The sequence below is a fragment of the Oncorhynchus keta genome, chromosome 15, assembly GCF_023373465.1.
Source record: "Oncorhynchus keta strain PuntledgeMale-10-30-2019 chromosome 15, Oket_V2, whole genome shotgun sequence".
In the NCBI taxonomy this organism is placed as follows: domain Eukaryota; kingdom Metazoa; phylum Chordata; class Actinopteri; order Salmoniformes; family Salmonidae; genus Oncorhynchus; species Oncorhynchus keta.
Window position 1 is genome coordinate 42257473 of NC_068435.1, and position 288358 is coordinate 42545830.

Consider the following 288358-nt stretch of genomic DNA (forward strand, 5'->3'; position numbering starts at 1 on the left):
TCCTATATAGTACAAGTCATTGTGGCCATGAATGTCATAAATTACAGTGGGACAGGGTCCGGATAGGACGAACAGACAGCCGCCACTGCCGCAGAAACCAGACACAGCCCGAGAAGCAGGCCGCCCTCGCCAAATAGCCTACAAAGAGGATTGAAAAGGGAAGGGGAGGAGGATGACAGGAATACTAATCCAATTCCCTTTCATTACCGCATAGTAGGCTAGCCTATCTTCACCCTCCCCCGCCTCTTTCTCTGGGTCAGTAAAAACAATGAATTGATACATTTAAGATACCAAATAGTCCCTCTACACTGCGACGATATAAATAAATAATTTGCCAATGCGGTGTTCCGCCCGTCTGTCTCAGGGACGACTGCGCATCTTTGTGGCTGAATGCCGGAAAAGGCTATGTCGATGTCCCGACTGGGAGACTTAGCCTATTGCCCAACATATTTTATCATTTTGTAAACCACAGTCAAATATCATCGATTCTAACATGGTGAGTAAATTCCGTTATTTTATTTATGTCGACGACGCAAACGAGGGACATGAGCAATTTGTAGCGATATTTTAGGACAGTCATAATAATTTATGAAATCATAACTTGTTATGATCAGTGCGCGCGCACGCATGCAACAGGTCGCCGGTACAGTAGCGGGACAGCAGAAGTTATAGCGCTGTTCTCAAGCGTTTTTCAAACGTCAGATCGTCGATTTAAATGTCATGGTGCGATGCTACGAAAAACACAAATGCTTTGTTGGCACAATAGGCTATGCTTAAATATAATTAAATAGTTTGCGATACACGAACAACGGTTTTGATTTATTCTTCGTTTTTTTTTTTTACTATAAACACTGTTTCTAGTGATGAAAGGTTGTATAAATATATCGTACGTCTCTGAAAAGCGAATTCTAAAATGTATACGTGTAGGCCACATCAAACAGCCAAATCAGGATAGGCCTATACATCACTGTCTGGTAGCAGACACGTTGATCCCAACACATTAAGCTATACATTCAATGTCCAAATTATGGGAGGCAAGGATGACAACTGTATTATGAGGAATACATTGTTATTGACTCAAAGCATAGCCCCCAAATAGAATAGTCCTACCCATGGTGCCAACTGTGAATGGGAAACCTATTTTAGAGGTAACCCAAAATAGGCTTGGTGAATAACTGTCTTTTTTATTTTAATGTTCAGATATTTGTAGGCCTATAATCCACAATACCAAATTATATTTAAATTGCTTGATATTTACAAGATGTATGTTTATATCAATCGATTTTGAATGGTTCTTTAAAACTGGTTTGGGAAACAGCAGAGGGTGTGTGTGTGTGTGTGTGTTTGGGGTGGTGATGTGCGTACCAGATGTGCGGGCCTATGTAGAACAGGAGGATACGGTCAAAATCAGGGCAAAGAAATTTGCATTTTGGGCAAAAAATTACACAATTGAGCACAATCCTGTTCACACATGATATGATGCACTATAGCATACTGTACATTTCTGAAAGGGTTTCATGTTGGCCATAATGTGATGTAAGTGCAAGTGCAACACAGGGAACTAAGTATCCTATAAAAGAAATGAAGAGCAAGCTGCCCAGCTTTGTGGGCACTACAGCTATATAGTAGGCTAAACGTGCGTCATAAGGCCTTTAATTTCTTTAAGCATTCTGTAGCGTTTTCTGTTTGTTTTGTGTTAACTTGTCATGCAAATCGACTGTGTGGCAGGCCTGCAATGTAGCTGTGCATATGCAATTATGGCCTTAATGTAAAATGTGTGTGTGGTAAGGTAAGGGTTCTCCACCCAGCAGTAGAAACTCAAGGTTTATAATCGCAAAATAGTTGAAAACACACCTAGGTGGATTAGTATGTGATTAAAGGCTATTATAGTTTTGCAGTTTTTCTGTTAGTTTTTATTTCTATTCGTTGTTCGATTTTATTTTAAATTCAGTTTAGTTTCACTTAGTTTCCCGACTTGATTTACTATTTTTTATTAGGTTTTAGTTTGATAAAAACATTCCTATTTCGTGTTTACATTATTTAGTTTCCGTTTTAGTGTTAGTAAAAGAAAATATTGTACTGGTTTGTGACCCACTGACCCTGCCCCTGGTTAGAGGGGCATAAGACATGCCCAGAGTTGATACACACAATAACTTTATTGACACAATCTGGAGATGTAAATGGGGATGGATGTACATGGGGATGAAAAGTAGGAAAGGTAGTGGTTCTGTAATGGACAGAAACAAAGGTAATGAATACACACATACAACATGAATACACCAGGGCACAAATGCACAGATACTGAATCTTACAGACTATAGCAGTACGGACTGTATAGATTGCATATGCCACCTGCAGAGTATTACACAACACAGTAAACTCAGAGGGGCAACATACAATAGGCAATAGTAGTAGTAACTAACTATGAAGAACAATATACAAATGTACAAACTCACTTTGGGCATACACACCATCCCACAAGTCCAGAGATATAAATGAGTCCAGGTGTTGATGGGCAGAAACAGAGATGTTGCTCTCTGCCACTGCCTGAGGGAGACTTCCAAGTATTTTGTGACCTGTATAATCAAGAGGATGGGCAGATGTCTGGCCCCCTAGTAAACTCCCTAGAAACCTATCACGACACAGGTCAGAGACAGTTTGAGAGGCAGGTTTAGGTTACCTCCTAGACTCTCAGGAACTGGTCATGGGGGATGGAGAGTGGAGTTCCTAACACTTAGGGACAGAAATAAGCATATGTGAGAGAGGCATTTATGTGGTGTAGGTTATATGTCTCCCCTGTTAGCTAGTGATAGCTAGAAGTCTCGTAAATCCCAGGTCTAGAGCAACAGCTCTAGGTATGTGGAAGATATCAGATTCTCTTTGACGTTTTGGAGAAGAAAAATAATCTGGGAAGGTGCAAAACCTTTGCAGTGGTTTTAGTGACGGTAGATGATGCAAACTAGCCACTTGCAAAATGCACTCATTAAAAATAAGCTCATCTTTTTCCATCTCGCTAACTAGCTAGCTACTAATTTGTGTCCGATGGGGATGTTGATGCTAGGGCAACAAGCTGATAAGGCTGTGATGTCACCAGATAAGCCAGTGACGTGCTTCCCTGTTCCATAGAGATGTATAGAGATCATTACATGGAAATAACACGTTCTTCCACCATTGTAAAGCAGTCAACTGGGTGGAAATTCCTATGGGTTGGACTGATTAGCCAGTGATCAGAGCAGTCTTCTTCTTCAAATTGGTTTGCCTAGTTTGTAAATGGCTTTAAGCTATATGACCGCCATCTAGTGGGCACAATAAATCAATCACGCAGACTCCAGCACTGCAAGGTGGCGGGCGGTTAGTCACCAAAATTAGCTTGACACTTTTTTCAAACATAAAAACAAGAAGAAAATGGACAACTTTAAAATGGAGATAACCTCAATGGCGAGCCCAGAAGGGATCAACCAATTAATTATACTTGTGAGCAAACATTCCATAATTGCAGGTGGCAGTAAATCACCAACCGTGGCTTTATACTTGTTCAAACAACACACTCCAGGTGGTAGTATGCACCCTTTCAGTTTTTTTAAACCAACTTATAGAACTAGTAGACGAAGAAAATAGGCTACTTCAAAATGGAGATGGCCTCAATGGTGCTGCCCCGTGCGCTCACAGACGCCATAATCTCACCCACCAGCCTCTGTTGAACCATCTGGTTTCCAAGCGCCTCAGATCGGGAGTAACCTTGAAGCCTATGGCGGGAGCGGACCAAAAAAACACTGGTTTCAATCTCTCAGTCCATCATCATCTAGTGCAACCCTTAGAACCTCCGCTGAAGTGTGCTGCATCCGGGGGCCAGTATTGTTGTTGTGTTTGTGTGCAACAAAGAGGACTTGGTTAGCTCGCGAAATATGGATATTCTTTTTCTCAAAATAAACCGCCTATTCCCGCCAATTCAAAGATACGTTTGTAGTATCTTCTAAGAAGGGTTTTCAAGAAGAGTTTGACACTTTGCAAACTGCCTGTGGCAAGCCATCTCCCACAGAGATGTGTCCAACAATTTCCCCCAGTGCTTTAAAGTAGTCTCAGCGTTCTGCATCATTGCCATTGGTACGGAAAAGACTCGTGCTTGTACTTTTTACCGGGGATAGTGGTCCGCACAACTACGACGCCTTTTCTATTTGAAGGGAAGGAAAAGAGGATACCTCGTCAGTTGCACAACTGAATGCATTCAATCATGTTACAGGACAGCTAGCAGAGTTACGCTGACTAGTTATGTATTAGCATGAACAGCAATATTTTAATTGAGTATCATGTCACCCAGTAAGTCCACACCCCAAACAGTCCCACACTGTTACCAGGCTCTATGCACCAGCAATTTGGGCCTGGGGACGAGGAAACAAACACCACAATGGGACATCTACAACGTTGCGATCTCTATACATCTCTAAGGCTGGAAAATGGTTACATTGTGGGAGGCAACCTGTCTAGACTAGATAGCAAGTGATAGTGATTTGAAACATCACCATCTCCTGGCACAATTTACCTGCCAGGTTCAGAAGCTTGTAAACCCCATTGGAAAAATAAGACAAGGTGTATGTGTGTGTTTTTAGTTTTACTATCCTTGTGGGGACCAAAAGTCCTCAAAAGGATAGTAAAACGAGGAAAATTCTGACGAGTGGGGGCATTTCGCCTGTCTCCACAAGGAAAAAGGCTATTTTAGGCTTAGGGGTCAGGTTTAGGGTTAGGGGTTAGGTTTAGGTTTAGGGTGCTGCATCCAGGGGCCAGTAGGGTAGCCTAGTGGTTAGAGCATTGGACTAGTAATTGAAAGGTTGTAAGTTCAAATCCCTGAGCTGACAAGGTACAAAATCTGTCGTTCTGCCTCAGAACAGGCAGTTTAACCCACTATTCCTAGGCTGTCATTGAAAATAAGAATTTGTTCTTAAACTGACTTGCCTAGTAAAATAAAAAATAAAATACATAAAAATACTACTTAAGGTTAGGTTGAGCGTTAGGGAAAATAAGGTTTTGAGTGGGAATCAATTGTTTGGTCCCCACAAGGATAGAAAAACAAACATGTGTGTGTGTGTCTGTGTGTCTGTGTGGTTGTGTGGTTGTGTGAGCATGTGTGAGCATGTGTGTGTGTGTGTGTGTGTGAGCATGTGTCTGTGTGGTTGTGTGAGCATGTGCGTGCGTGCGTGTGTGTGTGTGCGTGTGTGTGAGCATGTGTGTGTGTGTGTGTGTGTGTGCGTGTGTGAGCATGTGTGTGTGTGAGTGTGTCTGTGAGCATGTGCGTGCATGTTTGGGTACAGGTTGGCCTACCCACAAAATAGCATCCTCCCTTGATTATAGATATACTATTCAAAGAGGTGAGTCCAGTCAACTCTTTGTAATGGATGATTGACGGACGGTGAGCAGCGGTGTCCAACCAATCTATTGGTGGAACCCCAACTTGGAATTCCATCTACCTCCCTTCCAGCGTTCCCGATGCGAAAGCTCCATTAACAGGCCACTGAATGAACAGGAATTCGCGACAATGGCGCTAGGACACAGCTGAGTGAGCATCACCCTCCGTGAGCCTCTCGAATACACAGGACCACTGACGCGAAGCACAATGCTTCCTTTTCAACATCCGGCTCTACTGCTTACCACGTGGAGAGGTAATGAAAATGAGGGGCAGCCAGAGTGAGAGATTTTTTAAAATGTTTTTTTTTTACTGGATCTACCCCCCCACACGCACACACACACACACACACACACACACACACACACACACACACACACACACACACACACACACACACACACACACACACACACACACACACACACACACACACACACACATAGCTATGCCTTACTATACTTGTGAGGGCTTTTTGGGGACCAACAATTGATTCCGATTCAAAATCCTATTTTCCCTAATCCTTAACCATAAAACCTAACCTTAACCCTAATTCTAACCCCAACCCTAAACCAAACCCCTAAAATAGCCTTTTAACAAGTGAGGACCAGAAAAATGTCCTCACTTCTCTGAATTTTAGTTGGCTTACTATTCTTTCGAGGACTTCTGGTACTCACATGTATAGTAAACCGTGTACACTGATACAAAGATACAAATTAAATCAAGTGAGAGGTGTAAATTCATTGGCCTACTGTTCTTCATCAAATGTAGGCTATATGGACTAAGATAAAATGTAGTGCAGTATTAAGGTTTTATTTGCGTCATGGGGATGCAAAACTTTAGTATTTAAATCAATGGACAGCACTTTTTGGGGTCCACATGATTATGTTTGTCTGAATGACAGAACGTGATGGGCTTTTGTGGGTGAGGTGGAGGCAAGAGGAGTGAGGAGGGAGTCATGGCTCAAAAGAAGTGGTGTTCATTCGCCATTTGAATGCAAATGTAGTGGTTGAACAAGAGGACTATGTGTGTGTGTGTGTTTTGTGAGAGAAGGGGGGGGTCTAACGGTGAGTTTGAGAAAAGGAGACTTGTTGAGAGAAAGAATTGAAACACATGCCTGTAGTCTTCACAAGTTTTTCACTTTTGCACCACGATGCCACCAATGGAGTTGGACATTTGTGGCGGAAAATTCACCTGTGCTTCTCTTCTAATTCGCGTAATTTAGTTAACCACTTTTTCAGTGTGCAGGGAGAAAAAAATCTAAGCATTCTGTTGGCCCATGTACCGCTGCATCAGTCGCGTCCTGCTGAAGCATGTCTCGTCGGAAACAGAAACGACCCCAGCAGCTCATGAGCCTCCTCCCTGCCGCCTCTCCAATACTAGAGCATGGTGAGAAATGGACTATTATTGATATGCAAGTCAACAGCTGAATACAGTAGCTATTAGTATGGAAATAATTAACTTTTTTTTATGTTGTGTTGTCAAATGTTTGTTTTTCTCCATTTGTGTTTTTCAAAATATAGCTTGACATGATTTTTCAAATAAATAGGCCAAGTTGTTATGCTGTTTTTTGGAAATATATTTTTCTGGGTAGTTAATAACTTGATTTCCTCCCACAGAACAGTGCTTGTGTAGTGGCACATGTTTAAAGAGGCTTAGAGAGACAGTATATAGTACCTGTCACCTGGAAAGTTTTGGCGAGAGTTTTTAGTGAAAACGTTGACCCCTACCTCTGTCAGTTCAGAATCTAAAGGTGATGGGGATGCTATGATGCTCCTTTTAATAGGTCAGCAATGGTGTGATATTATTGCAATGATTGTGTCTGAGGAGTCTTGTTTTCTTCTTTCTCATCCTATGTATTCGTTTATGTGCTTCTTTCCTTCTCTTCTCTCTCTCTTCACCAACCCCCCTTGTATTGGCAGATTCAAAGACACAGACCACCCAGTTAGTTGGCATATGAAGAGGAGGAAAGATGAAAACGTAGAGGCAATAGAGGATAGAGAAGATGTTACAGTGTTGCACTGAAAAGTCAAATCAACTCTATCGTTCCAAATATGCCTGTTATTTGGATTTTGAAATGCCATGTAGGAGATGAGAGGGAGATGGTACAGGAACTGATGAACGCGAGAGGTGCTTTATAAGGTGTTGTAACTGCAATAACATGCAATCCCATTGTCCCTCTAGGGCTTTGTCGTTGAGCAGTGAGGCATGAACACACCCAAGAACTAGTGTGTGTGTGTGTGTCTATATGTGTTTATATGCGTTGGTAAGTCTACAACCAGTCACTGAGGGCTAATTAGATGTAATAGTTTACATTTACATTACATTTAAGTCATTTAGCAGACGCTCTTATCCAGAGCGACTTAGTAACATTGTAGTGGTAGGTTTTAGTAATATTGTGTGTGTGCGTGTGCTTGTCTCTGTGTGTGTGAGTGTGTGCGTGTGTGTGTCAGGATTCCCCAACTGCCGGCCCACGGCAGTTTTATTTGGCCCCCAAGTTTTCTGAGCCAAATATATATATGTATGGGTTAGTATATATATGTATATATAAAATATATATATAAAAACACCGATCCAAGCAATTTTAATTTTGGAAATATGTTCCCAGGAAGTATTCCCACGAATAATAGAGAGATGTGATCGAATACAAATGATAATTGATTGGATTTATATTGCGCTTTTCTGCCAACTGAGGTACTCAAAGCCTTTTACATACAGTGGTGTAAAAAGTACCCAATTGTCATACTTGAGTAAAAGTAAAAATACCTTAATAGAAAATGACTCAAGTAAAAGTAAAAGTCACCCAGTTAAATACTACTTGAGTAAAAATCTAAAAGTATTTGGTTTTAAATATACTTACATATCATAAGTAAATGTAATTGCTAAAATATAATTACGTTTTTGAAAGTAAAAATATATAAATATATAAAATATATAAATCATTTCAAATTCCTTCTATTAAGCAAACCAGACATTTTCCCCAAAATATTATTTCAAATCCAACACTGACATAATTTACAAATGAAGCATGTGTTTAGTGAGTCTGCCAGATCAGAGGCAGTAGGGATGACTAGGGATGTTCTCTGTTTAGTGTGTCCTCCGGATCAGAGGCAGTAGGGATGACCAGGGATGTTCTCCTGATAAGTGTGTGAATTGGACCATTTTCTTGTCCTACTAAGCATTCAAAATGCAGCGAGTACTTTTGGGTGTCAGAGAAAATGTATGGAGTAAAATGTACATTATTTTCTTTAGGAAATGTAGTGAAGTAAAATTAAAAGTTGGTAAAAATATAAATAGTAAAGTAAAGTAAAGATACCCCCCAAAATGACTTACTTTCAAGTATTTTTACTTTCGTACTTTACACCACTGTTTACATAGTAGGAGGAAACTCACCTCATTCACCATCAATGTGTAGCACCCACCTCAGTGATACACGGCGACCATGCCAGAACGCTCACCACGCATCAGCTATCAGGTAGAGAGTGATATATGCCAATTAGGAATGAGGGGGGATGATTAGGTGGCCATGATGGAATGTAGCCAGGTTGGGAATTTAGCCATCACATCAGGGTGAACACCCCGACTTTTACAATATGTCCCATTGGATTTTGAATGACCACAGAGAGTCAGGACAACAATTTTAACGTCCAATCCGAAAGACGGCACACTACGCCAGGCAATGTCCCCAAATGTAATCAAGGCTTGAAATGATTATATTTTAGTCAAATATTATATTTGTTTAGGCTTCTTGCAGTCAATTTGCAATCTAAAAATCTTTGTTTTATTATGTTCCGGCCCTCTGACCAGCCACTCAAGAAGTAAATTGGCTGGTGGTTGAATCTAGTTGATGATCCTTGCTATACGGTGCATTCAGAAAGTATTCAGACCCCTTGGCTTTTTCCACATTTTGTTACGTTTCAGCCTTATCCTAAAATGGATTAAATTTTAAAAAATCATCATCAATCTTTTTATTTATTTCAACTTTATTTAACCAGGTAGGCAAGTTGAGAACAAGTTCTCATTTACAATTGCGACCTGGCCAAGATAAAGCAAAGCAGTTCGACACATACAACAACACAGAGTTACACATGGAATAAACAAACATACAGTCAATAATACAGTTGAAAAATAAGTCTATATAAGTCTATATAAGTCAATGTGAGCAAATGAGGTGAGATCAGGGAGGTAAAGGCAACAAAAAAAGGCCATGGTGGCAAAGTAAATACAATATAGCAAAAAATAAAAACAGAAATATCTTATTTACATAAATATTCAGACCCTTTGCTATGAGATTTGAAATTGAGCTCAGGTGCATCCTGTTTCCATTGATCATCCTTTACATCTACCTGTGGTAAATTCAATTGATTGGACATGATTTGAAAAGGCACACTCCTGTCTATATAAGGTTCCACAATTGACAGTGCATGTCAGAGAAAAAACCAAGCCATGAGGTCGAAGGAATTGTCCGTAGGGCTACGAGACAGGAGTGTGTCGAGGCACAGATCTGGGGAAGGGTACCAAAACATGCCTGCAGCATTGAAGGTCCCTAAGAAGACAGTGTCCTCCATCATTCTTAAATAAAATAAGTTTCAAACCACCAAGACTCTGCCTAGAGCTGGCCACCCAGCCAAACTGAGCAATTGGGGTCAAGGGCCTTGGTCAAGGAGGTGACCAAGAATCTGATGGTCACTCTGACAGAGCTCCAGAGTTCCTCTGTGGAGATGGAAGAACCTTCCAGAAGGACAACCATCTCTGCAGCACTCCAACAATCAGGCCTTTATGGTAGAGTGGCCAGACAGAAGCTACTCCTCAGTAAAAGGCTCATGACAGCCCACTTGGAGTTTGCCAAAAGGCACCTAAAGGACTCTCAGACCATGAGAAACAAGATTCTCTGGTCTGATGAAACCAAGATTGAACTCTTTGGACTGAATGCCAAGCGTCACATTTTGGAGGAAACCTGGTACCATCCCTACGGTGAAGCGTGGTGGTGGCAGCATCTGTGGGGATGTTTTTCAGTGGCAGGTACTGGGAGACTAATCAGGATCGAGGGAAAGATGAACAGAGCAAAGTACAGCGAGATCCTTGGTGAAAATCTGCTCCCAAGCGCTCACATCCTCAGACTGGGGACGAAGGTTCACCTTCCAATAGGACAACGACCCTAAGCACACAGCCAAGACCAAGCAGGAGTGGCTTCTGGACAAGACTCTGAATGTCCTTGAGTGGCCCAGCCAGAGCCCGGACTTGAAATCAATCAAAAATCTCTGAAAATACCTGTTCCCTATCCACCCTGACAGAGCTTGAGAGGATCTGTAGAGAAGAATGGGAGAAACTCCCCAAATACAGGTGTGCCAAGCTTGTAGCGTTATACCCAAGAAGACTCGAGCTGTAATTGCTGCCAAAGGTGCTTCAACAAAATACTGGGTGAAGGGTCTGAATGTGATATTTCAGTTTTAGATGTTTTATACATTTGCAGAAATGTAAAAAAAAACGGTTGTTGCTTTGTCATTGTGGGGTATTGTGTGTAGATTGATGAGGGGAAAAAAATATTTCATCCATTTTAGAATAAGGCTGTAACGTAACAAATGTGGAAAAAGTCAAGGGGTCTGAATGCTTTCTGAATGCACTGTGTGTGTATATATGCATTTGTAGGTCTGCAACCAGTATAGTTGGGTCTAATAGTGTCGTAACATTGTAGTGGTATGGTGTAGTAATATTGTGTTTGTTATTGTAGATGTGGGAGTGTGTGTGTGTATTTGTGTGTGTGTGTGTGTTTTGGTAGTGAAGTGTGGTCGTTGCCGGTCTGCGAGTCATCGAGTCTGGTAGCCTGTTTGTTTTATTTTGCCCCCACCTCTTCCTCTGCCTGCCCAGAACTAGAAGGAATGTGTGACCCCAGTGTTCTTAAGGTCAAGTCTGCCTGCCAATCACAGCCACTGTCCAGTACCCACAGACTGCCTGTCCCTGACACCCTACTGGGTTATGGGGGAAGGGTGCAACAAGAGATGAAAGACAGAACAAATGGAGAGAGAGAGAGAGAGAGAGAGAGAGAGAGAGAGAGAGAGAGAGAGAGAGAGAGAGAGGGCATGTCTGTATATGCGAGTCTTTTTCAGAGGTCAGGGTTGTAAGAGGTTTTAGGGACCATTGTCCTCTGTCCTGTGTTGCCGTGGAAACAAGGTAGGCTGCTCAGTGTGGATGGTGTAGTCTTGCAAGCCAGGGGAATTTGTGTGTGGGGGGGGTTGACAAGGAAAAACCCAATAAAGGGTGAAGTAAAGGTAAAGAGGAAAGAGAGGGGGAGTTTGGATGATGAGGTGGTGGAGAAGAGCGAAGAGGCAAACTGGGCAGGGTTCTGGTGTTCACCTGACTGCATGGTCTCCGAATGTATAGGCTTCGGTCTGCTACTACTTGAAAAATCACAATTCTCAGAGGGACAGAGGCATTTCATGTACTCGTAGTTGTTACCTGTATGATGGATTTGCTTCAGTTGCTTTTCTTTGCTATCCACTGATCATCATTGGTGTGTCAACACTCACTGTCAGATAAGGTTGACTGGTGGAAAACACTCTCAAGAGGGCATTCTGAGCAGTGCTCAAATAGATTTTATGAACCCAAAGTAGTAAAAGTGTGTTAAGTAGATTCAAAGCTCTGTCTTGCTCAATATTACAATAACTAAGTCAACCTTCTCTCTTGTCTTTTTTCTCTTCTTTTTTTAGATGACCAGTTGGCAGTGAAGTCATTTTCCTTTCCTCTGACCACAGACTCCTCCTCCTCTTCATCTTCCTTCTCTCCTCAAAGATACCACCCCTCCCTGGCTCAAGGTCCCAACTTCGGGGGGCTTCACACCCCCTCTCTACCAAGTGAGGGCTCCCCCCTCTCCCGCTCTCCCTGCCAGCCCACTCCCTGCCCCATCTCCCTCGCAGACCCCCAGTCCTCCCTCTCCCCTGACTTCCCCGATCCCTCCCTCTCCTCCCAGACAGTCCTGACCCTCCCCGACCTCACCTCCACGTCACCTTCCAGTCAGATCCACCCTCCCCGCTCCCTCATGGCCTCTCCCAAGCTAGGCGTGTCAGCCACTACCACCTCTTCCTCCTCTTCATCAGCTTCCCTATGCCCTCCGCCCCACCCCGGCAGCCCTAGCCCCGTTCCAGACGGCCCCCCCAGCCCTGTGACGCCTTCCCCAAGCCCGGGCACTGCCTCTGCCCCTCCACCCCGTGCCCACCTTAGCATTGCAGTGATCCTGGAAGAGCTGCGGGTGCTGCAGCAGAGGCAAATCCACCAGATGCAGATGACGGAGGAGATCTGCAGGCAGGTGCTGCGGCTGGGTGGGGCCTCCTGTGCCCTGGAGGTGCCCCAGATCCTCCTGCCTCCTCTGCCCCAGCTCTGTTTGGAGGGCAGTGAGAGGACGTCTAGTCCTCCCCAGCCTACACCCACTCAGCCGCCTAACACTGTAGCCCCTCTCCTGGCCTGCTTCTCCACCTTGCTCCCTCCCCAGCCTGCCTCCAAGCCCTCCAAGCCCAGCCACAGCCTGTCCCATGTCCTGCGTCCACACAAGCCTCAGATGGAGGGTGCAGGAGGGGCTACTGGGTCTTATCTTTACCCTGGGACCAGTGTCCGCCCTTCCTCCTCCTCTTCTTCCTCCTCTGCCTCGTCTGCCATCTCCACCATGGCTTCCTCCAACTACCCCCTGGCCCTCTCCCTGGCCTTGCCCACTCGTTTCCTCCATGAGAAATCCCCCAACACCACCTTAACCAGTGGCCACAGTGGTCTGCCCTTCCTCACCCCGCCCCTGCCCACCACGGCCTCTATGGCACCGCCCTCCTCTCAGGAGCCCCACCTGTCTGTCTCCTCAGCGGGGTCCTCATCATCCTCCCTGGGGCGTCTGCAGCATGCCTGTCGGTTCTGTGGGAAGCTGTTCAGCAGTGACTCGTCCCTGCAGATCCACCTGCGCTCCCACACGGGTGAGAGGCCCTACCAGTGCCCTGTCTGCCTCAGCCGCTTCACCACCCGCGGCAACCTCAAGGTGCACTTCCTCCGCCACCGCGAGCAGAACCCAGAGCTCTCGCTCTCCCTCCTCCCCCCCTCCCTATTTGGAATGGGTATGGGACCAGTGGGGGGGTCTGAGCCCCAGGGTCAGCCAATGAGCAGCACTGGCCTGAGCGTAAGCGCAGCGCAGGCTCAGAGGCGTCGTAAACGGCGAGCCGAGGATGACCCGTATGGAGACGGTATGGAGGTGGATGGTGCCGGAGGGGGATTTTCTCTGGGGATATCCACCGGTGCTCCCCCCTCTTCACTCCCCCTGCCCCCCAGTGTGGACCTGGCCCTCATCTCCACTGCCCACTCCCTCCTGCGGCTCAACCAAGCCGCTGCTGCAGCGGCCGCTGCCTCCATATCATCTGCTGCTTCCTCACTCACATCCTCTTCTTCTTCCTCTGCGTCCTCCTCCCTCGCCTCCTCTCACCTCTCTGTCCCCTCCTCGGCCGCCTCCGCCATTGCTGGGTTCTTTAAAGGGGCCAAGCAGCAGTGCTTTGATGAGAACACGCCTCCTCACCTTCCCATGATGTCTCACTCTGCTTACTCCCAGCTGGCCCACCTCCCTAAACTCCTCTTCCCCTCTGGTTCCCCACACCATCACCCTGCCTTGGGCCTACTCCGCCCTCCACCCCCTGCTCCAGGCTCTTCCCACCTCTCCTCCACCCACTCTCAGCTCTCCTTCCCCTTCTCCCACTACCCCAAAGCCCAGGCCTTCACCACCTCCACCTCCTCCTCCACTCCCTCCTCAGACACCTCCAAGTTGCAGCGGCTGGTGGAAAAGCTGGAGAAGGAGCCTCCCACCTCCTCTTCCTGGGCCTCCTCTTCAGGGGAGACCTCTCACAGCAGCATGGCCTCCACTGGGTTGTTCAGCAGCGGCCTCATGGGTGCTAGTACCTCCAGTACCTACGTGATGGCCTCCCCATCATCCTCCACCCACGTCCCCACCTCTGTCTCCAACTTCACCAGAGAGATGGTGGCCGCTCTGGGCATGAGTGCCAACGGGGGCAGCGCTCTGGCAGGCGCCATTCTCCCCGGCCTAGGCATCATGAGCACTGGCTCCCTGGCCCCCAACCAGTGTGGGGTATGTCTACGTGTGCTGAGCTGCCCCAGGGCACTGCGTCTGCACCAGGCCACCCACCTGGGTGAGCGCCCCTTCCCCTGTAAACTGTGTGGACGCTCCTTCTCCACCAAGGGCAGCCTGCGGTCCCACCTGGCCACCCACCGTGCCCGCCCGCCCAACTCCCGTGCCCAAAACTCCTGCCCACTGTGCCAGCGCAAGTTCACCAATGCACTGGTACTGCAACACCACATCCGCATGCACCTGGGAGGGCAGCTGCCACCGGAGGGAGCTCCGGAGTCTCTGTCAGAGCCAATAGCAGAGCCAGACGCTGTATCCCAGCCCCAGCCAAATGACACCTCCGATGTTTCTTTTGAGAGCTTCACTGCAGCCTCAAGCAGCCAGTCAAAGAGCTCAGCAGCGTCCACCCACATTCAAACCCTAGTAGGAGCCTCTGCCCCCATATCCGTCAGTGTGACATCACCAGCGTGTGTCGGGGAGCCAAGCAGATCTCACTCCTCCAGCCCTGACCTGATCCCACCCTCTGACCTCAGCCCTGACCCTTTCCTAAACCCCACCTCACTTACCCCTCCGCCTGGCAGCGCCGACCCCCCGGTCCTGTGTGTCAGCGTGCCCTCCCCACCTCCAGCCCTGGGCGATTCAAGCTCCCCAGTCAGTGATGGCAAACATGCGGAACTCCTTGATACAACCATTGATACTCCAGCGAGTAAGACAAGCCCTGCTCACACTTCCTCCAGTGTTCTCAAAACCACCCCCTTGTCCAGTCTCATGATGTCAGACTGTCTATTGGGTGAGAATTCCCTTCCTCTCGATGTCTTCTTCCCTGGCCCAAGATCAAACCTGGAAGATCTACTGAGCACTCCAACACTTGGTGCCCCAGTAGCACACCCTAGCCCAGCCCCCTCCTTTACCTCTGTCCTTAGCCCAGAGTACCCGAAAACCTACCTAGCACCCACACTAGACCCTGAACAGCCTACTAAACCCAACACCCCAGAGCCCACAGAGGAAGACAGGGTTGAAACCTCCCCACCTGCAGCACCAAAGCAAGCCCCTGTGCTTGATATGGACCACAGAATGGCACCACTGTCAGAGACTACAGAGACAGGCAACACTGAGGCTGGGGATGTTCCCCAGAAAGCTGTCGCCTACACCAGGGAGACGAGGCTGGGGGCGTACCTCAGCTCCCATGGGAAGGAGGATGGGATGGGTGGTGTCAGAGACCGACTGGAAGGTACTGTTCCAATCAGTCTGGCTCCCACTCTCCCCCCTCCCATGTCTCGCCCTGAGAAAAAGACCTACAGCTGTGTCGAGTGTGGGAAAGAGTATGCCAGCCGCAGTGGACTGAAGGTAAGAGAATGGGGAGAGAGAATGATGTGGGTATAGATTGGTGTGGGGTTGGTAAAAAACGCGGTCCTCTCTTATGGACTACATGTTTAATGGATTACATGTTTATAGCTGCTTTGAAGTGGTTTATTAATCTGTTGAATTGTACATTTAATGTCAAAAACATTGCAACCTATGAACCTGACATTACTTCAAAAAACTAGTTTGATCCGATAGTTGGTTTTCAGGTTACATTGAACTGAAACATTCACTGATGAGAAGGCACCATCCAGACTGAGGTGAATCAGTCAAGCTAAATGTTTGTGATATAAATGTTATATCCAGCCAGGGTGACTCAGTGGTTGGTCGGAGTGGCACTTATAAAATCTGTTATTTTCATGTTCATCCACAGGGACACATGAAGCATCATGGAGGGGTTGTCAAGGCAACACGTCCCCCTGTACGGAGCGGTCGATCAGCGTCTGAGCGACTTCCTGCTAACACACCTACAATGTCCTCCACCCCGCCAGCCACCAGGAGCAACGTGGGCTTCTGGAACCAGTACCAAGCATTCCTCAACACTAGCAATGACCCGGCAGACGACCCAGCACAAGGCCCGACCAGTGGCAGCCAAGGAGAGGACGGGGAGATGCCCCGATTGGCTGAATCTCCTGTTAGATCCCAACTGTCAAAGGAGCCGACCACTGGGAGGGGCTCAGGTGAGGGATCTGATGAAGGGCCTACTCTAGAGTCAATGTGATTGGCTCTGTGATGCTCTGGTGCTCTCAATGGACATTCACTGTTCCTTTGGGTCAAATCGTATGGGCTTTTGTATTGTATTGCTTCCAAAATAATTTGTGTAGTCTGTCGGTTTGGTAGTCCCTGAGTAAATTGCTTAGTTAGTTTGTGAAAACTGTAAGTTGGCCATCCTGGCCTTTTGTTTTAAAAGAGAAGGAAAGCTGAAGGATGCAAAAAGATGACATGACTCCAGGATTGAGAGCTTGAGGAGGCCAGAAGTCACTGTCAAGATGATGAGAGTTGGAGCTGGTTTCTAGAATGAGAGCTCTGTTAGACAGAGAGCTCTGTTAGCTCTTCTTTAGCTAGTTTTAAAGGTCATTTTCCTGAACAGAGTCTGACTCCATGTTTATTTGATAGATAGAATCTCTAATAAAGACATGCATTGGAAAAGGAGGCAAGGTAGAGAGGAAGTAACACTGTTCACACGTAAACCATTCCTTCATTCAATCATAAAAGGGTAAGGTAGGTGGAACAGATTGGGAGGGGTCACTAAACTAAACTCGTACAGCAGCTTCAACCCTGGCAGCCTATGGAGATGCAGTCTCTCATCCTCAACCTGCTACTGTACAAAACCTAATCGTTAATGTCATGGTGAATAACTCTAGATTACTCCAGACTCTTCTTCCAACTGATGGGCAGAGAAGCGCAGAGTAGAGGAGGTTGTGGTCTGCCAGGTAGAGACCCTTTCCTTTGGATCTTATGAATCAGCTGATTGTTGTTTGGTCTCACAGTGATGTCCGTTTTCTGTAACTCGTCGTCTTCGGTTCATGTTTGTGTCTTTACAACAGCAGCAACAAAAAAAAAAAAAAAAGAAACGAATCAGAGGTGTACGTCTGATATTGTTGTGAGTTGTACTTTCAGTGTATGCCAGAGAATTAAGATTGATTAAAAAAAAATAAAGAAACATGGATGACGGTTTCTCTGTGTTTTGGACGCCTCTCATGCCTGTTCTACATTCTGCTGCAGAGCTGTGTGTTTTGCTGATTTGTGACATAAATATGTGTGCGGCACACACTGCCGTTAGGGACATCAAATAAATGGCTACATGCACGCAAGAACATAGTGTGTGCGTGTGGGCATTTCTTTGTGCAAGTGTGTGACCGGGCGTGCGTGTTGGCACAGCACTGTAGTAGACCCTAACTGCCTTCATCTTGGCAGGTTTCCTGACACACAGGCGTCACTAATTCCTGCTCTCTTTCAACACAATTCAACTCCTCTGCCTTCTTCTGTGTCTGTCACATCAACCGAAAGGAAGAGAGGGGAAGGAGGCCAGCTGTCCCCACTTCAGCCCCTAATCTCTTCAGCCATGACAACCAGAGCAGCCATGCAGTGTGTGTGTGTGTGTGTGTGTGTGTGTGTGTGTGTGTGTGTGTGTGTGTGTGTGTGTGTGTGTGTGTGTGTGTGTGTGTGTGTGTGTGTGTGTGTGTGTGTGTGTGTGTGTGTGTGTGTGTGTGTGTGTGTGTTGCACCCTGCACGTGCATTGTGAATGAAACCTGAATCTCTGTGTGAAAGGTCAGGAGGGGCCTGATGGCTCAGACAGTGATCACTGGCCATTGAGAGTTGCAAGGATAGCCAAGGTGTAAGCATTACAATTCTAGAGTGTGAGTGCAACTAAACACACACAGATGCACCAGGTACTGAATATTCTGTGAGTTTGGTGTCTGTGTGGATCTATTTAGCTAGTGCCAATTCATCTAACCACTTACAAAAGAACATTGGTGCATGTGGCATACAACTGATCACCACATGCATGACATGTATACTAAGTAGGAAAGATTAGTATGTCTGTACAGCAGGTGGCAGTGTGCACAGTTTCAGATGCCGTCCAGACAAAGAGGTGAAAGGAGGAGTGGAAGTGGTGGAACAAAACAGCCCATGGGATACCCTCAAGTATGACTGTCAAGGCATTATTGTAATGTGTCACTTTTCTTCGAGAGTTTGGGCGGACAAAAAAAAGACTTGATATACAGTGCTGTACACAACCTTCAGGATTTAAAAAAATGTAGTTAGATACGTTAAATAATGTAGTACTGGTTAAAGCCACCAGGTGACAGTGTTAGGCCTTCAACATGAGAACTTGTTGGATTGTCCAACTGAACTAACTGACCCATTTGGGCTGAGGTAACCGAACTAGCAGCTTTTCTCTCTTTTTGGTCCTGACGACAAAAAAAACTGTCTGGGAAGGTTTTCTTCTGAATTGTTGAACCAATCCAGTAAATGTGGAGGAGGAGTTAACATGGCGTGTTGCCTTGTTAACCCTTTACACTCATGGGAATTGGCCTATTTGGATAGGGCTCATTTTAAATGTTTCTTACAGATGAAATAGTAAAATGCATAACCTTTACAGAAATGTAAAGGGAACAGTTGGGAGATAGTGGGGAAATTATTACACCACAACAGTTCGCCTGACACAAGACTGAATCCAAACATTACACTGTTTATTTTATTTGCAATTTACATTTACTGTACTTTTCGGCCGCATTTGTTGACAAGGAAATCTGAAAGTACTCTGCATACATTCAGTAACATGAACATCCAAAGTGTGCACAGTTCCTAATCAATTTCAATGCACTTTTATGACTCAAACAAGAGTATTTTATTATAAGGTACTTTAAAAAAAAAAGAATCTCCTAGCTGTGCTGTGTGCAGAAATGCACACAGAGCAGAGAGAGAGAGCACAGAGCAGAGAGAGAGAGAGAGAGAGAGAGAGAGAGAGAGAGAGAGAGAGAGAGAGACAGAGAGAGAGAGAGAGAGAGAGAGAGAGAGATAGAGAGAGAGAGAGAAAGAGCGAGAGAGAGAGAGACAGAGAGAGAGAGAGAGAGAGAGAGAGAGGCAGAGAGAGAGACAGAGAGAGAGAGAGAGAGAGAGACAGAGAGAGAGAGACAGAGAGAGAGAGAGAGAGAGAGAGAGAGAGAGAGAGAGAGAGAGAGAGAGAGAGAGAGAGAAAGAGCGAGAGAGAGAGAGACAGAGACAGAGAGAGAGAGAGAGAGAGAGAGAGAGACAGAGAGAGAGAGAGAGAGAGAGAGAGAAGAGAGAGAGAGAGAGAGAGAGAGCAGAGAGAGAGAGAGAGGCAGAGAGAGAGAGAGAGAGAGAGAGAGAGAGAGAGAGAGAGAGAGACAGAGAGAGAGAGAGAGAGAGAGAGAGACAGAGAGAGAGAGAGAGAGAGAGAGAGAGAGAGAGAGAGAGAGAGAGAGAGACAGAGAGAGAGAGAGAGAGAGAGAGAGAAAGAGCGAGAGAGAGAGAGACAGAGAGAGAGAGAGAGAGAGAGAGAGAGAGAGAGAGAGAGAGAGAGAGAGAGAGAGAGAGAGAGAGAGAGAGAGAGAGAGAGAGAGAGAGACAGAGAGAGAGAGAGAGAGAGAGAGAGAGAGAAAGAGAGAAAGAGAGAGAGAGAGAGAGAGAGAGAGAGAGAGAGAGAGAGAGAGAGAGAGAGAGAGAGAGAGAGAGAGAGAGAGAGAGAGAGAGAGAGAGACAGAGAGAGAGAGAAAGAGCGATGACATGGTGCACACATCTGAACATATGTGACGTAGTTTTCAATTTTCGGGGACCACTTTTGACTTGTGAATGCTACTTTCAGAACTACTAGCTAATATAAGTATACAACATCACTGGAGAATCTTTTTAACGTCCAAAAGTGGAACTCTTGTTGCAGGCTCTCTTTCCATTTCTCCTGAAACCCAGATGCATCTGGTTGTTTCCACCCCAATGAGGGTGAGGCTGAGGTGACCCCTCTACCCTCATTCCTTAACAAATATCAACGGCCCATACTACCTACCATTGCGTATGACTTGCCTGATGAGAACTGTGTCATTTATCTGGGAGCAACGATCTTCTATCACAGAACATTTGAGCATGTCCCCAGACCATGCTTACCGACGACCATTTCAGAAAGAATGTGAGTCGTATTCATTGATATACCTATTTGCATAATACTTAAAATACATAAACATTTATCTCATGTATTGATACTTGTGTGGAATGACCTGATGTGTGACTGTAGACAGTGTTGGTGATATGCTTATTAACTCGCAATAACTCCTTTATCATGTAATTACTCAGAGGTCACAGAGGCTGACTGAGCACAAAAGCAGAAGGGAAGGGCCAATGTTGAAGGGGGAGGTTTCACTATTTTCTAGCAAAGGCCTCGCGGGACTGTCAAACTAGCAGTTGCTGTGTGGCAGAGAGAGAGGGGGTGAAGAAAGAAGAATCAAAACATCCCGACCATCCCGACACAAGAAACATTTAGGGGAAGCTGCAAATAAATACATAGGCCTAAAACGCTGAGACGGCGACAAAGAGAAACAAGGTTGTCGTTTATAATTATTGTGGAATGTGAGCTGTTAAAACGTTGCCAAATTATTGATGCAACCTCTCGCAGCTCTTTAATCAAGTTACTCCTCAGTTTATGTTTACAAATACATCTGGTTTTGATTTTAGAACAAGTAAAGAATGTCCGGCTTTCATCCAACGCAAATTGCTGTTTAAACAATTCTATTTTTGATCCATAATTTTGAATTTGGAAGCGTTCTTCCAACCGGTGTAGCTACTTCAAGAATCAAGGAAAAGTGATACAGCGAAAACAGAGCCTGTTTGGTCGTTTTTGCCGGTGTCGTGGTCGAGGAATGGCACTCCGTGTAGAGGCATATGCCCAATTGCTGTTGCTCGTGTTGGCATTGGACCTGAGCGTGCAAGGAGCGGCGCCACAGTATCAAAAACCAGAGGTGAGTGAGTCATAGCCTGCTCTTGGGAGGTCACTCGAAAGTAAATAACAGGGATTGATAGTTTGTTGCCAGATTCCTCAGAGTTAACGGCTACCCTGGAGCGATGGGGGTTATGTGCCTTGCTAAAGGGCACAGCGACATATTTTACACCGTGTCGGCTCCCGGAATCGAACCCGTAGCATTTCAGATTACTGGCACAACGCCAGGCTAACCACTTGGCAATAACTATGTAAAAAAAATATATATATATATATGCATTGTGATGTTTTACCTGATATATAGCAATGGGCCCTACAGTTAACCTCAAAAGCGCAAATAACTTATTGTTATCTTAAAAGAGACAAAGTGGTAATGATTGCAGAGAGAGACACGGTCTGTCAAGCAGTAAGACTTTTCATTTGATTAAGTAAATGGTTTAAATTCCGCAAAATAAGCATATATTTTAAACTTGTTTACACATTTAGAATCCAAATGGATGATTCAAAATAGACGTTTTGAACAGATATTTTGATCAATTTCACCCATAGGCAATTTGTATAAACATTTGTGTATTATTCATTTAAAAGTGTTGTGTTTCTGTCATACCCAGAGCTGAGAAATTGGAATTGAGCTAATCTGATATTTTTAAACTATGTTTTTATTATTTATTTTTATTTCACTTTTATAGCCTAATGGTATGACCTACGATGTCAAACCTATATGAGCGATATGCCATCAGACTTTTGGAACGGTATAGTCTATCAACTCAGTTCCAACTGCATCTGAAACATCAGACTCTCCACTTGATATAGAGACATTGACTGGAAGCTAAATAATGTATTTACATTTAAGAGTTATTTTTGTTATATAGTGGCTGCCATGTTCCCCAGGGGCCAAATCTGGGGTGGCTCCATGCCTATATCTTTTCGGGGTACATACATCGACCTTTGTGCCAAATCTGGGGTGGCTCCATGCCTATATCTTTTCGGGGTACATACAGCGACCTTTGTGCCAAATCTGGTGCTTTTATCACAAAGTTTTTCAATTGAGTTCACATGTTCATCTTAGCCAGCTTAGCCACACACCACTAGTATACACAATAGATCATTTTGAATTCCTCCATATTAACACAGAAATCATGGTAAATTGGGGTTTTTGGTTGGTAACGAGTTTTTGAATTTGTTACATTTCTGACCTCATGGGTTCAGAAATGTACCCTTGTTGACGCTTTTAGGGTTAAAAAGTTGTACCCCAAAAAGCAAGGAAATAATTTCCCAGGTCTGGGATGTCAGACTGTCAGTAGAACTGGGGGGATGTGGGATGGATCTGACCTCAGCTAAAGGACGCAGACCACAATGAGGATGGCTCACATGACAACATTTAGAAATGCTGAGGAGGCAAAAGAAAAGAAAAAGGGAAGAAGGCAAATGGGGAGAAATACCATGGTCTCTGTATTGTGGTCAGGTACAGAGGCACTTTCTGAAAGGATAGGGGATTTAGAGTTGCGGGTAGGACCCTACTTCAAAGACATGCGGAAATATAATTGTTGACATCTGTCCTGAGTTAGGGTTGAACTGGGGGAAGGGAGTTTTACAGAGAGAAGGGCTGTGTCTGAAGAGATGATAGTCTGATGGTCAGCAGTGGAGGAGGACATACCAGCGGTCAGTATCCCTAGCCAGAGAGATATGAAGTTCCTTTGTTTCGACTACAGGAATTCACCATCATGTTAAACCCCAACGCACCCCATACTCCTACTGACAGACATCTATCATTTATGAAAACAGTCAGCTAAATCATGTCACATGAAGCTCTGAGAACATCACTGTGGATGTCAAATGTCCTTTTGATGTTTTTAATCTGACTGCTGGCGCCTGAACTGTAATCTGAGCATACTGTAAGGGGCCTGAATTGCATTTCCAGCTGTGCAAATGGAAAGAATCATTTATCTACACCAGGGATGGGAAACTGACTTTTTCCAAATAAAAAAAATTGAAACTCAGTCGTGAATAGTAGAATACACAAGGTGCAATTTTGAAATGTGATTGTGCATCAGCTGTTTTTCTCTTGTTATATCAGTCAATGACAGTCACTCAATTAGCCCATGTCAGCTGAAATGTTTCAGAATGGTAAATTAATCTGGCGGCCAGTGTTTTTAAATAAAACTATACTAAATATATATTCACGTCACCAAATAATTGATTAAAACATTGTTTTGCAATGAAGGTCCAGTAGCCTCAGCAGCACTCTGTAGGGTAGCACCATGGTGTAGTCGGCAGACAGATAGCTTCTGTCCTCCTCTGGGTACGTTGACTTCAATACAAAGCCTAGGAGGCTCATGGTTCTCACCCCCTTCCATAGACTTACACAGTAATTATGACAACGTCCGGAGGATGTCCTCCAACCTATCAGAGATTTTGCAGCATGAACTGATATGTTGTCCACCAAATCAAAGGGTCAGAGAATGAATCTAGTACTGAAAGCATAAGCTACAGCTAGCTAGCACTGAAGTGTATAAAATGTGGTGAGTAGCTGACTCAAAGAGAGAGAAAGACAATAGTTGAACATTTCTGAATAAATTAATTTATTCCAACATTTCTGGAGAAGCAGGAGAGAGAAAGAGAGCTATCTATATTTCGTAGTGTATATTTGTCTCACTGTCAGTTACTTAGCTAGCATCGAATGAAGCTAGCTAGTTTCGCCTACTCAAACACCTGGCTCAAATAGAGAGGGATGCTATGTTAGCTAGCTGACTATGGCTATTCAACACTGGAACTCTTCCAAGGCGAGGTAAGCTTTTGGTTTTATAAATGTACTGCCACCGGGGCCCACCGGTGTAACTGCTGAACTGCTTGTTGCTGACTACACTGTACTGCATGATTGTAGTGGGTTTACTAACACGTTAGTTCTAGTAACTATGTTGACTACGACATGACAACAATGTAGGCTGTGTGTAGTGCTTAGTGCTCATTATATATGAAGGTTTGGCTTGGAAGTGCTTTTTTGAGTTGTCACAGACAGCTGATGTGTTGTGCAATGAAGTCCACAAGCAAAGGGGAAAAGTGAGAGGAGGAGAGCGCGTAGATATATGCTAGAAGGAATTACACATACAACAAGCTGTTTGAATGTGGCTGCTATGAAAGTGAACTGTATGTGAACAGGGGTGTATTCATTGCGCCGATTCTGTTGAAAAACGTTTCTTAAACGGATGCAAAAGGAAAGAAACGGGGATTAACATACCTGAACCAGAACTAAATGTTGCTTAGGGCCCCAAAAAAGTCTAGGGCCGACTCAGACTGCGTGTGGGGGTATGGATGTGGGTATGCAGACCCGTAAAGTCACTGCGGCCCCTCATGATGAGTTCAGATTTTTTGTGGCCCCCACCTCCATCAAAGTTGCCCCTCCCTGACCTAGATTAGACTGTCAATTTAGCAGAAAGTAGGCTGTTAGGTCTCTCAGAGGGAACTGAAGCGCTGATAATTGTTACATCTGCTCCTGCCACACCCTCTACTGCTCATCCTGTGTCTACTTGACCCGCCGCAACTCCCCCAGTGCTCTCTCACTCTCCCTATCTCTGTGTGTGTGTGTGATTGTGTAGGTGGAGAGAGGTGTGCTGGAGTCAGAGCACATCCCCACCAGCTGCAACTTGTTCCATAATTAAGACCTCTACAAATACTCAGTCCTGCCACTTCCATACTGCCAGATCGTAATCTCTGCTCAGTCAGTCGTTTCTAGCCATTTGTTACTATTTAGATCCTGTTTTCCTTGCCTGACACGGTTTTCCTCTCCGCTACAGTTTTGCCCGCTCTGACTCTGGTCCCTGTCTCACGTCTCCTCATCCTGCTACTCCGCTCTTGACTCCCCCACTCTACTGCTCCCTTGGATTCCACTCCGGACCTGCTTACCCTGTCCCAACCACTCTCACTCCAGCCTCAGCCTCCGTACCTGGTTTCCTGCAACCCGCCCGAGCTTCCCCTGGCCTGCACTCCATCTTCCCCCTGTGTTTCAATAAGTAGCTTCGTTACTTCATTCCTGTCTTCTTGTCTGAGTCTGCTTTTGGGTTTCCCTGTTCCACTCCACGTAACAATCATGTCAGTCAACGAGTTTGCCATTTAGACAGATAAATCAGATTTTTACTTTAGAAGCAAGTAAAGAATGCGCAGCTTTCATCAATGAAAATGGCTCTTTAAACAATTATATATATTTTTAAACCAGGCCTTTACTACCCGGGCCTTTCTTTACTTTGCGGGTGTCATGGTCGAGGAATGGCACTCCGGATAGAGGGAATGCCCGACTGCTGTTGCTGGCATGGGACCTGAGCGTGCAAGGCGCAGCACACAACTCTTGGGGGGTCACTCGAAGAGAAATAACAGGGATTATTGACTTATTGCCGGATTCATCAGAGTTAACGGCTACCCTGGAGCAATTGGGGTTATGTGCCTTGCTCAAGGGCACATCAACATATTTTTCACCTCCAGGAATTGAACTTGCAACCTTTCAGATTACTAGCACAACGCTCTAATCGATAAGCTACCTGCTGCCCATTTGAACACAGCAATCCATTTTTGAATAGTTAGAGGGGCAATATCCTCTGAACCTATGCATTGTGATGCTCTTACCTGATATAAAGCAATAGACCCTACTGTTAACCTTAAAAGTGCAAAGCTTTAAAGTGCCAAATTGTTAATGATTGCAAAGAGACAGTCTGTCGTCCATTAACACTTATTTTTGTACCAGTCCAAAATTTGGACACACCTACTCATTCAAGGATTTTTCATAATTGTTATTATTTTTCTACATTGTAGAATAATAGCGAAGACATCAAAACTATGAAATAACACATGGAATCATGTAGTAGTAATTTTAGACTCTTCAAAGTGGCCACCATTTGCCTTGATGACAGCTTTGCACACTCTTGGCATTCTCTCAACCAGCTTCATGATTAATGCTTTTCCAACAGTCTTGAAGGAGTTCCCACATATGCTGAGCACATGTTGGCTGATTTTCCTTCACTCTGCGGTCCAACTCATCCCAAATCATCTTAATTGGTTTGAGATCGGGTGACTGTGGATGCCATGTCATCTGATGCATCACTCTCCTTCTTGGTCAAATAGCCCTTACAAAGCCTGGCGGTGTGATGTGGGTCATTGTCCCGTTGAAAAACAAATGATAGTCCCACTAAGCACATACCAGATGGGATGGCGTGTCGCTGCAGAATGCTGTGGTAGCCATGCTGGTTAAGTGTGCCTTGAATTCTAAATAAATCACAGACAGTGTCGCCAGCAAAGCACCCCCACACTATCACACCTCCTCCTCCTTGCTCATGGTGGGAACCACACATGCAGAGATCATGTGTTCACCTACTCTGCGTCTCACAAAGACACGGCGGTTCGAACCAAAAATCTCATATTTGGACTCTTCAGACCAAAGGACAGATTTCCACTGGTCTAATGTCCATTGCTCATATTTCTTGGCCCAAGCAAGTCTCTTCTTCTTATTGGTATCCTTTAGTAGTGGTTTCTTTGCAGCAATTCGACCATGAAGGCCTGATTCACACAGTCTCCTCTGAACAATTCATGTTGAGATGTGTCTGTTACTTGAACTCTGAAGCATTTATTTGGGCTGCAATTTCTGAGGCTGGTAACTAATGCACGTATCCTCTGCAGCAGAGGTAAGTCTGGGTCTTCCTTTCCTTTGGCGGTCCTCATAAGAGCCAGTTTCATCACAGCACTTGATGGTTTTTGCGACTGCACTTGAAGATACTTTGAAAGTTCTTGAAATGTTCTGCATTGACTGACCTTCATGTCTTAAAGTAACGATGGACTGTCGTTTCTCTTTGCTTATTTGAGTTGTTCTTGCCATAATATGGACTTGGTCTTTTACTAAATAGTGCTGTCATCTGTATACCACGCCTACTTTGTCACAAAACTGAATGGCCTTACTGAAGAGCTCAGTGACTTTCAATGTGGCACTGCCATAGGATGCCACCTTTCCAACAAGTCAGTTCTTAAAATGTCTGGCCTGCTGGAGCTGCCCCGGTCAACTTCAAGTGCTCTTAATGTGAAGTGGAAAAGTCTAGAAGCAACAACGTCTCAGCCGCAAAGTGGTAGGCCACACAAGCTCACAGAACGGGACTGCCGAGTTCTGAAGCGCGTGGCGTGTAAAAATCGCCTGTCCTTGGTTGCAACATTCAATACCAAGTTCCAAACTGCTTCTGGAATCAATGTCAGCACAAGAACTGTTCTTCAGGAGCTTCATGAAATCACCATGCACAATGCCAAGCGTCAGCTGGAGTGGTGTAAAGCTCACCGCCATTTGACTGGAGCAGTGGAAATGGGTTCTCAGGAGTGATGAATCACACTTCACCATCTGGCAGTACAACGGATGAATATGGGTTTGGTGGATGCCCGGAAAACACTACCTGCCCGAATGCATAGTGCCAACTGTAAAGTTTGGTGGGGGAGGAATATTGGTCTGGGGCTGTTTTTCATGGTTCGGGCTATTAGCCGATTCCAACAGGGCTAAGTCCCTTATTTCCAGTGAAGGGAAATCTTACCGCTACAGCATACACATTCGAGATGATTCTGTGCTTCCAACTTTGTGGCAACAGTTTGGGGAAGGCCCTTTCCTTTTTCAGTACGACAATTCCCCCGTGCAAAAAGTGAGGTCCATACAGAAATAGTTTGTCGAGATTGGTGTGGAAGAACTTGACTGGCCTGTACAGAGCCCTGACCTCAACGCCATTGAACACCTTTGGGATGAATTTGAACGTTGACTGCCTACAGTGCGTTCAGAAAGTATTCAGACCCCTTCCCTTTTTCCATATTTTGTTACGTTACACCCTTATTCTAAAATTGATTGAATAAAATAAAAATCCTTATCAATCTACACACAATCCCCATAATGACAAAATAAAAAACTGTTTTTTAAAAATATTTTTTATATTTAAAAAACCCAGAAATACCTTATTTACCTAAGTATTCAGACTCTTTGCCATGAAACTCGAAATTGAGCTCAGGTGCATCCTGTTCCCATTGATCATCTTTGAGATGTTTCTACAACTTGATTGGAGTCCACCTGTGGTAAATTCAAATGATTGGACATGATTTGGAAAGGCACACACCTGTCTATAAGGTCCCACAGTTGACAGTGCATGTCAGAGCCAAAACCAAGCCATGCGGTCGAAGGAATTGTCCATAGAGCTCCGAGACCGGATTGTGTCGAAGCACAGATGTGATGACGGGTACCAAAACATTTCTGCAGCATTGAAGGTCCCCAAGAACACAGTGGAACACAGTGGCCTCTGTCATTCTTAAATGTAAGAAGTTTGGAACCACCAAAACTCATCCTAGAGCTGGCCTCACATTTATAGTCAAAATGTATGTTTCAGAATAGACGTTTTTGTATGTTTGGACATATTTTTTTATACATTTCACCCATAGCGACTTTATTATAAACATGTGTGTGTTATTAATTTAAAGTGTTTCTGTGATACACAGAGGCTGAAAAATTGGCAATTGAGCTAGTCTGGTATACAGCCTACCGGTATGACCTAAGATGTCCACGGATATGGGCCATATGTTATTTGGGCGTCAGTGCCATCAGACTTTTGGAAAGCTATAGTTTAACAACGCAGTTCCAATTGACAGCTTTTCACTGTTTCTGTTCTACATTTGGGGCAACTCACCAACAAACCAAATATAATACTACTGGTAATTTGAGTGAGGTTTGGCCATAATCTTTGCACCAGTACGCTCACTAGTATTGAGAGAGAGATAATACCCTAAAATAACAGTAAATCAAGATCTGCCGGTCTGTGTAATAGCCAATTAGCTGTTTAAAGACCATAGTGCCAGACAGAGCATGGAAGGTAGGTGTGTCATATATTGTGGCCTCAGGGAAAGCGAGAAAGTGAGCAGAGGATTTCCTCTTTGCTTGACAACACCTTGTATTGGTCTCACTGTGGCAATACGCCTGCAAAGCGAATGACACAGGAAGGTGGAGGAAGGCGGAGGGTCAGCCAGTACAAAGAGGGAACCAGTCTGATGGAAATGTGAATAAGTGGGAAATGATGGAAAGCAACAGGAAGGAGAGAGAGAATTAGAGGTAAGGAGGTCATACCCACAAGAAGGAAGAGAACATAAGTAATTGTGATAATGCAATTTGGGAACACAACAGTTTAGGTTTATGAATGGTGCAATTAGGCTATACCCAGTGGGACAGGATGTTTAGTCATAGGTCACAAATGCATAGTACACTTCCGCAAGCAGGACTGCTGGGTACAAACATGGCCACCAGCCTACATCCCAGGGACCAGGAAAGTTTCCTGACCATATGACCTGAACAGGAAATACTCAGGATCTTAGTTATAACCTTATGATAGGTCAAGTCATCTATTCATATAAAAAAAAACTCTGGACCCAATTGTTGGTAATGATACGATAATGACGGAGATTAAACTTTGACCATCTCCTCCATTTTCTTGTTTTTGCTTTTGAGCAGAGCATTCTCTGTTTTGACGAAGTACAGAGATGCAAACAGATTGGCTAATGCTGAAAGGAGTTTGGCGTCATTGGGATGTTTTTCAGATTTGACTTCATCTGTTGCTCAATCTTGTTGACGTTGGCTGGCTAGAGGACAGTTTGCTTAGACAGCCGATGGCAATTCCATACACACTTAGGTAGAGAATAGTCAGAGGTCAGGGAGGTTTATCAATAACATCCACATAATGTTGCACACGCATTTATGATTAATGACTCTGATGATGTGTGTGTGTGTGTGTGTGTGTGTGTGTGTGTGTGTGTGTGTGTGTGTGTGTGTGTGTGTGTGTGTGTGTGTGTGTGTGTGTGTGTGTGTGTGTGTGTGCGTGCGTGCGTGCGTGCGTGCGTGCGTGCGTGTGTTCTGATTTGTAATAGTGTGTTCAGTCGCTCCTAAACCAAGTTTCTTGTATGGGCCAGATCATTGTGCCAGTATATTGTGTATTTAGCTATGAGCTATGAGCCTTCTTTCTCATGATCAGCTGTTACGTTTGTGTGTTGGGGCACACTAAGTTGATCAGTAATCTGGAGCACTGAGACATATTCCCTGTAAAGCGCCTTCACTGTCGACCAGAGTTTTATTTCCATTGGCACAGAGCAAATGGAGCAACTGACTTAGTTTTTTCTTCTCCTTTGAAATGTAATTAAGTCATCTTTCTCTATTTCTATGCAGGGGCGCGAGTGCACGCACGCGCACGCACGCACATCCTTCGAACTCTCATTTGTTAAGGCCAGGGAACATCCTTACCTCTAAAATGTGTAGGCCTATTAGTTTGCTACTTTGTTTGTGTAAAAGTCTACATACTAGGTCTGACTCACTCAACTAAAGTAAAGAAAGGGACCACTATAACTGCCCACTCTTTAGGCTTCGGTGATCAAAACTGCTACAGTCAGAAGTAGTGAAAAACACTTGAAAGACTTTTTTTTTTTACGGACCCACCAATGGGACCATATATGGGAGGAGTGGGACTCACTAGGCTTATGGTTGAAAGAAGTGTTCAGTGTTACTGAATGGCTCTTTTGCACGTACATCCATTTTAAATGCAGCCTAACGACATACACTATGGAAGACCCAGATGAAAGACGAACAAAAGGTATAGTGGCCTGAGAAAGAGCTGCTGTGGCCTTATACCATGCATAGAATTGAAACTTGTCCTGAAACAAACTCTTCCTCCAGACATGTCCTCCCACCTTCATTATATTTAAACCATCATAACCCATTAATTAGACACTTCGCCAACCCCCTCTCTTTCATGATGCTCATCGACCTCTCTCCCCCTCACTCCTTCATACGGATTTACTATACTGTAATACAGTGAGTTTCCCCCACCCACACACACAGTATAATGAAACTGCTGACATATAACTGGAGTACATTTTGATACAAAGAAAATGCCGAAATGACATAATTACTAGTTAATTAAAAGTGTTGTTTTTTGTTCATATATTCATTATGTTCCTGGAACATGTACAATAACCTACCAGGCAGTAACTGTACACTAACGATGTACTGGCTGTGCACTGGGTGTGGTTGTTCACAATTATTTACCCTCAGGCCTCTGGGTTTTCCGTAAGATAAAAGAGTGGGAGGAGGAGTGTGGAGAGAAGACGACAGAGAGACGGGAATGGGGGGAGGGGTTTTGACTTTGGTTCGTATGGGATCACAGAGAAGTTCTCAGTAAAATGACTGACTGACCGTGCTGTTTCACAACACACTGACACTGTTAAGGCAACAAAAGAGCTGAATAGTTGCAGGTCAAACATGCAGCCAAACAATCCATGTTTTAAAGTTGTGAAAAATACTTCCTGGGTGTGTGCTCACTTATTCCTAGCTTATTGACAAGGTTCAAGTCAGGGTGTGTTCAGTAGAGAATATCAGATAGGTGGGTCTCGGGTTTACCTACTTCACATTAGCCACAATGTTATTTCCAACTCCTGTTTTTTGGGGGGGGGGTAGAAAGGGCAGAGCTGAAAATGTATGAGAGAGGTTTGGAACCCAGCCACTGGATCTGCCACAGATGAAGAGAGGGAGGCACCAGAGTTTGATGAGCTTCCAGGGAAATGCAAGGTCAAATATATACTGTAATCATCCGACCCCGAGGCCAGTCTAGATCTATAGTGATGTAGGTTCAAATTTTACCTACAGAATGTTTTTAGTGTCACTGTTAAGTTTTGTCTACCAATATTTGGGCTTTTCCCTACAAGGGCTTGAGTGAAATCTGAGCTGTCTTTGTATGGTGCCATTTTGTCCTGGTTTGGTTTCAGTGTGTCAGCTTCAGTCAAATTGGCCTTGGTTTCATCCATCTGGACACAGCCACTGAAGAGTACTGTTTATGTTTGAATACTTTTATAGTTACTCATTGGAATGGCCATTGCCTGTCTGTGGACCTTGTGCTTCTCACGCAAGCCAAAACATGAAAACATAAATTGGAAGATTCAGTTGAAGTCGGAAGTTTACATACACTTAGGTTTGAGTCATTAAAACTTGTTTAACAACCACTCCACAAATTTCTTGTTAACAAACTGAAGTTTTGGCAAGTCGGTCAGGACATCTACTTTGTGCATGACACAACAAAACAAAGGAGATGATCGTGGACTTCAGTAAACAGCAGAGGGAGCACCTCCCTATTCACATTGACGGGACAGTAGTGGAGAAGGTGGAAAGTTTTAAGTTCCTCGGCGTACACATCACGGACAAAATGAAATGGTCCACCCACACAGACAGCGTGGTGAAGAAGGTGCAGCAGCGCTTCAACTTCAGGAGGCTGAAGAAATTTGGCTTGTCACCAAAAACACTCACAAACTTTTACAGATGCACAATCGAGAGCATCCTGTCGGGCTGTATCACCGCTTGATCTGCCCACAACCGTAAGGCTTTCCAGAGGGTAGTGAGGTCTGCACAACACATCACCGGTAGCAAACTACCTGCCCTCCAGGACACCTACACCACCCGATGTCACAGGAAGGCCAACAAGATTGTCAAGGACTGACATCATTGGAGTCTATTGGAGGTGTACCTGTGGATGTATTTCAAGGCCTAACTTCAAACTCAGTGCCTCTTTGCTTGACATTATGGGAAAATCAAAGGAAATCAGCCAAGTACTCAGAACAAAAATGATAGACCTCCACAAGTCTGGTTCAACCTTGGGAGCCATTTCCAAATGCCTGAAGGTACCACGTTCATCTCTACAAACAATAGTACGCAAGAATAAACACCATGGGACCACGCAGCCATCATATCGCTGAGGAAGGAGACGTGTTCTGTCTCCTAGAGATGAACATACTTTGGTGCGAGAAGTACAAATCAATCCCAGAACAACAGGAAAGGACCTTGTGAAGATGCTGGAGGAAACAGGTTCAAAAGTATCTATATCCACAGTAAAACGAGTCCTATATCGGCATAACCTGAAAGGCTGCTCAGCAAGGAAGAAGCCACTGCTCCAAAACCGCCAGAAAAAAGCCAGGCTATGGTTTGCAATGTGGACAAAGATTGTACTTTTTGGAGAAATGTCCTCTGGTCTGATGAAACAAAATTAGAACTGTTTGGCCATAATGACAATCTTTATGTTTGGAGGAAAAAAGGGGAAGCTGACAAGCCGAAGAACACCATCCCAACCGTGAATCACAGGGGTGGCAGCATCATGCTGTGGGGGTGCCAATTGTGCGTCGCCCCACGGACCTCCCGGTTATGGCAGAGCCTGGGCATGAACCTAGGGTCTCTGGTGGCACAGCTGGCGCTGCAGTACAGTGCCCTTAACCACTGCGCCACCCGGGAGGCCTGGATATAGTATTTCTGACTTATCTGTGGTGTATTCATTCTTCATCCATTCAGGACATTTTAACATTACAGCCTCTTCCTGTTCCATGTTTTAGGTGTGGCTGCAGCAGTATGGCTACCTGCCCCCAGGTGACCTGCGGACACACGCTGCCCGTTCCCCTCACTCCATCACCACGGCCATCGCAGCCATGCAGAGGTTCTACGGCCTGACCATCACCGGCTCCATTGACCCCAAAACTGTAGAGTGAGTGCCTCTCACGCTAAACAACTGTTGCAAGTTCAGGACCATACTACCCTGTTTGTAGGACCAGGAGCTTATAACTTGGCCGTTAAAAACACATCGCCTTACTTGTGTGAAATCACTGATTCAGGGTTATTGTAAACAAATGCCGGTTTGTGTGACTAGTCCCTGACTTGCGTTTGCCAGGGCAATGAAGCGGCCACGCTGTGGAGTTCCAGACAAGTTCGGGACTGAGCTGAAGAGTAACCTGAGAAAGAAGCGCTACGCTATCCAGGGCCTGAAATGGGATAAGACTGATCTCACCTTCTGGTAAGTTATCCCTCAGACTGATCTCACCTTCTGGTAAGTTATCCCTCAGACTGATCTCACCTTCTGGTAAGTTATCCCTCAGACTGATCTCACCTTCTGGTAAGTTATCCCTCCAACTGATCTCATATTCTGGTAAGTTATCCCTCCAACTGATCTCATCTTCTGGTAAGTTATCCCTCCAACTGATCTCATCTTCTGGTAAGTTATCCCTCCAACTGATCTCACCTTCTGGTAAGTTATCCCTCCAACTGATCTCACCTTCTGGTAAGTTATCCCTCCAACTGATCTCATCTTCTGGTAAGTTATCCCTCCAACTGATCTCATCTTCTGGTAAGTTATCCCTCCAACTGATCTCATCTTCTGGTAAGTTATCCCTCCAACTGATCTCATCTTCTGGTAAGTTATCCCTCCAACTGATCTCATCTTCTGGTAAGTTATCCCTCCAACTGATCTCATCTTCTGGTAAGTTATCCCTCCAACTGATCTCATCTTCTGGTAAGTTATCATGTCAATCTTCTGGTAAGTTATCCCTCCAACTGATCTCATCTTCTGGTAAGTCCTTCTGGTAAGTTATATCTCTTCTGGTCAGTTATCCCTCCAACTGATCTCATCTTCTGATCTCATCTCTTCTGGTAAGTTATCCCTCCAACTGATCTCATCTTCTGGTAAGTTATCCCTCCAACTCATCTCACCTTCTGGTAAGTTATCCCTCCAACTGATCTCATCTTCTGGTAAGTTATCCCTCCAACTGATCTCATCTTCTGGTAAGTTATCCCTCCAACTGATCTCACCTTCTGGTCAGTTATCCGTCCAACTGTAGGATAACAATGAAAAGAACAGCCACAACGCATATGGTGAAGTCATGTAAAGTCATACTAATCTTAGCCAGATTTTCTGAAATTTCCCAGTGATTTATTATGTGGTAAAATGAATCACTGTTTTCCTCGTCTCTTCTCTTTACTCACATCATTTCTATATTTTTCTGTCACAAACTGTGCTCTTCTCTCTCTAACGAGGCTCCCTCTCTCCCTCTTAGTATACAGAACTACACCCCTAAGGTGGGGGAGTATGAGACCCATGACGCTATCAGGAAAGCCTTCAAGGTGTGGGAGAGTGTGACCCCTCTACGCTTCCGGGAGATCCCCTACAGTCACATACGGGACAAGGTGGAGGACTTTGCCGACATCATGCTCTTCTTCGGTGAGGGTTTCCATGGCGACTCCAGTCCCTTTGACGGCGAGGGGGGTTTCTTGGCACATGCCTACTTCCCCGGTAACGGCATAGGGGGAGACACACACTTTGACTCTGCAGAGCCTTGGACGGTCGGCAACAGTGATCTGTCAGGTGAGTGACCTCGAGTGTTTGGAAGAGGGAGAAGAATGTTGTGATGGGAAATTCACTGGCGGGATGTCAGATTCAATCTGTTGGGAGTTGCCATGCTCCCCGGGCGTTTGTGAGCGGCAGGCCACAAAAACACATCATCAGCAGGCCCCGACGTGTGTGTTTTGAACTTATCCCCAGGGCGTGTTTGTGTGGGGAAAATTAATAATATACAGTTTTTTTTCTTTCTTTTCGTTTTGATGGTGAGATAGAGGCCTGCTATTTACCACAGGGATATCTTGTCAATGCTTTAGAAGTTCCCAGCCAGTTCAATATGAATAGTGCTTTTGCTATACATGCACACATACCATTGTTAAAACAAGCTTGAATTTAATGGGACAATTTAATGTGATGGTGATGACATAGTGCTGTTGGTCTTAGGTAATGACGTGTTCCTGGTGTCGGTACATGAGTTGGGTCATGCCCTGGGTCTGGAGCACTCCAACGACCCCTCTGCCATCATGGCTCCATTCTACCAGTGGATGGAGACAGAGAACTTCCAGCTGCCTGAAGATGACCTCAGGGGAATACAGCAAATCTATGGTGAGCACAGGCTAAGAGAAAATTCATTATAATTACTGTTAGTTGTTATACTGTATCTAGGCTATAACTAGGGAGCAAAGTTCATTTGAGTCAGATCCCGAAAAAAAATGAAGGGCCTAGGTATTGACAGTAGTAGAGGATTACATGTATTACTCTCTCCCTCTACCGTGCAGGGGGTAGATCAGGTGGTGGCCCCCGCCCTCCCCCACCTAGCCCACGCTCCCCTCACCACCCACCCAAACCCACTCACACCCCATACAACCCTCGCTTTGGCCCTGACATCTGTGAGGGACACTTTGACACCATCGCCATCCTCCGAGGAGAAATATTTGTCTTCAAGGTACTTCATTACAGATATGTATAGCTGAAATGAGCTTTGTCTTTGTATGTATATTTATAAACTGGGTGGTTCGAGCCCTGAATGATGGTTGGCTGACAGCCGGGGTATATCAGACTGTATACCACGAGTATGACAAAACATTTATTTTTACTGTTCTAATTACGTTGGTAAGCAGTTTATAATTACAATAAGGCACCTCGGAGGTTTATGGTACATGGGATATATACCATGGCTAAGGGCTGTGTCCAGGCAACCCTTAGCTGTGGTATATTGTTCATATACCACACCCCCTCTGGCCTTATTGCCTAAATATACAGTACCAGTCAAAAGTTTGGACACACCTACTCATTCCAGGGTTTTTCTTGATTTTTTATATTTTATACATTGTAGAATAATAGTGAAGACATCAAAACTATGAAATAACATCATGTAGTAACCATAAAGTGTTTAACAAATCTTCATATATTTTATATTTGAGATTCTTCAAATAGCCACCCTTTGCCTTGGCAGCTTTGCACACTCTTGACATTCTCTCAACCAGCGTCATGAGGTAGTCACCTGGAATGCATTTCAATGAACTGAATTTCAGAATCTCTTTCCTTCTGAATGTGTTTGACCCAATCAGTTGTGTTGTGACAAGGTACGGGTGGTATACAGAAGATAGTCCAATTTGTTAAAAGACCAAGTCCATATTATGACAAGAACAGCTCAAATAAGCAAAGAGAAACGACAGTCCATCATTACTTTAAGACATTAAGGTCAGTCAATGCAGAACATTTCAAGAACTTTCAAAGTTTCTTCAAGTGCAGTCGCAAAAACCATCAAGCGCTATGATGAAACTGGCTCTTATGAGAACTGCCACAAGAAATGAAGACCCAGAGTTACCTCTGCCGCAGGGGATAAGTTCATTAGAGTTACCAGCCTCAGAAATTGTAGCCCAAATAAATGCTTCACAGAGTTCAAGTAATAGACACATCTCAACATCAACTGTTCAGAGGGGACTGCATGAATCAGGCCTTAATGGTCGATTTGGTGCAAAGAAACCACTACTAAAGGACACCAACAAGAAGACGAGACTTGCTTGGGCCAAGAAACATGAGCAATGGACATTAGACCAGTGGAAATCTGTCCTTTGGTCTGAAGAGTTCAAATTTGAGATTTTTGGTTCCAACCACTGTATCTTTGTGAGATGCAGAGTAGGTGAACGGATGATCTTTGCATATGTGGTTCCCACCATTAAACATGGAGGAGGAGGTGTGATGGTGCTTTGCTGGTGACCCTGTCTGTGATTTATTTAGAATTCAAGGCACACTTAACCAGCGTGGCTACCACAGAATTCTGCAGCGATACGCCATCCCATCTAGTTCGCGTTTAGTGGGACTATCATTTGTTTTTCGATAGGTCAATCACCCAACACACCTCCAGGCTGTGTAAGGGCTATTTGACCAAGAAGGAGAGTGATGGAGTGCTGCATCAGATGACCTGGCCTCCACAATCACCCGACCTCAACCCAATTTGGGATGGTTTGGGGTGCGTGGGAACCCAGAGTGAAAGAAAAGCAGTCAACAAGTGCTCAGCATATGTGGGAACTCCTTCAAGACTGTTGGAAAAGCATTCCAGGTGAAGCTAGTTGAGAGAATGCCAAGAGTGTGCAAAGCTGTCATCAAGGCAAATGGTGGCATCTTTGAAGAATATAAAATATATTTAGATTTGTTTAACACTTTTTTTGGTTACTACATGATTCATATGTGTTATTTCATAGTTGTGATGTCTCACTATTATTCTACAATGTAGAAAATAGTACAAATGAAGAAAAACCCTTTCCAAACTCTTTACTGGTACTGTATATATATATATATATATAGTTTGTACAGGTATTATCCATGTCTCTCTCTCCTCTAGGATAAGTGGTTCTGGAGAGTCCGTAACAACGCAGTTCTGGACGGATACCCAATGCCAATAGGCCATTTCTGGAGGGGCCTGCCATCAAACATCAATGCTGCTTATGAAAGGGATGATGGGAACTTTGTATTTTTCAAGGGTAAATCTGTCCTTACTCTTTACTCTATTACCATCCCTGCATAATACTATTCTATATACTTTTATTTTAACATTTATTTAACTAGGCATTTAAGTTAAGAGTTCTCAGTTAAGAACAAATTCTTATTTACAATGACAGCCAAAAGGCAAAAGGCCTCCTGCGGGGACGGGGGCTGGGATTTAAAACATCTATATATAGGACAAAACCCACATCACCACAACACTACATAAAGAGAGACCTAAAGGCATCAAAATACCATGGCGGCGACACCTGACAACACAGCATGATAGCAACACTACATGACAAGAGCACGGTAGCAACACAACATGGCAGCAGCACAGCATGGTCGAAGCACAAAGCATGGTACAAACATTTTTGGGCACAGACAACAGCACAAAGGCAAGAAGGTAGAGACAACAATACATCACGTGAAGCAGCCACATCTGTCAGTAAGAGTATCCATGAAGAAGATATATAGACATATAGAAGTCATTGTAATTCTTATTGAGGAAAACCACTCATTCAGCTTCTATCTCTCTCTGTGTAGGAGACAGGCACTGGGTTTTCAAGGAATCTGTTCTGGAGGATGGTTATCCCAAGTCTCTAAAGGAGATGGGCAGTGGTCTACCCAAAGACAAAATAGATGCCGCCCTCTTCTACACCCCCACCGGCAAGACATACTTCTTCAGGGGAAACAAGTAAGTCTCTTGACATCTGAATGTCTCTGTGTGTTTGAATACATCAACATGACATGACTGAGTGGAGTGGAAATGTAAAAACACTAAACCAAAGAATGTTGAAAACGTAACATTATGACATTAACTATTGTTCCCTGAAGGAGGGAAACGAGATATAACATGGGTAGTCTCACTCTTGCAAATTTGGTTGAAGAATCTACAGTCATGTGGGGGGGCGTACAATGAGTTATAGCCTGTACCCCGATATCATTGTTCGCATTACCCAGGGCGACACTGCGCATGAGCGCCATTAGTCAGAGGAGGCAGCGAGTCTCCCATAAAGCTTCATCTGAGGCCTCATGGACTTGGAGAAATATATATATTTTTTCTATCTCCACCACTCTTGACAACCTTGTGTCTGAATGTGGAGGGACCTGTTTTATTGAACTCACATGTGGAATACACAACACCCTTGAAACCCCAAAACAATGGTTGAAAAAATGTGTTTAGGTGCAAACATTTGCCTGAAGTCCGGTCCACTCTGGGTTCGAGGCTTCGTCCATCCGTGACGTACCCAAATTGGCAGTGCCACTTAGTTGTACTGTTGTGACCACAGGTTTTTGGGAAGGCTGGTAAGTGAGGACGATCTCGTGCCAACCCCAAGCTAGGTGTATGGGGGCTGTCACCTTCCAGCAGGACCATCTCTTACCTCGCCTCTGGAAGTGGGGTGACGCTTGTGTCAGGCAGACTGGCATTGTGCCTGGGAACCAGAACGGTCTGACCTGGTGCTGGGCTCGGCCCCCGGCACAGCCTGCTTAGCTGAAGGAGCTCTGCCTGCCAGCCTTCCGGAAGGTTCCCCCTCCGGTATCCCGAATGAACCTCCGAGGGAGAAAAACGTGCAACGCCTCTTCCTGCTTCTTTTTGGCCTCGAACCGGGCCTGCATATCCTCTAGGGCCGAACCGAACAACCCTGTAGGAGAAATCAGCTCATTGAGGTACATCTGTCTGTCCCTCTCCGGCACCTGCGAGAACGTCAGCCAAAGATGACACTGTGCCTCCACAGTAGCTCCCATTCTCTTCCCGGGCGCTAGAGCGGTGCTCCGGGACACATGCAGAATGAAGTAGACCGTAACACGGATATCATCCAGGAGCTCTGCGTGGGTCTCACCTGGGGCCAAAGCCATGCCCCACCTCCTCCAGCATCTCGGCCTGGTAGACCTGCAGCATAGTAATAGACAACAGTGAACGGGCAGCCACCCCCTCAGTCCTATACACCTTCTCCAGCTGAGCAGCCGAAAAGCTACAGTGCTTGTTAGGGAGCGTTGGATTTGCATTAGCCATGCCCTAGTTAGTCAATGGGGATAGGTTAGCCAGCTAGCTTGCCATCCACCTGAGGCGTGTGCACCAGCCCTGTCCCCTCCAGCCCTTCCCGATCCATGAAGGGGGCACACCCATGCAGCATCAGCTTAGCTGAATGCGGGTTGGACTAGGTTGTTGTCAATCCAGAAAAAGGGGTAGGTGGTGCTTCCCACCGAACCTTCATGACTTCTGCTGCGGGGGTGAACACGCCCACTTCAACTCCAAGCGTATAGGCGCCCTGCGGCACAGTTCTATGAACGATGCGCTGGATACCACGTTTTCCACCGCTACTCCCGTAGCGTGAGGAGTTGGCTGTCCCAGAACTAAGTTCTCTTTGCTACCCGCGGAATCCCTGGAGCCGTCCAGAGACACCAAGTCGTCATCTGAACATGGGCCACATATGTAAGCAGCCATGTCACTATCTCCCTGTTGGATGCTAGTTCCACCTGTTCTGACCACAGCCCCATGTCTCTCTCGGTTTCCTGCACCTTGGTCCCAGCCGAGGTACCAGGATTTGAGAAAGGAAAGTCGCCATCGGTAATCCTAGTATCTTTTAGAGAATTACTATAACCGTATGCCTGGGGGGGCATGATCTCAACCCCGAACCCGGCTTAGCCATCGTCGTCTCGGTTGCTTCCTTCTCCAACTCACTCATTGCGGTAGCAAATTGAAGAACTATTTGTTTTTGATTAGAAAACTTGTGAGAACAAGTATGAATTTCTCCACCCAACGTCCGCGGGGTGAGCACGCTCTACCGCTCTGGGACAGTTTAGTTGGTGCAACGTCAGATAGTCTCATTTTCCCATTGTTTGCTCAAGTTGCGTGAATTGTTCCTGTTCACACTGAGGGGAAGAGCGAAATAATTGGGGGAATGAATCCGAGCCTCACGCTTATCACCTGACCAAGGCGGGGCTTCCAGCGAGGCATGGATTTCATTGTCGGGTGTGATTGTGGATCCGTCAACCGAAGTCGCGAGCATGCGACTCCCCATAGTATGTTGTACTGAAGTTGGCTGACTGAAAGGGGACATCGTATTTCTCTGTCATGAATTGCTATTCGGCCAAAAGATGCTTGCTAATTCCCCAAATAAGTACTGCCACTTTTGCTCGTAAGAGGTCGCTGACATTTGAGTTAAAGAAGTCAAAACCAGCGATGAGAAACACAGAAATGCTACAATTATACTATTCATTGCACATTGGTTATCCTGCTGAACTCAGTTAATTAAGAGGCTTCGCTAAAAGAACTAGAACAGAATTCTGTCTCCGGGAGGCTTTGTCTTTCACTGGCCCACCAAGCTTACATCTCATAACTCAGACCACACCAGCTGAGCAGCCACATCTTTGGATGAACAAAAGACCTGTAGGTGTGTGTCAGCACATACCAGAGGTTTGGAGATATGCAGATGCACTCATGTTAAACTGAAACATGTCTGTCTCTCCCCATGTTAGGTACTATCGTTACAATGAGGACTCACGCTCTGTGGACCCTGAATACCCCAAACCAATAAATGTGTGGCAGGGCGTCCCAGACAATATTAAAGCTGGCTTCATGAGCAGAGACCAAGGTAACCGTCCCGTGTGTTTTTGTGTCTGTGCATGGGTGCATGCAAGCGTGCAGTGTGAGTCTTTTTTTAATGTCCTAATCTAAAGAAAACAAATTTGTTTTTTTGTGTGTGTTTTCTCAATGGATAAAGTTATCCCAACTTTGTATTTCTTATTTTACATCTTTATCTCCCCACTGTTTTTGGCTCTCAGGACACACCTACTTCTACAAAGCCAATAAGTATTGGAAGTTCAACAACCAGAAGCTTCGTGTTGAGCCTGGATTCCCCAAGTCTGCTCTTAAAGACTGGATGGGCTGTCCAGAGGAGGACCCCAAGACCGACGGAGGAAGGGGGGGTGGAGGACATGACCGGGAAGACAGAGAGGAGGATAGAGATGAGACAGAAGTAATCATCATCGAGGTGGAAGAGGAAGGAGGATCTGGCGGAGGGGCGGGTGCGGCGGCAGTGGTGGTTCCCCTCATGCTGTTGGTGTGTGTGATCCTCACTCTGGGGGCGCTGCTGTTCTTCCGCAGGTATGGCACCCCACGCCGTCTCCTGTACTGCCAACGCTCCCTACTGGACAAGGTGTAGAGGGGAGGAGAGAGAGAGGAGAGAAAGGGAGGAGAGAGAGAGGAGGTTGATGAGTTGAGAGGGGCTGTAGGGGAGAGAAGAGAGCAAATAGAGAGTAATACCAGTGGAGATAAAAAGAGAAGTCTGTGGACCTTGAATGAGGGTTAGCCAGAGCCAAGATATACTTGTTAGCTATAGCTAAAATATTCCTACCACTACCAACTTAAACATGGAGGAGATTCCTTTTCCTCTTCCTCTTCCTCTCCCTCTCTTTTCTGCCATTTCTGTCCCCTCTTCTCTTCCCTCCTTTCTCTCTTGTTCTCTCTGTGGTTGTTGACTCCAGCTCTTCGCTGTTTGTTTTTAGCCTTTTTAAATGTCCTATTGTTTTAGTGGGTGTCGTCAGTGTTTGTGTCCCTGCGAATTTCAGCTTTGAACACGACTATGTCCAGTGCCTCCATCTGCCCATATTTAGTGTCGACTGTGTTAAAGAATGCAATCAGCATCATTTCATGTCCATGATAGTACAATGACGCTAGATTCTGTCAAAGCCTTTTCCCCCACTAAGCGTTGTCTCCTATATCTCAGTTCTATCACATGAACTATGAACTGTCTAAAGAGAGAGGGGGTATATATCAGATAAGTCTATTCACTAAACACTCAATGAAACACACAAAGTGCTGCAGTCAATGCGCGCCCCCAGTCCATCCTTACCACAATTTGATATCTCGATATTTCAGAGAGCCAGTATTGAACAGAAGAAATGTCACATTATACACCTACAGTGTCCCTTTGAAGCATTTTTAACACTAATTTGAAAGCTGAGCAATTTGTCTGCGTCATTAATATTCCTTTATGTCATGCAGTGTTTTATTGATTATTATAATTATGATTATTATTATCAAGGATGTTGTCATTATTATTATGTCTATTACTATTGTTATTGTTGTTCTCCATGTATAGAATGTGTTTGTGTACATTGTCATTAAATGTCCTGCTGGACAGGGAACTACATTTTGAAAGTGGCCTTAATTTTATATTCATTTTGGGGGAAAGTGAATGGGATGGGGATATTATTTTTGAAACTTGATTGTTTTTCCATCTCAATGCAATAAATTGAAGATATGGAAATTACTCCTTTTTGTCAATGCACTTGTTTACAGTTCTCAATTCATGGTGCTGTTTTTTTTTTCAGGGATGAGAGGGTTTACTAGTAGTAAAAACAATAATAATTATATTAATTTTTATGATAATAATGATAACTATTGGAACTATTTGAATAAGATTGTGCCTGTCTTTTTCACTTTTACACTTTTCTTTCAAATAAAATGTTTTGAAAAGTTCGAGCTGTATCTGTTATTTATTTTGGTTTTCAGAGCTAAGTGGTCAGTTACGTGCACACACACTCACACACTCAGAGGCACTTTAACAAACGACATTGTAAAAACAAATGCAAGTAAAATCCTAACTGAAGCTCAATATCACCTTGGTATTGCATTCACCAATGACCTCTTAACAAACTGTCCACATAGCACTTCCTTATCCACCTTATTATCAGACCGCAACTGGTCCCATACTCACTCTTCCTTTACCTCCAGGGTTCTTGCTCCCCAAAAGCTCCATTGGTGCTTGGAAACTGGCAGGCCTGAAACTGGGTTGGAAAATAAAGGCTGTGTCCAAGGATTAAGTGAAACCAGGAATGAAGAGGATTGTGTAAACCCTTTGGCATTCACAGCAGAAAAACATGTTGGCTATTGTATGTGTGTGTGTGTGTGTGTGTGTGTGTGTGTGTGTGTGCGTGCGTGCGTGCGTGCGTGCTATATGTGTGTTATATGAGCCAATGAAGCAGGTTCAAATCAACGGGCTAAGGCGTTTCCTCTCAGCTAATGGGCCTTTGACAAACAGCTGAGGTGCATGGGAGAGGGCAGAAAGACAGAGGAGATGACTAGTTAACATAAGATATTCTTATGATTAAAGAATGGCGCAATTACATTGATGATGTACTGTATTTTCCTATTGTGTTAAAACGATTTAGGCTGACCAGCCTTTCCATCTGCTACAGTATGTTGTGGAGTTGAGTTTTGGACTGGAGAGAGAGTCACGAGTCTCACTCCGGTTGGGAGGGGGGAGGGAGGGTTAAGTTACGACATCTGGAATTCCGACTGCATCTGAACTGCCAGACACTCAGCGGGACAACAGGATGGGGGATTGGAGGGGGTATTTCCATTGTGTGTGTTCAGTTTATGCCTGTGTCTTGCTATACTAACTGCAGAATCTGACAAGTTAGCAAGACATGGAGGATATAAAACACTTAAAACACAGTATGTGTTTTGTCCTTCATACCTTGTTAACTTGTCAGACGTGTGTGCAGGCATTTGTGCGTGTGTGTTTGTGTGTGTGTGTATGCGTGCACATTCTCTTCTCCCGGCTAATTCTGCAGAATGAAAAACAACCTCAGCATATTCCTCCCCACAACTCCCCCTCTCTCTCTCTCTCTCTCTCTCTCTCTCTCTCTCTCTCTCTCTCTCTCTCTCTCTCTCTCTCTCTTTCTTCTTCTTCTTCTTCTTCTTCCTCTCTCTCTCTCTCTCTCTCTTCTTCTTCTTCCTCTCTCTCTCTCTCTCTCTCTCTCTCTCTTCTTTTCTAAATGATTCTTCACAAGTCTTCTTCTTCCTCTCTACATTTACATTTAAGTCATCTCTCTCTCTTTCTCTGTGTAACTGGAGACAGTTTCTTTCCTTTCTGCTAAATGATTCACTTTATTCACAAGTCTTAGCAAAGACCACTTCCTCTCCCAGCCCCTCGTTCATCATCCATCTCTCATCTCTCTCTTCACCTGTTTTCCAATTTGATGATGAACAGATGAAAACATACTCTTCCTTCTCTAATGGATTTCTTGCAGTCCCTTTATTTTGCCTCCTCTCTATTTTCCCAGTCTTTCAGGTGGATCCACGGATCCAGACCCGTGTCAATATGGACCGTCAGTCTGGCTTCGATCCATGGTACGCTATGAACGCACGTAGACATGGCAAAATGTGTAGAATTGCAGGAGATTAGCTTTAAAACGGCAACATTGTCTCTCCGCCAACCAACAGAGGTGTGAACAGTTTGAACACCCACTGGGCACAGATGTCAATTCAACGTCTATTCCACGTTGGTTCAATGTAATTGAATTGATTCAACCAGTGTGTGCCCAGTGGGCAGTTTGGGTTGTGATGTGGGGATTTGTTACTACACCAATAAATGACAATGTCCATTCTGACCTTTGCCACCTAGGATATGTGTGTGACCAAACCTTCTCAAATAGTACTTGAGTACCCCTGCATTACTGTAAACTGTCCTGAGATATAACTAATAGAATTGAATGTACTTCCCTACCAAAGCAAAAAGGCAGTAACTGCTAAAGCGTGGAGCTGAGAAAAAAAATGCTTTTATTTACCTTGGTTTCACAGTAACTTAATGCAGTTACTACTAACATGACCCCACCATTGTCTTCAAAACACAATACAACAGGGGCAGGATACTTGTCCAGATGAATAAGAATGTATTGAATGTTGCAAAAATGACATTAACTCATTTTTGACCAAATGAGCAGTTCCTGCCTTTTTGCTTGGTAGGGCAGTGTACTTGTACAGTGTATCACAAACCTCTCCTCCAGTACCCCCAACTATTTGACTTATTCAATGTATTCCAGTACTTACACAGGGTAAAATCCCTTGGTAGTGAGTAAGTATATAGGCTACATATGGCTTCAATTTCAAATAGCCAAGTCACATCCTGCACAAGCTCTGATACACCAAAAAAAACTTTATCTACACTCCAACACCACACAAATTCATTCACACACACACACAGACACACTGACACAAATACGCTTGCACACACAGAAACAGAGACACCTACACTTGTTTGTATGGCACTTTCTCTGTGCGGATACAGTGTTGTATGGTGGTGTGTAGCTGGACTCAATGGAAAAGAAAAAGGGCGAAAGAGGAGGGGAAAGACAGATGAGATGTCTATAATATTCACTCATTTTGTCTCGCTTCATTTCCCTTGCAAGTCTTCTATTAAGTATTCTATTAGTGTCACTGGAAAGATAACTGGAAAATAATGTACTCTTTCGCTCGCTAAGAGGCCTACATTTTATGTGTGTGTGTGTGTGTGTGTGTGTGTGTGCGCGTTCTTGCAATGTGCTAATCTTCCTTTTTTCCCCTCCAACTCAAGATCTTCACATCTCTGTTTTCCTCTGTGGTACAGTATGTCTCTCTCCCACCAGTGCTGAATCCGCACACAGCTATCGTGGTATGGGCAAAACTGCTGCATTAATGTGCTATGCTATGTAAGTCTGTCTGCACTTTGACTAGAGTGTGTTGAGCTCTTTTATAGCCAAAAGTATCATGTGAAAATAATACAGGTTATTCTACAGGTTCTACTCTTATAAACCTCATCGTGCTTTTCCCCCCAAACTGAGCAGGAAGCGATTTCCCATCAGGAGCTGCTGAATCAGACTCTCTCTCCTTCCCACCTCCCCCAAACCCCAGCCACCTTCGTTCTGACCAAGTCACATCCGTTAGGAAACCCCCCTGCTTCAATCTGGGCCTGGTCTGGACGACTGGCACTTTGAACCTGGCAGCTAAATATACACACAATGTTAGTCTAGACCATATGAGAGGGCAGAGAGACCCCTTTTCCCCTCATGCTGTTTCTACCACCCTTCCACCTCTCTCTCTCGCTCTCGTTAGTTAATGAACTGCCTTACAACCTTGTGCTCAGTCAGTTATTCTGTCTCCTCCACCTCCACTTTAATGCAATGGCCTACATCTGGTTCTCATCACTAAGTTGTGGGGAAGAGACAAAGAACAGGAAGGAGGCAGAAAGGGTAATAGGTATACAGTGAGTGCATACACACAGTGAAAATGCAGTTTTTGTGCATTAGATCTCTTGTGTGTGTATATGGCAAAGACAACCGATTACCCAGATATCACTGTCTTTCAAGTTGTCTGCTCCTTATATCTGTATTGTCCGGCATTTTGTCAGTAAAAGGACACGAAGAAAGTGAAATAGAGCGGTTGAGAGAAAGTTCTGAGCAGACACATCAGAGGAGCCAGGGGCTCCTGTCAGTTTTATGTTCCTGTGAGAGCTGGTCTGAACACAAAGGGCCATGTGGTTTCATTGAGCCGGGTAGGCTGCTTACAGGGCCTAAACTGTGTTTTTACTGCCCAGTCATCAGCATGGACTGACCTCTAGAGAGGACTGGAGGGGCCTGTATTAACCGGAGTATACCCCAGACAGAGGTGGGCAGAGGTTCTGCTAGACCTAGCTACAACCAGAGAGCCATGCATTTGAGCTCTTTCTTCCCACACCAGAAAGTTGCTGTGCTCAGGGAACTAAACCGAGTCAGCCTACTGGCAACCCACAGGGCGAAAATAGCCAAGTATCCATTTCGTCCTCGAGGCCGGCCGGCGCTCTATCCTGTAGCACTTAGCCTACTTGGCTAGCGGAACAATTTCCTTGTCCTCTTCACTCCCTCTCTCCACAAAGAGGTTTACTTTGCCAAACTCTCCCGGGCTCACTGTAACTACTGTCTCATACAACAGGCTCCAGGCACATGTCATGGATAGAAGGGATACAGCTTTTGTCAAATTAAAGTCATACATTTATTTTATTTAGCATTTTAGCTAACCTTCACCTAATTATCCTAACCGGCTATGTTAATTCTCCTATCCTGTTACGAAGTCAAATCGTACAAAATCTGTATTCGTTCTAGTCAAAACAACTACAAATTGTCAACACCAACAATGCATTACACAGACACACACAATGTCAACTCTTTGTCTACTGCTACTTCCAAATATACTCATCTGCTAATATTGGTAATTACAAAAACCCTTCAGTCTTCACACATAAACAAACACAAGGCAGGGTTGTTCATCGAGGTAAACACTGTTCCTTCAGTTAAGTACTTATTTTAAAGATGTGTCATACACAATTCTCTAATTCCTAAAGTGGGTTTCTCCATAGAGTGTGCCGGCTAGGCCGGGGTGCCGGAGACAGGAGGGTCGGCCCAGTTCACTTGAGCCGCCCGGCACAGAGTTGCATCAGGGCACAAAAATTTTCCGCTCAGCGACCAGAGAGCTGTAATTATAGAGGAGCTCTGCTGAGCTCAGTAGGAAGAACGTCAAGGCCTGAAAGAAGGCCCGAGGATTGGCACTTCACGATGCACTAAAGAAAAAGAGGAAGGGTGGGATAGAGAGAGGGAGATAAGAGAGAATTGGGTGTGAGTAAGATGTTATTTTTTTTAAACATTCACTGAGGGAGAGATTGACATACATTTCCATAGCAGCCTCTCAATTGACTCACAATGACATTTCTCATCTAGAGCTTTTTGCGTTCAGCAATAACGTAAAAGTCACATTTACGCCAGAAAACCTTTCCATTACTATTCCCTATTCATTACTCACCTTCATCAGCCTACCTTCATCTACTTCACTCCAGTGCCCTATACAAACCTATTCAATAACTCCAAATCCCAGTCTGCTGTCCCCACATGCTTCAAGATGGCCACCATTGTTCTTGTACCAAAGAAGGCAAAGATAACTGAACTAAATTACTAACGGCCGTAGCACTCACTTCTGTCATTAAGTGATTTGAGAGAATAGATACTTGCCACCCTTCTGTCTGAACAAATCACCTCCACCTTAATCCTAGACCTACTTCAGTTTGCATCCACCGCCCCCAACAGGTCCCACAGCAGGCCGATGAACGAGTGCACTTGTTTGGGTGTAGGGCCATCACACTGCCCAGACTACATGCACTGGAAGCCCAGGTCATTAAGTGATTTGAGAGAATGCAGTCATGGGAGATGACAACAAATCACCTCCACCTTACTTACAGGAACGGGCCACCCTAGACCTACTTCAGTTTGGGAGGAGGCCACAAGGTCTGCCAGACATGCGGGAGGAAGAGCAGCTCCCGCCTTGCCGAGGTTCAGCTTGAGGTCCATGCAGAGATGCGATTCGCCACCTGGTCACACTGCCCAGACTACATGACTGGGGGACACCCAGGACACCTGTCACAGCACCCGATAGGTCTGATGAGAGCAGAGGAGAGAGAGTTAGCTTTAGCAGTGCGGAGCGCTCCATACAGAGAAGAGGAAGGCCAAAAAGATCATCAAGGACAACAACCACCTGAGCCACTGCCTGTTCACCCCACTACCATCCAGAAGGCGAGGTCAGTACAGGTGCATCAAAGTTGGGACCGAGAGACTGAAAAACAGCTTCTATCTCAAGGTCATCAGACTGTTTAACAGCCATCACTAACAGAGAGGCTGCTGCCTACATACAGACTTGAAATCACTGGCTTCTTTAAAAAATGGATCACTAGTCACTTTAATAATGTTAACATATCTTACATTACTCATCTCATGTGTATATAATGTATTTTATACATCTATTGCATCTAGTCTATGCCACTCGGCCATCGCTCATCCATTTATTTATATGTACATATTCTTATTCCATCCCTTTACAAGTAATCTAACAATTCCCCAACAACTATCTTATACACAATAAGGTAGTTGTTGGGGAATTGTTAGATTACTTGTAAGATACAGTTGAAGTTGGGAGTTTACATACAGTCTTAGCCAAAAGTTGAGAAAAACACAAATATACATTTTTACAAAGTCTGCTGCCTCAGTTTGTATGATGGAAATTTGCACATACTCCAGAATGTTATGAAGTGATCAGATGAATCGCAATTCATTGCAAAGTCCCTCTTTGCCAAGCAAATGAGCTGAATCCCCCAAAAACATTTCCACTGCATTTCAGCCCTGCCACAAAAGGACCAGTGGACATCATGTGAGTGATTCTCTCGTTAACACAGGTGTGAGTGTTGATGAGGACAAGGCTGGAGATCACTCTGTCATGCAGTTTGTGTTTGAATAACAGACTGGAAGCTTCAAAAGGAGGGTGGTGCTTGGAATCATTGTTCTTCCTCTGTCAACCATGGTTACCTGCAAGGAAGCATGTGCCGTCATCATTGCTTTGCACAAAAAGGGCTTCACAGGCAAGGATATTGCTGCCAGTAAGATTGCACCTAAATCAACCATTATCAGATCATCAAGAACTTCAAGGAGAGCGGTTCAATTGTTGTGAAGAAGGCTTCAGGGCACCCAAAAAAGTCCAGCAAGCGCCAGGACGTCTCCTAAAGTTGATTCAGCTGCGGGATCGGGGCACCACCAGTACAGAACTTGCTCAGGAATGGCAGCAGGCAGGTGTGAGTGCATCTGCACGCACAGTGGGGCGAAGACTTTTGGAGAATGGCCTCGTGTCAAGAAGGGCAGCAAAGAAGCCACTTCTCTCCAGGAAAAAACATCAGGGACAGACTGATATTCTACAAAAGGTACAGGATTTGGATTGCTGAGGACTGGGGTAAAGTCATTTTCTCTGATCAATCCCCTTTCCGATTGTTTGGGGCATTCGGAAAAAAGCTTGTCCGGAGAAGACAAGGTGAGCACTACCATCAGTCCTGTGTCATGCCAACAGTAAAGCATCCTGAGACCATTCATGTGTGGGGTTGCTTCTCAGCCAAGGGAGTGGGCTCACTCACAATTTTGCCTAAGAACACAGCCATGAATAAAGAATGGTACCAACACATCCTTCGAGAGCAACTTCTCCCAACCAACCACAATGCCTTTTCCAGCATGATGGAGCACCTTGCCATAAGGAACAAACATCAATATTTTGGGTTCATGGCCAGGAAACTCCCCAGACCGTAATCCCATTGAGAACTTGTGGTCAATCCTCAAGAAACGGGTGGAAAAACAAAACCCCACAAATTCTGACAAACTCCAAGCATTGATTATGCAACAATGGGCTGCCATCAGTCAGGATGTGGCCCAGAAGTTAATTGACAGCATGCCAGGGCAGATTGCAGAGGTCTCGAAAAAGAAGGGTCAATACTGCAAATATTGACTCTTTGAATCAACTTCATGTAATTGTCAATAAAAGCCTTTGACACTTATGAAATGCTTGTAATTATACTTAATAATTACATAGTAACATCTGACAAAAATATCTAAATACACTGAAGCAGCAAACTTTGTGGAAATGAGTATGTGTCATTCTCAAAACGTTTTGCCACGACTGTACACCTTAACCAAATACATTTAAACTCAGTTTTTCACAATTCCTGACATTTAATCCTAGTAAAAGTTCCATCTTCGGTCAGTAAGGATCACCACTTTATTTTAAGAATGTGAAATGTCAGAATAATAGTAGAGAGAATTATTTAGTTCAGCTTGTATTTCTTTCATCACATTCCCAGTGGGTCAGAAATTTACATACTCAATTAATATTTGGTAGCATAGCCTTTAAATTGCTTAACTTGGGTCAAACGTTTCAGGTAGCCTTCCACAATAAGTTGGGTGAATTTTGACCCATTCCTCCTGACAAGAGCTGGTGTAACTGAGTCAGGTTTGTAGACCTCAGTTCTGCCCACAAATTTTCTATGGAATTGAGGTCAGGGCTTTGTGAAGGCCACTCCAATACCTCGACTTTGTTTTCCTTAAGCCATTTCGCCACAACTTTGGAAGTATGTTTGGGTTCATTGTCCATTTACAAGACCCATTTGCCACCAAGCTTTAACTTCCTGACTGATGTCTTGAGATGTTACTTCAATATATCCACATAATTTTCCCATCTCATGATGCCATCTATTTTGTGAAGTGCATCAGTCCCTCCTGCAGCAAAGCACCACCACACCATGATGCTGCCACCCCCGTGCTTTACGGTTGGGATTGTGTTCTTCGGCTTGCAAGCTTCCCCCTTTTTCCTCCAAACATAAAGATGGTCATTATGGCCAGTTCTATTTTTGTATCATCAGAACAGAGGACATTTCTCCAAAAAGTACGATCTTTGTCCCCATGTGCCGTTGCAAACCGTAGTCGGGCTTTTTTATGGTGGTTTTGGAGCAGTGGCTTCTTCCTTGCTGAGCAGCCTTTCAGGTTGTCGAAATAGGACTCGTTTTACTGTGGATATAGATACTTTTGTACCTGTTTCCTCCAGCATCTTCTCAAGTTCCTTTGCTGTTGTTCTGGGATTGATTTGCACTTTTCGCACCGAAGTCTAGGAGACAGAACGCATCTCCTTCCTGAGCAGTATGACAGCTGCGTGGTCCCATGGTGTTTAAACTTTAAACTTGCATACTATTGTTTGTACAGATGAACGTGGTACCTTCAGGTCCTTCAGGTCCTGGTCCTTCTGTAGCTCAGTTGGTAGAGCATGGCGCTTGTAACGCCAGGGTAGTGGGTTCGATTCCCGGGACCACCCATACGTAGAATGTATGCACACATGACTGTAAGTCGCTTTGGATAAAAGCGTCTGCTAAATGGCATATTATATAGGTGTTTGTAAATTGCTCCCAAGGATGAACCAAACTTATGCAGGTCTACAATTTTTTTTCTGAGGTCTTGGCTGATTTCTTTAGATTTTCTGGAATTTTCCCAGCTATTTAAAGGCACAGTCAACTTAGTGTATGTGAACTTCTGACCCATTGGAATTGTGATAGTATATTATAAATGAAATAATTTGTCTGTTAACAATTGTTGGATAAATTACTTGTGTCATGCACTAAGTTGCTGCAAGTCCTGACCGACTTGCCAAACAAGAAATTTGCGGAGTGGTTGAAAAACAAGTTTTATTGAAGTGTATGTAAACTTCCGACTTCCAACTGCACTGTTGGAACTAGAAGCACAAGCATTTCGCTACACTCGCATTAACATCTGCTCACCATGTGACCAATTTGATTCAATTTGTAAAATTATTAATTAAGCCCTATTGTGCATCAGTGACACCTTGTGGATCTCCAATATTACTGAATATTTTCTTTCTGCTGCATAGTAATAATGACTATGTTACTTGGAACATGTAATGGTTGTAACAGTAAAAAAAAAAAAAAGGATTCCATTTTACAATGATAATCTAAAATAACGTTCTACTGATATAAGTACTCTTGCAGAAAACAAGTGCAAAAGGTTTTTCAAACTTATTTTTTATTTATTTGTACATTCACCACTTACAGGGGTAAACCAAAAAACAATAAAGTATTCTTTAATAACGATTAAAAACAATATTAAATCCGCTTGTGTGTATTAATACGCACCCCTTTTCCAGCCTGCGTTGACTGGGGGCAAAGGATTGACAGAAAGAAGCGTATAGAAGATTCTAATCTCTTGCAAGAATATAGTCTCTCATCTTTCAAACTAAACAAAGACAGAACTTTGCGCAACACCGTCAGTCCTCCACAGGAATCAAGGTGGAGGACGGCAGACTGACTGGGACAGCACGCAGCCATGACAAAGCACCCCACAGAAACCAGTTGTGGAATACACAACCCAGGGGAAGGAGAAAAACCGCTGTGTGTGTATGCATAGAACTCTACATAGAGCACTTCATCTTCAGATATGCACGGGGGGGAAATAAGGGGAAAAGAGTTGGTTGCCAATCTGCCAAGAATATTTAAAAAACTAATAAGAATATACTTAGGCAAAATGAACACATATAAAATCTAGACTTTCAGACTGAAGCAAGACAGACTGCAGTCTGGGGGAAACACTGCTCAAACCATGGTCCCAGTGTGTGTGTGTGTGCGTGTGTGCGTATATATATATATATGTGTGTCAGTGTGTGTGTGTTGGTCCTCTGTAGGGTCTTAGTTCTAACAAAGTACATGTAGTGATGGGGAATGGGGGGTTATTTTAAGACAGTTTCAGCCACACCAATTCCCTCTAGCGTCGTCTGTCACGAGGTGGAGGATCACTGCGGCTGCGAGAGCGTCTGCCCACCCCTGCACTGTTGCCCCCTGGTCTGCGGTGGGTGCTTTCTCTGTGTTTGTCACCCTCTCTGTCTCGGTCCCTGTCTTTGCCCCTTTCCCTGTCTCGCTCTCTGTCCCTGTCTCCCTCGCCTCTTTCACCAGATGCTTTTATCCTTTCTTTGCGCTCTTCCTCCCTTTTCTTCTCCTCCTCCTCTTGCTGCTCCTTCCTCCTCTTCTCTCGCTCCTTCCTCCTCTCTTGTCGAGCTACTTCCCTCTGTGTAAACTGGCCACAAAGAGACAGAACAGGGGAGAATGTTAAGAGTGGATTGTGAACCATTTAAAATCAACACTTTCAACAAAACGTAAGGAAGGATATATATCATCAATAAGAAATCTTGTTCAGATAGTTGAGTTTTGTGTATATATATCTGACCTGCTCTTCTGTGAGGGGGAGCCAGTATATACAAGGGGCTGCTTTGGTTTTATTGAACAGGTCATCCAGCAGTTTGGCAGGGGCTTCCTCTGCAGCTTTCTCTGGAGACACAACACAAAATAGTGTAAACGTACAGTTGACCCAACAGGGCACAGCTCTAAAGTACCATCACCACTCTTCACCTTTCTTGTCCGTTTTCCTCTCCTTGCGCTTCCTCTCTCTGGAGCGTGATCGTCTGGGGCCCGCATCCTCTCCAGGTTTTCCGGGACCAAAGTCCCGGACCTTGTCCCTGTCCCACTCCCTCTCCGCCCGGGTCCTCTCCCTGCGCTCCATCTCACGCTCTCGCTCTGCCCACTGGTCACGCTCGGGCAGGAGAGGGGGCAGGGCTGCCCCCCGACCTCGGCCAGGCACCGATGAAGCCCCCCGCTCCTCCTCTCCAGCCCCCCCGGGGGGTGGCAAGCCTCTGTGGAAGTCAAGCTACACACACACACACACACACACAAACACACACACACACACGAGGGGGAAGGTTACCATAAGGAACATCATAAGCACTCAAATATTAGAGAACTGGGGAATGATATGCATCATCACATAGGGCAGAACTACAAGGGACAAGTTAGTCTCACCTCCTCTTGCTGACTGAAGTCCACACAGAGGAACTTGGGGTTGCTCTGAGGCCATTTCACCCCATGTAGTGCTGCACGAGTGGCCACTGCCTCCTCTGCACTGGAGTACTGAAAGAAGAGGGAGAGCAAGAACGGACATCCATTAGGAACATTGAGGCTTGCCTTAGATAAGACACAGAAAATAGAAAACTGTAGGAAGAGATCTGAGCTGCATCTAAAATGACACCCTATAGTCAAGTGCACCAGCTTTGACCAGAGCCTCCTATGGCTGGTTAAAAGTAGTGCACTATACGGGGAATAGGATGTCAGTTGAGACGCAGACCTGTATTCAGGACAATGGCCAGCAGACAGAGACGTACGGTGACGTAGCAGTGAGATTTGATCTTGTCGATCCAGAAGCCGTCCTCCAGCACGGTGCCAGTCCTGCTGAGCAGCTCCTTCAGCTGACCCAGGGTGAACGGCCGAACCAGGTTGGACAGGTGGACGATGTTGGACACTTTGCCTCGTGGAGGAGAGGGCTGCTTGGCCGTGCGGACAGGGTCGTCTATGGTGATGGACACGCCAGACTTCTGCTGGCTGATGGAGCGACGGATCAGGGTGTCACTTGGGGTCACTGAACAGATGAGACCAGAGAGATGCATCAACCTGATAACTCACAACATATCAAAAGGCTAGAATCTAGCCCAGGGTTAACAGAGGTTTTGAGAAATCTGACAAGATAATTAAGTTGGTCTTTAAATTTGGATCCATCAATCACCTGTGTTCATCTCCATGTCATGGATGGGGGGAGAGGGGGATTGTGTCTCCATGGAGTCTCTCTGGAATGAGTCGTCCATCTTCTCCTCTCTGTCGCTTTTAACCTCCACTCCATCCTCTCTGTCCTCCATGTTCTCACTCCTCTTGGACTCCTTCGGTCCATTCTCCTGGGTCTCGGACAGGACCACCTACATACAGTACATTGGAAGTGGGTGGGGTAGAGGAGGCGGCACACAGATGTTTTAAGACATTCACAATGTAATGCGTTTGGGTCAATTACGAATGTTAGCCATTATAGTAAATCTTACTTTAACGCACCTTTATAAATGACTGCCGCAAAACCAATTTCCAGTAATACATTACTTCTTGAATCAAGATAAATGTACAGTCCACAAAACAGGCGTAGTAGAACCCTGACCTGTGTGACCGTGCGTCTGATCTTGAAGTCTTGCTCGCCCTGCTCCCTGTCCTCCTCTCCCCCAGAGAGGTGAGCTTCCTCTGGGTGCAGATCCACCACCGCCTCCTGTCCTGGACTCAGCCTGATGTCTGGGATCAGAGACTGGGCAGCGCAATCAATATATTACAGATGGGAGAAGGCGAGAAGCTTCAAGACTCAACAGATAGTAAAAAGTTAGGTTAGTATTCATTATCATGCTGTGTTTGGATAGAATTCATTATCATGCTGTGTTTGGATAGAATTCATTATCATGCTGTGTTTGGATAGAATTCATTATCATGCTGTGTTTGGATAGAATTCATTATCATGCTGTGTTTGGATAGAATTCATTATCATGCTGTGTTTGGATAGATGATTTGTAATATGTACAACAGTATATTTTGCAGTGTAGTGACGATGATACTGTACCTTCAGTGAGTCTGTGGTGATGCTGATGGATGGTTTCTTGGCTGTGACCGCAGTGCTGGAACCCCACCTCCTCTTCCTCCCGGGGCCGGCCCCAGACTCTGCCTCGCCCTCTGCACTGACGACACCTGGAGAGGCCTTGCTGCCTGGAAGACAAAGGATGATTGCACAACTGGCCAAACGCGAACGTAAGCACCTCATCTATAATTGTCTCTCACCCACACGCACAGGCCAACTCAACTAAAAACGACGTCTACCTACTGAGCCGAAGAAAACAAAGTATACTCACTGCTCAGGGAGATCCTACGGGCTGTGAATGCCTTTGGCGTCAGACTCTGAAACAAAAATAAATAAAACACACCCAGAAGTACAGGGGAAAGGTGAGAGGCAGAGATGGAGAGGTACATAAATAGATTAGAGGGAAGACAGGACAAGAGAGAAAGTGTGGGTGAACAAGGGAAGAAAAACTAGTTGAGAGAGACTGCTACTCCAGTCTAGGTCACTTTCCATCCCAACATATTAGTCAAACAATGAATAGCACCAGTAATATTGAATCTCAATATATGGCTCTCAATAGCACACTGCAGTGAGCAGACAGCGGGTAACATCTTTGCTTGGTCTCAAAACAGTGTGCATGGCTTTAAGATGTGTAGTAATATTAATGACTGGGGCCCAAGTGTCAGTTCATGTTTGGTGAAGAAAGTAGTTCAGGGATGGAGCCACAGTCTCTATCACACATACAGAAGGACAGATAGTAGCCTGATGACAATACTGCAGTTTAAATTCCTTAGAATTAAATAGCTGACATTTCAATACACTTTCATAACAACTACGTGGCTGCCAGGATTACTGGGCCATAAAGCAAGACTATATTATTGGGTGGATTACAACAATATTCATTCAAAAACATCAGTAGCCATAAATATGTAAACTAAATCATTTGACATCTATGTCAGAGTCAATTCCCCCATTTTAGGCTAAAAGGAGGGAGTCGACTGAAACTATACATTTTCTAAATATTGTGTATTTCTTTGTAGAAAATAACATTGAGAAAAGTACTACTTATTCCCTGGTACCACTGACACCTGATCCTTACTGGGTTGGATATGGCCCAATCTCGACTGCATGTACTGTATCTAGGCAACAAGGGTCCAATCAAAGGTGGTTGTGAAGTTTGGGTGGAAATCTGACAGCTGGTTGGCAGGATGGGCTCTGTAGATCAATGGGGGTGGGACTTGAGTGGCTTTTGGAAATGTATTGGGGTCAAGTCCTTAGCGCTTAAGCATCAGTCTTTCAGATCTTTGTCATGTTTTTCTGTTGGGATACTGCCTGGCTGAGGTTTAATGGGAGATGGGATAGTCAATGTTGAACAAGAGTTACTCCAAAAACTAGCAGGGGTATAGTTCAGCAGACAGTCTGTTGGGTGCTAGGTAGTAGCAGAAAAAAAGGGACCCAATTGGCAAGTACCCTTTCCAGCCAACAATCAGATGTTTGGTAGTGAGTCCAAAGAAATGCTGAAGACCATTGAGAAAGGTATCAAATGTCCGAGATCATGACTTTGAAAAACAGCCACGAAGAGAAGACCCAAGCTGTCCTCACGACTCATCAGGTTCATTTGGATCTCATTCTGAATAGGTGGAGAACACCCAAAATGTCCTTTCTCAGAGAAACCGTTTAGTCCAGAAAAAAAGATTGACCAGTTAAAACGGTCCACGCAAGTCCATTGAGCAGCACATTCATCTGTAGGTGGTGAGAAGAAAAATGTACTGCAGCAACCCCGTTGGAAGCCATCCACAGGCATGTCATCGAAGGATTTGAAACAGTCTTACTGAGTGTCAGCCTCACCTCCCCTCAGACCCATTGTGAAGTGAGGTTGTATGTGGCCATACAGGTGGTGTACGAGCCAGTCGCTGGTGTTAGAGACGAGATCAGTCATCCTAAACCCTCAGCCCATTAGTCCAATCAAGTGCCATCTCCGTGGCAACATGGCCTTTGTTGCCACAGTTGTCCCACTGCAGTGCAGAATCAGGGGCCTATGTGTGGGATACCCAGGGCTCTTGGGGACATTGGAACAGGTGCAGCAGTAGTAGTGGCAGAAGTAGTATGCAGGTACCATTAGGGGCAATGGAAGAGGCATGAGCACCTTTATAACAAAGCAATCAATGGGGTTTTAAACATCAGCCACAGTAAGCATCTCCCCTGCTGCTTCTGTCTGAGACAGCATCAGCAAAGGGTCAAAAACACAGCTAAAATTGTTTTGTTTTTTAAATAGCTCATCAAACCTCTTAAAAAAGGGTCAGGTTAACCAAACCAGTAAGTAAATATTACAAATAACAGATTGTTACTTTTCATTAAGAAATGTTTGAAATGTGCTTCTTATTTCTTATCACTAAGCATTTTCAGGACCTAAAAGCACTTCATTGTCTACAATGATATGGGGTATAAAGCTAAATTAAAACGAGAGACATCATTAACGGGAGAAGATGGAGCACAGATGTGCCCAATATCACAACCTAAAAACTATGACCAAAAACACCCCATTTCTAATTCCTAACTAACTAAAGTGTTTTTGTTTGATGGCTGACAACTGGAGGGAGGTCGCCTCACAGGTTGGCCAGTGACAGTCCAAGCCCGGAGCACACCCCTCTTTAGAGAGCCATGGTACGTACAGTGAGGATGTCCCAGTGTTCCGCCGTGGCCTTACCTCCTCACTGCTCTCAGGAGCCCGCTCAGGCTCAGCCATGGCAGCCTCCTTCACCTCGCTATGGAGAGAATGAAAGAAATGAAGAAGAGGAGTGATGGAGAGATAGAAGGATGAAGAGACAGGAGGATAAAGAGGGGGTAAAGTGTGGTTCCGGTTAGTTGCAAAAAGGTTTTCAGAACAATGGGGTCCAAAAATATGCAACATGGAGGGATTTCAGACTCGAGTTACACGAGGCCGTAAATGTAACTTTATTCCCCGTTTATGCACTTCTCTCTAGCATGTTGACCTTGAACTTAAGCATGAAGAAAAGCCGGTACCAACAAGATACAAGTTTGGGGTGGAGATCAAAAAAATGGAGGTGTCAGGATACTGCTTATCTGTAGACCTCGACTTACAGTACCAGTCAAAAGTTTGGTCACACCTACTCATTCAAGGGTTTCTTTATTTGTACTATTTTCTACATTATAGAATAATAGTGAAGACATCAATACTATGAAATATCACATACAGAATCATGTAGTAACCAAAATCATCATATATTTTATATTTGAGATTCTTCAAACAGCCACCCTTTGACTTGACAGCTTTGCACACTCTTGACATTCTCTCAGCGTCATGATAGTCACCTGGAATGCATTTCAATTAACAAGGGTGCCTTGTTAAAATTTCATTTGTGGAATTTCTTTCCTTCTTAACCTCTCTAGCGTATGTGAGACACTAGCGTCCCACCTGCCAACATCCAGATCTCCAAATTCAAATACAGAAATACTCATTAAAGTAATTCAGAAAAGACACAACTATTTTACATAGGTTTAAAGATGAACTTCTTGTGAATCCAACCACGGTGTCAGACTTCAAAAATGCTTTATGGCGAAAGCATATCTTACAATTATTTGAGAACATAGCCCAGCAGACAAATCATTACAAAAAGTAACTAGCCAGGTAGAAGAGTTACACAAGTCAGAAATAGAGATAAAATTAATCACTTACCTTTGATGATTTTCATATGGTTGCACTCAGAAGACATTCATTTATTCAATAAATGTTCCTTTTGTTCGATAAAGTCTCTTTATATCCAAAAACCTCTGTTTTGTTTGCACGTTTTCTTCAGTAATCCACAGGCTCGAATGCAGTCACAGGCAGACAAAAAATCCAAATAGTATCCGTAAAGTTAGTAGAAACATATCAAACGATGTTCATAATCAATCCTCCGCTTGTTTTTAGCCGAAATAATCGCTAATATTTCAACCGGACTATAACGTTGTCAATATAATCAATACTCATTCAGACTGCTCTTACTCCCTAATTTTTCAGAATACAAGCCTGAAACAATTTCTAAAGACTGTTGACAGCTAGTGGAAGGCATAGGAACTGCAATTTGAGTCCTAAGTCAATGGATACTCTAATGACATTGAATAGAAAACTACACCAAAAAAAATCCTGCTTCCTGAATGGATTTCTCTCAGGTTTTCGCTTGCCAAATCAGTTCTGTTATACTCACAGACACTATTTTAACAGTTTTGGAAACCTGGGTGTTTTTTATCCAAATCTACCAATTATATGCATATCCTATCTTCTGGGCCTGAGTAGAAGGCAGTTTAATTTGGGCACGCTTTTCATTCAAAATTCCAAATGCTGGCCCCTACCCTAGAGAAGTTAATGCTTTCGAGCGAATCAGTTGTGTTGTCACAAGGTAGGGGTGGTATACAGGAGATAGCCCTATTTGGTAAAATACCAAGTCCATGTTATGGCAAGAACAGCTCAATTAAGCAAAGAGAAACGACAGTCCATCATTACATTGAGACATGTAGGTCAGTCAATACAGGAAATTAGGAACTTTCAAAGTTTCTTAAAGTGCAGCCGCAAAAACCATCAAGCGCTATGTTGAAACTAGCTCTCATGAGGCCCACCACAGGAAAGGAAGACCCAGAGTCACCTCTGCTGCAGAGGATAAGATCATTAGAGTTAACAGCACCTCAGATTGCAGCCCAAACAAATGCTTCAGAGTTCAAGCAAGACATCTCAACAACTATACAGAGGAGACTGTGAATCAGGCCTTCATGATCAAATTGCTGCTAAGAAACCCCTACTTAAGGACACCAATAAGAAGAAGAGACTTGCTTGGGCCAAGAAATATGAGCAATGGACATCAGACTGGTGAAAATCTGTACTTTGGTCTGAGTCCAAATTTGAGATTTTTGGTTCCAACCGCTGTGCCTTTGTGAGAAGCAGAGTAGGTGAATGGATGATCTCCACATGTGTGGTTCCCACCATGAAGCACGGAGGTGGTGGTGTGTTGGTGCTTTGCTGGTGACACTGTCAGTGATTTATTTAGAATTCAAGGCACATTTAACCAGCATGGCTACCACAGCATTCTGCAGCGATACGCCATCCCATCTGGTTTGTACTTAGTGGGACTATAATTTGTGTTTCAACAGGACAATGACCCAACACACCTCCAGGCTATGTAAGGGCTATTTGACCATGAAGGAGAGTGATGGAGTGCTGCATCAGATGACCTGGCCTCCACAATCACACGACCTCAACCCAATTGAGATGGTTTGGGATGAGTTGGACTGCAGACTGAAAGAAAAGCAGCCAACAAGTGCTCAGCATGTGTGGGAACTCCTTCCAGACTGTTGGAAAAGCATTACTCATGAAGCTGGTTGAGAATGCCAAGTGTGCAAAGCTGTCAAGGCAAATGGTGGCTACATTGAAGAATCTCAAATATACTTTGCTTAACACTTTTTTGATGATTCCATATACATGTTATTTTTCAGGTTTGTCTTCACTATTATTCTACAATGCAGAAAAGAAAACTCTTTTGAAGACTGCTACTGTATACACAGTAATAGTTGAATAGGATGGCATTGACTAGAACACAGCATATACATGAAATGAGTAAAACAGAATGAAAACATGAATAAAGTGACCAGTGATTCCATGTCTATGTACATAGGGCAGCAGCCTCTAAGTCGCAGGGGCGCTGGGTGGTAGCCGGGTGGTAGCCAGCTAGTGATAGTGATAGTGACTACATTCAGGGCAGGGTATTGGGTGGAGGCTGGCTAGTGATGGCTATTTAACAGTCTGATGGCCTTGAGAAAGAAGCTGTTTTTCTGTTTTTTTTCAGTTTCTCGGTCCCAGCATTGATGCACCTGTACTGACCTCGCCTTCTGAATGGTAGCCAAGTGAACAGGCCATGGCACGGGTGGTTGATGTACTTGATGATCTTTTGGGTCTTCCTGTGACATCGGGTGTTGTAAGTGTCCTGGAGGGCAAGCAGTGTGTACCCGGTAATGCGTTGGGCAGACCTCACCACCCTCTGGGGAGCCCTGCGGTTGCGGGCGGTGCAGTTGCAGGCTGTAATACAGTTCGACAGGATGCTCTCAATGGTGCATCTGCAAAGGTTTGCGAGGGTCTAATGGGCCAAGCTGAATTTCTTCAGCCTCCTCACCACACTGTCTATGTGGGTGAACAATTTCAGATTGTCAGTGTTGTGTACGCCAAGGAACTTGAAGCTTTTCACGTTCTCCACTGCGGCCCCATCGATGTGGACGTGCTCCCTTAGCCGCAGGCTGGGATAGGGAGAGATTGAATAGGTCCGTAAACACTCCAGCCCATTGGTCTGCGCATACTCTGAGGACGCGGCTAGGGAGGCCGTCTGGGCCGGAAGCCTTGCGAGGGTCATCTTGCTTAAATGTCTTACTCACGTCAGCCAAGGAGAACGACAGCCCACAGTCCCCGGGAGCTGCCCACAACAGTGGCACTGTGTTATCCTTAAAGCGGGTGAAGGTGTTAAGCTTGTCTGGGAGCAAAACATCAGCGACGCAGCTGGTTATGCTTTCTAATTTGTGATTGTCTGAAGTCCCTGCCACACAAGTCTCGTGTCTAAGCCGTTGAATGGCAACTCAACTGTCTCTGGGACGTTTTGCCTGTTTGATTCACTTACGGAGGGCATAAATGCATTGTTTGTATTCAACCATATTCCCAGTCACTTTGCTGTGGTTAAATGTGGTGGTTCGTGCTTTCTGTTTTGTGCGAATGCTACCATCTATCCACAGTTTTTGGTTTGGGAAGGTTTTAATAGTCACAGTGGGAACAACATCCCCTATACAGTGCCCTTGGAAAAATATTCAGTCACTGAGTTCTTCAGTACTGGCCATTCTATAGCCAACGTTTGTCTATGGAGATTGCATGGCTGCATGCTCAATCTTATACACCTATCAGCAACGTGTGTGGCTGAAATAACCGAATCTAATAATTTGATGGGGTGTCCACATACATTTAGCCATGTAGTGTATATCTGACCATTTTATAAATATTATAATTGCGTAATATGACAGCATTAAGAAAAAAATGCTCTCCCCGGCATCCCAAGATGAATGAATGGCTTTGACTGCTAAAGCTCCACTGCTTTGATTGGTGTAACACTTAATTTGCTCCATGGCTCAGGCAGCCAAATGGATACAAGGCTGTTTGGCTCATCGCAGTCACAAAAATAAATTTGCAACGGTTTCTGCTAAAGAATGCCATGCTGGTGGGTGGTAACATTAAAATAAAACCCAGCTCTGAAACTAAATGTAGGCTGACATTTTTTCATGTCACATCATAGGAAAAGACACCACATTCACACGAAGTAGGAAGTTCGGGTGTCACTTCAAGCCCAAATATACTTTGACTAAAACTATATATATGCCATTTAGCAGACGCATAGCAAACTATGATTTATTGACTTAAAACCTTTGTGCAACATCATGGGTAAGCTCAGGCCATTGTCTTGCAGCTCGAAAAAGTGGATTTCTAAAGGTGTGGACATTTATTAAAACATGTAAAAAAGGAACAGATTTCCTAAGTCTGAATCGGGCCCTATGGGAATAGGATATACAAGCAATATGATAGTGTCCTGCTCATACACAAGGGCATGCCTAACAGGGTGATCCATACAGATTGGTGTAGCAGAGAAGAGAGGTGCAACATTAGCAGCAATTTATACATCACAAAGGCACAAATCGCTTATTTGCACATTTGCTTGTTGAGCATTAATTTCCATGACAACAAAACTCAAAGATAAAATAGACCTATGTTTTGTGCTAAATCAAATCCCAAAACGTATTCTATTAGAATGTAATCATGATTATTATCATGTTAAAAAAATGAATTTGATATGAAATGAGAGGTAGGCTTTCAAAATAGTCAACACCTGTATGCTTGCGATTGCCATTCGTGAATAATCTATTTCCAATTCATGCAGATTCTGCGGTCACTTTTTTTGTTGTAATGAATGGAAAAGAAAAGCAGGGAATTTCGGGAATATACTACTCAAGTGCAATCCCCTTTCACTTGGTTGATTCATTCTGTCAAGGAGCGGCACAGAACAATGAGAGCGGTGACCGAATGCCCCCCATACCCCTCCCGTCCACATTATACACACATCAATACTTCACACGGACAACTCTGCTGCGTCATTAAAATGTAAGAGCGCAACATTTATCGCTACAAATTGCAATATGCGTGTTAAAAAAAAGACATGGACGTGAAACGTCGCTACAATGCAACACCGCAAACGGTCTGTTGATATAAAAAATTCCAGCGCCACGACGACCAGTCTTTTCTCTTCCTACCTCACGCTCACCGGCTTTTAATCCCCTCGGACAGCATTTTTACCGAACCCGGTAGACAAATATCTCGGAGAGATTAAATTATACAAGTTTTGCGATACATTCTGCTGCTGGCCAAAGCAGTGCATTGTTATCGGTTACAACCAAAACATACACGCAGCACAGCCATATTGAATTGAATGAAAAATGAGACACAGGGGAAAAAAAGGACCCTCATCTCCTCTGGATGAGGCTTCCAGGCAAATTGGCTTCCAGGCAGTCGCATGAAACGCCTGACAGGAATAGTATTAACCTGGCATTCTTGAGGACAACCCAGTGCATGGTGTAACGGTTTATTGTTATTTTCTTGCCGTTTTACCATTTGCGTCTTAAGCAACAATAAAACTATGAAAATGTTTAACGTTGCGTTGATTCTCAAAAGGGTGTTATTGTTGGCACATCTGAACAGTCAATCTACAGTTGTAAGGCTATACATAGTTTTATATTTTAATAAATACTGTTTTCTTGGTTTAGTTTTTCCCTGTCCCAGATTTTTATAGAATATTTAAATATTTGTAGATTTTCTAAGTCCACAACAATGCTTAAACCATACCAGGAGACTACTTTGGACGTCTGGGAACAATCCCCAAAAATGATTGGAGAGTGTAGTTGCCCTATAATTCAATTGCGCCGAGCAAGTGTGTTGGCTAACAGCGTTGTGATTGGCTAGCAGTGTTTTTGTACTGTACAATGTAGGCTACATGTGATAGCAGAGTTCGCAAAACAAACGCCCCGCAATTGATACAAATCAGTTTGATATCATTCTGCCAGGTTGGCCTATTTTGCACGCAATTGATACAAATCAGTATGATATCATTCTGCCAGGTTGGCATATTTTGCAGTCAACATTTAATTGGGAAGGTTTTTTGGAAAAGCCTTTAGAAATGCTAATTCAAACAGTCCATGATTACTGAATTACAAAGATTAAACCATGACTTCGAAACCAACTTTTTGAATACTTGGTTTGCATACCCATTGTTTGAATAAATCGTAATTAAAAAAGCCAATTGTTAACCAAAACGAACGTGACCAGCTACATTTTTTCCACTGGCACCATAGCGACTAATTAAAAATAGGTGTCACACTGTCAGGTCAAAGGGTCGCAAATGCAAGTGGTCACAATTTCAAACCTTGCATAACTCACAGCCTCATTTTTGAGTTTGCGCAATGTCACCGAAAAGAATGGAGGCGTGCTTAATTAGCCACCTGTATTTGTATGTTTCTGATTTCAATGCTTGACACATGTAACATGAAATACCTCCCGAATTAAATGTTTAAGTGTTACTGAAGTTTCTACCTTGTAAAACGACAGGGGAAATTCTCAATTGCATTTCGTGCTCGTTTTATTATTATGTGTTTTATTATTATGTGTAACATGATTTACATCATTCAAGTCACAAGTGTGTCCCGAAGTTGATGGGTTTATTTGATCCCCTTGCCACTCTTAAAGTCTCTGAGCGAGTTGGTAGGAGTTCATTTGGACAGTAAAATATACTCCAGCATTTTGGATTTGAAATCAAATGTTTTACATGAGGCGACAGTACAGAATGTCAAACTTTTATTTTAGGATATTTTCCTACATCTGTTTAACCGCAGAAAAAATATATAGTCCCCCCAATTGAAGAAATATTAAGAAATGAATTTATAGTGTATTAAAATAGTCAAATATGTAGTATTTGGGTCCATATTCCTAGCACACAATGACTACCTCAAGCTTGTGATACCACAAACACATCGGATGCATTTGCAGTTTGTTTTGGTTATGGTTTTCCAATAGGAACTGAATGGTGAATGATTTGAGTAGATGAGACGTTTCTGAATACTTCTAAATTCATCCTGATAATTCCATGATTAAGAAAACCAATGAATGATGATGATTGGGAAGGTTACAGACTACAACAAAACATGAAACGCCAGCAGCATACCACCCTGCGTACCACTGCTGGCTTGCTTCTGAAGCGAAGCAGGGTTGGTCCTGGTCAGTTCCTGAATGGGAGACCAGATGCTGCCGGACGTGGTGTTGGAGGGCCAGTAAGAGGCACTCTTTCCTCTGGTGATTGGGAACACTGCCCTGTGTAGGGTGCTGTCTTTCGGATGGGACGATAAACAGGTGTCCTGACTCTCTGAGGTCATTAAAGATCCCATGGCACTTATCATAAGAGTAGGGGTGTTAACCCTGGTGTCCTGGCTAAAATCCCAATCTGGCCCTCAAACCATCACGGTCACCTAATAATCCCCAGTTTACAATTGGCTCATTCATCCCCCTCCTCTCCCCTGTAAACTATTCCCCAGGTCGTTGCTGCAAATGAGAACGTGTTCTCAGTCAACTTACCTGATAAAATAAAAATGATAATCTCTCATCATTACCAATAACAGGGGAGTATAGCATTTTTGGAGGTTATAATTTGTGCCTCTGTACACCTTCCTATTCATGATTAACTATAATCATGGTAGCATACACGTTAATACAGAAGTATTCAGAAACATGTTATATTCTAACATACAATAAAAGTGACTAAAATGACAATACATCACTCACTATTCAGTTCCTATTGGGAACAATATAATCTGAAACACAATCAAAACAAACTTGACCTAGTCATTGAATCCAAGGAATATGGGACCAAATTCCAAACTTTTTACTATTGTAATACACTAGTGATGTGCGGGTAATACAATACTGTGTGGATGAAGGGCGGGTGGGTGGCGGGCAGGTTGAATAAAGAGAATATACCTTAAAGAAATCCATAACTTAGGGCTTACGCACTGGCATTAGTGTGTAAGCCCTAAGATTGTGGGCCTATGACACTACAAGCCAAATAGCCTACACGCCAATCGTCAAATGCTTTTGGGAAAGAGCAGAAAACTTTTACGTTGATCCACAAGGGCAAAAATGACAACGTCAGGAGTTTAATTCAATAACAGTAAAGCTGCGAAATGGAGAGTTGAAAATAAAGATAAAGGGAGGGCCAGAAAAGCAACTTTTGGGAAAGATTTGGTGAAGTGGTAAAAAGAGTCTTATAGCAGTGTCGGCTTTGTTGTGTGTGATGATTGTGAGACACTATACAAATTCAACAGTTAAAAAAGACAGGGACTTCAAATAGGCCTATGGCACAAAGAAAACTGTAGCCTAATGTTCATACGGGTTAAATGGAAACCGAAATCTGGACACTGACTATAGGTCTATAACCGGTCACATAGCATTAATATTAAGTTGGGGCGGCAGGGTTGCAAGTTCAAATCCCCGAGCTGACAAGGTTCTGTCATTCTGCCCCTGAACAGGCAGTTAACCCACTGTTCCTAGGCTGTCATTGAAAATAAGAATTTGTTCTTAACTGACTTGCCTTGTTAAATAAAGGTAAAAAAAACAAAACTTACGCAGAATTACCCTTTTCTTTCAGTAAAATAATACACCAAATGTAGGCAATTTTTTCTTTTTTTAAATCGGGAACAGCATCTTGAGAGAATGGTAATGCTGAGTTAGCACCTCTACAGGCGGCATCTCATTATCAGCATCATAAAAGCTCATAGTATTTCAACCATATAAAATATCAGAAACATGTCGATTTCACAGCTTTCTGTAATTTGGACATTTTGCAAAGAAAATCATTCCAGTTTCTTTAGAGTTACTGCATTTTCTCTGCGGTCCCTAAATGTCTTTGGTCTGTGAAAGAAGCAGAGATGACAGAAAACTTTACCAATATCAATTAGATAGAATGCTTCAATCAATTTATGACATTCTGGTGAGCACGGGTTTATTTTCTACTCTAAATCTAAATACTCTGCATCTAATTATAGACAAGTTGATAAACAAAGCCTACCAAAATGTCAGAAATAACCAGAAACATCTGGCAAAACAAATCCTGCACCCCGTGTAAAAAAATGAATGTATTTGCTGTCTCTGACTGTAGCGTACAGCGCATTTTCTATGTTAGCGTGTGTGCAGGCCTCAGAATTTCTCTATCACAAATAATCGGGTGGTTGCGGATGGATTACTAGCAACTGCGGGCGGGTGAACAAACACCTGACCCATGCACCACTATAATATACTAGAAGGGCCCAATTCCGATTTTGGAAATGAAACATTTCATACGCACTTCTCAGAAGTTGGTATTCAGACTTACATAAGAATAGACTGAGGAGTTTCAGAAGAAAGTCATAGTTTCTGAACATTTTGAGCCTGTAATCGAACCCACAAATGCTGATACTCAACTAGTCTAAAGAAGGCCATTTTAATTGCTTCTTTAAATCAGAACAACAGTTTTCAGCTGTGCTAACATAATTGCAAAAGGGTCTTCTAATGATCAATTAGCCTTTTAAAATTATAAACTTGGATTCGTTAACACAATGTGCCATTGGAACACAGGAGTGATGGTTGCTGATAATGGGCCTCTAGAGATTCCATACATTTAAAAAGAAAAAAATAATAATCTGCCGTTCCCAGCTACAATGTCTACACTCTATTTCTGATCAATTTGATGCTATTTTAATGGACAAAATGTTTAGCTTTTCCTTTAAAAAAAAATGAAATTTCTAAGTGACCCCAAACTTGTGAACGGTAGTGTGCACACACACACACACACACACACACACACACACACACACACACACACACACACACACACACACACACACACACACGCTGGGTGAAACATGTCTTTCCCTGTTCAGCTGTCCGATCCTTTGGGTGAATAAACTTGGTTTGAGCTTTTATATTTGTCTGTCAGGTTCTAAATAACATGGTAAAACCTAACATATTGATAATCCTTGAGATGTTTCTACAACTTGATTGGAGTCCACCTGTGGTGAAGTAAGCGGATTGGACATGATCTGGAAAGGCACACACCTGTCTATAAGGTCCCAAAGTTAACAATGCATGTCAGAGCAAAAACCAAGCCATGAGGTCGAAGGAATTGTCCGTAGAGCTCCGAGACTGGATTGTGTCAAGACACAGATCTGCTGAAGGGTACCAAAACATTTCTTCAGCATTGAAGGTCCAAGAACACAGTGGCCTCCATCCTTCTTAAAGTGCTCTAGAGTTCCTCTGTGGACCCCTCCTGTCTCAGCCTCCAGTATTTATGCTGCAGTAGTTTGTGTCGGGGGGCTAGGGTCAGTTTGTTATATCTGGAGTACTTCTCCTGTCCTATCCGGTGTCCTATGTGAATTTAAGTATGCTCTCTCTGATTCTCTATTTATTTCTCTCTCTCGGAGGACCTAAGCCCTAGGACCATGCCTCAGGACTACCTGACATGATGACTCCTTGCTGTCCCCAGTCCACCTGGCCGTGCTGCTGCTCCAGTTTCAACTGTTCTGCCTGTGATTATTATTATTTGACCATGCTGGTCATTTATGAACATTTGAACTTCTTGGCCATGTTTTGTTATAATCTCCACCCAGCACAACCAGAAGAGGACTGGCCACCCCACAGAGCCTGGTTCCTCTCTACGTTTCTTCCTAGGTTTTGGCCTTTCTAGGGAGTTTTTCCTAGCCACCGTGCTTCTACACCTGCATTGCTTGCTGTTTGGGGTTTTAGGCTGGGTTTCTGTACAGCACTTTGAGATATCAGCTGATGTACAAAGGGCTATATAAATACATTTGATTTGGAGATGGGAGAACCTTCCAGAAGGACAACAATCTCTGCAGCACTCCACCAATCGGGTATTTATCGGTAGAGTGGCCAGACGGAAGCCACTCCTCAGTAAAAAGGTACATGACAGTCCGCTTGGAGTTTGCCAAATGGCACCTAAAGACTCAGACCACGAGAAACAAGATTCTCTGGTCTGATGAAACCAAGATTGAACTCTTTGGTCTGAATGCCAAGAGTCACGTCTGGAGGAAACCTGGCACCATCCCTACAGTAAAGCATGGTGGTGGCAGCATCATGCTGTGGGACTGGGAGACAAGACAGGATCGAGGCAAAGATAAACAGAACATAGAGATCCTTGATGAAAACCTCATCCAGAGCACTCAGGCCCTCAGACTGGGGCGAAAGTTCACCTCCCAACAGGACAATGATCCTAAGCACACAGCCAAGAGAAAGTAGGAGTGGCTTCGGGCCAAGTCTCTGAATGCAGGGATGCAAACTGTTGAGGGCCCAAAAAGGTGACACTTTTTTTTGCACTGAAACATGTATAAAAAATAAAAAAATTCCCTGCTAGGAGGACAAAAATATGATCTATATTATCAGTCTGTGTGTGTAAAATAAAGTGGTTAATTTTAACCTAACTCACAGCAAAAAAAAATAAAGCAATCCAATGGTATTTGTTGCCTAGACTTTACTGCAAATGACACTCAGTTAGCCATGACAGCCTTTAAAATAGGATGCTGGGGGCCTCCCGGGTGGCACAGTGGTTAGTGTCAGCTGTGCCACCAGAGACTCTGGGTTCGCGCCCAGGCTCTGTTGTAACCGGCCGCGATCGGGAGGTCCGTGGGGCGACGCACAATTGGCATAGCGTCGCCCGGGTTAGGGAGGGTTTGGCCGGTAGGGATATCCTTGTCTCATCGCGCACTAGCGACTCCTGTGGCGGGCCGGGCACAGTGCACGCTAACCAAGGTTGCCAGGTGCACGGTGTTTCCTCCGACACATTGATGCGACTGGCTTCCGGGTTGGATGCGCGCTGTGTTAAGAAGCAGTGCGGCTTGGTTGGGTTGTGTATCGCATGACTTTCAACCTTCTCCCGTACAGGCTCGGGAGAGACATTGTAGAGATGAGACAAGCTACTAAAAATTGGATACCACAAAAAAGGGGGTAAAATTAAACAATTTGTATTATTATTTAAATAAATGGAACGTTTGTGACCACACACACACATCTAAATATCGCACTTGGGAAAACAACATCTTGAAATAGGCATTCTATTTTTGCTCAATTATAGTGGCCACTATCGTAGACATCAATCAATGCACAAAAACTCTTGGAAAAATAGCATTCACTGAAAAAAATTATAATAATAAAAATTCAACACAATATCTTTGGGCTACACTGCACATTATTACACTTTCTGCCTGTGGACATCTGTTCTACAATGTTGGCATATTTGATCTCTTTCAGTACACCTGGAATACCCCGTTTAATCCACTGTATTGAAAAAGAGAGAAAGAGGGTAAGTACGTGGTGTTCCTTTCCCCTCTATAGTAGCATCCAGCTTAAGCCAGGCCCATCTCCAGCTCCACTTGATCCCTGAATCCACTTGTTTAACAAGCAATGCCTCATTTTCACCTAATTCTCTCATTCTGAAAATTAACCACATACTGTAGAGGGAAAACATTAGTTCAGAGATAGTAGTTAGTTCATTAGTTAGTTAACATTTCACAGATTGCCAGGGTCATAACTTGAGGAACGGCATGGAGTCGTATAGCAGTTAATACTACAGCGAATTGGTTAGGTTACTAACGTTAGCTCATTTTATATTGTAATGTTAGCTGTCTGACTTTATTTACCAGCTCATTTTCACACCATAAACTCAATTATTTTATCAGTTAAGTTGGCTAATGTTGCTCAACATTTCTCTGGCTAGCTAACGGAGAACTCGATCCAGCTAGCAAGATACTTAACAATGCCAACAATACTTGTTCCACCACAAACTTCCCTCATCAGATTTACACGAATCACGTAAGCAACCTATTTTGGATTCAAAACATGAAATTTCCCGGAAAGGTGACAAGTTTGCATCCCTGTGATTGTCCTTGAGTGGCCCAGCCAGAGCCCAGACTTGAACATCTCTGGAGAGACCTATAAATAGCTGTGCAGCAACACTCCCCATCCAACCTGTCAGAGCTTGAGAGGATCTGCAGAGAAGAATGGGAAAAACTCCCAAAATACAGGTGTACCAAGCTTGTAGCGTCATACCCAAGAAGACAAGGATATAAATGTACAGCACTTTGAGATATCAACTGATGTACGAAGGGCTATATAAATAAATTTGATTTGATAAATCACTGCCAAAAGTACTTAAACAAATGATTGAGTAAAGGGTCTGAATACTTGTGTAAATGTGATGTTAGCAAAAGTGAAAACCTTTTTGCTTTGTCATTATGGGGTAGTGTGTGTAGATTGATTAAATTGGGGGGTTTTCTCCGCTTGTCAATGTTAGAATATGGCTGTATCGTAACAAAATGTGAAAAAAAGTCTGTCTGAATATTGTCCGAAGGTACTGTGTGTGTATGTATGTATATATATTTTATATAAATTCAACAAAAAAATAAATGTCCTCTCACTGTCAACTGAGTTGATTTTCAGCAAACTTAACATGTGTAAATATTTGTATGAACATAAGATTCAACAACAGACAAACTGGACACGTTCCACAGACATGTGACTAACAAATGGAATAATCCAAATCAAAAGTAACAGTCAATACAGCTGGTGGCCACACCAGATACTAAGTACTGCAGTGCATCTCCTCATGGACTGCACCAGATTTGCCAGTTCTTGCTGTGAGATGTTACTGCACTCCTCCACCAAGGCACCTGCAAGTTCCCAGACATTTCTGGGGGGGGGGTGGCCCTAGCCCTCACCCTCCGATCCAACAGGTCCCAGACGTGCTCAAAGGGATTGAGATCCAGGCTCTTCGCCGGTCATGGCAGAACACTGACATTCCTGTCTTGCAGGAAATCAGCCATACTGCTCATTTTGTGCGTGGTGGCATTGTCATGTCATTGGTCATGTCAGGATGAGCCTGCAGGAAGGGTACCACATGAGGGAGGAGGAGGTCTTCACTGTAATGCACAGCGTTGAGATTGCCTGCAATGACAACAAGCTCAGTCCGATGATGCTGTGACACACCACCCCAGACCTTGACGGACCCTCCACCTCCAAATCGATCCAGGCCTCGATGTAATGCTCATTCCTTCGACGATAAATGCAACTCCGACCATCAGCCCTGGTGAGACAAACTACGACTCGTCAGTGAAGAGCACTTTTTGCCAGTCCAGTCTGGTCCAGCGACGGTGGGTTTGTGTCCATTGGCAACATTGTTGCCGGGGATGTCTGGTGAGGACCTGCCTTTACAACAGGCCTACAATCCCTCAGTCCAGCTTCTCTCAGCCTATTGCAGACAGTCTGAGCACTGTTGGAAAGACTGTGCGTTCCTGGTGCAGTTGTTGTTGCCATCCTGTACCTGTCCAGCAGGTGTGATGTTCGGCTGTACCGATCCTGTGCAGGTGTTGTTACACGTGGACTACCACTGCGAGAGCTATCAGCTGTCCGTCCTGTCTCCCATAGCGCTGTTTTAGGCGTCTCACAGTACAGACATTGCAATTTATTGCCCTGGCCACATCTGCAGTCCTCATGCCTCCTTGCAGCATGCCTAAGGCATGTTCACGCAGATGAGCAGGGACCCTGGGCATCTTTCTTTTGGTGTATTTCAGAGTCAATAGAAAAGCCTCTTTAGTGTCCTAAGTTCTCATAACTGTGACCTTAATTGCCTACCGTCTGTAAGCCGTTAGTGTCTTAACGACCGTTCCACAGGTACATGTTCATTAATTGTTTATGGTTCATTGAACAAGCATGGGAAACAGTGTTTAAACCGTTTACAATGAAGATCTGTGAAGGTATTTGGATTTTTACAAATGTCTTTTTTGCTGAGTTTATATACATATAAAAATATAAATGCAACATGGAAAGTGTTAGTCCCATGTTTCATGAGCTGAAACAAAAGTTCCCAGACATTTTCCAAAAGCACAAAAATATTATTTCTCTAAAATGTTGTGCACACATTTGTTAACCTCCCTGTTAGTGAGCATTTATCCTTTGCCAAGATTTCTATTTTTTATTTATCCGTTCTCATTTGCAGCAACGACCTGGGGAATAGTTACAGGGGAGAGGAGGGGGATTAATGAGCCAATTGTAAACTGGGGATTATTAGGTGACCATGATGGTTTGAGGGCCAGATTGGGTATTTAGCCAGGACACCAGGGTTAACACCCCTACTCTTACAATAAGTGCCATGGGATCTTTAATGACCTCAGAGAGTCAGGACACCCGTTTAACGTTCCATCCGAAAGACGGCACACTACACAGGGCAGTGTCCCCAATCACTGCCCTGGGGCATTGGGATATATTTTTTTTAGACCAGAGGAAAGAGTGCCTCCTACTGGCCCTGCAACACCACTTCCAGCAGCATCTGGTCTCCCATCCAGGAACTGACCAGGACCAACACTGCTTAGCATCAGAAGCAAGCCAGCAGTTGTATTCAGGGTGGTATGCTGATAATCCATCCACCTGACAGGTGTAGCATATCAAGAAGCTGATTAAACAGCATGATCCTTACACAGGTGCACCTGGTGCTGGGGACAATAAAAGGCCACTAAAATGTGTAGCTTTGTCACACAACACAATGCCACAGATGTCTCAAGTTTTGAGGGAGCGTGCAACTGGCATACTGACTGCAGGAATGCCACCAGAGCTGTTGTCAGAGAATGTAATGTTAATTTCTCTACCATAAGAGAAATTGGCAATACGTCCAACCGGCCTCACAACCGCAGACCACGTGTAACCATGCCAGCCCAGGACCTCCACATCAGACTTCTTCACCTGCGGGATCGTCTGATACCAGCCACCCGGACAGCTGATGAAACTGAGGATTATTTCAGTCTGTAATAAAGCCCTTTTGTAGGGAAAAACTCATTCTGATTGGCTGGGCCTGGCTCACCAGTGGGTGGGTTGGCTGCACCTCACCAATGGCTGCAACTCTGCCCAGTTGTGCGAAATCCATAGATTAGGGACTAATAAATTTACTTCAATTGACTGATGTCTATAAGAACTGTAACTCAGAAAAATCGTTGAAATTGTTGCGTTTATATTTTTGTTCAGTATATGTGTGTGTCTTTTGCAGCAATTTTGTAAACAGACCTTGTAGTGTCTGTCATTTCCTCCTCTCCCTCGCTGTCCTTCTGCTCATTGTCTTGTCCAGCAGGTATTCCAACAAACGATTTCTGATGGTCATCAAAGGGGGGTAGTGTTAGAGAGGGGAAGAACAATTTTGTAAAAACAAGGGGAAAGAATAAAGAGATGTAGAGATTTGTAAAGAATAAAGAGACTACAGTTTAAATCTCAGCTGACCTTGCCGTGTCTGGCTCCATCGATGGTCATGTCCTTCTCCCCAGGTACCCGATTTTTGCGCTGGGGTGCTTTTGGGGACTCCTTTGACTCCTCAAGTTGACTAACTGTCTCCTTATCCTGGGATATGTTTTTTGTCTGAGGTTTCTCAGGCTAAAGGATAGAGAATATCATACATTTGAGCAGGTCAAGTCACAGTTCTAAGCATACATCCCTTATTTAACCAACATATGGTTTAGAGGTCAACCGATTAATCAGAATGGCCTATTAATTAGGGCCGGTTTCAAGTTTAAGTGGGTTAACTGCCTTATTCAGGGGCAGAACGACAGATTTTCACCTTGTCAGCTCGGGGAACCAATCTTGCAACCTTACAGTTAACTCATCCAACGCTATAACCAACTGCCTCTCGTTGCACTCCACAAGTGCAACGCACGCCTGTTACGCGAATGCAGTAGAAGCCACGGTAAGTTGCTAGCTAGCATTAAACTTATCGTATAAAAAACAATCATAATCACTAGTTATAACTACACATGGTTGATGATATTACTTGTTTATCTAGCGTGTCCTGTGTTGCATATAATCGATGCAACGCTGGGGGATGATTTAACAAATGCACATTTACGAAAAAAAGCACAATCGTTGGACGACTGTACCTAACCATAAACACCAATGCCTTTCTTAAAATCAATACACAGAAGTATATATTTCTAAACCTGCATATTTAGCTAAAAGAAATCCAGGTTAGCAGGCAATATTAACCAGGTGAAAGTGTGTCCCTTCTCTTGCGTTCATTGCACGCAGAGTCCGGGTATATGCAACAGCTTGGGCAGAATTTTTGCCCGAATTTTACGTAACTTGCCAGAATTTTACGGAATTATGACATAACATTGATGGTTGTGCAATGTAACAGCAATATTTAGACTTAGGGATGCCACCCGTTCCGTATTTCACCGAAATAAACGTTTCGTTTTCGAAATGATAGTTTCCGGATTCGACCAGATTAATGACCAAAGGCTTGTATTTCTGTGTGTTACGTTATAATTAAGTCTATGATTTGATAGATCAGTCTGACTGAGCGATGGTAGGCAGCAGTAGGCTTGTAAGCATTCATTCGAACAGCACTTTAGTGCATTTTGCCAGCAGGTCTTCGCAAGCACAGCGCTGTTTATGACATCAAGCCTATCAGCCTAATGGCTGGTGTAACCAATGTGAAATGGCTAGCTAGTTAGCGGGGTGCGCGCTAATAGCGTTTCAAACGTCACTCGCTCCGAGACTTGGAGTAGTTATTCCCCCCGCGGCTTTAGTGGAGCGATGGATAACGCTGCTTCGGGTGTGGCTGTTTTCGATGTGTTCCTGGTTCGAGCCCAGGTAGGTGCGAGGAGAGGGACAGAAGCTATACTGTTACACCGGCAATACTATAGTGCCTATAAGAACATCCACTAGTCAAAGGTATATGAAATACAAATGGTATAGAGAGAAATAGTCCTATAAATACGATATCAACTACAACCTAAGACCTCTTACCTTGGAATATTGAAGTCTCATGTTAAAAGGAACCACCAACTTTCATATGTTCTCATGTTCTGAGCAAGGAACTCAAACGTTTTTACATGGCACATATTGCACTTTTACTTCTCCAACACACAGTTTTTGAATTATTTAAACCAAATTTAACATGTTTCATTATTTATTTGAAGCTATATGGGTTTTTATTGATCTTAAGTGTTCAAATAAGTGTTAATTCAGTATTGTTGTAATTGTCATTATTACAATTTTTATTTTGTATTTTTTTGTATTTTTAAAAACAGGCCGATTAATCGCTATCGGCTTTTTTTGGTCCTCCAATAATCGGTATCGGCGTTGAAAAATCATAATCGGTCGACCTCTAATATGGTTACAATAAACATTGTGAGTTTGTGTTTTGGCATCATTGTCTCCTTAAAGTGGTCTCTGCTTGTCTACTAGGCTATTAAGTAAAAATGACAGACTTAATAATCACGTAATTTTATCACCACCATTGTGTGATATAGAAGTAGACCTAAAGAGATTCCAGCAAGAGGAATCTATACCAAGCTATACCATGTACTTTATGACAACATACAGTACCAGTCAAAAGTTTGGACCCACCTACTCATTCAAGGGTTTTTCTTGATTTTAACTATTTTCTACATTGTAGAATAATACTGAAGACATCATGTAGTAACCAAAAAAAAGTGTTAAATATTTGAAATGTTTCAATGTAGCATTGATTTGATGCTAATAAATGTATTTGTTTTTGTTCCTTTAATATTTAACTGCTAAAGCTAACTCTCTCTCCTCTCATCCTTCTAGACCTATCGGCTGCCTTCGATACTGTGAACCATCAGATCCTCCTCTCCACCCTCTCCGAGTTGGACATCTCCGGCGCGGCCCACGCTTGGATTGCGTCCTACCTGACAGGTCGCTCCTACCAGGTGGCGTGGCGAGAATCTGTCTCCTCACCACGCGCTCTCACCACTGGTGTCCCCCAGGGCTCTGTTCTAGGCCCTCTCCTATTCTCGCTATACACCAAGTCACTTGGCTCTGTCATAACCTCACATGGTCTCTCCTATCATTGCTATGCAGACGACACACAATTAATCTTCTCCTTTCCCCCTTCTGATGACCAGGTGGCGAATCGCATCTCTGCATGTCTGGCAGACATATATCAGTGTGGATGACGGATCACCACCTCAAGCTGAACCTCGGCAAGACGGAGCTGCTCTTCCTCCCGGGGAAGGACTGCCCGTTCCATGATCTCGCCATCACGGTTGACAACTCCATTGTGTCCTCCTCCCAGAGCGCTAAGAACCTTGGCGTGATCCTGGACAACACCCTGTCGTTCTCAACTAACATCAAGGCGGTGGCCCGTTCCTGTAGGTTCATGCTCTACAACATCCGCAGAGTACGACCCTGCCTCACACAGGAAGCGGCGCAGGTCCTAATCCAGGCACTTGTCATCTCCCGTCTGGATTACTGCAACTCGCTGTTGGCTGGGCTCCCTGCCTGTGCCATTAAACCCCTACAACTCATCCAGAACGCCGCAGCCCGTCTGGTGTTCAACCTTCCCAAGTTCACTCACGTCACCCCGCTCCTCCGCTCTCTCCACTGGCTTCCAGTTGAAGCTCGCATCCGCTACAAGACCATGGTGCTTGCCTACGGAGCTGTGAGGGGAACGGCACCTCAGTACCTCCAGGCTCTGATCAGGCCCTACACCCAAACAAGGGCACTGCGTTCATCCACCTCTGGCCTGCTCGCCTCCCTACCACTGAGGAAGTACAGTTCCCGCTCAGCCCAGTCAAAACTGTTCGCTGCTCTGGCTCCCCAATGGTGGAACACACTCCCTCACGACGCCAGGACAGCGGAGTCAATCACCACCTTCCGGAGACACCTGAAACCCCACCTCTTTAAGGAATACCTAGGATAGGATAAAGTAATCCTTCTCACCCCCCCCCCCCCTTAAAAGATTTAGATGCACTATTGTAAAGTGGCTGTTCCACTGGATGTCATAAGGTGAATGCACCAATTTGTAAGTTGCTCTGGATAAGAGCGTCTGCTAAATGACTTAAATGTAATGTAAATGTAAATATATTTGCTGTGTATTTGCTTACTAATCTTAAGAGAAACAGTGTAGTTTATTTTTCTTTGCATACTGAAATGCCTTGATGATAGCTTTGCACAATCTTGGCATTCTCTCAACCAGCTTCATGAGGTAGTCACCTGGAATGCATTTCAATTAACAGATGAGCCTTGTTAAAAGTTAACTTGAGGAATTTCTTTCTTCTTTAATGTGTTTGAGCCAATCAGTTGTGCTGTGGCCAGGTAGGGGGGTATACAGAAGATAGCCCTATTTGGTAAAAGACCAAGTCAATATTATGGCAAGAACAGTTAAAATATGCAAAGAGAAACAACAGTCCATCATTACTTGTTATTGTTTACTCCATGTGTAACTATGTTGCTGTCTGTTCACACTGCTATGCTTTATCTTGGCCAGGTCGCAGTTGTAAATTAGAACTTTTTCTCAACTAGCCTACCTGGTTAAATAAAGGTGAAATAAAATAAAAATAAGATCAGTCAATGTGGAACATTTCAAGAACTTTGAAAGTTTCTTCAAGTGCAGTCGCAAAATCCATCGGGTGCTATGATGAAACTGGCTCTCATAAGGACCGCCACAGGAAAGGAGGACCCACAGTTACCTCTGCTGCAGAGGATAAGTTCATTAGAGTTAACAGCCTCAGAAATCAACAATTAACTGCACCTCAGAAATCGCAGCCAAAATAAATGTTTCAAGTAAAAAGACACCAACTGTTCAGAGGAGACTGTGTGAATCGGGCCTTCATGGTCGAATTGCTGCAAAGCAACCACTACTAAAGGACACCAATAAGAAGAAGAGACTTACTTGGGCCAAATAACACAAGCAATGGACTTTAGACCGGTGGAAATTTGTCCCAATTTCTACATGATTTCATATGTGTTATTTCATAGTTTTGATGTCTTCAGTATTATTTCACAACGTGGAAAATAGGAAAAATAAGGGAAAACTCTTGAGTAGGTGTGCCCAAACTTTTGACCGGTACTGTATTTTCACACTGAAATATAACTTTTCCTCCATCTTTCACAACTTCAGAAAAACATGTAATTCATAAATCAGAAACTGTTCTGGTAAACATCTTGAACATTTGGACAAGGTTCCCTTGAAACATTAATGAAATAACGTCTTCAGATCTCCAATGTACCATTGATTGTCACTGCTTGGGTGGTCCTGTCAAACCTAGGCCCTGACAGAATAAAAACCAAAAACAACCTAAAGAGAAACCTAAAAAGAAAATACAAGTACTACATGGTTATTGAACATTTACTTTCCCATATTGCTGTTTGGGTTTGATCATTGTTATTCCACTGACTGAGTGAAAGAACACCTATAGACCACTCACCTTTCTACCACTGGGAGTGGTGCGAGTTTTGCCCTGGGAGGACGAAGATGAACCAGACGAGCGTGAGGAGGATGACCCAGAGTCAGAATCTGAGGAGTCACTAGATGAGGAAGCTCGTCTTCCCCGCTTCTCTTGTTTCTTTTGACTTCTCTCCCTTCCCCGGTCTACATTGCCCTCTTCCGGTGGGGGTGAGGGAGGTACCACAGATTCTGCTGGACCCGAGGGGACGTTTCCTGCATCCACCCGTTTAGCACCTCTGGCTATCTCTCCCACTTCCTGTTTGTTTGTCTCCTTATCTGCTAAGACATGCTCCTCTGACACAAGCTCCTTAGCCTTTTCTTCTTCAGGACTCTTGCCTAGTGTGGCAATCACTGGGGTCTCTGGCCCTGTCGTGTCTGACGTGTCTGCTGCAGTTGGTCCAGAAACAAGGAACCCCTGTCTTGCAGGCATCTGTGATGCTGCCTGTCCAGAAGAAAGCTTGGACCCCTGCAGAGTACTTTCCTGCTCTTGTTCCCCAGGTTTTCTTGGGGACTGGAGAGCGGAGGCCTGAGTATGGGGGCTGTCAGAGAATGTACGGGGCCTCTTGATGACCAGGGATGCAGAGCAAGATGGGGACAGAACTGGGGGGTCTCTCAAGAAACGGAACTTCTTGAAGGAGGACTGGGGTGACAGAGGCGTTGCTATAGTTGGTGACAGGGGCGTACCAGATTCAACTGGCTGGTTGTCTCTCGATGCTGTTTGGGGTAGGGATGGCACGTGGGGCTCCCCACCCTCCTCTGTTGCCGCCATTCTACCTGCTCCTGTGGAGAGGGGAGGAGTGGGCAGGGGGGTAAGACCAATCTCACGACCACGTTTCCATGGAGGAAGATGACTCTCCCTCTCAGCCACCATAGCCCTTTCCTTATCTTGTTCCAAAACACTCTCCCTCTCTTCTTTTTCTCTCTGCAGGGCCTTCTGTTCTAAAGCACTCTCCTTCTCCTCTCTCTCACGTTCCAAAGCTTTTCCCCTCTCCACTCTTTCTTTCTCCATGGCTCTTTCTTTCTCCCTTTCAATTCTTTCTTGGTGCAAAGCCCTTGCCTTCTCCTCCCTATCTTTCTCCCTCTCCTCCAGTTCCCGCTCTAAAGCTTTCTGCCTCTCTAGCTCCAAAGCTTTCTCCTTCTCAACTCGCTCTTGCTCCAGCGCTTTCTCCCTCTCCTGTTCTCGCTCCAGCGCTGTCTGCCTCTCTAGCTCCAGCGCTGTCTGCCTCTCTAGCTCCAGCGCTGTCTGCCTCTCTAGCTCCAGCGCTTTCTGCCTCTCTAGCTCCAGCGCTTTCTGCCTCTCCAGCTCCAGCGCTTTCTGCCTCTCCAGCTCCAGCGCTTTCTGCCTCTCCAGCTCCAGCGCTTTCTGCCTCTCCAGCTCCAGCGCTTTCTGCCTCTCCAGCTCCAGCGCTTTCTGCCTCTCCAGCTCCAGCGCTGTCTGCCTCTCCAGCTCCAGCGCTTTCTGCCTCTCCAGCTCCAGCGCTTTCTGCCTCTCCAGCTCCAGCGCTTTCTGCCTCTCCAGCTCCAGCGCTTTCTGCCTCTCCAGCTCCAGCGCTTTCTGCCTCTCCAGCTCCAGCGCTTTCTGCCTCTCCAGCTCCAGCGCTTCTGCCTCTCCAGCTCCAGCGCTGTCTGCCTCTCCAGCTCCAGCGCTGTCTGCCTCCAGCTCCAGCTCTCCAGCTCCAGCGCTTTCTGCCTCTCCAGCTCCAGCGCTTTCTGCCTCTCCAGCTCCAGCGCTTTCTGCCTCTCCAGCTCCAGCGCTTCCTGCCTCTCCAGCTCCAGCGCTTTCTGCCTCTCCAGCGCTTCCTGCCTCTCCAGCGCTTCCTGCCTCTCCAGCTCCAGCGCCTTCTGCCTCTCCAGCTCCAGCGCCTTCTGCCTCTCCAGCTCCAGCGCCTTCTGCCTCTCTAGCTCCAGCGCCTTCTGCCTCTCTAGCTCCAGCGCCTTCTGCCTCTCTAGCTCCAGCGCCTTCTGCCTCTCTAGCGCCTTCTGCCTCTCAGCTCCTTCTGCCTCTCTAGCTCCTTCTGCTCTCTAGCTCCTTCTGCCTCTCTAGCTCCTTCTGCCTCTCTAGCTCCTTCTGCCTTCTAGCTCCTTCTGCTCTAGCTCCAGCGCCTTCTGCCTCTCTAGCTCCAGCGCCTTCTGCCTCTCTAGCTCCAGCGCCTTCTGCCTCTCTAGCTCCAGCGCCTTCTGCCTCTCTAGCTCCAGCGCCTTCTGCCTCTCTAGCTCCAGCGCCTTCTGCCTCTCTAGCTCCAGCGCCTTCTGCCTCTCTAGCTCCAGCGCTTTCTGCCTCTCTAGCTCCAGCGCTTTCTGCCTCTCTAGCTCCAGCGCTTCCTGCCTCTCTAGCTCCAGCGCTTCCTGCCTCTCTAGCTCCAGCGCTTCCTGCCTCTCTAGCTCCAGCGCTTCCTGCCTCTCTAGCTCCAGCGCTTCCTGCCTCTCTAGCTCCAGCGCTTTCTGCCTCTCTAGCTCCAGCGCTTTCTGCCTCTCTAGCTCCAGCGCTTTCTGCCTCTCTAGCTCCAGCGCTTTCTGCCTCTCTAGCTCCAGCGCTTTCTGCCTCTCTAGCTCCAGCGCTTTCTGCCTCTCTAGCTCCAGCGCTTTCTGCCTCTCTAGCTCCAGCGCTTTCTGCCTCTCTAGCTCCAGCGCTTCCTGCCTCTCTAGCTCCAGCGCTTCCTGCCTCTCTAGCTCCAGCGCTTTCTGCCTCTCTAGCTCCAGCGCTTCCTGCCTCTCTAGCTCCAGCGCTTTCTGCCTCTCCTCCTGTTCCCGCTTCAAAGCTTTCTGCCTCACTAGCTCCAAAGCTTTCTCAACTCGCTCTTGCTCCAAAGCCTTTTCCCTCTCTATACGCTCCATCTCCAATGCTTTCTCCCTCTCCAACTGTTCTCGCTCCAAGGCTCTCTCTCTTTCCTGTCTCTCTCGCTCCAAGGCTTTCTCCATCTCCACCCTTTCTTGCTCCAACGCTCTCGCTGCCTCCACCCTTTCTTGTTCAAGAACTTGCTCCCGCTCAAGAGCCCTTTCCCTCTTCTCCCGCTCAAAAGCTTCAACTCTTTCCCTCTCCTCTCTCTCTTGCTGCAAAGCTTGCTCTCGTTCCATGACTCTCTGCCTTTCTAACTCCACAGCCTTCTCAAGCTCAAGGGCCCTCTCTCTTGCCTCAGACTTCTCTCTCTCTTCTGCCAAAGCTTTCTCTCTTTCCTCCCGCTCTTGTTCAAGAGCTTGTGCCCTCTCTCGCTCCAAAGCCCTTTCCCTCTCCTTCCTTTCAGCGTCCAAGGCTTTCTCCTTCTCCCCTCTCTCTCGCTCCAAAGCTCTTTCCCTCTCTTGCTCCATGGCACGCTGTTGCTCAAATATTCTCTGTCTTTCCAGCTCCACGGCTCTAAGTCTCTCTTGCTCAAGGGCCTTTTCTCTTTCGCTCTCTGCCTGCAGCTCCCTTTCCTTGTTTTCTTGTTGCCATGCAGAATCTCTCTCTTCCATTATAGTGGGCCTAAGCACACTCACAGGAACTTGACTGTGGGATAGATGGCCTCCAAGGACACCCTGGTTGGTAACTGGAACCAGACTGGGGAAGGGCAAACTGGCTGCAGCATTGGCTGTGTGGGTGATGGCAGACACTGTGCCCTCTTGAGGACCTCTACCAGGAAATATTGTTGCAGTTGCAGCATTGTTGTCCTGCCTTTCTGCCTCCCCACGTCCATGCCACCCAACTCCAGAGAAGGCACCTTCTGATGCCATCTTGCGTGCCAGCAGGGTCAGTGGGCCAGGCTTGCGCTCTGCGTTGCTTTGTGGTTCTGGACTGCTACTACGACTGCCACTGCTAGAGGAGCCAGAGCTGGAGGTACTGGAAGTACGCTGCCTAGCCGGGAGCTCACCTGGACTAGGGGGCTTTGTTTAGGGGTATCAGGCAGTGGGAATGATAACTCTGGGGGAGGGGACGGGGGAGGGGTAGGCTGTCGAAGCTGCGGAGACAACAGGGGGGGGTTGTGCTGTGGGGGTTGGCGGGATCCTTCAGACCTCTCTCTTGCTAGCTGGCCCCTTGGTGGCTCTCCTAGATTCCTCCTCCTGGCACCGCTATCCCAGTCCTCATCCTCGCCATCCTCGTCACCTCCGTCGCTGTCATCATCGCTATCTGCTGGGACTTGGCTAGAGGTTGGGACTCTCTCCGGTCGCTGCTCACCATCAGCTACACACACAGACAGAGAAGCAACGGCAGAGGTAGGAGAGGTAGAGGGAGGTGGACCAGACACATGGCCGTCTTTGGCCCTGTGTCCCTCTCCCTCGCTTGCAGGGCCTGCTAGTCCCTCTCCCCCGGAGGGGCCAAGTGGCTTGTGCTGGTCAACCAACACGGGTACGTCATCCTGATGAGGACGGAAAGGGAGATGAGATTGAGTTTGTTGCAGGACTATACCAGAGTTCCTCCCATACATGCAGTTGTTCAGGCATACATTAAACTGCAGGCAAGATCGTGTTAATCATGAAAGATTCTCAGACGTGCAAGCTTCTCTCAAACATGCAAGTTGCACAACAGGGGTGTGTATTCATTAAACAGATTCTGTTTGCAAAAGGAATGAAAACAGGGAGGGACCTAGCTGAATTTGCCCATTAGACACTCTTGTTTTAGTTACAAAACGGAATGCAAAGGGAAAAATGATTACGCCCCTGGAGATTCTTAAAAACAGAAAGAATACAGCGATTAGTCTGCAACTAACCTGGTCTGGGGCAGCACAGGCAGAGCTGTTATTGCCCTGTGTGTGGTCCTCTTGGTCTGTATCTGGAAAAACATAGTAGTGAAATGTAATGAGACAAAGTACCCTGAGCAAGAGATGAGTAGCTGACCTGATTTGATTTATAAAGGAACCGCGCTCAGTACAGGCATAAAACTGACATGTAAACTACTCAGGCTTAAACTCCAAGCCAATACGTAAACGTGAGGAAGTAAACTGCCAACTTACCATCATCTTCGACTGCTTCCCGGGCCTCTTTCTCAAGACGCTGCCTCAAGAGCTCCTGCTGTTTTGCCAGATACTGCTTAATGAAGCTATTCTGGCTCATCTCTTCACCAATCTGAAATAATCAGACAGACCATAAGACTTAACATCCTTGCCCATATCCAACATATTGAAGAAGTAATTAGAGAAACTGACAAATATCTACACAAGGAGCTGATTGAATTGTTATGGTTCATGCAACTTCTTCATACAGTAACTCTAACCTGGGAGTTTGGCTGCAGTCCTATGTGATGGTGTGAGGTTCTCTGGAGGTTCTCCAGCATGAGAGCCTGTCACAAACATAATACAAGATCACACACACAACACACAAAAAAGTAAACAGACTTTCACACAATAAATTATTAATTGTTGCATCTGATAATCATGTTAAGCTAGTTACATGATGGGCTCATTAGAAAACATTCACACTATAAGAGGGCTTTAACAAAACAAATTCAATATCAAATATTCGTAGTAGCAGAAGCATATACCTCTCGTTACCTCTTTCCCTACTGTATTTATTTTATTTTTTATTTATTTTGCTCCTTTGCACCCCATTATTTGAATTTCTACTTTGCACATTCTTCCCCTGCAAATCTACCATTCCAGTGTTTTACCTGCTATATTGTATTTACTTTGCCACCATGGCCCTTTTTTTGCCTTTACCTCCCTTATCTCACCTCATTTGCTCACATCGTATATAGGACTTGTTTATACTGTATTATTGACTGTATGTTTGTTTCCAACTCTGTGTTGTTGTATGTGCTTTATCTTGGCCAGGTCGCAATTGTAAATGAGAACTTGTTCTCAACTTGCCTACCTGGTTAAATAAAGATGAAATATATATATATTTTTTTAAATACTGTCCGATATCGACTAAATACAAATAATTTTCAACTGAGAGGTAGCTCGTTAGCTAGATTGATTAAACTACACTTGAAAGCGACAATGGTTGCTAGCTAACGTTAGCTGTTTGCATCTCAAGCTGCTTGCAATTCACTTGGATTGCTAACATTACATCTTCTAATTATACAAAGAAGGAATAATTCCCCGAAGATCCGTGCCCCCAAAACGTTTAGATTACTTTTATGAAGGAATTCATGGATTCATTCATATTTTGTTTACTACGCCTCCCAAAGCTTGCTAGCTTCAAGTACAGTAGATAGCAAGCTACTTTACAGGCGCGTCCACGTTGTATAACCTCCCCCCAACTCGTGCACACCAACAAAGCGCGGACCGTGCAGCCGCAGACGACAAAACTACCAGTAGCTAGCAGCTAACGTTAGCTACCAGCCGTGTCTCGCATAAACAACAAACGTCCATTTAAACTTTGGTTAACAACTTATTCAACAAACAAGCTATTTCAAATGGTAGAACATAGCAAAGCTTCCAACGACGACAAAACATTATCAGAAAGTAAACAGCACACAGTAATTATTTTTATTTTATTTTTTTTTAAACTAGGCAAGCACTCCGGCCTGCAAGGCAAGCATCGGCCAGTCTCTAGCAACACCGAGGTTTAGCGACTGCAGGTTACAAACGACCTCAAATTCTTAACAAAACTCACCCCTTTGAGCCTCTTAATGAGAGCATTTTTCTGTCCGCTTTTAGGAAGCCCCCGCTCCTCCAAAGCAGCTTTCAAATCCGCCACCCTTAGAGATTGTAGCGGCCTCCCGTCCAGTGTAACGTCTTCGAGGTCCGCCATTTTCCCTTTCCTCACTAATTCGCTTCAGCAACGCCTTCCTTCAACCAACGTCTGAGTAGTCAAAGTGTAAATAGAATTTTATTATTACATATTGTTTGATTTTATTCATACATTCGATGGTGGAGTGTTATGCATACACGCTATTCACAATGAATTTGCATTAATAAGATACCTAAACATTATTTGGAAAATGTCATTTCCTAGATTATAATTTTATTTGTACCAACAGGAGGCACTCTTTCACGTGTCAAAATAATCTCTGTAGAATCATGTCAGAGTGCAAAATGTCTTGGTGCAGCATCAATTGTAACAACTGTCATTGTTTGTTCTTTGACAAATCTTTAGCGGGCACGTCTTGCTCGACTGGGGGTGCTTTCCGAGGGGTGTCCTGGCCAGAGCCCTTTTGCCAGCCCTGTTCCGTATTAGGCTATAACACAACCATGTTTTTCCATATCTCTAAGGTCCCATGAATGAAATGGATGGTTGTGTAAAAATGTTTTACGGCAAAAGTGGTTAAATTGGTACGTATTGTGACACACACCATAAACTCAGACAGTGCACAATAATGCCTGGCTGTAGGTGGGGGTGGGCCAATCTCATGTAACCCGAAATTGCTACAATTTGGTAGACAATTGTCTGCCTACATACAAATCACATTTTATTGGTCATATGCGCCGGATACAACAGGTGTAGACTTTACAGTGAAATGCTTACTTACGAGCCCATTTCCAACAATCTAGAGTTAAAAAGTAAGACAAATATTTGCTAAATAAAAAAGGGAATAGAAACACAAGAAAAACAATAACGAGGCCAGTGGTGGAAAAAGTACCCAATTGTCATACTTGAGTAAAAGTAAAGATACCTTCATAGAAAATAACTCAAGTAAAAGTGAAAGTCACCCATTTCTTTTTTTAAACTAGGCAAGTCAGTTAAGAAAAAATCTTATTTACAATGACGGCCCGCCCCAGCCAAACCCTCTCCTAACTTGGATGGCGCTGGGCCAATTGTGCACCGCCCTAAAATACTACTTGAGTAAAAGTCTAAAGGTATTTGGTTTTAAATATTCTTAAGTATCAAAAGTAAAGTATAAATCATTTCAAATTCCTTATATAAAGCAAATCAGAAAGCATAATTTTATTTTTTTTATTTACAGATAGCCAGGGGCATGCTCCAACACTCAGACATAATTTACAAACTACTCATGTGTTTAGTGAGTCTGCCACATCAGAGGTAGTAGGGATGACCAGGGATGTGCTCTTGATAAGTGTGTGAATTAGGCCATTTTCCTGTCCTGTAAGCATTCAAAATGTAACTAGTACTTTTGGGTGTCAGGTAAAATGTTTTAATGTAAAAAGTACCAATTTGTTTTTTGGAATGTAGTCTAAATAAAATCAAACTTTATTTGTCACATGCGCCGAATACAACAAGTGTAGACTTTATCGTAAAATGCTTACTTACAAGCCCTTAACCAACAGTGCAGTTCAAGAAGAGTTCAAGAAAACATTTACCAAGTAGACTAAAATAAAAATGAATAATAAAAAGAAACACAATAAGAATAACAATAACGAGGCTATGTACAAGGGTCACCAGTACCGAGTCAGTGTGCGGGGGTACATGTTAGTCAAGTTAATTTGTACACGAAGATGGAGGTGAAGTTCAACACCATGTGTGGACCCCAGGAAGAGTAGCTGCTGCTTTCATAACAGGTAATGGAGATCCTAATAAAATACCAAATACTAACCGACTTAAATTCATTACCTGAATGTTCTATTTATTAATGTGAAACTTTTCTCCACGTTGTCTGTGGCAATGCCCTTCACAAAGAAAGCTGGCCAGTGTACTGCGATTTACATTCCTCGCTGGCAGTGGGTTTTCCAGTAACTCTTGTGGACGTAGGACATTAAGCTAACTCTGGTCACCCACGAATCTGATCGCTAAGGACTCTGGGACTAAACACCTCCCTCTGCAACTGGATCATGGAATTCCTGACGGGCCTCCCCCAGGTGGCAATAACACGTCTGCCCGCTGATCCTTAACACTGGGGCCGCTCAGGGGACTATGCATAGATAATAAACAGCGAGTAGCAGCAGGGGGTTAATGTAAATTGTCCGGTGGCGATTTTATGAATTGTTCAGCAGTCTTATGGCTTGGGGGTGGAAGCTGTTGAGGAGCCTTTTGGTCCCAGACTTGGCGATCCGGTACCGCTTGCTGTGCTGTAGCAGAGAAAACAGTCTATAACTTGGGAGACTGGAGTCTCTGACATTTTTATGGGCTTTCCTCTGACACCGCCTATTGTATATGTCCTGGATGGCAGAAAGCTTGGCCCAGTGATGTACTGGACCATTCGCACTACCCTCTGTAGCTCCTTGCGGTCAGATGCCGAGCAGTTGCCATACCAGGTGGTGATGCAACCGGTCAGGATGCTCTCGACGGTGCAGCTGTAGAACCTTTTGAGGATCTAGGGACCCATACCACTGTTGTGTCGTCAGCTAACTTAATGATGGTGTAGGAGTCGTGTTAGGTCACATAGTCATAGGTGAACAGGGAATACAGGATGGAACTAAGTGCACACCCCTGAGAGGTCCCAGTGTTAAGGATCAGTGTGGCAGACGTGTTGTTGCCTACTCTTACCACCTGGGGGTGGCCGTCAGGAAGTCCAGGATCCAGTTGAAGAGGGAGGTGTTTAGTCCCAGAGTCCTTAGCTTAGTGATGAGATTCGTGGGCAATATGGTGTTGAGCGCTGAGCTGTAGTCAATGAACAGCATTCTCACATAGGTGTTTCTTTTGTCTAGGTGAGAAAGGGCAGTGTGGAGTGCGATTGAGAATCATTTTCACACCATTCATTTTTCCCATAAGGGATTTTAGAAACACTTAAAATAAGGGCTGTGTATTGTGTATGCTTAACCTGGCATGATGTTTTGAAAACCGTGTAAATCTCTCTGACTTTTATCAATATATTTACCTGTATTTACCCCCCAAAAATGAAATGCTAATTAGCTGATAATGTGGCTATCATAAAGAACTACAAATGCCGGGATTTATCTGAACAAGACTGCCAAATCGAGGCAAAGATAAGAATCTCTGGATTAACTATCTGATGTTAGCTAAATTTAGTAATTAATAAATTGGCTACATTTATTTAAATTGACAATTCTGTGAACTGTCTTCTGCAAGTTTTAAATTGACACAATACCTGTTAGCAAAGATGTCAGCTCGAGATGACGTGCATGAGCTTGCAGGGATTTGTTGCCTTGCAACAAATTCTAATTTGATGCTAATTAGCATTTTCAAATCTAAAAGTAAATATGGATAAGGGCTGTGTATTGTGTATGAAATACACAAGTCATCCAGAGAGATTTACGTGGTTATCAAAACTTCACGCTTGGATAAGCCTACACAAAACACAGCCCTTTGAAATTTTTCTAAAAATCCCTATTGAAAAATTGAATGGTGGAAAACAACCACTATGTTTTATGGGTATTAATGACACCTCCACTGTGGGGCTTTATAGACATTGAAATGTAAAATGGTTAGGGTATGAGTTTAGGGTAATAATGTCTCAGATCCCGGATAGCACTAACCATTACATTACCCATAAGAGTCATTGGACAAAGGCAAAGTGGGAATACGACGTGATACAGATGTATTTTACTGGTTGAAATCTGGTGGGGACGTCATATACAGTGGGGCAAAAAAGTATTTAGTCAGCCACCAATTGTGCAAGTTTTCCCACTTAAAAAGATGAGAGGCCTGTAATTTTCATCATAGGTACACTTCAACTATGACAGACAAAATGAGAAAAAAAATCCAGAAAATCACATTGTAGGATTTTTAATGAATTTATTTGCAAATTATGGTGAAAAATAAGTATTTGGTCACCTACAAATAACCAAGATTTCTGGCTCTCACAGACCTGTAACTTCTTCTTTAAGAGGCTCCTCTGTCCTCCACTCGTTACCTGTATTAATGGCACCTGTTTTAACTTGTTATCAGTATAAAAGAAACCTGTCCACAAGCTCAAACAGTCACACTCCAAACTCCACTATGGCCAAGACCAAAGAGCTGTCAAAGGACACCAGAAACCTAGTGAATGACCTGCAGAGAGCTGGGACCAAAGTAGCAAAGCCTACCATCAGTAACACACTACGCCGCCAGGGACTCAATCCTGCAGTGCCAGACGTGTCCCCCTGCTTAAGTCAGTACATTTCCAGGCCCGTCTGAAGTTTGCTAGAGAGCATTTGGATGATCCAGAAGAAGATTGGGAGAATGTCATATGGTCAGATGAAACTAAAATGTAACTTTTTGGTAAAAACTCAACTCGTCGTGTTTGGAGGACAAAGAATGCTGAGTTGCTTCCAAAGAACACCATACCTACTGTGAAGCATGGGGGTGGAAACATCATGCTTTGGGGCTGTTTTTCTGTAAGGGACCAGGACGACTGATCCGTGTAAAGGAAAGAATGAATGGGGCCATGTATCGTGAGATTTTAAGTGAAAACCTCTTTCCATCAGCAAGGGCATTAAAGATGAAACGTGGCTGGGTCTTTCAGCATGACAATGATCCCAAACACACCGTCCGGGCAACGAAGGAGTGGCTTCGTAAGAAGCATTTTAAGGTCCTGGAGTGGCCGAGCCAGTCTCCAGATCTTAACCCCATAGAAAATCTTTGGAGGGAGTTGAAAGTCTGTGTTGCCCAGCAACAGCCCCAAAACATCACTGCTCTAGAGGAGATCTGCATGGAGGAATGGGCCAAAATACCAGCAACAGTGTGTGAAAAACTTGTGAAGACTTACAGAAAACGTTTGACCTCTGTCATTGCCAACAAAGGGTATATAACAAAGTATTCAGATAAACTTTTGTTATTGACCAAATACTTATTTACCACCATAATTTGCAAATAAATTCATTAAGAATCCTACAATGTGATTTTCTGGATTTTTTTTCTCATTTTGTCTGTCATAGTTGAAGTGTACCTATGATGACAATTACAGGCCTCTCATCTTTTTAAGTGGGAGCACTTGCACAATTGGTGGCTGACTAAAATACTTTTTTTGCCCCACTGTATATCCAGATCACAACCAGATTAAGAAGTCTTCATAATGACGTCTTTTTGACGTCATGAAATGGTTGAAATCTGATTAAACTACTGACCAGTTATCTAAATGCTACTTAATTAATAGACATTAATTAATTAACATGTGCATAGTGAGACCCAGGGGACTCGGCATGGACTCCGATTTGGGTGGGGTGGGAGAGCATCATTCGGGGCAAGCTCTTCCCAAATCCAGCAGAATCATATTAGTCTGGGCTCCAGCAAATGGGAGTCAGGCCGACTCCACTTCAGCTTATCAGGCCCGATTAACTATTTCAGGAGTGAGTCCTGTAAGGGAATTCTGCCCTATGCACTTAAAAGATACCACAGGAAACTTCCTTGATCAGAGGTTAGTTTGTTTAATAAGGATTGCAACCCAGAGTACATACTTACAGCAATTTGCAAGCAAGACACTCAGTTCTAAAGATTGTGTTTTCCCTTTTTATCCCCTACTATGGTTCACCCCGCCCAGGGTGATGTCCCTTAACTTTAATACCGTATAAGCTCATAATTATCAGTTGCTAATACAACATGGTCTCTGCTTAGGCAGAGTTCAGCTTATTGTGCTATTGACAGTTAGTTTCCTATTCCTTCTTTCTCTTATTGCTATCATGTGCTAGCATAAGACTGGAACATAGCATCAACAGAAACTGGCATAGTTCCCTTTATCTGTTACAAACAGTATAGTTCAACACACAGGCATATGACTGTGCAGAAGGACAATTGACCTCTTAATGCACTTGTAATGTGTCTACCACTGATCCTTAATCTCAAGCTAAAGTAAAACATCAAACATTGTACTTTTGTAATTACAGGTGTTCCTAAGTAACAGTTCATGCATAGTATGTCTTTTCCATGCCCAAGCGTCTTCCTATAATGTACAGATATTATAAAATTCCTTACAGGCCATTTGAGGTGTTTATTCGGCAGGTGATGAAATACCCATTTTAAAAAACTAAGAAATGTGATATATTTCACCTCTAAGTCATCAAATTTACTCGGTCATTAAAAGCAAAAATGTGTAACAGTCTCTGCAGTCCTATGGCTATCAGAGATGGCCCCTAATTTAGAGAATCTCTGATGTTATAAAAACTTTTGCTGGTACTACAGGCAATGGCAGTGTTTTTTTGTAGTTTGCAGTCCATCCAATTGAAAAGTGCACATTCACTTCCATAACATTTGTTCTAGGTACCAGCATGTAAGATAAACATGCACAATAATATAGGATACCCTTACAAAAATTCACTGCCGTTAAAATGCAGTAAAACTGCAGTACAATGAAATAATGGTTGTTAAATGATCTGGACTGCTTGCTGTGTGTTGGCTTCTAATGGTCATCTTTTGTGTTAGCTAATTGTACTGTTTTTTGTGCTGCACATTTTCTTATTTTCCAATGAATGCTGTTTTGATGTTCTAATATGACTAATTACATTTGTTTTCAGAATTTAACAAATAACATGTAGGCCTATGTATTCTATTTCAATATCCTACTATAATCCACCAGGATTTACACAACCCTATTTTTATTGCAATACATTTACATTTACATTTAAGTCATTTAGCAGACTCTCTTATCCAGAGCGACTTACAAATTGGTGCATTCACCTTATGACATCCAATAATGTATCTAAAATAATTGCACCTGAATTTGACCCTGAAAATATGACTATTATATTTTTCTTTAAAGCTTTTAAGCAATTATCATAATGCATACAGTAATTTGATTTTAATATCGGTAGCTAAATTAGGAAGTAGGCATATCAGTTCCAGCTAAAGCAATAGAATATTTTTTGTTTCACTACCCAGCAGTGCACCAATAGGTGTAGTCTGCCATAAAACCTTGAAGAAGAAGAAGCATAAATTCCAGTGGATGGAAACCTTGAAGAAGAAGAAGCATACGTTCCAGTGGATGGTGCCGGTGGTGCGGTGTTGTGCCCACCTGCCAGAACCCCCACTCCCACTTCGCGTGAACGCGCACGCGCACGCACTCAAATCTTCATTGCTGCGACTTGCTTGAACGCCACGCACTCAAATCTTCATTGCTGCGACTTGCTTGAACGCGCACACACTCAATTATTTAAAAATATATATTTTATTTTTATTAACAGTAACATGCAAACATAAACATAACAGCCAGAGGGATTCCACAAAGAAATTAGAAGAAAACAAAAACAAATCCACATTACATAAATTCAAATACATGTAGCGAATTCATTTTTACATTTTGTTTTGTATACAATTTAATGACTCTAAATAGTTTTACAAATCAGATTTTAAAAATTAAGAAAAGGGGCTTATTTTTCATACATTTTGATTTGTGTATGAAACATTTTCCTAATAAAGTAAAGAGATTTATGACATACTCATGTTCAATTGTGAAATCAATGTAGTAAAATAATATGTAAAACTTAGAAATTTCAATGGTTGTATGCAATTTGAGGCCAAGATATAGTTTTACATCAGTCCAGAACACTTCACTATATAAACAATGACAGAATAATGTTCAGTTTCAGTTTCTAGTTCACAAAAACTGCATTCACTGGTAACATCAGGTATATATTTAGAAATCAAGCTATTACACAGATAGAATCTATGGATACTCTTAAAGGAGATCTCCTTACAATCTGAGATATTCCAAAACATGCGTTATTCTGCATTATTCTAAAGTAAAGTTTTTTATCCCACTAGGTATAGCTTTAATAACAGTGTCATATTCCTTGCTTGAAACCGCACTGCTTCTTAACACAGCGCGCATCCAACCCGGAACCCAGCCACACCAATGTGTCGGAGGAAACACCTAGCGACCTGGTCAGCGTGCACTGCACCCGGCCCTCTGGAGTCGCTAGTGCACGATGAGACAAGGATATCCCTAACCCGTACGACGCTAGGCCAATTGTGCTTCGCCCCATGGACCTCCCGGTCGCAGCCGGGTGCGACAGAGCCCAGGCTCGAACCCAGAGTCTCTGTCACTGTGTCACCCTCCAGGGTTTTTAACTCTCCATATGTCAATTAAGTCCAAGCTTTGGCAGAAATTCACTAACTTGTTCACACCAATGTTAGGCCTATGGGGCAATCTATCAGTCTCATTAGAATAAACCATATTAAAATCTCCACCAACTATAATCTGACTGGGTGGATATTTTCTCAGAAGACTTTTAAGAATTTCTTCAATTTCCTCTAGAAGTACGTTATTTGGAGGACTAGAACAGTATCCATATACATTACACAACACAAATAATCTGTCCATGTGGTTGACGACCGCTACTAGCCAATGTCCATTGGTGTCCATTTGAGTAAACAAAAATGTCCCTTTGAAATTGTGTGCTACATTTGCAACCCCAGCTGAATGATTAGTCCCGTGGACCAAAACAATGACATTGCCCCACTGATTTTTCTAATAATTATAGTCCTGCATGAATGTGTTTCTTGAACGAATACAAGATCTGTGTTGCAGTCCTTACAAAAAAAAAAAAGCTTTTCGCTTCAACAGGTTTCGTAACCCCCTGGCATTGATTGACATAAACTTGAAATACAAAATCATAGAACTAGAAACTAGAAATACAAATTCATGGAAAAACAAAACATAGAATGCCCACATCACACCCTGACCTAACCAAATAGAGAAATAAAACGGCTCTCTAAGGTCAGGGCGTGACAGTACCCCCTCCCCCCAAAGGTGCGGGCTCCGGCCGCAAAACCTGAACCTATAGGGGAGGGTCCGGGTGGGAATCTATCCGCGGTGGCAGCTCTGGTGTGGGACGTAGACCCCGCTCCACCTCTGGCTCACCCCGCTTTGATGGCGCCTTTGGTGTGGGGACCCTCGCTGCCGACCCCGGACTGGGCACCCTCGCTGCGGGCCCCGGACTGGCCACCGTTGCTGGAGTCTCCGGACTGGAGACAATCGCTGGAGGCTCCGGACTGAAGGACGTCGCTGGAGGCTCCGGACTGGAGACCGTCACTGGAGGCTTCGTGCCATGACTTCTCACTGGAGGCTTCGTGCCATGGATCCCCACTGGTGGCTTCTTGCCATGGATCATCACTGGAGGCTTCGTGCCATGGATCATCACTGGAGGCTTCGTACCTTGGATCATCACTGGAGGCTTCTTGCCATGGATCATCACTGGAGGCTTCGTGCCATGGATCATCACTGGAGGCTTTGTGCCATGGATCATCACTGGTGGCTTTGTGCCATGGATCATCACTGGTGGCTTTGTGCCATGGATAATCACTGGAGGCTTCGTGCCCTGGATCATCACTCGAGGCTGCGTGCCATGGATCATCACTGGAGGCTTCTTGCCATGGATCATCGCTGGAGTGGAGAGACACACAGGAGGCCTGGCTCTGGGAGCAGGCACAGGACTCACCAGGCTGGGGAGACACACAGGAGGCTTTGTCCTTGGCCGAGGCACCGGATACGCTGCGCCGTGGAGGCGCACTGGAGGTCTCGAGCTTAGAGCCTGCACAACCCGTCCTGGCTGGGTGGTTATCTTCGCCCTGCAAATGCGGGGCGCTGGCACAGGATGCACTGGGCTGTGCAGACGTACCGGAAACACAGTGCGCAGAGCCGGCACAGGATATCCTGGGCCGAAGAGGCGCACTGGAGACCAGGCGCTCTGAGCCGGCGCCATCTGTCCTGGCTGGATGCTCACCCTAGCCCGGCAGATGCGGGGAGCTGGGATGTAGCGCACCGGGCTGTGAACGAGCACTGGAGACACCGCACGCTCCACCGCAAAACATGGTGCCTGACCAGAACGAAGCTCGCCACGGTAAGCACGCGGAGTTGGCTCAGGTCAAACACCCCGTGTGCCTCCCCCAATTATTTTTTTGGGGGGGGGGGGCTGCCTCTCGTGCCTGCTTCGGTGACGTGGCTCCTCATATCGCCACCGCTCCTCCTTCGCTGCCGTCATCTCCTCCTTTGGACAGCGATACTCCCCAGCCTGCCTCCAGGGTCCCTTACCGTCCAGGATCTACTCCCATGTCCAGGAGTTCTCTTTCCCACGCTGCTTGGTCCCTTGGTGGTGGGCGGTTCAGTCACAGCCATCGAATGAGGAGGACCAAAGTGCAGCGTGTTGAGAGTACATATTCCTTTTATTTAGGATGACGCCGACCAAAACAATAAACAATACATAAAAAAATGTGAAGCTTAAGGGCTATGTGCCACAAACAAAGTTTAACTCCCACACTGAAAAGAGGGAAAATGGCTACATAAGGAAGGTTCCCAATCAGAGACAACGATAGACAGCTGTCCCTGATTGAGAACCATACCCGGCCAAAACATAGAAATACAAATTCATGGAAAAACAAAACATAGAATGCCCACCCCACATCACACCCTAACCTAACCAAATAGAGAAATAGTTTTAAGAATGTAGGTACAGTGTTAATAATAACAATAATAATAAAAAATTGTACTCTGGGCGAAAAAGAAAGTTCAAATACATGAGTGCATAACCATAATCGCAGTAAACTGTTATAACAATAGAAAAAAAATATATATGTGTATAATAATATAATAAGCAAAACTACGACTGAATGTGCCTCCATGAAGAATCCCCTCCCCAACAGGTGTAACGGCCGTTGTCGGTGGAAGAAGATGAGGACCAAGGTGCAACGTGGTAAGTGTTCATGATTTTTAATATAATCAAAACTAAACACTAAACACAGAACACTAAACAAAATAACAACTAGGAAGAACCAACAAACGAAACAGTCCTGTTTAGTGAATGACACACAAAACAGAAAATAATGACCCATGAAACACTGGTGGGAAAAGGCTACCTAAGTATGATTCTCAATCAGAGACAACTAACGACACCTGCCTCTGATTGAGAACCATACCAGGCCAAACACAAAATACAACATAGAAAAACAAACATAGACTGCCCACCCCAACTCACGCCCTGGCCACACTAAAACAAAGACAAACCAAAGGAACTAAGGTCAGAATGTGACAAACAGGTCCCTTTTAATAATTGAAATTAAAATAAAGAAAATATATACCAAGATATACAGTGCCTTGCGAAAGTATTCGGCCCCCTTGAACTTTGCGACCTTTTGCCACATTTCAGGCTTCAAACATAAAGATATAAAACTGTATTTTTTTGTGAAGAATCAACAACAAGTGGGACACAATCATGAAGTGGAACGACATTTATAGGATATTTCAAACTTTTATAACAAATCAAAAATGGAAAATTTGGGCGTGCAAAATGATTCAGCCCCCTTAAGTTAATACTTTGTCAAATCAAATCAATCAAATCAAATTTTATTTGTCACATACACATGGTTAATACTTTGTAGCGCCACCTTTTGCTGCGATTACAGCTGTAAGTCGCTTGGGGTATGTCTCTATCAGTTTTGCACATCGAGAGACTGAAATGTTTTCCCATTCCTCCTTGCAAAACAGCTCGAGCTCAGTTAGGTTGGATGGAGAGCATTTGTGAACAGCAGTTTTCAGTTCTTTCCACAGATTCTCGATTGGATTCAGGTCTGGACTTTGACTTGGCCATTCTATCACCTGGATATGTTTAGTTTTGAACCATTCCATTGTAGATTTTGCTTTATGTTTTGGATCATTGTCTTGTTGGAAGACAAATCTTCGTCCCAGTCTCAGGTCTTTTGCAGACTCCATCAGGTTTTCTTCCAGAATGGTCCTGTATTTGGCTCCATCCATCTTCCCATCAATTTTAACCATCTTCCCTGTCCCTGCTGAAGAAAAGTAGGCCCAAACCATGATGTTTGACAGTGGGGATGGTGTGTTCAGGGTGATGAGCTGTGTTGCTTTTACGCCAAACATAACGTTTTGCATTGTTGCCAAAAAGTTCAATTTTGGTTTCATCTGACCAGAGCACCTTCTTCCACATGTTTGGTGTGTCTCCCAGGTGGCTTGTGGCAAACTTTAAACAACACTTTTTATGGATATCTTTAAGAAATGGCTTTCTTCTTGCCACTCTTCCATAAAGGCCAGATTTGTGCAATATAAGACTGATTGTTGTCCTATGGACAGAGTCTCCCACCTCAGCTGTAGATCTCTGCAGTTCATCCAGAGTGATCATGGGCCTCTTGGCTGCATCTCTGATCAGTCTTCTCCTTGTATGAGCTGAAAGTTTAGAGGGACCGCCAGGTCTTGGTAGATTTGCAGTGGTCTGATACTCCTTCCATTTCAATATTATCACTTGCACAGTGCTCCTTGGGATGTTTAAAGCTTGGGAAATCTTTTTGTATCCAAATCGGGCTTTAAACTTCTTCACAACAGTATCTCGGACCTGCCTGGTGTGTTCCTTGTTCTTCATGATGTTCTCTGCACTTTTAACGGACCTCTGAGACTATCACACTGCAGGTGCATTTATACGGAGACTTGATTACACACAGGTGGATTGTATTTATCATCATTAGTCATTTAGGTCAACATTGGATCATTCAGAGATCCTCACTGAACTTCTGGAGAGAGTTTGCTGCACTGAAAGTAAAGGGGCTGAATCATTTTGCACTCCCATTTTTTCAGTTTTTGATTTGTTAAAAAAGTTTGAAATATCCAATAAATGTCGTTCCACTTCATGATTGTGTCCCACTTGTTGATTCTTCACAAAACAATACAGTTTTATATCTTTATGTTTGAAGCCTGAAATGTGGCAAAAGGTTGCAAAGTTCAAGGGGGCCGAATACTTTCGCAAGGCACTGTATACACACACACATGTACAGTACATATACATAAACATATTCACAGGACACTCAACGTATCTCTTATCTCTTTTCCTACATCAGATATGTAGGTGACATTTCCACCTGGATGACAGCACATAATCAGCAAGAAGGAGATTCTCAGATGTTAGATAATCCGAGATGATCACATGTCATTTACATTCCAGCCCTAACCTGAACTTTCTGCTTCTTCCTCCACAACACCTGGCGATGTCGCCAAGATACTAAGTCAGAGCCTTGTCAGTTCCAGATTTGACTACTTCAACTCACACCCTTAATCTCTATATTGTAATCAATAAAGTGTTTCAAAATGCTGTACGTTTATTAACATATATGTTCAGATCATCTCTGAGAGAGAAGGGGTGTAATATATCCAGATGGACATGTGGTACCCTTCCTCACCCATGCCAACAAGATGTTACTTCTTGTGGGGTCTTTGCCTTGAAAGTAAGTTTGAGAGTATAAGAGTATAAGTAATATACAATTAACCTACTGAAAGTATACTGACTAAAAGGCTAAATGGAACTGTCAAACTATATTATTGTCACGCCCTGATCTTAGAGATCCTCATTATTCTCTATGTTTGGTTAGGTCAGGGTGTGACTCGGGTGGGAAAGTCTATGTTTTCTATTTCTTTGTTTTGGCCGAGTGTGGTGCCCAATCAGAGGCAGCTGTCTATCGTTGTCTCTGATTGGGGATCTTATATAAGTGGTCATTTTCCGTTTGGGTAGTGTCTGTACCTGACAGAACTGTGCGCTTTCGTTTTCACTTTGTTTTTTTTAAAAGATGGCCACTAAAACATATGTATATAAATTATTATGTTATAAGAAACCTATACTATTCCCTTGTTCCCTGTATACTATTCCCTTGTTCCCTATTCCCTTGTTCCCAACATTTTCATAAATGTATTTCATGTTTTAAATATATAAAACTTTGTCATCAATTTTAGATTGGTTGTGACCGCTGCCCACGATGGTTCCACCATCCCATCATTGGAGGATTATGTCTGCGCTGCCTGTCAGGACTAGGTTAGGCTTGAGTTCCAGTCGACGGTATCACCTGGAAAACTTTTCATAAAAAGGGAACTAAATGTTCAGTCGAGCTGTTGCAGCTTTCTAATATTTGTTCAGGTTATATTTATTGTCATTTTATATCTTATTATTGTCACAGTTGTGTGGAGAGACGGACTAAGGCGCAGCATGCTCTGAGTTCCACATCTTTATTTTTTTGTGAAACTTACAAAAACAAAAAAGGAAACAAACAACGAACCGTAACATAAGAGGTGCAACATGCACTCACTCAAAACAGGGGGAAATGGCTGCCTAAATATGATCCCCAATCAGAGACAACGATAAACAGCTGCCTCTGATTGGGAACCATACCAGGCCAACCTAGAAATGAACAACCTAGATAGGGACAACACCCTAGTCACACCCCGACCTGACTAAAATAGAGAATAAAAAAGGCTCTCTATGGTCAGGGCGTGACAGTACCCCACCCCAAAGGTGCGGACTCCGGCCGCAAAACCTGAAACCAACTGGGGAGGGTAGGGGGGGTGACTTTGTCGGTGGTGGCTCTAGTGCGGGTCTTTGCCCCCGCCCAGACCACGGGTCCGGTCATGGAGCCGGGTAGAATGCCGTGCCTGGACTGGGTATCGGCGCAGAGGAGGGCCATGGAGCTAGGTTGGACGCCGCACCCAGACTGGGCACCAGCGCAGAGGAAGGCTCCGGCCATGGAGCTGAGTTGGCCGCCATGACTGGACTGGGCACCGGCGCAGAAGACTCCAGCCTTGGAGCTGGACTGGAAGCCATGCCTGGACTGGGCATCAGCGCAGGGGAAGGCTCCGGCCACGGAGCTGAGTTGGTCGCCGTGCCTGGACTGGGCACCGGTGCAGAGGAAGGCTCCAGCCTTGGAGCGGGACTGGCCGCCCTGGAGCTGGAGCTGCCCTGGAGCTGGAGGTTCCGGACCGTGGACCGTCCCAGGAGGTTCCGGACTGTGGACCGTCGCCTGAAGCTCCGGACCGGGGACCGTCGCCTGAAGCTCCGGACCGGGGAGGCGCACTGGAGGCCTGATGCGTGGAGCCGGCACAGGTGGCACCGGACTGTTGACACGCACTTCAGGGCGAGTGCAGGGAGCAGGCACAGGACGTACCTGACTGGGAAGGCGCACTTGAGGGAGAGTGCAAGGAGCAGGCACAGGAATGAACGACCTAGATAGGAACCCCCCCCCCCCCTACACCCCGACCTGACCAAAATAAAGGATAAAAAAAAGCTCTCTATGGCCAGGAGGTGACAATTATGCAAATATCTACATTTGTATCTCTTATTTAATGTTTGTTAACAAACTTAACTTTCTGTGATGTTTTTTGTAATTGTGTGATAATATTTGTGTATTATCTTTATTTTCTTAAACCTTACAAAATGTTTCTAAAATAAATGTTTATGTTTCTTAATACTGTAATTTTGCTTTCTGTGAGGGGAGAATTTAAGAATTTCAGTAACTAACTAACGTTACTGTAACGTTAGTTAGCTACAGTACTTGCTAATTTAGCTGGCTAATGTTAACGTTAGCTCTCCGTAATCCTCCATGGACATCTTACATTTTCATATTGACCTGTTGTAGACCTTGGTTGTAGCTAGCTAGCAGACATTTTGATTTATATTTAGTTAATTATAGTAAATACGTGTGTATGCGTGCGTGCGTGCGTGCGTGCGCGTGTGTCTCTGTGTGTGAGAGAGAGTGAGACATATGATCACTAACCTTAGAAAACATTGTCATGTCAACGTTGTCATGCTAACTGTGTGTATCTGTGAGTGAGAGAAAGCGGGGGAAGATTATTATGATCACAATAACTTACAGAAAATATTGTCATCATGTCAACCGTGTGTGTGTGTGTGTGTGTGTGAGAGAGAGAGATTTTTTTATTTCACCTTTATTTAACCAGGTAGGCTAGTTGAGAACAAGTTCTCATTTGCAACTGCGACCTGGCCAAGATAAAGCAAAGCAGTGTGACACAGACAACAACAGAGCTACACATGGAATAAACAATAAACAAGCCAATAACACAATAAACAATTCAATGACACAGTAGAAAAAAATAAAGTCTATATACAGTGTGTGCAACAGGCATGAGGAGGTAGGCAATAAATAGGCCATAGGAGCAAATAATTACAATTTAGCAGGTTAACAATGGAGTGATAAATGGGCAGATGATGATGTGCAAGTAGAGATAGTTGTGTGCAAAAGAGCAGAAAAGTAAATCAAATAAAAACTATGGGGATGAGGTAGGTACCCGATTGGGTGGGCTATTTACAGATGGACTATGTACAGCTGCAGTGATCGGTTAGCTGCTCAGATAGTTAATGTTTAAAGTTGGTGAGGGAAATAAAAGTCTCCAACTTCAGCGATTTTAGCAATTTGTTCCAGTCACTGGCAGCAAAGAACTGGAAGGAAAGGCGGCCAAATGAGGTGTTGGCTTTGGGGATGATTAGTGAGATACACCTTCTGAAACGTGTGCTACGTGTGGGTGTTGTTATCGTGACCAGTGAACTGAGATAAGGCGGAGCTTTACCTAGCATAGACTTATAGATGACCTGGAGCCAGTGGGTCTGGCGACGAATATGTAGCGAGGGCCAGCCGACTAGAGCATACAGGTCGCAGTGGTGGGTGGTATAAGGTGATTTGGCGGAGATCTTTGTGGGCTATACTCGGCCTTGTCTCAGGATGGTAAGTTGGTGGTTGAAGATATCCCTCTAGTGGTGTGGGGGCTGTGCTTTGGCAAAGTGGGTGGGGTTATATCCTTCCTGTTTGGCCCTGTCCGGGGGTGTCCTCGGATGGGGCCACAGTGTCTCCTGACCCCTCCTGTCTCAGCCTCCAGTATTTATGCTGCAGTAGTTTATGTGTCGGGGGCTAGGGTCAGTTTGTTATATCTGAGTACTTCTCCTGTCCTATTCGGTGTCCTGTGTGAATCTAAGTGTGCGTTCTCTAATTCTCTCCTTCTCTCTTTCTTTCTCTCTCTCGGAGGACCTGAGCCCTAGGACCATGCCCCAGGACTACCTGACATGATGACTCCTTGCTGTCCCCAGTCCACCTGGCCATGCTGCTGCTCCAGTTTCAACTGACCTGAGCCCTAGGACCGTGCCCCAGGACTACCTGACATGATGGCTCCTTGCTGTCCCCAGTCCACCTGACTGTGCTGCTGCTCCAGTTTCAACTGTTCTGCCTTATTATTATTCGACCATGCTGGTCATTTATGAACATTTGAACATCTTGGTCGTGTTCTGTTATAATCTCTACCCGGCACAGCCAGAAGAGGACTGGCCACCCCACATAGCCCGGTTCCTCTCTAGGTTTCTTCCTAGGTTTTGGCCTTTCTAGGGAGTTTTTCCTAGCCACCGTGCTTTTACACCTGCATTGTTTGCTGTTTGGGGTTTTAGGCTGGGTTTCTGTACAGCACTTTGAGATATCAGCTGATGTACGAAGGGCTATATAAATAAATTTGATTTGATTTGATTTGATTTGGTAACAAAATGGATGGCACTGTGATAGACTGCATCCAGTTTGCTGAGTAGAGTGTTGGAAGCTATTTGGTAGATGACATCTCCGAAGTCAAGGATCAGAAGGATAGTCAGTTTTACTAGGGTAAGTTTGGCGGCGTGAGTGAAGGAGGCTTTGTTGCGAAATGGAAAGCCGATTCTAGATTTGATTTTGGATTGGAGATGTTTAATATGAGTCTGGAAGGAGAGTTTACAGTCTAGCCAGACACCTAGGTATTTATAGTTGTCCCCATATTCTAGGCTGGAACTGTCCAGGGTGGTGATGCTAGTCGGGTGGGCGGGTGCGGGCAGTGAACGGTTGAAAAGCATGCATTTGGTTTTACTAGCGTTTAAGAGCAGTTGGAGGCCACGGAAGGAGTGTTGTATGGCATTGAAGTTCATTTGGAGGTTAGTTAGCACAGTGTCCAAGGACGGGCCAGATGTATACACAATGGTGTCATCTGCGTAGAGGTGGATCAGGGAATCACCCGCAGCAAGAGCGGCATCATTGATATATACAGAGAAAAGAGTCAGCCCGAGAATTGAATGCTGTGGTACCCCCATAGAGACTGCCAGAGGTCCGGACAACATGCCCTCCGATTTGACACACTGAACTCTGTCTGCAAAGTAGTTGGTGAACCAGGCGAGGCAGTCATTAGAAAAACCAAGGCTATTGAGTCTTGCCAATAACAATACGATGATTTCCAGAGTCGAAAGCCTATGATACACGAATACACAAAACATTGATTGACTGTTTGTGTGGGTAAGACAGTAAGCTAGACTAATTATTGGAACTTGTACCCAATTTGGATGTGATTTTCTTAATTTTATCAGCGATCCTTGTATTTTTGTGTGTTTTGTATTTGAGAATACCATAATTTGCCAGTCCCTGCTTCCCCTCAACACACATTCTAACGTTACACCTCTCAACTGTCTTTGTCAATTCTTGATTCTCTGTTTTTGCAGGACTCTTCTAGCTTGGATGACAGGTTAGAGGAGGAAACAAAGGGAAGGAAGTTATCTAGCTCCAAAATGAAATAGGATGCAGGCCAGACAGCAGGCTGTTAGCCAGCCTGCCAGCTTAGTGGAGTCTGCCACTAACATAGTCAGTGTAGTCAGCTCAGCTATCCCCATTGAGACCGTGTCTGTGCCTCGACCTGGGTTGGGCAAAACTAAACATGGCGGTGTTCGCCTTAGCAATCTCACTAGGATAAAGACCTCCTCCATTCCTGTCATCATTGAAAGAGATCGTGATACCTCACATCTTAAAATAGGGCTACTTAATGTTAGATCCCTTACTTCAAAGGCAATTAGAGTCAATGAACTAATCACTGATCATAATCTTGATGTGATTGGCCTGACTGAAACATGGCTTAAGCCTGATCAATTTACTGTGTTAAATGAGGCCTCACCTCCTGGTTACACTAGTGACCATATCCCCCGTGCATCCCGCAAAGGCGGAGGTGTTGCTAACATTTACGATAGCAAATTTCAATTTACAATTTTAAAAAAAACATTTTTCGTCTTTTGAGCTTCTAGTCATGAAATCTATGCAGCCTACTCAATCACTTTCAGCTACTGTTTACAGGCCTTCTGGGCTATATACAGCGTTCCTCATTAAGTTCCCTGAATTCCTATCGGAGCTTGTAGCAGATAATATTCACATTTTTGGTGACTTTAATATTCACATGGAAAAGTCCACAGATCCACTCCAAAAGGCTTTCGGAGCCATCATCGACTCAGTGGGTTTTGTCTAACATGTCTCTGGACCTACTCACTGTCACAGTCATACGCTGGACCTAGTTTTGTCCAATGAGGTTTTTCCCACTAGGTATGCAATGAGAGGGGCGAGAAATCAAATCAAATAAAATGTTATTTGTCACATGGGCTGAATACAACAGGTGCAGACCTTACCGTGAAATGCTTACTTACAAGCACTTAACCAACAATGCAGTTCAAGAAAGAGTAAAGAAAGTATTTACTAAATAAACTAAAGTAAAAATGTAAAAATTCAATAACAATAACGAGGCTATATACAGGGGGTACCGGTACAGAGTCAATGTGCGGGGGTACAGGTTAGTCGAGGTAATTTGTACATGTAGGTAGGGGTAAAGTGACCACGCATTGATAATAAACCGTGAGTAGCAGGAGTTAAAAACAATGTAAATAGTCCGGGTGGACATTTGATTAATTGTTCAGTAGTCTTATGGCTTGGGGGTAGAAGCTGTTAAGGTCTGTTGGACCTAGACTTGGCGCTCCGGTCCCGCTTACCGTGCGGTAGCAGAGAGAACAGTCAATGACTTTGGTGCCTGGAATCTTTGACCATTTTTTGGGCCTTCATCTGACACCGCCTAGTCCGCCTAGGTCTTGGATGGCGGGAAGACCCAGTGATGTACTGGACCGTACGCACTATCATCTGTAGCGCCTTACGGTCGGATGCCGAGCAGTTGCCTGCCAGGCAGGGATGTAACCGGTCAGGATGCTCTCGATTGTGCAGCTGTAGAACTTTTTGAGGATGGGGGACCCATGCCACATCTTTTCAGTCTCCCGAGGGGGAAACGGGGTTGTCGTGCCCTCTTAATGACTGTCTTAGTGTGTTTGGACCATGATAGTTTGTTGGTGATGTGGACATCAAGGAACTTGAAACTCTTGACCCGCTTCACTACAGCCCTGTCGATGTGAAGCGGGGCTGATCAGGCCTACCACTGTTGTGCAAAGTACAGATGAGACAACCAACATTTTAAAAAATGCATGTTACATTCCAACAGGCAGACCATGAGAACAGGTATAATTTGTTCTCAGAACAGGGTGCCAATATTTATGTTTATGACATTTCCCCACTACCCCTGGGTGTGTGGTGTGGACATATAACACAAAGTTAGCCTAAGATAGAAATATTGACGTAGTTTCACAGGTAATTTGAGAATTTCTCCAAAACATAAGGACAATCTTTACCGTTTATGATTATATTTATGTTTTTGTGTAACTTAGGTCTACCATTTCTCTGCTCTTAAGGTTGGGTTGGACGCACTTTTATTGTACAGTACAATTGAATCTAGGTGCTCGTATTATGAACATTACGGTAGTTGAGGCACTGTTACATGGGCTGATTTCTATATCAGTGCGTATACTTGGCCATGTACATACTCAAACACTCCACCATATTATCGACTGGCGATACAAGAGGAATCTCAAGCAACAGTTTACGCCAACGTTTTGAAACTGATAAGAGGTAAAACAACAATAGTACAGGATTATTTTAGGACGTGATTGAAAAATGCTGCTACGTTTTTCGTTTGTTATATAAAGGGCTGTAAAAGAGTGTGTTATTTTTCTTGTTTGGTAACGTTGTCCGACCAAACCTTAGTTAATTAAGGCGATATGTTAAGCGTGTTTTGGTCTTTCTCGCTCAATTGCTTGGTTTACCAAATTATGCTCTTGTCATAATGTAACATTAAGTGTAACCAAACACGGTATTATATTGAGGTCCAGAATGACGTCGTTACCCACTATACTTGTCAAAAGGTGGCGCTATATCCCGATATTTTTTTAACCGTATTTTCCTACAGTGTAGGCCCAGGCAAGATTAATGTATGCTGTTTGCAAAAGTTTCAAACATCACAGCTTAAATTCACCATCCATTTGAATTCCCTTCCCTTTTCCCCCCTCATCAGCTAATGGCCCTCTCAGGCTGGGTGTGTTTGGTGGCAGGTGCCTCTCGTGGCATTCACCATCCATTTGAATTCCCTTCACTTTTTCCCCCCTCATCAGCTAATGGCCCTCTCAGGCTGGGTGTGTTTGGTGACAGGTGCCTCTCGTGGCATTGGAAGAGGCATTGCCCTTCAGCTGTCAGAGGCGGGAGCTACCGTCTACATCACTGGCCGCCAGGAGGAGACCCTGAAGGAAACTGCTGCTCAGGTGAACATTCATACTTTCATGTGTACTAAATGTCCTTAGTAAACATGAAAGCTTAATGGAGGTCCCGTGAGAAAGGTGACAAACAAGGCTGAAAGATATTTCCTCTGACTACTGTCGTTGGGGGTGGGTCAGAGAGACAATTAGAAGACATAGAGACCACTATGTTGTTTGGTCGAAGACTAATTAACCACTTTCCTTCTCCAATCTCAATGGCAGGTGACGGAGAGGGGTGGGAACTGTGTGCCAGTTGTATGTGATTCTTCAAGTGATGAAGACCTCAAATGTCTATTTGATCAAATCCAACGTGAGCAGAATGGCAGACTGGACATCCTAGTGAACAACGCCTATGCTGGTGTACAGGTCAGTGACATCGTTGCAGGGAAAACTGTCAATAGACTACATGGCAATAAGTTATTGACAGGGTTTGAAAAAACGACACCGGTTGTTTGAAGTGACATCAGCGTATGGAGAGGGAATTTCAATCACTTATCAAAAAAAGTTTAAAAAGTCTTTATGACTAATGACGATGATGATGATTTGTAATGTTATTTCAGGCCATTTTCACTAACATGGGGAAGAAGTTCTGGGAAACCGATCCAACCGTATGGGATTCCATGAACAACAGTGGCCTTAGGTACTCTCTCATTTGTTTAGTAAGGTCTTGCTTTGAACTGCACCCTAATTGCCGTGTTTCAGTCTCTATGTTCTGATGGGCAGACCGCTTTCAGCTCCTGACAGTCAAATCCACCTTATACTCACAAGTCAGTAGCAGATAAGTAGACAACAGTGCTTTGGTGTACGTTTTGACACTTTGCCTTTATTATCCGTCAGGGGACACTATTTCTGCTCAGTGTATGCTTCACGGATGATGGTGGCACAGGGCAGGGGCTTGATTGTGGTCATCTCTTCTATGGGAGGGTTGAGGTATCTCTTCAACGTGTCGTATGGGGTTGGTAAGGCTGCGGTGAGTTCTGCCATCTCTGTGCTCCTAATGGTTAATTATCTGCTCACCTCAATGACATGTCCTATGTTTAGTGTAAATAACTGTGGTCATCCAAAGTAACACAGATCTTGAACATATCACTCCCTCTTTAAGTTCAAGTTCATGTGTTGCTGTTTGTTCAACTTTAAACAAGTGCATTTGATGCTTTATTTGATCTCAGCTCTGATACTCTAATCCATATCCTCTCCAGTGTGACAGGCTAGCTGCAGACACAGCAGTTGAGCTGAGAAGCAGGGGAGTGGCCTCTGTCAGCCTGTGGCCGGGAGCAGTTCAGACAGAGTTGATGTCTCAACTCGTCATTGAGAAGGATGCTACACCGGACGTTGATCCTAAGGTAGATGATAAACCATTAGACAGGGCCTAAAATGTACTTTTTGGTCCACCAGACACTGTGGCAAGTAGATTTTAAATATCTACCTTTAAGGGCGGGAGGTTACCATGGTAATGGGGCCACTGTGTGTGTGTGTGAGATGGGATCTGACTAGGGCGTCTCCACTATCAGCTAAAGCAGCAGACTCAAACTAACTTTGAAAAACAACCTGAGCTTTTGAACAAAACTATATCAATAGCCAGTTGTAACTGGTGTGAAATGGCTAGCTAGTTAGCGGGGTGCGCGCTAATAGCGTTTAAATCGGTGACGTCACTTGCTCTGAGACCTTGAAGTAGTTGTTTCCCTTGCTCTGCTTTTGTGGAGCGATGGGTAACGATGCTTTGTGAGAGGCAGTTGTTGATATGTGCAGAGGGTCCCTGGTTCGAGCCCAGTTAAGGGCGAGGAGAGGGATGGAAAGAACTGTACACTAAGAAACACGAGGACAAAGTCTCACTTTGTAGACATTTTCGAGGAAATTAGACCAACTTGTATGCCTGTGCACAGCGCCTACAAAAAATGAATCTTATCAGTACTTCACTCAAGAATGCACAGCTCTCCATCCAGTCGGTGTTGCTGCGTGAAGGGGATATAGGATTCGTATTTCTTTTGTGTAACTAGCAGATATGAAAGAAAACAGCAGAAATACAGGTACTGCAGCATTTTTCTCGCAACATGTACATGTGCTCATATTTGACTTTTGACTATTTTTATTCGCAAATGTCATGCTCACACTGTAGAGCCTGGCAGATTGACCAACCGCCAACATGGCTGGTGAAATAGATATTCTTACCTGCCAATACTTAAATCTACCTGCATCTGTTCATTTTATGCCTTGATTAGAGTATTGCCATTCTGTATGGGTGGTTTGAGAGACTGATGCAGTTTCCGCCAAGTTCAGTAACCTGAAAATAAGGCTGTGCGGCTTGTGCATCAGATTATTTGCTAAATTATATGTTTTCATAGGCTTTACTAGTTCTTATTCTCTCTTACTGTATTGAGTTTGTGCAAATGACATAACTCCCTGTTTCTCTCAGTACAGAGCCTTCTTTGCCAATGGAGAAACCACAGAGCTGAGTGGGAAGTGCATTGTTGAGCTGGCGAAAGGTACATTATGCTACAGCATGTACATGACCATGCAGCATTACATATCTACAGTTGATAATAAAGCCACATTTTATATTAAAATGGGGGTAAACAAAAGTAGCTTCTAAGCAAAATACAATTTCTCAAGCAAGAATTTAGCTATGTGTCTGGGAGTGGCCTGAGAGAGGGGTCTAATTGGATGAGCCTAATGGGAGGGTTGTGTAACCTGAAAAATTGATTTTATTGCCAGGGAGGATGGCAAACTCTCTTTGTTATTGGTCTATTAACTTATACCGTGACGTCCAAAAACCCCACTCAGCCAAACGAGCTGAAATTTCAGGCGATCTTTTCATACAGCTCTTACACTAAAAGTGTAAACATTTTAGCAGTCGTGCTTATCCAGAGCGACTTACAGTAGTGAGTGCATACATTTTCATACTGGTCCCCCATGGGCATTGAACCCACAACCAACTGAGGTAAACGAAACCATTTTCACAATTTTACAGTATTATTGCAAACTCATAGTGTGGATACATACATACATACATACATACATACATACATACATACATACATACATACATACATACATACATACATACATACATACTTGGGTTAAATTAAAACTTGTTTTTCAACCGCTCCACAAATTTCTTGTTAACGAACTATAGTTTTGGCAAGTCGGTTAAGACATCTACTTTGTACATGACACAAGTCATTTTTCCAACAATTGTTTACAGACAGATTATTTCACTTATAATTCACTGTATCACAATTCCAGTGGGTCAGACGTTTACATAGTTGACTGTACCTTTAAACAGCTTTGAAAATTCCAGAAAATGATGTCATGGCTTCTGATAGGCTAATTGACATCATTTGAGTCAATTGGAGGTGTACCTGTTTATGTATTTCAAGGCCTACCTTCCAACTCAGTGCCTCTTTGCTTGACATCATTGGAAAATCAAAAGAAATCAGCCAAGACCTCAGAAAAAAAATTGTAGACCTCCACAAGTCTGGTTCATCCTTGAGAGCAATTTCCAAACGCCTGAAAGTACCAAGTTATTCTGTACAAACAATAGTACGTAAGTATAAACACCATGGGACCACGCAACCGTCATACCGCTCTGGAAGGAGATGCGTTCTGTCTCCTAGAGATTAACGTACTTTGGTGCGAGAAGTACAAATCAATCCCAGAACAACAGCAAAGGACCTTGTGAAGATGCTGGAGGAAACAGGTACGAAAGTATCTATATCCACAGTAAAAACAAGTCCTATATTGACAACCTGAAAGGCCGGTGCTGTGGTGGTGGTGCGTTGTGGTGGTGCTTTGCTGCAGGAGGGACTGGTTTACTTCACAAAATAGATGGCATCATGAGTTGGGAAAAATATGTGGATATATTGAAGCAACATCTCAAGACATCAGTCAGGAAGTTAATGCTTGGTCACAAATGGGTCTTCCAAATATACAATGACCCCAAGCATACTTCCAAAGTTGTGGTGAAATTGGTCAAATTTCAAGGTATTGTAGTGACCATCACAAAGCCCTGACCTCAATCCCATAGAAAATCTGTGGGCAGAACTGAAAAAGTGTGTGTGTGTGAGCAAGGAGGTCTACAAACCTGACTAAGTTACACCAGCTCTGTCAGGAGGAATGGGCCAAAATTCACCCAACTTATTGTGGGAAGCTTGTGGAAGGCTACCCAAAACGTTTGACCAAAGTCAATGCTACCAAATACTAATTGAGTGTATGTAAACTTCTGACCCACTGGGAATGTGATGAAAGAAATAAAAGCTGAAATAAATAGTTCTCTGTACTATAATTCTGACATTTCACATTCTTAAAATAAAGTGGTGATCCTAACTGACCTAAGACAGGGAAATGTTACTAGGATTAAATGTCAGAAATTGTGAAAAACTGAGTTTAAATGTATTTGGCTGTGGTGTATGTAAACTTCCGACTTCAACTGTATATGTAAACACAAACACAGGGAAAAAAACGCACGGCCCCTTTAACAAAACAGACTGACTATCATTTGAAGATTACATTGTTTTAGATCTGGGCTTTCACCTTTACTGTTTCGATTAGCAGATTTGTCATTCCAAAGTTTCATTTGTGTTTTGCAATCTCTTTATGATTTGAAGATAAAAACCTGATGTCGCTGTCAGGAAAAGTGTTGATGACCTGTGACCTGTCTAGGCGATACGGAATACAAGATGTTGACGGTAAAATATCACTCCCATCACTAACTTTAGTTAAGTGAACGGTGATCATGCACATTTCCAATAGGCTAAATATCGAGGATAGGCTATTATTTGAATGCTGGTGACATGATGATCGGTGCTTGGCTGACAATTATCATATACAATTATATTGCTCTTCAGCCATATACCATCATATAACCCCCTGTCCACTTAATCAGCCAACTCTGGTCTAAAGAGCATGTGCCAAAACCAGATTGGGCAAGTTTGCTATTTATTGCAACATTTTTTGTGGCAAAACCATTGTTAGAGTTGAAAATGCAATGTAAACCCATTTAACTTTTATTCAGTGCATTTGAAATTATGTACGCTCTGTCATCATGCACAGCCTTTTATCTGCAACAAGTCTGTTTGTTGGCAACACCTCTAGTGGGGAAATGTGCATATTTTACAATATTCACATGAAAATCTGTCGCCAATTGGATGGAAACCTAGCTATTGTAGTGTGTGTATCCCCCTCAAAAGATATCTATTTGCATGCAGAACTGTACATAGGCCTTCACAACACACTGTCTTAATCTTTTACGTACTTCTTCCTCTTTTTTTCAGGCCGCAGTGTGACTGACTACACCTCCCTTAAATTCCTCCTGACCCAGGTCCCATATCTTTCCTGGCTCTCCTCGATTGTACCCTCATTCTTCCGGGTTCCTCGGTTTGTTCTTACCCTCACCAACGGACGTTTCTGAGCCACCCCAAACTCCCCTGTGACACATAGATTACTGCAGTGTCAGTAATCTACATTTATATGGTGTTCCTATACATAGAATACTAAATCATTTATAATTCTGTGTTCGTATGCATAAGAAGGATCTGCACCAGTATTATGAATATTACAAGAGTTTATAAGCTTGTTTGTGATTAAACTTGCCTATTGCCTCTGACATACTTTGGGAAATGCCCCATACAGTACATGTCAAAACCTATGAGTGGAATGGTATCCAAAACATCAAACACATGGTTTCCATGTGATTGATGCCATTCCATTCTCTCTGTTCCAGCCATTATTGTGGTCCTTCTGTAGCTCAGTTGGTAGAGCATGGCGCTTGTAACGCCAGGGTAGTGGGTTCGATTCCCGGGACCACCCATACGTAGAATGTATGCACACATGACTGTAAGTCGCTTTGGATAAAAGTGTCTGCTAAATGGCATATTATTATTATTATTATGATATGTCCTCACCTTAATTAACAGTTTAAACAAAAGGACTGATAACTTTCTTTGACAAAATGCTATTTTTGAGGTGATCAAAATGAAGGTATGCTGAATTTTTTTTTTTTTTTAAATGAAGGTATGACTATAACACTATACTGAATATTTCATCATATGAAGAGAAATTCCAGCAATGATGTTTTGCTGCATTTAAAAACACTAAGCAAATGTGAATGCATTTTGTAATACTGATAAGTAAATAAAATTATATACATTCCTATACCAACTTGATACTATTTGTTATGTCTGTGAAGCAGGCACTTTACTTTTCACTCACCTAGCAAACTGGGGCCATACTTGCGAACATTAAACAGTTTATCCGGCCTCACAAGTGGGGTAGCGGTCTAAGGCATGAGCCATGAGCTGGCGCACAATTGACCCAGCGTCATCCGGGTTAGGGGGGAGTTTTGACGGGATTTATTTTCTGTCTTTGCAAGCTGACTTCGGTTACCAGCTGGATGGTGTTTCCTCTGACACATTGGTGCGGCTGGCTTCCGGGTTAAGCGAGCGGTGTGTCAAGAACGAGTGCGGCTTGGCAGGGTTGTGCTTTGGAGGACGCAAGACTTGTCTTTTGCCTCACCCAAGTCCGTAGGGGAGTTGCAGCCATAGGACAAGACTAACTACCAATTGGATATTACGAAAAGGGGGTAAAAGTAGGCCCCACCCAATTTTTTTCTTCTTCTCCATCTCAAAATGCGCATCAGCCAATTAAAATCGTTGATTTTACATGAACGTGATAGGTTACATTGTAGCTGGGCCCATCAGATAAATTTGTACACGTCAAATATGGTGGATAAATAAGAGTTTACTCAGGCCGTTTAACATGAAAAAACTTGTCAGGGTCCTGTCTGTAATTTAGTGGGCGTTTTCCTCTCTGTTCTCGCGTGAGTTCACAGTTCGGCCATAATATCTAGGATGCTGCTTGGGTCGTGTCCAATGTGTATTAACCCTGGATTACTGATTTGAAGCCACCGCACAGCCTTCATTGTACTCCTTTGTCTTTTATGGGGGCGGCCGGTTTGACACCCCTGTTGTACTCCTTAATTGTCTTTTGGGGGTGCTATAGAAATGCATTTATTGATGTCTGCATTTGTTTTTGACACATTTATTCTATTACAGACACCTTAATGTGTACTTTTATATTTTATTATGTGAGCTAAACATAAAAATATATAAACATTTTCCTTTAGCATTTTTGTTGTTGTTGAGAGTACTAATGTTACTGTGCCCACTACTATAAGAAAAATGTAATTTTGTCCTTGAAACATTTTAATTGAAGTACTGTAGAATTCCATTCATTCCTACAGAGGACTGCTCCTACTAGGGGGTGCCAATATGGACAACCGGTGGCTTCAAAGCCTCTCAATGGCCAATACATATAGCATCAGCAATCCAGGTTTATGTACAGTTGAAGTCAAGTTTACATACGCCTTAGCCAAATACATTTAAACTCAGTTTTTCACAATTCCTGACATTTAATCCAAGTAAAAATCCACTGTCTTAGGTCAGTTAGGACCACCACTTTATTTTAAGAATGTGAAATGTCAATAATAGTAGAGATAATTATTTATTTAAGCTTTTATTTATTTTATCACATTCCCAGTGGGTCAGAAGTTTACATACACTCAATTAGTATTTGGCAGCATTGCCTTTAAATTGTTTAACTTGGGTCAAACGTTTTGGGTAGCCTTTCACAAGCTTCCCACAATAAGTTGGGTGAATTTTGGCCCATTCCTCCTGACAGAGCTGGTGTAACTTAGTCAGGTTTGTAGACCTCCTTGCTCTCACATGCTTTTTCAGTTCTGCCCACAAATTGTCTATGGGATTGAGGTGAGGGCTTTGTCATGGCCACTCCAATACCTTGACTTTATTGTCCTTAAGACATTTTTCCACAACTTTGGAAGTATACTTGGGGTCATTGTCCATTTGGAAGACCCATTTACAACCAAGCTTTAACCTCCTGACTGATGTCATGAGATGTTGCTTCAATATATCCACATAATTTTCCTCCCTCATGTAGCCATCTATTTTGTGAAGTGCACCAGTCCCTCCTGCAGCAAAGCACCCCCACCACGATGCTGCCAACCCCCCTGCTTCACGGTTGGGATGGTGTTCTTCGGCTTGCAAGCCTCCCCCTTTTTCCTCCAAACATAACGATGGTCATTATGGCCAAACAGTTCTATTTTTGTTTCATCAGACCAGAGGACATTTCTCCAAAAAGTATGATCTTTGTCCCCATGTACAGTTGCAAACTGTAGTCTGGCTTTTTTACGGTGGTTTTTGAGCAGTGGCTTTTTCCTTTCTGAGCGGCCTTTCAGTTTATGTCGATATAGGACTCGTTTTACTGTGGATATAGATACTTTTGTACCCGTTTCCTCCAGCATCTTCACAACGTCCTTTGCTGTTGTTCTGGGATTGATTTGCACTTTTCACACCAAAGTACGTTCATCTCTCCTTCCTCAGCGGAATGACAGCTGTGTGGTCCCATGGTGTTTATGCTGCGTGCTATTGTTTGTACATCTGAACGTGGTACCTTCAGGCATTTTGGAAATTGCTCCCAAGGATGAACCACAATCACACCACGAGTAGTAAATCATGAAACATACAACCCCTGCCCTTTTTCTTCCCAGAGATATATTTATTCCTGTCTGCACGATGAACTGAGAACCCAACTCTCTGTACGGACACAGATTGTATATCCCGAGAGAGCCGTGTTTCCGTGAAACAGAGTATGCTACAATCCCTGATATCTCTCTGGAACAAAATCTCTGGGGTACGAACAAAAGACTCAATTCGGGAAAGTTGTATTCCCGGTCGTAATGCTGGTGAGTTACCGCCTCTCTGATATCCAAAAGTTCTTCCCGGCTGTATGTAATAACACCAACAGTTTCCTGGGCTAATAATGTAAGAAATAACCCATAAAAAAAAAAAAATACTGCAAAGTTTCCTAAGAGCTAGAAGCATGGCAGCCCTATCCGTCGGCGCCATTTTCAGTTTTCAGTCTCGAAGCAACGCTGCCGCCACTGCTGATTCCTTGCTTCTACCAGAGAGCTACAGTACCTGACTGACAAAAGTGGAGCTGTTGACATCACCAGACAACGTTCCCACACCTACATGTGACTGGCTCTGTCTCTTAACTTAAACATATTCTGGCTGTTCTGCCAGATGTTCCTAAGGAGAGGGTCATGACCGTCTCCCCCCTCATATCTCTACCCAGCACCTACAGGAACCAATGATTGTACGTACAATTCAAAGCTATCTCTTCAGACAACATTTCCCTCACATTCCCTCCTCATCACTCTGTGATAATAATCTTTACATTTTATGGTACGCATTAGATTATAGCTTCACTCAAAGGGAAGTTCTATCAAAATACATCATTATAAGTAAGCGAAATCAACACATAAAACAGGCATGTAATCCTTTCAAACCCTTCCTTCTGGGTTGACAATCCAATTTCTAAAACCATTGCAGTAGAATGTCTTAACTTAAGACCTTCGCTTCATGCAGTTACACATATGCTTCTTTATTATCCAATTTCATTCATGGTAATACTATCATCATAATAAAGGTTATACTTCTATTAACGGGAGTGAATCTAATTTCATTCATAATCATCATAATAAAAGGTCAAATCTACAACCAAAGGTTATTATCAACGGGAGAGAGTATATCAAAAATGCACACACACACACAAGAGATCTGTAGATTCAGAGGTGAATAAATGTCCAAAGCTCTTACCGCAATCGGGTTGCATTGACATATGTTCTGCATTAACTGCCCCTTGGACATCTACTTAGTCAAATCATAAAACCTGTTGTTTAACAGATCTACTAAGACCTTCAAAAAGTTGGTGCTGGCTTATTAGCTCAGTGTTCCACGTAATGGAAACAGATTATTGGTTTAGATGACATTACCTTCTAAACTTGTTCAAATGAAAACAACCTTCAATCATTACTCATCATCCTTCTCTACAGGGGGGAATGAAAGCTGATAGCTGCTGAGATCTTATTAGCCAGAGAGGCACAGATAGCTTTACAGGAGGTTTATAACACAATTAGGCAAACTAACGTTGTAGCATATTGGGCAATTTGGGATCCACAACTTCCAAACAGGGATTCCAACCAAGTTGCAAGCGTCCACTCTGGTTTTGGGGGATTTTGTTTAGCAACAATCACAATGTATTAGGCAAGATTAGTCACATTAGAAGAGTGGTCACCCTGAGGAAGGCACTGTGATGCCAAAACATTGGTAAATACCAATTAAATTGCTGGGAGTTTATATATGGGAGTGTGACTTTATTTATTTTGATAGTTTATAGTTTATTCGCAGTTAGTCAGCACCTCCACACAAACTATTTTTTTCTGGTTCATGGTTCATTCCAGCTCATGTTTTTTAATCTGGGACAAAGTACAACCATAATTGCCAATCATTACACAAGTGCCCCCTTAACCTGCCAGAAGAGAGTCAAGAGCCTCTCTGTTTTGCAGAGCTAACTTACGCAATTATTTGAGTTCATTGCCAATTTTCTCTATGTGTCTAGAGATGTCACGGATTTGGTCTAGGGCACATGCAACTCCATACCCAGGGAAGAGCGCAACAAATAACCTGGAGGCAGGTGTGTGAGTGATGTCAATTAGTGACCTCTTATCTCCCCTCATTCCAGGAGGTTTGTAGTCTCTTAACAGAGCCTTCAGATCCCTCTAATTATTTGGAACGGTTCTCATAGCTGTCACCACAAAGCTGTCACCACAGCCATCTTACCACACAGCCAATATGTTCCATCAATAGGTTCCATTTGGAGCTCCTCACAAAGGGATAATAACATTATAGACTGAAATACCATAAGTAACATTACCAGGTTCCCCAGTGTCGGCATTGTTAATGGTTAACTGTGGTTGTGTAATGCAGAAAACCCTGACCCATTGATGTTATGTGGCATCTCTACTAAGAATGGTAAGGCCATTTGCATAGTCAGATTTACCCCTCTGGGAACTCCCACAAGTGGTAAACCTGCTCCTACCTTAACTGGCCCCAACCCACACACCCAACACACTTTTTGTCCAGACGTAAGATTAGCAACCATATCTGCTCTAGAGAGGAACAGATTGTCATCATGGTTATGGGGGCCCAGCAAGGGCTCTCCTTCTCCGATGACCATCTACTTCTTGGCCACTACTCTGGGCCTGCGTTGTTCCCTTTGGCTTAGAACTCATCTCATCTACTTCTGTCAGGTTTCCCACAAGAGGCCAACCTACTGTTCTTATTAGCACTCCTGTGCTAATTCAGAGGAGGGCCACACTGCACCACCGGAACTGGCGAGGCCCCATCTTCTTCTGTATCAGAAACTCGTCTGCAGTGCGACTCGTGGATCCAGGTATCTCTCTCAGCAACCTTCACCGCAGTGGGCATGGTCAGATGAACTTGGTATAGGCCTCTCCAATGGGGTTCCTTCCAACTCTTTCTCCTAAAGTCTTTCACCACCACGAAATCACCTGGATTCAAACAGTGTTCAGCTCCACCTGCTAGATTTGGCAAAGACGCCTTCACCCGGGGGAAAACACTGTTAAGGGTGACACAATACTCAACCATGTCTTCCTCCATTCCTTGCAGGGACAACCTGTTCTGGGGAAAAGGTGTATTTGTCATCCACATGGGACGGCCAGTCAGCACCCCGTGTGGAGAGAGACCAGTGACTGTATGGGATCTGTATCTCATACTTGTCAGTGCTAATGGAACTTAAATACGTTGTACCTAATTTCCACCAGCATGTCACATGGGCAACCAGAGGGAAAAAAAACTCTAGACCACCTTTACTCCACACACAGAGACGCATACAAAGCTCTCACTCCATTTGGCAAATCTGACCATAATTCTATCTTCCTGATTGCTGCTTACAAGCAAAGACTAAAGCCAGTGACTCACTCATTACGGAAGTAGTCAGATGACGCGGATGCTATGCTACAGGACTGTTTTGCTAGCCTGAACTGGAAAATGTTTTGGGATTCATCCAATGGCATTGAGGAGTATACCACCTCAGTCACCGGCTTCATCAATAAGTGCAACGGCGACGTCGTCCCCACAGTAACCGTACGTACATATCCCAACCAGAAGCCATGGATTACAGGCAACATCCGCACCAAGCTAAAGAATAGAACTGCTGCTTTCAAGGAGCCGGACACTAATCCGGACACTTATAAGAAATCCTGCTATGCCCTCAGACGAACAATCAAACTCACTGTTTATTATCTATGCACAGTCACTTTACCCCTTCCTACATGTACAAATTAACTCAACTAACCTGTACCCCTGGACATTGACTCTGTACTGGCACCCCCTGTACAGAGCCTCGTTATTGTTATTCTATTGTATTACTTAAAACATGTCTTACTTTAGTTTATTTTGTAAATATTTTCTTAACTCTTTTCTTAAAACTGCATTTTTGCTTAAGGGCTTTTATGTAAGCATTTCACAGTAAGGTCTACACCTGTTTTATTAGGCTCATGTGACAAATAACATTTGATTTGAAGCGCTTTCACTCATGTCAGCCTTGTTTCACCAATCAATTTGGTTAGTTTCGTTTTCAAAGATTGCTTCATCCTTTCGACCGTGCCCCCAGATTGAGGATTTGTTCTCAAATCAATCTGCAAAGCCTCTGAACAATCTCATTCACAAAATGTGACCATTGTCAGAATACATTTTTGATGGCGGAGTCCACCTAGGTATGATCTCTCTCACGAGTGCTTCGCCACAGAAGCCGCTGTGGCTCTCCTACAAGGGAAAGCTTCAATCCATTTAGAAAACATGTCAACAATCAACAAATAATACTTATTCCCCTCACAAGAGGTCAACTCGAGGAAGTCCATCATTAAGTGCTCAAAAGATCCTTCAGGCCTTGGATGGGACGCAGGGGATACTGAAATGCCACGTCCAAAATGGTTAGTCATACAAATCTAAATGTTCTGCAAACACAGTAAAATCTACTGTACATCAATATTCAGTTACAAGATCCACCATCCCTCCTTTGGACACAAGGTCTGGACCATGTGAAAATTTTGCGAGGAAGTGGAAAGTACAACGGGGCATGGCAGGTCTGATCCACTCAAGCAATACACCCGAGGCGTCCTTATGACAGCGCCCCGCCCACTTGAGTTTTAGCCATGGCCTGTAAAGCAACGACATCATTAAAAGAGAAAGGGTTAGTGCAAACAGGAAATGCTACCATTTGCAGAATTGTTTTATTTAACTAGGCAAGCCAGTTAAGAACAACTTCTTTGTTCAGGTTTTCTTTCTCCTCTTCCTCTGAAGAGGAGGTGTAGCAGGGATCAGACCAAAATGCAGCGTGGTTATTTGTATACATCTTTAATAAATATGAAAACACGAACAATACAAAACAACAAACGTAACGTGAAAACCCAAACAGCCTATCTGGTGCAAACAAACATAGAGACAAGAACAATCACCCACAAAACACTCAAAGAACATGGCTGCCTAAATATGGTTCCCAATCAGAGACAACGATAAACACCTGCCTCTGATTGAGAACCACTTCAGGCAACCATAAACTTTTCTAGATAACCCCACTATACCACAATCCCAATCCCTACAAAAAAAAACAAGACAAAACACACCACATAATTAACCCATGTCACACCCTGGCCTGACCAAAATAATAAAGAAAACACAAAATACTAAGACCAGGGCATGACATTCTTATTTACAATGACGGCCTAGGATCAGTGAGATTAACTGCCTTGTTCAGGGGCAGAATGACAGATTTTTACCTTGTCAGCTCAGGGATTCGATCTAGCAACCTTTCGGTTACTTTCCCAATTCTCTACTGGGGAAACAGAAGAAGAAGCAGCTGCACAGTCAGCCTTGGCATTCCCCAGAGAAATGTCATCTTTAGAGGGAGTATGGACCTGACACTTCATCACCAGGATTGATGAGGAGAGTTGAACAGCCTCCAACAGAGGACAAAACCCTCTATTCTTCCACAATGTTCCAAAATCATGCACTACACCAAATGCATACCTACTGTCAGTGTATATGTTAACACGTCCTTTCCACACTCACACAACTCTCACATCCACATTCACTTAGTACTATTTCCAAACACACTCATTAATCTCCCATATTACTCCATGTGCATCTTCAACGGTTCTTTTGAAGCTACTTGCTATACATGTAAAATAACAACCACATGCTCAATAACATCTTGTGCTATTAGTAGTGGCTGCAGACCATGTAGACACTTCAATAAAATGCCTACAAACAGCTGTCAGCGGGGCTTGCCATTGGTACCTACCTTCCCTGCCCTCGCTCTAGTCTTCTCTCTAAGACTAGTTAATAATAGCCTTCTAATACTTTTGATTTTGTAATTTTATCAAATTATTTAAATTGCCTTACTAAAATTCAGAAGACCCCGGGGAGCTCAGGACAAGTCTGGTCTGGGCAGATCCACATCGTCTTTGGTCAGACGGGAAATTCCTTTACGCTTTCCCACTATGGAATGCAGCACCAGTGTCTCCCTCGCAGAACTTCACTGGGATGCTCCTCAGGTGGAATCACTGATCTTGTTAGTTGTTGATAAATTGTAGTGGAAATTCAACCGAGGGACACTCAAAGGCAATATTCAATGAATCAGTCTTTATTGTAAGCAAGCTGGAAAGGTCACAGTCAAACTGCATAAAGTACAGTTCTGAAGTGATATCTGAAAGGGCTACATAAAAACCTACATAAACATGATTCATTGGATTGGTTCCTACATGTGACTGGCTCCGTCTCCATCTCTTCAGACAACATTTCCTTCACACGCTCATGCTCGTGCTGCTCCATTACTAGTGCGCAGGCGGAATAGTCCAAGTAAAACCGTAACTAGCAAGATGGCAGCAACCACGAAGCGACGTATGCGAACCACAGGTATAATAAGAACTGCAGACTGCGTCCAGACGTCCAACCGTTGTTTTCTAGGCAATGTTCTCAAGTTCGCACCAATGAGCCAGGGTTTCGGTCTAGAAGAACAGTTTAGACTGCTCCTACAGTTTTTCTTTGGTACTGCAAATGAACTGACCTCCGGATGTAACCCGGATAGACGGTCCATTAATTGGCATATGCAAATGTGAGTAGATTACCTTTAAAACAACAGTCAGACATCTTGGACGCAGTCTCCAGTTAATATGAATGAATACACTGATTCATGGACCATCTATATCCAGTTTGCATCCAGTTATATGTGACCCATTTCACAAAACTAGGCGTATGTCGCAAGTCACAACTACACAGGAGAGCCATTTGAACTTTTCATTTTTTTAAATCAAAATTGATTTTTTGGGGGGCAGAAATGCCTTCTGGAACATGTGAACTTTCATGTGCCTTAATAACAAACTTGTATGCCATCTGTAAATACGAATAGAACTGTTAAATTACGAGCCTTGTTGGTTAAGCCACAGAAAAAGACAGCAACCTTCCCACTATCCATGATTGGCTGAGATAATGAGTGGGCTGGACATGCCGAGAGAGGAGTTCGGATTGGTCTGCCATACAGAAGGCTTCTGTCTATTTGAGCTGGTCAGTCTGTGTTGGTAATCCTGTCAAACGCGGCTTTAAAAAAATAATTATCATGTAGTGGAGCGGCATAAGTGTTGCTCTCCACTTTCTGGAGGATCGAGTTTTGAAACTAGTGGAATTAGAGTATAATAGTTAAAGAGATGGAGAAAAAATACATCTTCAAACCAAGGGCAACCGTGGCATGGCATTTGTGACAGGGAGACGCGCCCATCATGTATGTATGTATGTACCACTTTCTACCACTCTAAATTCCAAGCATCTGCTTCTAACCCTAGGAAGCTCTTTGCCACCTTCTCCTCCCTCCTGAATCCTCCTCCCCTCCCCCCTCCTCCCTCTCTGCAGATGACTTCGTCAACCATTTTGAAAAGAAGGTCGACGACATCCGATCCTCGTTTGCTAAGTCAAACGACACCGCTGGTTCTGCTCACACTGCCCTACCCTGTGCTCTGACCTCTTTCTCCCTCTCTCTCCAGATGAAATCTCGCGTCTTGTGACGGCCGGCCGCCCAACAACCTGCCCACTCGACCCTATCCCCTCCTCTCTTCTCCAGACCATTTCCGGAGACCTTCTCCCTTACCTCACCTCGCTCATCAACTCATCCCTGACCGCTGGCTACGTCCCTTCCGTCTTCAAGAGAGCGAGAGTTGCACCCCTTCTGAAAAAACCTACACTTTCGATCCCTCCGATGTCAACAACTACAGACCAGTATCCCTTCTTTCTTTTCTCTCCAAAACTCTTGAACGTGCCGTCCTTGGCCAGCTCTCCCGCTATCTCTCTCAGAATGACCTTCTTGATCCAAATCAGTCAGGTTTCAAGACTAGTCATTCAACTGAGACTGCTCTTCTCTGTATCACGGAGGCGCTCCGCACTGCTAAAGCTAACTCTCTCTCCTCTGCTCTCATCCTTCTAGACCTATCGGCTGCCTTCGATACTGTGAACCATCAGATCCTCCTCTCCACCCTCTCCGAGTTGGGCATCTCCGGCGCGGCCCACGCTTGGATTGCGTCCTACCTGACAGGTCGCTCCTACCAGGTGGCGTGGCGAGAATCTGTCTCCTCACCACGCGCTCTCACCACTGGTGTCCCCCAGGGCTCTGTTCTAGGCCCTCTACTATTCTCGCTATACACCAAGTCACTTGGCTCTGTCATAACCTCACATGGTCTCTCCTATCATTGCTATGCAGACGACACACAATTAATCTTCTCCTTTCCCCCTTCTGATGACCAGGTGGCGAATCGCATCTCTGCATGTCTGGCAGACATATCAGTGTGGATGACGGATCACCACCTCAAGCTGAACCTCGGCAAGACGGAGCTGCTCTTCCTCCCGGGGGAAGGACTGCCCGTTCCATGATCTCGCCATCACGGTTGACAACTCCATTGTGTCCTCCTCCCAGAGTGCTAAGAACCTTGGCGTGATCCTGGACAACACCCTGTCGTTCTCAACTAACATCAAGGCGGTGGCCCGTTCCTGTAGGTTCATGCTCTACAACATCCGCAGAGTACGACCCTGCCTCACACAGGAAGCGGCGCAGGTCCTAATCCAGGCACTTGTCATCTCCCGTCTGGATTACTGCAACTCGCTGTTGGCTGGGCTCCTGCCTGTGCCATTAAACCCCTACAACTCATCCAGAACGCCGCAGCCCGTCTGGTGTTCAACCTTCCCAAGTTCTCTCCACGTCACCCCGCTCCTCCGCTCTCTCCACTGGCTTCCAGTTGAAGCTCGCATCCGCTACAAGACCATGGGGCTTGCCTACGGAGCTGTGAGGGGAACGGCACCTCAGTACCTCCAGGCTCTGATCAGGCCCTACACCCAAACAAGGGCACTGCGTTCATCCACCTCTGGCCTGCTCGCCTCCCTACCACTGAGGAAGTACAGTTCCCGCTCAGCCCAGTCAAAACTGTTCGCTGCTCTGGCTCCCCAATGGTGGAACACACTCCCTCACGACGCCAGGACAGCGGAGTCAATCACCACCTTCCGGAGACACCTGAAACCCCACCTCTTTAAGGAATACCTAGGATAGGATAAAGTAATCCTTCTCACCCCCCTTAAAAGATTTAGATGCACTATTGTAAAGTGGCTGTTCCACTGGATGTCATAAGGTGAATGCACCAATTTGTAAGTCGCTCTGGATAAGAGCGTCTGCTAAATGACTTAAATGTAAATGTAAATGATGTTTATGGGTAAGATGGTCCTGCTAGCTACATTTTCAGATATTACACATTTCTAATTTTGACAGAAAGTGGTTTCATTTCAAGCCTAAGTGTACTGTTAACTAGGTAACGTTAGCTGGCTGGCTCCTTAGCTAACATTAGGTGTATGATATTATTTGTATCCCAGAAACATTTGTTTAGCTAGTTAGAGCCTAATGTTAGCTAGCAAACATTGAACCTGGTTGGTTAGCTCTCAGCAGATTCATGCAGGGTAGTAACAACATGATTTGGCACTATGTTCATTGTTGTTTAACTTGCTAACGTTAGCTGGCTTGTTAGCTAACATTGCGTGACGTGTGTTATCTTACACATTGTTTACCTAGCTAGGTTCATTGTTTACCTAGCTAGCTAGCTACATGTCTTAAGCTAAAGTGTACAACACCCGTAGGCTGGTGTCAATAAACGTTGGCAAAAAAGCGTAATGAAATTGTTGCCAGCAGAGCTGGTTAGGCTATTTTCATGATATCCAGAGGTAAATAAATCATCGGCCAGAACATCAAGTGTGCGCTCTGAATGAACCGAGAGTGAAACGAGATGGGTGGGGCTAAAGCTTAAGAGGGTGTGAACAATGCTGAATGTGTGTAGACAAAGAAGAGCTCTTCACTAGATACCAAAACATTCAAAGGCCATTTTCTCAAAAGTGAGTTTACAAGTTTATCAACTTTCAAAGTAGAATTACTTTCCCATTGTTCCTAAAAAATGCAGGGTATGATATACCATTGTGTAGCTCTGAGTCTCTACTTTTATCCAATGTAAAAAAAATAAAAAATAAACATTTCAAAATGTTGCTACATATGATCAAATCCAGGTGGTGAGTCACATACCACTAGCACTCAGTGCACACAGGGAGCAGCAACGTTGTCAACATGTTATCCGAGTAGATTATGTTGATCTTGGACGCTGTCTCCAGTTCATTATACCTTAGTGGTCTAGCACTTGGGTAACCAGTCTGCAGGGCGGGGGAAATAAGTAGACCAGAGTGGCCCCAACCCAATCATAAAAAATGAGGGGGTGGGGTGTCTCGCTTTCTCTACCATCTCTGGCACATGTTAGCCCTATGCTAACCTCAGTGGTTCTGTCTAGAGGGAGTACAGCTACAACCTAAATTCACTTCTTTGTAGCAGATTAGGAGAATTTATCCAGCAGGTTAGGATAATTAACGTAGCAGAATAGGAGATTTAGATTAAGGCAAGGAAAAGGGTTAGGGTTAGCTAAAATGCTCTCCTAAAAAGCTACGAAAAGTAATTTCAGGTCATAGCTGTACTCCCTCTAGTCAAAATCTCACCGGATGACAGTGATGAACAAAATTCACATTTTTGCATATGACAGCATCCCACATTTTTGCCTTCCATTTCACCCACATTTGTGTGCTTTCACAGCAATAAAGATGTATGAAATCAAATCAAATTTGATTTGTCACATACACATGGTTAGCAGATGTAAATGCGAGTGTAGCGAAATGCTTGTGCTTCTAGTTCCGACAATGCAGTAATAACCAACGAGTAATCTAGCTAACAATTCCAAAACTACTACCTTATACACACAAGTGTAAAGGGATAAAGAATATGTACATAAAGATATATGAATGAGTGATGGTACAGAGCGGCATAGGCAAGATGCAGTAGATGGTATCGAGTACAGTATATACATATGAGATGAGTAATGTAGGGTATGTAAACAAAGTGGCATAGTTTAAAGTGGCTAGTGATACATGTATTACATAAAAATGCAGTAGATTATATAGAGTACAGTATATACGTATACATATGAGATAAATAATGTAGGGTATGTAAACATTATATTAAGTAGCATTGTTTAAAGTGGCTAGTGATATATTTTACATCAATTCCCATTATTAAAGTGGCTGGAGTTGAGTCAGTGTGTTGGCAGCAGCCACTCAATGGTAGTGGTGGCTGTTTAACAGTCTGATGGCCTTGAGATAGAAGCTGTTTTTCAGTCTCTCGGTCCCAGCTTTGATGCACCTGTACTGACCTCGCCTTCTGGATGATAGCGGGGTGAACAGGCAGTGGCTCGGGTGGTTGTTGTCCTTGATGATCTTTATGGCCTTCCTGTGACATTGGGTGGTGTAGGTGTCCTGGAGGGCAGGTAGTTTGCCCCCGGTGATGAGTTGTGCAGACCTCACTACCCTCTGGAGAGCCTTACGGTTGTGGGCGGAGCAGTTGCCGTACCAGGCGGTGATACAGCCCGACAGGATGCTCTCGATTGTGCATCTGTAGAAGTTTGTGAGTGCTTTTGGTGACAAGCCAAATTTCTTCAGCCTCCTGAGGTTGAAGAGGCGCTGCTGCGCCTTCTTCACAATGCTGTCTGTGTGGGTGGACCAATTCAGTTTGTCTGTGATGTGTATGCCGAGGAACTTAAAACTTACTACCCTCTCCACTACTGTTCCATCGATGTGGATAGGGGGTGTTCCCCTCTGCTGTTTCCTGAAGTCCACAATCATCTCCTTAGTTTTGTTGACGTTGAGTGTGAGGTTATTTTCCTGACACCACACTCCGAGGGCCCTCACCTCCTCCCTGAGGATTATACAACATGCACATTTATATTCATATTCGTACATGGTCTTGTCAAATACACTGACCAAAAATATAAACACAACATGTAAAGTGTTGGTCCCATGTTTCATGAGCTGAAATAAAAGATCCCAGATTCACAAAAAGCTAATCTCTCAAAAATGTTGTGCACAAATTTGTTTACATTCCTGTTCATGAGCAATACTACTTTGACAAGATAATCCAGCCACCTAACAGGTGTAGCATATCAAGAAGCTCATTAAACAGCAATATCATTACACAGGTGCACCTTATTTTGAGGACAATAAAATAACTCTAAAATGTGCAGTTTTGTCACACAACACAATGCCACACGTCTCAAATTTTGAGGGAGCTTGCAATTGGCATGCTGACTGCAGGAATGTTCACCAGAACTGTTGCTAGAGAATTGAATGTTAATTTCTCTACCATAAAGGACCTCTAACATCATTTTACAGAATTTAGCAGTAGGTCCAACTGGCCTCTGTAGATGAACATGTACTGTATATGTTTACAGGAAGAATTTCCATTCATTGAATGTTCAGATCATCTGTCATGCCCGTATGCAACTACCCAATGTATGCTCCAAGTGGCCAGGGTCTACGCACGACTCATTCATTCTGCGCCATAGCAGAGTAGGCCTGCGTCTAGAAGCTGGTGAGGATGGAGGCGGATGGCTTCTCGTGAGTTCTTTTTTTCGTGTATAATAGCCTATTAACCGTGTAAAATAATGTAAACACAACGGTTTTACCCTATTAGGTGACCGGGGCTATCCACTGAAAACATGGCTTCCCTTTTTGCCGATCCCTGAACACCAGATGAAATGCCCTACAATTTAGAGCATGGCAGAACAAGGTTGGTTGTGGAGCTGCTGAAGGGCATGTGGCGTTGCCTTGATGCATCAGGTGGAAAACTCCTCTACAAGCCAAAGGCCACTTCTTTAATAAAAATACAAAACATACATTTTGTTTTAAAATGGGTCAACTCAAAGCAAACATATACCAACATTTTATATTTAGCATTGTATTGAAATTGCATACCCAAATATCAAATATCTGAAAACAAGTTTTTAATTTGGCCCTACGGTTACTGAGATGTCCCATTGAAGCTTGTTCATTTTGTAGCAATGCTGGTGTATGTCACGTTCTGACCTTTATTTCCTTTGTTTTGTCTTTATTAAGTTGGTCAGGGCGTGAGTTGGGGTGGGCAGTCTATGTTTTGTGTTTCTATGTTTGGTTTCTGTTTCGGCCTAGTATGGTTCTCAATCAGAGGCAGGTGTCGTTAGTTGTCTCTGATTGAGAATTATATATAGGTAGCCTGGGTTTCACTGTTGGTTTGTGGGTGTTTGTTTCCTGTGTCAGTGTTTGTGCCACACGGGACTGTTTCGTTTATATTCATTTTGTATTGTGGCATGTTCAGTTTATACTATTAAAATATGGACACTTACCACGCTGCGTTTTGGTCCGATCCTTGCTACACCTCTTCAGACGAGGAGGAAGAAATCTGTCATTACAGTGTAAATTAATGGAATCAGGTGATTCCTATTATTTCCACTAGCATTGCAACAAAATGCGAACAGATTTCAAGGGGACATCTCAGTAACTATAGAGCCCATTAACAGTCCAAGTTTGTTTGACAAGAACATTGGGGTGTGCAATTTCAAACCTAAATATATATATATATATATATATGTGTTGGCCTGTTTTAAGAATGAATGGTTTCCCTATTGAAATGGATGCAGAGATTAGAATGGACCCGAAGAGCCTTCTAACCCACCACCCAATGGAGCACCTTCCCGGCTGATGCAGTGAGAAGGAGGCGGCAGCTCATACAGAAATTGGTGGTAAGAAACAGAATGCCAGACAATATACAAAGCATTGGTTTTGTATTCATGTGGAAAAAGTGCAAAAATTGCATTATCTAAATTAATCAAAACCCCGCGTATTCTTCCGAGTTCTGTCGAACCAATGTGTTCAACTCGTTCTGGGTTTGCCGGGTTTGACTCGTTCTGGGTTTGAGGTGGTCAACACGCGAACTGTAGATGTGGATGGGCCCTCGACACCTGTGGCCAAAATTTCCCCTCACTCCTGGCCCCTGCTGATTTGGGAGCCTCGCGCACTTTATCCCTGGAGGGCTCACAGGCTGCAACGCAGCTTCCCTTGGTGGAGGGGGTACCCTCACCTGGCGCACGGGCTACAATGCAGCATCCCCCATTTCTATGCGAGTAAAATAAATCAGTGCACGTCTTGTATATAGTGCACGTCTTGTATATTAAGTTACTGACAAGCAAGTTTCACATTCTCTTAATTACTTACTATGATCCAGTGATGCAGTCGTAGAGGGTTTCGCGCACTGACTTCACTGTTTCCAATGTTACTGCTAAACGAAGTAAAAGTTGGGATGAAACCATGGGAACATTTTTAAATAAAGCAAAATAGAAGAAACTGACCTTTTTTTAAACATTCACTGCTGCCGTCGGAGCATGTGCCAGTGTATGCGCCTTCCCCAATGATTGCCCAGGTGCGCTGGTCCATTTGGGAGAGCTCCGGAGTGCCAGGCCCCCTCCAGTTCAAATCAAATTTATTTATGACTCCAAAGACACCCAGCCATGGTTAGGATTATTAGAGAAACTTTTCCTGCTGAAGGGCAGTTTCATTTAGTCTGGTTGCAGAAACAACTTCTTGGACATGTTCATAACCCCATCCACCTCTAGTTGTACTATCCCAGTATTCTTGACCCTAGCCCCCGAAACATAAACTACTGCAGCATAAATACTGGAGGCTGAGACAGGAGGGGTCAGGAGACACTGTGGCCCCATCCGATGATACCCCCGGACAGGGTCAAACAGGAAGGATATAACCCCGTTGCCTTAATGCTGCGGTTATGTATGGCTATTCTGTTTTCCCTTGCAGTTTAAGGTCAGACCATTTCTTATGACAAGTATATGACAAGTATAAATATAAGAACATTTTTATAAATGAGGACCCAGGTCATCTGACGCAGCCCTCCATCCCTCTCCTTGGTCAAATAGCCCTTACACAGCCTGGAGGTGTGTTGGGTCATTGTCCTGTTGTAGAAAAAACCCACCAAAGCTGTCATCAAAGCAAAGAGTGCCTACTTTGAAGAATCTCAAACATAAAATATATTTTATTTGTTTAACACTGTTTTGGTTACTACATGATTCCATATGTATTATTTCATAGTTTTGATATATTCACTATTATTCTACAATGTAAAGAAAAACCCTGGAATGAGTAGGTGTCCAGACTTTTGACTGGTACTGTATCTGTGACCAATAGATGCATCTCTGTATTCCAAGTAATGTGAAATCCGTAGATTAAGTTCTAATGACCTATTTCCTCACATCAACTATAACTCAGTCAAATATTAGAAATTGTTGCATGTTGCATTTATATTTTGTTCAGTATAGATGTAATTTACCATAATTCTAAAACTAATTGAGAGCAATGGTGTCTTTTGTAGGCACTAACGTAGGCAAACTTAAAAATGCACAAAAATTTACTTGAGCTGATTTAGATTCTCATAGGAGATCTTGTACGTTTTGTTCTAAGCTTGTGTTTACCCCAGATCTTAATTTCAGCATTTATTCAAACACCCTCCAAACCCCATGACATACCCAAATCTAACTGCCTGTAGATCAGGACCTGAAGAAAGGATATGCATATTCTTGATATGATTTGAAACACTTTGAAGTTTGTGGAAATGTGAAATTAACGCTGGAGAATGTAACACATTAGATCTCGTAAAAGATAATACAAAGAAAAAAAACGTTTTTTTTTTTCTCAATCTTTGAAATGCAAGTGAAAGGTCATAATGTACTATTCCAGGTTAGGCACAATTTCGATTTTGGCCACTAGATGGCAGCAGTGTATGTGCAAAGTTTTAGACTGATTCATTGAACCATTGCATTTCTGTCCAAAATGTTGCATCAAGACTGCCCAAAAGTGCCTAATTGGTTTATTAATACATTTTCAAGTTCCTAACTGTGCACTCTCCTCAAACAATAGCATGGTATTATTTCACTGTAATTGCTACTGTAAATTGAACAGTGCAGTGAGATTAACAAGAATGTAAGCTTTCTGCCCATATCAGATATGTCTATGTCCTGGGAAATTTCCTGTTACTTACGACCTCAAGTTAATCACATTAGCCTACGTTAGCTCAACTGTCCCGTGGGGGGACACCGATCCCAAGGTTTTAATATATTATTCCAAATAATTTGGGTTCATGGAATGCCTCTGCTGATCCTACAGCTATTGTATGCAGTAATCATGTGCCTATGAACCAGAGTGTCCTAGTAGGGAGTCCACTGTGTGCAGCTCACCCTGCACTAACATAACATGAGCATGTCTACTTCTACTAAGCTTCCCAGTAAAGCAATGAAAACAATCAAGCATCCCAGAAAAGTGCAAAAAATAGCCCACGTTAACATATAAGAAACAATGTTCATGAAATAAATCATTTGCTAGTAAAAGATGACATTCATATTCTGACAATCTCTGAAACTCACTTAGATAATACCTTTGATGATACAGTGGTAGCAGTAAATGGTTATAAACAAGACAGAAATGTCAAAGGTGGAAGTGTTGCCATTTTATATTCAGAACCACATTCATGTAAAGCTTAGAGAGGATCTCATGATACTGTTGAAGTAATATGGCTACAGGTTTATCTGCCTCACCTAAAGCCCATTCTGGTGGGAAGCTGCTATATAACAGTCAACAGAGAGGTACATTTTCTGGGTGATTTAAATATTGACTGGCTTTCATCAAGCTGTCAATTCAAGAAAAAGCTTCAAACTATAACTAGTGCATGCAACCCTGGTTCAGGTTATCAGACCAACCTACCAGGGTATTTACAAACAGCACAGAAATGAAATCATCAACATGTAGTGATCACATCTTTACTTATACTGCAGAAATGTGCATTAAAGCAGTATCCAAATCCATCAGATGTAGTGATAAAAATATAGTAGCCATATTTAGAAAAACCAAAGTTCCAAAGGCTGGGCCTGATATAGTTTATATGAGGACATGCCATACGTTTTGTAGTGATTCCTATGTTGTTGTTGTAAATACTATTTGTTGGTCTGTGTTGTGTAATCTGGAGCAACCAGATGCTGCACTTCACACATTTATGAAATTGCTTATTCCAGTTACTAATAAGCATGCAACCATTAAGAGAATTACTGTAAAAATGGTTAAATGGATTGTGGTGTAACGAAGTTCGTCTGTTGTTTGAAGAGAGTCAGACCGAAATGCAGCGTGTAGGTTACTCATGACTTTTAATGAAGATAATGCGGTACATGAAATAACTGAAGAAGAAAACAACAAACGAGTGAAACTAATTACAGCTTATCTGGTGACTAACACAGAGACAGGTACAATCACCCACGAAATACAACGCGCACTCAGGCTACCTAAATACGGTTCCCAATCCGAGACAACGAGAATCAGCTGACTCAATTAGGAATCGCCTGAGGCAGCCAAGCCTAACTAGACACACCCCTAATAATACACACTCCCAATTAATACAAACCCCAATACGAAATACAACATATAAACCCATGTCACACCCTGGCCTACCCAAACAATTAACAAAAACACAAGATACAATGACCAAGGCGTGACAGAACCCCCCCTAAGGTGCGGACTCCGGGACGCACCTCAAGAGCATAGGGAGGGTCCGGGTGGGCGTCTGTCCATGGTGGCGGTTCTGGCTCGGGACGTGGACCCCACTCCATAAATGTCCTAGTTCCTCCCCTTCGCGTCCTAGGATAATCCACCTTCTCCGCCGACCATGGCCTAATAGTCCTCACCCTGATCCCCACATAACTGAGGGGCAGCTCGGGACCGAGGGGCAGCTCGGGACCGAGGGGCAGCTCGGGACCGAGGGGCAGCTCGGGACCGAGGGGCAGCTCGGGACAGAGGGGCAGCTCGGGACAGAGGGGCAGCTCGGGACAGAGGGGCAGCTCGGGACAGAGGGGCAGCTCGGGACAGAGGGGCAGCTCGGGACAGAGGGGCAGCTCGGGACAGAGGGGCAGCCCGGGACAGAGGGGCAGCCCGGGACCGCAACAGCCCAGTACTGAGGGGAAGCCCGGTACTGAGAGGGAGCCCAGTACAGAGAGGAAGCCTAGTACTGAAAGGAAGCTCAGTACTGAGAGGAAGCTCAGGCAGGTAGTAGGCTCCGGTAAATCCTGGCTGGCTGGTGGACCTGGATGATTCAGGTTGTCTGGCCGATCTAGAAGATCCTGGCAGACTGGCGGATCCTGGCAGACTGGTGACGCTGGGCCGACTGGCGGCGCTGGGCAGACAGGAGACTCCGGCAGCGCAGGAGAGGAGAAAGGCTCTGGCTGCGCTGAACAGGCGGGAGACTCCAACAGTGCAGGGGAGGAGAAAAGCTCTGGCTGCGCTGAACAGGCGATGCGCACTGGACGCGCTGGGCCGACTGGGAGCACTGGTGGCGCTGGACAGACAGGAGACTCCGGCAGCGCAGGAGAGGAGAAAGGCTCTGGCTGCGCTGAACAGGCTGGAGACTCCGATAGCACAGGAGGGAGAAAAGCACTGGCTGTGCTGAACAGGCGATGCGCACTGGACGCGCTGGGCCGACTGGGAGCACTGGTGGCGCTGGACAGACAGGAGACTCCGGCAGCGCAGGAGAGGAGAAAGGCTCTGGCTGCGCTAAACAGGCGGGAGACTCCGACAGCGCAGGAGAGGAGAAAAGCGCTGGCTGCGCTGAACAGGCGAGGCGCACTGGAGGCCTGGTGCGTGGTGCTGGAACTGGTGGTACTGGATCGAGGACACGCACAGGAAGCCTGGTGCGCGGAGCTGCTACCGGAGGACTGGTGTGTAGAGGTGGCTCTGGATAGACCGGACTGTGCAGGCGCACTGGAGCTCTTGAGCACAGAGCCTGCCCAAGCTTACCTGGCTCGATGCCCACTCTAGCCCGGCCAAAAGGAAGGGCTGGTATGTGTCGCAGCTGGCTGTGCACCCGCACTGGAAACACCGTGCGCTCCATAGCATAACACGGTGCCTGCCCGGTCTCTCTTGCCCAACGGTGAGCACAGGGAGTATGTGCAGGTTTCCTACCTGGCATAACTATTCTCCCTTTTAGACCCCCCCCCATTGCCGTGCTGCCTCCTCATACATGTGCCTCTCCGCTTTAGCTGCTTCCATTTCCTCCTTGGGATGGCGATATTCTCCCGGCTGCTCCCAGGGTCCTTTACCGTCTAATTCCTCCTCCCATGTCCAAATCTCCAAATGATGTAGTCTCTCCCATTGCAACTGCTCTTCACGATTACCAGGAGAGTAGGCTCAGGTCTGTTTCCTGACTCAGCCACTCTCTCTGCGCTTTCCCGTTACCTTCGGTTTTCGCTCTGTATAGCAATGCTTTCCTTCTCGATTCCATACGTGTATAGCCCTCTTCGCATTGCTGTAGGGAATCCCAGGCGGGCTCCTGCACTCGCTCTGGGTCGGCCGCCCACCTGTCGATTTCTTCCCACGTTGTATAATCCCTGCTTCTGCCGTCCATAACGTCCTCCTTTAGATCCTGCCAGTTCACACGCTGCTCGGTCTGTGAATGGTGGTGGGTGATTCTGTAACGAAGTTCCTCTGTTGTTTGAAGAGAGTCAGACCGAAATGCAGCGTGTAGGTTACTCATGACTTTTAATGAAGATAATGCGGTACATGAAATAACTGAAGAAGAAAACAACAAACGAGTGAAACTAATACAGCCTATCTGGTGACTAACACAGAGACAGATACAATCACCCACGAAATACAACGCGCACTCAGGCTACCTAAATACGGTTCCCAATCCGAGACAACGAGAATCAGCTGACTCCAATTAGGAATCGCCTCAGGCAGCCAAGCCTAACTAGACACACCCCTAATAATACACACTCCCAATTAATACAAACCCCAATACGAAATACAACATATAAACCCATGTCACACCCTGGCCTACCCAAACATATAACAAAAACACAAGATACAATGACCAAGGCGTGACATGTGGATTGATGAGGAATTTAAAAAGTGTATGGTTGAGAGGGATGAGGCAAAAGGAATGGCAAATAAGTCTGGCTGCACAACCAATTGGAAAACGTACTGCAAATTGAGAAATCATGTGACGAAATTGAATAAAAAGAAGAAACTATACAATGAAACAAAGATAAATGATAGTAAAAAAACCTTTGGAGCACCTTAAATGAAATGTTCAGAAAAAAGGCAAACTCAGTTCCATCATTCATTGAAACAGATGGCTAATTCATCACAAAACTCACTGATATTGCCAATTACTTTAATGATTTTTTTCATTGGCAAGATTAGCAAACTTAGGCATGACATGCCAGCAACAAACGCTGACACTACACATCCAAGTATAAATATAACTGATCAAATTATGAAAGACAAGCATTGTAATTTTGAATTTTGTAAAGTGAGTGTGAAAGAATTGAAAAAATGATTGTTGTCTATTATCAATGAGAAGCCACCGAGGTCTGACAACTTGGATGGAAAATTACTGAGGATAATAGCAGACGATATTGCCACATCTTCAATCTTAGCCTACCAGAAAGTGTGTGCCCTCAGGCCTGGAGGGAAACAAAAGTAATTATGTTACCCAAGAATAGTAAAGCCCCCTTTACTGGCTCAAATAGCCAACCAATCAGACTGTTATGAACCCTTCGTAAACTTTTGTACAAAATTGTGTTTGACCAGATACAATGCTATTATTTTACTGTAAACAAATTGACAACAGCTGTTTTGTTAGACTTCAGTGTGGCTTTTGACATTATCGGTCAGTCTGCTGACAGAAAAACATATGTGTTATGGCTTTCCACCCCTGCTCTATTGTGAATAAAGAGTTACCTGTCTAACAGAATACAGAGGGTGTTCTTCAAAGGAAGCCTCTCCAACACAATCCAGGTAGAATCAGGAATTCCCAAGGGCAGCTGTCTAGGCCCCTTACTTTTTATTTTAGTTTTTACTAATGACATGCCACTGGCCTTGAGTAAAGCCAGTATGTCTATATATGCGGATGACTCAACACTATACACGTCAGCTACTACAGCAAGTGAAATCACTGCAACGCATAACAAAGAGCTGCAGTTAGTTTCAGAATGGGTGGTAAAGGAATAAGTTAGTCATAAATATTTCAAAAACTAAAAGCATTGTATTTGGGACGAATCATTCACTAAACCCTAAACCTCAACTAAATATTGTAATAAACAATGTGGAAATTGAGCAAGTTGAGGTGACGAAACTGCTTGGTGTAACCCTGTCATGGACATAACATACTGATACAACAGTATCTAAGATGGGGACAAGTCTATCCATACTAAAGGGCTGCTCTGACTTTTCAACAACACTATAAACAAGGCCGGTCCTAGTGGCTCTAGATTTGTCGCACATTGACTACTGTTCAGTCGTGTGGTCAGGTGCCACAAAGAGAGACCTCGGAAAATTACAATTGGCTCAGAACAGGGCAGCACGGCTGGCCCTTAAATGTACTTGGAGAGCTGACAATAATATGCATGTAAATCTCTCATGGCTCAAAGTAGAGGAGAAATTGACTTCATCACTACTTGTATTTGTAAAAAAGTGTTGACATGCTGAATGCACGGAGGTGTCTGTTTAAACTACCAGCACACAGCTCGGAACCCCATGCATACCCCACAAGGCATGCCACCAAAGGTCTCTTCACAATCCCCAAGTCAAGAACAGACTATGGGAGGCGCACAGTACTACATAGAGCCATGGCTACTTGGAACTCTATTCAACATCACGTAACTGATGCAAGCAGTGGAATCAGATTTTAAAAACAGATAAAAATACACCTTATGGAACTGCGGGGACTGTGAAGAGAAACACACACACAGGCACAGACACATATACACATGATAAGACAGACACTTACACATGGATATTGTATTGTAAATATACGATAGTGGAGTAGTGGCCTGAGGTAACACACTAAATAAATTGGGTAAAATGTTATGAAATGTAATGTCATGTAATATTTTCATTTGTATAAAAATGCCTTAATGTTGCTGCACCCCAGGAAGAGTAGCTGGGGAACCTTAATAAATACAAATGCAAATAGAACAAAATGTATAAGAACTCCTAAGCCTGTCTTAACCTCAGACCTTATTTAAGGCATTGATCCCAAAAACCCCATTCTTTCCCCATTCATTTCCTCCATAGGAATGGCCAATGAACCAGAAGTAGAAACCGCTAACTCATATCCGTTGTTTATGAATACAAGCTGGCGACCTCTGCTGCTGGCGTGATCCACTAAGGCGGTAAGACCAGAGACCCTATACGGTAAAGTAATATATGGCCATATATGACCTTATATACCTTATTTACACAAGAAATCAAGTGCATCTTCAGGTGCATCCTGTTTCCATTGATCATCCCTGAGATGTTTCTACAACTTGATTGGAGTCCAGCTGTGGTAAATTCAATTGATTGGACATGATCTATATAAGGTCCCACAGTTGACAGTGCATGTCAAAGCAAAAACGAAGACATGAGGTCGAAGGAATTATCCGTAGAGCTCAGAGACAGAATTGTGTCAAGGCACAGATCTGGGGAAGGGTGCCAAAAAATGTTTGCAGCATTGAAGGTACCCAAGAACACAGTGGCTTCCATCATTCTTCAATGGAAGAAGTTTGGAACCACCAAGACTCTTCTTAGTGCTGGCCGCCCGGCCAAACTGAGCAATTGGGGGAAAAGTGCCTTGGTCAGGGAGGTGACAAAGAACCCGATGGTCACTCTGACAGAGTTCCAGAGACCCTCTGTGGAGATGGGAGAACCTTCCAGAAGGACAAATATAATTTCAGAACTCCACCAATCAGGCCTTTATGGTAGAATGGCCAGACGGAAGCCACTCCTCAGTAAAAGGCACATGACAGCCCGCTTGAAGTTTGCCAAAAAGCAGCTAATGGACTCAGATTTTTTAAAATGTATTTTATTTCACCTTTATTTAACCAGATAGGCAAGTTGAGAACAAGTTCTCATTTACAATTGCGACCTGGCCAAGATAAAGCAAAGCAGTTCGACACATACAACGACACAGAGTTACACATGGAGTAATACAAACATACAGTCAATAATACAGCATAAACAAGTCTATATAAGATGTGAGCAAATGAAGTGAGAAGGGAGGTAAAGGCAAAAAAAAAGGCCATGGTGGCAAAGTAAATACAATATAGCAAGTAAAACACTGGAATGGTAGATTTGCAGTGGAAGAATGTGCAAAGTAGAAATACAAATAATGGGGTGCAAAGGAGCTAAATAAATAAATAAATAAATAAAATACAGTAGGGAAAGAGGTAGTTGTTTGGGCTAAATTGTAGGTGGGCTATGTACAGGTGCAGTCATCTGTGAGGTGCTCTGACAGTTGGTGCTTAAAGCTAGTGATGGAGATAAGTGTAAGATGATGAGAAACAAGATTTTCTTTTGCCTGAATACCAAGCCTCACGTCAGGAGGAAACCTGGCACCATCCCTACAATGAAGCATGGTGGTGGCAGCATCATGCTGTGGTGATGTTTTTCAGCGGCAGGGACTGGGAGACTAATTAGTATCGAGGGAATGATGAACGGAGCAAAGTACAGCGAGATTCTTGATGAAACCTGCTCCAGAGCATACAAGACCTCAGACTGGGACGAAGTTTCACCTTCCAATAGGACAACGACCATAAGTACACAGCCAAGATAATGCAGGACTGGCTTCGCAACAAGTCTCTGAATGTCCTTGAGTGGCACAGCCAGAGCCCGGACTTGAACCCGATCGAACATCTCTGGAGACCTGAAAATAGCTATGCGCCGACGCTCCCCATCCAACCCGACAGAGCTTGAGAGGATCTGCAGAGAAGAATGGGAAAAACTCTTCAAATTCAGGTGTGCCAAGCTTGTAGCGTCATTTCTGCCAAAGGTGATTCAAAGTACAGAGTAGAGGGTCTGAATACTTACGTAAATGTGAAATTTCTTTCTTTTTTTTTTACAAAATGTCTTAACCTGTTTTTGCTTAGTCATTATGGGGTATTGTGTGTAGATTGATGAGGGAGAAAAACAATTTAATCGATTTTAGAGTAAGGCTGTAACGTAATAAAAAGTGGAAAAATGAAAGATACCTGAATACTTTCCGAATGCACTGTATATTTAAAACTCATATAAAACGTGACATATTTTTAAATGTATGATCATATATTTTAAGAACATAAATATCACACCCCCATACAAAATAATATACTATGGATATGTATTTTCATCATGAAAAATGTTCCACGATTTTTTCCCCCCATCAATTTATTTATTTGAACTGTGTTCCAGAAAAGTTAGTTTTATGGCATATTTTTTAAAAACCACATAAATCTCACACATAGGGATGAATTACTTTCTAATTGCATTTGGTGTTAGGCAACCTTATGATTACTTTGTTCCTTGTAGGTACTGTAGATGATACTTGCCATATCATTTTGAGACTAGCTTGAGATGGCGTACAGAGGGCTCGCAGTTGACGTACGACGCCTCCTGGATGCCATGTTGGAAGACCACCGCCTTTATTCTTCTGACAACAACAACTGAGTGGCTTCCCCAAACTAAATGATAACAGTGCCTAAAACGTGTTGATTCATTACCACTGTCATTTTCTGTAGGGTATTTGGCTGCTCTAACAAGGCAGGAAAGACGACGAAAAAAAACAAACATGTTTAAAGATTCCCCGCAATTGGTGACACCAGTGAGATAAGACTCAAAAACTGTCAGAAAAGCGAAGAAACCTTTTTGCTTGTAAAGGCCTGATCACAGACAGCTGTCAGTAACTGGTCTGCTACGATAATTTCATCACTGGTAAATCAAGTCTGATCGATTTCGAGTTTTGTTAGCAACAACACTAAATTAGCTAGCAGGATAGCCGGATAAACAGTCTTATCAATTAGCATGTGTCGCGTGAGTTTAAAGTTTTAGGGAAGCAATTTTTCACCATTAAAATGCACATATATAACAAATAATTGTGTGCCTCTATCATCGCATTTGCAGACTAATGTAAATCTACTGTTCATGTGATGAGTAGATTGGATAGTGATAATTTAGGCTATTAATAAGCGCGTTACGTTAGCGACATAGGTTCATAGGCAATATCAGAGCTGTTTCCTTCGCATGGGAATAATATAGGCCTTTTGATAAACTTTTCATGCAATTATATTACACTTTATATGACTGGAGGAATTAGCAGAATGTTTTTTAATACGATGGCAGCCTACCCTACTTCACAACAGACCAATAAAAACGACCTTGTCTTGAATGCAACCATGTTAAGGCCTATGAAAAAGGGGTTCCTGGCTAAAAGGGATCCAGCTTTTGATATTTGCTACGAAATATCAAATATGACGTTCATTTTTACAAAAACTGGATCCCTTCTAGCCATGATCATGAAAAGGGGAGCCACAAATTGTACAATATGACATCCATATTGCCTGGAGGACATTATTTTCCAAAAAAGCTCCAGTGGTTATATTTTATCATATGATAACCCAGTGAAAATTTGTTGAGAACTTTATTCATAAGAGTGAAAATGTATGCACATTACAACATAGGAAAAAAGCCTCAATAGGATAGGACAACCTGCTGTGTTGACTATTGCTTGTTCCAGCCCAACAATATATGTAATCTTTATATGGTATTAACACCAGCATGAATTAAACACAACCAAACAATTAAGAGCCCTGATGGTATAGGTGACCTGAAGAAGTGATATTCTAACATCAGGTGTGCTTTTCATTTTATGTACTACATTTACATTTACATTTAAGTCATTTAGCAGATGCTCTTATCCAGAGCGACTTACAAATTGGTGCATTCACCTTATGACATCCAGTGGAACAGCCACTTTACAATAGTGCATCTAAATCTTTTAAGGGGGGGGGTGAGAAGGATTACTTTATCCTATCCTAGGTATTCCTTAAAGAGGTGGGGTTTCAGGTGTCTCCGGAAGGTGGTGATTGACTCCGCTGTCCTGGCGTCGTGAGGGAGTGTGTTCCACCATTGGGGAGCCAGAGCAGCGAACAGTTTTGACTGGGCTGAGCGGGAACTGTACTTCCTCAGTGGTAGGGAGGCGAGCAGGCCAGAGGTGGATGAACGCAGTGCCCTTGTTGGGGTGTAGGGCCTGATCAGAGCCTGGAGGTACTGAGGTGCCGTTCCCCTCACAGCTCCGTAGGCAAGCACCATGGTCTTGTAGCGGATGCGAGCTTCAACTGGAAGCCAGTGGAGAGAGCGGAGGAGCGGGGTGACGTGAGAGAACTTGGGAAGGTTGAACACCAGACGGGCTGCGGCGTTCTGGATGAGTTGTAGGGGTTTAATGGCACAGGCAGGGAGCCCAGCCAACAGCGAGTTGCAGTAATCCAGACGGGAGATGACAAGTGCCTGGATTAGGACCTGCGCCGCTTCCTGTGTGAGGCAGGGTCGTACTCTGCGGATGTTGTAGAGCATGAACCTACAGGAACGGGCCACCGCCTTGATAGTTGAGAACGACAGGGTGTTGTCCAGGATCACGCCAAGGTTCTTAGCGCTCTGGGAGGAGGACACAATGGAGTTGTCAACCGTGATGGCGAGATCATGGAACGGGCAGTCCTTCCCCGGGAGGAAGAGCAGCTCCGTCTTGCCGAGGTTCAGCTTGAGGTGGTGATCCGTCATCCACACTGATATGTCTGCCAGACATGCAGAGATGCGATTCGCCACCTGGTCATCAGAAGGGGGAAAGGAGAAGATTAATTGTGTGTCGTCTGCATAGCAATGATAGGAGAGACCATGTGAGGTTATGACAGAGCCAAGTGACTTGGTGTATAGCGAGAATAGGAGAGGGCCTAGAACAGAGCCCTGGGGGACACCAGTGGTGAGAGCGTGTGGTGAGGAGACAGATTCTCGCCACGCCACCTGGTAGGAGCGACCTGTCAGGTAGGACGCAATCCAAGCGTGGGCCGCGCCGGAGATGCCCAACTCGGAGAGGGTGGAGAGGAGGATCTGATGGTTCACAGTATCGAAGGCAGCCGATAGGTCTAGAAGGATGAGAGCAGAGGAGAGAGAGTTAGCTTTAGCAGTGCGGAGCGCCTCCGTGATACAGAGAAGAGCAGTCTCAGTTGAATGACTAGTCTTGAAACCTGACTGATTTGGATCAAGAAGGTAATTCTGAGAGAGATAGCGGGAGAGCTGGCCAAGGACGGCACGTTCAAGAGTTGGAGAGAAAAGAAAGAAGGGATACTGGTCTGTAGTTGTTGACATCGGAGGGATCGAGTGTAGGTTTTTTTCAGAAGGGGTGCAACTCTCGCTCTCTTGAAGACGGAAGGGACGTAGCCAGCGGTCAGGGATGAGTTGATGAGCGAGGTGAGGTAAGGGAGAAGGTCTCCGGAAATGGTCTGGAGAAGAGAAGAGGGGATAGGGTCGAGCGGGCAGGTTGTTGGGCGGCCGGCCGTCACAAGACGCGAGATTTCATCTGGAGAGAGAGGGGAGAAAGAGGTCAGAGCACAGGGTAGGGCAGTGTGAGCAGAACCAGCGGTGTCGTTTGACTTAGCAAACGAGGATCGGATGTCGTCGACCTTCTTTTCAAAATGGTTGACGAAGTCATCTGCAGAGAGGGAGGAGGGGGGAGGATTCAGGAGGGAGGAGAAGGTGGCAAAGAGCTTCCTAGGGTTAGAGGCAGATGCTTGGAATTTAGAGTGGTAGAAAGTGGCTTTAGCAGCAGAGACAGAGGAGGAAAATGTAGAGAGGAGGGAGCGAAAGGATGCCAGGTCCGCAGGGAGGCGAGTTTTCCTCCATTTCCGCTCGGCTGCCCGGAGCCCTGTTCTGTGAGCTCGCAAATGAGTCGTCGAGCCACGGAGCGGGAGGGGAGGACCGAGCCGGCCTGGAAGATAGGGGACATAGAGAGTCAAAGGATGCAGAAAGGGAGGAGAGGAGGGTTGAGGAGGCAGAATCAGGAGATAGGTTGGAGAAGGTTTGAGCAGAGGGAAGAGATGATAGGATGGAAGAGGAGAGAGTAGCGGGGGAGAGAGAGCGAAGGTTGGGACGGCGCGATACCATCCGAGTAGGGGCAGTGTGGGAAGTGTTGGATGAGAGCGAGAGGGAAAGGGATACAAGGTAGTGGTCGGAGACTTGGAGGGGAGTTGCAATGAGGTTAGTGGAAGAACAGCATCTAGTAAAGATGAGGTCGAGCGTATTGCCTGCCTTGTGAGTAGGGGGGAAGGTGAGAGGGTGAGGTCAAAGAGGAAAGGAGTGGAAAGAAGGAGGCAGAGAGGAATGAGTCAAAGGTAGACGTGGGGAGGTTAAAGTCGCCCAGAACTGTGAGAGGTGAGCCGTCCTCAGGAAAGGAGCTTATCAAGACATCAAGCTCATTGATGAACTCTCCGAGGGGACCTGGAGGGCGATAAATGATAAGGATGTTAAGCTTGAAAGGGCTGGTAACTGTGACAGCATGAAATTCAAAGGAGGCGATAGACAGATGGGTAAGGGAGAAAGAGAGAATGACCACTTGGGAGAGATGAGGATCCCGGTGCCACCACCCCGCTGACCAGAAGCTCTCGGGGTGTGCGAGAACACGTGGGCGGACGAAGAGAGAGCAGTAGGAGTAGCAGTGTTATCTGTGGTGATCCATGTTTCCGTCAGTGCCAAGAAGTTGAGGGACTGGAGGGAGGCATAGGCTGAGATGAACTCTGCCTTGTTGGCCGCAGATCGGCAGTTCCAGAGGCTACCGGAGACCTGGAACTCCACGTGGGTCGTGCGCGCTGGGACCACCAGATTAGGTGGCCGCGCCACGCGGTGTGGAGCGTTTGTATGGTCTGTGCAGAGAGGAGAGAACAGGGATAGACAGACACATAGTTGACAGGCTACAGAAGAGGCTACGCTAATGCAAGGAGATTGGAATGACAAGTGGACTACACGTCTCGAATGTTCAGAAAGTTAAGCTTACGTAGCAAGAATCTTATTGACTAAAATGATTAAAATGATACAGTACTGCAGAAGTAGGCTAGCTGGCAGTGGCTGCGTTGTTGACTTTGTAGACTAGCTGGCAGTGGCTGCGTTGACACTACACTAATCAAGTCGTTCCGTTGAGTGTAATAGTTTCTACAGTGCTGCTATTCGGGGGCTAGCTGGCTAGCTAGCAGTGTTGATTACGTTACGTTGCGTTAAAGAACGACAATAGCTGGCTAGCTAACCTAGAAAATCGCTCTAGACTACACAATTATCTTTGATACACAGACGGCTATGTAGCTAGCTATGTAGCTAGCTACGATCAAACAAATCAAACCGTTGTGCTGTAATGAAATGAAATGAAAATGTGATACTACCTGTGGAGCGAAGCGGAATGCGACCGGGTTGTTGAGTGCGGAAGTTCTATTCAGTAGACGTTGGCTAGCTGTTGGCTAGCTAGCAGTGTCTCCTACGTTAAGGACGACAAATAGCTGGCTAGCTAACCTCTGTAAATTAAGATAATCACTCTAAGACTACACGCTCTAAACTACACAATTATCTTGGATACGAAGACAGCAAAGACAACTATGTAGCTAGCTAACACTACACTAATCAAGTCGTTCAGTTGAGTGTAATAGTTTCTACAGTGCTGCTATTCGGTAGACGGTGGACGTTTGCTAGCTGGCTAGCTGCTGGGCAGATAGCAGTGTAGACTACGTTAGGACGACGAAATACGAAGTTGCAATAGAAGTGCTGACTGTTTCACTTTGTTGTCCTCTTTCTTTTTCTTCTGTCCTTCTTTTGTCTTCCTTTCTTCTGTTAACTAGATATTTTTTGTTGTTATTCTTTGTAAGCTAGCTAGCTTCTTCCAGGAGTACTACTGTAGGCTCCCCGGTTGACCTCTATTAAGACACCCATGCTGACTGGATACCCACTGTGAAGATGAGCAATGCTGCAGAAGCATCCGTTTCTACTTCTACTACTTTGTCCTTTTCCAAATATGAAAGGAGACTTCACTCAATTATACAAGATGGTTGTTATATGATGTGCTTTGGTCAATCTGAACGATTCTGTTGATTACATTTGAGTAGAGCACCTTCACTTTGTCAAGACAAAACTGTATGAGTATGTAAAATGTAATTTGGAACGTGTAAAATACTACTGTTTATGATATTGTAAACATACTCTACTAATAGGCTATATTGTTGTATGGGTGAAATTAAAATAGTAATCTTTGCTTTGCCTAGTTCCATTGAATAGAAAGTATTTCTTATAGCCTAACTATTTTATTTCTTAACAATTTAAACACATTTAGCATAGACAATGTAATTGTTGTGGTAGTCGTCGTCAAACAATCTTCATTATCACAGTGCCACTCAGACCTTGGAGAAAAGTATCCAACATTGGACTTGGTAGTAGTAGTGTGTATGTTTTAAGCTAAGGATCCATCTCGGGCTTCCAGACATTTCACCACCTAGAATACAAGGGTTGTATTTGAAACAAAATATGTAGTGTCAGCACAAAGCATGTGCAAAATCTAGCATAATGACTAGCTTCATATACGTTGTCTACTGGTATCGTTTTTAAATTGAGAACATATAGCTGAACAATATGTAAACAGTGTGTGATTTAAGCTATCCTATGCATAATGTAAGGAAGGGGTGCATTGCAGGCCATTATACTGTGGGCCAGTGGTTCCCAACTCCAGTCCTTGAGTATCCCCAACAGTACAGCTTTAGTATAGCCCCTGACAAACACACTTGTCAACTAATTATCAGGCCCTCAATGAGTTGAATCAGGTATGTTTGCCTGGGGCTACAAAAATGTGTGCTGTTGGGGGTATTCAAGGACTGGAGTTGGGAACCACTACTGTAGGCCTATGGCTGCACTGGCACTATATGCCATTATCAGCTGCAAAATGGGTTCACATGGTTGATATCCAGATTTTTTATTTTTTTTGCGAGAATCAAATAAACTAATTGGAGAGCTTATGACTGAACAAAAAGGTAATGTTCATTTGAGAAAACAACAGACAAATTAGAGACAGATTCCCTTCCCCTCTTCATTGCAGGAATGTGATCTGTGATTAATCAACATCAACACTAGTTAATCTTGAATAATAGTTAACAATTAAAAACAAGTTGAAACGCAACTTCAAAGAATCAACCATTTCAATGTGTATAAGTAAGCTAACGCATATGTAAAGGTTAGACATTTTAGTAACAAGTAGGCTATTATTACCAAAACAATTTCCGGTGAAACAAAAAAAAAAGACAATACCAGTGGTGGCCAACCTCAAGCCACGGATCCCTGATCTACTGGGTGAGCAAACTAGGTCACTGGCTTATTAACTAATTAGGCTTAATATATTGAATACGGTGTTTTAGTGCTGGGCTAAAACAGAAGCATGCACACCCAGCAGGGTTGGTCTGCTCCAGTTGTAATAAGTTTCTACATTGTGTGACTTTTAAAACGGTATATACACTCCATGGCATACAGGGATGTACCCTTACTCTCTTGGGACATTCACTGGGACCTCTTCATCTGCAGACAGGCTTCGACAGCTCTCTGTATCTGAAGACAGAAAACATCACAAGGAAACAGGCTGCATTTTTTCCTTTCCATTATACTCAAGTTAGACAGCCCTTAATATTACGATGCTATATAACTCTGTCCTCAGTTTCTCGCTAGGGGCTGGATCTTCCCTATCCCCGAGTAGCCTACTCTCCCTTCTCTGACACCTGGAAGTGCTGGCTACTCCTTTCACCCTCTTCCATGGCTGTTAGCTAGCTAACGTTACCTACCTAGCTACAAATGCATTTGGTGTTACAACGATAAATAAAAGTACATCAAGATAGCTAATATGAAGTTAGCAAGCTGGTGATATGTAAAGTTAACTAGAGACATTTTTACTTACTTTAATAGGTTCTCCCACTGCCTCTGTTTTATGGGTTCTTGGAAAACTAAATAATGATTGTAGCAAAACGCAGCCAGTCATATTGACGATTGGAGGTCTTTCATCTCCTTATTCTATGAGGTTAACGAGGGTTGCATCCAATTTGTTCCATTACTGCCAGACCTACAAGACCTTATACTTAAAGTAGAAAAATGTCCTAAACAATATATTCACTAATTTCAAAATAATTTTATTTTAAATCATTTAACACCCCCGTACTCCACTAATTAAATGTATTTATTCCTACCTCATGCCATCACCCTAAAAGGATGGGAAATCACCACATCCTGTAACTCTCCTGCGGTCAAGTCTTGCACACCCAAATGCCTCTCTACAGCTGCCACCACAGCCTACATTTTCTGAGACTTCTGATCTATTCCTGCAGTACAATTAATAACAATTGCTGTAAATGCTAAAAATCCAATCTTACTGAAACTTTTCGGCCTATCCCTCTGTACTAGTATATCTCTACTACTCTCACCACTCCTCCCTCTGTACTAGTATATCTCTACTACTCCCTCTGTACTAGTATATCTCTACTACTCTCACCACTTCTCCCATCCTTCCTCTACTTTCTCCAACGCCTCAGCATGACAACTTCTGCTCTACTCTTAACTCTAGAAACCTCAACCTGCTTCTCTCGCACGGGACATTTCTGATCCCCAGCTCCATGGGCACCCCTACAATGAACACATTCCCCAATACTACACATTCCTTTGTCTCATGCCCTTATGCACATTTCTCACACCTTGCACACTCCTGCCACATGCCCATAAGCTTGACACCTGTAACATCTTAACATATTCGGCACATACACTCGTACAGGATAACTTATATAGATCCCATCTTCACTTTCAGGCAAAGACTCTGCTTCAAAACTCAAAAGAACAGACACTGACTCTGTTCCCCCACCTGGTCTGCGTCGCATCAAACGCCGAGCATCACATACACCGGGAATCTTTGCCTTCAACTGGTCATCGTCTATATCTACTGCTACCCCAGTTATATCTCCTTTCATTGGTGCCTTTTTCTTGAGAACGAAACGCTTCACTTTTACTTACCACCATTCGTTTTACTTCAATCGCATTCTTCCTCTGCCCAACAGAAACACAAACCATTATCACTAGTCCACTTCTAGTTACCCTCAACGATTCCACATGACCCAACACTTTTTTTCCACCCACCGTGAAACCACAAATCGATCAGCCAAAATGCATGAGTCCACTTTCTACATAAACATCACACCTACTGTCACAGATTCTTCTTCATCCTGATCATCGGTGCATACATCGATCTCCGATGACTTCGCCCTCATTCACTTCCATTTCGCCTCCTGTCTTCTATCCGGCGTACAGCTCACTCTGCTTACACTTTCTTCCAATCTCCCAATCTCCCTTTTTTTCCGCTCGCCCGCTAACCGAGTCAAACACCCTTTTCCTCCTCTCTCTTAGACCTCATCTGCCTCTATTCCTCACCCGTATTCCAAGTATACATTTCCTTGTGATAATACTGCACTTTTCTTCCTGACATCTTGTTCTTGTCCTCGCAAGGGATGCCATTTAACTGTTTTTTCAAGGTAAAGGCGCTCTTTCAACCATCAAACTCTTTCCCTCCCGAAAAGTCTGTTATTTTGTGATGGCCATGGACTACTAGCTACGTGTTCGATAGGATCAAAACCACAATGTATCATGGGTAAATTGTGACTGACTGATCTACAAATAACAAATTGTAGGTTTATCATTTGTGACGTTTATTTATAATTTGTTTATTTTCATACAGTATAGTTGTGGCTGCCCACAAGGTAATGTAAACATGGTTTAGATATTGTTGTGTCAAACAGTGGGTTGCGCCCACAAGGGGGAGCGCGCAGGGTCGGCAGGAACTCAGTCCGTCTTTAAATTTACCTTTGAAAGTTTTAATAGTAGAATGTACAAGGTGCAATTTTGAAATTGGGTCAAATGCATCATCAATTCCTCTTCTCATGTTAGTCATTGCATACCTTAGAAAGAGATGTATAACCTTTCAGAAATGTCCAGATCAATTAGCTTATAGTTTTTTAAAATTGCGATTTGTTTAGATCATAGATATTGTTGTAATTTTTTTAGACACTCATCACATGAATACACATTAGACATGGCCAAATGCATAGAATTGCAAGAACATTTGCTTTAAACCTGTTTGTGTCATTAACAGTGTTTGTGCCCACAGAAATAGACTTGCACGGGATGGGGGTGCACGGGATATCCCCCAATTCTGGAAGGGAGGCCCCGATTGAAAAAGTTGGGGAACCCCTAGTAGAATCCACTAGTATTCTGGTCTTCCAACGATTTCCATTGGGAATTGTTTATACCCGTTGCCACCAGCAGGGGTCGCGAAGGAGAATGAGCACAGTGGTTTGCTTCTCCCTCCTATTGCTTTGTTTTGTTAAAAAGGTAGGTACACAGGTAACAATTTGAAAGATTTTACTGAGTTACAGTTCATATAAGGAAATCAGTCAACTGAAATAAATGAGTTAGGCCCTATTCTATGGATTTCACATGACAGAATACACATGTTATATGTTGGCCAATGATAACTTCAAAAAAAGGTAGAGGCGTGGTTCAGAAACCAGTCAGTATCTGGTGTGACCACCATTTGACTCATGCAGCGCGACACATCTCCATCACATAGAGTTGATCAGGCTGTTGATTGTGGCCTGTGGAATGTTGTTCCACTTCAATGGGTGTGTAAAGTTGCTCGATATTTGCGGGAACTGGAACATGCTGTCATACACGTCGATCCAAAGCATCCCAAACATGCTCAATGGGTGACATGTCTGGTGAATATGCAGACCATGGAAGAACTGGGACATTTTCAGCTTCCAGAAAATGTGTACAGATCCTTGCGACATGGGGCTGGCTGTACATTATCATGCTGAAACATGAGGTGATGGCTGCGGATAAATGGCACAACAATGGGCCTCAGGATCTCATCATGGTACCTCTAGGCATTCAAATTGCCATTGATTAAATGCAAATTGGGTTCATTGTCAGTAGCTTATGCCTGCCCATACCATAAACCCACCATGGGGCAATCTGTTTAACACATTGACATCAGCACACGGTTCGTCCACACGATGCCATACACACCGCCTGCCATTGCCCGGTACAGTTGAAACTGGGATTAATCCACGAAGCGCACACTTCTCCAGTGTGCCAGTGGCCATCGAAGGTGAGCGTTTGCCCACTGAAGTCGGATACGACGCCAAACTGCAGTCAGGTTAAGACCCTGGTGAGGACGACAAGCAAAGACGTTTTCGGACAGAAATTATTTGCTTGCGCAACTCCACCGTTTTTCATCAGCGGTCTCAGATGGTCCCGCAGGTGGAGGAGGTCCTCAGCTGGGGTGGTTACACATGGTCTGTGGTTGTGAGGCCGGTTGGACGCACCACCAAATTCTCTAAAACAATGTTGGAGGCAGCTTATGGTAGAGAAATTAACATTCAGTTCTAGCAACAGCTCTGGTGGACATCCCTGCAGCCAGCATGCCAATTGCACACTCCCTCAAAACCTGAGATATCTGTGACATTGTGTTGTCTGAAAAACTGCACATTTTAGAGTGGCCGTTTACCAGCACAAGGTGCACCTGTGTAATGATCATGATTAATAATCAGCTTCTTGATATGCCACACCAGTCAGGTGGATGGATTATGTTGGCAAAGGAAAAATGCTCACTAACACGGATGGGAACAAATTTGTGCACAACATTTGAGAGAAATAAGCTTTTTGTGCATATGGAACATCTGAGAATATTGTTTCTCATGGTCTGAGAGTCTTTAGGTGCCTTTTGGCAAACTCCAAGCGGGCTGTCATGTGCCTTTTACTTGAGGAGCGGCTTCCGTCTGGACACTCTACCATAAAGGCCTGATTGGTGGAGTGCTGCAGAGATGGTTGTCCTTCTGGAAGTTTCTCCCATCTCCACAGAGGAACTCTAGAGCTCTGTGAAAGTGACCATCGGGTTCTTGGTCACCTCCCTGACCAAGGCCCTTCTCCCCAGATTTCGCAGTTTGGCCAGCTCTAAGAAGAGTCTTGGGGGTTCCAAACTCCTTCCATTTAAGAATGATGTAGGCCACTGTGCTTTGTGACATTCAATGCTGCAGAAATGTTTTGGTTCCCTTCGCCAGATCTGTGCCTCGACACAATCCTGTCTTGACACTCTACGGACAAGTCCTTCGACCTCATGGCTTGGTTTTTGCTCTGACATGCACTGTCAACTTTATATAGACAGGTGTGTGCCTTTCTAAATAATGTCCAATCAATTGAATTTACCACACGTGGACTCCAATCAAGTTGTAGAAACATCAAGGATGATCAATGTAAACAGGATGTACCTAAGCTCATATTCAAGTCTCATAACAAAGGGTCTTAATACTCATGTAAATAAGGTATTTTTGTTTTCAATTTGTTATAAAATTAGCAAACTTTCTAAAAACCTGTTTTTGCTTTGTCATTTTGGGATATATATATATATACACACACACACACACACACTTTGGGGTATATTGCAGAGGATTTTTTAAATATATACATTTAATACATTTTAGGATAACCAAAGGCGCTGTAAGTGACCGACTGGCTCGATTCCGTTTAACATTGGATAAAAGTAGAGACTCAGAGCTAGAAAATTGTATATCAAACACTACAGTTGAGGAACAATGGGAAAGTCATTTTGCTTTGAAAGTTGATAAACTAGTAACCTCACTTTTGAGAAAATGTCTCTTGAATATTTTGGTCCCTACTGGAGAGCTCTTTTTTTGTCCACACCCATTCAGCATCGTTCTCTTAAAGCATTCGCCTCACCCATCTCTTTAACAATTCACATGTGAGGCTATGTACTATACAACCCAAAATTTCAAGTCTAAAGACTGGCTTATACTGTGGGTGTGTTCGTAAATTGAATCTGCAGTGCCAGAGTGTGCTCTGGGCGTTCGTAAACTCAGAACGCTTTGATCTCGGAGCGTTCAGAGCGCACACTGGGCACTCTGGCCGAGGAGTAGGGTTGATCCAAGCGTTCTGACCTAAAAACAGCAGTCAAGCACCTGAGCTAACTGGCTAATGTTGGCTAGCTTTCTAGCTACTTCGACACAAATGAGAGAACAGCTCACTGACCATTTTACTCACCCTAGCAGAGCTGGTTAGGCTGGTTTTATGTTATCCAGAGCGTTGGTGACTGCAGCGGTTTGCTGGCAACAATTTAATGAAGCTTTTTTGCCAATGTTTACTGACGGCGGACGGCACACTGGAGTCTGTGGGCATCATTCCATACCTCTTCTGCAAGCCTGAACCACTCGTCCACCGCAGGAGTTTCGGTCTGGCTCGGAGTTCACAGAGCCAGGGCTGGCCGATAACCCAGAACACACTAGAAGGGAGTCAGCCCGGTGGAGGAGTGTTGCAATGAATTCTGTGCGTATTCAGCCCAGGGAAGGAGTGGGGCCCATTCCTCCTGTCAGTACTGGCATTGGCCCCTTAAGAACCTCCCCAGCTCCTGGTTCATCCTCTCCACCTGCCCATTAGACTGAGGCTGGTACCCGGAAGTGAGGCTGACCATGACCCCCATCTTCTCCATGAAGGCCTTCCATACAAGTGATGTGAATCAGGGGCCATGCTCAGAGATTATAGCCTCCTGGAGGCCATAGTGCCAGAAGACCTGCAGGAACAGTGCCTCCGTGACCTGGATAGAAGTATGGAGAACAGAGAGAGGGATGAAACGACATGTTTTAGAGAATCTGTCCAATATCAAAAATATGGTGGTAAAACAAGAAGAGCGGAGATAGTGACAAAATCAAGACAGATGAGACCAAGGATGCTGAGGCACGGGGAGGAGATTCCCTGCTAGAGCATTCCAGGGGGATTTGGATTAGGCACATACGGAACAGGAGTTGCCATAACGAGTGACATCCTGCACCAACGTGGGCAATCAGTACTTTCCAGAGAGATTGAATGGTGTGGGTGATACCTGGATGACCAGTGATGACAGCCGTGTGCTCCCAGGTGCACAGCCAATCCCTTATTCCCCTGGGAATGTAGGTGCGCTCAGGAGGACAGGTAGCAGGTGCCGGTTCCCTCACCAAGTCCTGGCGAATGTCCACATCTACATCCCAGAACACGGGGGATACTACTCGAGAGGGCAGAATTATGGGTGTACTCAAGACAGGAACCTCTCCCGAATTGTAGAGATGGGACAAGGCATCAGCTTTGATGTTTTTTAACCTGGGCGATATGTCAGTGTGAAATCGAATCTGGTGAAGGGCCCACCTGGCTTGGTGCGGGTTCAGTAGCCTCACTGCCCATATGTAGCGTTTAAGAGCAGTTAGCTTGGGTGCTTGACTGCTGTTTTTAGGTCAGAACGCTTGGATCAACCCTACTCCTCAGCTAGAGTGCCCAGTGTGCGCTCTGAACACTCAGAGATCAAAACGTTCTGATGTTGCTCTTGCTGCGAGCGATTCCCTGATCCACCTCTACGCAAACGACACCATTCTGTATACTTCTGGCCCTTCCTTGGACACTGTGCTATCTAACCTCCAAACGAGCTTCAATGCCATACAACACTCCTTCCGTGGCCTCCAACTGCTCTTAAACGCTAGTAAAACCAAATGCATGCTTTTCAACCGTTCGCTGCCTGCACCCGCACGCCTGACCAGCATATCACCACCCTGGATGGTTCCGACCTTGAATATGTGGACATCTATAAGTACCTAGGTGTCTGGCTAGACTGCACTCTCCTTCCAGACTCATATCAAACATCTCCAATCCAAAATCAAATCTAGTCAGCTTTCTATTTCGCAAAAAAAAGCCTCCTTCACTCATGCCGGAAAACTTACCCTAGTAAAACTGACTATCCTACCGACCCTCTACTTCAGCGATGTCATCTACAAAATAGCTTCCAATACTCTACTCAGCAAACTGGATGCAGCTTCACACTGACATCTGTTTTGTTACTAAAGCACCTTATACCACCCACCCCAGAGACCTGTATGCTCTAGTCTCTGCAGGAGACAGCTTTTTAGAGTAATATGCACGATTTCTTTGGATTACCTTGACGTTGGGACAGGACAGCACCCACACTTACTTCTGAAGCATCCACCTCCACCACGAAGGGCACCGTAGGATCTGAATGTTTGAGCAATGGGGCGGAGGTGAAACATCCCTTCAGTAGGCAGAAGGCTTCGACAGCTGCAAGATTCCACCCCTATTTCCGGGGACCACCCTTGAGGAAAGAAGTGAGAGGAAAGGCGATTGGGCTAACGTTCTTAATGAATCAGCGGTAGTAGTTGGCAATCGCCAAAAACGTTCAAACACCTTTATGGTGCTTCCAGTTTATACAAGACCATGGTGCTTGGGAGCTGAGGGGAACGGCACCTCAGTACCTCCAGGCTCTGATCAGGCCCTCATCAAACAAGGGCACTCTCATCCATCTGGCCTGCTTCGCCTCCCTACCACTGAGGAAGTACAGTTCCCGCTCAGCCCAGTCAAAACTGTTCGCTGCTCTGGCCCCCCAATGGTGGAACAAACTCCCTACGCCAGGACAGCGGAGTCAATCACCCCTAGGATAGGGTAGGTAAGGGTAAGTAATCCTTCTCACCCCCTCCAAAAAAGATTTAGATGCAAAAGGATGACTTAAATGTAAATGTAAATGTAATGGGGTTGGGACCATGATCTGACATCTAGTAACCCAAAAAGGAGACATCCTCCTGATGGAATAGGCACTTCTCCGCTTTGACATACAGGTGGTTTGCCAGGAGGCGTTCCAAGACCACTCGGATGTGAGCAATGTGATCCTCCAAGGTAGACCAGGATGTCATCGACCACCTGGCATCCAAGCATGTTCCGGAGCACCTCATTGACGATTGCCTGGAACACTGACAGCGCATTGGCTAATCCAAAAGGCATCACCAGCTACTCGTAGTGACCATTTGGAAAAGACAAGGAGAGCCGCACACTCTAGGAGCTCAGATGCAATAATTGAATAACCAACATTGACAGACAAGCTGTCTTCATCAGGGTATAATGACAAACACTGCGGGTCACTAGTTTATAAAGTGTCAAAGAACACACAATCATGGCCGGGTGTGGCCTGATAACATTGGTTAATTCTCAGATAATAAGAACATACAAAAACATGAATGGATAGCATACGATAATAGATACATAGTCCTACAAACAGTTAAAATGAATCACAAGAATGGCTTCAGATCAAAGTCAACGTTGAGACCAAAGGGAGCAAGGGGTCTTTAAATGCAGCCTCTCGTTTTAACAATAAATGGTTGAGGTCACCCCCTCTCCAAGGGAGGGCAACATGTTCAATGCCGATATACAGTTAGTCGGAAGTTTACATAAACTAGTTTTAATGACTCCAACCTTAGTGTTTCTTGCTAACAAACTATAGTTTTGGCAAGTCGGTTACGACATCTACTTTGTGCAAGACACAAGTAATTTCTCCAACAATTGTTTACAGACAGATTATTTCACTGTATCACAAATGGGACAGAAGTTTTACACTAAGTTGACTGTGCCTGTAAACAGCTTGGAAAATGCCATGACATCATTTGAGTCAATTGGAGGTGTACCTGTGGATGTATTTCAAGGTTCCAACTCAGTGCCTCTTTGGTTGACATCATGGGAAAATTAAAACAAAATCAGCCAAGACCTCAAAAAAAAAAAAAAAAAGTAGACCTCCACAAGTTTGGTTCATCCTTGGAAGCCATTTCCAAATGGCTGAAGGTACCACGTTCATCTGTACAAACAATAGTATGCAAGTTTAAACTCCATGGGACCACGCAGTCATCATACCGCTCAGGAAGGAGACACGTTCTGTCTCCTAGAATTTAATGTACTTAGGTGCAAAAAGTGCAAATCAATCCCAGAACAACAGCAAAGGACCTTGTGAAGATGCTGGAGGAAAGAGGTACGAAAGTATCTATATCCACAGTAAAACGAGTCCTTTATCAACATAACCTGAAAAGCCGCTCAGCAAGGAAGAAGCCACTGCGCCCAAACCACCAGAAAAAAAGCCAGACTACGGTTTGGAACTGCACATGGGGGACAAAGATCGTACTTTTTGGAGAAATGTCCTCTGGTCTGATGAAACAAAAATAGAACTGTTTGGCCATAATGACCATCTTTATGTTTGGAGGAAAAAGGGGGAGGCTTGCAAGCCGAAGAACACCATCCCAACCGTGAAGCACGGGGGTGGCGGCATCATGTTGTGGGGGTGCTTTGCTGCAGGAGGAAACGGTGCACGAAGGGAAATTATGTGGATATATTGAAGCAACATCTCAATACATCAGTCAGGAAGTTAAAGCTTGTTCGCAAATGGGTCTTCCAAATGGACAATGACCCCAAGCATACTTCCAAAGTTGTGGGAAAATGACTTAAGGACAACAAAGTCAAGATATTGTAGTGGCCATCACAATGCCCTGACCTCAATCCTATAGAAAATGTGTAGGCAGAACTGAAAGTGTGTGCGAGGAAGGAGGCCTACAAACCTGACAAAGTTACACCAGCTCTGTCAGGAAGAATGTGCCAAAATCCAATCAATTTATTGTGGGAAGCTTGTGGAAGACTACCTGAATATTAATTGAGTGCATGTAAAATTCTGACCCACTGGGAATGTGATGAAAGAAATAAAAGCTGAAATAAATCACTACCATTATTCTGACATTTCACATTCTTAAAATAAAGTGACGATTCCAACTGACCTAATACTGAGGATTTTAACTAGGATTAAATGTCAGGAATTGTGAAGAACTGAGTTTAAATGTATTTGGCTAAGGTGTATGTAAACTTCCGACTTCAACTGTAAGTAGGGACAAAATCAAGGGGTTTACTTCCAAAAAGTGGGCTGCAACTGGGTAAGTCGTGTTTTTGCACATAATGGTACTGCGATGCGCTGAGATTCGTACATTTGATTTGCGCTTTGTTTTACCCATATTTTTATAATTTCCAATGCTGTCATCGGATTTTAGAAATGTGCCAATGTTTGAACGATTCCCTTAATTTGTTCAGATAACTTTGAATAGCGGGTAGTTAGAACGCAATAATGCTTGTTTTTGCAAGGCTGTCCTTGAAAGAGATCATGTCTCAATTTGTTTATAAATTTCTCAATGGCAGTATTAATGTGACCATTTGTGTACCCCCACACCTTGAATTCTCTTTGCATCTTTTTTTTTTACCTTTATTTAACTAGGCAAGTCAGTTAAGAACAAATTCTTATTTTCAATGATGGCCTAGGAACAGTGGGTTAACTGCCTGTTCAGGGGCAGAACGACAGTTTTGTACCTTGTCAGCTCTGGGATTTGAACTTGCAACCCTTCAGTTACTAGTCCAACACCAATATCTCAGCCAAATTCTTGTCGAAATCTGACTTTTTGCTAATTCTTTTAATTCGACAGAATTGGCTGTAGGGCAAACTGTGTTTCAAGGGAAGCGGGTGACAACTCGTAGTGACCAGACATCGTGCTGAAGGCTGTCTTCCATTCATCCCCCTTCCAATGAAGATCAAATTGTAGCTCCACGGAGTTGTTTGATCGCGGCCGGCACCAACGGGAGAGGGTAGCGGTACTTCGTGGTGATGGATTTCAGATTTCTGTAATCAATGCACGGGCTCAACCCTCCGTCCTTCTTGCCATGAAGAAGAAGCCTGCCGATGCAGGGGAGGTGGACGTGCGAATGAAACCCTGCTGAAGCGCCTCCTGGATGTACACCATAGCATTGGTTTCAGCCACCGACAGAGGGTAGATGCAGCCACGTGGAGGCACAGAGCCTGCAAGCAGGTCGATGGCACAGTCCCAGAGGCGATGAGGAGGGAGACAGGTGGCGCAGGTCTTAGAAAAAAACTCCCGAAGATCAATCAAATATATTTATGAAGCCCTTTTTACATCAGCCAATGTCACAAAATGCTGAACAGAAACCTAGCCTAAAACCCCAAACAGCAAGCAATGCAGATGTAGAAGCATGTTGGCTAGGAAAAACTCACTAGAAAGGCCGGAACCTAGGAAAAAACCTAGAGGAACCAGGCTCTGAGGGGTGGCCAGTCCTCTTCTGGCTGTGCCGGGTGGAGATTATAACAGAACATGGCCAAGATGTTCAAACGACTTGTAGTAGAAAATTCTCTGCTGTTGGATGCCCCTTAAGTAATGTTGACTCATTGAAGAACGATGAGGACCTCATCCATAGCCGTTCCCAAAAATGAGCCAGCTGGTAATAGTGTTGACAAAGTAGGTGTCCCTGTTTGCTGACCATCTGGGTGATTAACTCCTGCTTCCATTTGTTAAGGTAGTATTCTGTAATGTAGATGCAGGGAGTCAGGTGCATTTAGTGAGTTTAATGATAACGAATACGGAACGATACAAAACAAGTGTCTGACCTGATGACTGACAAAACAGTGTACTAGATACATTTTAAGTAATGTAGGTACTAATGAAATCCATGTTACGCTCGTTGTTGTAAAAATGGTCGGACCAAGCTGCAGCGTGGTAGGCGTACACCTTACTTTATTCAATGAACACCGAAAAAGAGAATAATAATACAAACTAAACGTAAAGTTTAGTAGGGCTAAACAGCACAGTACCAAAACAAGATCCCACAAACTACAGGTGGGAAAAAACTGCCTTGGTATGATCCCCAATCAGAAACAACAATAGACAGCTGCCGCTGATTGGGAACCATACCCGGCCAACAAAGAAATATAAAACATAAATTGCCCACCCTAGTCACACCCTGACCTAACCAAATAGAGAATTAAAAGTTAAAAGGTCAGGGCGTGACAGATTATTATTCATTTTTTTAACCTTTATTTAACTAGGCAAGTCAGTTAAGAATAAATTCTTATTTACAATGACGGCCTATCCCGGCCGATGCTGGGCCAATTGTGCACCGCCCTATGGGACTCACAATCACAGCCGGATGTGATACAGCATGATGATAGGGTGCATATGATTGTAATGATGGTTGCCAGGTGTGCATAAAGATGGATTGCCAGTACCGGTGGTTACTAGACCGGTGCCGGAGCGGGAGAGCGGGAAGACACAACAAATACGTGTCACACATACAATACCAGTCAAAAGTTTGGCCACACCTATTCGTTCCAGAGTTTTTATTTATTTTGACTATTTTCTACATTGTAGAATAATAGTGAAGACATCAAAACTATGAAAATACACACATAGAATCATGTAGTAACCAAAAAAAAAAAAGTGTTAAACAAATCAAAATATATTTTATATTTATCATGACACTAGGCGAGACCCAAATGCAGACAGGAGGCAGATGGTTGGAGTTTAAGATCTTTAATAAATCCAAAGGAAATATGCAAGAGAATGGTTGTGGACAGGCAAAAGGTCATAAGCAGATCAGAGTCCATGAGGTACAGAGTGGCAGGCAGGCAGAATGCTCAGGCAGGCAGTAAACAGAGTCCAGAACAGGCAAAGGTCAAAACCAGGAGGACTGGGAAAAGGAGAAAAGGCAAAACAGGAAAAACCGCTGGTAGGCTTGTACATACAAGACGAACTGGCACAGAGGGACAGGAAACACAGGGTTAAATAGACTGGGGAAAACAAGCGACACCTGGAGGGGGTGGAGACATTAACGAGGACAGGTGAAACAGATCAGGGTGTGACAATATTTTAGAATCTTCAAAGTAGCCACTCTTTGCCTTGATGACATCTTTGCACACTCTAGGAATTCTCTCAACCAGCTTCATGAGGTAGTCACCTGGAATGCATTTCAATTAACAGGTGTGCCTTGTTAAGTTTATTTGTGGAACGTCTTTCCGTCTTAACTAATATGAGCCCATCAGTTATGTAGAGGTGGCATACAGAAGATAGCCCTATTTGGAACAAGACCAAGTTGATATTATGGCAAAAACAGCTCAAATAAGAAAAGAGAAATGACAGTCCATCTTTTCTTTTAGACATGAAGGTCAGTCAATACGGAAAATCTCAAGAATTTTTAAAGTGTCTTCAAGAGCAGTCACAAAAACCATCAAGCGTGTGTGATTCAGGCCTTCATGGTCAAATTGCTGCAAAGAAACCACTACTAAAGGACAACAATAAGAAGAAAGCAATGGACATTAGACCAGTGGAAAGTGAGTCCAAATGTTTGATTTTTGGTTTTCTGAAATATTGAAGTGACCAAGATCACAGTGTCCTCCATCATACTTAAATGGAAGAAGTCTGGAACCACCAAGTCTCTTCCTACAGCTGGCAGTCAGGCCAAACTGAGCAATCGGGGGAGAAGGGCCTTGGTCAGGGAGGTGAACAAGAACTCGATGGTCACTCTGACAGAGCTCTAGAGTTCCTCTGTGGAGATTGGAGACATTTCCAGGAGGACAACCATCTCTGCAGCACTCCACCAATCAGGCCTTTATGGTAGCGTGACCAGATGGAAGCCACTTCTCAGTAAAAGGCACATGACAGCCCGCATAGAGTTTACCAAAAGTTACCTACAGACTATCAGACCACGAGAAAAAATAAATAAATAAATAAATAAAAGAGTCCCTGGTCTGATGAAACCAAGATTGAACTCTTTGGCCTCAATGCCAAGCGTCATGTCTGGAGGAAACGTGGCACCACGCCTATGGTGAAATATGGGCATATATGAATCCTACTACACTGGCTTTGATGCTTGTCGTGTGTGGCAGGGCTTGCAAACTATTACGGACTACAAAGGGAAACCCAGCTGTGAGCTGCCCAGTGACACGAGTCTACCAGATGAGCTAAATGCCTTTTATGTTTGAGGCAAGCAGCGCTTAAGCATGCATGAGAGCACCAGATGTTCCAATGTGATCAAGACCTTTAAACAGGTCAACATTCGCAAGGCCGCGGGGCCAGACGGATTACAAGGATGTGTACTCAGAGCATGCGTAGACCAACTAGCAAGTGTCTTCACTGACATTTTTAACCTCTCCCTGACAGAGTCTGTAACACCTACATTTTTCAAGCAGACTCCCATAATCCCTGTGCCCAAGAAAGCGAAGGTAACTTGCCTGAATGACTACTGCCTGTAGCACTCATGTCGGTAGCCATGAAGTGCTTTGAAAGGCTGGTCATGGCTCACAACACCATCATCCCAGAAACCCTAGATCAACTCTAATTTGCATAATGTCTCAAGAGATCCACAGATTATGCATTCTCAATCACACTCCACACTGCCCTTTCCCACCTGGACAAAAGGAACCTATGTGAGAATGCTGTTCATTGACTACAGCTCAGCGTTCAACACCATAGTGCCCACAAAGCTCAGCACTAAGCTAAGGACCCTGGGACTAAACACCTCCCTCTGCAACTGGATCCTGGACTTCCTGACGGGCCGCCTCCAGGTGGTAAGGGTAGGCAACAACTCATCTGCCACACTGATCCCCTCCACCTGGACCCCTCCTGTACTCCCTGTTCACCCACAACTGCGTGGCCAAGCACGACTCCCAACACCATCATTAAGTTTTCTGATGACACAACAGTGGTAGGCCTGATCACCGACAACGATGAGACAGTCTATAGGGAGGAGGTCAGAGACCTGGCAGTGTGGTGCCAGGACAACAAATGTGAGCAAGACAAAGGAGATGATTGTGGACTAAAGGAAAAGGACAACCGATCACGCCTCCATTCACATTGACAAGGCTGTAATGGATCGGGTCGAGAGTTTCAAGTTCCTTGGTGTTCACATCACCAACCAACTTAATGGTCCAAACACACCAAGAAGAGGCACAACAACACCTTTTCCCCAGCACCTATATACACAAGGCAGTGTCAGAGGAAGGCCCAAGAAATTGTCAAAGACTCCAGTCACCAAAGTCATTGACTGTTCACTCTGCTACCGCACGGCAAGCGGTACCGGAGCGCCAAGTCTAGGTCCAAAAGACTCCTGAACAGATTCTACCTCCAAGCCATAAGACTGCTGAACAATTAATCAAATGAAAACTATTTACATAGTAAATATTTTTGTAACTCTATATCTTGAATTGCATTGTTGGTTAAGGGCTTGTAAGTAAGCATGTCATGGTAAGGTACACCTGTTGTATTCAGCACGTGACAAATACAATTATTTGATTTTACATGGGCAAATACACTACATGACCAAAAGTATATGGACACCTGCTCATCAAACATCTCATTCCAAAATTGTGTTCATTAACATGGAGTTTGCTCCCCCCCCTTACTGCTGTAACAGCACACTATGCTGTTTTTACACACTATACGCTTCAGCACTCCACAGTCCCGTTCTGTGAGCTTGTGTAACTTACCACTTCGCAGCTGAGACATTGTTGCTCCTAGACGTTTCAATCAGCAGTTACAGTTGACCGGGGCAGCTCTACCAGCACAGAAATGTGAAAAACTGACTTGTAGGGAAGGTGGCATACCATTACGGTGCCACGTTGAAAGTCACTGAGCTCTTCAGTAAAGCCATTCTACTGCCAATTTTTGTCTATGGAGATTGCATGCCTGTGTGCTCGATTTTATTCACCTGTCAGCAACGGGTGTGGCTGAAATGGCCAAATCCACTCATTTGAAGGCGTGTCCACATATTTTGTATATATAGTGTATGTCATATAAGTAATATAAATATATTGCAATATATTACTTTTCTTAAAGTACGATGGCCATGTGGTCGAATCCCCCTAGGGCAACATTTTTATTTGATCACAAAACGCTGTTGTTGGTCGTTGAGTCAAATAATGCTTATGTTGTACATGTAAATTTTGTTTACACGTCTATGTAGTCTGCACTCAATGGTGTCTGAAAACACTTTCGAAAAACAATATAATTATATAACCTTACAAACATGGCGATTGCAGTGCCCATAAGTGTGTTTTAGAAGAGTTATTTTGCTGACCAGTCCTTTACAAGCGCTTTCATCCAATCCCAGTCCTGCTTTGCATAGAATGCCACACCCTCTCTATCGTCACTCGGGAGATGGTGGGGCCTGTGTGAGTTTCTGTTCCTCGTCTTGGCAGGACAGGGGAAACGCTCGGATTTTCAGAACTAAAGCAACAACTGACCGAGAGGGGTACAGTAAGGAAACGGGTTCAACCAATTGCTGATTCACTTCTAAGGGTGTATCATTATCCGTTTGGGTCTTAACTTGAGACAAAACAAAGTTCTAGAATTGCTTCGCGTCATTGTATCCGAAACGAGAACCCGTTTGAGGTTCGACGGATAGATAAAGCGACGGGGTCAGACAAGACTATTGTTTCCCTGTGTTTTCTGTCCAACTTCAGCCATTAACAAGGTTAACAAAAAAAAGAAGGATATAAAAAATTAAATAACTTTATCCAACGCCAGGGAATAAATGGGCTAAAACATGATTCCGGTAAGTTTGTTTCTTTGTTATTACTGAAGCGTGTCCGAGTGAGTGCGCCTGTGCAGTCTGACCATTTGAGCTAGTACGCCACAAAGGATCAAAATATCTGTTCCAATTTGTGAGCTGTTCCGCATTGTAAGTTGTCTTGATGTTACATTTGTAACAATGTTAAAATTACGAGAGCTGTTTGGGCTACTATTAGCAAAGCGCCGGATATCTTTCTCTGTCTGCCACATTTGTACCGAACATTTTTTTTGTCAAGGGCTACTAGTTTGCTCGCTCAGTGGTTGACCACATCTTTTGGGGGGAATACAAATGTATAATTTCCGACAAGTAATGAGTTGCAACAGAACGCAGCATGATACATTAAGTTCGCTAATCACTTGGGTGATTTGGTTCTGAGTTCGGAGATTATATAGCCCAGCCCCTGACCGTCAGTCTCGTACATTGGATCAGGGCCAGCGCCCGAATGAACCAATTGGACTGCCATTTGAATTATATAGGCGGGACCGTTTTTATCAATGGGTGTTCTAGTAAATGGGTGTCACAATAAAGAATAAGTAGCTCCCGAGTTTCAAATTTGGCCAAGCTTACAATTTATCCTACATTTCTACCCATCTGCGTGTCAGTTTAGTATTTGTAAATGCAAATAAAAGATGGACACGTTTAATTTCAATAACTGTCACGTGGTTAATCATATTCTGAATGAATTAAAATGATACAAATCAAAAAGTTTAAATTCAACTAATGCAAGAGCACCAGCCTTTGCAATATGGACACATTGATTGCCTACACGGTGATCAATTTGCGGCTAAAGAAATTAGCGCATGGAACTCCGAGAGAGGTCGACTGCGGCATTGGCCTATAGGCTATCACTCCCATTGTCAACTAAGTCAAATGCATAGGCTTAAAGCCAAAAATTAGAAACAGTAGAAAATATCCGGATACATTCAGGTTCTTTTAATCCCATTCATCTCTTTTACGTCTGTCTTTATTTGAGCTATCTCTAGTGAAGTGCAATATTGTAACACAGTTTGGTGTGCTCAAGCGCGCACGCTCTACGTTATCAGGACAGAGGATCCACACACATGCTCATTGCTCACATGAAGCACTCCAAACAAAAGACTGACAATGACAACATTTACAAAACTCGTAAATGATGGTTATGAAATGAACCAAAAGTTGTTTCTTACAAGTATAGCAGGTTGTGAACTCTGCAAACAACGTTTCCACTCTGAGAAAGTGAACGGTAAATGACTGTAATACATGCATTAACAGAAATGAATGTAACCAAATGACTGGGATTAATGGCACATTTACTAGGCCTACTGGTTAAATATGTAAAAGGGAATTGATAAAAAATATATAATCAAAGGGCAAAAAATTCACACAATGAAACAATGAATGTGCAGGAGACAATGGAGCACATTCTGGAAAGCTGAGTGCATGCATTCTGGAGAGCCATGCCCATATCTTTGCCACACAACCCTTCCGTTCTAGTCCTATGCACTTGTGATTTAAAATGTTATTTAACCTTTATTTAATTAGGCACGTCCAGTTAAGAACAAATTCTTATTTACAATGATGGCTTACCCTGGCCAAACCCTAACCCGGGCGACGCTGGGCCAATTGTACGCTGCCCTATGGGACTCCCAATCACGGCCGGTTGTGATACAGCCTAGAATCGAACCAGGGTCTGTAGTGACACATGATTTGTCACATGTGCTGAATACAACCGGTGTAGACCTTACAGTGAAATGCTTACTTACAAGCCCTTAACCAACAATGCAGTTTAAAGAAAACAAGTGCTAAGTAAATAAATAAAAAAAACTAACAAATAATTAAAGAGCAGCAGTAAAATAACAATAGAGGCTATATACAGGGGGTACCGGTACAGAGTCAATGTGTGGCGGCACCGGTTAGTCAAGGTAATTGAGGTACAATGTACATGTAGGTAGAGTTAAAGTGACTATGCATAGATTATAACCAGAGTAGCAGCTGTGTAAAAGGGGGGGGGGGAGGCAATGCAAATAGCCTGGTTAGCCATTTAATTAGCTGTTCAGGAGTCTTATGGCTTGGGGGTGGAAGCTGTTAATTATTTTGGACCTAGACTTGGCGCTCTAGTACCGCTTGCCATGCGATAGCAGAGAGAACAGTCTATGACTAGGGTGGCTGGACTCTTTGATCATTTTTAGGGCTTTCCTCTGACACCGCCTGGTACAGAGGTCTTGGATGGCAGGAAGCTTGGCCCCGTGATGTACTGGGCCGTACATCTACCCTTTGTAGTGCCTTGCAGATGGCCAAGCATTTGCCATACCAGGCATTGATACAACCAGCCATGATTCCCTCGATGGTGCAGCTGTAGAATTTTTGAGGATCTGAGGACCCTTGCCAAATCTTTTCAGTCTCCTGAGGGGGTATGGGCTTTGTCTTGCCCTCTTCACGACTGTCTTGGTGTGTCTGGACCATGATAGTTTGTTGGTGATGTGAACACCAAGGAACTTGAAGGTCCTAACCTGCTTCACTGCAGCCCAGATGAGAATGGGGGTGTGCTCGGTCCTCCTTTTCTTGTAGTCCACAATCATCTCCTTTGTCTTGAAAACATTGAGGGAGAGGTTGTTGTCCTGGCATCACCCTATAGGCTGTCTCATCGTTGTTAGTGATCAGGCCTACCACTGTTGTCATAGGCAAACTTAATGATGGTGTTGGAGTCGTGCTTGGCCATGCAGTCATGAGTGAACAGGTGAGTACAGGAGGGGACTGAGCATGCACCCCTGAAGGGGCCCTGTGTTGAGGATCAGCGTGGTGTTTGTGTTACTTGCCTCGACGCGAGCATAGAAGTAATTTAGCTCATCTGGTAGGCTCGTGTCACTGGGCAGCCCATGGCTGTGCTTCCCTTTGTAGTCTGTAATAGTTTGCAAGTCCTGCCACATCCGACGAGTGTCGGAACTGGTGTAGTATGATTCAATCTTAGTCCTGTATTGACACTTTGCCTGTTTGATGGTTCGTTGGAGGGCAGAGCGGGATTTCTTATAAGCTTCCGGGTTAGTCATGCTCCTTGAAAGCGGCAGCTCTTCCCTTTAGCTCAGTCCGGATGTTGCCTGTAATCAATGGCTTCTGGTAGGGGTATGCATGTACAGTCACTATGGGGATGACGTCATGGATGCACTTATTGATGAAGCCAGTGACTGGTGTACTCATCAATGCCATCTGAAGAATCCCGGAACATATTCCAGTTGGTGCAAGAAAAACAGTCCTGTAGCTTAGCGAATAACTGGGATGAGGGCCTTGTCGGGTGTCTGGAGTAAATCCCGGAACATATTCCAGTTGGTGCAAGCAAAACAGTCCTGTAGCTTAGCGAATGACTGGGATGAGGGCCTTGTCGGGTGTCTGGAGTAAATCCTTTGCGCCCGAGTCGTTAAAGAAAAGGAAAAATCTTATCCAGTATGGGGTGAATAATTGCTGTCCTGATTTCTGGAAGCTATTTTCTCGTCATAAGAGACGGTGGCAGAAACATTATGTACAAAATAAGTTACATATTATGATAGGGGGGAAAAAAACACGTACATTTGGTTAGGGCACCGTAAAACGGCAGCCATCTCCAGCGCCATTTGGATAGGCAAGGAGGTACGGTTGCCCGCCCATAATGTCGGCCCAGAATTAAACCGCATGCATATCTTAGTCAACTTGATCTAATTTCTCAAATACTTTGCTAATTTAATTTTGGGTTAGTTTCGGCTTATTATGTTATTGTAATCATGTAAACTTCTAGCTGGAAGGCTGCAGGGTTTGCATATTTTGTCCCAGTTATGCCCTTATTCATTCATCGTATACAGTCGTGGCCAAAAGTTTGAGAATGACACAAATATTAATTTCCACAAATGTTGCTGCTTCAGTGTCTTTAGATATTTTTGTCAGATGTTACCATGGAATACTGAAGTATAATTACAAGCATTTCATAAGTGTCAAAGGCTTTTATTGACAATTACATGAAGTTCATGCAAAGAGTCAATATTTGCAGTGTTGACCCTTCTTTTTCAAGACCTCTGCAATCTGGCCTGGCATGCTGTCAATTAACTTCTGGGCCACATCCTGACTGATGGCAGCCCATTCTTGCTTGGAGTTTGTCAGAATTTGTGTTTTTGTTTGTCCATCCACCTCTTGAGGATTGACCATAAGTCCTCAATGGGATTAAGGTCTGGGGAGTTTCCTGGCCTTGGACCCAAAATATCTATGTTTTGTTCCCCGAGCCACTTAGTTATCACTTTTGCCTTATGGCAAGGTGCTCCATCAAGGCATTGTTCATCACCAAACGGTTCCTGGATGGTTGGGAGAAGTTACTCTCGAAGGATGTGTTGGTACCATTCTTTATTCATTGCTGTGTTCTTAGGCAAAATTGTGAGTGAGCCCACTCCCTTGGCTGAGAAGCAACCCCACACATGAATGGTCTTAGGATGCTTTACTGTTGGCATGACACAGGACTGATGGTAGCGCTCACCTTGTCTTCTCCGGACAAGCTTTTTTTCCGGAAGCCCCAAACAATCCGAAAGGGGATTCAAAAAGAAAATGACTTTACCTCAGTCCTCAGCAGTCCAATCCCTGTACTTTTAGCAGAATGTCAGTCTGTCCCTGATGTTTTTCCTGGAGAGAAGTGGCTTCTTTGCTGCCCGTCTTGACACCAGGCCATCCTCCAAATGTCTTCGCCTCAATTCAGCTAATGAAGGTTTGGTATTGGCGATCGAAGTTGAATTAGATGTTAGTTAATTTTTGTCATTTTGCAGATGCTTTTATCCAGAGTGACCACCTACAGGAGCAATTAGGGTGGAGTTCATTGCTCATGGGCACATTGGCAGACTTTTCACCTCGTTGCCTCTGGGGTTCGAACTAGCGACCTGTCTGTTACTGGCCCAATGCTCTTAATCGCTAGGCTACCTGCCGTTAGTGCCAGGCTAGGACATCCAGACTGAAGCCCCTCCAGGAATAGGGGGGCAAAAAAGGACTGTATGGGATATTGGATTTAATCTGAACTTTATAAATATATTTGTCAGGGGGAAATGTCCAGATGATACACATGCTGTACACACTACAGTACAATAAAATGTTTACTTCCAGGTTCCCTCTCAATGATGCTACAACCAAAAGGAATATAAGAAATATAAAATATGCACTTGTTGCGTTCCATAGTTTTCTCTGTGAATTGACAGTTAACTTAATTTATGCTTTTGGTCAGATCAGGGCAGAGTTGTACATAAATTCTCCCTAATAGCCAATCTCGAGTTTGCCTTTTGTATGAAGTCAACTGTCCTCTGCCATAGCTGTTTTATTGCTGTTTTTCAAAAAGAGATTATATTATAAAACATCTTACTCTATGAATGACAATTTTTATATATTTTCTCATGTATGAATCGCCTACACATTGAAAATGTCAAATGTTCAATCTATTTTCTCTTTCCATAGGTGTTTCTGTTGTGACTCACTGCCTCTGGTGGGGGGTCAAACATTCTCAGAGGACGGAGAACTTGTGAAAAGAGGACAGAGCACTTTGAAAAGTTGATGCAATTATACTTAGCTGTGGATATATTGTCTCACATTCCTACAGCCAAAAGGACCAACTGCACGGACAACCGGTAAAGTACGTTAAAATACATTGTTTTCCCAACATTCTTGCTTGTAGAGGTCGTGAGAGCACACTTTCCTGATTCAAATGCTAATTTCAGTCTGACAGGCAAGCGATCTTACCTGTTGGAGACCCCTGGACTAGACATTGGCAAACTCCAGTGCTATTTCTCATATTTTTTTGTTAGTGCGATAATCAATTTGAGCACAATGTATTTTACATCTTTGTCTTATCTCTACAAGACTAGAGTGACGTGCGGTGACACCACCGATGGCAACACACATTGACCGTAACAGAAGAATAGGCCTGGAGGTGAATATGGAGACATTCCAGAGTGACGTCACAAAGACGGCGTGTGAAGGAAAGCATGCCGCACCGCGTTCCTCCAAAACTCCACACCGCCAGATAACCAATGGAAAGAGCCATCTATCCTTTGACCACGATGCAACAGACAGTGATGGAGGCAAGGTTAGAGATGGTGGTGTTAGTTTCAGCACCAACCACAACTCTGTGGTGTGCCTGCCTTTGGTCTCTGAGGGCCCGAAGCTAGTATGGACACAGTCAAATCAGACACGTGAGCTTGACACCATCCAAGAGCTGATCCAGGCATTCAATGTGTTCCCATACCCAACATCTCGTGAGGTGAATGCCTTGGCACGGCTCTGTGCCCTGCCTCTGGACAAAGTCAAGGTCTGGTTCATGGTGCAGAGAATCAAATACGGCATCAGCTGGGCCTCAGAGGAGATTGAGGAGACGCGTGGCAAGCTGGCCGGACCTGAGTGGACTAACGACTATGCAAATGAGAAAGAGGAGATAAAGATGAGGACGGGGTGTGGGGAGATGTCTGTGGAAGCAGAGGACACAGGCCAAATGAATAATGGTCTTAACTCTTCCCTGCTCCACCCGAGAAAACGTGCCAGACATGAGACTCCAGAACACTGCAAACCAGCCTCCACCATCCGACATTTCAGTTCCTCTCTCCCACCCCCTCAGGATTCATACTACTACCGCCCTCCTGTAGACATGCCAGCAACTACCGCGACAGAGGCTTCCCTGAACCTCTCTGAGACCTCACTTGGCTCTCCACGGCAACAACAACGCGGACGCTACAAAAAGACCAAAGCTCAGCTTGCAGTCCTTCGCAGCAGCTTCCTGCGTGAAAACTGGCCTGCAGAGACAGAGCTCCGATGTCTGCAGAATGAAACGGGCCTGAGTCGCAATGACATCCGCAAATGGTTCAGCGACAGCCGGTACCAGCTTAGAAATGGGCGCGGACTGCTTAGAACATCCATGGTCAACCCTCAGCTCATCATAGGAGAAGCAAAGGATGAGTCTCAGCAACTTCAGTCTTTTCCACGCGTAGCTCACAGGCCTCGGGATCAAGAAAATGATATTGAAGTGCAGAGAGGGGCTCAATGGAAGGGAGCTCGCAGCAATGGGGTGAAAGATTCACATTTCTTCCAGAACTTCCTGTCAAACAGCCTGGAGACCTTTGGAGAAGGAGCAGTAGAGGTGGAGGAGGACGAGGTTGCAGAGGAAGCCTCTGTTCACACTGAGACTGTTAAGGAAGAGGAGGTGAAAAAGGAAGAAAAGCCCCTACAGTTGATTAGGGGCAACAAAGACCCAGAGATTAAACAACCACCATCAGCCGTTACCATCTGCGCTTCGTCCTCCCCCTCTCATTCTACCACCCCTCCCCTTTCGCCTATTGTCCCCACTATTAAGCATAGTTCCACTAGCACCAGCACCCTGCAGAAGTCTGCTCGCTCAGCCAAAGCCTCAGTCACAGCCCTGTCTCTCTCCAGTCCTCCCTCATCCTGGTCTACTCTTACACCTGCTGGCCGACTACGGAAGACCAAGGAACAACTGGACATACTAAAGGAGCACTTCCTGCACTGCCAGTGGCCTAGGAGTGAGGACTACACCCAGCTGGTAGAACTCACAGGCTTGCCCCGTGCAGACATCATCCAGTGGTTTGGGGATACGCGCTACGCTGTTAAGAATGGGCAGCTACGCTGGGTGCAAGGGGTCCGTGAGCAATTTCTGTCTGAACAAGCCACACAGCAAAATGGCAGTGGAGTCACCGGTGGAAACGGTTCCAGTGGGATCCCTCGGGTTATGGGTAGCCGCAAACGTAAGTCTCAAGCGAATGGCGCCACAGCAACATCCACTGCCGATTTCCCGGACATCAAGCCGCTGGGGGTTTACCATCGCTTGACTGGGGTTCTTCATGAGAAAGACCTTGATGCCCTTTGCAAAAAGTCACGAATGAGCTACCAGCAGGTGCGAGACTGGTTTGCATCTCAGGAGAGCAAGGAAATTGACCCAGAAACCAATGTTACTGATTGAGATGAGGAACTTGTGGGCGGATAAGGGTTGGAAATCAGCACTCTCTCTTTTTACAGAGGACAAGACTGATCATCGCTTACGCAGAACGATGACGCTCCTTCGTTACAAAAACGTTTCATATTGAATTGACTTTGCTTTAATGTGAGCAGGTGTGACTCTTAAATGCGTACGGTCTTTGTAGTATAAGCACAGATCTGGTGACTGTGCTGAATTATTGCTGCATTCCGTGTTTTTTCTCATAAGCTTGGTCTTGAAGTCCTGCTTGTGCTGCCTGCCTACTATAGATAGGACAGTACCTAGTGCACTGGTTCAATTCCCCCACCCCCTTATTTTGTTTGTGTGTTATGATGTAATTTGTAGTCCAGTATTGTAGCAAAATATAATTAACTGGATATAAAGTATGTTTTGGTTGGAGCTCCTTAGATAGTGTGGTTCTCCATTTTTTTCAGAAGTGAAACTACACTTTGGAAACCTAAATAGAACAATTTATGAGCCTTAGGGTAAAGACACTGACTAATCACTGAAAGTATTTTCATTCCTTTACAACCTACAATTCCTCTTCACTAGATTAACAAACTGGACATTAACACTTTATCCTTCTAAATAGACAACGTTGCACTTGAATTATTTTTAACCCTGACATTTTAGCTGCCATAATGTTAATTAAATATATTCCTTTTTATAAAAGTTTGAATTCCTATTCAAATTGTTCTGCAGTTTGCACTGACCTACAGATGTTTTAAAGTGACGTTCAATGTCCATGCAGACCAAATGTTTAAAACACTTTGAGCAACTGAATTGCACTCTTTGGTCCTGTAAAATCCTGTATTTGTGGCCCCTGCTCACCTCTCAAAATGAATTATGTTCTGAAGGGCTGCAATGTTGGCTTATTTTATCGTTGTGTGTGCAGTTTATTTCCCCTTGTTCATACCCCAGATTGGTGGGAGTAGAGTATTCTGCCTATATTGAGCATTCGTGTGAGTAGAATGATAAGGGGCACAGAAGTCACTGGAATTGTGTAATCCAACCAAATTCAAAGTTCAGGCATAGAAGGAATAGATTGTCTTAGTCCACTATAATCCAAAGCAATAACTTGTGTTTTGTGCAGGCCATTTCCTATGCCTCAGAGATTAAAAAGCATGCAAATGTGTCATTCAAACAGGTATACTGGAAAGTATTTAATCAACATTTTCTAGTGTAGACGTTTGTTCTGTTCGCTATGAGAAGATGACACGTGGAAGTACAAGAATACTGAAGGAGAAATGTTAATGTCCTATTACACTTGTCACATTGCAGCCTTCAGTTGTGAACCGTTTTTTACATTTGTACTTCACTGGATAGATGGCACTCATTTTCGTAAATGAATCTTTGTTACATTTCAAATGTGCCCTACTGCGTCACTAGAAACAAGTAAAAAACATATTTGCAAATGTGTGAATGTTTTCTTGTTTGTGTGAACTGGTTCGATGGAGGCCTTTCATTCCCTGAACTTTCTGAGATGGGGGGTCAGCTTTTCATCACAGATGCTGCAGAAAGAGGTAAGAACTATGCCAAAATACTTAGTTGTCTTTTGGCTTAATGTTATGTTAGGTCACATACTGAAATCAATCAGAATTTATCAATTGGATTTCAGTTTTGTCATTGATGAAATGTAAATTTAATTCCAATGGGGTTTACTTGCCAATTCTGAGAGGATTTGCATAGTGTAGTGATAACCCAGTCAAGAACTGGTATTGAATGTTAGTCAGATTCTCAGACCTGAGAATGGAGGAGAGAGGTCTGCTCAGTCTTAACAACTACAACTTTCAATGATGCACCGTGGAAATCAACTGATATGAATTCATTCTTACCGGATGGGAGTGTTAATAATGATGGGTGTCCCTATGAGGAGAAATAAAAACGATTAACATTTCAGTTCCACATTTGACAGTTTGATGTTCCAAGCGATTAACAGAAAAATAAAGTATAGTCCCTTGAACTGATAACCATGGCATGCTAAGACAATTTTGTGCCAATATTTTACCGTCTGTATGTGGACTTTAAAAAAATATATATTGTTACCAATCATGAGAAACGGCAGTAGAATGAATACACACTGAACAAAAATATAAACGCAACATGTAAAGCGTTGATCCCATGTTTCATGAGCTGAAATAAAAGATCCCAGTCACTTTCCATATGCACAAAAATCTTATTTCTCAAATTTTGTGCACAAATTTGTTTACATCCCTGTTAGTGAGCGTTTCTCCTTTGGCAATATCATCCATTCACCTGACCGGTGTGGCATATCAAGAAGCTGATTAAAGCGGATTATTACACAGCTGCACTAATGAAACTAAAATGTGCAGTTTTGTCAGACAACACAATGTCGCAGATGTCTCAAGTTAAGGGAGCTTGCAATTGACATGCTGACAGCAGGAATGTCCACCAGAGCTGTTGGCAGACACTTGAATTTCTTTACCATAAACCACCTCCAATGTAGATTACATTTTTTTAGTAGGACAGCCAACCGGTCTCACAACTGCAGACCATGTGTAATGGCGTTGTGTGGGTGAGCAGTTTGCTGATGTCAACATTGTGAACAGTTCCCCATGGTGGTGTAAGCTACGGACAATGATCAGAATTGCATTTTACCGATTGGCAATTTGAATGCACAAAAATTACAGTGAAGAGAGGCAAGTTTATTTTTAAAATTAACTAGCCAACAGATGCATATCTGTATACCCAGTCATGTGAAATCCATAGATGAAGGCCTAATGAATTTATTTCAATTGACTGATTCCCTCATAAGAAACTGTAACTCAATAAAAACCTTTGAAATTACATTTTGTTCAGTGGTACAGCTTAGTGATTTTTGTACGGTTAGAAATGACACAATTTGAACGTGTCAATGTGTGAAAATAATGGCTGTGGAAGATCCTTTCTCTCCCCTGATCCCAACCCCTCCTAGCTGTCACTTTGTGGACTGTTGAATTACTTCTGTGACGTCTTTAAAAAATGTTTGGCATGAAAATCTGGCCAAAATGTTTTTTTTTTTTTTTTTATGAGATCAAGTAATCTGGTGTGTACCACTCGTGCAGAGAGTTCAGGCTGGAGATTGATGTGGCAGAACCAGGCGGAGTCTGAGAGCAGGCAGGATTGAGACCATAAGCAAAGGCACTACTGGAGGAAAGAGTTAGTCAGATGCAGAAGAATGTCAAGACAGAGGACAGGGACATGAAACCCACTTCAGCAAAGAAGGAATGCAAATTCACTGCAAGGGTGAGTAGAGTTTCTGTCTCTGAACCTCTCCTGGGATTCAGCAGAGCCTGGGTGTGTCAAACAGTTATTGATGGGTGAAAACATCTCTGAATTGAATAGATTGTTTGACAGACTGTTTTGTTAGTACGCGTACAGATGTCGGTTCTTAATTTTTGCCAGTTTGCTACAGCATGAAGATAATCATGCAATAACAGGACATGGATATGGATTATGATTAATCAAATCTGAAATTTGAAAGTGGTAATGACAAACATCAGAAGCCTTTTCAAACCTCAATTACACTACAAGTTTTACATTTCCTGAATTGAAGAAATCCTGCAACAGGGTGATCAAATTAAGATCCGACATCTGTACATGCCTGTCTGCCACCATATATATGTGAGCGAGGGGTGGCTGTAAGAGTAAGGATAGATACAGAAAGTGACACACCATTGCTCATCATCTGAGGTTTAAAATGGAATTCCACATGGGGGTTCATTGAAATAATATCATGTTAAGATCTCTAAGATGCATCTAACCACAACCCATCAGTGTTCCCCATTACCTGGGGAGATGACAGCCACTGGAAGACATACTTTTTACACTGCTGGGGAAGCAGATCCCAGTTATATATATAAAGTCAGAAGTTTACATGCACTTAGTTTGGAGTCATTAAAACTTGTTTTTCAACTTCTCCACACATTTCTTGTTAACAAACTATAGTTTTGGCAAGTCGGTTAAGACATCTACTTCGTGCATGACACAAGTGATTTTTCAAACAATTGTTTACAGACAGATTATTTCACTTATAATTCACTGTATCACAATTCCTTTAAACAGCTTGGGAAATTCCAGAAAATTATGTAATGGCTTTAGAAGCTTCCGATAGGCGAATTAACATCATTTGAGTCAATTGGAGGTATTTCAAGGCCTACCTTCAATGCCTCTTTGCTTGACATCATAGGAAAATCAAAAGAAATCAGCAATGACCTCAGAAAAACAATTGTAGACCTCCACAAGTCTGGTTCATCCTTGGGAGCAATTTCCAAACACCCGAAGGTATCACGTTCATCTGTACAAACAATAGTACGCAAGTATAAACACCATGGGACCACACAGCCGTCATACTGCTCAGGAAGGAGAGGCGTTCTGTCTCCTAGAGATGAACGTACTTTTGTGCGAAAAGTGCAAATCAATCCCAGAACAGCAAAGGATGTTGTGAAGATGCTGGAGGAAACAGGTACAAAAGTATCTATATCCACAGTAAAACGAGTCTAATATTGACATTACCTGAAAGGCCGCTCAGTAAGGAAGAAGCCACTGCTCCAAAACCACCATAAAAAAGTCAGACTACGGTTTGCAACTGCACATGAGGACAAAGATTGTACTTTTTGGAGAAATGTCCTCCGGTCTGATGAGACAAAAATAGATTTGTTAGGACATAATGACCATTGTTATGTTTGGAGGAAAAAGGGGGAAGAACACCATCCCAACAGTGAAGCAAAGGGGTGGCAGCATCATGTTGTGGTGGTGCTTTGCTGCGGGACGGACTGGTGCACTTCACAAAATAGATGGCAGCATGAGGGAAGAGGGAAATGTGGATATATTGAAGCAACATCTCAAGACATCAGTCAGGAAGTTAAAGCTTGGTGGCAAATGGGTCTTCCAAATGGACAATGACCCCAAGCATAATTCCAATATTGTGGCAAAATGGCTTAAGGACAACAAAGTCAAGGTATTGTAGTGGCCATCACAAAGCCCTGACCTCAATCTTATAGAAAATGTGTGGGCAGAACTGAAAAGGCATGTGCGAGCAAGGCGGCCTACAAACCTGACTCAGTTACACCACCTATGTCAGGAGGAATGGGCCAAAATTCACCCAACATAGTGAGAAGCTTGTGGAAGGCTGACCGAAACATTTGACCCGAGTTAAATTTGGAGGCAATGCTACCAAATGCTAATTGAGTGTGTCAACTTCTGACCCACTGGGAATGTGATGAAAGAAATCAAATCTGAAATAAATCTATTGACATTTCACATTCTTAAAATAAAGTGGTGATCCTAACTGTCCCAAGACAAGGGATTTTTACTTGGATTAAATGTCAGGAATTGTGAAAAACGGAGTGAAAATGTATTTGACTACATTACATTACATTTAAGTCATTTAGCAGACGCTCTTATCCAGAGCGACTTACAAATTGGTGCAAACACCTATGACACCCAGTGGAACAGCCACTTGCATCTAAATCTTGTTGGGGGGGTGAGAAGGATTACTTACCCTATCCTAGGTATTCCTTGAAGAGGTGGGGTTTCAGGTGTCTCCGGAAGGTGGTGATTGACTCCGCTGTCCTGGCGTCGTGAGGGAGTTTGTTCCACCATTGGGGGGCCAGAGCAGCGAACAGTTTTGACTGGGCTGAGCGGGAACTGTACTTCCTCAGTGGTAGGGAGGCGAGCAGGCCAGAGGTGGATGAACGCAGTGCCCTTGTTTGGGTGTAGGGCCTGATCAGAGCCTGGAGGTACTGAGGTGCCGTTCCCCTCACAGCTCCGTAGGCGAGCACCATGGTCTTGTAGCGGATGCGAGCTTCAACTGGAAGCCAGTGGAGAGAGCGGAGGAGCGGGGTGACGTGAGAGAACTTGGGAAGGTTGAACACCAGACGGGCTGCGGCGTTCTGGATGAGTTGTAGGGGTTTAATGGCACAGGCAGGGAGCCCAGCCAACAGCGAGTTGCAGTAATCAAGACGGGAGATGACAAGTGCCTGGATTAGGACCTGCGCCGCTTCCTGTGTGAGGCAGGGTCATACTCTGCGGATGTTGTAGAGCATGAACCTACAGGAACGGGACACCGCCTTGATGTTAGTTGAGAACGTCAGGGTGTTGTCCAGGATCACGCCAAGGTTCTTAGCGCTCTGGGAGGAGGACACAATGGAGTTGTCAACCGTGATGGCGAGATCATGGAACGGGCAGTCCTTCCCCGGGAGGAAGAGGAGCTCCGTCTTGCTGAGGTTCAGCTTGAGGTGGTGATCCGTCATCCACACTGATATGTCTGCCAGACATGCAGAGATGCGATTCGCCACCTGGTCATCAGAAGGGGGAAAGGAGAAGATTAATTGTGTGTCGTCTGCATAGCAATGATAGGAGAGACCATGTGAGGTTATGACAGAGCCAAGTGACTTGGTGTATAGCGAGAATAAGAGAGGGCCTAGAACAGAGCCCTGGGGGACACCAGTGGTGAGAGCGCGTGGTGAGGAGACAGATTCTCGCCACGCCACCTGGTAGGAGCGACCTGTCAGGTAGGACGCAATCCAAGCGTGGGCCGCGCCGGAGATGCCCAACTCGGAGAGGGTGGAGAGGAGGATCTGATGGTTCACAGTATCGAAGGCAGCCGATAGGTCTAGAAGGATGAGAGCAGAGGAGAGAGAGTTAGCTTTAGCAGTGCGGAGCGCCTCCGTGATACAGAGAAGAGCAGTCTCAGTTGAATGACTAGTCTTGAAACCTGACTGATTTGGATCAAGAAGGTCATTCTGAGAGAGATAGCGGTAGAGCTGGCCAAGGACGGCACGCTCAAGAGTTTTGGAGAGAAAAGAGAGAAGGGATACTGGTCTGTAGTTGTTGACATCGGAGGGATCGAGTGTAGGTTTTTTCAGAAGGGGTGCAACTCTCGCTCTCTTGAAGACGGGAGGGACGTAGCCAGCGGTCAGGGATGAGTTGATGAGCGAGGTGAGGTAAGGGAGAAGGTCTCCGGAAATGGTCTGGAGAAGAGAGGGGATAGGGTCAAGCGGGCAGGTTGTTGGGCGGCCGGCCGTCACAAGACGCGAGATTTCATCTGGAGAGAGAGGGGAGAAAGAGGTCAGAGCATAGGGTAGGGCAGTGTGAGCAGAACCAGCGGTGTCGTTTGACTTAGCAAACGAGGATCGGATGTCATCGACCTTCTTTTCAAAATGGTTGACGAAGTCATCTGCAGAGAGGGGAGGAGGGGGGAGGATTCAGGAGGGAGGAGAAGGTGGCAAAGAGCTTCCTAGGGTTAGAGGCAGATGCTTGGAATTTAGAGTGGTAGAAAGTGGCTTTAGCAGCAGAGACAGAGGAGGAAAATGTAGAGAGGAGGGAGTGAAAGGATGCCAGGTCCGCAGGGAGGCGAGTTTTCCTCCATTTCCGCTCGGCTGCCCGGAGCCCTGTTCTGTGAGCTCGCAATGAGTCGTCGAGCCACGGAGCGGGAGGGGAGGACCGAGCCGGCCTGGAGGATAGGGGACATAGAGAGTCAAAGGATGCAGTAAGGGAGAGAGGAGGGTTGAGGAGGCAGAATCAGGAGATAGGTTGGAGAAAGTTTGAGCAGAGGGAAGAGATGATAGGATGGAAGAGGAGAGAGTAGCGGGGGAGAGAGAGCGAAGGTTGGGACGGCGCGATACCATCCGAGTAGGGGCAGTGTGGGAAGTGTTGGATGAGAGCGAGAGGGAAAAGGATACAAGGTAGTGGTCGGAGACTTGGAGGGGAGTTGCAATGAGGTTAGTGGAAGAACAGCATCTAGTAAAGATGAGGTCAAGCGTATTGCCTGCCTTGTGAGTAGGGGGAAGGTGAGAGGGTGAGGTCAAAAGAGGAGAGGAGTGGAAAGAAGGAGGCAGAGAGGAATGAGTCAAAGGTAGACGTGGGGAGGTTAAAGTCGCCCAGAACTGTGAGAGGTGAGCCGTCCTCAGGAAAGGAGCTTATCAAGGCATCAAGCTCATTGATGAACTCTCCGAGGAACCTGGAGGGCGATAAATGATAAGGATGTTAAGCTTGAAAGGGCTGGTAACTGTGACAGCATGGAATTCAAAGGAGGCAATAGACAGATGGGTAAGGGGAGAAAGAGAGAAAGACCACTTGGGAGAGATGAGGATCCCGGTGCCACCACCCCGCTGACCAGAAGCTCTCGGGGTGTGCGAGAACACGTGGGCGGACGAGGAGAGAGCAGTAGGAGTAGCAGTGTTATCTGTGGTGATCCATGTTTCCGTCAGTGCCAAGAAGTCAAGGGACTGGAGGGAGGCATAGGCTGAGATGAACTCTGCCTTGTTGGCCGCAGATCGGCAGTTCCAGAGGCTACCGGAGACCTGGAACTCCACGTGGGTCGTACGCGCTGGGACCACCAGATTAGGGTGGTCGCGGCCACGCGGTGTGGAGCGTTTGTATGGTCTGTGCAGAGAGGAGAGAACAGGGATAGACAGACACATAGTTGACAGGCTACAGAAAAGGCTACGCTAATGCAAGGAAATTGGAATGACAAGTGGACTACACGTCTCGAATGACTAATGACTAAGGTGTATGTAAACTTCCGACTATCTGATGTATAACAAATGTGTTTAGATTCTTTTGGTTACTACATAATTCCGTATGAGTTATTTCATCGTTTGTCTACACTATCATTCTACAATGTAGAACATAGTAAAAATAAAACTTAAATGAGGTGTCCCAACTTGACTGATACTGTGTATAGAATTTTTGGAAATGATCTTTAAACCTGCAAAACTCACCAACAAGAGAGTTTTGAACAGTGTGTATTCCCATAGAAAGATGAGGCGTGTGCGTAACGATGCTTCTACAATGAATTGACCCATAAATGCCCTTGGGAAACTTGGCACTAATCCCAGATGGCTAACTGGCAATCCCTTTGATCTGCACAGAGTTGGGTAAATTTGCCTTCAGATTTTCACACTTTACTTTCGGAATCGTCGCCACAGCACTCACTGGTTCCTATTGGTCAATTCAAAAGGGCCGATTGAGGACCTTTAACTGAAGAATGTGTTGTTTTCTATGATTGCGTACAGGTATTTTCTACAGTAACAGACACCTTGGTAAAGAAAGGGTAAATAAAAACTGAAAGACTAGTGGAAGAACTGGAGAGCCATGTCAAAGTGATTGTACCTACAAGCTGCTGAGTGTTGTGGCTCAGGCTTCTTGTTAGCAGCCGAGTACAACTTTAACTTGAGTAAACGCCACACTTAAGAGAAAGTTGCCTTCCCTGCTGGGACAGTTGTCAGCCTCTCCATATCATTTATAGACACTTCAGCTGCATTGTCATGCTTTTTCACAACTGCAGGCATCGTCAGGGCAGTAGTTGGAGTCTAATTCAGAATCACTAGCACCCATCTAGTGTGGCCCAGTCATGAAACCTAATGGCCAAGGCATAATACCATGCCTACTCTGCCAATACAGCGGTGCTACAACTGGATGTATAGGAGAATACTTAAGCCTCGTCAGGTTCGAGCAGGAACACAATTTTTACAGTGTAAGCATATTTGAGTTGTCCAAGCACTATCATGTTATAATAAAGTGCATAATTGACTGTCACTGCACCATGTTAACCACTGACCTGATAGCAAAACGAAATTGAACTTCTGCACAGTATAGCTTTAGATGCTTATTGAGAGACCACTGTAAGTATTAAAACATTTATTTCAAATCAAGTCGGACACTACAGAGTCAGGCATGCAAGGTAGATGGCCTCCCACGAGTCATATCTGGCCTCAGGTTCATACCTGAAACAAACAAGAACTGATGTACAGGTCAATGAAATAATGCAAATCACACAAACTCTCAAATGTTAATTGGGCAGGGATAAAGCAAACCCAGTCAATCTTCTCAGGCCGGTGAATTGTCAGTGATGACAAGTGGTCCAAGAAGAACAGCACTTTGAGTTGACCCATGTTTCCCTGAAAAGATGAAGTTCTAACATTAAACCTGATTGGGACACCTTCATTTCTGTGTCCAGCAATCTATTGCCCGGGGACAATAAGTAAACATTTTAGTGGGGTGCACGAAGAGTTGTACCTGATGCAATTCCACTTGTCTTCCAGGGCTCACAGCTGGAGTCACAGCAGCCACAGAGGGTACTATGGTAGGGGTCATCAAGGAGCACCCAACTGGAGGGCGAACACAAGCACATGAAACCAGAGTAGTACTTTAACGTGCTAAAAGTACCTCAAAAAGACTAATATATTTTTGTAACGTGTACACATTTTACCCATGCCCTTTCACATAGTGGCAGGCCTTTTTGCTTGTGTCAAGGCCACTGGGGTCCCAAGCCAAAAGACTGCAGTGAATATACACCTGAGAAGAGATTAAGGATATTACTGCACATTTAAGAGGTGACAAACTGTCAATCATGTAGATTAGTACACCCACTTCCTTGCCAACGACAAACTTGAAGGCTTGCAGAGACAGACGGATTTCAGAGGTTCTCTGTCTTGGTTCAAACTTTGAATTTGAATTCTTGCTAGCGACAAGACATCTGAGGAGAACAAAACATTTGACAATCACTAATGACTTACAAATCTAGAGTCACGTGGAGCATCCTGCTGTATAGCCCAGTGGTACATACCCCTTGTTGGTGATGATGGGGTGCACCGGGCCCTCAGACTGCAGCTCTGGTGTTGTGGTTGCCACACACTCCTCTAACAGTAGCAGCAAGGGCTGATGGACCATCTGCTCCACTGCTGCAGAGATGTGGATGAAGGAGCCCAGGGGATATTCCCGAGACAGATGTGGTCCAGAGAAGTCATCTGTAGGATACGTATGTGGTCAGGCTTACATCTACAGGATTCAAGTGGTGTACTTCAGGCAGTGTCAAACCTACCCTTCGTAAGTTCCATGTGGAAGACTAGATCTCCTTCACCATACGTATAAAACACTGGGTCAAATATGCCAGGCGCCCAGTCTGCAGGCCTACACAGACCCGGGGAAATAGATTAAACATTTAGCGGAGAGTCAATTCATGGTTAAACTTGTTCTAGTTCAGCATTAAGACATGCAACATCAATAAAATAGAAACATTTATTCTTGAGTACACAAACAGCCACAAATCACCTTTCATAGGAACAAACCACTGGATGAGAGAAAGACTTCAGTTGAGCTTTAGGACCAGACATATAGATCAGCTCATTCATGTACATCAATGTGTCCCCAGTCACCTGTAGTGGGGTAGGAGGGATAAGGGTTTAAACACCATTTCTGACAGCCAAATTTACATGATATAACTTCAGCTAAACCCTACCAGTCTACTGAAGTTACAGTCACTGAATTCCACTTGAAACATGGCCTCCCCAGCAGAGATACTGCTTGGATAACAGTCTCCCAGCCGGAGTAGTGAGGTGTCCATCTGTGACTGGGCCGCCCCCCATCTCAGGGTGACTGAGTCACGGCCACAGTCCACCTTCAGATCTGCCAGGAGGACAAGGCTGTCTAGTTATAGTCTCAAATATAAAACTCAGCTTCTGCAACATTGCCATGAGTTTTATTAAGTCAATGCTCACCTTCCAAACAAAAACAGAATGCACAAAGAAAATAATATAACACATTACCATCCTGTGCCACAATGGTCACAACAGCCATGCCTAGGAGGACCGCACTGTACCAAAAGTAAGCCATGACAAAATTTTATTCATTGAATGACAATGTTCAGTTGAAGAGACATATTTATACCAGCCAGCAAGTGCTCAAGTTAATCACTGTCATCAGTGTGTTCGCTGTTAACAACCTCCAGCTGCAGGCGATCAATCCCTGATTTGGAAATCGTTACCAACTCATCCCATTCTCCTAATTTATTTCTGATCAGATAGGCTGCATTTACACAGGCAACCCAATTCTGATCTTTTTTTCCACCTGTTTGTCTTTTGACCAATATGATCAGCAATGAAAAACAGCTACTGTGAAAAGATCTAATGTGATTGGTCAAAACACCAATTACTGGGAATAAATATCAGAATTGGGCTGCCTGTGCAAAACAGCCATAGTTCCTAAAAGCAAAAGGATCAGCTGGTTTTCATTGCAGCGATATCGTTGAACAGTAACATCAAGCAAATGTAATCTTGTGCAAATAAAACTGAGATAGTGGTTTCTATCGGTAAAGAAAATGGTTAAAAACTAAAACCTTTTATTATGGTGGAGTGCTTTCACTCAGTCATGTCAGATCAGTGATTGGCTCATGGAAAGAAGCAAACAATAATGCATTTTCAAAGTATTTGTATAGGGACAGAAAGATTAATGGGGAACTGCCTCGTAGAACCAACTTCTCTGGTTATAAACAGTGTGTGGCATTGATATGAGTCAGAAACATTCATAATTGTGTCTAAATGGACTACACAGTGTACATAGGATAAATTTGGTCATAAAGTCAGTCTCGTCCAAAACAAGATTTGAAGTGAGTACGTCACAATGGGTTGGGTATGGATTACTTGCATGCCCACTTTTGCCAATGATGTCCAGTTGCCCAGAGACAATAAGGTGTGGTCCGCCTCCCAGCTGCCATGTGTTGTGGACATGTCGAGTCTGCAATTTACAGTGAGGTATTGCTGTCACTCAGATTTTTTTCATTTATAGAATTGTTACGAGATAATAATGAAATAACTCCTTATAACGAAATAAGCCATTAGCTCATTATTACGAGAAAGATTACATTATTATGAAATAATCTGGTTGCACATTATGAGAACTATTGTATGACTTTATTATGCTGAAATGTTAGTAAAGGCTACTGGGCAGGTAAGCTTCCTCTCATGCACAGGCTGACATTATGAGTTGATCAACTTTCATTTTCTCCTCGTTTTAGGCATTGGGGGATATTAATGTCACTGTTCAACTATTGTATTTCTCTCTCTTTGAGTCAACTACTCAACACATTTTATGCACTGCAGTGCTAGCTAGCTGTAGCTTATGCTTTCAGTACTAGAATCATTCTCTGATCTTTTGATTGGGTGGACAACATGTCAGTTCATGCTGCAAGAGCTCTGATAGGTTGGATGACGTCCGGAAAATGATCATAATTACTCTTTATGGATGGGGTGAAACCATGAGCCTCCTAGGTTTTGTATTGAAGTCAATGTACCCAGAGGAGGACAGAATCTAGCTGTCCTCCGGCTACACCATGGTCCTCCCCTTCCTCCTCTGAGGAGCCTCCACTGGTGTGTGTTGCATACTTTTCTTTAAGACTACCAAGAAACACTGTGTGACCGTGGTTAATCACACTTTGTAACGGCAGATTTCCTCTTCATCTGAAGAGGCGTAAGGATCGGACCAAGATGCAGCGTGGTAAGTGTTCTTGACGATTTATTAAAAACGAACTGAACACTGGAATACAAAACAATAAACGATGTGATGAAAACAAAAACCGAAACAGTACCGTGTGGCGACAAACACTCACACGGAAACAAACACCCACAAACCAACAGTGAAACCCAGGCTAACTAAGTATGATTCCAAAAAGAAACATAGAAAAACAAACATAGACTGCCCACCTCAACTCACACCCTGACCATACTAAATAAAGACAAAACAAAGGAAATAAAGGTCAGAACGTGACACACTGTAGTAAAATGTTTAATTACAGCCACACCAAACCTTCACAAAAGTTTCTAAACTTTATTAGGGTAATATTGTTTACAGGGAAAATGCAAGCAGGCTATTACTTTTCAGCAAACACAGCATTACATTTGGAACTTAATTTGGCCAAAGAAAATGGCTCAACAGAATGAAGCAAAACAAGCTTTCCTGATTAACTGCGTGTTATTGAATGACATCCGCCTGTCTTGATCAATGAGAATATTTGAAATAGATAAGATTGCGGCATACACATTATCGGTGTCACGACTCCCACCGAAGGTGGCTCCCCTGCCTGTTCAGGCAGCGCTTTCGTAGACGCTTTCGTAGACGAGATTCTCAGAGACCTACATTCTCAGAGACCTGCACGGGCAGGGTGTGGTGGTGTATATCGATGATATACTGATCTATTCTGCCACACGCACATGTATGACTGCACCTTTTTTTTGCCTTTACCTCCCTTATCTCACCTCATTTGCTCACATCGTATATAGACTTGTTTGTACTGTATTATTGACTGTATGTTTGTTTTACTCCATGTGTAACTCTGTGTCGTTGTATGTGTCGAACTGCTTTGCTTTATCTTGTCCAGGGCGCAATTGTAAATGAGAACTTGTTCTCAACTTGCCTACCTGGTTAAATAAAGGTGAAATATTTTTTTCAATTTTTAAATGTGTCTCTGTTGTGTAAGGTACTTAGGCGACTGCTGGAGCATGACCTGTACGTCAAGGCTGAGAAATGTGTGTTCTCCAAACAAGCAGGAAATGGCTTCGGTTATCGCATTTCCACCTCAGGGGTGGTGATGGAGTGTGACCGTGTTACAGCCGTGCGTGATTGGCCGACTCCGACCACGGTTAAGGAGGTGCAGCGGTTTTTAGGGTTTGCCAATTACTACCGGAGGTTTATCCGGGGTAGCTGCTCCCAATTACCTCACTGCTGAAGGCTCGCTCGCTTACAGTGGTCAGCGGAGGCAGACAGAGCATTCAGTTGTCTGAAGGAGCTGTTCACCGACGCTCCCATGCTGGCTCATCCGGACCCCTCATTGGTGTTCATAGTGGAGGTGGACGCGTCCGAGGCTGGGTTTGGAGCTGTGCTGTCACAGTGCTCGGGCACGCCACCGAAGCTTTCCTCTCGAGAAAGCTCAGTCCGGCGGAGTGGAACTATGACGTGGGGGACCGGTTGTTAGCTGTTGTTAGTTGTTAGCTGTGGTAAAAGCTCTGAAGGTGTGGAGACATTGGCTTGAGGGGGGCCAAGCACCCTTTCCTCATCTGGATTTACCATCGTAATCTCAAGTATATCTGGGCAGCGAGGAGATTGAATCCGTGTCAGGCAAGGTGGGCCATGTTTTTAACCAGATTTCGGTTCACAATCTCCTATAGGCCAGGCTCCCTTAATACTAAGGCTGACGCGCTGTCCCGTCTCTATGACACCGAGGAGCGGTCCAACGATCCTACTCCCATCCTTCCAGCTTCATGTCTGGTAGCACCGGTGGTATGGGAGGTGGACTCAGAAATTGAGCTGGCGTTACGGTTGGAACCTGCACCTCCTCAGTGTCCAGTGGGTGTTCAGTACGTGCCGCTTGGTGTTCGTGATCGTTTGATTCGGTGGGCCCATACGCTACCCTCTTCGGGTCATCCTGGTATTGACAGGACAGTGCGGAGTCTTGGGGGGAGGTACTGGTGGCCCACTTTGGCCAAGGACGTGAGGTTTTATGTCTCCTCCTGCTCGGTGTGCGCTCAGAGCAAGGCTCCTCGACACCTGCCTAGAGGGAAGTTACAGCCCCTCAACCGTTCCACAATGGCCGTGGTCAAATTTGTCGGTGGATTCTCACACCGATCTTCCCCCGTCTCAGGGAAACACCACGATCCTGGTCGTTGTGCATCGGTTTTCTAAGTCCTGCCGTCTCATCCCATTGCCCGGTCTCCCTACGGCCCTACAGACTGCGGAGGCCCTGTTTACCCATGTCTTCCGGCACTACGGGGTGCCTGAGGACATCGTTTCTGATCGGGGTCCCCAGTTCACGTCCAGAGTTTGGAGGGCGTTTATGGAGCGTCTGGGGGTCTCGATCAGCCTGACCTCTGGTTTTCACCCCGAGAGTAATGGGCAGGTGGAGAGAGTAAACAAGGATGTGGGTAGGTTTCTGCGGTCGTATTGCCAGGACCGGCCTGGTGAATGGGCAAGGTACGTCCCATGTGCGAATGTGGCTCAGAATTCCCTCCGCCACTCCTCCACTAACACGTCACCTTTCCAGTGCGTGTTGGGCTACCAGCCAGTCCTGGCCCCATGGCATCAGAGCCAGGCCGAAGTTCCTGCTGTGGAGGAGTGGGTGCAGCGCTCGAAGGAGACCTGGAGAGCCGTCCAGGAATCACTTAAACAAGCTTGTGGATGGCAGAAGAGGTGCGCTTGACCGTCACCGCAGTGAGGCCCCCCCTTCCAGCAGGCCCCCCTCCGCCTGCCCTGCCGGAAGCTGGGGCCGTAGTGTGTTGGGCCAATTCTCAAATCAAATCAAATGGATTTATATAGCCCCTTTTTTACATCAGCTGATATCTCAAAGTGCTGTACAGAAACCCAGCCCAAAACCCCAAACAGCAAGCAATGCAGGTGTAGAAGCACGGTGGCTCGGAAATACTCTCTAGAAAGGCCAAAACCTAGGAAGAAACCAAGACAGGAACCAGGCTATGAGGGGTCGCCAGTCCTCTTCTGGCTGTGTCGGGTGGAGATTATAACAGAACATGGCCAAGATGTTCAAATGTTCATAAATGACCAGCATGGTCAAATAATAATAATCACAATAGTTGTTGAGGATGCAGCAAGTCAGCACCTCAGGAGTAAATGTCAGTTGGCTTTTCATAGCCGATCATTCAGAGTATCTCTACCGCTCCTGCTGTCTCTAAAGAGTTGAAAACAGCAGGTCTGGGACAGGTAGCACGTCCGGTGAACAGGTCAGGGTTCCATAGCCGCAGGCAGAACAGTTGAAACTGGAGCAGCAGCATGGCCAGGTGGACTGGGGACAGCAAGGAGTCATCATGCCAGGTAGTCCTGAGGCATAGTCCTAGGGCTCAAGTCCTCCGAGAGAGAGAAAGAAAGAATTAGAATTAGAGAATTCACACAGGACACCGGATAAGACAGGAGACATACTCCAGATATAACAAACTGACCCTAGCCCCCCGACACAGTGACTCAACCCACTCAAGTGACGCACCCCTCCTAGGGACGGCATGAAAGAGCACCAGTAAGCCAGTGACTCAGCCCTTGTAATAGGGTTAGAGGCAGAGAATCCTAGTGGAGAGAGGGGAACCGGCCAGGCAGAAACAGCAAGGGCGGTTTGTTGCTCCAGACCCTTTCTGTTCACATTCACACTCCTGGGCCTGACTACACTCAATCATATGACCCACTGAAGAAATGAGTCTTCAGTAAAGACAAAGGTTGAGACCGAGTCTGCGTCTCTCACATGGGTAGGCAGACCATTCCATAAAAATTGTGCTTTATAGGACAAAGCCCTGCCTCCAGCTGTTTGCTTAGAAATTCTAGGGACAATTAGGAGGCCTGCGTCTTGTGACCGTAGCATACGTGTAGGTATGTACTGCAGGACCAAATCAGAAAGATAAGTAGGAGCAAGCCCATGTAATGCTTTGTAGGTTAGCAGTAAAACCTTGAAATCAGCCCTTAACAGGAATCCAGTGTAGGGAGGCTAGCACTGGAGTAATATGATCAAATGTTTTGGTTCTAGTCAGGATTCTAGCAGCCGTATTTAGCACTAACTGAAGTTTATTTCATGCTTTATCCGGGTAGCCGGAGAGTAAAGCATTGCAGTAGTCTAACCTAGAATTAACAAAATCATGGATTAATTTTTCTGCATCGTTTTTGGACAGAAAGTTTCAGATTTTTACAATGTTACGTAGATGGAAAAAAGCTGTCCTTGAAAAAGTCTTGATATGCTTGTCAAAAGAGAAATTAGGGTCTTGAGGAGGATAAATGAGGTGTGTTATAGGTTACGGCTTCCTTCTTACTACCGTATTAACCCCTCGTTTCATGTGTCTCTCGTCAGGCCAGTGGTTGCTGGTCCCCTGCAGGAAGGTGAGGTGCCGGAGGTCCCTCCACCCCCTCGAGGGGTCCCCGACGTACACTGTACGTTCCATTCTGGACTCTAGACGCCGGGTGAGGGGCCTACAGTACCTCGTGGACTGGGAGGGGTACGGTCCGGAGGAGAGGTGCTGGGAACCGGTGGAGGACATCTTGGATCCATCACTAATGAGGGAGTTCCACCGCCTCCATCCGAATCGCCCTTCGCGCGTTGGGGAGATACTGTCACAACTCCCACCGAAGGTGGCTCCCCTGCCTGTTCGGGTGGCACTCGGCGGTCGTCGTAGCCGGTCTACTAGCTGCCACCGATCCCCTTTTCTGTTTGTTATGTCTTATTGGTAGCACCTGTTTCGTGTTTGAGTTTTTGATTCAGGACTATTTAAGCCTGTTAGGCCCGCCTGCTTTTGTGTGGGCTTGTTTTCTTTTAGTCGAGGTTTGTTGCGTGTTGTGTTCCCTGTCTGTTTGTGTTTTGGGTTGGACACTTTTGATTATTTGCCTGTTATTTTGGGACTTAATATTGGAGGCCAAAATCAAGTCCGGTTTCCCCATTATCCATTATCCCCAAGCTCTCTGTGCTTGACTCCGCACCCACCACTCCTGGCTGTGTGACAGTTGGGTTACTTCACGGAGCCAAACAATGATTTTATTTAATAATGTAGCATTTAAGTCAGGAATTGAGTAAGTGTATCGCCAAGTAAAAGTTGGTCAAATTCTTGTGCTATGCTTTACACCCCTCAAACTAAACGCTTGACCTCGAAGCCAGTTCCACTAAGTTTTTTATTGTTTAGAGACCTGGGACACCAGGTGGGTGCATTTAATTATCAGGTAGAACAAAAAAACGAGCAGGTTTCAGACCTCAAATGGTAAGAGTTGAATAGCCATGCTTTACACTACCAAAGTAACGGCTATCAGCCAGCTGGAACAGTAGTAATGGTCTCACTAGCCCAGGGTTTCCCAACAGGCGGCCCCGCAGTTGATTTTATGTTGCCCCCCAAGTTCTGTGCAAAAGAAAGAAAGAAGATTTTTTTAAATTATTTTTTATTATTGTTGGACATAAAATACATAAAAGTCTGTAGAAACACCTGAAAATCAGCTCCAAATGATTAGAATTTTGGAAATCTGTTACAAAGTATTCTCACACATAGAGAAATATACAGTATGTGAGTGTATACAAATGTAAGCAAGGTTTGGAATGATTCTGTTAGTTAAATATTTTATCTGTATGTGCTTCTTGCTGTCAATTTGCAGTTTGCAAATTATTTGTAATTATGTTACTGCAGTACAACTGCAGTTAGAGTGCAGTATGACTGCAATATGTTGCAAATACCATCCACTCAAGAAAAATTGTCTTGAGGCTGAATCTAGTTAATGATCCCTGCACTAGACAATGTTTTGATCCCTGCACTAGACGATCCAGAAGGCGAAGTCAGTACAGTTGCATCAAAGCTAGGACTGAGAGACTGAAAAACAGCTTCTATCTCAAGGCCATCAGACTGTTAAATAGCCATCACTAGCACATTAGAGGGTGCTGCCTATATACACAGACTTGAAATCATTGGCCACTTTAATAAATGGAACACTAGTCACTTTAATAATGTCACTTTAATAATGTTCACACATCTTGCATTACTCATCTCATATGCATATACTGTATTGTTTTCCATTCTACTGTATTTTAGTCTATGCCGCTCTGACATTGCTCATCCATATATTTATATTCTTAATTCATCATTATTTTACTTAGATTTGTGTGTATTGTGTATATGTTGTGAAATTGTTAGATATTACTTGTTAGATATTACTGTACTGTCGGAGCTAGAAATATAAGCCTTTCGCGACACCCATAATAACATCTGCTAAACACGTGTATGTGACCAATACAATTTGATTTGAGTTAATTCATCAATTAACATCTTATCATGCTTAGGGTCATGTATAAAAATGCTGGGCAGGCCATTATTTTGACTCCCATGGCTATGCTCCCCATAGGATGAAGATGCCCCCATTCACAGGGCACGCGTGGTCACTGAATAATTTGATGAGCATGAAAACAATGTAAACCATAAGCAATGGCCATCATAGTCACCAGCTCTCAACCCAATTGAACACTTGGTTTCTGGAGTGGCGCATGGGACTGTGTTTTCCGACACAGTCAATTAACATAAAATCATGGAATTTCTAGGATAGGGTCTGTTTGGCATAGGACCGAATTTACGACCAACCTTAACTTGGCGATACTATCTTTGTTCTCGATACAGCCAAACCATGTATCTTCTAAAATGTCGGTGTCCAGTTGCAAGTGGTTTGTTTGAATTTTGAAAATGCTCCAGTATTACAATAATGTAAATGATTGTTTTGCTCCATGAAGGAATCGAACAATGTGTATGCCTCCATTGCAGCCATTCAAATCTTCTGTCATTTACATTTAACATTTAAGTCATTTAGCAGACGCTCTTATCCAGAGCGACTTACAAATTGGTGCATTCACCTTACGACATCCAGTGGAACAGCCACTTTACAATAGTGCATCTAAATCTTTTAAGGGGGGTGAGAAGGATTACTTTATCCTATCCTAGGTATTCCTTAAAGAGGTGGGGTTTCAGGTGTCTCCGGAAGGTGGTGATTGACTCCGCTGTCCTGGCGTCGTGAGGAGTGTGTTCCACCATTGGGGAGCCAGAGCAGCGAACAGTTTTGACTGGGCTGAGCGGGAACTGTACTTCCTCAGTGGTAGGGAGGCGAGCAGGCCAGAGGTGGATGAACGCAGTGCCCTTGTTTGGGTGTAGGGCCTGATCAGAGCCTGGAGGTACTGAGGTGCCGTTCCCCTCACAGCTCCGTAGGCAAGCACCATGGTCTTGTAGCGGATGCGAGCTTCAACTGGAAGCCAGTGGAGAGAGCGGAGGAGCGGGGTGACGTGAGAGAACTTGGGAAGGTTAAACACCAGACGGGCTGCGGCGTTCTGGATGAGTTGTAGGGGTTTAATGGCACAGGCAGGGAGCCCAGCCAACAGCGAGTTGCAGTAATCCAGACGGGAGATGACAAGTGCCTGGATTAGGACCTGCGCCGCTTCCTGTGTGAGGCAGGGTCGTACTCTGCGGATGTTGTAGAGCATGAACCTACAGGAACGGGCCACCGCCGTCATTGATCGAGACAGGCGAGAGTCATCATGACATGAGGCATCATGACATCATCACCTGTCTTAATTAATAAGACAAGATTTGAAAAAGACAAGATGGGGGCGTACACATTGTCTGATTACTCCATGGAGCAATGAAAAAATATAGACTTTCATAACATGCATCTTCTAAAATGTCCGTGTCCACATTTTAGAAGATGCATGTTTGGCCGAATCGAGAACAAAGATAGTATCGCTTAAATAATCTTGGTCAAAAATTCTCTGTGCTACGCCAAACAGTACCTATCCTGTAATGACTAATGGAGCATCAATCTGTTATCTAGATTTGAACCAGCTGTGAGCAGCATCTCCTTTTCTAGGGTATCTGAGTCACACTCACCATTAAGGATCGCAATGTGGACAACCAATCCTCCATGAGCCTCGGCACTACCAGATGCAGGGATAGGTAACAAGGGCATCCAACCCTCTGGTCTACAAACAAGGGGGGATGTTTGGATGAATTATTTGAGTTGAAAAGGTGACAAATGCTAAACTGGATCAACACTGCACCCCATACATAGTTACCTTGTGTAAACACACAATTGGGTGATTCAATAGCAGCAGGTTTAGGTCTTAAGTCAGGTCTGTTAGTCAGGTTGGTTGAATATATATGTTTATTTCCAGTCATCTGGGGAATAGGAGGAACAGTCTTTGAGGGATCCAAGATAGCATACATTGGGTCAATATACAGTGCCCTTGACTTTTTCCACATGTTGTTAGGTTACAGCCTTTTTCTAAAACTGAGTAAATCGTTTTTTTCCCTCATTAATTTACACACAATACCCCATAATGAAAATGTAAAAATGGGTTTAAAGAAATTTTAGAAATGTACATAAGTATTCAGGCCCTCGAGTCTTCTTGGGTATGACTCTACAAGCTTGGCACACCTGTATTTGAGGAGTTTCTCCCATTCTTCTCTGCAGATCCTCTCAAGCTCTGTCAAGTTGGATGGGGAGCGTTGCTGCACAGCTATTTTCAGGCCACTCCAGAGATGTTCGATTGGGTTAAAGTCTGGGCTCTGGCTGGGCCACTCAAGGACATTTAGAGACTTGTCCCGAATCATAGACAGGTGTGTGCCTTTCCAAAATAATGTCCAATCAATTGAATTTACCACACATGGACTCAAATCAAGTTGTAGAAACATCTCAAGGATGATCAATGGAAACAGGATGCACCTGAGCTCAATTTCGAGTCTCACAGCAAAGGGTCTGAATACTTATGTAAATAAGGTATTTCTGTTTTTAATACATTTGCAAAAATGTCAAAATTCTGTTTTCGCTTTTTCAGTATGGGGTATTGTGTGTAGATTGCTGAGTAAATTGTTTTATTTAATACATTTTAGAATAAGGCTGTAATGTAACAAAATGTGGAAAAAGTCAGGGGGTCTGAATAGTTTCCAAAGGCACTGTAGAGTTGGGGACACAAACTTCCCGTTTCTGGATGGTGCGGTCATGGAGGTTGTAGTGTAATGTTGACTCCCCTTCGCTATTGGGCAGAACATTAAAGAGTAAAAACAGCTTAAGGCAAAAACAACTTCTCTTGTAGATAACGACCTATGTGGCATCGATATTAGTCAGAAACATTCTAGTGTCAAAATTGACTACAAAGTATAAATAGGATTATTTTGGTGATAAAGTCAGTCTCGTCCAAAATGGAGATTTGAGAGATAATTAGGGGGGGAAATGGTATGTCATGGAATGAAGGGTACCGTAAAAGGTTCATTTTAATCCTGCCCACATGCCCACAGCTGACAGCACCAAAGTAATCATCAATTTGGAGCGTCGCTGCACGCCACCCGATGGTAATGCCCATGGTAAATTTGGTTTGACATTCAATATCCCGAATGGGCTATTTAGGGATCATTAGTAAATAACACAATGTACATGGGGCATTATTTTAAAATGTCTAAAGCAAACATTTCTATGACTTAACATCAAATGATAAATTGTAGAAATTCATATACACATATTTAAAGCATTTAATGAGACATCAAAAATATGTGCAACATGTAAATATAGTCAAATTTACATTCTAAAATGTATTGACAGTCCCTAACTGGCATAGGCTATCCAGAGTCAAACCAATTTTGCCACCATCGCACACTGGACGGCTAAAGCTCATTGGTGAAAGAAGTTGGCTAACTTGCTAGCTAGTCTAGGCTACTTCCAGACACAAGACCTAGTTAGATTGTTTCAAGTTATCTAGAAGGGTATGTGAATAACTGTGTACTGTTTTAGCAGAGTGAAAGTACAAACGCTTCCCACATTCAAACACACACACAAAAGACACTCACATCAAAGCACGTCTCCAAGACCCAAATCTTGTTCTCAGTCGCATTTCCTAATGAGGAGAATTGAAACCAAAGCTAAATCAGGAAGTTCAGCCTCCCTTTAAATGTGGATGGAACGCAGTTTCCAAGGAAGAGACGGCTGCGTTTTCAACCAACTCTGGACTGACCTTCCATGTCACTTTAATAGAGCATATCTCACAATCTACATTCAAATCTGAAAATGAAATTTGACAACGTCATCATTCACATCTCAATAGCCAACATTTTAGCTGTTAGCTGTTGACCGTAGTGGTTGGCTGGCTAGGCAAGCTGACAGGCTAAAATAACTCATGTTAGCTGGCTGGCTGGCTTGCTGGCTAGGATAACTGCATATACCAGTAACATTATTTGATAACTGGTTAGATTGCGTATTTCCAAAACTTTAGTTTGCATTAATGTAGCTGTAAACTATTGTGTTGATAGCAACTGGCTAACTCACGCAGTGCTAACATAACATTATCGGGCTGGTAGGGCTAACTTCAGCAGGCTTGTAAGGGCTAACACTAGCAGGCTAGTTGGCTAGCAACCTTGTAAGGAGATTTGTAATAATAAATTAAGTATTTACTTGTATGTTGGCAGAAAATGTAATTGAAACAAGTAGTCACGAGTGCAACTTATTTGTTTTAATGTGAAGTTATTTCTGTTGGAGTTTACATTATAGGGAATAGGCTGGCTTGCCGGGTACTCCATATTACGTCACACCCCCCAAATGTTTTTTTCCGGTGTGACATAGGCATTCTTTGGAATTCTGATCAGTTTTATGTAATAACTAAACAAATATAAAAGTGAAGTGTAACTTTGCATTGGGACTTTTGATTCGAATGAAAATCCATATGTTACATTGTGGTTAAGTTTATTAAATAGTTTTGTTTGTCATCACTGTATGTCTAATGAATTAATGTGTGTGTTTATTTCATGAAATTAATTCAAAATACATTTGTAATCATTTATTTCCCTGAGCCTCCTTTTGTCATTGAAATTCTCAGTCTGATCGCGTGGGCGTGTTGATAAAAATGTTTATATATTTACATAAATAGCCCTGATTGGCGGATAGGATCATCTAGACTCGAGCGAGCCTACCCCATTCCCCCTTTAAAGTAGAAGAATACATATGCAAATAAAAATGACTGGTTCTTGGTCAGAATAATCAGATCAGATTGTGGGCCAAAAACTCCATCCCATCTGAAGAGGCTGAAATTCCAGGCACTTTTTTCCAAAAAGATCTGACACTGAAAGGCCATTATCTTCATTCTCACAATTTCACAGTGTTATTTCGATCTCATAGTATGGAAATATCTATTTTCTTCTTTTTTTTTACAGGAAAATCACATTTTTGACTGCACTGCCCCTGTAACAAAAAGCACATCTCAATAGGTGGTCCATGTCAGACAAGACATGGCACAAGTGGTGGGGTGGACCTTTCCTCTTTTGTTCTCCTTAAGGGCAAGGCTGATGATATCACATTCGACCATCAGATCAACTCCTTGAATGCCTACTCCTTGAAGTTTGGAGTTGTTTAAAAAAAAACACTATTTGGCTCAAGACATTTGTGTGTGTGTGTGTACTTTACTGTATTTATGCCAGCATTGGGCTCAATTAGAATTAGGCAGTCAATTCAGGAAATAATCTAAAATTCTAATTAAATAATAAAAAAAGACATTAATTTTCAATGACTTCTCAATAAACTGAAAAGTATAAGCTATTTATTTCAAAACAGGGCCGGCTCCAGGCATAAGCGACATAATCGGTCACTTAGGGCCCCATAAAAACCCCATAAATGGAACTCAGTCGGGGTCTCAATTTACTGTTGTGAGTTCAAATAATAGAATACACAAGGTGCAAGTTCGAAATTTGGTTCTGCATCAGCAGTTTTTCTCTTGTTTTGTCCATCACTGACAGTCACTCAATTAGCCATGTTAGCTAACCATTTTTAGATTGATACGTTAGTTCTCTAATTCTATCTCTTTCTCTCTCTCTTTCTTTCTTTATTTCTTTCGGAGGACCTGAACCCTAATACCATGCCTCAGGACTACCTGGCTTGATGACTCCTTGCTGTCCCCAGTCCACCTGGCTGTGGTGTTGCTCCAGTTTCAACTGTTCTGCCTGCGGCTATGGAACCCTGACATGTTCACCGGACTTGCTATCTGTCCCAGACCTGCTGTTTTCAACTCTCTAGAGACAGCAGGAGCGGTAGAGATACTCTTAATGATCGTCTATGCAAAGCCAACTGACATTTACTCCTGAGGTGCTGATCTATTGCACCCTTGACAACCACTGTGATTATTATTATTTGACCCTTTTGGTCATCTATGAACATTTTAACATCTTGGCCATGTTCTGTTATAATCTCCACCCGGCACAGCTAGAAGAGGACTGGCCACCCCTCATAGCCTGGTTCCTCTCTAGATTTCTTCCTATGTTCTGGCCTTTCTAAGGAGTTTTTCCTAGCCACCGTACTTCTACACCTGCATTGCTTGCTGTTTGGGGTTTTAGGCTGGGTTTCTGTACAGCACTTTGAGATATCAGCTGATGTAAGAAGGGCTTTATAAATACATTTGATTTGATTTAATAGAAAAGCAATGTTTTTACGTATGTAGACGCTGCTTTGGTGCGGAAGATGATGAATATGAGGTTGAAAAGTGGTGGAATTGCCCTTTAAAACTGCAATAATTACTCTACACCCCATGGCAAAAAGTGTAGAACTGCATGAAAACATTTTTTAAAACTGCAAATATTTCTCTCCACCCTATGGCAAAATTAGGAGAATTGCATGAAATGTGTTATAGAATTTCTAAATGTTCTCTCCGCCGCATGGCAAACTGTGTAGAACTGCAGAAATGTGCTTTAAAACTGAAAACGTTTCTCCCTGCCCCATGTCGCAATAAATTAGTAGAATTGCTTGAAATTTGTTATAAAACTGCAAAATTATCTCTCCGCCCCATGGCAAAAAATGTTTGCCTGCTTAGTAGAAGGGCTCTGTCCTCGGTTGCAACACTCACTACCGAGTTCCAAACTGGCTCTGGAAGTAACGTCAGCACAAGAAAGGTTAGTCGGGAGCTCCATGAATTGGGTTTCCAAGGTCGAGCAGCCACACACAAGCCTAAGATCACCATGCACAATGCCAGTGGTGTAGAGTTCACCGCAATTGGACTCTGGAGCAGTGGAAACGGGTTCTCTGGAGTGATGAATCATGCTTCACCATCCAACGGACAAATCTGGATTTTTCTGGATGCCAGGAGAACGCTATCTGCCCGAATGCATAGTGCCAACTGTAAGGTTTGGTGGAGGAGGAATAATGTTCTGGGTCTGTTTTTCATGGTTTGGGCTAGGCCCCTTAGTTCCAGTGAAGGGAAATCTTAACGCTACAGCATACAATGACATTCTAGACAATTCTGTACTTCCAACTTTGTGGCAATAGTTTGGGGAAGGCCCTTTCCTGTAACAACAATGCCCCCATGCACAACGTTTTTAAAAGTTAACTTTATAACAGTCACATACAGTATTTTCCCATAAAGTAATTATTTGCAAAGCGGAACCTATGTCTCACAAAATACGGTAGATGGACAACGGACAAAACAGTGACTTACACAGGAAGTAAAGTTTAATCAGAAGGTTTGCTCAGTTTGACAACAATACCACAAAACACTATACTTGTGGATTAGATATTTAATCTTAAATAGATTGATAACGTATTTAAAGTCAAAATGCTGATCAAGGTTAAGGTAAGACCAGCCATTTAATTTGTGGCCATGCACTCTAGTTTACAGACTGTATGGTCGTATTTCACCATCGTCGAGCTAACGTTAGTTGGATTGTAATATTAGACGTAATTTACATGTTATTTATACATATATTTGAGAAATGTATTGATCTCAACAGCGCTAGTTATATATTTGAGAAATGTATTGATCTGAATAGCGCTAGTTATATAGTGGACATTACAGGTTTTGAACCGTCATCCCCGTATAGCTACAATGTTGTAACAACAGCCATGCTAGCTAGCTAACTAGCTAGCTACCTAAAATAACGTTAGTTAGCTAGTTAACGTACTTTTTCTGTTTCAGACTCTCACTGGCAAAGAAATAGAGATCGACATTGAGCCCACAGACAAGGTATGAAACATCATTACTCTGAAGGGCGATTTTAATCTAATGCATTTTATTTCTATGTGTAATATAAGGATCAAGTTGCTCATGTCAGTAATACATTGGAGAGTCATGTCCAGTAGTGATGTGCTTATATCCTCTCTTGTACGTATGAAGGTGGAGAGAATTAAAGAAAGGGTGGAGGAGAAAGAGGGGATTCCACCTCAACAGCAAAGACTAATCTACAGTGGAAAACAAATGTAAGTGATAAACCCTTCCATCACAATCTTGTCATGAAACATCTGCTCCCTTTAACACCAGAAGCACCTGGCCTTTCTGCCTATAAGTAGAACAGTTGTTCCCAAACTTTTGATAGTCCCGTACCCCTTCAAACATTCGACCTCCAGCTGCGTACCCCTCTAGCACCAGGGTCAGCGCACTCTCAAATTTTGTTTTTTTGCCATCGTTGTAAGCCTGCCACACACACACACTATACGATAAATTTATTAAACATAAGAATGAGTGTGAGTTTTTGTCACAACCTGGCTCGTGGGAAGTGACAAAGAGCATATAAAAACTTTTCTTCATTAAAAATGGTTAATAACTCACCACAGGTTAATGAGAAGGGTGTGCTTGAAAGGATGCACATAACTCTGCAATGTTGGGTTGTATTGGAGAGAGTGTCTTAAATCATTTTCCACACACAGTCTGTGCCTGTATTTAGTGTTCATGCTAGTGAGGGCTGAGAATCCACTCTCACATAGGTACGTGGTTGCAAAGGGCATCGGTGTCTGAACAGGGTGATTGCCAAGGCAGGATACTCTGAGCGCAGCCCAATCTACAAATCTGGGAGTGGCTTCTAATTATATTAAATTTCCACAGAACCGCTTGCAATTTCGACGAGGCTCTCTTGTTCAGATGTCAGTAAGTGGACTGGAGGCAGGGCATGAAATGGATAACGAATCCAGTTGTTTGTGTCATCCGTTTTGGGAAAGTACCTGCGTAATTGGGCACCCAACTCACTCAGGTGCTTCGCTATATCACATTTGACATTGTCCGTAAGCATTTGCACACACAAAAATCATAAAATGATGGAAAGACCTGTGTGTTGTCCTTTTTGATGCAGACAGAGAAGAGCTCCAACTTCTTAATCAAAGCCTCAATATCCATGTGTAAATATAACATCAGTTATTTGTTAGTCATGGATATGTTTTAAATTATTCTCTGACGTCCTCGTGAAAAACGTAGGCCTAAAGACAATTTGACACTTCCAGCCAATGAACCATCAGCATTATAACAGTCTAATAAATGCATTTAATATATGCAATCTGAAGAATAATCATTTGGTTGTGTTTATAAAGGTCTTAGCTAACATTAGAATACTAAACAATTATTTCAAAGAGCATAATAGCATTTTCATTAGTTTGTCGAAACTAAGAACACTAGTTCAAGTCCATCACAAATAAGTCCTTCTATAATTTAGTTTTGGCAGGTCTACAGAAACATTGTGGAAATAAGAAAATTTATTTAAACTTTAACAGAATACCATATTTTAAGTTTATTATGTTACTAATCTTGTCTTAGTAGCCAGAGAAATGCTGCCTCCGAGTGGGCATGTGCTGAGTGCATGGACAGCAGATATTCTTTTAAAAAGTGACATTTTGCAATAGAGCTGCACCTCTTGAATTTGGAGTTATTTGACAAACATAAGCGTCATAGAAACTGCACAATATTATCTTTCTGATACTATATAGAAATCAAATCGTTTTACCTGCATGTGATGATTTGAATATAATAAGAATAATAATAATATATGCCATTTAGCAGACGCTTTTATCCAAAGCGACTTACAGTCATGTGTGCATACATTCTACGTATGGGTGGTCCCGGGGATCAAACCCACTACCCTGGCGTTACAAGCGCCATGCTCTACCAACTGAGCTACAGAAGGACCATGAAGTAATGCTTCTTTCCTTGCATCTGTCAATTACAAAATGTGCCCGTCTCTTCATGTGCAATTCGACAACTGATAATATTGTCACTCAGACTGTCAATGTAATCTTGTCTATAGGCTGTGTGAAATTAGTTTAGGTGAAGTTTCGATGGGCCGGCTGTGTAGGCTGACTGGCATCGTTTCTTTCCCCTCGCTCATCATCTTGGATAGAGTCAAGGATGTGTTTGGCATTATTCTAAAGGCCTAATGCAACACGTAGCATGTTTTAGTTGCCCTTACAATAAATATGATTTAATAATAGTTATAGAAAATAAAACAGTCCCGTATCAACCAGCAAAGAGAAAGCACGCGGTCATATTAACATGAGAGCCAACGCTGATTAAATAGGCATAACACAAACTCATCATTACACTGTTCTAAATTAAATCAACCTGTTCACCCTCATCATTTAGTTAGGCCTATTTTAAATTTGATTGTGAAGGGACTGTGCAATTATCGCCCATTCATTCAGTGGGCTGGCATCGTTTGAGTCCCTTGGCTCAACAACTTGGATATTCAAGGATATGTTTGGCATTATTCTAAAGGACCTACTGCAACACGTAGCATGTTTTCCGGTCTAGTAAATAAATCAGTACTGTAACAGCTTCTTTTTTACAGTAAAACGTGAAAGAATGATATACCCGCAAGGAGCACGGTCAATTTAAATTGTTGTGAAGTGCACAATTATTGTCCATTCATTGTTAATTTAGTCAGGAGAGTGACACGCATCAGCACCTGGCTGGGAACCAACGTCTTACTGAGCATTGTCTTGGCAGGTTAAGTTGGGAATACGTGTGAAAAGAAATGTTTGTGATAAAAAAAAGACAAATGAGTAATGTAAAATACAACAGGAAAATGTCAGGGAAGGAGCAGGACATAGCTAGGGTGGGCTGATTTATTTGATTTACAATATCAAACACTGTTGGTTTAGGGTGGTTCTAGTGTTAATCAAGTGGCAGCATTACATCTGGGATGCAACACTTGTTTTATCCGCTCTGACTTAATCCCATCTCTCTCAGGAACGATGAGAAGACAGCTGCGGACTACAAGATCCAGGGAGGCTCAGTGCTGCATCTGGTCCTGGCGCTAAGAGGGGGGCTAGTCTGCCACTGTTCCAGCATACACCTCATCTCCTAGTGGGCAGAGTTTGTCATCGTCACACCATGTTGCAACACAGAGCAGCAATGTGGACGGCTGTAATTGCTCTGTTTTTGTAACCACTGTTGGAATTTAAGCAAGTGGGACACTTGAGTTTTTTTTGGCTTGTGAATAAAAGGTGAAATGTACTGTTTTCCTTTTGAAGTAAATGCATGGCTGCTATTGTACGAGTGTGTCATTTAGCAGTGCCTTTGTGTAAAAACAACTTTCCATATAGGCAGTTATGAACTCTGAACATAATGCATTCGCAATTTGATTTGATAACCTTTAATTACAAATGTCAAGGGCAATGCACACAAACTGAATTCTCTTTCCCGGTACTACACATCGTTCACAGATAAAACAGCAACTCCCACCTCAAAATAAAGTCTATATACACACAGGTGATAATACCTCTGCTCCAAAAGGGGTTCTGAGTGACAGGCACAGGGGAAGAGAGGAGCAGTTGGTAAATAGAGGTAGGGAGGAGGAGAGTACACCAATGGAAGGCATGTACCTTTAAGTATGGATAAGGCGTAGTGTTAGTGGATGCTAATCACACGGCTCAGATTGACGAGAGGGAACTGTAACAGTGAGCCACAACAGTAGGTAGGTAAGTAGTCCCGGAGTGAAAGAAAAGTTGTCGTGGTTGCACGGGTCAAGACTTCAAGGGACTCTCTTAAACGACTATCCCGACAGACGTCTTTCAGGGGGACAGTCTTGGTTGCACAGTTCTCAGGATAGATTTATCTTCTGATTGGACAAGTCCCACGGGGCCAGGCAGACAGCTGCATATTACTATTGTTGGTTGATGTGACACCAAATACACACCAAAGATACTGCCATTAATACTGTTGGTTATGCTATGGGAAATGTAATACCAGTAGTCCAATCAGAAGCTGAAAAGGTCATGGTGACAATGGCTTTTAGGGTGACAGTATCAAGAGTTTATCTACATAAATCCCTGCCAACTGTAGGGGGACATTTTCCACAGTTCTTTATTTAGAAAAATAAAGAGTCATTTGGAAAAACTTCAGGTTGTACTGTAGAATAGTTGATTGACAGAGAATACCCTCTGGATTGACAGGCAGCTGTCAGGTAGAATGGATCCCCACTCCTGGGCCTGGTCGGTTGCCGATCCTTCCATGGTCTGATGGACAGGTTGATTTCAGATGTCATTACCAGGCGGGGCTGGGAAATGAGTCGATCTGCACCGTGTCCTGGCAGACAAAGTCCTGGCTGGTGTAGCACACGCGCACCCTCATTTTCAGACTCACCTGGTTGGGAAGGAAGTGAATGTTTAGCTCATTGTGAGTGTGGCAACCACGGACTGACTGAACGAAGACCCACCTTGTTGGGGTTGTTGAGGAGCACAGTCTGGGTCACCTGACCTAAGCCGTGTGCGGGGATGATGTCACCACTCGGAGCCTTCATCTGTAACTGGACACTCTGAGGCGGATGGGAGTGAGAGACAAAGGTCATGAATAGCCTATAATTAGGGCCCAGGGTTTTTCCTGGTCTGGTCACATGGTCTAGAGACGTCTACTCATAACGTACAAGTTTGGAATACCAAATAAGGTAAGCAAGGTAGCCTGACAAGCGGACCCAAAGACAGACGGACAGACCTTGGGTACTGCTGCTTGCAGGGTGAGGCTGGTGATCTCCCTGTCAGTAGAGTTGGTGGCAGTGAGGGTAATGGTCATGCCCGTGTCTGTCTGTCTGTCAGTCTGTAGTTTCAGTGTCACGCCATTCTTCTCATACACTATAACACTAGGTGGCACTATGGAAACACAAAGAAACATCGGTCACACTGGGCGCCCATGAAATTCAGCACCACAAAACAGACCATCACTAAATACATTATGAAGATGTGGTGCATCTTTCGCATGTGTTCATTCAAGTACATCTTCATAATGTATTTCTGATGGCTTTGTCCATCTCTCTGAAAAGCCCCATCTCCGTTCCTCGTCCACTCTCACTCAGCAGCTCCGTGTCTCACCAGGTGTGACGTCCAGGCCTCCCAGCAGGTCCAGTAAGTCTCCCCCAGCCGTGCTGCTAACAGGGCCTAGCGCTGTGGTGGACAGGGCGGGGCTGGGCTGGGGAGGCTCCCCAGAACCACCTAGCAGGTCCAACAGATCACACACCTTGACAAGGGAAAATGAGGGAAATAAGCCAAATTGAGTTACTTTTGAGAGGTTTCGCTTGAGAAAGGACACTATACGTCAAGTCTATACTTCATATCCAGATAGCTGAACTACCAAAGTTTATTGCAGTCATTTTCATCCCTTACCTGGTTAGCAGGTTCCTGGGGTAATACTACTTCCTGTGTCCGTTTGGTTGGCTCCATCTCTTTGATAGACCCCCCTGCTGATTCTCCATTGGTATGTCCCGGTGAGCTCTTGTCAATCACTGGCATTCTCTCCAGAACGGCAGCCCTGCGAACACAGCTCTCTTAGCAGTGTAATGGGCAAAGCAAAAGTGGCTACCATGACGAAGACCATAATTGAGTCACCGAGGGGCTGCCATTTCCCCTCAGCGTTGTATTCATAGATATAACAATATATGTATACATCATTGGCCATCACTGACAATACACTGAATGCATATGCATATGGACTACCTCATGTGGTCGTATTTCTTAAACAGAGCGTTGTATTCCACTGCCCTCTGCTGGAGTTCCACGTCGATGCAGCTGCCGTAGATGCTGACGATGCTCCTGATGCGACTGCCGGACAGGGCCGAGGAGAGGAAAAGCAGCAGCAAACAAGAGCTATTTTAGTATTCTCTACGTCAGCAATGAGAGTCACAAGTCCCAAGACCCCCACGCAGTGGGCAAAACTGACATACGCAGTTTTCAGTGGCTGCTGTCTAGCGGTTGAAGCTGTGTTCTGAGGGGTGCGAGACAATGATGCTTACTCCACGTTGTGTGTTATGCGTGTGCTGAGTTTCATTGTCGCTGTGAGAGCGAAGCCCCTGGTTGCCGGCGACGACATATGCGACTGTAGAACCGTTTCCAAGGCGTCCAGGACGTCATCCTCTGCCACCTAATGGCAGGACAGAGGACACAACAAGAACCGTCTCGGTTTTATGACAGTTAATATTGTATCATCAATGGGTATTAACCATGCCGGTGTAAAAACGACCACAGCATCCTCCGTCATGTACCTGAACAGGTTCTGTCTCCTCACACTCGCCTCTCAGAAGCAGGTCTCCATACTCCCCAATACACCAGCATGCCACCTGTACCAGGGATTGCTGCACACACAAACCAACAATGTTGCACAGTTCCACAGCTGAGAATAGAGGTGAACCAGGGCATTGAGGTCTTCCGGACTGACAACACAAATCCCATTTCGACAGAGCGTGGCACACAAACACATACACACTAAAGCCATACCACTGAGATGTCTGTAATCAGGGCTCTGTACAGCTTGTGGACCGTGTAGCAGTGGAGTTCTGTGGCTGTGGTGATGAGCTGGATCAGGTTGGGAACCGTCTCGTCCCTCACGTCGCCCCCTGCCTAAACGAGATGGTACTACTGTCAAACACAGGAAAGGTCTCGACTAGTCCAGACGGGGCAAAAAAGTGGCAATGTGTGCGTGGCCACCCAGACAGCTTGGCGTACAGCGGGGTGATATACGTGGGATACATCTTGGGGGTTATTTACAATAGCTGGTCATAGTTAAAACAAGTCGTACGCTAGTTCAAACCAGTCACCAGGTGATTGTGGTGCAGTAGAGTGTCGGTATTTACCGTGGTGAGGACATGCAGGATGGTGTCAATGTGCCAGCGCTGAGAGGGAGCATACCTGACAGAGACACGGAGACAAGAGACTCAGTGGTGTTCAGTGCTGCGGCTCAGACACAAAACACACGACAGTGACACGCAGCGAGGGCAGGCTACTGGCTAGTGTTCAGTGTTCAGTGGTAGAACAGCCCGATGGCAGTGAGACACATACAGACACAGAGAGCAAGACAGAAACACAGTACCACACAACCTGACACAGGGACAGGGAAACATTCACATAGACAGAGATACAAAATGAGACATCCAGATACACAGAGACATTTAAAGCCCCCCTAGACAGGTGACGGGGCCAGCCCAGTACCTCTCTGCAGCGTTGAAGATGCCCGAGGTGGTGTGTGCTCTGAGCTCTGGGGGACAGCTGGAGAGGAAGAGGAGCAGCTCTTTCATCAGAGAGCGGATGTTGACGGCTGACACCAGGGCCAGAGAAAGCTCCAGTGCCCGGCTGAGGGATAAACACGAAGAAGATGGTAACTAGATACTGTTACTCTCTACAGTCATATGCCACACCGTCCATTGTGGCTAACTGGCAGTGCACGCTCAGAAATCAACACAGTACCGTTTGACAGAAGCATCCTGGTCCTTCAGGCAGTCCACTATGGTCCCTCTGTGACGCTGCACTGCATTGTGGTCCGTCTGAACAATCTTCTGTAGGGAAGTCATTGAGATGTACCTGTGCACGAAAAAAAAACGGTTTTAGACATAGAAAGAGAAAAGACGCGTTACATTTGTGTGTGTTTCTGGACGTGTAGAAGGGCTGTGATAGTTTATCAACACAACTGGTGCATGGACACATTTCACGGAACAAACTCTCCTTCTGCAACTATCCTTTCCAAGGTCTCCCTCAATCACGCATCTTCCGCAAACATTTTTAGCTGTGTCCTGCCTGACCGCTCTCCTCTTAAGTTTAAAGGTCTTTGAAATGTATATCTGGTGTAGCGATCTGCGATCACTCTGCATGCGGAGAGAACGGTCACATCTGCAGCTCATCCAAGTCTAGCAGCGTTCCACCAGCCACAGGGAGGACACGCTTTAAGCCTGGGACCAAGACCAGAATAACCTGCTGGGCCAGATAGGCCCCTACGGGAACAATCCCAACAGGAACAGACAGACAAAAAGGAAACACAGAGCGTACAGACAGCCCCACGACCCTGTCTGTCACCGTCAGGCCTCTATCTCAACAATCACAGGAATAGACATTACAGACTGTGTTTAGACGCAATAGAACGCACAGGTTTGTCTGCCTCGGGCAACAATGAGCTTCTAAGCGACAATAAGCTTCTAAGCAATGGGTTAGAAACCATGAAGAAGGACCAAATCAGGACCAGATGAGATAAAAGGGAGAGACAGAGGGAAGGAGGGGGGCACTAACCGGATGTTCCTATCGTTGTTCAGAAGAAACCGCCCCAGGATGTTCACAGCGAGGACCTGTCGCACACACACACACAACAAAACACAACCTAGACATACGGCCTCTGATGTACATCCATGTTAGCTGCATTGGCCTCTACCACCTGTAGCACATTCAAAACGATGTGAACACATACAAACAACAACAACTGACTTGATGATGGTATCACACGCGGCACTTACCCTCAAGCCACTTTCCGATTTGATGTCCATGACCGTGAGAACTGTTTCATACAACACAGCACTGCCTGCGGTCTTACTGCTGTCTGTGTTCGTGGCCACCTGTATAAAGAAGCAGTATATATGGGTTCGCGCCCAGGCTCTGTCCTAACCGGCCGCGACCGGAAGTTCCGTGGGGCGACACACAATTGGCCTAGCGTCGTCCGGGTTAGGGAGGGGTTTGGCCGGTAGGGATATCCTTGTCTCATCGTGCACCAGCGACTCCTGTGGCGGGCCGGGCGCAGTGCGCGCTAACCAAGGTTTCCAGGTGCACGCTGTTTCCTCCGACACATTGGTGCGGCTGGCTTCTGGGTTGGATGCGCGCTGTGTTAAGAAGCAGTGAGGCTTGGTTGGGTTGTGTATCGGAGGACGCATGACTTTCAACCTTCGTCTCTCCCGAGCCCGTACGGGAGTTGTAGCGATGAGACAAGATAGTAGCTAACAATTGGATACCATGAAATTGGGGAGAAAAAGGGGTCAAATTCAACAACAAAAAAAGAAAGGGGAAAAAAAAGAAAAAGTATATAAATATTGAATCATAAACTGGGAGGTTTGAGCCCTGAATGCTGATTGGCAGACAGACAGTGCTATATCAGATTGCATACCACGGGTATGAAAAAATAATTATTTTTTTACTGCTCTAATTACATTAGCGACCAGTTTATAATAGCAATAAGGCACCCCTGGGGTTTGTGGTATATGGCCAATATACCACGGCTGAGGGCTGTGTCTAGGCACTCCGCGTTGCGTCGTACAGTAGAGCAACCCTTAGCCGTGGTATATTGGCGATATACCACACCACCTCGGGCCTTTATTGCTTAAATAGAATCATTTCAACAACAACAACCCTGCAAGACTATTTACTGGTGAAAATCCTGCCGTGTAAATCCTTGTGTGTGGTTTCATTACTGTACCTGGGCCAGCAGGTCATTCACGGCATCACTAGCTGTTTCGTTATTACGACCCAGGATCCTCAGCAACCGAAGAATGCGCACCTAGTGATGGATAGGCAGAAAGAGAAATACACTATATATATACGCAAAAGTATGTGGGCGCCACTTCAAATAGTGGATTCGGCTATTTCAGCTGTTGCTGACAGGTGAATAAAATCTAGCACACAGCCATGCAATCTCCAATAGACAAACATTGGCAGTAGAATGGCCTCGCTGAAGAGCTCAGTGACTTTCAACGTGGCAGCGTCATAGGATGCCACCTTTCCAACAAGTCAGTTCGTCAAATGTCTGCCCAGGTCAAGTGCTGTTATTGTGAAGTGGAAACATAGAGGAGCAACAACAGCTAAACCGCAAGGAGGTAGGTCACACAAGCTCACAGAACACGACCGCCGAGTGCTGAAGCGCCTAGCGTGTAAAACCCATCTGTCCTCGGTTGCAACACTCCCTACCGAGTCCCAAACTGCCTCTTGAAACTATGTCAGCACAATAACCGTGTGTCGGGAGCTTCATGAAATGGGTTTCCATGGCCGAGCAGCCACAAACAATCCTAAGAGCACCATGCGCAGCAATGCCAAGTGTCGGCTGGAGTGGTGTAAAGCTCGCTGCCATTGGACTATGGAGCAGTGGAAACGCATTCTCTGGAGTGATGAATCACACTTCACCATCTGGCAGTGCGATGGACGAATGTGGGTTTGGTGGATGCCAGGAGAAATGTACCTGCCCAAATACATGGTGCTAAAGTTTGGTGGAGGAGGAATAATGGTCTGGGGAAGTTTTTCATAGTTCAGACTCGGCCCCTTAGTTCCAGGGTTGCTGTAGTGTACAGCATACAATGACATTCTAGACGATTCTGTGCTTCCAAATTTGTGGCAACAGTTTGGGGAAGGCCTTTTCCTGTAACAACATGACAATGTCCCTGTGCACAAAGCAAGGTCCATCCAGAAATGGTTTGTCGAGATCGGCTGTGGAAGAACTTGACTGGCCTGCACAGAGCCCTGACCTCAACCCCATCGAACACCTTTGGGCAGAATTGGAAAGCCGACTGCGAGCCAGACCTAATCGACCAACATCAGTTACTGACCTCACTAATGCTCTTGTGGCTGAATGGAAGCAAGTCCCAGCAGCAATGTTCCAACATCTAGTGGAAAGCCTTCCCAGAAGAGTGGAGGCTGTCATAGCAGCAAAGAGGGGACCAACTCCATATTAATCCCCATGATTTTGGAACGAGATGTTTGAAGAGCAGGTGTCCATATACATTTGGTCATGTAGTGCATGCATGTTCAGTCACAAAAGTGACTCCAATTCACCTGGTAAAATAAATTATTTAAAAAACACTGACCTGTAGGAAGGGGTCACTGATACCAGCCACGTTGTGTTCTGGAGAGTAACCAGACATCACCAGGCCTTTCATTATCTGGACCAGCTCCGGCACCGCCTAGACCAAACACACACACAGAGTCAAAATCACTGATCATCATCTAAGGACGTGGGAGAATGTGCCATTTTTCACAAGTATCGATTTGGCATTTGTTACAGCGTATAACCAAATCTATCATTTTCAAGGGGCTGAAATGTAATGTCTCAAGTTGAGTGGATGTACTGGAATGGGGTGAGATGAGCTGTGTGAGTGTGTGTATGTGCATTTTACCTTGCGAAACTGCTCTAGTGTTTCTGGGTTGCGCTCACACAGCTCAGTGATCAGAACCACAGCTCCATGTAACACCCCTGCAATCAGACCAAACCACGAGGGGAATAATTGCCACACGGACACTGTTTAGTAAGCTAAAACATACATAGTAATGGCTAATCTGTCAAAATACAAGACTACGTACTATACTCAAATGTAACAGACTGTGAAACAGTTAGGCACAGGAAGATTGACAGAAAGGAGCAGACAGTGAACAGCCGGTAATATAAGAAGAGCAAAACAAATGACGACAGACTCACCGTGGTTCTTTTCAGAGAGCAGGGATCGAGATGCAGGGGTAAACAGCTCTCCTAGTTCTGGTACTTTCCTCACAATGTGCACCGCACAAAGAGCAGCCTGAAATGTCAGTGTCATCGCGATCAGCTTCATAACAAAGATAACCTTCAATGTCAGCGCATCACTTTACGTCTCACCCTCAGCTCAGTCTGCATGACGGTTTCCCTTAGTCTGTTGCAATGCAGTGTTTTACAGTAGTGCTCAAGATGGATTGGTTTGGGTTTCTGCATTACCAAGGTCAGCCATGAAGGCGTGATGAAAGGAGTGGCATTGTGTGTGTGTGTGTGTGTGTCTACAGAGACTGCTCACCTTCTTTTTGATGTAGGAGTTAGAGGCTCTGAGGAGGCGGTCGATCTCTGGGGCCAGGTCTCGACACATCTCAGCTGATCCCATACAGCCCAGAGTACACAGAGCCAGAGACTGGACATACTGACTGCTGTGGGACAGGTCACTGAGATGGGGGTTTAATGAGAATTCATCAATTGCTTTGTGCTCAGGTAGAGGTTACTAGACCACTAGTTCAATGTTTATGTATGGCAACATTGATCGTACACAGACTAGACATGATCATGGAACTGTATGAGAATGCTGTCTGACTGTCTCAGCGTTTCGTCCGTCTGTCCGTCTGTGTCAGCATTCCGTCCGTCTGTCTGACTATGTTAGCGTTCCATCCGACTGTCTCAGCGTTCCGTCCGTCCGGCTGACCGTCTCAGCGTTCCGTCCGTCCGGCTGACCGTCTCAGCGTTCCGTCCGTCCGGCTGACCGTCTCAGCGTTCCGTCCGTCTGGCTGACCGTCTCAGCGTTCCGTCCGTCTGTCTGACCGTGTCAGCGTTCCTTCCGTCTGTCTGACCGTGTCAGCGTTCCTTCCGTCTGTCTGACCGTGTCAGCGTTCCGTCCTTCCGATCTGTCTCAGCGTTCCGTCCTTCCGACCGTCTCAGCGTTCCTTCCGTCTGTCTGACCGTGTCAGCGTTCCGTCCGTCTGTCTGACCGTGTCAGCGTTCCTTCCGTCTGTCTGACCGTGTCAGCGTTCCTTCCGTCTGTCTGACCGTGTCAGCGTTCCGTCCGTCTGACCGTGTCAGCGTTCCGTCCGTCTGACCGTGTCAGCGTTCCGTCCGTCTGACCGTGTCAGCGTTCCGTCCGTCTGACCGTGTCAGCGTTCCGTCCGTCTGACCGTGTCAGCGTTCCGTCCGTCTGTCCGTCTGACCGTGTCAGCGTTCCGTCCGTCTGTCTGTCTGACCGTGCCAGCGTTCCGTCCGTCTGTCTGACCGTGCCAGCGTTCCGTCTGTCTGGCTGACCGTCTCAGCGTTCCGTCTGTCTGTCTGACCGTGTCAGCGTTCCGTCCGCCCGTCTGTCTGACCGTGTCAGCGTTCCGTCCGCCCGTCTGTCTGACCGTCTCAGCGTTCCGTCCGTCCGGCTGACCGTCTCAGCGTTCCGTCCGTCCGGCTGACCGTCTCAGCGTTCCGTCCGTCTGTCTGACCGTGTCAGCGTTCCGTCCGTCTGTCTGACCGTGTCAGCGTTCCTTCCGTCTGTCTGACCGTGTCAGCGTTCCTTCCGTCTGTCTGACCGTGTCAGCGTTCCTTCCGTCTGTCTGACCGTGTCAGCGTTCCGTCCGTCTGTCTGACCGTGTCAGCGTTCCTTCCGTCCGTCTGACCGTGTCAGCGTTCCGTCCGTCTGTCTGACCGTGTCAGCGTTCCGTCCGTCTGTCTGACCGTGTCAGCGTTCCGTCCGTCTGTCTGACCGTGCCAGCGTTCCGTCCGTCTGTCTGACCGTGTCAGCGTTCCGTCCGTCTGTCTGTCTGACCGTGTCAGCGTTCCGTCCGTCTGTCTGACCGTGTCAGCGTTCCGTCCGTCTGTCTGACCGTGTCAGCGTTCCGTCCGTCTGTCTGACCGTGTCAGCGTTCCGTCCGTCTGTCTGACCGTGTCAGCGTTCCGTCCGTCTGTCTGACCGTTCAGCGTCCGTCCGCCCGTCTGTCTGACCGTCCCGGTCAGCGTTCCGTCCGTCCGTCTGGCGTGTCAGCGTTCCGTCCGTCCGTCTGTCGGCTCAGCGTTCCGTCCGCCCGTCTGTCTGACCGGCTCAGCGTTCCGTCCGTCCGTCTGTCCGAGCGTTCAGCGTTCCGTCCGGCTCAGCGTTCCGTCCGTCCGTCCGGCTCAGCGTTCCGTCCGTCCGTCCGGCTCAGCGTTCCGTCCGTCCGTCCGGCTCAGCGTTCCGTCCGTCCGTCCGGCTCAGCGTTCCGTCCGTCCGTCCGGCTCAGCGTTCCGTCCGTCCGTCCGGCTCAGCGTTCCGTCCGTCCGTCCGGCTCAGCGTTCCGTCCGTCCGGCTCAGCGTTCCGTCCGTCCGTCCGGCTCAGCGTTCCGTCCGTCCGTCCGTCCGGCTCAGCGTTCCGTCCGTCCGTCCGTCCGGCTCAGCGTTCCGTCCGTCCGTCCGTCCGGCTCAGCGTTCCGTCCGTCCGGCTCAGCGTTCCGTCCGTCCGGCTCAGCGTTCCGTCCGTCCGGCTCAGCGTTCCGTCCGTCCGGCTCAGCGTTCCGTCCGTCCGGCTCAGCGTTCCGTCCGTCCGACTCAGCGTTCCGTCCGTCCGACTCAGCGTTCCGTCCGTCCGACTCAGCGTTCCGTCCGTCCGACTCAGCGTTCCGTCCGCCCGGCTCAGCGTTCCGTCCGCCCGGCTCAGCGTTCCGTCCGTCCGGCTCAGCGTTCCGTCCGTCCGGCTCAGCGTTCCGTCCGTCCGACTCAGCGTTCCGTCCGTCCGACTCAGCGTTCCGTCCGTCCGACTCAGCGTTCCGTCCGTCCGACTCAGCGTTCCGTCCGTCCGACTCAGCGTTCCGTCCGTCCGACTCAGCGTTCCGTCCGTCCGACTCAGCGTTCCGTCCGTCCGACTCAGCGTTCCGTCCGTCCGACTCAGCGTTCCGTCCGTCCGACTCAGCGTTCCGTCCGCCCGACTCAGCGTTCCGTCCGCCCGACTCAGCGTTCCGTCCGCCCGACTCAGCGTTCCGTCCGCCCGACTCAGCGTTCCGTCCGCCCGACTCAGCGTTCCGTCCGCCCATCTCAGCGTTCGTTCCGTCTGACTTTTTCATGTCTCTCTGATTGTCATAGTCCCAGCATCCGTTCCGTCCAACCGTCCTAGCATTCCGCCCGTCCGGCTCAGCGTTCCGTCCGTCCGGCTCAGCGTTCCGTCCGTCCGAATCAGCGTTCAGTCCACCCGTCCCAGCGTTCGTTCCGTCCGCCCGTCTCAGCGTTCGTTCCGTCTGACTTTTTCATGTCTCTCTGATTGTCATAGTCCCAGCATCCGTTCCGTCCAACCGTCCTAGCATTCCGCCCGTCCGGCTCAGCGTTCCGTCCGTCCGGCTCAGCGTTCCGTCCGTCCGAATCAGCGTTCAGTCCACCCGTCCCAGCGTTCGTTCCGTCCGCCCGTCTCAGCGTTCGTTCCGTCTGACTTTTTCAGAGTCATGTCTCTCTGATTGTCATAGTTACGTCGGTCTGTCTTATACAAGTTTCAAGATTTGTTTTCACGTTCACAAGTACAGTGAAATGCCTTTCTTGCTAGCTCTTTCCCAACAATGCAGTAATCACTTCAAATTTTCATACTCCCAATTTCATGGTAAAATTGCTGATAAAACTGTCCTTACTTCTTGATGGAGTTAGTGATGAGAAGGCTAGCATCCTGCTTCTCGTCTAGAAGCATCATGGCACCCAGGTACCCAACACGCTTCTCATTGTACCGAGGGCTGGCAATCAGACGCACACACTCCATCTGAGATCAGAGAGGGAGTTGGGGAGTTGTTTGGATACAAATATAGTAAATATACCAACACTACAGACATCTTAAGAGACACTTTTCATTACCTGACCGAAGTGGGCGGGGTAACCCAGCATGTGCACATACAGCAGCTTTGCCAGATTGTGAGAGCGCGTCCCATTGTCAGCCTGTCTGAACTGCGCCCGGATTGCAGCACACTCCCTCTGGATCACACCACGCTCCTCTCCCTGTGTACGGGCTCCTCTGATCACCCTGATCATCTCCTGCAGGCGCACAGACGGAGACATGGCTCCTGTGTGTATGTGTTTGTGTGGGACAGAAAGAGGTAGGTTTCAGAATTAGAGATGTTCAACAGACATACAAAAAGACCCACACATACTAACCTGAATAAGAAAATGCATTGACTATCGGTGCACGTAGGACAACAAAGCAGGTAAAACAACTAATAAGTTATTCATGAGCACCTGTAAAATCATTAACATTTACTGTACAGTCATTTGAATATAGAGATAATACTCCTTAAGTGCAGAGGTTGTTAATAAATTACAATGAAAAGTGAAACACGAAACAACCATGTACAACCATAAACCTTACAAGATACAGGCAGCCGTGACGTCAATATTATCTTGATACAATGTATCGAATGAATTCACCTAGCATTGCTAGCCACAACACACCGCAGCAATTGCCAAGACATGCAGTTCATTAGGCGATCTACTTTTACAACATGTTTAGGGTAAACCCTACCAAAGCGATGTCAACTATGCATTTGTTTAGCCAATTAATGCTCGATAACCTCGGATTACATGGGAGCTCGATGCTAGTCGCTTACCTTCAGAAAGTGAAAACGCCCCTAGAAAAGAACCAAGCCGTTTCTGTGCTCAATTGACAGCGATGTTGTCAACATTAATTAAACTCTTCCCTCAGAAATGAATGGGCAACTAAAACTACTCGGCGTCTATCTTGGATGGACGCCTAACTGTACGGTCCCCAAGCTTCATGTGAAAACCATAATGGCAGCATCACTTCCGCCATCTGATCTCTGACTAGGCTTGAACTCCGCCCCTTAGGAAAACTGTAGGCGATCTACGTGGAGGTCGGTGTCCTTGACAACAGGTGGAAGATGGATGAGGTGGGGGTGCAGTTACTGATGGTGCATGGTCAGATAGAGAAGTGATCACCGGAATAATTACAATGAAGGTAAATTACAATGAAGGTAAATGGTCAGTCTCCTTTACAGTTATTTTCATACATAAAATGTGTGTGCCGTGTGTATATATATTTCAGTGTGTGCAAGAGCAGTGAGATGATTGTGATTTTTTTTTTAAAGTTTAAAAGCGTGCAAGCACGGACTTTTCCCGTCTGCTTCCCTGCCACTGCAGACATGTCAAAATATTCAATAAACACATTAATGTGGTGTGGGCCAAGAGCTCTATTACATCATGTTGTTTCAAAACAGTGGTGACACATCATATATTGCATAGTGTGATAACATGAAAGTAGTGCTGATTATCTAGGGCCTGTCCTGACTGTTCTGCAGCCCTAGGCAAGACAGAAGAAATGCCTTCTATGATTGGTTCGGACGGGACAACAACAAACAATCATCTGTGGATGTGGAAATCAAGGCAAGTCTGGACAGGACCAAATAAAGACGTCGGCGTCGGGCCATGCTTACTGAGGTGTAGCCTACAGTGTCGCCTGAAAAACAAGCGGTTAGCTCTATTAGTCCTGATTCCTGTGACTATTCAATTTGGCTATTTAAGCTCTGCATATCAGCTACCCGACTTTATCAGGAGTTATCCTGAACCTATTTGCAATGTGTACACAATGGGAAATCAGAAGATTTTTCCTTTTGACCATGATCAGCTCGTAAAAAAAATGGACAGATGGACTTGAACCCACTGATCATGACAATTTACCCCACAGGGTGAATCTCCTGGACAGCAGTTGGGAGCAGCCTCTTTAGGATACGTTGTTTGCTAACATGTCAGCACATTTTTTATTTGATTGGGCGCCATTTAGGTTCGGCTATTTGATCGGAGAAACATGCACGATGTAAAAAGTGTCATTCTTGTCATACATTTTATCTCCAGCCTGTAGGCTACAAAAAGGCCACATACTCTTTCTACCATATGGTACATCCAGTGGGGAATGTAGAATTAATTTCTTCCCAGTACGGAACCAAGCGCATGCACCAACATTTACATACACAATCCCTATTAATTCAATAGGATCCATGTGGGCCTAGTCGTACATCCATCCACTTGCAACATATGAGGTGAATGGAAAAAGACATCTGTTCCACAAAATGCCAAATTTGGCTGATGTTTCAGGTCAGAATTTATGCAATCCACTGGTGCATTTCAGTGTCGGCCATTCATCTCTGCCTTGGCAAAATTGGACTGTTCTCGTAGAACAACATCGCATTGGAGAGTAGTCTATACCACCCATTTTCAAGTCCATTCGCTCATTTTTCATGACTCTGACATGCAGTAATGATAAAAGGTGATGTAATGGCCTGAAGTTCTTGACATTTTGCCATAACTATTGCGAATGTTTTACCCTGGCTATATCTGCGACATACTTTTTGATAGATTATTTTTGGGACTCTCCAACATCACCCTGGAGAGGAGCACTGGGAATGGACAAGCAAAATATTTTGCTCATCTGCCTTTGACCAAGTGGGCACTGCTTATCACAGGGTGGCATCAGTGCTCACCTAAAAAGCCCATATGCCACTGGTTGAGAGAAATTGTCATTGTTTTGGGGCACAATTATGTGAGGTTTTATGTGTTGTTGGGAGGTGCATCTTGGTCAGTTTAGCTCAGAAAATGCTGCCCTCGTTAATCATCTTGGTCAGTTTAGCAACAGGCGGGAACCTACTCCTGCCTAATGAGGAGTAGGCCCTGTGAATATCATATGGAAAGTTAAGAAATGTCCTCTGGAGCATATATGTGCCCACATAAATGGAGCAGAGGTAATTGTGTTTGTGGGAGGATTCTAATGTGAACTAAACTACCAGTATGGGGTTTCCCAGCATCACAAGGAGGCTGTATGATTGGGCATGTTCATTTTCACATCGAGAGGTAATATTGTCATGGAGCCGAGCTGCCTGTTTGTTGTTACATTGCAAACTGGGTAACAAAGCATGTGAGTTTCAGTGGCAGTTCACAGTGAGGGATTACTTCTATTTTAAATGACTGTGTGTTTGTATTGATTTTGTAGAATACAAGAGGGTAATGAAACTCGAAAGTAAGTGTCAGGTAATAGCTAGAGCTCAGCACCACTGTAATACCAAAAATGCCAATCAATGCTAAATGTGTACAACCAAACAAAAATACATTATTATTAATCAATTATTTCCATTATTACATTCAGTGCATGGGTCATGCTCGCTCTCGAAAACTAGGCAGCATTCTGCCTTCTCACTACAGTTCTCAGACATTAACGTCATCCGCGACTGCCTTATGTGAACTATAATTCCGACGCGGAGGTGAAATAATCATCTCTTGCGCTACAGCTTTTGAAACATATGGCATTATCTTTCATCAGGGAGATGCAGTTTTGCACAGATCCATACATCAATGGGTGCTTCCATCCAACGAAACTTCTGCTACACTTCCCGAGTTACGTTTACAGACAGGTGTTCTGAGCATGCTGAATAGCTACTAGACGAGGTCGACCTCGTCTTCCATTTTCCGTAAACAAGCGCTGTAACATGGATATAGGGCCGTGTGGGAACCCTAACAAGGTGCATCAATTTAACCCTTTTTTGTATGATTATTTCTCGCTGATATGAAAGATAAACATCCTTGTGCTTATTAAATGTTCAGATTGAGCGTCCGGGATCATAACAAAACTCCCCCTCCAGAAGAGTCCTTTGTCCAATGACTCTTATGTGTAATGTAATGGAACTGAGCGTCATGATCAAGGGCTAGTGGGTCATGCTAGTTCTCTTGCAAGAGTGAAAAATAAATTCTTGAACATCAATGCATAATGACAAGTTGTGGGAGAGAGAACTTTAAAGTGGCTTTATCATCACATAAAACGATGTGATCATTCAGGAGTTTTCCATACACCTGCCCTCTACAATACAGTATGTTGAAGAAGACTCCATAAAATATATTACACTCATGTATAACCATAACATAAGCCAATGAAAAGGGGTGATAACAAAAGAAATACAGTAAAACCAAAACATTTAGGGAATTACAATTTATTTGGTGTCTTGTGGTAGACATGTTAATACCACTCTTAAACGTAAGAACAACTTTGCCACAACTAACAACAGATACCAAAATAAAAAATAAGACAAAACAAAATGTACCCCCCAAAAATAATCGATTGGGACCACAAGGGGTACATGTTTTGATTTCTGCACTACACAGCTGATTCAAATTATTTTAAAAAACTTGGTGATAAGTTGATTATTTGAATCAGCTGTGTAGTGCTAGGGCAAAAAAACAAAATGTGCACACCTTGGGTTCTTGAGGACTGAGTTAGGGAAACCTGTCCTACGGGAAGTGATCGTTACATCTGAATATCTAAAAAAAAAAACATTTATCCGTCCAATATTGACATTGCACCTCAGATTCCTGGGAATGGGATGTAGAGTTGCACTGAGGCAGATGTGTAAAGTCTTAAAGCCAGTCAACATTTAAGAGAGAGCCCAGTGCTATAGCATATAGTGTATCTGTCCATCTTTTGAAATCTCCCCCTCTCTCTCGGTACCCCATTACTAAATGTCTGTGTATCGGTCTGTGCCATTGTTCATTCAGATGGGTCCAATGCCTTCCCCAGTAGTAGTAGTACTTCTTCTCCCTGTTCCGATCACTCATTCTGTACGTTTCTGCTTTCACCAATGTCTGGGTGCACCACCACACAGAACTTTTGGCACACGTGGGTTATCTTTCTTGGGTGGGATAAGGAAGTGAGGAGATACAAAGAGAGCGAAAGAGCAGTGGTGTGTATTCATGGATGCCAAGGGAAGCCAGGCTTCCTCCAAAAATTGACAACAAAAAAAATGAATAAAATACTTCCAATAATATTTTCTTTCATCTCTGTGTTTCATAATTGTCCTTAAATTCGCAAGAGGCTGAATGTATATCACCGGAGAAAGCATCTGAACGAACAAACTCTGTCTCTGTATGTGTAGGCCATTTATCGGATGCTGTCTGGTCCAAAAGAGTATGACATTGTTGCTGCCCATAGCATTGAATGCAAAGGAAGCCAGCGAGCATTTGGCCTCCCTTGATAGAAAAAAAGTATAAAATAATTAAGTGAGCTCAACTGTGAATGGTCCTGGTGCACCAAAAACAAAACGTTTCAAGGGAAGCCCGTTTGGATTTGGTGTCACTCCTATCAAATCGCAATCGAGAGCATACGTCATTGACAGAAACAACTTGAATTATTGCATCTCATTGTGTTGTTGTCCTCAAGGGGCTAGCTAGCTAGCGAATATTTGCCCTCTCCTAAATTAGCCATGGATGGAGATAGGGATTTGGGCTCGTGGTTTTACTTAATTCTCTCTACTGGCCAATGATTATAATGGCAATTCTTATCCAACCATTGCATCCCTGGCCCAAGAGGATGGAAGTTCAATATGTAGCTAGATGTAGAAGGTTAATGATAACTAGCCAACGTTGCCCATGAGCGGAAGTTAGGATACCTGGCTAAAATGCTTGCTCGCTAGCCTAAGACAACAAAAAAATACAATTGTGTACTGTATGACAGAGTGATAAACCCCTTTGTCAACATGAAAGAGAGGAGGATGGCATTGGCGTTTCTCTACAAGTCAGGCGAGTCAGAAACATGGACAGTCACATCATATTTAGCGTACATAGATTGGACTAAATCGTTTTTTGGTGTCTTTTAGTTGTCACTGTATTAGATTAAACATTGGTGATTTGATGATGTTGAGATGTTGAAGTTGAAATGGTGCTGGAATAGTGGAGGCAGCTCCTGTTTGCTTTGTGACTTGCGGTAACTCTCTGTGGTTCTAAATCAACAGCTCTTCAGTAGTCCGAAAATGTCGTAAACATTAACTTGCTTGACCATGCTGTAACCACTAGGCTACCTGCCGCCCCAACGTTACCTTGCTTGACCCTGCTGTAGGTCATGTAACTGTTTGTTACATGCAAAATGCTTTGTGGACTTCACCGGTTTTGCACTCCGGTTTTGTGTTTAAATAAAAGGTGTGGTTTAATTTAGTCTGCCCACTGTGTCTTCTTATTGTCTCGGCCTTCAGGCCTATATATCACGGTCGCAAGGCATATGAACTAACAGATTATAGAACAAACAACACAATTATCACAACACATAGGTTGTAATATGGCCTTTTTAAAAAAAAAATTTTTTAACTTCCCCATTGATTTTACCCACACACTGCTAGTGGGAAAGAGCGAAAAATAAGAGATTTAATATCAATTAAACTGTTATGAGCTACTTCACTAGGTCCTCAAGTTTTTCCTGACCAGGGAGAACTCGGGGGTCCTAGTAATGAGACTCATCAGTATTGAATATGGTTTTCATACCCATGAAGGTGTTGAAGCATTGGGGCTTGTTGTCCCAGTAGACACCCAGGAAGTAGACAGGGACTCCAGATGATGTCCAGGCCGATACCACACACCACCGGCTCAGAGTACAGCGAGAAGACAAGCAGGAAGGCCCAGAACAGCAGGTAGATGACTGGCCACACCAGGCTCACCCGATGACAGGACAGCCAACAATCTATACACCGGGGTAGGCAAATAGATTCAGCTGCAGGCCGATTTTTGTCAGAGCGGATGGTTGGGGTCCGGAACATAATGATAATAATTTGTACATGGAAAGTTATCTCCCACAGGCAGCCTGTTGCAGACCCCTGCTATACGCAATATTGTACGTCAATTAATTAATTAATCTATACATCTAACACACAAACATTCCATTTTTTGTATTTTGTATTTTTTTTACCTTTATTTAACCAGGCAAGTCAGTTAAGAACACATTCTTATTTTCAATGACGGCCTGGGAACAGTGGGTTAACTGCCTGTTCAGGGGCAGAACGACAGATTTTGTACCTTGTCAGCTCGGGGGTTTGAACTCGCAACCTTCCGGTTACTAGTCCAACGCTCTAACCACTAGGCTAATTGTAATACAAACAAAAGTACAGAGTACAATTGAACAATGCACAGAGAACACAACACGTGCTTTGAACATGATGGCATCGTGCATGTGTCAGCGTGTACTTGTCATAAAACAAGAGTAGACCCATTACTCAATACTGTCCTGACCGCAGTCAGGATGAGGAAACCAAGATTGAACTCTTTGGCCTAAATGCAAAGGGGATGTTTTTCAGTGGCAGGGACTGGGAGACGAGTCAGGATCGAGGCAAAGATGAACGGAGCAAAGTACAGAGAGATCCTTCATGAAAACCTACTCCAGAGCACACAGGACCTCAGACTGGGGCGAATGTTCACCTTCCAACAGGACAACGACCCTAAGCACACAGCCAAGACAACGCAGGAGTGGCTTTGGGATAAGTCTCAATGTCCTTGAGTGGCCCAGCCAGAGCCCGGACTTGAACCCGATCTAACATCTCTGGAGAAACTTGAAAATAGTTGTGCAGCAACGCTCCCCATCCAACCTGACAGAGCTTGTGAGGATCTGCAGAGAAGAATGGGATAAACTCCCCAAATACAGGTGTGCCAAGCTTGTAGCGTCATACCCAAGAAGACTTGAGGCTGTAATCGCTGCCAAATATGCTTCAACAAAGTACTGAGGAAAAGGTCTGAATTCTTATGCAAATGTGATATTTCCGTAAAAATTAAAAATAACTGTTTTTTGCTTTGTCATTATGGGGTATTTTGTGTAGATTAATGAGGAAAACGTTTTTCTCATCAATTTTAGAATAAGGCTGTAACGTAGCAAAATGTGGAAAAAGTCAAGGGGTCTGAATTACATTCCGAAGGCACTGTACATATCACTGGTACACAGCATCAGTATGGTTGACATACACGGAAAATAAGATAGTGGAACAAAAAAGATCCATTCATTTCCCAGTCTAATTGGACATTAAAAGTCTACCCTTGAGAGATCAGAGTACATAGAAAGAGTAGCACAGAGTGAACTGGGATCATATGTTTGATGATGTGTTAGTGTGTGTGAGAGAATGAGGAAGAGCAATGCGTTGTCAGGTAGAGTAAGTAGGACTGAACAGCAGGGCTGGGATCAGGGTGCAGCGTTTCAAATAAATCATGGCCAGGAGTCGAGGAAGATGGCCTTCCCTCGCTCCAGCGCGCGAGAGAGAGAGATGGCCTTCCCTCGCTCCAGCGCGCGCGAGAGAGAGAGAGAGATGGCCTTCCCTCGCTCCAGCGAGAGAGAGAGATGGCCTTCCCTCGCTCCAGCGCGAGAGAGAGAGAGATGGCCTTCCCTCGCTCCAGCGCGAGAGAGAGGAGAGAGATGGCCTTCCCTCGCTCCAGCGCGAGAGAGAGGAGAGAGATGGCCTTCCCTCGCTCCAGCGCGAGAGAGAGGAGAGAGATGGCCTTCCCTCGCTCCAGCGCGAGAGAGAGGAGAGAGATGGCCTTCCCTCGCTCCAGCGCGAGAGATGGCCTTCCCTCGCTCCAGCGCACGCGAGAGAGAGAGATGGCCTTCGCTCGCTCCAGCGCCAGAGAGAGAGAGAGAGAGAGAGATGGCCTTCCCTCGCTCCAGCGAGAGAGAGAGAGATGGCCTTCCCTCGCTCCAGCGCGAGAGAGAAACAACAACATTAACAAAGTCAGCACTGAGAAACTGGAAAAACAGTTGTTTCTTTTGGGCACACAAAGAATGAAGTAACAGTCCATTGATAAAATATACAGGTGATGACAAATGAGATATTAAAGTTTAGAATATTTGCATGAAAATCTGTTGCCAATTAAATGATTACCATTTAATTGGCAAAAGATTTTCATGCAAATATTCTAAAATCTGCATAAAAACAATAAGCACATTTTCCCACCAGAGAGATGTTTCCACCAAACTGACTTGTCGCAGATAAAAGTCTGTGCGTGATGACATAGTGCACATCAAATTAACTTTTGCAGTTAAATTCCCATGTACCGAATACAAATACAAGATAAATTGGTTTCCACCGCATGTTAAACTCTGCTGATTTGTCACCATAAATGTTTGCATTATATTGCGAATGTGACCACTTTGGTCTTGGTACGTGTGCTCTAGCCAACAACTTGCAGATACAGTGCAGGTAGGTTACCTACAAAATGTGATTATTATGAACAAAAGAGCGAGATTATTTGTATTTGTCAAACGGCATGTCAGATTCATGTCACCAGAATAAGACTCTCGATATCTACTAGAAAGGAGCAGCAAGATCACTGTGCACTTTCACCACCCTGTGAAGTTCATTATAACTTATTTCATCTGTAGCCTTATAAACTGCATGCTTTCCCGAGTCGTAGTGGAAGGACCACACAACAGTATCATGGTTATTATATCAATATTTTAGCATAAAGTAATTTCCACAGCCATGTCACATAATACATTTTACAGACACAAAAAGATCACATTGTCGAGTGTAAATTTGTTTAGTCAACATTTGGAAAGTACACAGACAAATGTTCCGTTTTCATCAGGCCTGTCGTGACATTTTTTTTCTTTCCGACATGTACTTTACTTGCATAAAAAGGTTGGATGGAAACATGGTTATTAATGGATATAGTGGCACGGAGAGATGAAATACAAGGGACAGAAATCGAGAAAAGATTGCACAGGAAGGAACTGAAATGTGACCATAGGGTCATGTATTTGTCACATTTTAATTTTAATTGTACCTTTATTTAACCAGGCAAGTCAGTTAAGAACACATTCTTATTTTCAATGACGGCCTAGGAACAGTGGGTTAACTGCCTGTTCAGGGGCAGAACAACATATTTGTACCTTGTCAGCTCGGGGGTTTGAACTCGCAACCTTTCGGTTACTAGTCCAACGCTCTAACCACTAGGCTACCTTGCCGCTTCGATTTCGGTCAAATTGGGGTTCTAGCACACCTGTAGAGGCTCCTCTGTGACATAGTTGAGGAAGTTCCATCCCCTGCAAGCAAAGGAGCCCGGCAGGAAGAAAAGGGGTATCTGGCTAATGTCGTAGGGCTAGAAAGTCTCGAACTCATGCTCCAGACAGTAATACTTTCCTGGGTACACACACAACACATAGTGAGTGGGTGGGTGGTGGAATCAGTGTGTGTGTATTAAATTTGGCCGGATGTATGGAGCGTGGTCAGGGATTATGAGTGGGAATTAGAGGTATGTGGATTTTAATCCCCTCTTTCACATCACGATAATGCAATCCCCCAGAAAGCACGAGTTAACAGTATTGTGGCGTTTTTGGCACTACTTTAAGGTTCTTTAGCTATTTTTCCCCCTCTCACATCTTGTGATTACTACTGAGCGTTTCATATTTTCTGGGTGAATTACAGAGCCGATGAGCTGCTCAGTCTTAGTAGTGGCCTCAGACACTTTGTCCAGCAGGGGGAGACAAAGATTATGTAAATGTGAAGTGAGTGATAAAACAAAGACAGTTACAGATACGTAAAGTGAACGAGTGAGACAGAGACAGGGAGAGCCTACCTTTGCTGATCTGCACAAAGCCCATAGTGATGATAAGCCCCCAGGCCAGTAGCTTCCGATTATGGCAGCCTGATTATGGAAGACACGTTTCAGTTGTATGCATTCAGTTGTAGAACTGACTAGGTATACCCCCTTTCCCAGTAGTGAGAACATCCTGAACACGCATGGCCCAGCGCACACTGGAGCAGTTCACCCATGTCAGCAAAAAAATGTGAGGAAGGGAGGAAGAGTCACATCTCACAAAAATAGCATTCAGTAACACATCACATGTTGCCTACAGTAACATACTCGATTGGGTAATATGGGAGTAATTCTGAGAAAGAGAGAACAAAACTGATATTTAAAAATATATCCTCATATCTTTATTGTCCATGTTACAGACAACAACGGTCTTCTGCTCGTTCTCAGAGCGCACTCGTTTACCTGAACTGTTTTTGTTTCTGACTGTTGGGTGATCTTCTGGTAGATAATTGCAATAATGGCCTCTGATGCTGTAGTTCTCTGAGGCACTCACGTAGACAGACGGGGGGAGGCCGCTCCCTGAGGGGGAAGCAGCAAGGCAAGTGTGGCTGCAGGACGTAGGTGGAGAAGGTGATTACAGTCTGGTTGGTGGAGTAGATCACAGTGGGTGGACAGACTAGAATTGTTTAAGGTCATCCTATTTTCCCAAGTAAAATGCTCACTAACAGGGATGTAAATACATTTGTGCACAGAATTGAAGTGAAATAAGCTTTTTGTGCATGTGGAAAATGTCTCTGATCTTTTATTTCAGCTCATGAAACCAACACTTTACATGTTGCGTTTAGATTTTTGTTCAGTATACTTCACAAGAATGAGTAAATAGCATTATAAATGACAATATGTTCAGAATTTAATGTATTGATCAGACAGTTATTCACTAATTTACAATAGGCCAACATTGCCAAAATATTGATCAACTTGAACACCCATGAGAAATAATGGTAAGACATCATTTGAACGAGAAACAAATATATTAGAGGCATAGAGCCTAATATAGGCACTTGGCAACCCTACAGTGTGCAGGATCTCATTCATTTGTACAATTTGTAACACTCATCTCCCATTCAAATGCTTGAAAAAAAACTATAAAAAGTAACAAAAAGGTGATATCTTATGACGTAAAAGTTCATTGCTTTAGCAAATGCAACCAACTACAGAGATTGATGGGAGGGGACCGGGAGAGGAGGGGGACCCATGTACCTTGCTTCAATTATGCAGGCTTCAGTCACGCACTTGGCTTCAGTCATTCCCAAGATTGAAGCGGGAGACAAATCCAGCTAGGGCTTCCTCCTTGTCAGGCCTCTGTCATGGAGGCCTCTCACACTGGGCACAGGGGTTCTGCGATGGACAGCTTGCACAGCATCCCCACATACAGCGCTGGATCAAGGGTGACCTAGTTGAAGAGGAGATCCAGGAGCCTGTTCTGCACAGCTTCCCAGGCAACCATCACAGCAGGAATGTTGTCATACAAAAAAATCAGCTTTCCCAAGGTAAAGAAGGGGGATATGCTGTGAAGCCTGTGAAGACAGACCCAACATGCTGTCAGTCATAGTTTCGAATCAATTGAGAATTTCCAGGCACGCATATTCCAAATAAAAACACTGCAATGTTTCACCAAAAAAAAGCATGTCCAAATATTTTCTCAAAAATACCAGAAACAAATTGTAGAATGAGTAGATTTAAATGACTTAAATGTAGATCACTACATAAACAACTGGATAGCATTATATATCAGAGCAGTAAATTAAAGGAGATTAAATTCACTTGCCATTTTAACAAACATTTCCCCTTTCAAAAACATTACAGGCGGTGCACACACGTCACATGATTGTAATTTTCGGTGCAAGCCCGTCCACCCATTATGAAAAGCAGCCACTAAACAGTTCGCTTTTTACGGCATGCTGGTAAGTAACGCGCTAGCTAAAAGTCACTACACAGATGAGAAGGGGTTAGTTACCAGTATCGTACTGCTTGCGCTATTTTACGGTTTGTAAACAAAGCCGTATGACGCGCACATGCGATGAGTGTTTTAAGGTGTTAACAATACATATTTAAATTAATTCAGATTATAAAATGCTACCATTGGTGTATAAAATTACACAGGGGATGGGGGGACTACTTGCTTTATGATAAACTGTGTAAATGTACCAGCTACAGTCATTTTTCATACTCATCAAAACATCATTCAATGTGATGAAAAACATGATTTTCACTATTTGGGACCTTTAAGTTGGACATGTGCTCTTCATGACAGAATTGTCAAATAAAAAGTTCCCCCCACCAAGTTACACTATCCAAAAAATGGATTCATTTCGTGGAATGACCCACATGCATTATCTCATCACCGTGCATTTCTCTCACCCGGCAAGTCCTCCCAAAGACCTCCTTGACTATGAGTAGTCTCCTCCAGACTTAGGGATAGTGGCGCCCAGTTCAGCAAAGCAGTGCACCAATGGCTGTGATCACTCCGGTGACAATCCACACTACGAGAGCCCCACAGAGCTGGCATTCTCCATAACGCCCTTTGGGCTCACAATGATCCCTGACCCGATTATGTTACCTGAGACAAAGACAAAGAGACAGGGAGGATTAGGAAGGTGGAAATGCTGCATCAATGTTTCAAAAGCTGCGAGTAAAATACTTTCCTCTTCCTCATTTATATCAGTATCAACACACACCAACTACATCTTCAGACTACTGGTTGTGATTCAGAAACATAAGATCAGGATTATCCGAAGGTTTTTGGAGATCTCATTATCTGGGTTTAATATGGTAGCTCATAACAGGGCAGCGGCGTAAGACAACCAACTGCTGACCGTGATCAGGCTCACGAACAGTCTGGGACGTCACATTTTCTCCCAGGTTTATCTGACCGGCCCTTTGGCCACAAAGTCCCTCAGGAGGCAAGCTCTCAGACTCAGACTGCAAAAGTCATTCTAAAAGATTAGCTCCACGTGCAGAGAGAATGGTTGTAGTTGTGAAGTTTCTGATTCTACAGCTATCCAGTAAAGAGCTTGGTTCCCCCCAAAAAAAAAAAAAGCTGTATCACCCATAGGTCTAGCCCAGGGCTCTCCAACCCCCGTACCTCTCTGATTCAGAGTGGTTGGGTTAAATGCAGTAAAACATATTTCAGTTGGACAATTGACTAGGTGCCCCCCTTTCACTGAAGAACTACTGCTCTGTAGGTTTTCCGCTCCAACCTTAATCTAGTGCACCTGATTCTAATAATTAGCTTGTTGCTAAACGGAATCAGGTTAGTTACAACTGGGGAGAGGGAAAACCTACAGGGGGTAGCTCTCTAGGAACAGGGTGAGCGAGCCCTGGTGAAGCCTACTTTATAGAACTGAGTGAGGTTATTATCTTGTCTCGGTGCAGGAGATTTGCAGCATGCTTCTTGTGAATGGTGCGGCCTTGGCCACTATGCTGATGATGTAAAGTGCAGCCGCTACACGGGCAAAGCATTAGTGAGATTACTTTTTATCTACTTTCTCTGCATGTGGGTGGGATGGCTGCTGCTCTATGACAGCCATTTAGAACGAATCCACATATTGGTGAAATAGACACGACTCACACAAGCACATCATGCGTTGTTGGGCCCTGTGCATTTTCTTGCTATGACAAAAAAAATGTCAGAAGGATGTAGTCTGGCCAGTAAAGAACAGACTGGAAAAAAAGCGAGGTTTTGAAGATCCTGTTCAGATCAACTGTGAAATGAGCACTGTTAACTGTGCAATCTGTGAAAGGTTCTTTACTCTGCTAGGTTCTGCAACAACAACAACAAAAAATCCATGTCAGGCTGGATCTCAGGTGGTCACAAGAAGATTGAGGAAGTCATTATAGATGGGATAAAAGATGAGCATAATGATTTACCCACAATTCCACATGCGCTGACAAGGCCAATCTCTTTCTTCAGGGCCACTCTTCCCAACCTCTCTTCACTGGATTAGCAGGTAGGGTTATCCCCGTCCGCAGATGTGTTGCACCGCAGCCTTGGACCATCTGTCATCCAAGATTACTGTTGTTGGATGAAATGCGCAGCTGCAGTACGACCTAGGTCAGTTTCGTGTTACCTGCACTAATGGAGAATTGTATTTTGTTTATGTGGGTCTATAGCAAAACAATAAAAGTCTTAGCTCCTAGACTACTAAAAACACATTTCCAAATGGCAAGAGTCAGATTATTCTCTATATTCAACTAATAGAAGGCGTTCAGAGGTGCCTTAATGCCTGCCCAGTAGCGTTTTCCTGTCAGTCAGAGTGTGTGGATTACACTGAATTACTGCTATTATTAGAAACTACATCACTTCATAAATAAGGACTGCAACCAGCCAGCCCAGCACCAACTATCAGAAATAGGCTGATGATGTGTTAGTGTGTGTGAGAGACTGAGGAAGAGCGATGCGTTGTTGTCAGGTAGAGTAAGTAGGACTGAACAGCAGGGCTGGGATCAGCATTTCAAATAAATCATGGTCAGGAGTCAAGGGAGATGGCCTTCCCTCGCTCCAGCGCGAGAGAGAGATGGCCTTCCCTCGCTCCAGCGCGAGAGAGAGATGGCCTTCCCTCGCTCCAGCGCGAGAGAGAGATGGCCTTCCCTCGCTCCAGCGCGAGAGAGAGATGGCCTTCCCTCGCTCCAGCGCGAGAGAGAGATGGCCTTCCCTCGCTCCAGCGCGAGAGAGAGATGGCCTTCCCTGCTCCAGCGCGAGAGAGAGATGGCCTTCCCTCGCTCCAGCGCGAGAGAGAGATGGCCTTCCCTCGCTCCAGCGCGAGAGAGAGATGGCCTTCCCTGCTCCAGCGCGAGAGAGATGGCCTTCCCTCGCTCCAGCGCAAGAGAGAGATGGCCTTCCCTGCTCCAGCGAGAGAGAGATGGCCTTCCCTCGCTCCAGCGAGAGAGAGATGGCCTTCCCTTGCTCCAGCGATGGCCTTCCCTCGCTCCAGCGCGAGAGAGAGATGGCCTTCCCTTGCTCCAGCGCTGGCCTTCCCTCGCTCCAGCGCGCGAGAGAGATGGCCTTCCCTTGCTCCAGCGCGAGAGAGAGATGGCCTTCCCTTGCTCCAGCACGAGAGAGAGATGGCCTTCCCTTGCTCCAGCACGAGAGAGAGATGGCCTTCCCTTGCTCCAGCGAGAGAGAGATGGCCTTCCCTTGCTCCAGCGTGAGAGAGAGCTGGCCTTCCCTCGCTCCAGCGTGAGAGAGAGATGGCCTTCCCTCGCTCCAGCGCGAGAGAGAGATGGCCTTCCCTGCTCCAGCACGAGAGAGATGGCCTTCCCTCGCTCCAGTGCAAGAGAGAGATGGCCTTCCAACATTAACAAAGTCAGCACTGAGAAACTGGAAAAACAGTTGTTGCTTTTGGGCACACAAAGAATGAAGAAACAGTCCATTGATAAAATATACAGGTGATGACAAATTGGATATTAAAGGCAGTAATATTCATTTGGCAACAGATTTTCATGCAAATATTCCAAAATCTGCATAAAAACAATAAGCACATTTTCCCACCAGAGAGATGTTTCCATCAAACTGACTTGTCGCAGATAAAAGTCTGTGCGTGATGACATAGTGCACATCAAATGAACTTTTGCAGTTAAATTCCCATGTACCGAATACAAATACAAGATAAATTGGTTTACACCGCATTTTAATCTCTACTGATTTGTCACCATAAATGTTTGCATTATATTGCGAATGTGCCCACTCTGGTCTTGGTACGTGTGTTCTAGCCAACAACTTGCAGATACAGTGCAGGTAGGTTACCTACAAACTACTTATTCAGGCTGTCAGATTATTCTCTATATTCAACTAATAGAAGGCGTTCAGAGGTGCCTTAATGCCTGCCCAGTAGCGTTTTCCTGTCAGTGTGTGGATTACACTGAATTACTGGTATTATTAGAAACTACCTCACTTCATAAATAAGGACTGCAACCAGCCAGCCCAGCTCCAACTAGCAGAAATAGGCCGCTGAAGACAATATTGTAAGCCTACTGTACTTACCGGGAGGTGCACATCAAAAATAACAATGGTAGGCTGGCAATGGCAAGCAATTTACACTATCAGTAAACTACTTATTTCCAAGAACGCATGTTGTGCCAGATCAATATAACTTGCCAATGATGAAGTTTATTTTCATTTGTCCCAAAGTGATTTGTTTAAAAAATATATGCATTATATAGCTTAGTTATGAGTGCGATTCAGATTGGATGTTAACAATATAGCCTATGCCATTGCAATCTTTGACAGCCTCAAATCAAAGGGATTGACCCACCTCATTCTCAGAGTTGCCGTGATTGTTTAAATGAAGAATCTCCAGCATCCTGTTGTCAGCACATTCGACAGCTGTTTTTTTCTGGATAAATGAAAAAATGTAACACCATTTGCTTGAAATGCTAATTTCGAACCAATCAACATGGCCGGGGCGTCAATGTATTATTTTACTGTAAGAATGCTTCGGTATTAACTCATTTTTATTTCTATTAGTTTGGGAAAATTCAAGCGGAGGTAGAATGATAAAGTATTTCAATAAATGAAATAGGAGGGGATTAAGTAGCCATCACATTATATCACTAACACTGAATAATGCCAGCGTTATCTGTGAGTTGTCTGAAAACTTCCTCTAAAACAGACAACATGGAGTCAACCATGTCTTCTGGCTGGAGGCTACATATTACTCAACTAGACCACCACAGCTGGCGGTTTGTTTTTCTCATAACAGGAGCCACTCAGTCATGACAAAACTCTTGCAAAAAAAAATTATGGTCAACAACAAAAAAACATGCATCTTATACATGTCATTCTGACTGACTGCCATAAATGACACTGATCATGCATGCACATTTTGCTTACACGCACCAAGTGACTACAGTCATTTTCAATCTCTCCCTATCACAGTCTGCTGTCCTCACTTGCTTCAAGATGTCAAGGGGACAGATAGACATTTCACCTTGTCGAAATATATAAACTCAGCAAAAAAAGAAAAGTCCCTTTTTCAGGACCCCATCTTTCAAAGATAATTAGCAAAAATCAAAGTAACCATAGATCTTCATTGTAAAGGGTTTAAACACGGTTTCCAATGCTTGTCAATGAACCATAAACAATTAATGAACATGCACCTGTGAAACAGTCGTTAAGGCACTAACAGCTTACAGACGGTAGGCAATTAAGGTCACAGTTATGAAAACTTAGGACACTAAAGAGGCCTTTCTACTGACTCTGAAAAATACCAAAAGAAAGATGCACCGGGTTTCCTGCTCATCTGTGTGAACGTGCCTTAAGCCTGCTGCTAGAAGGCATGAGGAGTGCAGATGTGGCCATGGCAAGAAATTGCTATGTCCGTGCTGAGACGCCTAAGACAGTGCTACAGGGAGATAGGACGGACACCTGATTGTCCTCGCAGTGGCAGACTGTAACAACAACTGCACAGGATCGGTACATCTGAACATCACACCTGCGGGACAGGTACAGGATGGAAGCAACAACTGTCCGAGTTACACCAGGAACGCAAAATCCCTCCATCAGTGCTCAGACTGTCCACAATAGGCTGAACTGGGGGCTTGTAGGCCTGTTGTAAGGCAGACATCACCGGCAACAACGTCGCCTATGGGCACAAACCTACCATCGCTGGACCAGACTGGCAGAAAGTGCTCTTCACTGACGAGTCGCGGTTTTGTCTCACCAGCGGTGATGGTCGGATTCGCGTTTATCGTCGAAGTAATGAGCGTTACACCGAGGCCTGTACTCTGGAGCGATTTGGAGGTGGAGGGTCTGTCATGTTCTGGGGGGGTGTCACAGCATCATCGGACTGAGCTTGTCATTGCAATCTCAATGCTGTGCGTTACAGGGAAGACATCCTCCTCCCTCATATGGTACCCTTCCTGCAGGCTCACCCTGACATGACCCTCCAGCCATATGGCTCATGATTTCCTGCAAGGCAGGAATGTCAGTGCTCTGCCATAGCTAGCGAAGAGCCCGGATCTCAATCCTATTGAGCACATCTGGGACCTATTGGATCGGAGGGTGAGGGCTAGGGCCATTCCCCCCCAGAAATGTCCGGGAACTTGCAGGTTCCTTGGTGGAAGAGTGGGGTAACATCTCATAGCAAGAACTGGCAAATCTGGTGCAGTCCATGAGGTGGAAATGCACTGCAGTACTTAATGCAGCTGGTGGCCACACCAGATACTGACTGTTACTTTTGACCCCCCTTTGAACACATTATTCAAGGTCTGTGGAACTTGTTCAGTTTGTTATTGAATCTTATGTTCATACAAATATGTACACGTTAAGTTTGCTGAAAATAAACGCAGTTGACAGTAAGGTTTCTTTTGCGGAGTTTATATTAGCGGCCTTTCGGTTACTGGCACAACGCTCTAACCGTTAGGCTACCTACTGCCCTTTTGATAGGTTTACCTCAATGCACATTACATTCAATGCCAATATGGCATCCTGCCCTCTCCTACTGGACAAACAAATCAGTAGCTCATTCAATGGTGTAGTCTGTTAAGACACTTTAGGACGAGGATATATTTTATAGACATACATGTGTACAAGCGTGCATTCAAGTTTGAAATTCCAAATGGCTTTTGATATATGCGTGGCAATGGAATAGGGACCTTGTCACAGCCTGCCATTTTACTCATGGAGGGGACATGCTAAATAAGTCAATGGAAGAAGCACATACAAACAGTGCAGAGACCAGCAAATATCTAGTCGTATTGTCTTTATTGACAACATGGCTCAGACAAAAACAAAAAACAAACACCCGAAAAACATACATCCTGACAAGCCCATCTCCTACACTCTGCAGTATCTGAGTTGTAACCAGGTCAGTGTTGAGTGACAATTTAGAGCCATCTCATCCGAGTTGTAGCTTGGAATGTGTGCTCAGCGGACCTAGACCAAATAAATACTTGTTATTTTTCAGTTACTTGAGGTATGCTTGATTTAGCTTGCTCAGCATGCCAGAGTTCATGTTTTTGGGACTATTCCATTGGCACCTAAAGTACTAACCCTAACAAAAACAAGTACATGTTTGACCCAGGTGTGGTTGTCAGTAAGGCTGAGGTCCTGTTGGCAAGTCTGACTGCGATGCCAGGTGACTGACTGAAACAATATATATAAAAAGTAAGATTCTCTTTAGAGGGAGGAACGGATGACGACCCACGTAGACAGAAAAGGCTGACAGTCTATGAGATCCACTCACCTAAAGAGATATTGACTGCCTGCTATACAAGTAACTTCATCTCAGTAAACATTGTATTTGAATGATGGTCCATGCCTGAAACTGACTCCTCTTAACAATACTGTAAAATAGACTCAAAAAATCAGTACCATCTAATCCATTGATTGGATTCTTATTCGCAGATCTAAAGCGTCACCATGATCCTGGTTCGTATGTTTCATGGTATGAGCTCATTGTTACAGGCCAATTGGTGAAATGCTGGACATTGAGAGAAACTACCTGCACTTCATTAGCAACAAAGTGCCTGTTTAATTGTGTCTGTATATATGCGTGTCTGTGTGTGTGAGGTCTTCACAGGCCAATGGTATAGGATCTTCCTGCTGGGTTGTGGATAGCGGAGCATGAGGGCTCTGTCACGGCCCACTCGTACCACACCTTCTTCCCATTGTTACACCGCCAGAACCTCACCACGACATCATCATCCCGCGTCACAGGGATCGGTTGCTGCAGGTGGAAGAAACGGGTCAATACACTACATTCTTTTGGGTAATAAAAATGTGCTAAATGTTAAAGTATACATTTTACATGGCAGTCAACTGACTTTGAGAGGGAACAGGATGGGGAACCAGGAGAACATTCCGGGAGAGTGGGTCTCTGGCTTGATACCTTGACCAAACAGACACATACATTGATGTTAACGATATCCATCCATCTTATACTTCAAAACATCACCATTCCCACTCTTGGTACTTACTGAGTGTGACGTCTCCGTAGAGAGTGGTCTCGAAGTATCCAGCAAAGCCATGCAGCACTGTGTTACATCCCACAGAGAATCTAAGGCACTGGTACCTATTGTTGTTCATATCTAAAAAAGGAAAGTGCATTTATTACATATCTTGTGTGATCGTTACCCGGTGTTAGCTAGGATGTGTGTATTACCTATGGCGGGATGTGTGAGGGTTGGTGTGCAAGCGTTAGCCATACAAGGGGGTTTGAAGCATGTATGTTACCTGTGGTGGGGTGTACAAAGGTGAAGCAGGCTTTGGGCTCAGCCAGCTGGTGGAAGTTGTGGAGTCTGACGACGTAGGGGGTCTCAAAGTGGCACTCTGGGTCCTTGTCTCGCTCCCTGCACCCCCTAACCTCATTATACAGCTTGGAGGAGGAGAGGGGGGCAAGGAAAGAGGTGTAGGAACAGGGGATGCTAACCCCACCATCTGAGGAACGAGATAAATCGGGTTTGGATGAGAGAGGGTATAGGCAAAAAAAGTGCATTGAATGACGTATATCGTCACTGTCTGGTGAAAACCTCCAATCTCCAAAACAGAAACTTTCCAGTAAAATGGAGAGAAAAAACATTTTCCCCATTAACAAATATACAATGACATTTCAGAAGCAAGTTATTATCAACTTTATTGGTCCTAGTCATGAAATGTTCAGAGTACAATGAGTGGAGGTACTGCTTACGAGGTTGTCATCCGACAGCGAAGAGATGGCCCTTTCAGTAGTGTGACATTTCAATATCAACGAGGTGCACTGCAGAAGTGCAATATTTACACCTACCTTTGAGAAAGTGCTGTGCTCCATCTAGACACTCCGGGGAGAGCTCGTTGTCCCCGAAGGACCCGAGCAACTCGCTGACGATGATGTCCGCCTTCTCAGGTGCCGCCCACTCCCTCATGTCACACGACACCACGGTGACCTGATCGCCCCACTCCTCAAACTTCCAGTTCTCAAGCCTGGGAGAGAGTGGCAGGATCAGTCTCACAGACAGAGGGTGGAGCTCAATGGAGATTAACGTTGCCAACCGTCCCATTATATAGTCCTGTAATTTACCTGCTAGAGAGTATTAAACCCTTCCCGGGCGATTACTCGTAATACATGAATTAAATTATTACATTAATGAAACTATGTTGAAGGAGTTCTATAATCTCCTTGAATGAGGTTGGTGAACAACAGAAACCCCATTAGAGGGTCAGAGTTCACTCACGTGACAACAGCGTTGGGGTTCTTTTCAACAGCGTAGATACGGAGCTTCCTGTCAGCCTGCTTGGCAGCACGCAGGGAGGCATTGACCAGAGGACCTCTCCCAGCCCCCAGCACCATCAAAACTCTAAGGTCACAGAGCAAACATACTGTTACGCACCAGATACGGGGGCGGGGGGGTCATTGTCAGGAGAATAGATACTAAGAGAGATGACAGAGAGGCAGGTGTTGGAGCTACTCACTGTGTATTGGTCGCCTTCTGCTCCTCCGGGACTCTGTCGAGCAGACACTTGTACACAGCCTGCAGAAATATCAGGAGAACCAAATCAGTACCTCATTATATTACCCTACCAGCCACAGCACCATTGCTAGCTGTTACAGTGTATTAGAATGGGAAGAGATCCGTGTCAACGGCTCCTTACCTGCTGGTACTGGGAGTATTTGATGGGATCCTTCTCGAACACTTCATAGGTCTGAGACTCCAGATTGTCCATGAGCGGCTAATGGGAAGAGAACAATTAGAGACAACGATTCCAATGCACACACACAAAATATAATAGGGGTGGGAATCGCGATACTGATAAGAATTGCGATTCTATAAGTATTGTGATGCGATCCTGCGATTTGATGTTACAAACATATTGCACGTCTGTATGTCTGCGACTGAAATGAGAAAATTAGTTTTGATCAGTCAGGGAAATAAGTGCTGAAAAGTTGGCTCACTAGTTAAAAAGACAGAGCAAGCAATAGGATGAAAAATACCGGCGTTTTGGCGCTACCTAGCTAAAAATAATACAATTAATTTTTTTACTTGGTGTCAAAGTAACAATATAATATTGTCCAAAATTGGCAAACTATTAATTCCCCGCCCATCACTACAATATACAGTACCGGTCAAAAGTATGGACACCTACTCATTCCAGGGTCTTTATTTTTACTATTTTCTCCATGGTAGAATAATAGTGAAGACATCAAAACTATGAAATAACACATATGGAATCATGTAGTAACCAAAAAAAAAAGTGTTAAATCAAAATACATTTAATATTTGAGGTTCTACAAAGTAGACACCCTTTACCTAGATGACATCTTTGCACACACGTGGCATTATTTATTTCATAGTTGATGTCTTCACTTTTATTCTACAATGTAGAAAAGAGTACAAAATAAAGGAAACCCCTTGAATGAGTAGGTGTCCCCAAACTGGTACTGTAGGTATGACTATTTTACAAGCCTCAACAAGCATACCTGGAGAGGAGACTGTAGGTAATCCTCGTAACCCTTGGCAAACAGTTCATAGGCATTTGGGGCAGGGCGGTTCTGGTTGAGGTATTCAAGGTACTGCAGGTATGAGCGGAAGTCCTTCTCACTGTGACGACTGGTGCCAGTGAAGATGAACTGGGCCTCAAGCTGGGAGAAGAGAAAATGTTTTGTAAAATACATAATCAGGGACAGAGTGAAGATAATCATTTTATTTGCTATACCAATTGCTGTAGCCTAGAATTTACAGTACCTTGAAGAGACGGAAGATGATTTTCTGGTGGGATTTTGAAAGGACTGGGAACCCTTTCTTATTGGTCAAAAAGATGCTGGTGGGAAGGATGGCTGCTTTGATTGGCTCCCCAAGCCACTTGTCAATCACAGCGTCGGAGGGCATGTTTTCTCCAACCTCAATGGCTTCAGCAAAAGGAAGGGAAGACAAATCAGGAACAATAGTGACCAAAACAATGACTTATCCGTTTGTCAACACCACCAACATGTTTCCCCATCCTGCTCCCTTACCTAAACAGATTCTCTTGTTGTAGTCACACAGAGTTCTGAATGAATGCCACCTGAAAAAGGAAAAAACAAAAAGGTACATTTAAAACTAAAAACAACAAAAAATCTGCAGGCCCTGGTCACAGCACAAAACTTACCAGGCCCAGGTCTTCTCGTCATCACTTCCATCATCTGTGTGTTTCGTCGGCTCGTTCTCAATGATGTCATCACGCATGTCGTCAGCAGAAATCAGGGGGACCCGGATCCAAAACTGATATGAAACAATCCAGATGCTTAGTTTTAAGTTAACCGATTTACCTTAACATTGCCCGCCACAATACAAGTCAAGGATTAAGAATTAGTTCTAATTTGTATATGCTATAGATAGAGAGTGTTTGAGTGCTGTAGTCACCATGCAAGAGTGGTGTCCCGTCTGGATGTGGTTGAGCAGCACACGGGCCAGGTTGGCACAGTGAGGGCCCTTCAGAGGGACCATGAAGGCTGGCAGACCCAGATATGCTGAGAAGTTCAGCTCCTGTACCAGGGCCTAAGACAGGACAGAGGGATGGCAGGACAGAGCAACAATTAAACTTGTAGCTAAGATGTTTAAAACTTTCTGCTTGAACTTGTCTTAGTTCACGAACAAGGCCAGGGGTTTATTCACTAAACCAAACAGAAGAAAATGGAGAGGGATCCAAGACAACTTTTTCCAAAAGACAGTCGTTCTCATTGCAAAAAGTTATTTTGGGAAAACTGTTTACTACGTTGGAAGTTAATGAACACACCCAAAGTCTGTCAACTCACCGCTTCTGAATTCCTGCGTTCTGTCTCCACCTCTGAGTCGGTCTCGATCCATGGAGAAAGCTTTCCAACAACCAGAGTGTTCCAGTCTGGGTAAGGAAGAAGTGAAATTCAATATCCTGATACTTAATTAAATATACATACTATAGAGCCATTTGATGGCCCTGTAAGTAGATGCCCCTGTGCTCAGTGGAACTGGGGCATGTGCATGAGAATGAACCATCTCCCATTGAGGTCAGTATGAATACAGGTAGCCTCCTCACCTCTCCCACAGAGCAGAAGGTCAGAGCGCGTATGTGCTCCTGATCGGACTTTGGCAGGGTCCAACTCAAACTCTCTCCTGAACCTCGGGTGGAAGAGGGGCATGCACAGGAAGTCAAACCTGAAAGAGACAAATGGGGCATTAGTTGACACTTGATCTAACGTTAGTTCCGTTTATGATGATCCCCATTAGTTACTGCACATGCAGCAGCTACTTTTCCTGGGGTCCACATAAAATATACAAATACATGACAAAGTACAGGACAGTTATAGACAAGAACATAAGATATTACATTTAAAAAATAAAACACTTGTTGAAAAGACAAATTACAGTTGAAGTCAGAAGTTTACATACACTTAGGTTGGAGTCATTAATACTCGTTTTTCAACCACTCCAAAAATGTCTTGTTAACTTCTTATGGCTGGGGGGCAGTATTGAGTAGCTTGGATGAATAAGTTGCCCAAAGTAAATGGCCTGCTCCGCAGTCGCTAATATATAAATATTATTAGTATTGGCTAGAAAACACTAAAGTTTCTAAAACTGTTTGAATGATGTCTGAGTATAACAGAACTCATATGGCAGGCAAAATCCTGAGGAGAAATGAACAGGAAGTGAGAAAACTGAGCGTTGTATGTATTCACCAGAGTCCCCAATGAAATCACCTTGAGATATTAATGATTTTGCACTGCCTTGGGGTTCCACTAGATGTCAACCATCAATAGAAATTGTAATGAGACTTCTATGGTGTTGTGGGAGTGAATGATAGAATCTATCAGGTGACTGGCAGTCAGCCATTTTCTGATCTCGCTTATTCCTCATGGTACCCACTTGCGTTCCATTGCTCATGAAGACAAGAAGGAATACTCCGGTTGGAACTTTATTGAAGCTATATGTTAAAAACATCCTAATGATTGATTCTGTACTTAGTTTGAAATGTTTCGTCGACCTGTAATGTAACTTTTTGAAGTTTTTGTCCGATGTAACGCTGACCAGAAAAAGCGCTTGGATATGTATACCAAACGCACTAACCAAAGAAGGTATTTGGACATAAATAACAGACATTTTCAAACAAAACAAACAGTTAATGTGGACCTGGGATTCCTGGAGTGCTTTCTGATGTAGATTATCAAAGGTAAGGGAATGTTTATCATGTAATTTCTTGTTTATGTTGATGTCAACATGGCGGCTATTGTGACATTTTTCTGAGCGCCGTCTCAGATTATTGCATGGCTGGCTTATTCCGTAAAGTTTTTTGGAAATCAGACACAGCGGTTGCATTATGGAGAGGTATATCTATAATTCCATGTGTATAACTTGTATTATCATCTACATTTATGAGTATTTCTGTTGACTGATGTGGCTATGCAAAAATCACTGGATGTTTTTGGAACTAGTGAATAACGCACCAATGTAAACTCATATTTTGATAAATATGAACTTTATCAAACAAAACATACATGTATTGTGTAACAACTATTAGTGTCTTCTGATGAAGATCATCAAAGGTTAGTGATTCATTCTCTCTCCATTTGTGCTTTTTGAAACCCCTCTCTTCGGCTGGGGGGAAAAATGGCTGTGTTTTTCTGTGGCAATGTGGTGACCTAACAATCGTTTGTGGTGCTTTTGCTGTAAAGCATATTTGAAATCGGACACTGGTGGAATGAACAACGAGAATAGCTTTAAAATGGTATGAGATACATGCATGTTTGAGGAATGTTAATTATGAGATTTTATGTTTTGATCTATGGCGCCCTACACTTTCACTGGTTGTTGTCATATCGCTCCCGTTAACGGGACTGCAACCATAAGAAGTTTTAACAAACTATAGTGTTGGCAAGTCGGTTCTACTTTGTGCATGACACAAGTCATTTTTCCAACAATTGTTTACAGACAGATTATTTCACTTAATGCACTATCACAATTCCAGTGGGTCAGAAGTACACATACACTAATTGACTGCGCTTTTAAACAGCTTGGAAAATCCAGAAAAAAATGTCATGGCTTTAGAAACTTCTGATTGGCTAATTGACAATTTCAGTCAATTGGAGGTGTACCAGTGGATGCATTTCAAGGCCTACCTTCAAACTCACTGCCTTTGCTTGACATCATGGGAAAACCAAAATAAATCAGTCAATACCTCAGAACATTGTAGATCTCCACAAGTCTGGTTCATCCTTGGGAGCAATTTCCAAATGCCTGGAAGGAGACACGTTCTGTCTCTTAGAGACGAACGTACTTTGGTGCGAAAAGTGCAAATCAATCCCAGAACAACAGCAAAGGACCTTTTGAAGATGCTGGAGGAAACCGGTACAAAAGTATCTATATCCACAGTAAAACAAACCCTATATTGACATAACCTGAAAGGCCGCTCAGCAAGGAAGAAGCCACTGCTCCAAAACCGCCATAAAAAAGCCAGACTACAATTTGCAACTGCACATTGGGACAAAGACAGTACTTTTTGGAGAAATTTCCTCTGGTCTGAATAAACAAAAACAGAACTGTTTGGCCATAATGACCATCGTTATGTTTGGAGGGAAAAGGGAGGCTGCAAGCCAAAAAACACCATCCCAACCGTGAAGCACGGAGGTGGCAGCATCATGTTGTGGGGTTGCTTTGCTGCAGGAGGGACTGGTGCACTTCACAAAATAGATGGCATCATGAGGAGGACAATGCGGATATATTAAAGCAACATCTCATGACATCAGTCAGGAAGTTAAAGCTTGGTCGCAAATGGGTCTTCTAAATGGACAATGACCCCAAGCATACTTCCAAAGTTGTGGCAAAATGGCAATTTGTGGGTAGAACTGAAAAAGCGTGTGCGAGCAAGGAGGCCTACAAACCTGACTCAGTTCCACCAGCTCTGTCAGGAGGAATGGGCCAAAATTCACCCAACTTATTGTGGGAAGGCTACTTGAAACGTTTGACCCAAGTTAAACAATTCAAAGGCAATGCTACCAAATACTAATTGAGTGTATGGAAACTTCTGACCCACTGGGAATGTGATGAAAGAAATAAAAAGCAGAAATAAATCTATTATTCTGACATTTCATTCTTACAATAAAGTGGTGACCCTAACTGACCTAACACAGGGGATTTTTTACTAGGATTAAATGTTAGGAATTGTGAAAAACTAAGTTTAAATGTAGTTGGCTAAGGTGTATGTAAGCTTCTGACTTCAACTGTATATCTACACAATTAATATACAGTACCAGTCAAAAGTTGGACACACCTACTCACTCAAGGGTTTCTCATCCAAGAGTGTGAAGCTGTCATCAAGGCAAAGGGTGGCTATTTTGGAGAATCTCAAATATATTTTGATTTGAACACTTTTTTGGTTACTACATGATTCCATGTGTCATCTCATAGCACATATACAGTACAGTTAAAACAGATATTTAGAAAGAGGATTTGACACTGATACAATATGTTGTTTTAAAGCTAAACGTGCCTTTTGCCTGAGTAACCTCTGGTGGCAGAGCATTCCATGACGATATGGCTCTATACATAACTGAACGAAATATTAAATCGGCCTTTTGTTTTGGGACAGTGAAGAAAACCATAGCGGCGGGGCCTGTTTGAAGTGTACGCACATATATTACTCAAGTTAGGCATTTTCAACACAGATGTTTATTAAAAAGACTCGAAGAGAAGTAGTTCATTTCAGCTCAACCATAAATGACTATCATGTGTGTTGTTAGTTTTTGTTTGTGCAGTTAATATGGGAAAGGCATGCGGCTTTGTTTTCGGCCAGCTGCGGCTTTACACGGGCTTTCTTTGCTGCACCTGACCATTACTGGACAGTAATCAAGATACAAAATTAGAGCCTGAACAACTAGCAGAGTTGATCTGTGTCAAAAAATATTTGTATAAAACATACATACCTCGCTCCATCTTTACAACAACTTAGTCAATGACTTGATAACGATTACTGACCATTGAAATAACTTGACGCTTTTGCATAAAATTGACTGTAGGTTATTTACTTGGATGATACATTCAAGTAACGTCATGGCTCCACTGTCAAATGTATTCTCATCAAATCATATTGGGGTCGTGGTAAGGAGGATCATCTCGTTGTTAGCCATTGTGATGGTGCACGTGGTAATTCACCGTCACCGGCAAATTCACCTAGCTAGCGAGCTACGAGTAAAATAGCTAGCAACATCACATGCAGAAATGAAGCCGAATGGTATATACTAGTCTTGTCGGCTCCTGTCTTGACCTCCACCTTCCTCCAAATAATTGCTGGAGCGAAACAGTTTACTTACCCAAGTTTAGCCACCGCAGCAAGTGTGTCAGCAACCTCGGGCACACAACTCAAATCTCTCCCGCAGGACACCCTGCCTCCTGTGTTGTGGGACGCCATCGTAAGCCGAGTGAATGGGAAAGAAGAGTTGCAGTTTAGTAAAAGGGAAACTGACGCCATTTTGGCTCGGGTCATGTATTTGCTATCATTGGAGCTGAGAGTCAAAATGACTTCCTTTGGAATGCAGTTTCATACGTTTCGAGAACTGTCGCGATACTTGCACGTCCAGTGAGATTATGGTAGTTTGAGGCTGTTGTTCGAAAAACACTTGGGATCATCTTGATCACGTACGCTGCGTTCAAAATAATTGGGAACTCGGCAATCTAACTTCAGTGCGTTCCACAAAACTGGGAATTCGGAAAAAAAGCTAGCTCCGACTGGAAAAATCTTTTGAATGGTCATCCAATTCGGGAATGTTTTTATTTAACCTTTCTTTAACAAGGCAAGTCAGTTCCCGGAGTCGCCTCTTCACTTTTGACGTTGAGACTGGTGTTTTGCGGGTACTATTAAATGAAGCTGCCAGTTGAGGACTTGTGAGTCGTCTGTTTCTCAAACTAGACACCCTAATGTTATTTTGCTCTTGCTCAGCACCAAAAATATTCAATAAAAGTCCATATTGTATTCTGTCTCTGTTGTCATTCAGTTAAGCCTGTACTTGATTGAAGTGCCACGTGCAACTACTTTGAAGTTTGTAATTGTCACGCCCTGACCTTAGTTTGCTTTGTATGTGTATAGGTTTTGTTTGGTCAGGGTGTGATCTGAGTGGGCATTCTATGTTGTATGTCTAGTTTGTCTGTTTCTGTGTTTGGCCTGATATGGTTCTCAATCAGAGGCAGGTGTTAGTTGTTGTCTCTGATTGGGAACCATATTTAGGTAGCCTGTTTTGTCATTGTGGGTTGTGGGTGGTTGTCTATGTTAGTTGCTTGTGTCAGCACATTTCGTATATAGCGTCACGGTCGTTTTTCCCATTTATTGTTTTGTGCAGTTTACTTTGTGTTTTCGTCACCCATTAAAATGATGCATTCACGCTGCGCTTTGGTCCGCTTCTTACGACGATCGTGACAGTAATTGTCTGATGCGCATTTTAAGACAGAGGTCTAAGTTCAACCCTTTTTCTAATGTTCGCAACAATGTGTTGTTGTAGGTGCAGAAATGTAATAATTGTCACGTGAAAAGAAAACAGACTTGGCCCGGACCCTAGATGAGTTGTCAAGGACCCTGAATAATTCAATCAAATGTTATTTGTCACATGCTTCGTAAACAACATGTGTTGACTAACAGTGAAATTCTTACTTATGGACCCTTCCCAAAAATGTAATATTTGTAATGTGAAAAAGTAAACAATCTAGGCCCCAGCCCCTAAATCAGTTGTCAAGGACCCTGAGAAATCAAATCTTATTTGTCACACTTATTTGTCAAATCTTATTTGTCACAAATCTTATTCGCCAACAATGCAGAGAGATAAATAGCAAAATAATAGCACAAATAATAACACAAAATAAATCCACAATTCGTAACGATAACTTGGCTATATACACATGTACCAGTACCGAGACGATGTGCAGGGGTGTCATGGAAATTCTTACACAGGGACACTCAAAGTCAATCTTAATGAATTATTGTTTATTGTCAGCGCACCTGTGAGGTTCCAACCAACTCAATGCACCATAGTACACATGTCAATCAGGAGCTCTCCCTGGGCAGTCCCAGCAGTTGTCTTATATACTGCTATACACAGACAAGTTATATTTGCATGATTTACCATAATTAATTAATCATTACCGTTTTGTTTCATTCATGTGACCGACCAATACGGTTTCATAACATGTAACAGACCGATACCTCACGAGGCTTCTTCTCTTTAAGCTGAGACCTTGAAACTGAGATATCTTTAGTTCATTCTCAAATCAAGGTCTGAGCGTACTAGCAAATTGCAGATACTGATAAGTGAGGAATCAGTTGCATGAACACAGAAATTGGTTATTAGAACAGCACATAAATAGAATGCAGAAATTAGTTATCAGAAAAGCACAAACATAAAAATTGGGGTACGAGGTAATTGAGGTAGATATGTACATACTGTATAGGTAAGGGTAAAGTGACTAGGCAATAGGATAGATAATAAGCCGTAGCAGCAGCATACTGTATGTGATGAGTCAAAAGAGTTAATGCAAAAGGTCAATGCAGATAGTCCGGGTAGCTATTTGGTTAACTGTTTAGCAGTCATATGGCTTGGGGGTAGAAGCTGTACAGGTCTTGTTCCAGACTTGGTACATATGTACCGCTTGCCGTGCGGTAGCAGAGGGAACTGTCTATGACTGTGGTGGCTGGAGTCTGACAATTTTAAGGGTGTTCCTCTGACAACACCTGGAATAGAGGTCCTGGATGTCAGGGAGCTCGGCCCCAGTGATATACTGGGCCGTACTCATTAACCTCTGTAGCGTCTTGCGGTCGGATGCCAAGCAGTTGCCATACCAAGCGGTGCTGCTGCCAGTCAAGATGCTCTCAATGGTGCAGCTGTAGTACTTTTTGAGGATCTGAGGGTGCATGTCAAATCTTTTCAGCCTTCTCAGTGTGAAAAGACTGTCGTGCTTTCTTCATGACTGTGTTGGTGTGTGGTTCATGTTAATTCCTTAGTGATGTGGACACAAAGGAACTTGAAGCTCTCAACCCGCTCTACTGAGAGAGATGTTGTTGTCCTGGCACCACACTGTCAGATCACTGACATCCTCCCTATAGGCTGTCTCATCATCCTCTGTGATCAAGCCTACCACCGTAGTGTTGTCAGCAAAATAAATGATTGGGTTTTAAGTTGTGCGCAGCCACTCAGTCATAGGTGAATAGGGAGTGCTGGAGGGTACTAAGCACACATCCTTGAGGGGTCCCCGTGTTGAGGATCAGAGTGGCGGATGTGTTGTTGCCTACCCTCACCACCTGGGGGCAGGCCCGTCAGGAAGTCCAGGATCCAGTTGCAGAGGGAGGTGTTCAGTCACAGGGTCCTGAGCTTAGTGATGAGCTTCAAGAGCACTACGGTGTTCCACACTGTCAATAAACAGCACTATCACATAGGTGTCCCTCTTGTCCAGGTGGGGGATGACAGTGTGGAGTACGGTGGAAAAATTACAAGATGATGTTATAATACTGTTTCTGCATCAACTAAGGTTTGAAGAGTACTCTCTCATCTGTGCCTGTGGAATTGAGTTGGGCCTCTGGGGCTTCGGCGCTGGCAATTGATTTATGATTGGGTTGGTGATAGAACCTACAGCCTGCATTCCATAGACTGAGTTGGTGTGTGTGACCCGAGACAGAGATAGCCTGTTGGAGTAGAACAAACCCCTCTTTGTTTCTAATCGGCCTTGCATCTGGGAAACTAAGCTGGGTGGGTGGTAAAACAACACCGGGTGCAGTTAACCACAAAATGAACCCAAGGTGGCTTATATGATGCCCTGATCTGCACGGGAGGTGTGGGACCAGCCATGACTAAGCCGTTTCTATGTTTACCATATGTTTTTTCATTAGCAGGGAGCTCTCGGTCCAACACTCAAGAGTGTGGGGTCGACCAGATTAATTACTGCAAGAAATGACAAAGTCTCTCTCACTTGTTTAGAGTATTCCACAACAATATTTGGTCGACAAGGAGAGAATGATAAGATAATCTTAATTTAGCTGATTGTTCCAGGGGGAATCCAGGTTAACTGTGCAACAGGAGTTGCATTAGATGCAACCGGGAAAGCCATACTCCACTAGACGGAGCAGACTGGATCCCCCGCCTGTCTGGGAGCGTCAGTGGAATGGATACGACATTTCAAACAGAGACAGAGAAACCTGACTGACGTTTCTTGGAAACAATTATTAATTGTATGAAAAAAAAAAAAATTGGGTTCTGAGTGAACTGCCATCTGACGTTTAACATCCAAAGCTGTATGTACCGGATGTATAACTAGAACCTGAGGGTGGATGACATCCAAAGCTGTGTGTACCGGATGTATAACTAGAACCTGAGGGTGGATGACATCCAAAGCTGTGTGTACCGGATGTATAACTAGAACCTGAGGGTGGATGACATCCAAAGCTGTGTGTACCGGATGTATAACTAGAACCTGAGGGTGGATGACATCCAAAGCTGTGTGTACCGGATGTATAACTAGAACCTGAGGGTGGATGACATCCAAAGCTGTGTGTACCGGATGTATAACTAGAACCTGAGGGTGGATGACATCCAAAGCTGTATGTACCGGATGTATAACTAGAACCTGAAGGGTGGATGACATCCAAAGCTAGTGTGATGACACAAAGCGGATGTATAACTAGAACCTGAGGGTGGATGACATCCAAAGCTGTGTGTACCGGATGTATAACTAGAACCTGAGGGTGGATGACATCCAAAGCTGTGTGTACCGGATAACTAGAACCTGAGGGTGGATGACATCCAAAGCTGTGTGTACCGGATGTATAACTAGAACCTGAGGGTGGATGACATCCAAAGCTGTGTGTACCGGATGTATAACTAGAACCTGAGGGTGGATGACATCCAAAGCTGTGTGTACCGGATGTATAACTAGAACCTGAGGGTGGATGACATCCAAAGCTGTGTGTACCGGATGTATAACTAGAACCTGAGGGTGGATGACATCCAAAGCTGTGTGTACCGGATGTATAACTAGACCTTGTGAGGACTAGTTAAGGCCTAAAAGAGAAAGTCATCTGTGTGCTAGAGACCTGTATGGACTCAAAAGCACTACAGAGATATTAGAGAATGCATTACAATGATATTCTATAAGATAATAAGGTGCACCTGTATTTGTTTTGAACCAAACCCCATTTTAGAAATAAGAGATACGGAGTCCTGAAGGCACTGCCATTTTAAGGTTATGATATCCTGATAGTATTGTCATGATAAATAGGAAGTCGTGATCATACTGTGCTGAAGTAAGAAATTATTTGGAGTCCTACATGGTATGGCCGTGATGCATTGCAGTAACATGGGTTAGTATTGTAAGATGCAAATGTATGAGTTGCTTATCCCAGGAAGTTACCCTGAGATAGAAACTAGAAAATATTCCTGCAGGTTATAAAAATATTGTAAAAAAAACAACTAATTGATTAAGTGTGTTTTGGAAACAGTACTGCGTAAATTGTGAAATGAAAGTTGTGTGAGTGTGGAAATAAGTGTGAATCTGAAGTTTGGATAATAAGATGTGTATAATAAGCTGATTTAAATTTGGATAATTAGTTTCCATATATAATGTTATCTTGGGGTTCCATCCATCACTGCCATCATAGAATATCACAGGGTTTTATGGAGCGCGGGATGTTTATTTTATATGTATGGGAAGTAGTGGTAATTATATAGGTTTTTCTGGGAGGCTAGGGAGTCCTTGATGTCCCGGGAAACCAATGTTTTTGGGCTTCCGCCTGGAGTATGTTTGCAGAGCTGCTTGGTGGCGGCGGAGAGTCGTTGAAAACACACATGGACTGGTTGATGCGAATACCTAAGAATTTCTAATGTTATATATGGATTCTGTGAAGATATGAAAACATGATGAATTGTATGTGTGTATAATCGATTACTAGAGATTTGATAAAGTAATAATGGGAATAATTATGATATGCAACTTAAACAACCCATACGTAGACATACGTAACGGGGTGTACAAAGTTTTCTGAAAGGATCAGAGTGTTCTCTTTATGGATCGTTTGATAGAGATCAGGTTCAAGCATTATATGACTGTCTACAGGATCTGGGAGGTAAAGGTTGGCGTATGTCCACTTTTGGTCCAAATATCGTGAATTGACTTGCCCAATGACATTATAAAGTTTATGGGATTTTCTCAGTCCGGTTAATACATTTAAAGAGAACTGCCCATAAGGCCTGATTTGTCGAATAAAACCTTTTTCAATGCAGTTGGAGCGAATTAAGACGGAATGTAATGACGTAAAAAATTGATTTTACATCAAATGAATAACCATTGTGGAGCAAATGTGATGTAATAAAGGAATTTCATTATGTCACAAGTGAAAATATAATCTGCTTTTATTGACCTCACCAAATCAAGGGAAACTCGATGACCGCTAAATCCCCTTTGCGCATGTTCAAATCAAAATCAAATCAAATGTATTTATATAGCCCTTCGTACATCAGCTGATATCTCAAAGTGCTGTACAGAAACCCAGCCTAAAACCCCAAACAGCAAGCAATGCAGGTGTAGAAGCACGGTGGCTAGGAAAAACTCCCTAGAAAGGCCAAAACCTAGGAAGAAACCTAGAGAGGAACCAGGCTATGTGGGGTGGCCAATCCTCTTCTGGCTGTGCCGGGTGGAGATTATAACAGAACATGGCCAAGATGTTCAAATGTTCATAAATGACCAGCATGGTCGAATAATAATAAGGCAGAACAGTTGAAACTGGAGCAGCAGCACAGTCAGGTGGACTGGCATGTTAAATCTTTGCAAAGAAAGACTTTTCTGGTAATTATGTCATTATTACGTGCCAGACGTTAAGACCGCAAACCATTATAATTGGGTTATTTGCAGGATTTACTTGTCATTTCAATAGCATTGTGTCTATGGTACTGACAAAAATCTGGGTTTCTGATTGTAATTCAACTATTGCCATGGTTTGCTTAGCTAGAAACAGCAGCCAGTGTTTATTTTAAGATGTAAACTGAACGATTTAGCAGCTTGTTTAGTTCAAATTGAAAGGTTAATTTATTCAACATGAATACCGAGGCGATTTCGAGGTAATACGTTTTTGTATTTGGTATTTTATTAGGATCCCCATTAGCTGTTGCAAAAGCAGCAGCTACTCTTCCTGGGGTCCCCACAAAACATGAAACATAATACAGAACATAATTAGACAAGAACAGCTCAAGGACAGAACTACATACATTTTTAAAAAGGCACATGTAGCCTACAGATCAATGCATACACACAAACTATCTAGGTCAAATAGGGGAGAGGTGTTGTGCAGTGAGGTGTGGCTTTATCTGTTTTTTGAAACCAGGTTTGCTGTTCATTTGAGCAATATGAGATGGAAGGAAGTTCCATGCAATAAGGGCTCTATATAATACTGTATGTTTTCTTGAATTTGTTCTGGATTTGGGGACTATGAAAAGACCCCTGGTGGCATGTCTGGTGGGATAAGTGTGTGTGTCAGAGCTGTGTGTCAGTTGACTATGAAAACAATTTGGGATTTTAAACACTTTTAATGTTTCTTTTAAAAATAAGAAGTGAGGCAGTCAGTCTCTTAGCCAAGAGAGAATGGCATGCATAATATTTACATCAGATCTCTGATTACAATTAAGAGCAAAACGTGCCGCTCCGTTCTGGGCCAGCTGCAGCTTAACTAGGTATTTATTTTTTATTTAGCCTTTATTTAACCAGGTAGGCCAGTTGAGAACAAGTTCTCATTTATAACTGCGACCTGGCCAAGATAAAGCAAAGCAGTGTGACAAAAACAACAAGACAGAGTTACACATGGGATAAACAAACGTACAGTCAAAAACGCAATTGAAAAATCTGTTTACATTTACATTTACATTTAAGTCATTTAGCAGACGCTCTTATCCAGAGCGCAAATGAAGTAAGGAGGTAAGGCAATAAATAGACCATATTGACGAGGTAATTACAATTTAGCAATTAACACTGGAGTGATATATGTGCAGATGACAAATATGTAGCGAGGGCCAGCCAACGAGAGCATACAGGTCGCAGTGGTGGGTAGTATGTGGGGCTTTGTTGACAAAACGGATGGCACTGTGATAGACTACATCCAATTTGCTGAGTAGAGTGTTGGAGTGTTGTAAATGACATCGCTGAAGTCAAGGATCTGTAGGATAGTCAGTTTTACGAGGGTATGTTTGGCAGCATGAGTGAAGGAGGCTTTGTTACGAAATAGGAAGCTGATTCTAGATTCAATTTTGGATTGGAGATGCTTAATATGATTCTGGAAGGAGATTTTACAGTCTAGCCAGACACAGGTATTTGTAGTTGTCCACATATTCTAAGTCAGAACCGTCCAGAGTAGTGATGCTATTCAGGCGGGTGGGTGCGGGCAGCGATCGGTTGAAGAGCATGCATTTAGTTTTACTAGCATTTAAGAGCAGTTGGAGGCCACAGAAGGAGTGTTGTATGGCATTGAAGCTCGTTTGGAGGTTTGTTAACAGTGTCCAAAGAAGAGCCAGATGTATACAGAATGGAGTCGTCTGCGTAGAGGTGGATCAAAGAATCACCCGCAGCAAGAGAGACATCATTGATATATACAGAGTAAAGAGTCGGCCCGAGAATTTAACCCTGTGGCACCCCTATAGAGACTGCCAGAGGTCCGGACAACAGGCCCTCCGATTCGACACACTGAACTCTATCTGAGAAGTAGCTAGCCAGGCGAGGAAGTTACTAGAGAAACCAAGGCTGTTGAGTCTGCCGATAAGAATACGGTGATTGACAGAGTCGAGAGCCTTGGCAAGGTTGATGAAGACGGCTGCACAGTACTGTCTTTTATCGATTTTTAAATGTTTAATTTTACCTTTATTTAACCAGGCAAGTCAGTTAAGAACATATTCTTATTTTCAATGACGGCCTAGGAACAGTGGGTTAACTGGCTGTTCAGGGGCAGAATGACAGATTTGTACCTTGTCAGCTCGGGGGTTTGAACTCGCAACCTTCCGGTTACTAGTCCAACGCTCTAACCACTAGGCTACGCTGCCGCCCCATCGATGGCGGTTATGATATCGTTTAGGACCTTGAGCATGGCTGAGGTGCACGTGTGACCAGCTCTGAAACCGGATCTCATAGAGGAGAAGGTAAGGTGGGATTCGATATGGTCAGTGATCTGTTTGTTCACTTGGCTTTCGAAGACTTTAGAAAGGCAGGGCAGGATGGATATAGGTCTGTAACAGTTTGGGTTTAGAGTGTCTCCCCCTTTGAAGAGGGGGATGACCGCAGGCGCTTTCCAATCTTTAGGAATCTCTGACAATACAAAGAGAGATTGAACAGACTAGTAATAGGGGTTGCGACAATGGCGGCGGATAATTTTAGGAAGAGAGGGTCCAGATAGTCTAGCCAAGCTGATTTGTAGGGATCCAGATTTTGCAGCTGATGAAGACATTGATAAGGAGTATTGATGTCAACTTGGTGAGGGTTGACAGTATGTGAATGGTAATGTGTTGTTAGTGTTTTTTTTTGGATGACACTCTAATTATGCCATGTTTTAATAAATTGAAGAAGCTGAGGTTTCAACAGAAATGATGAGTAGAGGGATTGAGCCTTGAGATTGAAAAATAGATTAGCTGCGGTTGAAAGCAAGCGGGCTGTAAGGGACGCAGTGGGACATTTGGAGGAGAGGTATGAGACCGAGGTAAAGTTGGTTTTATATTCACACAACACAGACATTCAACAGACATTCATCAGTTACAAGGCACAACAGCCATTTATTTATACGTTTCTAATTTAACAGCAAAGAGTCCCTTTCCAATCGTTTTCTATTTTGGCTTTGTTGAAGTCCTTCTTTGTCATCCCAAGACAAGCTGAATGGTACCATCTCCCGAGGAAATAAATTCAACTGTTCAACACTTACAGTCAAATGTTTAATACCCTGGGTATTCCCAGAACACATTCTGGAAAGTAGATCCAGTGGTCAGTGGTCACTTTATTAGGTACACCCCCCCACACACACTTTTATTATTGCATTGTGATACAAAAAGTGGCATTGGTGTGCTTTAGGACCATGCAGCCTCAGAGCGGTTGAGTTGAGTTAATAAGTTAATAAGTAACAAACCCCTTTGTTATGGCAAGCCTAAGCTTAAGAAGCCACATAATAAGTTGCATGCACTCACTCAGTGTGCAATACTAGTGTTTAACAGGATTTTTGAATGACTACCTCATCTCTGCACCCCACACAATTATCTGTAAGGTCCCTTAATCGAGCAGTGAATTTCATACAGACTCAACCATAAAGATCAGGGAGGTTTCCCAATGCCTTGCAAAGAAGGGCACCTATTGGTAGATGGTGTATTCATACTCCCAGTCACTACAACGATACAGGTGTCCAGAAAGGAAGGAAACCACTCAGGGATTTCACCATGAGGTAAATTGTGACTTTAAAACAGTTACAGAGTTTAATTGATGTGATAGGAGAAAACTGAGGCTGGATCAACAACATTGTATTTACTCCACAATACTAACCCAATTGACAGAGTGAAAAGAAGTAAGCCTGTACAGAATACAAATATTCCAAAACATGCATCCTGTTCGCAATAAGACACTAAAGTAAAACTGCAAAAAATGTGGCAAATTAAATCACTTTATGTCCTGAATACAAAGCATTATGTTTGGGGCAAATCAAACACAACACATCACTGAGTACCACTCTTTATAGTTTCAAGCATGGTGGTGGCTGCATCATGTTATGGGTATGCTTGTCATCGGCAAGGATTAGAGAGTTTTTTAAATAATAAAAATAAAAGGAATAGAGCTAAGCAAAGGCAAAATTCTAGAGGAAAACCTGGTTCAAACATGGAAAAACCAGCGAGGTGTATACTGAACAAAAATATAAACACAACATGCAAAAATGTATACGATTTTACTGAGTTACAGTTCATACTGTATAAGGAAATCAGTCAATTTAAATGAATGAATTAGGCCCTAATCTATGGATTTCAAATGACTGGGCAGGGGTGCAGCCATTGGTGGTCCTGGGAGGGCCACTTGGCAGCCAGTCCTACCCACTGGGGAGGGAAAGCCAATCAAAATGAGTTTTTCCCACAAAAGGGCTTCATTATAGACAGAAATACTCTTCCGACAGAAAGACAACATTTGAGAGAAATAAGCTTTTTGTGCTTAAGGAACATTTCTGGGATTGTTTATTTCAGCTCATGAAACATGGGACCAACACTTTACATGTTGCATTTATATTTTTCTTCAATATATATTATCCATGTCCTGGTTCACCCACGACTCCAATAAACATGGAAAATGACAGTTCTTCAGGCACTGTTGATTGGATAGTCTCGAGCGGAGCATGTCCAGTTTGTTCCCTAGTGATTGAATGTTCGCCAATAGAACGGAGGGTAGAGACGGTTTATTTGATTGTCAGGATGACGGCTTGTTTGCCTCTCTTGCACGGTCACTTCCTCTTTCTGCTGATTCAGCAGAATAGACCCTGTAAGTTAGTGTTTGTAGAGTCGCTTCTCTGCATCATATTTACTCACCATCAAGACAGAAGCACTATCATATATCGCCAAATCAAGCGAAATGCTTGTAAAAACAGAGTCTCTGTGTGTGTGTGTGTGTTTATGTCAGTCCCCTATATAAAAATACTTCAACTTCACTTTCATTGTATTTGGGGAGAGTCAATACTAAGCAAGACTGTCATGGATTCCACTGGGAGAAAAATAGTCCTATGGACAGTTTCTCTGGATTATGGGTTTCTCTGAGCTGTTAAATTCTACCGCCTCTCCCTGTTAAGAGATTGCACTGAGCATCAACCTTTTACTCAAACTCAAGGGACAGTGAATCTGTTTTGTCGGGACATTGAGTCTGTTTTGTGATCAACGTTTATTGCACTGATGTCAACCACAATCCGTCAGCTAGAGACAATCCCAATGTCTTTACAAGACGTCTGTAGTTTTCAGGACACCCCTATGTCTCACAGGTGGAACACTCCTGCCTCACTCTCTAGACCTATGGGAGATACCACTCCTCTCCTGGACATGGCTGATGGAAAGGAGCCTTGGTTGGGGTGGATTTAAATCTGAGAGAGGTGGAGGGGTCCCTCTGCATTCTTTCATACCAACCCCTCAGAGCTCTGTTCCTTTCCGCTGTGACAACAGACACTCGTCCCTTTCCTCCCTGTCCACCTCTCCATCACCGCCCACCCGCCGCCCATTCCCTTTGTCTCACGGAACCACTACCCTGGCCTTTGTGTTCCAAGGAAGTGTTATAGCAGTGGCAGACACACGTGCCAGCTGCTCAGGGCTTGTCTCCTGTCCCTCTGTCCAGAAGATTCTGCCCATCCACTCCCATTTACTGGTCACCACTTCAGGCAGTGAGAATCCTGGCTAGAGAGATCCGCCCTTTACCAGCTACGCCACGGCTGCCGCTTGTCAATCACTAGCTTTGCCAAGCTCCTCTCTCATATATTGGAACCGTTTAAGGGGACTGATGTGTGTGTGGCAGCCATTATATCTGGCTCGGATGTAGAGGAGGTTAGGGTGTAGAAATTCAGGGAACAAAAAGTTGATAGGATAGGATCAGGCAGAGACAGCATCTCTCCAGCAAAAGTACCCCTTGAAGAGACAGGAATGTCTGCAAGTGATTCTTGTAGTCAGGATGACTTGACTGGCAGGGCCAGTGACAGAACAAGACATGCAGTAACTGACGGGAACCTGACAATATCCCTTGCCAGTGATCGTTGTGTCCCAAAGCTCTTCTATGTGTGCAGTGACGGCACCCGTCTGTAGGGAAAGTTTTTCTCAGTGGGCTCAGGTTCGCCCTATGCCTATGCAGTACTGGATGGAGGGGTTCGGTGGAGCCTGAGTGAGGAGGAGGCAATCTCATTGGCCAGAGAAATTGTGTACAGGGCCACACACAGGGATGCATATTCAGGGAACTGTGTGGACCTCTTTCACATCACTGCCCAAGGATATAGCCACAGAGACAGGGAGGACTTGAGAGAGGAGTACCACAGAGAGAAGGGAGAGGGTGCTGAAGATGGTGAAAGAATGAATGAAAGGAGGGAGGGAAAAGGGACATTTGAATAGGGAAAGATGCATGGGGAAAGGGAGAGATTAGGGCTGGGGAGAGCGTTGCCTGACAGACTGTGATACCTTTTGGTTGTTGTTTGGTACATTTCCTCTCACAAGCTCTTACAAGCCCGAATGTTGAATCAAAGGCCCTTTCAACTTACTCTACCAGTTGTCTGTGCGGTGGGTAGGAATTTGAGAAAAGATATCCACAGGAAAGTATTATTAAATCGACTTACCAAACACTGGTAGTTACCGTTGAGATTTCGAGCACCTGGCACATGCACAAAACAATGTAAACACCTACATTACTTCAGTTAGTATGCATGCATTGCTTGCATGTACGTCCATCTTAGATGCCTTAGATGATGAGCAAAGAAATTGTGATAGCCACACACAGAGACCCGTGTTTTCAAGTCAGTTTAATAATACTTTTCTGTAGATATTTAGTCTCACATTTCTACTCACTAAAGGACAAAGTCAGTGTAGAGTAAGTTCAACTGAAATTTTATTCAACATTCGTGACAGACAAGGGATGTCAAATACAAAATGAACCTGACTACGTTGTCCAAGGGTCAGCATTGGAAAGTCAGGGCTAGGGAGAGGGTAGGAGTAGATTAGGGAAAAGAATTTGTGACAAAAGAGGATCAAAAAGATGGATGAAGAAGACTGGCCACTTTATGGGAGAGAGAACGTAAGACGCCTGTATGTATGTCTGAGCACTGTGAATCGTAATGTAATGCGTTTAAAAAAACAAACATTATGTTATGTAATATTATGCATAAGCGTACCATGCATGCAAACATTCATTTGTAACAATTCAGTACAGGGTGAGGGTAGGCAGGGGTGTCATGCACCCATTAATTTAGAGGGGGCACAAATTACGTGAGCATAGGGGGTGTTGGAGAATGTACCATTTTTCTAACAAGTGAAACAGATTTTTCATGCAATTTAGAACCATAATCATTATGCTTAATTCTTTGTAAAAACATTTTTTTTCTGCGTCGGTTATCTAAGCATTCAATTGTCATTTTAATGAATAATGCACAAGACGTGCCAGACGTGTCCCCCTGCTTAAGCCAGTACATGTCCAGGCCCGTCTGAAGTTTGCTAGAGAGCATTTGGATGATCCAGAAGAAGATTGGGAGAATGTCATATGGTCAGATGAAACCAAAATAGAACTTCTTGGTAAAAACTCAACTCGTCGTGTTTGGAGGACAAAGAATGCTGAGTTGCATCCAAAGAACACCATACCTACTGTGAAGCATGGGGGTGGAAACATCATGCTTTGGGTCTGTTTTTCTGCAAAGGGACCAGGACGACTGATCCGTGTAAAGGAAAGAATGAATGGAGCCATGTATCGTGAGATTTTGAGTGAAAACCTCCTTCCATCAGCAAGGGCATTGAAGATGAAACGTGGCTGGGTCTTTCAGCATGACAATGATCCCAAACACACCACCCGGGCAACGAAGGAGTGGCTTCGTAAGAAGCATTTCAAGATCCTGGAGTGGCCTAGCCAGTCTCCAGATCTCAACCCCATAGATGATCTTTGGAGGGAGTTGAAAGGCCGTGTTGCCCAGCAACAGCCCCAAAACATCACTGCTCTAGAGCAGATCTGCATGGAGGAATGGGCCAAAATACCAGCAACAGTGTGTGAAAACCTTGTGAAGACTTACAGAAAACGTTTGACCTCTGTCATTGCCAACAAAGGGTATATAACAAAGTACTGAGAAACTTTTGTTATTGACCAAATACTTATTTTCCACCATAATTTGCAAATAAATTCATTAAAAATCCTACAATGTGATTTTCTGGATTTCTTTTTCAAATTTTGTCTGTCATAGTTGAAGTGTACCTATGATGAAAATTACAGACCTCTCTCATCTTTTTAAGTGGAAGAACATGCACAATGAAACGAAAAAATGAAACGGACTCGTACTGTCTGTTAAATGCTCTACATTGGGTGTCACTCTAGTATGGAACCGTGTAATGCAGGGATTGGTGCACGACCTGAACTGGGATACCATTTGGGAATATGTATTTGTTATCTCTAAGAAGCCAGCACACCAGTTTATACATTATAAGCTTATACATAGAAGTTATGCAACCCCATTTAGACGTTTTAAGATGAAGCTGATTCCTACTCCAGTACGTGATAGATGCCGTACGAATAGTGTTGGAACACTAATGCACTAATGTTTTGGGAATGTCCTGTGGTGTCCCAGTTCTGGTCACGTTTCAGATTTCCTTAGAAAAAATGGGGAACAAAGATCCACCATTTATGTTTGTTGAATGATGACTCTGAATTTTTATTGCAACTGGTTCAGAAAATAATAATTTAAGCGGGGTTGACAGCAGCAAAAAAGGTTATCCTTAGTGCTTGGATTACCCCTCCAATCTTCTTCGACTCAAACATGATTACCATATTTTCAAGATATTGTTCGTATAGAGCGGTCAGTGGCCGTGATAAACAAAGCTCGGGCAAATCCAGTTGAGGCATTGGATGTATCATGCTAAACTCTATCAGATATCAACAACTCTTGACCAGGCAATGGACCTACATGGTAGGGGAGTGGGGGGGGGGATGTTCTTTTCTGAGAATAATATAGAATATTTTTTATTGTAAACTCTACTTCTTTTCTGTAAATGTCACATTGTGCACTCAAATAATTGACTCCTGGTAGTATGTGTCACATGTGCTCCCTCTCCAGGTCACCAGGCTGCTCATTATGGCGCACACCTGTCACCATCGTTACGCGAAACTGCGTGTCATCACTCACCTGGACTGCATCACCTCCTTGATTACCTGCCCTATATATAGCACTCCCTTTGTTTCCTTTGCCAGGTGTCATTGTTTCAGTTTCATGTCTGTGTGCTGTTGGGGTTCTTGTTTTGTTATTATATTAAAACACTCCCTGAACTTGCTCCCCAAACTCTCAGCGCACATCGTTACAGTATGTAAATAGTTGTATTTTATGTTAGTGTTGTCGGCTAGTATTTGTAACGTGATCCTGCCTTGTGTGTTGTATATTGTGAAATCAAAAAAAGTTGATAAAAATATATAGGTCTGTGTAATTGGACTGACTTGTTTAGTATTTACACCAGGGTAGTCCATCCGCCTTCCTGTATATCTACCAACTGGTAGGTCTGCTAATTTCAAGTGTAAACCGTCAAGAACATAGATATCCAGGCAAAGAAAACGATTTAGTAAATCATTCTAAAACCTTTCCAAAAGTACAATAAAGACTATAACATATTGTTTCTCAAGTTTTTGCCCGCACAAACTTCCCTTATTTATGTTTGGTTGTAGGCCCCCACCTCTTTCAACAACTATTCTGAGTACTCTAGGTTTTCACACGTCTGAAAACAGGGAAAGCTCCGGTTCTTCCCAGCTCAAAGATGTGCTTACTGCACCCTGTGTTGCTTGGCGACTTGCTCTCAAAGTTGTAGCAGCTCAGGCGTTGGTGGTGGCACTTCAGGGAGTCTTGGGTCATCTGTTCTAAGGATCACTCTCTTAAGTAGCTCCAAATAAGAGTCTTCTCAAAACTGCTCTCTGAAGTTCTGGGATGTCCGTGTAGTCCTTTGCAGTTTTCTATGCGTAGACGTAGACACTTTTGAGTCTCCTTTAGCTCAAAGAGAGAAGAATATTTGGTGAGTATTTTGTCTATAGAATTAACTATCACACCTGATTAAAGTAAGTACATTCTAAACTGAAGAACATTTATTAGTTGATGATTGGAGTCATGTGTTGGCTAGGGCTTGAAAACAATCAAAACAATCCTACATATTTACAACTAAATAGCAACATTTCACTTTATATCTAGCAATATACACTATCAGTCAAAGTTTTCGAACAACTACTCATTCAAGGGTTCTTCTTCATTTTTACTATTTTCTACATTGTAGAATAATAGTGAAGACATCAAAACTATGAAATAACACATATGGAATCATGTAGTAACCAAAATATATTTTACATTTGAGATTCTTCTAAGTTGCCACCATTTGCCTTGATGACAGCTTTACAAACTCTTGGCATTCTCTCAACCAGCTTTATTAGGTAGTCACCAGGAATGCATTTCAATTAACAGAATTTCTTTCCTTAATGCGTTTGAGCCAACCAGCTGTTTTGTGACAAGGTAGGGGTGGTATACAGAAGATAGCCCTATTTGGTAAAAGACCATGTCCATATTACAGTCCATCCTTACTTTAAGGCATGAATGTCAGCCAATCCAGTTAATTTCAAAAACTTAACGTTTTTTTAAAGTGCAGTCGCAAAAACCATCAAGCGCTATGATGAAACTGGCTCTCATGAGGACCGCCACAGGAATGAAAGACCCTAACAGGCGCATCTCAACATCAACTGTTCAGAGGAGACTGTGTGAATCAGGCCTTCATGGTCGAATTGCTGTAAAGAAACCACTACTAAAGGACACCAATAAGAAGAAGAGACTTGCTTGGGCCAAGAAACAGAAGCAATGGAAATTAGACTGGTGGAAATGTGTCCTTTGGTCTGGAGTCCAAACTGGAGATTTTTGGTTCCAACCGCTGTGTCTTTGTGAGACATGATGTGGGTGAACAGATTATCTCTGCATGTGTATTTCCCAACGTAAAGCATGGAGGAGGAGGTGTGATGGTGTGGGGGTGCTTTGCTGGTGACACTGTCTGTGATTTATTTAGAATTCAAGCCACACTTAACCAGCATGGCTACAAAAGCATTCTGCAGCGATACCCCATCCCATCTGGTTTGTTTTTCAACAGGACAATGACCCAAAACACACATCCAGGCTGTGCAAGGACTATTTGACCAAGAAGGAGAGTGATGGAGTGCTGCAGCAGATGACCTGGCCTCCACAATCACCCGACTTCAAACAGACCACGCATGACAACACCTGCACAGGATCGGTACATCCGAACATCACACCTGCGGGACAGATACAGGATGGCAACAACAACTGCCCAAATTACACCAGGAACACACAATCTCTCCATCAGTGCTCAGACTGTCCGCAGTAGGCTGAGAGAGGCTGGACTGAGGGCTTGTAGGCAGGTCCTCACCAGACATCACCGGCAACAACGTCGCCTATGAGCACAAACCCACCGTCGCTTGTCCAGACAGGACAGGCAAAAAGTGCTCTTCACTGACGAGTCATGGTTTTGTCTCACCAGGGGTGATGGTCGGATTCGCGTTCATCGTCGAAGGAATGAGCGTTACACCGAGGGCTGTACTCTGGAGTGGGATTGATTTGGAGGTGGAGGGTCTGTCATGGTCTGGGGTGGTGTGTCACAGCGTCACGGGACTGAGCTTGTTGTCATTACAGGCATTCTCAACGCTGTGTGTTACCGGGAAGATATCCTCCTCCCTCATGTGGAACCCTTCCTGCAGGCTCATCCTGACATGACCCTCCAGCCATACTGCTCGTTCTGTGGGTGATTTCCTGCAAGACAGGAATGTCAGTGTTCTGGCCAGTGAAGAGCCCGGGTCTCAATCCCATTGAGCACGTCTGGGACCTGTTGGATCGGAGGGTGAGGGCTAGGGCCATTCCCCCCAGAAATGTCCGGGAAATTGCAGGTGCCTTGGTGGAAGAGTGAGGAAACATCTCACAGCAAGAACTGGCAAATCTGGCACAGTCCATGAGGAGGAGATGCACTGCAGTACTTAATGCAGCTTGCGGCCACATCAGATACTGACTGTTACTTTTGATTTTGACCCCCCCTTTGTTCAGGGACACATTATTCAATTTCTGCTAGTCACATGTCTGTGGAACTTGTTCAGTTTATGTCTCAGTTGTTGAATCTGGTTATGTTAATAGAAATATTTACACATGCTAAGTTTGCTGAAAATAAACGCAGAGTGCGTTTCTTTTTTTCCTGAGTTCATATGATTCAATGTGTTATTTCATAGTTTATGTCTTCACTATTATTCTACAATGTAGAAAAGTAAAAATAAAGTAAAAACCCTTGAATGAGTCGGTGTCGGTTATCTAGCTTCTGTGCATTCGACCCCTTCACTTGTTCCACATTTAATGTTACAGGCTTATTCTAAAATTGATTACATTTAACAATGTTTTCTAATCAATCTGCACACAACACCCCATAATTACAAAGCAAAAACAGGTTTTTATAAATGTTTGCACATGTATTTAAAAAATAGACCTTATTTACATAAGTATTCAGACTCTTTGCTTTGTGACTTGGAATTGAGCTCAGGTGTATCCTGTCTCCATTGATCATCCTTGATGTTTCTACAACTTGATTAGAGTCCACCTGTGGTAAATTCAAATGATTGGACATGATTTGGAAAGGCACACACACCTGTCTATATAAGGTCCCCCACAGTTGACAGTGCATGTGATATTTCAGTTTTTTTATTTGCTGTGTCATTATGGTGCATCGTGTGTAGATTGATGAGGAAAAACAATTCAATCCGTTTTAGAATAAGCCTGTAACGTATCAAAATGTGGAAAAAGCGAATGTGTCTGAATCGTTTCTGAATGCACTGTATATCTTAACTTTTCAGCAGAAGAAAATGCTAATTCTGTGTCGGTTATGAATCCCTTCAACTCCCTTCGTTCTCTCCACTGTTTGAGCGCAAATCCAAGGTTTACTCTCGTCTTGGCCCGGGTTCTATCGCTTTCCCCTTTTGCCTGTCTGCTCTCCAAATTTCTGGGTTTATTTAGCTTAGATTGAGGAGTAGTTGCTGCTAGGTCAGGTCGTTTGCCCCTCGCCTCTGCCATGTCTGTCAGCTAAGTATCTCCGCTAGCTATTAGCGAGTTAGTTGAGCCCATGCCCAACAATTGGCTGTCACACCGCCTCCTCACCAATGAAAAACACGTCCCTTGTTGTGTGCGCCACAAAATCTGAGGGGCAAATCTATTATTACTGTTGCATCACATTGGATGACCACTAGCAACTTATTGGAGCTTTTGAACATAAATACCAAATGCTTTAAGGTTTAGGAATTTAAATGCACCTTTCAACATTAATTTCCAATGGTGGATGAGTCCAAAAACGTTCTGCGATTGATTGATTTTGATGATATACCAGAAATCAACAGATCGGGTTTGCCCTGCCTAGTTAGCTAGTGTAAAGCAGCGGCAGCAATTTTTCAACTAACCTTTACATGGCGATAATTTTACTTCCTCTCAACTTGGAAGTTATCAGCGGATTCTAATCTCCCATCGTTAGTTGCGGGTGGAATGTAAGAATTTAAAACAATTATTCCGTTATTAAATAAAAACTTTTGTTGCTCCATGATGTTATCCAACAATGTGTATGCCGCCATATTGTCCATTTCAGATATGTTCTCATTGCTCGAGACCGGTGAGTGTCATTCAAAGCGATGACGTCTGAGTCGGGGTCATGATGTGCATCACTTTGGAGTGGACACCCACCTGTCTTGAGCAAGGAGAGAAGAAACAGACAATATGGCAGCGTGCGCATTGTTGGATTACCTCATGGAGCAAAAATGTCTGCACAGGCTTTACACTCAACTGTAATGGGTATGGAGTATTCACATATCACAATACTATTCTGTAGCTTCATGGTCCTGTCCAGGGCTCATGTTAGTAAGTATACATTACATGCTGGCCTGCACTTTGTTCATGAGAATTTGTATCCTTCAAAAAGTGGATAAAACTGACGCTAGTAAGGCCACCAATCTCAAGTCAAGTGCAGCTGGCCCTCCCTAACTAACCTAAAATCCCATTTGTCATCATTCCACAGTTCCAACACGGAGTCATCGTGGCAGTGGACTCTCGGGCCACAGCTGGCGCCTACATCGCCTCCCAGACTGTGAAGAAGGTGATAGAGTTCAACCCCTACCTGCTGGGCACCATGGTTGGAGGTGCAGCTGACTGCAGCTTCTGGGAGCGCTTGCTGTCGTGTCTACGAGCTCCGCAACAAGGAGTGCATCTCTGTGGGAGCCACCTCCAAGCTTCTGGCTAACATGGTATACCAGTACAAAGGCATGGGCCTCAGCATGGGCACCATGGTGTGTGGCTGGGACAAGAGAGGGCCAGGTTAATAGTTTCATACACCCGAGCACACATTAGTAACCCCAATAGACTTAAACCCCATTCATGCATGTATATGTTTAAACCACCATCAGCTGATCTATGTACGCACTGTTTTTCACATACTCAGACCAAGGGTAGCAATATGAGCATGATTTAGTAGCTGCTCAGAGCGTAGGATATCTTTATTGTATCATATTTCCTAATAGGAGTAGTTAGCAGTGACTGAGCAAACCTCCCATGTCTCTGCTAAACACCGGATTAAGTACAGTTTTGTCAGCTGCCACTAGATGGCACTGCTGCCCCACTCTTGTTTACCTGTTGTGGATTTGACTTGTGCTATTGGATACTGTGCAGTAAGAGGCAGTACATCACTGGAGATGTGCTTAAAGAGGGCTGCACAGTGACACCATAATGGGAAATCAATAGGGCTGGGACTGTGGGCCAGGGAGTGCCGGCGCGGTGATGGACGTAGGGTCTCGGCCCTTACAATTGGGTCGCATGCATAATGTTGTTCTGCTTGATCGATGAGCTTTGTTCATAGAGCGGGGGAGTATGTGTGGACAATAACTGGCCTCCAGACAGCCTGGGACCTAAGTGACGCGTGTTAAATCCTGCAGTCAATCAGGAGAATAATGATCTCGGTATTAGTTCAATAGGAACGGCGGCAGCTACAATGCCAGTGATTGAATGGTGAGGTAAATGTCATGTAAATTAAATTAATCTCGATTAAGAGAAGGCTCATTAGCGGCTACAATGATGTCAAGCACAGTTATTCTGGTGATTGGGTGTCTTAAGCGGCACGTGAAATAAATCGAATAAAGTACAGTTAAGAGCTTGACAAATATGTGAAGCCATGATACTCATTTGGTGAAATGCTTAGTGCCTGGTTGCTAGGCAGTGAGTGCACGCACTCTACTCGTAACTAGAGAACGACCAAATATGTTTGTTTTTTAAAGGGCCGACGCAGGACACTGATCTGTGGGTGTCAAGGAGGCCGGTGGCTTGTTATTGTTATGACACATATCCTCTTTACATTTGAACGTTTTGATGATACATTTTCCCTGAGACCACCATGTATGGATGAACAAATACATTATACAACCATACAATGGATTGGACATGGTTTTTAACTACATCATGGTAATAACTTATTTTAATGGTAAAACTGGGTAAATCAAGATGGTATAGGCCTACTCACAATACAGTTGAAATCATATTCTATAGGACTGTGTGCATGTCTTGAGTTATTGAGCTAATTTTGGTTGATTTCAGTGGTCTATGGGGCTACAGATGACATGACCTTTTTCCCTTTCATTTGTGATCATGTTAGGCCTTTGTCTGGCTATCTATACAAATCTCTCTGGCCAACTGACATTTCTTTTCCACGACGAGTCTGGATGTCTTACATGCGAACACATTCAGTCCGTTCTGATTGGTCCCAGAAACCGCTGGGTTGGGCCAGAGCCACCCTACATGATGACGTTATCAACTTCTTATTTTGAAGTTGCACTAATGACTTCCAGGATGGCAGTTTCAGACTGAGTGTATGTAGCTAGACCAGCGGAATTAAATCCAGGGTGAGTCGTCAGGGAAGTTAGCCTTACTGATCAACATTTTCATAGAAGTAGCCTATGGTCTTCTAGAGAAAAGACACTACTCACAAGTCATGTAGCCAGGCAGTTCAGCTCAGCAAGGGAAAGACAAGTGATTTAGCTAACAAGTACCAGTGAATTAACAACATTTATGTTCACATTCAGCTTTGAAATGGGAATATCTTGACTATTAGCTATCACAAATAAAGTTTGAGAGTAGTGAAGTGACATTACAGTGCCTTCGGAAAGTATTCACACCCCTTGACTTATTCCACATTTTGTTGTTCAAAATGAAAACATGTTTTTAGTATTCACACGCCTTGGTATGACACTCCAAATTGAGTTCAAGTCCATCCATTGAGATGTCACAACAACTTTATTGAAGTTGACAGTGCATGTCAGAGCAGAAACTATACCATGAAGTACATTGAACTGTCCGTAGATATCCGAGAGAGAATTGCGCTGAGGCATATATCTGGGGGAAGGGTATAAAACTATATATAGATGGATAGATAGATAGTTTCCAAGAGCACAGAGGTGTCTCCATTATTGGGAAATTGAAAAAATATGGAACTACCCAGACTGCCTACAGCTGGCCGTCCAACCAAAATGAGCAACCGGGCAAGAAGGACCTTGGTCAGGGAGGTGACCAAGAACCCAATGACCACTCTGACAGAACGACAGAGTTCCTTGGCTGAGATGGAAGAACCTACCAGAGGGACAGCAGGCACCACCAATCTGGGCTTTATGGGAGAGTGGCTGAGATGGAAGAACCTACCAGAGGGACAGCAGGCACCACCAATCTGGGCTTTATGGGAGAGTGGCTGGATGGAAGACACTCCCGAGAAAAAGGCACATGACAACACGATTGGAGTTTGCAAAAAGGCACGTGAAAGACTGAGAGCATAAGGCAAAAATATTCTGTGGTCTCATGACACAAAAATGTAACTATCCGGTCTGAATGCAAAGTGCCATGTCCGGAGAAAAATGGGTACAGCTCATCACCCGTCTAACGCCATGCCAACCGTGAAGCATGGTGTTGGCAGCATCATGCTACGGGGATGCTTTTCAGCGGCAGGGACCGGGAGACTGGTAAGGATCGAGGGAACAATGAATGGAGCCAAATACAGGCAAATCCTTGATGAGAAGCTGCTTGAGAGTGCAAATGACCTTAGACTGGAGTGAAGATTTACGTTCCAACAGAACAATGACTCCAAGCAAACTGTCAAAACAATGCTGGAATGGCTTCAGAACAATAATGTGAAAGTCCTTGAGTGGCCCAGCCAAAGCCCAGACTTGAATCCCAAGGAAAATCTGTGGAATGACTTAAAGATTTCTGTTCATCTCGCCTCCCCATCGAACTTAACAAAGATTGAGAAAATCTGCAAAGAATAGGGGGAGAAAATCCTAAAATCCAGATGTACAAAGTATTGAATACATATCTAAATGAGATTTATCTTTTTTTATTTTCAATAAACTTTTATAATATCAGGTATTAGAGGGGTTTCCGGGCCCATGACCCGATTTTGATATTTGAACATTCTCACTAACCCAACCCACCTGAGAGAAAAAAAAATCAAGTAATTAACAGCCAAGATTTGTTCATTTCAAAACATTCTAACAGTATTTCTGATTTGTATTCTCAACTCACCATCATATACTTTCAATGTGGGGATATGGCAGTCAATTGCAAATTAGTCTGACATCATTTCTTATCTCACCACCACTAATGAGACGGGTGTGCTAGACGCATAGTCGGGTTGGGCGCTTTTCAAAGTCAGGGGGTATAGTCGACAGTGCACATCTCCCCTGTCACATCCAACCTGGATCGATATTTGTTTTTAATGCAGAGCACTGAATCAGGACCGTGAGTTTTAATGCTCTGAGGGAGACTGCACAGCATTCCCTTTGAGTCAGGAACCAAAATTCCTCCATAGTGACCGTGAATGAGTTGTCTGCAGCATTTGGTCACATGACAGCTTGATAAACTGTGGATTTCACTTACCGGCATCTCAACTGAGCCAGGATCCCATTCAAATTGATTTCGCTGATTCACTCGTATGTATAATATTTACCTTAAAAGTCAACAGTCTGATTTTTACATCCATTGCGAATGACAACAGTTACTCTCTCAATTCAACAAACATATTTCCAATACTCCCCCTCGATAACCACCAAGCCTGAAATAGAACATTGTCATGCTCTGATCCCATTTCTCCACATAGTTTTGCGAACAGATGTGCGTGATGTAGTTTACAATCAATGTTACTTCCTGCATATCTCCCGAGTTCTGCGCTCAGCTCTTTTGCCGCCAGTTGCTCTCGGTGTATCCATTATAGCTCAGTGGGTGTATCATACAATGCGTCCATATGGCAGAGGCCAGTCCATACACATTCATAACTAGAGTGCAGAGGCCTGTCTGCCGTCCCGTGATAGATGGAGCTCCATCTGTGCAAAAGCCACCGTTCGATCCCATGGAATCTGTTTTTCGTCAATATAGCCTCGCAGCACACTGAACAACCCCTGTGCCGTTTCATGCTCAGGAATCGTGAGATGGAACAATACGTTCTTGTGAATAGCGTCCCCGAACATGTAGCGAACAAAAGTCAACACATCTCGGCCCTCGCAGCTGACGTCCATGTAGAGAGCATACAGTGGGAAGTTTGAGTCGCTCAGTCAGTTTCCTGCTGATTGCTAGCTATAGCTTCAATTCTTAGTTTCGCAGTGTTAACTGACAAAGGTATTGTGGAGAGTTTCTGTGCCTCTGCCTTCCCACACACTGTTTTCACTATCAATTGCGGCTGGTAATATCAAAGTCTCTGCAACAGTGTTTGGTTTCATCTTCGTGGGCTTAGCCATTCACCGTGGGAATGATTCAAGTGCAACCGTCAAGGGCGGACTTCTCCTATGACCTAAGCACGCTCTCTGGTTGACTTTTGTCTTTTAGATTTGAATCATTTTCATTTTAGATTTTTTAATTAAGGTGTAACCACATTACAATGATTTTGAGAGGCAAAAAAGTACACTACATGACCAAAAGTATGTTGACACCTGCTCATCGAACATCTCATTCCAAAATCATGGGCATTAATATCGAGTTGGTCCCCCATTTGTTCAGCTATGGGCATTAGTGAGGTTGGGCGATTTAGGCCTGGCTCGCAGTCGGCATTCCAATTCATCCCAAAGGTGTTCAATGGGGTTGAGGCCAGGGCTCTGGGCATGTGGGGCATTGTCATGCTGAAACAGGAAAGGGCCTACCCCACTAAGTTGGAAGCACAGAATCGTCCAGAATATTATAGTATGCTGTAGCGTTAAGATCTCCCTTCAGTGGAACTAAGGGGCCTAGCACGAACAATGAAAAACAGCCCCAGACCATTAATCCTCCTCCTCCACCAGAAAACTTTACAGTTTGCACTATGGATTGGGGCAGGTAGCTTTCTCCTGGCATCCGCCAAACCCAGATTCCTCCGTCTTACTGCCAGATGGAGAAGCGTGATTCATCACTCCAGAGAATGCATTTCCACTGCTCCAGAGTCCAATGGCAGTGAGCTTTACACCACACCAGCCGACGCTTGGTATTGCGCATGGTGATCTGCTCGGCCATTGGAAACCCATTTCATGAAGCTCCAGACAGTTTTTGTGCTGACTTAGCTTTCCTGAGGCCGTTTTGGAACTCGGTACTGAGTGTTGCAGACAATTTTAACACACTATGTACTTCAGCACTTGGTGGTCCCGTTCTGTGAGCTTGTGTAACCTACCACTTCGTGGCTGAGCCGTTGTTGCACTTAGACGTTTCCACTTCACAATTACATCACTTACAGTTGGCATACCATGACGGTGCCATGTTGAAAATCATTGAGCTCTTCATTAAGGCCATTCTACAGCCAATGTTTGTCTATGGAGATTGCATGGCTGTGTACTCGATTATTATTTTGTATTTTTTTAAATATACTTTTTTTACACTTATCAGTAATGGATGTGGCTGACATGGCCATATACGTTTAGTGCTCTCTCTCTGTGTGTGTGTGTGTGTGTGTGTGTGTGTGTGTGTGTGTGTGTGTATGTATATATATATGTAATTATGTTGCAGCTGCAATATATATATATATTGTAATTGTATTTTCTAACTCCATTTTCATATCAAGTGGGGGTCGTGACCCCTAGTTTGGGAACTGCTGGGGTATTGTGTGAGATTTCTTTTTTTTGTAATCCATTTTGTATTCAGGCTGTTTAGGGATGACCCCCATTTCGTCAATTGTTTCGTCGATAAGCTGTTGGTCGACCAAGATTTCTTTAGTGGAGCAGTAGCCCATGCTGAGGGAACAAATCCATTGTGGAGGCCATGTGGAATGGCACAGTCTAAAACAGGCTACTAAAATTGTATATGGTTACACTGTAAGAACAATGAAGCAACACTAATACATTTAGTTTATAACAAATGACCTTTCTCCTCCGTTGGATAGCGGTCACTGTCCGCGGTTCTGAAACACTTCGGTGCGCTGTTGAATTGGCGCCTTTTCCTAGACCATGTTGCTATGTGCATAATAGCAATATTAATCCCCATGTTGGTGTTGAGAACAACGCAGGGGAGGCAGCAGCGGAGTTAGGAGACAAGAAAACAGTCCTTACCTTAATTGTCTAAGAAAAGTGTGGAGAGAGGAAACCAACTTAATTAGGTCTATAATCAACAGCCCAACTGTAAAATGTGCCTGATTTATAAAACATCCGCATACAGTGCTTTCGGACAGTATTCAGACCCCTTGACTTTTTCCACATTTTGTACAGCACCTGTTTGTCACACACAATATGCACGCAGCACTTGCTCCTGACATGACCCTATTTTTCTTGATCTCCAGTACTTTCCAGGAATAGTCAAATGTATCCGTCTTCCCCTTTAACTCCCGAGCAACCAGTTTAACATTCGCCTTTTTTTAGTTGATTTGTCACGTCCTCTGCAACCATTTTGCTGTCATTGTGTTACGGTGTTCTGAGTTTGTTATAACCAATTTATTGATGTGATTATAATAAATAGTCTATAGGTCGTGTGTGCGACGCATACATGTCACGCAAAGAGAGCAAGGGCTGAGTGAATAAGGAATTATTTTCGTAAACATATGAGGGGATTTCGGTAACCAAACTTTTCAGTCAGAAATGGCTGTAATTATGTTGCAGCTTCAGCAACACGGACCGCGCGAGATTAACACTGTTGATGTTCTGTGGTGGTGGCTGCTGCAGCAGGGAGGAGAGACAGTGGGTGCTAGTCACCCGCTGCCATTTTTTTTTTTATTTTTTTTACACAGTGCAGGAAGTCTGGGCCCTGCACAAATCAAATCAATTGTGGTCGGACCCGCTCTTGTCATTTGTGTCTTCATTATTTCATCAAACAGTGCACTTAAAGCATCAGACAAGCTCAGCGCATATAGATGATTTGATTTAAACACATAGGATGTCTAAGTATGGAAAAAAACACTTAACATTTCGACCAATCGATTGGTCGAAAGAACAGACGACTCTCGGTGGACCTAGATTTATTTTTGCTCCTGTGGCTGTTACACAACAAAATGTAAGAGCCCGCTTGCAGTTTGCCAAAAGGCACCTACCGAAAGGATTCTCAGACCATGAGAAACAAGATTCTCTTGTCTGATGAAGATTGAACTCTTTGGCTTGAATGCCAAGCTTCACGTTTGGAGGAAACCTGGCACCGCTCAGCACCTGGCCAATACCATCCCTATGGTGAAGCATGGTGGTGGCAGCATCATGCCTGGGTGATGTTTTTCAGTGGCAGGGACTGGGAGACTAGTCAGGATTGAGGGAAAGATGAACGGGGCAAAGTACAGAGTTCCTTGATGAAAACCTGATCCAGAGCGCTCAGGACCTCAGACTGGGGTGAATGTTTACCTTCCAACAGGACAACGACTCTAAGCACACTGCCAAGACAACACAGCAGTGGCTTTGGGAAAGTCTCTGAACATCCTTGAGTGGCCAAGCCAGAGCCTGGACTTGAACCCGATCAAACATCTCTGGAGAGACCTGAAAATAGCTGTGCAGCGACGCTCCCCATCCAACCTGACAGAGCTTGAGAAGGTCTGCAAAGGAGAATGGGAGCAACTCCCCAAATACAGGTGTGCCAAGCTTGTAGCGTCATACCCAATGAGACTCGAGGCTGTAATCGCTGCTAACAGTGCTTCAACAAAGTACTGACTAAAGGGCCTTTCCATCACAAGTCAAAAGTTTGGATTACTTACAGTACTTACAGTACCAGTCAAACGCTTGGATACACCTACTCATTCCAGGGTTTTTCTTAATTTTCACTATTTTCTATATTGTAGAATAATAGTGAAGACATCAAAACTATGAAATAACACATGTGGAATCATGTAGTAACCAAAAACAAATGTATTTCATATTTGAGATTCTTCAAAGTAGCCACAGTTTGCCTTGATGACAGCTTTGCACACGCTTGGCATTTTCTCAACCAGCTTCATGAGGTAGTCACCTGGAATGCATTTCAATTAACAGGGGTGCCTTGTTAAAAGTTCATTTGTGGAATTTCTTTCCCTCTTTAATGCGTTTGAACCAATCAGTTGTGTTGTGACAAGATAGGGGTGGTATACAGAAGATAGCTCTATTTGGTAAAATACCAAGTCCATATTATGACAAGAACAGCTCAAATAAGCAAAGAGAAACAACAGCCCATCGTTACTTTAAGAGATGAAGGTCAGTCATTCCGGAAAATTTCAAGAACTTTGAACTTTTCTTCAAGTGCAGTCGCAAAAACCATCAAGCGCTATAATGAAACTGGCTCTCATGAGGACCGCCACAAGACCCAGAGTTACCTCTGCTGCAGAGGACAAGTTAATTAGAGTTAACTGCAACTCGGATGGCAGCGCAAATAAATGCTTCACAGAGTTAAAAAAATATCTCAACTAGGGATGCACTGATATGCCATTTTTGGCCACAACTGATATCCAATATATTCCTTGCCAAAAAACACGCTACCAATATTGAACATTTTAGCGGCCTTTTAAGCATTCTAGCACAGTTAAATAGTTGACGCACACTCACTCACTCACTCACTCACTCACTCACTCACTCACTCACTCACTCACTCACTCACTCACTCACTCATTATTTTGTTGGCATTTACGTATGTCCCCATTACCAGTAAAATATTATCAAAACCGTCCGTTTCCATCTTGTCCAGCTGTGTCTGTAACACTTCACATAAACCATGTTTCTTGTCTGTATCGAAGTAGCGGTCCTTGTACCTAGCATTGAGCATGGTGGCGACACAGTAAAGAGGCTCAGAGAGAATGCCACCGACTCGCTTGTTCACAGCCTCTAGTAGAGTACTCTTGCAAGATTTAACCCCACGGTCTGTCATCAGTTTTGTTGAGCAGGCGTTTCAATGCCATGACAGAGGGTATCATCACGTCTGCTGCAGATGCAGTTGATGAGCTTATTTCTCGAGTCAGTTGTTTAAATGGAGCTAGGAGTGTGTTCATGTCTCCGAGTTTCAAACATGTTCTCAAATGCCATTGAGATGGCAGCAGCGGTATGAGAACCAGCACATTCTTGAGCATGCAATACGACGTTCCTCTATGAAATCCTCGTCGACCCACTGGGGGCTGACAACGCTGGTCCAAATGTCAGTTGTGAAGCTAATAGCAGTGTATAGCAAGTAGCCCATAGCAAGTAGCTCATGGATGTGAGTTTCAACAATACTCTGTAACTCCGGTAGGGCAACATCTGAAAAATATCCCCTACTTAGTAATGTGTACCGGGGCTCGAGGTGCTCTACCAGTCGGCGAAAGCCAACATCATCCACAACAGAGAATGGTTGATTGTCAAGGGCAATGAATTCCATTATCTTGGCGTTAATGGATTTCGCCTTTGAGTTGTCTCGCTGAAATTCTCTTACTCTTTCAAATGACTGCTCGACTTGAACTTGTTAGGTTGTTGGAAGTGTGCGTTTAGTTTTTCTGCTTTTGTACAAACGCTGCATATGGCCCTTTTGTTATCTTCAATTTGAAACTTCAAAATAGATCCACATTGCAGACATTGTGGGCTAGGTTAGGAATGCTGTATTTTTCGTGCCGTCATTACGTCATCTACCTAGGTTATATAGGTATGCTATGCTTTGATATCGGTTTTGCACATCAGTGTTAAACTAGACATTGGGCCAATAGCGATGTTGGCATTTGTAGCTAATATCGTCCGATTCAGATATGGTTACTAATATATCGTGCATCCCTAATCTCAACATCAACTGTTCAGAGGAGACTGCATGAATCAGACCTTTGTGGTCGAGTTGCTGCAAAGAAACCACTACTAGACATCAATAAGAAGAGGAGACTTCCTTTGGCCAAGAAACAAGAGCAATGGACATTAGACTGGTGGAAACCTGTCCTTTGGTCTGATGAGTCCAAATTTTATATTTTTGGTTCCAACCATTATCTTAGTGAGGCACAGAGTAGGTGAACGAATGATCTCTGCAATATGTGGTTCCCACCGTGAAGCATGGAGGAGGAGGTGTGATGGTGCTTTGCTGGTGACACTGTCTGTGATTTATTTAGAATTCAAGGCACACTTAACCAGCATGGCTACGACAACATTCTGCAGCAATACGCCATCCCATCTGGTTTATGCTTAGTGGGTCTATCATTTGTTTTTCAACAGGACAATGACCCAAAACACAACTCCAGTTTATTTGAAAAAATAATCCAGAAACCTGTTTTTGCTTAGTCATTACGGGGTATTGTGTGTAGATTGAGGGGAGGAAAAAATGTCATCCATTTTAGAATAAGAATCCATTTTAGAATAAGGCTGTAACATAACAAAATGTGGAAAAAGTGAAGGGGCACTGTAAACTTAAGTAAGACGGGATAGTGTATTGACGGCCAAATACTGCACTTTCAAACCAAACCACATAGGATTCTGGAGTGAGTCAGGGGATTTGCTCAGATAGCTGGCACTACAGTAAAGGCAAGCTGCTGCTCCCTTGTGTGTGACGCTGTGCGTCTGTTTTTGAAGCATGTTATTTTTTTTCACTTTATTTTCCTCCTCGGAGCGGAGCCAGTGATGTGTTCTAGTGAGAAGGACAGACAGACATATTCAGACAGACAGAAACTGCTCATCTGTGATGCCAGCCCCTGCTCTTCTGAAGGCTGTCACTCTGACGCTCCTCAGCGTTGACGTGAAAAAGAGCTTAACCACCTGCCACCTGGCTGGTGGAGTGGAAGGCGAGGCGTTACGCCGGAACGTTCCGTTGCGCACAGCCCGCTGCCTTACTGCAGGTTTCTGTTGGCTCATGAACTTAAATTATTTTGTTCTGCCACGACACGTGTCACCCTCATCTCCCCTCCTTATCTTCTATGCCGCTTCTCAGGGAGGCACTCTCCCTCACTCTCTTTTTTTCATCCAATCCTGCTTTCTCTATATAGATTCCAGGTGTGATGTGAAAAAGTGTTGATGCTTTTATCCCTGCCTGGCCCAAAGAGCTGTCCTCCTCCTTCCTGTGTGCCTCTTAGCATAAGTGGTTGATTTTAGAAAAGTCTCCCCTATTACATTTTTAACAAGTCCTTCTCAGTCTTCAGAGTCGTGGCTCAGAAAATGGCAAATTATGCCGGCGCAAAGGTAGGAGCTCAGTGATTATCAGAGGGAGGAAGGGGCAATTTGCCAGTTGAAAGCAAATGTGACTTCCTAGAGTAGTTTCTTAAAGAACAGTTCTCCAATTGACTGGCCTTAACTGGCCTGGGAACTGTGCTCTGACCTGCCAGGAGGATTTGTATGAGAGATGTAAATCAAATCAAATTTTATTGGTCACATACACATTGTTAGCAGATGTTAATGCGAGTGTAGCGAAATGCTTGTGCTTCTAGTTCCGATCGTGCAGTGATATCTAACAAGTAATCTAACAATTTCACAAAAACTACCTTATACACACAAGTGTAAAATAATGAATAAGAATATGTACTTATAAATATAAGGATGAGCGATGGCCGTAGATGGTATAGTATATACATATGAGATGAGTAATGAAGGTATGTAAACATTATATAATATATAATAATAATATATGCCATTTAGCAGACGCTTTTATCCAAAGCGACTTACAGTCATGTGTGCATACATTCTACGTATGGGTGGTCCCGGGAATCGAACCCACTACCCTGGCGTTACAAGCGCCATGCTCTACCAACTGAGCCACAGAAGGACCACTATATAAAGTGGCATTGTTCAACGTGACTAGTGATACATTTATTACATCCAATTTTTAATTATTAAAGTGGCTAGAAATTTGAGTCAGTATGTTGGCAGCAGCCACTCAATGTTAGTGATGGCTGTTTAACAGTCTGATGGCCTTGAGATAGAAGCTGTTTTTCAGTCTCTCTGTCCCAGCTTAGATGTACCTGTACTGACCTCGCTTTCTGGATGATAGCGGGGTGAACAGGCAGTGGCTCGGGTGGTTGTTGTCCTTGATGATCTTTTTGGCCTTCCTGTGATATCGGGTGGTGTAGGTGTCCTGGAGGGCAGGTAGTTTGCCCCCGGTGATGCGTTGAGCAGACCTCACTACCCTCTGGAGAGCCTTACCGTTGTGGGCGGAGCAGTTGCCGTACCAGGCGGTGATACAGCCCGACAGGATGCTCTCGAATGTGCATCTGTAAAAGTTTGTTTTTGGCGCTGTTGCGCCTTCTTCACCACGCTGTCTTGTGCCGTTTGGCCCATTTCTGTTTGTCCCAGAGTCCAGGACCCTTTCAGAGAGTCCAGGACCCAGTTGCACAGGATGGGGTCGAGACCCAGGGTCTCGAGTTTGGAGGTTACTATGGTGTTAAATGCTGAGCTGTAATCGGTGAACAGCATAGGTATACATAGGTATTCCTCTTGTCCAGATAGAATACGGAAGTGTGCAGTGTGATTGCGATTGCGTCGTCTGTTGAGGCGTCTGTCTTTTGAGGCGGTAAGCAAATTGGAGTGGGTCTACGGTGTCAGGTAGGGTGGAGGTGATATGATCCTTGAAATCGATAGTTATATTTTGCTACATTATTTGTGGACGATCTATCAATATTTGACTCAAGGTATCAATAAAGAAAAATATTTACATACTATAGGTAGCGTTAGCTGGCGCTAGTTGACTGTACCTGCGCCAAAACTCCAGTATTTTTCATCCTATAGCTTGTTCTCATCTTTTTAAATAGGGAGACAGCATTTTTTTAGCACTTCTATTCCCTTGACTGATCAAAATTCGTTTTCTCATGTTATCTTGTCTCTTTGCAGCAGACGTACGCTGAGTATTCAGTATACGCTGAGTATTCAGTATACGCTGAGTATTCAGTATACGCTGAGTATTCAGTATACGCTGAGTATTCAGGAACACTTTCCTAATATTGAGTTGCACCCCCTTTTGTCTTCAGAACAGCCTCAATTTGTCAGGACATGGACTCTACAAGGTGTCAGAAGCGTTCCACAGGGATGCTGGCCCATGTTGACTCCAATGCTCTCCACAGTTGTCAAGTTGGCTGGATGTCCTTTGGGTGGAGGGCCATTCTTGATACACACAGTAAAATGATGAGCGTGAAAAACCCAACAGCATTGCAATTCTTGACAAACTCAAACCGGTGTGCCTGGCACCTACCACCGTACCCCCTTTCAAAGGCACTTGCATATTTTGTCTTGCCAATTCACCCTCTGAATGGTACACATAAAAAAAATCCATGTCTCTATTGTCTCAAGGCTTAAAAATCCTACTTTAACTTGTCTCTTCTCCTTCATCTACACTGATTGAAGTTGATTGTGTAATGACAACAAAAGTATATTAGCCAAAGTCACAGAACAGCACATGATCCAGACAGAAATTCCGCTACTGATCTGTTCAGTCTTTGGGCATCTTTTAGTTCATTATCATTAGATGTGCTTGCTGAAGGCAAAGCACAACTCTAGATTTCTCAAATAGTCTTATTATAGAGCTTCAATGATTTAAACTATTAACACGAAACCAACTTCCAAATGTCCAGACTGCCCCAGTTCGGATCGCTTGAGAAAATATTTTGAAGAATTCAAACTTTAAGCTATCAACTCCAAACCAACGTTGAGATGATCAGACTGCCCCTACTTAGATTTCAACGTATGCTTTTTAACTTTAACGATTTTAAATTTGCAAAAATGAACATGTTTAAAAAATACAGAGATATATACACTACCGGTCAAAAGTTTTAGAACACCTTCTCATTCAAGGGTTTTTCTTTATTTTACTATTTTCTACATTGTAGAATAATAGTGAAGACATCAAAACTATGAAATAACACATATGGAATCATGTAGTAACCAGAAAAGTGTTAAACAAATCCAAATATATTTTATATTTGAGATTTCTTCAAATAGCCATCCTTTGCATTGATGACAGCTTTGCACACTCTTACCATTCTCTCAACCAACTTTGAGGTAGTCACCTGGAATGCATTTCAATTAACAGGTGTGCCTTGTTAAAAGTTCATTTGTGGAATTTCTTTCCTTCTCAATGTGTTTGAGCCAATCAGTTGTGTTGTGACAAGGTATGGGGGTATTCAGAATATAGCCCTATTTGGTAAAATACCAAATCCATTTTATGGCAAGAACAACTCAAAGAAGCAAAGAGAAACAACAGTCATCATTACTTTAAGACATGAAGGCCTAGTAAATACGGAAAATGTCAAGAACGTTTAAAGTTTCTTCAAGTGCAGTCGCAAAAAACATAAAGCACTATGATGAAACTTGCTCTCACGATGACCGCCACAAGAATGGAAGACCCAGAATTACCTCTGCTGCAGAGGATAAGTTAATTAGAGTTACTAGCACCAGAAATTGTAGCCCATATAAATGCTTCACAAAGTTCAAGTAACAGACACATCTTAACATCAACTGTTCAGAGGAGAATCAGGCCTTCATGGCCAAATTGCTGGGAAAAAAACACTACTCAAGGACACCAATAAGAAGTGTCTTGCTTGGGCCAAGAAACACGAGCAATGAACATTACACCAGGGGAAATTTGTCCTTTGGTCTGATGAGTCCAAATGTGATATTTTTGCTTCCAACCACCGTATCTTTGTGAGACACGGTGTGGGTGAACGGATGATCTCTGCATGTGTATTTCCCACTGTAAAGCATGGAGGATGTTTTCTGGTGTTGGGGTGCTTTGTTGGTGACACTGTGATTTATTTAGAACTCAAGACACACTTAACCAGCATGGCTACCACAGCATTCTGCAGCGATACGCCATCCCATTTTGTTTGGGTTTAGTGAGACTATCATTTGTTTTTCAACTGGACAATGACCCACCACCAGGCTGTGTAAGGGCTATTTTACGAAGATGGAGAGTAATGGAGTGCTGCATCAGATGACCTGGCCCCCACAATCCCCCGACCTCAACCAAATTGAGATGGTTTTGGATGAGTCAGAGGAAAAGCAGCCAACAAGTGCTCAGCATATGTGGGAACTCCTTCAGACTGTTGGAAAAGCATTCCAGTGATTCCAGGCTGGTTGAGAGAATTCCAAGAGTGGGCAAAGCTGTCATCAAGGCAAAGGGTGGCTTTTTGAAGAATCTCAAATATCAAATAAGTTTAACACTTTTCTGGTTACTACATTATTCCATATGTGTTATTTCATAGTTTGGATGTCTTCACAATTATTCTACAATGTAGAAAATAGTACAAATAAAGAAACCCTTGAATGAGTAGCTTTTCTAAAACTTTTGACCGGTAGTATATTTAACAGGGAAGATATATTGACACCTAAGTCTCTTGTCCAAATGTGCCCGGTATCATGCAATATATGTCACGTCCTGACCTCAGTTCCTTTTGTATGTTTCTATTTTAAGTTGGTCAGGGCGTGAGTTGGGGTGGGCATTCAATGTTTTTCTTCTATGTTTGGTATTTCTATGTGTTTGGCCTGGTATGGTTCCCAATCAGAGGCAGCTGTCAATTGTTGTCTCTGATTGAGAACCATACTTAGGTAGCCTGTTTTCCCACTCTTGTTTGTGGGTGGTTAGTCTCTGTTTAGTGTATATCACCTTACAGAACTGTTTCGTTTCTTCTATTTCACTTTGTTATTTTGTTTTGTGCGTTCAGTCAATAAATTATGACGGACACTTACCACGCTGCATATTGGTCCAATCCTTCTTACTCTTCCTCAGACGAAGAGGAGATTCGTTACAGAACCACCCACCACAACCGGACCAAGCAGCGTGATAACCAGGAGCAGAGGGTTCTTGACTCCTGGACTTGGGAGGAGATTTTGGACGGTAGGGGACCCTGGGCACAGGCTGGGGAATATCGCCGCCCCCGGGAAGAGCTGGAGGCAGCCAAAGCCGAGCGGCGGCATTATGAGGAGTTAGCACAGCAGCGCAACAGGGACGAGAGGTATACCCAAAAATTGGCTCAGGTAGGAGACCTGAGCCAACTCCCCGTGTTTACCGTGGCGAGAGGTGGACCAGACAGGCACCGTGTTATGCCAAGGCACACGGTGTCCCCAGTGCGCATAGCCCGGTGCGCAGTGCTTCGTATCGGCAGGGCTAGAGTGGGCATCGAGCCAGGAGAAAGCCCTACGCACGGTGTCCCCGGTTCGCCAGCACAGCCCAGTGTGGTCTGTTCCACCCTGCCGCACTTGCTGGGCTACGGGGAGTATCCAGCCAGGACAGGTTGTGCAGGCTCGGTGCTCGAGACCTCCAGTGCGCCTCCACAGTCCGGTCCATCCGGTGCCTCCTCCATGCACCAGGCCTCCTGTGGCAGCCCCACGCACCAGGCTGTCTCTCTGTCTCCTCCTGTCCAGGTGCTATATCTCACACACACTTTCACACATTAAAATCCAACAATACAGTCATGGTAAGCACAAATTGTCACACCCTGATCTGTTTCAACTGTCTTTGTGATTGTCTCCACCCCACTCCAGATGTCACCCATCTTCCCCATTATCCCCTGTGTATTTATACCTGTGTTTCTTTGTCTGTTGCCAGTTTGTTTTGTTCGTAAAACCGACCAGCGTTTGTTTCCCTACTCCTGCCTGTTTCTTGCTCATGTTTTCTAGTCTTTCCTGGTTTTGACCGTTCTGCCTGCCCTGACCCCGAGACTGCCTAAAGTCCTGTACCTTACCCCACCTTACTGGATTATTGACCCCTGCCTGCCCTGACCCTGAGACTGCCTAAAGTCCTGTACCTTACCCCACCTTACTGGATTATTGACCCCTGTCTGCCCTGACCCTGAGACTGCCTAAAGTCCTGTACCTTACCCCACCTTACTGGATTATTGACCCCTGCCTGCCCTGACCCCGAGACTGCCTAAAGTCCTGTACCTTACCCCACCTTACTGGATTATTGACCCCTGTCTGTCCTGACCCCGAGACTGCCTAAAGTCCTGTACCTTACCCCACCTTACTGGATTATTGACCCCTGTCTGCCCTGACCCTGAGACTGCCTAAAATCCTGTACCTTACCCCACCTTACTGGATTATTGACCCCTGTCTGCCCTGACCCCGAGACTGCCTAAAGTCCTGTACCTTACACCACCTTACTGGATTATTGACCCCTGTCTGCCCTGACCCGAGACTGCCTAAAGTCCTGTACCTTACTGGATTATTGACCCCTGTCTGCCCTGACCCTGAGACTGCCTAAAGTCCTGTACTTTACCGGATTATTGACCCCTGTCTGCCCTGACCCTGAGACTGCCTAAAGTCCTGTACCTTACCCCAATTTACTGGATTGTTGACCCCTGCCTGCCCTGACCCTGAGACTGCCTAAAGTCCTGTACCTTACTGGATTATTGACGCCTGTCTGCCCTGACCCTGAGACTGCCTAAAGTCCTGTACCTTACCCCACCTTACTGGATTATTGACCCCTGTCTGCCCTGACCCTGAGACTGCCTAAAGTCCTGTACCTTACCCCACCTTACTGGATTATTGACCCCTGTCTGCCCTGACCCTGAGACTGCCTAAAGTCCTGTACCTTACCCCACCTTACTGGATTATTGACCCCTGTCTGCCCTGACCCTGAGACTGCCTGCCGTTCTGGACCTTTTACACCTTCTCTGTATTATTGACCCTGCCTGCCTTGACCTGTCATTTGCCTGCCACTGTTGTAATAAACTGTTGTTACATTACATTACATTTAAGTTATTTAGCAGACGCTCTTATCCAGAGCGACTTACAAATTGGTGCATTCACCTTATGACATCCAGTGGAACAGCCACTTTACAATAGTGCATCTAAATCTTTTAAGGGGGGGGGTGAGAAGGATTACTTTATCCTATCCTAGGTATTCCTTAAAGAGGTGGGGTTTCAGGTGTCTCCGGAAGGTGGTGATTGACTCCGCTGTCCTGGCGTCGTGAGGGAGTGTGTTCCACCATTGGGGAGCCAGAGCAGCGAACAGTTTTGACTGGTTTTTACCTCGACACAGTGTGCATCTGGGTGTTACCTAAACATAAAACATCACAAATCACCCACACAGTTACATAAAATAAGTTCCCAATAAATACTTTAAATTGCCCAAACGGTACCAGAACATCAAGATGAAATGTATTTAGAATTATGTTCAGGAACACGGTGCATGAAACTAAAAGCAAATTTGCGTAGTGTTGTCTGTAATAAAGCTCTTTTGTGAGGAAACTCATTCTGATTGGCTGGGCCTGGCCTTGACTGCGCCCTTGCCCAGTCAAGTGTAATCCATAGATTAGGGCCTAATTTATTTATTTAAATTGACTAGACTCCCAGTCCCTGCCACTGAAAAACATCCCCACAGCATGATGCTGCCACCACCATGCTTCACCATAGGGATGGTGCCAGGTTTCCTCCAGACATGACGCTTGGCATTCAGGCCAAAGAGTTCAATCTTGGATTCATCAGACCAGAGAATCTTATTTCTCATGGTCTGAGAGTCCTTTAGGTGCCTTTTGGCAAATACCGAGCGAGCTGTTTTGCCTTTTTACTGAAGAGTGGCTTCCGTCTGGCCACTTTACCATAAAGGCCTGATTCTGCTTATTGTTCTCCCATCTCCACAGAGGAACTCTAGAGCTTTGTCAGAGTGACCAAGGCCCTTCTACCCCGATTGCTCAGAGGCATATGGTTTGAGTCTTTGATATTTATTGTAATCCAAAAGGTTAAAACCAGTTCAGAGTCCAGGAGGTACAGAGTGGCTGGCAGGCTCAAGGTCAAGGCATGCAGGTGGGTACAGAGTCCAGAAACAGGCAAGGGTCAAAACCGGAGGACGAGCCAAAAGAGAATAACAAAAGCAGGAACACGTGAAAAACATGCTGGTTGACTTGAACATACAAGACGAACTGGCACAGAGAGACAGGAAACACAGGGATAAATACACTAGGGAAAATAAGCGACACCTGGAGGGGGTGGAGACAATCACAAGGACAGGTGAAACAGATCAGGGCATGACACTTGGTTGTTCCAAACTTCTTCCATTTTAAGAATGATGGAGACCACTGTGTTCTTGGAGCACCAATACTGCAGAATTGTTTTTGTGGTACCCTTCCCCAGATCTGTCCGTCGACACAATCCTGTCTCGGCACTCTCTGGACAGTTCCTTCGACCCAATGGCTTGGTTTTTGCTCTGACATGCTCTGTCAACTGTGGGACCTTATATAGACAGGTGTGTGGTGGCTGGTGTGTTTACGGACATATTCAATCAATCCTTATCCCAGTCTGCTGTTCCCACATGCTTCAAGAGGGCCACCATGGTTCCTGTTTCCAAGAAAGCTAAGGTAACTGACCTAAACGACTACCGCCCCGTAGCACTCACTTCCGTCATCATGAAGTGCTTTGAGAGACTAGTCAAGGACCATATCACGTCCACCCTACCTGACAGCCTAGACCCACTCCAATTTGCTTACCGCCCCAATAGGTCCACAGACGACGCAATCATAACCACACTGCACACTGCCCTAACCCATCTGGACAAGAGGAATATCTATGTGAGAATGCTGTTCATCGACTATAGCTCAGCATTTAACACCATAGTACCCTCCAAACTCGTCATCAAGCTCGAGACCCTGGGTCTTGACCCCGCCCTATGCAACTGGGTACTGGACTTCCTGACGAGCCGCCCCCCAGGTGGTGAGGGTAGGTAACAACATCTCCACCCCGCTGATCCTCAACACTGGGGCCCCACAAGGGTGCGTTCTGAGCCCTCTCCTGTACTCCCTGTTCACCCACGACTGCGTGGCCATGCATGCCTCCAACTCAATCATCAAGTTTGCGGACGACACTACAGTGGTAGGTAGGCTTGATTACCAACAAAGACAAGATGGTCTACAGGGAGGAGGTGAGGGCCCTCGGAGTGTGGTGTCAGGAAAATAACCTCAAACTCAACATCAACAAAACAAAGGAGATGATTGTGGACTTCAGGAAACAGCAGAAGGAGCACCTCCCTATCCACATCGACGGGACAGTAGTAGAGGGTAGTAAGTTTTAAGTTCCTCGGCGTACACATCACGGACAAACTGAATTGGTCCACCCACACAGACAGCGTTGTGAAGAAGGCGCAGCAGTGCCTCTTCAACCTCAGGAGGCTGAAGAAATTTGGCTTATCACCTTCTGTAGCACAGTTGGTAGAGCATGGCACTTGTAACGCCAGGGTAGTGGGTTCGATTCCCGGGACCACCCATACGTAGAATGTATGCACACATGACTGTAAGTCGCTTTGGATAAAAGTGTCTGCTAAATGGCATATATTATTTATATTATATATTACCAAAAGCACTTACAAACTTCTACAGATGCACGATCGAGAGCATCCTGTCGGGCTGTATCACTGCCTGGTACGGCAACTGCTCCACCCACAACCGTAAGGCTCTCCAGAGGGTAGTGAGGTCTGCACAACGCATCACTGGAGGCAAACTACCTGCCCTCCAGGACACATACACCACCCGATGTCACAGGAAAGCCATAAAGATCATCAAGGACAACAACCACCCGAGCCACTGCCTGTTCATCCCGCTATCATCCAGAAGGTGAGGTCAGTACAGGTGCATCAAAGCAGGGGCCGAGAGACTGAAAAACAACTTCTATCTCAAGGCCATCAGACTGTTAAACAGCCACCACTAACATTGAGTGGCTACTGCCAACATACTGACTCAACTCCAGCCACTTTAATAATGGAAATGGATGAGAATTGATGTAAAAATGTATCACTAGCCACTTTAAACAATGCCACTTAATATAATGTTTACATACCATACATTACTCATCTCATATGTATATGTAGACACTGTACTCTATATCATCTACTGCATCTTGCCATCTTTATGTAATACATGTATCACTAGACACTTTAAACTATGCCACTTTATGTTTATATACCCTACATTACTCATCTCATATGTATATACTGTACTCTATACCATCTACTGCATCTTGCCTATGCCGTTCTGTACCATCACTCATTCATATATCTTTATGTACATATTCTTTATCCCTTTACACTTGTGTGTATAAGGTAGTAGTTGTGGAACAGGATGCACCTGAGCTCAATTTCGAGTCTCACAGCAAAGGGTCTGAATTACTTACAGTACCACTCAAAAGTTTGGAAACACATTTACATTACATTTAAGTCATTTAGCAGACGCTCTTATCCAGAGCGACTTACAAATTGGTGCATTCACCTTATGACATCCAGTGGAACAGCCACTTTACAATAGTGCATCTAAATCTTTTAAGGGGGGGGGTGAAAAGGATTACTTTATCCTATCCTAGGTATTCCTTAAAGAGGTGGGGTTTCAGGTGTCTCCGGAAGGTGGTGATTGACTCCGCTGTCCTGGCGTCGTGAGGGAGTGTGTTCCACCATTGGGGAGCCAGAGCAGCGAACAGTTTTGACTGGGCTGAGCGGGAACTGTACTTCCTCAGTGGTAGGGAGGCGAGCAGGCCAGAGGTGGATGAACGCAGTGCCCTTGTTTGGGTGTAGGGCCTGATCAGAGCCTGGAGGTACTGAGGTGCCGTTCCCCTGACAGCTCCGTAGGCAAGCACCATGGTCTTGTAGCGGATGCGAGCTTCAACTGGAAGCCAGTGGAGAGAGCGGAGGAGCGGGGTGACGTGAGAGAACTTGGGAAGGTTGAACACCAGACGGGCTGCGGCGTTCTGGATGAGTTGTAGGGGTTTAATGGCACAGGCAGGGAGCCCAGCCAACAGCGAGTTGCAGTAATCCAGACGGGAGATGACAAGTGCCTGGATTAGGACCTGCGCCGCTTCCTGTGTGAGGCAGGGTCGTACTCTGCGGATGTTGTAGAGCATGAACCTACTGGAACGGGCCACCGCCTTGATGTTAGTTGAGAACGACAGGGTGTTGTCCAGGATCACGCCAAGGTTCTTAGCGCTCTGGGAGGAGGACACAATGGAGTTGTCAACCGTGATGGCGAGATCATGGAACGGGCAGTCCTTCCCGGGAGGAAGAGCAGCTCCGTCTTGCCGAGGTTCAGCTTGAGGTGGTGATCCGTCATCCACACTGATATGTCTGCCAGACATGCAGAGATGCGATTCGCCACCTGGTCATCAGAAGGGGGAAAGGAGAAGATTAATTGTGTGTCGTCTGCATAGCAATGATAGGAGAGACCATGTGAGGTTATGACAGAGCCAAGTGACTTGGTGTATAGCGAGAATAGGAGAGGGCCTAGAACAGAGCCCTGGGGGACACCAGTGGTGAGAGCGCGTGGTGAGGAGACAGA

At 44.2% G+C, this 288358-nt stretch overlaps 11 protein-coding genes and 2 long non-coding RNA genes across 22 annotated transcripts in view; 7 read left to right on the plus strand and 6 right to left on the minus strand.

Annotated features, from left to right (window-relative positions):
* Positions 1-262: 262 nt before the first annotated feature.
* LOC118394990 (sal-like protein 3) lies at positions 263-17540 on the plus strand. 3 transcript variants are annotated; one of them, XM_052464156.1, is made up of 5 exons: positions 263-496; positions 5474-5654; positions 6640-6787; positions 12106-15848; positions 16237-17540. In XM_052464156.1, exons 3-5 carry the CDS (start codon positions 6712-6714, stop codon positions 16582-16584), a joined length of 4167 nt encoding a protein of 1388 aa, XP_052320116.1. In that variant the 5' UTR covers positions 263-496; positions 5474-5654; positions 6640-6711; the 3' UTR covers positions 16585-17540. The 3 variants fall into 3 exon arrangements, with proteins under 3 accessions (XP_052320116.1, XP_035644628.1, XP_052320115.1); XM_035788735.2 differs by lacking the exon at positions 5474-5654; XM_052464155.1 differs by lacking the exons at positions 263-496; positions 5474-5654 and having other exon boundaries at positions 6459-6787.
* A 3230-nt stretch (positions 17541-20770) lies between these two features.
* On the plus strand, positions 20771-43974 carry mmp14b (matrix metallopeptidase 14b (membrane-inserted)). The gene is made up of 10 exons (XM_035788736.2): positions 20771-21340; positions 33727-33875; positions 34059-34181; positions 35218-35525; positions 35943-36104; positions 36278-36444; positions 38347-38485; positions 39033-39183; positions 41970-42085; positions 42276-43974. Exons 1-10 carry the CDS (start codon positions 21242-21244, stop codon positions 42653-42655), a joined length of 1794 nt encoding a protein of 597 aa, XP_035644629.1. The 5' UTR covers positions 20771-21241; the 3' UTR covers positions 42656-43974.
* LOC127907667 (uncharacterized) lies at positions 34237-34989 on the minus strand. The gene is made up of 3 exons (XR_008065422.1): positions 34874-34989; positions 34440-34670; positions 34237-34373 (listed from the first exon to the last, which is right to left on the minus strand). It is a non-coding gene; the product is annotated as an uncharacterized LOC127907667 (long non-coding RNA).
* A 9331-nt stretch (positions 43975-53305) lies between the features above and the next one.
* LOC118395250 (apoptotic chromatin condensation inducer in the nucleus-like) lies at positions 53306-88208 on the minus strand. The gene is given in 20 exon segments (XM_052464157.1): positions 53306-54722; positions 54873-54973; positions 55055-55349; positions 55502-55609; positions 55861-56114; positions 56259-56445; positions 56676-56816; positions 57123-57265; positions 57409-57454; positions 59824-59881; positions 76333-76415; positions 76543-76692; positions 81492-83094; positions 83202-83470; positions 83615-85371; positions 85374-85842; positions 86194-86255; positions 86437-86548; positions 86697-86762; positions 88040-88208. Coding segments are annotated over 20 exon segments (6351 nt in total). The 5' UTR covers positions 88178-88208; the 3' UTR covers positions 53306-54413.
* A 20362-nt stretch (positions 88209-108570) lies between these two features.
* Positions 108571-115568, plus strand: dhrs1 (dehydrogenase/reductase (SDR family) member 1). Its single transcript, XM_035788737.2, has 9 exons — positions 108571-108736; positions 109276-109422; positions 109639-109782; positions 109977-110056; positions 110254-110386; positions 110616-110759; positions 111830-111899; positions 114021-114101; positions 114687-115568. The coding sequence occupies exons 2-9, from the start codon at positions 109279-109281 to the stop codon at positions 114821-114823; spliced, it is 933 nt and encodes a 310-aa protein (XP_035644630.1). The 5' UTR covers positions 108571-108736; positions 109276-109278; the 3' UTR covers positions 114824-115568.
* Positions 115569-165515: 49947 nt separating this feature from the next.
* LOC118394994 (homeobox and leucine zipper protein Homez-like) lies at positions 165516-175377 on the plus strand. Of its 2 annotated transcripts, none has more exons than XM_035788740.2 (3): positions 165516-165965; positions 171414-171583; positions 171816-175377. In XM_035788740.2, exon 3 carries the CDS (start codon positions 171844-171846, stop codon positions 173920-173922), a length of 2079 nt encoding a protein of 692 aa, XP_035644633.1. In that variant the 5' UTR covers positions 165516-165965; positions 171414-171583; positions 171816-171843; the 3' UTR covers positions 173923-175377. The 2 variants fall into 2 exon arrangements, with proteins under 2 accessions (XP_035644633.1, XP_035644631.1); XM_035788738.2 differs by having other exon boundaries at positions 165517-165965; positions 171414-171588.
* Positions 175378-183567: 8190 nt separating this feature from the next.
* Positions 183568-185637, minus strand: LOC118394996 (zona pellucida sperm-binding protein 3-like). 3 transcript variants are annotated; one of them, XM_035788743.2, is made up of 10 exons: positions 185490-185637; positions 185183-185349; positions 184996-185099; positions 184766-184854; positions 184511-184691; positions 184315-184420; positions 184154-184239; positions 183961-184052; positions 183759-183842; positions 183568-183668 (listed from the first exon to the last, which is right to left on the minus strand). In XM_035788743.2, the coding sequence occupies exons 1-9, from the start codon at positions 185554-185556 to the stop codon at positions 183772-183774; spliced, it is 963 nt and encodes a 320-aa protein (XP_035644636.1). In that variant the 5' UTR covers positions 185557-185637; the 3' UTR covers positions 183568-183668; positions 183759-183771. The 3 variants fall into 3 exon arrangements, with proteins under 3 accessions (XP_035644636.1, XP_035644634.1, XP_035644635.1); XM_035788741.2 differs by having other exon boundaries at positions 185442-185572; XM_035788742.2 differs by having other exon boundaries at positions 183568-183684; positions 185442-185572.
* A 15016-nt stretch (positions 185638-200653) lies between these two features.
* On the plus strand, positions 200654-204451 carry nedd8l (NEDD8 ubiquitin like modifier, like). The gene is made up of 4 exons (XM_035788747.2): positions 200654-200809; positions 201152-201199; positions 201350-201432; positions 204185-204451. The coding sequence occupies exons 1-4, from the start codon at positions 200792-200794 to the stop codon at positions 204300-204302; spliced, it is 267 nt and encodes an 88-aa protein (XP_035644640.1). The 5' UTR covers positions 200654-200791; the 3' UTR covers positions 204303-204451.
* A 123-nt stretch (positions 204452-204574) lies between these two features.
* On the minus strand, positions 204575-233929 carry ap1g2 (adaptor related protein complex 1 subunit gamma 2). 3 transcript variants are annotated; one of them, XM_035788744.2, is made up of 27 exons: positions 233884-233929; positions 233300-233380; positions 229407-229605; positions 228246-228562; positions 227448-227593; positions 227025-227093; positions 216510-216715; positions 216293-216417; positions 212982-213123; positions 212636-212732; positions 212337-212413; positions 212028-212123; positions 210650-210730; positions 209700-209798; positions 209479-209534; positions 208666-208779; positions 208411-208551; positions 208056-208110; positions 207700-207822; positions 207468-207557; positions 207219-207346; positions 206923-207027; positions 206593-206737; positions 206302-206446; positions 205928-206082; positions 205653-205751; positions 204575-205579 (listed from the first exon to the last, which is right to left on the minus strand). In XM_035788744.2, exons 4-27 carry the CDS (start codon positions 228290-228292, stop codon positions 205481-205483), a joined length of 2640 nt encoding a protein of 879 aa, XP_035644637.1. In that variant the 5' UTR covers positions 228293-228562; positions 229407-229605; positions 233300-233380; positions 233884-233929; the 3' UTR covers positions 204575-205480. The 3 variants fall into 3 exon arrangements, with proteins under 3 accessions (XP_035644637.1, XP_035644638.1, XP_035644639.1); XM_035788745.2 differs by lacking the exons at positions 233300-233380; positions 233884-233929 and adding an exon at positions 233029-233207; XM_035788746.2 differs by lacking the exons at positions 227025-227093; positions 227448-227593; positions 228246-228562; ... (1 more) ...; positions 233300-233380; positions 233884-233929 and adding an exon at positions 217256-217476.
* A 1803-nt stretch (positions 233930-235732) lies between these two features.
* On the minus strand, positions 235733-246031 carry prmt5 (protein arginine methyltransferase 5). 3 transcript variants are annotated; one of them, XM_052464160.1, is made up of 17 exons: positions 245515-246031; positions 245282-245360; positions 241015-241133; positions 240755-240840; positions 240363-240497; positions 240109-240221; positions 239975-240024; positions 239706-239869; positions 239441-239602; positions 238615-238692; positions 238435-238493; positions 238197-238319; positions 237770-237945; positions 237220-237423; positions 236962-237074; positions 236811-236879; positions 235733-236713 (listed from the first exon to the last, which is right to left on the minus strand). In XM_052464160.1, exons 3-17 carry the CDS (start codon positions 241115-241117, stop codon positions 236561-236563), a joined length of 1788 nt encoding a protein of 595 aa, XP_052320120.1. In that variant the 5' UTR covers positions 241118-241133; positions 245282-245360; positions 245515-246031; the 3' UTR covers positions 235733-236560. The 3 variants fall into 3 exon arrangements, with proteins under 3 accessions (XP_052320120.1, XP_052320118.1, XP_035644642.1); XM_052464158.1 differs by lacking the exon at positions 245515-246031 and having other exon boundaries at positions 245282-245490; XM_035788749.2 differs by lacking the exon at positions 245515-246031 and having other exon boundaries at positions 236811-236875; positions 236964-237074; positions 245282-245489.
* Positions 246032-256971: 10940 nt separating this feature from the next.
* Positions 256972-258164, plus strand: psmb11a (proteasome 20S subunit beta 11a). Its single transcript, XM_035788996.2, is given in 4 exon segments — positions 256972-257362; positions 257364-257388; positions 257390-257529; positions 257629-258164. Coding segments are annotated over 4 exon segments (942 nt in total). The 5' UTR covers positions 256972-257033; the 3' UTR covers positions 258077-258164.
* A 385-nt stretch (positions 258165-258549) lies between these two features.
* LOC118395003 (uncharacterized) lies at positions 258550-265360 on the minus strand. Its single transcript, XR_004827870.2, has 2 exons — positions 265176-265360; positions 258550-261681 (listed from the first exon to the last, which is right to left on the minus strand). It is a non-coding gene; the product is annotated as an uncharacterized LOC118395003 (long non-coding RNA).
* A 51-nt stretch (positions 265361-265411) lies between these two features.
* Positions 265412-288358, plus strand: part of psmb5 (proteasome 20S subunit beta 5) — a 35042-nt gene continuing 12095 nt past the window's right edge. The window contains 3 exon segments of the mRNA XM_035788752.2: positions 265412-265626; positions 265784-265935; positions 265937-266079. Coding sequence (XP_035644645.2) covers positions 265621-265626; positions 265784-265935; positions 265937-266079 — 301 coding nt within the window. The 5' untranslated portion in view covers positions 265412-265620.

Excerpts from the sequence above, each read along its gene's own strand:
- LOC118394990 (XM_052464156.1), top strand. The coding sequence starts at position 6,712 with ATGTCTCGTCGGAAACAGAAACGACCCCAGCAGCTCATGAGCCTCCTC. Across the intron at positions 6,788-12,105 it reads CTCTCCAATACTAGAGCATG|ATGACCAGTTGGCAGTGAAG; the intron begins GTGAGAAATGGA and ends TTCTTTTTTTAG. Across the intron at positions 15,849-16,236 it reads CCAGCCGCAGTGGACTGAAG|GGACACATGAAGCATCATGG; the intron begins GTAAGAGAATGG and ends GTTCATCCACAG.
- mmp14b (XM_035788736.2), top strand. The coding sequence starts at position 21,242 with ATGGCACTCCGTGTAGAGGCATATGCCCAATTGCTGTTGCTCGTGTTG. Across the intron at positions 34,182-35,217 it reads AAGACTGATCTCACCTTCTG|TATACAGAACTACACCCCTA; the intron begins GTAAGTTATCCC and ends TCTCCCTCTTAG. Across the intron at positions 38,486-39,032 it reads GAACTTTGTATTTTTCAAGG|GAGACAGGCACTGGGTTTTC; the intron begins GTAAATCTGTCC and ends CTCTCTGTGTAG.
- dhrs1 (XM_035788737.2), top strand. The coding sequence starts at position 109,279 with ATGGCCCTCTCAGGCTGGGTGTGTTTGGTGACAGGTGCCTCTCGTGGC. Across the intron at positions 109,783-109,976 it reads ACGCCTATGCTGGTGTACAG|GCCATTTTCACTAACATGGG; the intron begins GTCAGTGACATC and ends ATGTTATTTCAG. Across the intron at positions 111,900-114,020 it reads CATTGTTGAGCTGGCGAAAG|ATAAAAACCTGATGTCGCTG; the intron begins GTACATTATGCT and ends TATGATTTGAAG.
- LOC118394994 (XM_035788740.2), top strand. The coding sequence starts at position 171,844 with ATGGCAACACACATTGACCGTAACAGAAGAATAGGCCTGGAGGTGAAT.
- LOC118394996 (XM_035788741.2), bottom strand. The coding sequence starts at position 185,556 with ATGGCTTACTTTTGGTACAGTGCGGTCCTCCTAGGCATGGCTGTTGTG. Across the intron at positions 185,350-185,441 it reads ATTCTGTTTTTGTTTGGAAG|ATCTGAAGGTGGACTGTGGC; the intron begins GTGAGCATTGAC and ends TCCTCCTGGCAG. Across the intron at positions 184,855-184,995 it reads GTGGTTTGTTCCTATGAAAG|GCCTGCAGACTGGGCGCCTG; the intron begins GTGATTTGTGGC and ends GGGTCTGTGTAG.
- nedd8l (XM_035788747.2), top strand. Across the intron at positions 201,200-201,349 it reads ACATTGAGCCCACAGACAAG|GTGGAGAGAATTAAAGAAAG; the intron begins GTATGAAACATC and ends GTACGTATGAAG. Across the intron at positions 201,433-204,184 it reads ATCTACAGTGGAAAACAAAT|GAACGATGAGAAGACAGCTG; the intron begins GTAAGTGATAAA and ends CATCTCTCTCAG.
- ap1g2 (XM_035788744.2), bottom strand. The coding sequence starts at position 228,292 with ATGACTGAAGCCAAGTGCGTGACTGAAGCCTGCATAATTGAAGCAAG. Across the intron at positions 212,733-212,981 it reads ACTCCTACATCAAAAAGAAG|GCTGCTCTTTGTGCGGTGCA; the intron begins GTGAGCAGTCTC and ends CTGACATTTCAG. Across the intron at positions 207,823-208,055 it reads TCCTGCATGTCCTCACCACG|GCAGGGGGCGACGTGAGGGA; the intron begins GTAAATACCGAC and ends CATCTCGTTTAG.
- prmt5 (XM_052464158.1), bottom strand. The coding sequence starts at position 245,454 with ATGACCCGAGCCAAAATGGCGTCAGTTTCCCTTTTACTAAACTGCAAC. Across the intron at positions 240,841-241,014 it reads CCTTCTGCTCTGTGGGAGAG|ACTGGAACACTCTGGTTGTT; the intron begins GTGAGGAGGCTA and ends TTCCTTACCCAG. Across the intron at positions 239,870-239,974 it reads CAACAAGAGAATCTGTTTAG|CCATTGAGGTTGGAGAAAAC; the intron begins GTAAGGGAGCAG and ends CTTTTGCTGAAG.